We start from the raw sequence: 243793 nt of genomic DNA, 5'->3' as shown, positions 1-243793 counted from the left end.
AGAGACAAAAAACAACACTGACGTCATTCAAGGTTATATTTTCTTGTGACAAGTTAATGGTCATAGTGCAATCTCCAGTGTATTAGATATAAGCTTCTTGTTTCTATTTAGAGACGATTATTTTGACGTTGTGCACATCACTAAAAGACTCGAGTGAGGTCAAAGTACCTACGCAAAATGTTACACGCTCGGTTCTCATATAAATCGACCTATTTCCTTTTAACTCGATATAGTTCTGTGTAGTGTGTACTATCCTCCATGTGAGAGGACAGCTGATTATCAATGTCATTTGCGTAATTGACAGATGACAGCAGATAGTAGTGTTAAAAATGCGTCAAAGTCACATTTGTTTCCCAATTTGCGTTTATTTACAAATATTATTAAAAAATATTTAAATAGAATTAACGATCTTACCTGTGATATTTTTCTATATTATGTTGATAGTATCATAGTGCAACAAAAATGTCTGTTCATTGGAGTTCAGAGATCATGAAATGGGAATACAGAGAATTACAGGCTACGGCTATGTCCGTTGATTATTCAGGCAATAATGTGCTTTTAGCTGGGCGAAGATGGCTAGCGATTAAACAGCTAAGCATTGATGATGATACCGGGGACATAATCAAAAAATATCCTCGGCATAGTAAATACGACGCAGCAGGTGCTGAATGGTGTCAGACATACCCTGGACAAAAATTGTGTGCCATAGCGGTATGTAACCTAAATACAGAATAACTTCTTTCATAAAATTATTTACAATTTATGAATTTGTATTTTGTGTTCCAGAGTAATCAGCGAGTAGACATATATGAATGGCGAGCAGGCAATGACTTGACTTGCATATGTTCATTGAAAGGTCACACTCGTGTAGTTAGTGACACGCATTTCCATCGGCAGGATCATAATTTAATAGCCACATGCTCAATAGATACATTTACTCATTTATGGGATCTAAGAGATTCAAGGAAACCAGTTGTTTCACTTTGTGCTGTTGGTGAGTTACAAAGTATTATTTGTTTATCTTGTGCTATGTACTAAAATCTACATTGTATTGAGTATATCAATATTATTTTTAAAACTATAATAAAGGTTTTTATTGTTTGTTACAGCTGGTGCTTCTCAAGTCCAATGGAATAAAGTAGCTTCACATATAGTTGCCACTGCCCATGATGGTGATATTAAAGTTTGGGACTATCGTAAAAATTCAGCACCCTTGCATTATATATCAGCACACCTTTGTAAGATTCATGGCGTTGATTGGAGTCCTCACCATGAATATCAACTAGTCACTTCAAGTCACGATGGGAGCATCAAATATTTTGATATCAATAATGCTAGGAGGCCAGAAAATGTGATAATGACTAATTTTCCAGTATGGAGAGCTATATATACTCCGTTTGGTAGTGGGTTATTGACAATTGGTGTGGGGTGGGGAGGTTTACCCAGGGTGGAACAAGCTGGTGTGATTGGAATATGGATAGAAGGCACATTAACTCATAGGCTGGCTGGGCACACTGATACTGTTCAGACAATGGTATGGAGGCCCAATACCCTGCCTTCAAACTATCAATTAATAACTTGGGGCAGAGATCAAACACTAAGAATATGGACTATGCATCCGTCTCTTCTGAAAATGTGTTCCCATTTTCTTCCTGATGATGTAGAACATGAAGAAGATAATATTAGTGATGGTAAAGAAATCAGTTGATATTTTAAGTATTTTTTAATTTAATTCTATCCCATTTGTGCAGTGTGTAGCTTTTTTAAAGGGGATAAATTCTGATTGTTATTGAAATATGTAATTGTTAAAACCTCTTTATTTTATTACACAGCTTTTCATCTTCAATAGGATGGACTGTACATCTTATTATTAATTGCCAATGGCTAAAAAACTAAATTCTGTATAATAATGATGCATAATTTTCTTTGCTTTTAAATGCAGTCATATAATTCTAAACTAATTGTTTCAGCAGCAAGCTATGCATCTACCATAAGTTCAATGAATGACATGTCAATGAATGATAACAAAGGTCAGGAAATTCAAATGGTAAGTTAGTTTTGATAAGTGATATTCATTGACATAGTTTTAATTAATGAGAGATATAACTAAACAAACACTATTAATAATAAATCTTTATTATTAAAATAATAAGCAATCCATTAGAAAATGCTAGTAGTACCATCCTATTTCTATTTTTATTATTGTAATGGCAAGAAAACTATCTTACAATATCCCTAACACATCACTTTATAAGTGGAACTTTTTTTATTACTGTGTGTGTATACATAGCTCACTTGCACCTACAATGCCTTTACAATTTCGTATTTTATGTTTTAATTTGATTATGGTATTTAAAGTTAGTAAAAGTGTCATTATATGGCAATTCAGTCATTGTCGCGGACAATGGGCTAAGACGCGAAATGGACGCGTGCATCTTTCTAGGATATCAGGCACGCTTTCATCAAATGACAATAGCAAGATGAAAGTTCGCATCTTGCGTAAACAATTAAGGCTTTGTCAGACAGGACGCGTACTTAGCGCGCGTCAGAGCGTTAAGTTGACGCCGCGATATGACGCTAAGATGTGTTCTACTACCATCGTAGAATACCGTCAAACAGAGCGCCGGCGCTAGCAGTACGCAACGCTCTGTCGCGGCGTTAGGACGCTTTAACGTCGGGTGTTGTATTTTTTTACAAATTTTATTTTAGCGTCGGAGTTAATAGGCGTAAAATAATAATAAAATACTGCATAATGACCGAAAATTTGATAGAATTGGTTAGAAAATATCCATGCTTATATAATACGAAGGATAGTTCATATAAACTATAAAGATATAACAATGAAGGCAAAATTGTGGGCACAAATCGGAGAAGAAATTAATGAAACTGGTAAGTAAAAAATTCTTCCGACTCCGGAGTTAATATCGCTGTACCTTGTTTTGTTCGTAAGTAATAATTATGTAAACAACATGCAGCTTTAATAATATCAATTGCTGTGTCCTAACGCGCGCTAAAGCGTTCTGTTTGACGAAGCCTCGCGCGACGTTAAAACAGGACGCTGTAGCGCTACTACGCAGCGCTAAAATACGCGTCCTATCTGACAAAGCCTTTATAACCGTGCCCACGGAGCGGCAACGTCGCGTTATGCGTTTGACGTGCGGCCGTGAACAATAGGCCTAAGATTTACAAACTTTAACTATTAAACTTATAACTGGAAAAATAAAATTTATCTTGACAGAACAAAATTGTACATAAAACACCTACCTCCATAGATGAAGAATTTGAATCAATAAGGGAAATGGCCAATATTGAAGTAACAGATATGAATATTGAAACTCGCACCTGTCAGATACATTCAGAGCGCAACGGATACATTGCTAACTTGCAAGTTACGTTCCCGAGAAATGTGACAGAACAAACAATACCAAAGTTCTCATGGTTATCTGGAACAAATGTAGACAGCGTTACCACAATAAAAATATTGCAAGCTATTAACAGAACTGCGTATCGTAAGAAGAAAGAAGGCCAAAGATGTTTGCTGTATTGTTTGAAAACTTTGGCAACTTCAATAGATGAGGTATGGCTCAAAATTGTTCAAAAAAATCAAAAACATCAAGGAAATGATAATTTAAAGTCATTGAAAATTATCATACAATAAAAATATTTATCAATATATATTCTAGATTCCAGTGAAGTCATCCGACGATTCAGATTCAATGAAATCAAGCCAAAGAAGTCAGTCTGAGAGTGAAAATGCAGGTGACTCTTGCATCCCATTCCCTCGTACATGCAGCGCTAAATGGTGCGGTGTTAGCACACTAGTCGTATTCAATAGACCAGCCAATGCCCGGCGGTTATCTCTAAAACACGAGAGTGGGACGCCAAGGTCGATGTCGTCCTTATCTCTGACTCCAGGGCTGTTTGGAACTGGGTACAGTTCTGTGTCTCCACATGCTACAACTACTCCTTCGCCAACAAACGCCTCCGGTTTCCCACAGCTGCACCATAGGCACGCGTCGAATTCTATCACTACATTCTATTTTCAAGATCGTTGGGTAAGTGAATAATTTTCGAGTTAGCTTATTCATTTGTTAGGACCCTATCTAATTAAATAAATAGAGAAAAACCAAGGTAAAATTTATGTAAATGTCTTTTTAAACTCCTTGTAATATTACCTAGCAAAATATTTAGCGAAGTTTAATTCGACCGATTTTTGTCAAAGAGTTCAAACATTCACAATGAATAGTTCTGTAACATTGATTATCAAATAAGAGCTCTATTACATACACAGAAAGCTCAAAGTCGCCGAGCTGGCAGTATGCGCAGCCGCGGCAGTATATCTGGCTGCTCATCGCCTCGAGTCGTCCTGTACTCAGCTGACAGTTTATTCCTACTAAACAGAACACTTGCCGAGAAGTATATTATCAACCCTGATAATCCAGTTGGTAAGTCGCTTTGGATATCTCAACTTTGCATACCTTGTTGTAGGAATTAAATATGTTTTGTTTCGAAAACTTTGGGGAAAAACTACTCTTTGATATTCATTTATGCCTGAACTACCGAAATTGCGTGGATTTCGATTTCAAATTTAGCTATCTCTTCAACAATACTAGAGAGGGAATGAAATGGCAAGTTAATCGCATATATTTTTATTTTGTAAACTCGCAATTGAGTAAAATTTATGCATATCATAGGAGGTATTTGTATGGTAACCTATTTCACGATAACTTCAACAAGTATTTTAATTTTTAAAATTTTTTGCGAACATGTCCAATTATCCTGCCTTTCTACACAGGCAAGTTCTTTGAACTTAGCCTAAAACGGGTGCCACTTATACTTTTTTGTTTGGCAATAAACCTTTAATATACGTATGTATAATGTATATACTATATAAGCCTATGAAAAAAAGATAAGACAAACGTTATTATAATTATATATTTTCGCAGAAATGTGTGAACACAACGCAAAGGTATCAGCGGACGAAGGTGAAGAGGAGCTATCGCACACGTGGACGCTCGCGGCGCTGGTGGCGAAGGCGCTCAGCGTGCAGCCGGTGGACCACCTGATGTCCAGCGAGGAGACCATGGGCTGGGCGGGGCATCCGCTCTGCTGTAACCTGCTGCAGACTCTGTGAGTAAGAGAATTAAAAAAAAAAGACGGGTTGCACTCCGGGAGTGCCGGCAGAAGTGAAAACTTGATTATTAACGTTGAGCATGTTTCATATCCATCCGTCTTACGCTTTTTCGATCAGGTCACGTGTCCTGACGCGAGTTTAAGATTTTATACCCAACGCCGCTAAAGAAGTTTTCACTTCAAAAAATAAAAAATTAAGCGGCGGGATAGGAACCCGCGTCTTTCGCGTTACCGCAGCGAAAAATAAAGCATTTTAATGGTATATCCTCTCAAACTAAATATTAATTTCTGTGAGTATCATTTTGTGAAGCTGTGAAATTAAGACATTGGGCATCTTGATTTTGGACAAAAATTAAAAGCACAATGCAAATATATCCATGATTGATTTGCAATTAAAATAGAGTTGAAAACGATGCGATTTATTTGCAGTGTGTCATACCAATCATATATTCATCATCATTTAATTTTGTTTTTCAGAATATCGCATTATGCCAAATCACTCGATCTACAAATGGCGGCCATGCTTACTTGTGCCTTTGCGGTATTCAACGACTCAAGCAGTTCCAGTTCTCAATCCTCTATTAGTACGTCTAGTTATGTAAGTTAGGAAACATAAATTGAGAATTGAATGTTTTTTCAAGAATATTTAAACTTTACCTTTTATTTTATTCAATTTTAAAATGTTACATGTTACAATATGAACTCAAACTTTTATTTTAGGGTAATAATACATCACCGTACAACACAATAAACCAATACAGCGAGATAAGCGCTGACGGTTGGACACTGCCAAGTATATTGCGTAGTAACTCGTGTTCTGAAGCAGAAAATTTAAACACGGACTATTCTCTTATGAAGTCGGATAGAAACTCTGCCTGTGTGCTTGACGAGGCGACTGTACATCTTTACCATTGTTTCAAGAGAACGTATGCGGATGTTTTACATCGATGGCAGTTGTTATATAAACGCACTGAGGTGAGTAACATGTAAACCTATACTTCATACTATCTATACTAATATTATAAAGAGAAAAGCTTTGTATATATGGTTTTCAGGCATAAACTACTGGACCGATTTTGATGAAATTTAATGTATAAAATACGTTTTTAAGAATTATTATACATATTATGTTACCGGCAATGTATTTAATCCGGCATTGTATATAATTCGTAGTAAACGTAGTTATTCCGAAAAACGGTTGGAATGAAATAAATTATATTCGTCACATTATCTAGAAAATCTATACATTAAAATTAGGTAGCGTATCATCAATATAATATGTTGTACTGGACATTTACCCGCTTGCATTTCAAGAAATTTGTTTCTTATTTTGTTGGTCACCTAGTTAGAAAGAGACAAGTTGAAACGAAAAACGCTATCACTCGGACCGGTTTTTACGCCATGGTGCACAGTCTAGTTAATAGTTTAACGTCTTTGCTTAAATCGCTTGTTGCTTCGCTCCTCGCCAACTTATGTTTAAGATGACGGTCACGATGCGAATTGCGCGTTGAGGATCTTCTAGTGTGATCATGACGCGTTGTACATAACTTGTGTCCTAATTTTTCAGTCAATGACAAATGTTGGTATTCCTTATACAGGTGTAATCGTTAAGTGTGCACAGGCGATTATTCCGTAACTATTAACCTATTGTCGAGCCAATTTAATAGGCAACATTTGACGTCTATCAATTTTATCTTCATAGGGTGGTAACCTACTTAAAAACATCGATTAAAGTGAATTAATCGATACGGACTTGAAACATTTGTCAATCGAACTTGAAACACATGTCAATAATTTATGTTCATTTTTTCGATTTTTATTCCCAAGTAATCAATGCATTCGATTCTAGATATCAGATTTCGATTTTTAGAGTAACGTCTCTGGTATTTAAAAAGAAAAAAAAAGGTTTATTGACACAAAATTGTAGCGACGTCAGTTCTTTAAATCATAAATTGTTTATTATGTTTAGAATGGTTTATCAGTAAAATCAAATCCTAAAATTACTTGTATCGGTCATTATTATTATTAGACATCGGATTATATGCACTAACAAAATGCCAAAATATGCATGCAAATATGCACTAAAAAAGGCCGAAATATGCACTAAAAACGACTGATATGCCTAAAATATGCACAATACAAAATCAAAAAACCTTTATTAATTTTAAATTTAAATCAAAGATTGTACAAAAACAGTGAAATTTTCTTGAAATTAAGTATAGTTTTTGTGCCAATATACAATTTAGCATTTTAACCAAATTTTCGAGCGCAAATTTGTGACTTTTGTCACCTGCGAGCCCTGTGTTGCCACCTTAGACCTTTCCGGGCTAAATCTAGCCCTTTTTTGGAATTCAACCCGTGTTTTAAGTTTTTAGCCCCAAAAGGGTAATCTAACCTTATTTTTAATGGCTCAAAAATTACTTAAAATGGAGCCCATTTTGTAATTTTTTGCCATTTTACCATGCCAAAATAGGGTTGGTTTACTCGCTGAGCGTTCTGATTGGCTAATAAAGGTTAGTCAACCAATCAAAACTCCCGCTACTTAACGAAATATGCACGATTGGGGAAATAGGCTATAATATGCACTAACGCCGTTATTAGAGAGTTTTATGCATTTGCATATGCAAATATGCAAATGCATATAATCCGATGTCTAATTATTATAAATATGTAATCGTAATTGAAAAAAGTTAAGCAAATGTGCAGTTCTAACAAAACGAAATATCATGTTATTCAATGACGTCGTTACTAGGTTACGTTGTTGAATTTTGTTGAACTGTCAAATGTTGCCTATTAAAATGGCTCTACTTTAATAATGAGTATATATAGTGGATAACTTTTTTGGATATTTCCCGTTTTATTTTTTAAAAGTTATTATTGTCATTTTACTCATTAGGTAAAGGGCTTTCGATATCAGTTTAAAGTTTTATGATATCTGCAATAGTTACGGAATAATCGCCTGTGCACACTTAACGATTACACCCTGTATAATAAGAATTATGTATTGAACCAGGTAATGAAGTTGGTCCATTGCAAGTACGACATCCAGTACGAAGGGGAAGCGTGGGAGTGCGGGCGGTGCGGGGCGTGCACGCGCGGCGCGGGCTGCCCGGCGTGCCGCGTGGCGCTGCCCTGCGCCGTGTGCGCGCGCCCCGTGCGCGGGCTCGCCGCCGCCTGCGCGCTGTGCACGCACGCGGGACACGCAAGGCATATGCTCGCCTGGTGAGTGGGAGATTAAAGCAAATTCTATTTACATACCCTTAGGGCATTGAGTTACATGTACTACGTACTAGAGGACATCGCGTCTACACTTTTTTTAACACGAGTTAGAGTCAATCGTCTCAAACTCAGTTTTTATTTGTTACATTGATTAGTTTTAATTGATAAGTTTATTCATATTTTTTTAATAAGTTATACAATATTTATTTGTTACATTGATTGGTTTTAATTTTTAAGTAATAAGAGGCAGAATATCAACAAAGTGTAGGACTCACTAGCCGCCCCGCGCCGCCGCGCTTGTCGCACAGATTTTGTCCGTGATGCCCTCTCTAGTAATAATACCTCAATGCCTTAGGGCCGATTTTTTAATGCTTGGTTAAAAGTTTAAAACTCATCCGTCCAATAAAATATTACACAATAATATTAAAATATCACGTAAACTGTCAAATACGGGCAATTAGAATACGTTTTTAAAATGGTAGTTTTATACATTATTCGACGAATAAGTTTTAATCAAGGATTGAAAAATAGCCCTTAGAAGAGTACAGATTTGAATCGACGTGCGGATGTTTTTACGCACCCGCGCACGTAGTTGCGTCTTGTGGATTTAGGTGATTGGATAGAGCCCCGCATCGCGCAGCATACCTACCGCGAATACTTCTTATATATCGTATGCGTCTTATTCATATCGATATGCGTAGAAAACACGCACAATCACATAGAATATACATCCTCTCGCGACACATAGATTTGAATAAATCGAATCGGAACGGCTGTCTACGAAAAGCTACTACGCGCATTGCGCGTGTTGCCCGTACGACGATGCAGTCATGCGGTGCATACCGTAAGTACTCGCATGATATTAGGATGATCGCCTGGCGCCCCTTGCCATCAGGAATTATTTTTATTGCATAAATGATTATTATGCATGTCCTTATAGATTCAGATTATACATGCAAAAGTAACTCTGTTTATTCTTTGCGCTTCACATAAATAATAGGTGCTTTGGAACGGCACCAAATATGAAAAAACTTGTGTATTTGTCTTGTGGAAATGCTAAGTGTTTAATTTTTTGTTTGCTCGGAGCAGCTATAAAACGAAATGACTACGACTGTTGCATTATATCTATAGTTCAATTTATCAAGTATGTATATCCTATTTTTCAAGTTGGATGAAACTGCTCAATGTGTTTTATTTAAAACAGTTCAGAGTATCCACAGCGGACAAACGTACGTGCCATGAAAATTATATGCAAAACTAGCTTTCCGCCTGCGGCTTCGCTCGCTTTGTCTAAAACCTAATAAATGATATACTACCTTCCTTTTGAATCACTCTATCTATTACAAAAAACCGCATCAAAATCCGTTGCGTAGTTTTAACGATTTAAGCATACATAAGGACAGAAAAAGCGAGCTTTGTTTTATACTATGTAGTGATAATCAAATTGAATAGATCAAATCAGAGATTTCTCCTGTCCTTTTGGGCTACTTATCCTTTCTCAATGTAGCTTACTAATTAATGTCTTCGACTCCTAAATTTACAAAACGCACGTTGTTACCTCGTGTATCTTAGAATTATTCTTTTCTATCTACGTTCTTAATTTCTATCCAACATAATATTTTGGAAATTAAAATCATTGTTTATTGTTAATTAACGTTCAAATATTTATTCTAGGTTCGCGCAACACGATACTTGTCCAACGGGGTGCGGCTGCAAGTGCGTAATGGAAGGAAATTCGGGATGGAAGGGCGTTAAATACGGATGAAAATAATTTTGCCTGCCTGCCTATTTGTATATTTCGTTTTAATTTATAGCAAAGCTAGAGGGAATTATATAAATATTATTTATAACAAAGACTGTAACATACAATTTTACACTGAATAAAAACATCTCAACTTTCAATCAGAACTTTATTTAACAAACTTCGTAAATTACATTTTTTAAATAAATTAACTGTGCAATGAGTATCTTAGAGTAAGTGAGTTTAAAAGTAGGTTTTATCTTAAAATTTTAACACTATCATTAATGAGTTCTTCAGTCTCATTGAAGCATTATAATAATAAAATAAGAACACAGAGTACTTATTTATGAAGGTCCATATATTTTCTGCAAAATTCAATTGATATATATGTAAAAACATTATAAAGGTAAAGAAATTACAACAATAAGCAAAATATAAACAACAAATATAGCTCGTTAATTTTTGTTGTTTCTAAATAAAAAAAAATAGGATTTACAAAACAAAAAGCCTTCAAAGATCCAATCAAAGACAATGAATTATAAAAGCAAAGAAAGGTGCCAATTGCATACAAGTTAATAATAACTTCTAATATAAATGACTGAGTCTTATTGCCTTTGATATTCATATTAATTCTAATCGTTTGTGCTTTAAAACGCTTACAATTCTTAAATGGCGTTTTAATTATCAGGTACAAGATGTAATCGCAGACATAAGACAATAACCAAATCTGATAAATGTAATAACAAAGGATACCGTGAACAAAAAGTTAATTTTAATCAACTATCTAAATATTACATTTGTCAATTAACTGATTAGGTTTACAAATGCTTTAAACGATAACACGATACAAAAACAAAGCCAAACCCATTTGTTTTAAAAACAATCTATTTAAACAAACGGCTATTTAGTACCTATAAAAAGTGAACGCTACATTTTCCTATGTTTATACAAAATAGGCACCATTTTTATTCAATAAGCGAACTACTTCTAAATAAAATTTTACAAACTCTAAACTTAAAAATTACACGAAATTTACATTAAGTTTTGATTTTAGACTATGTAGGTAAATAGAAATTCTATTGTGCGAGCGATTTGTGTATTGGACTTAATCATTTTCTGTACCTTATCACTTGATTTCTATTTTATTAATATTTTTAGGCTAAATAGATAGATAGAAGTATGTATTTTACGAGAAACTAAACGAACGCGTTAAAAACAAGAAAAGACAGTCCTATCTATGATAATGCAATAGATACTTGCGGAATACAATATTATACATATCATCATTTATAACAGGCATTTCTTCTACATTTTAAAAGTCACAAGAGATAAGAAGTTATAACGATATTCTACATAAATATGTCACGTTATACAAAATAAAGTCAAATGAAGGCACAGAAGACGATTACATTAGGTAGGTACATTTGGCTAAATCAGACTGTCTTTGTTCTAATGACTACATACCAATATGTCTATTTAAATATTAACTAAAAACCATGCACGACGAAATGAGATGAGCGGTCGTTTCTCAAAGACGAGTCGTTCTATTGTAGCAGCTAAAACAATAACAATTGTTAGTTTATTATTCATTCCCCATCTACATAATATGCGTCTATGTAAAAAAAACACAACTACCTACAATCTTAATTTCAAAACATTGTACATTCAACCATACGGTAATTAATAAAAAGAGACACAATATAGAAATAACACACACTAAAAAGACAATAATTAGTTTACGACTGGCAGTAAAATGCAAATATTTTTTACGAATAACTAGAAGATACTAAAGTAGGTATGTACTAGGTAATTATATGCTGAATGCAACACATTACCTATACATACTCTTATTTTATTAATACTTTTTTGCAACCTGTCTTATCAAATAATCTCAATAGTTAGTTTCTAATCGTAACATTGCATATTTTAAAATAACCTTCAATCTACTCTCGTCTGTCTTATATACGGAGAGAGTATAATCAGGGTGATGTTTTTAGCGTACCTTTCTAGAAGCCTCCGTTTCAATTCTGGCGGGTATGTGACATAAATGTAATGGTCGTCGTGTTCGTCATCCAACATGGCGTCTTCGCCCCCGAGTCGTTCGGCGCGAGCCGGCGAAGAATGGGTCGTCATGGAAACGGACGCGCTACCCGCTATGCTACCCTCTTCTGAGCTACAGATAATATTCAATTATTTATGATTAAATTTCCAAATGGATAGAATGGACCAAGAATGGACCGATACGTATATATGCCACGTTTTGATGGGTTTTGTACCCAAGAAAAATTAAATAACTCATTGTAGTTAGCTGATGCATTTATTGGAATCACATCACGATAACATTATCGCAGAATTGCGAAAAGATAAATTTGAGAAAAAAGCTACCCTCTATACTATTTACTTACTCAAACACAATCCATATGATATAGTAGCACATGCACAGAGCTAGCGCAAGTCCCGTGGCCAGTGCCAACAACAGTGGCCAAGGAAAAGCGCGGGCAGCGGGCGTCGTGTCCTCCCAGTAACGGTCGCAACTCAGGTACCAGCAAACAGCGCGCTGCATCTCCTCTGAAACAGTAGTTTTACATTTCAAAACAATATTCATTAAAATAATAATACTTTCAAAGCTAATTAAAATTGCATATATCATTAAATTCGATAAAAAGATTACAATGGCTACTTTTGTTAATAAATAATTAATCAGTTCTTTGGACATTACCTTCAAGTTCAGTAAATTGTGGTTGTGTTAAATGTAAAAGAAGAGTCGCGATACATGAATGCACAACCTTTTCACAGCGGACCTAGAAAAATCATTATTTTAGGAAATTAACTTATAAAATAGCTTATTTGTGTTTATAACGGTAAATAGTAATTATTTACTTTGGAATATAACCTACGTCAATTATTTTAAATGAATATTCTGAATACCATTGTTTGCTATCCAAATTTGCACAAGTGAAGCTCCTAGTTAATAAATAACATGATGAAGTATGTTTTCTCAATAAAAAGGTATCGTTACTGTTATCTCAGGTGGTTTAAACACCACACAATACAATATGACGTAAATCTTACGTTATAGTAAAATACCTTTAAGCCCTGAAGTTTATTAGGGTCGCAGGCAGCACGCTCTGCCTGTAAATCGGCAAGCCTCTTTTGCCGACTGTCCGGCGGCAGAGACGATTCAACAGTGTCAGCATCACAGAGTTCTGCCGTTTGATTTGTATCACCGTCGCTCTCCTCTCTTTTTTTCTCTTCTGGAGTTTCTACTTAGAAATAGAAATATGTACCTACGTTAATGTTCAAATAAAAACTTATATGATAGTTACTCTATCTGATATTTATAGGTACTTCAATTAAATTTTATCATAATTCGCGTACAATTAATAACAACTGACCTGGTTCTTGAGTATCCCCCTCCGTTCGTGGACAGTCAGGTACTGGTATGGGTGGAGGAGGTCGGGCTCTCTGCCGACGGCGGCTTGGTACTTTAGCGATACTCCTTGTAGCAGCTGGTGCGAGAGCTTTCCGCGCTGACTCCAGATCTTGCCACACTTCCACATCTGTGCTTGGTACGACGCCGTCGCTTAGCAACCCGTGTGCGATCAGTACCTGACACCGCATTATATCACAGTAATCTGCTAAACACACTGCATCTTCGGCCTGTAAACAAATTACTCATTAGATACTTATACTTACGATGGAATGACTTCAATGAAAGTGCAAAGGGCAAACGTTCTCACTTACATTATTAACTTTTTTTGTATTTGCTAAACTTGGATAAGCAAATGGAATGGTAGGGTTATAGGTAATATAATAGGATTGGCAATCGATTAAGAATGATAAAATGGTACATACGTGCTGGCAAAAAGCATTTAAATGTCTTGCCTTATTAATGTGAGTCTTATGTCGCTGGTCAAAGTGTGTGTCAAGGTGTCGTTCTTCGTAGAAGGATTTGCCGCAGAAAGCACATGTCCACTGGGATGAGCGGTGTTGAAGTTTGGCCGCATGTTGAGGTGCAAATATGTCCCGCGCAGGGTGGAACGGACATTCCAGGGGTAATTTTACCTAAAATGTATATTTCAAATGAACGATTTAAAACTAAATGAATCCACTGTAAATTAATAATATGTATAAAATTAAAAGCACACCACTTTAAACAAGATAATATATTCGACATACCATACCAAAATATACATTGCATATACTGACCTGGAACCTTTCTAAAACCGGGAGCCATTTGTTTTGTATTACTTTTCTTACGATTTTCGAGTTGTCACGAGAACATGTAATTTTGAATACAGAGGGTCCCGGCCATGGAATAAGTGTCAGGAAGAGTAGGGCCAGGACCTGAAAAAAGATTTCCAAAATCACACATCACATCAAACATAAATACAAGACACAATCACCAAAATTTCTACTTTCGAGAAGTTATCTAGTACTATTTAATGAAATTATATTAATTGCGTGCGTCATTACCTTGCATGATTAATAAATAACTTAGGCTTATGTTATTAAATTATCGATTTTCCACGGCCTCCTAACCTCACAAAAGCAAAGATTCTTACCTCGAGGGTAAACGACGTGGTCCTCATTCATATCTTGTAATCGACAAATTGTTTGTAAAAATTTTCAATAATAATCTCAATAAATTTTATACACTAACAGCCAGGAGAATGTTAAAGAAATACACTTCGTAAGCCTGACACATTTTAGGTATTTTGGCGCATGCGTAAAGTCCCTAATTTCCCCTTCAATTCCGGTGAGTATAATAAATTTAAATCATTCGACCCTTACGAGAAGGGACTCCTTGCTTATATGATATCACCGGGTAACCTACAATGCCAATTGCAACAATCGTAACTATTATTTTTGTTTCTAAATTTCATTCACGAAGATTTTACTGCTGATTATTAAAATATTTAACCTATAAAAGAAGTCTAATAAAAATATATTTTCATATGACATGAACGAGGTAGATCAGAAATTAATGGATTCTATTTCATTACAACTTTGATTGCCACCACGGTGCGGCAGAAATCGAATATTAGTTACTAATCGAAGCGAATGGGTATCGATCGGAGGCATAAAATTATAATCCTCGTTGAAACAAAAATATGTTGCTTTATATTTTGATTAAACTCTATACAATCAAATATTTGTTTATCTCTCAATTTTGAAGAGTAAGAGTAATAAAGTCATTAATCTTACTCTTGTTCAACTGTAACTGATATGAAGTCCCGCATTTCCTAACTCCTTTAATACCTATTATAGGTAGAGCAAATTTATAACAGCCATCTCTAGCAATGCTAGAGCGGGTTCTTCTTTTTCATTTAAATTTTAATCATCTCCACCGGATTTTATTCCCAGTACCTATAAATTGAAGCGCATCCCTATGCTTACCACTGTACCAAGGAAGCTATCAAGTGAAAATTAAGATTATTCATTAATGCTTAAAACGTAAACATATTATGTATTGGATTCATGATTCATGGAAACGCGAATAAAAATGTCACGAATATACAGGGTGTCCCACTGTTGGTATACTAAGCTCAAAGGAGGTTATACTTTTGCATGCTGAGTACGTAAAAAATACTTATAAAATTCCAGACGCATTTTTTTTTTCAAATGGATGAAGTCGTAAAACTCTATGTGTACACCTATAACAAGCAACCCGCCCAGCTTTGCCACCAGCACGTGAGCTATCGTTTAAGATTATGTTTTCATCTGTGGTTTTCATAGATAAATTGCTCACATTAGCGAAGCTATAGGTAGTATATGCCGGCTGCGCGAAGCCAGAGAAGAAAACATGGATTTTCAGGAAAAATTTAGCCGAGCAAAAATTTTTTGACGCAATTTTGTTTAAGTATTTTTTTCGTGTTCAGTGTATGCAAAACTACAAGATAACAAGTCCCTTCGCGCTTAGTATACCAATAGTGGGACAGCCTATATAATTATTTTTTTATTTTATCAATAATTCGTATTAGGTACCCAACATACAACGGTTACCCAAATATCATCATAGATTACGCCTGTTTTAAAATTATATTATAGCGAAAGCTGATATATGTTATCACGATAAAAGTCAAAATATTGATAATAGTTTTTTTAAACTTGCGTGTGACGGTTGCTACAGTTTAATTCACTAACAAACCGATAAAGTGGCAATTAAGCGGGCAAAACAATGAGTGTTATGTTGAAGGAGCGCTAGAAATTCTAGCCATAAGTCGTTAACTGCACACGACCCACGCATCTAACACTATAATAACGTTTAAAAGGATTAATAGAGGTCAGTACCGATTATTATAAAATATTTGGAATACAAATGTATTTAGATGTTTGTAGTACCTATAATGACCTCAAAATATAAGCCTAGTGTTTTATATTCATGATCCATTATAGGTACACAGATTAATACGTATAATGAATTTTATTGAAGTGAAACTTCTTTATCGGGGTTGGACAAAAATTTAGTGTAACATTTTTACGTTACGCCGTACGCGTGACATTTTTGCGTTACGCCGTACGCGTGACATTTTTGCGTAGTTTCACTTCTTATGTGTACTCTAGTACACGCATACATTTTTTATTTATTTATTTAAATCCTTTGTTTAACACACACATAGTTACATTGGAGAAAAAAAGAATAAACACAAAGAACAAAATATGAATATTCACTCGTGTGAGATTCTGTCAATAATTATTGTTAGTATTTTTCTAAAAATGATTTGAACGGAAAGCTTTCACATGCCCGTGATATTTGTAATAATTTGCTTTTCTTTCTAAGACAAATTCAACAGCTGTTCCTATAGAAAGGTATTTATGTTATAAATTTTTATTAAATGTTTAATTTTGAAAAAAAAATCAAAGTTACATTTCAAATCGGAATATTTGTAGTTAACTAGTAAATTACAATAACTTATTAAAAATGAACACTCGAACCATTTGTAGTAGGTAAATCAATTTAAATTAGCATACAGTTTTATAGCGTGCGGGCATTGTTTTGTAAAAAATATTTTATATTTTCTTTCGTATCTCATATTGCATGCTGCACATTACATGTAAAGCCCTCAGTTGAAGATTTCGTGTGATAGAGGTGACGTCTGGTGAATAGCAAAGTATTTTTTTTATCGGCATTACTAGTTTTATAGGTAGGTAAACACGAGAGAAGAATAAAACAACAAATTGAGTTTTTTAAAGAACCATCGTTTAATTAGCCCATTAAAAATTTACCCTGTAGTAAAGTATGTAAAAATCATATTCTAAGGTATTATTATCTGTTCTTTCGGGTGATCAAACAATTTGAATCAAAGTTACAACACAATACTTAGTGATACTTAGTGATAGATATATCTATTTCTCATTTTTTTACAAAGAATTCACGCTTTCTTTAAATATATTTTGAGAAACTGTGGACAGTCCAGCCTGAATTTAAGTTCTCCACTGCGCATGCTCTTCCCAGCTTCTGGTCCACCTCTCTTCATAAATCGCGGAGTCTTCGCGTCGACATGTATGCAGTTTTCAAAGATAAATATCACAATTGAATTATTGTCAATAACTTTAGACACGAACTTCCAATATGGTGCTCTCTTATACAAACAAAAAAGCTTCGATTATCCCTGTGATATTTGTTTTAAAATGTATTGGAAACTACTGATGTTTACGTGACGTTAATCTTGTTATGTTTATGTCTCTTAATCCTACTGTGTTGTCTGTGATGCCAAAATGCAAGTGATTTCATGTAAGTGTTATTATTAAGTTGTTTATTTTAATTTATACATAAGTATATAGCATACGTATTCTTTTTCGAAAATAAAAGTAAAAATTAGCAATGTAGATTTTAGAATATTTAAATATTGAAATGTATAACAATAAGATATATATTATCATTTTTAATTTGAATAGTTAGTCAAAAATAGCTTTATAAATAAATTCAAAAAGCAATGTCGCGTTAAGCTTAATATGATTCATTTTCAGAATGGTGATAACAAAGCTAAATTTGGAGCGAAACAGAAAGACAACAATACGTTTACGATACGTGATTCTACTTGCAATATTGTTCGGAAGCAGTTTTTGCCTACTTTACCTTAGCAATAGTCCCCTTATTTTATTTGTCACGGAAGATCCACTAAAAACAGCGCGAAGATCATTCCCTTACAACATTGTACATTCTGATGAAAGCTATACAATTAAAACTGAAGGATGTACGATACCTGGGCTGCAACCTTTTGATGACAGTATTAAAAAATTTATAGAAAGGCCTAAAAATGTAAAACAATGCGAAAATCCAAATACTTCACTACTAGATAAAAATCGAACACATATATGGATCAATTCAAAGAACCTTCGATATTTTAATTTAACTGAAAATGCAAACATTACTTGCTGCTACAAGTCTTTCTATCGACCTCTGGCTGTCGATGATGTCTCTTCGGCCGAAATCGATGATAGAGTAAAGTACAACGAATGCATTGAGTTTTCGGCTAGTATAGAAGTTATTAATGAATACGTCAAAGTATCCTGTGTTCATGAATACATCACTATTTTTGAACAATTTTTTGCATTTACTCCGAAGAAACCTCTTTTTAACAGAAATGACGATTTTATAGAAAATCCAACTGCATACAATGTAATAGTCATTGGTATTGACGCTATATCAAGGTTAAACTTTCATAGAACTATGCCGAAAACGTTGGGTTTTTTAAGAAAAAGAGGCGCCATAGAACTGTTGGGATACAACAAAGTTGGAGATAACACTTTTCCAAACCTAATTCCTATGCTTTTAGGCATACAAGAGCAAGATTTAAAAAAGACCTGCTGGCCAAATACAAAATCTACTTTTGATAACTGCCCATTTATATGGAATTCCTTTAAAAGTGCAGGCTTTTACACAGCGTTTGGAGAAGACAGTGCCAGTCTTGGTACGTTTAACTTCGAAAAATTTGGATTTATTCAAAGTCCTACTGATTATTATTTGCATACGTTTATGCATGAAGCTGAAAAATATTCAGGCAATAATCGCGATTTCAATTCATACATATGTATGGGCAATAGCTATTTTTATAATGTTCTTCTTGATTATATTGAAAATTTAACAAATGCTTTAAAGACATCAAAGTTATTTGGATTTTTTTGGGAAGTAACAATGAGCCACGATTATTTGAACTATCCAATGTTAATGGACGATAGCTATGAAAGGTTTCTAATGTCGCTTGACGAATCAGGTTATTTAGAAAGCACAGTTTTAATATTATTAAGCGATCATGGAATTAGATGGGGTGACATCCGCTTTACAAAACAGGGTCGCTTGGAGGAGAGATTACCTTTGATCCACATTTTATTGCCATCGTCCTTTTATGAAAATTATCCAGTTGCGTATGAAAACATTAATTTAAACAGCGGCCGTCTGACAACACCGTTCGATATACATGCAACTCTTTCGGATCTCGTGAATTTGGAAGCCATTAGTAATTATAACATTAAACTCAGAAGTTCCACAACTTATTATAAAGAAAGGAGTATAAGCTTGTTTTTACCAATAATGAATAACCGTACATGCCAAATGGCGGGAATAGAGGATCACTGGTGTACTTGTAATAGAGGAATAAAATTATCGACTAAAAGTTCTGAGGGGCAGGATGCTGCCAATCATTTAACTTTGCATTTAAATATGCTCGTACGTAAAAATCCGAAATGCGCCAAACTCTCCCTTATGGAAATAATGGAAGTAACGGAAATGATTGTTGGTACTCCCTATGACAAAGAAGTTGGATGGCGCGAATTTTTAGTAGTTGTACGAGTTGGTCCAAGCAATGGCGTATTTGAAGCTACTATGCGAAGATATAATAAACACTGGCTTCTAACAGGAACTATTAGTCGCCTAAACCTTTATGGAGAACAAAGTCGTTGCGAGCATAATTATCAACTCAAATTGTATTGTTTCTGTCAGTAAGTAGATATTTTAATTTATAATTAAATCTGTGATACATTAATCTTAGCGTAAAATATGAAATCTTGAGATTGTATTGCATGTGTAGGCCTATGTTAATTTTAACAAGTACATGTTTTTATTTCATGTTTGTACTACCTAGTCAAAAAAAGTTTGCCCATAGATACGAATAAGTGCACTTGTGCCAAACATAGTAGATAAGTGTGAGATTATGTTAAGTTTCTAAAAATGTATGTACCTATAGAAATCTTAAAAACATATCGTTCACACTAAGCAGTACTAAGTAGAGTTAGCCATTACCGTTGTCCTAGTCTAGTCTAGATTGTTTCTATTTTTTTTTCTTCTCTTCAATAATTAAAATTGCTATCTACTATTCTTATTCTAGCCTGGTTATTGTAGAGACATATCAATCATATCAATAATACTTTAACTATATCATATCATAATTATTATGAGTTAAAAGTTGTGTCCTAAAAGGAATTGTTGCATATTATGATGGAAAATTAATATCTTCTCTTTAATCAGTAGATATACACAATTACACATACTATTTTAATAAAATGTTTAAAAGAGAAATTGTAGTTTACACAATTATTTTATTTTACGATTATGTGTGTGTTTTATTAAAAAAAATCTTGTGACGAACAAAATAATCATAAGGTAACGGCACCAGTCGTGGACAAGCATCCAGTAATGGACAAAATAAATATTAAATTTAAATATTAAGACCAAAATTAACGTTATATAATTTGGCAATACTTAAAATAAAAGTTTGGTTCATAAGCTATCAAAATACGACACTTCATTTTATTCGGCCAAAATGTTTGAAGATGGCAGAACGTTATGTTTAGTTGCTGCGACTCGTTTCGAAGAAATCCGTTTTTACTAAGGAAATCCTTAAGGAAGTGAGGACACAATTTTGGTTATAAGAATTTTTGTATAAATGTCAGCAAAATTTGATATTACTTTTATTTATAGTAGATAAGTGTACGAAGTATTACACGATTTAGTATCATGATAGGTTATGTTGTTTAAATAAAATTCTTCAGTGTCCATAACTGGATTTAATTCTATGGATATATCCATTTATGGACATATGTCGAAAATAAACTTTTTTTAAAGGTATTAATTACATGCGCTTTTCTGTATTGTCTTTTCTTTCTGATTAATAATATACCTATCACGACCATTTCAAACAAAGAGTTCCAATATTGTACAACAATTGTCCATGACTGGATTTGCTTTGGTTCCTATAATGGACATTGAAAAAAAATCAAAATTGTTTATTTGGAACAATAAAAACACACATTACAAAAACTTTATGAACGATGGCACCCATAAAAGCTTAAATAAGCTGTGGCACAGGTGCCAACGCCTGCCTCCATGCATTATAAGTTCCACTACATTGATATTTTTTGTTAAAATTACACTAATGGGTCCAACAACATAATATCTATCTAAACATGAAGAATATATTTTAGAACAATGGGTCATTATTTGCTGTGCGACTCGTTCTCGGCTTCATTCTCTATCACTGCGTAGAGAAGTCGCATACTTATGCGTATTGTAACGCATCTATCATAGAGAGTTCTCTGATGAACTGTTTGGATCGCTGTCTGCTGCTAAATTCCACCACTATATAGCACACACGCTTAAATTTCATCCACACCATCTTGACAACAGTTTAAAAAAAGCTTTTTGCCTCGTGCTACAATTTGGAATCCATATCGATGGACCGATCAGATTAAGGCTGCTGGCGGATTCAAATTGGCGATTCACTTCACGAGTGTAGCGGAATGCCAGGAAACAGAGAGATATGGCGGAACATCGTAAAGCGGGTAACATCTACCCCCCCGAACCTCATGTTGACCACGTTCGCTCTGACTAGAATGATGTGACGAAGAAGAAGAAGTCCCAAAATGGATGGAATGGCAGTACTTTTTTTAGTTATATTTTTCATCCCTGACTTATTGAGAAAAAAACCCATATTAGTGTTTCTTAACGGACATAACTCGTATATAAAACGATGCATTTGTTCAATTTTTGCCTAGAAAATGGAAATTGAGACTGTTTTAAATCTTATAAGTATGCAATATAATTAATAAGTACTATTTTTTATAAATACATCCCCGATTTATTGTATTCCAATCATCATTTTCAAGATTCTATTGATAACTATAAGTCTTCTCCAAGTGTAAATAACTGGAGAAACAACATTAGGTACAGTCCATAAATGGGTGTTCATAACTGGATGTTGTCCAAAACTGGGTGTCCATCATTAGATTTTTCACTGTCCAACACTGGTGCAAAAAAATGGTTTTTTAATTTCTAAATAACTTCATTATTTATGCATTGTAATCTATTTTCTAAAATTGGTTACGTTAAACTAACATTGAACTAAAGGTATAACTAAACAATATCCAATAAAGTTAGAAAACCTACGAGAAATTCGCAAAAAACTTAAATTTTTTCCTTAATCTGTACAAGACTGGTGCCGTTACGTTAACTGCCTTGTTTTTACATTTTACGCAGAAACTATTTAGTATTCTGTGGTAATATTATTAACGTATGATATTTTAATTCTATCTAACAATGAGAATTTTCAGAAAGTTTTAGCTTTGAAATAATCTGTGCTGTATGTATTTCTCAGCTCAAGTAGGTAACAAGAACACAGATAAATTAACAAACATTTTTTCGCGATCATTTTCGCGATTCATGTTATGTATTTCGTTTCATATATTACCGGCGCTTTATGTTATTGGGGCATTAGAATCAAATATACAGACAAAGATAAATAAAATAATTAAAAGAATATGTTACACAGGCTAAACAGATAATTAATAATTAATTATTATTTAGGCGTTTGTTAATTGTGTAAAAAATGCAGTTGGATTGAAGTGGAGAAACTCAATAGCGTTTTTAAATTATATAAATAACTAGGCCTACTTCACAGTCCGTCTACTACAAGGTACCTACTACGGAAGGTATTGATCAGCCGGGTTGATTCACTGGAAACTCAACCGCCAACAAATCGTTTTGTTAAATTTCTCTATCTAGAAAATATAACTTATAAAATAATTTAAATGCCTATTATTATCAGGCACCTATTTTAAAGTTTTCCCAATCAAATTCATAAGTATTTAAAGTATTAGACGTTTAGGCTTATTTAGATCTTCCATTATAAGTAGATTGTTAAAATATTTTTTGTATTTTTATAGCTCTCTAAAAATATAATAAGTTGTTTTTTAATATTATGTATTGTGTAATGTAGATAATAAATAAATAAATTGTTGTTTACTTGCAGTAAGTATTCATTACAGTTGTTGATTTCAGTGTATTACCATGTATTACCTAAGTACGTAACTATTAAATGTTAGTTTTCCAATTTTTAAATATAATACAACAGTAGGAACATATCTTATAAGGAGGCAGAAGTAATAGGTCAAATACGTTACAAGGGCTCGCCAAGGCCCCTTGCAAGACTCGTGAAGCGAGATAAAATGGGTGAGAGCTGCAACATCTTCGCGATCACACAAGACTTTGTGAATTTATATAATATTTAATTTCTGTTTAAAAAAAATGATGTTACCAATTTTATGGATGCACATTGACGTACTGTATTATATGTAATATAAGTATATACAACTTGTACGTATGTTTTTGTTTCTTGTACGTCAATAATGTACGTCGAAATGAAGTTACCACAGACATAGATAGACTACGCAAGTACCGCGATCTGTATGAAAACCAAGCGTGTCATATTTTTTGTACTGACCTTGACGCGTTATGACGTCACGAGCGCTTTTTAGTGATGGTAATTTCATTTTACGCTAAATCGATTAGGACGCCACTCGCGCGGCGATTCTAGTATCGTCCTATCCCATCGAAGTAAATCGAAAGAAATCAGATCAAACTAGATCTATGTCTAAGAGGTAATTAAATAAATGAATCGTAATCGATTACTAAATCGATTCAAGACAGAAAAATGATAATTACCATAGACAGAGGAATGATAAAATAAATTTATAAACCTTTTAATATTCTAACAAGTAAACTAATGTGTTTTAGCTTTTTCTTACATATGCCCATTGAGTTACCGTGTACTACGTACTAGAGAGGCCATCGAAAGAAAGTAATGAAAGTAATCAATCAATCTTTATGTCCCGTTGCATCAATCCGTTTTTCTTTTATGTTCGGGTTACTTGGAAAACTGAAAAAACAAACATAGTCTAAGCAATAAGGAGTTTTCTAAAAAAACTCCCAAGATGACACTTTAACTAATGGCGTCCATGTCATAATATTTATTTTTAGTACCTTTGTATTAAAATACTTAAAAGTTCTAGGTCAAGTCGTATTAAATGACAAAAAAAATCTATGCCTTTTTTTCTGAAAAATTGCTCCTGCAAATTATCATTTTTCTGTTCGATTATAAAATCGATTAGAATCGAGAACTGTTGCATCAAATGAACATCACTAACCACAAAATTGGACAGAAAAATGAGAACAGAAAAATGAGAAGACGCTATTCATTGCTTGTTATCATACGACTCGATCTTTACCGTGCCAAGTAAAAGACGCAATGTATTCCGAATCATTTCGTATGATTTGGTATCCGTGTTTGTCACGATCGTTTTCCACAGATATTCTTTATTTGATTTTAAAATAAATAGTGCATATTCTGATTAGAAAATTACTTACCGGTGGAAGGAAACATCTCTGCTAACTCGGCCACTCACAGCTGTGGAGTTTCTACAATTTATAACGGCGTAATTCGGCATTTTACTTTATTCAGCTTCACGTCTTTCCTTGGCGAACTGCAAGCGCGGACTGAGTGTAGGCCAGCGTCAAGTAAGTTTCATAATCTTAGTTTGGACACGGGAAGTACATACACTCGCTTAGTCTATCTTGATACATGTCTGTGGAAGTTACATATTATGTTGTTAAATTAACTCGGCCTAAACGTGGTACCTAAGTAATTGTTATTTCCGATTACTTTTCCTCAATATTTCAAATGAATTTACCTCATTATTTGATTCAAAGACGTAGACGGTACATTTCCCGAAAATAAATGTTAGACGTTGACGTTGTGATTTTAATTTCATAATACACATGAACCTATACAAATGTGTTTTATTTACTCCTACGGTTAAACTTAGGTACCTATTAATTCAATAATATATTCTGTCTTCTATATTATAGACAATCACAAAGATTATGAGTTATGACATGGAATCTCTCTATATAATAGAATAATAAAATATGCATACCTATGGTAGGTATGCATAATAAATAACGTTTAAATATAAATATATAGTTGAATCGTTTCTATCGCCATAAATACGTATTTTATCATAATTTATCTATAATATTATTTTTCAAGCATGTGGAATGTGGATGGCTGTTTGTGTTGGGTGATTGTGGTTGGTGTTTGGGACTTCGTTTGCTGTTAGCGGTGCTTGTGACAAACAGCCAGTGAGTGGATGTAGCATTATGAACGTTCGCCAAGCATGTGGATGGCTGTTTGTGTTGGGTGATTGTGGTTGGTGTTTGGGACTTCGTTTGCTGTTTGCGGTGTTTGTGACAAACAGCCAGCGTGTGGATGTAGCAATATGAACGTTCGCCAAGCATGTGGATGGCTGTTTGTGTTGGGTGATGAACATTGGGTGGTGAAATGAAATGAAATGAAAAAAGTTTATCATGGTACTTAATATGAAAAAAAAGATACAATTTAGTGTTAGTAAAAATGGAGCATTAAAATATACTTATGCCATAATTCAGCCAACCACTCAGTGTGTCATCACTGATTTTCAGTGGCCGCCTTAGGATGTCTTAGGATGTTCTTTTCTCGCCCATTACAGAAAGATTTAAGTGTTAGGTAAAATACGTACAGTACGTTGGTTAAAATCTATATTGACTGAATGTCTGCTCTTTAAATCAGGCAATAAGGGTATTGACTAATGGTGTCGGGCAATAATATAGGATAAATCGGTCAATAATAAAGGATATTGACCGACGCCCTTAGTCAATAACCTTAATAACCGTCAATAAGGATATTGACTGGTTCAGGATTTTGGACTTGCTATAACAGATGAGTGAGAAAATATAATCATTCTGAAAGCAAAAGACAAGTGCCACCTGAAACAGGGAACTTCTGAAAATCAGCGCTGTGTCTACTTTACACAATATCCATATAATGATGAGAGGTCTCCCTTTCTGTAGGTACCAACTTTTTTAGTAACCTTACCTAACATTTTAATTTTAATTATTAATATTTTTTTTACCTTATTTTTGTTTAGTTAGCTTATTTAGTACATGAATAAATGATTTCTTTCTTTCTTACAAAAAAAAATTGACCTCAAATGTGTTTCTTGAAATGGATCTTTTTTCAACGCCATCAAACTATGAATGCCACTGACGCAAACTCATGGTTTATAATTAATTAATTATGCATAATAACTGAAATACAATGGATATGTTTTACAGCTGGCAGAGTTTTGTATATTATTGTGTACATATATTGTGAAATTAATTTCGAAATAGTACAAGCGTGGATAATGTTATTGACCTTCTCATATTATCCGTAAAATTGTATTTTCATGCTTTGTTTTTGTAACATATAGACGATACTAATTGTCAGTGTAGTTTATCGCTGACTCGGTACCTATGTGTGGTGACTATTTCATAATAGTTAGATATTTTATGTAAAAATGGCTCACAAACTAAACACTATTTATCGGTAAAAACTAAAAATTACCTGTTTAAATAGAATAATTATTCTACCTTTATTATAGTTATCATATAATTATGACTAGTTATTATACAATTGATATCGTACCATAAATTGATATGAAAGTTCATGTTTTGATGTAACGCCGGTACCTAGAGATTAATGTTAATTTGTTCTTGCTCTATCTATGTCGTTATCCAATCAGCATGAGTGACACGTTTTATCCATTACTAATTTAATTTTCCACTTAATTTTATCTGATATTTTTAACTTAGTAAGTAAAAACTTTGTGTTTTTCTTTTCAGTCTGAGTCGTATGGCTTACTACGGTGGCATGCCTGGCTCGATGCCGGTGCGTTTGCGCTTCTTGTTTCTTGTTGCGACGCTCTTTACTAGCGCTTTTTTTCTTTTATCAATTAATGGTATCACAAACATAATACTTCTTAGCAATTACGCTATAGTTCCATCACTGGACTCTTTCAATTATGATATTATGGATGAAGATAGATTTACAATACAGACCCAAGGATGCACCATACCAGGTTTACAACCACTTGATGAGAGTGTAAAACAATTTGTTAAATATCCAGATCAAATGAAACCGTGTTCAAATACATCAATAGCATTACTTGGAAGTAATAGAACTCATATCTGGATTAGAGAAGAAAGTGTCAGACATTATATCGTCGGTGAAAAGAAGCACTTAAAATGTTGCTACAGATCCTTTTTGCGGCCTGTATCTATTAAAGATATAACTTCGTCAGACGTTGACGACCGGGTGGAATATCGCAAGTGCAAATATTTTTCCGATGTTATAGAAGCAAAAGATGAATTCGTTTATGTAGTATGCTTTGGAGGAATGGAAAAAATTTACCAACAATACTATCTATTTCCCATAAACAAACATCACGCAAATGAAATAACTAAAAACAAAACAGCGTACAATGTTATGATTTTGGGAATTGATGCAGTATCAAGACTCAACTTTCACCGAACAATGCCTAAAACATTAAAATTTTTAAAGGCTAAGAATGCCGTTGAGCTCTTCGGCTATAACAAAGTTGACGATAACACATTTCCAAATCTTATACCCATGTTAATGGGCATCAAAGAGTCTGAATTAAAAAGAACGTGCGTTCCAAATCAGAGGTCTTCATTCGATAATTGCCCATTTGTTTGGGAGTGGTATAAACAGGCCGGTTATCATACAGCTCTGGGCGAAGACAGTGCCACACTTGGAACGTTTAACTACTTGAAAGTAGGATTCACGAAAACTCCAACGGATTACTACATTCATACGTTTATTAATGAAGCGGAACGCAACGCTGGAAAAAACAAAGATTTTAATTCATATCTATGTATGAATGACAAATATTTTTATAAAGTCTTATTGGATTACGTACAAGATCTATTAATAACTTTAAGATCATCCAAATTATTTGGCTTCTTTTGGGAAGTAACAATGAGTCATGACTATCTGAACTATCCCATGGTAATGGATTTACCTTACGTAAACTTTTTTAAAAGTTTAGACGTACTAAGTATTTTAGATGACACTATAATATTTCTGGTTAGTGACCATGGAATAAGGTGGGGTGAAATGAGAACTACAAAACAGGGCCGTTTAGAAGAACGATTGCCCTTTGTATATATTTTACTGCCATCTTCTTTTCAAAGAAAATATAGTGAAGCCTTTAGAAATTTGCAAACAAACAGCCGGCGCCTGACTACACCATTTGATATTCACGCAACTTTGAATGATCTTGTAGAACTGAGTCAAATAGAAAATTCACAAATAGAATCACGTATCAAACAGCCATACTCGGGAGATCGTAGTATTAGTTTATTTCTACCCATACCGACAAACCGAACGTGCTCTATAGCTGGAATAGATGATCATTGGTGTACCTGTCATCGTGGTCGAAAAATACCAACAAATAGTGTTCAGGCTACAAATGCAGCAGCTCACATGATGAAAGAACTAAATAAACTTGTGCGCGATTATAAAGTATGTGCCGGTCTGAATCTAGCAGAAATCATAGATGCAACAGAGATGGAAGTTGGTACAGAAGAAAAAAATGAACTAGGGTGGCGCGAATTTATGGTTGTAATACGTACAGAGCCTGGCAGTGCTGTTTTTGAGGGCACACTGCGGTACGACAACCACAGTTGGCTTTTAACTGGTACAATTAGTCGACTTAATCTTTACGGCGATCAAAGCCATTGTGTCAATAACTACCATCTTAAACTTTATTGCTACTGTATATAACTGTATTAAAATTTCTCATTAAATTAGGGTACCTAAACGTTTAAACCATCTGTGATATTAGATACTTAAGATTGAAATATCCACTCATTATATAGGTTTTGTGTAGAATGTAAAAAACACGATATTTTTTCAATAAAAATGCTTTACAAACAACGCCTTTTTTATAATAATTAATATATGTTTGTTTGTTTGAACGCGCTAATCTCGGAAACTACTGGTCCGATTTGAAAAATTATTTCGGTGTTAGATAGTTCATTTATCGAGGAAGGCTAAAGGCTATAATATCATCACGCTAAGACCAACAGGAACTGAGTTAGTTAATTAATATATTTAAAGTGATGTATCTATCCATTTCATTTTCCCTGGCTGCATAAGTAGAGTACCAATAAAAGAGAGGTTCCCCGGAGCGAGCGAAAGTTGACTAACTAGTTACTTAGGTAGTTTTTATTATAATCATTGTGATAATTACGTGACGTGGTATGTATAGTCTAAATAATCAAAGTTTGAAAACATTTAAACAAACTTCAAAATATTACGCTGATTGGGCTGATTCTGATTGCTCTCAGTTTTATAGGGTTCCAAACCTCAACCAAAAAAGACAAACGGAACCCTTTTAGGATCACTTTCTTGTCCGTCGACCGTCTGTCCGTTTATCTGTCAAGATCCTTTTTCTCCGGAACTCGTGAAGGACTGAAGGTATCAAGCTGAAATTATATATTCAAGTCTACTTACGCATAGACTTGAGAGTTCAATATAAATTTAATTACCGTAGCATCTACGGTCCCTTGAAGCTGTGAAAAAATTCAAACTTATCAGTAACTAGCATTCCACCCGCGGCTTCGCCCGTGCAGTCAAAGAAAAACCCGCATAGTTCCCGTTCCCGTGGGATTTAAGTGGGGAATTCGATCTCGATTTTTGGGATTTGGATGAATTAGCTTTGGCAACCCTGTCTACCACAGCTGTCTACATTGACTATGGTCCTAAGCTGTCAATACATCGAATGTCAATGTCATCATTATTCAGAAGTTTTACAAAAATATTTTCTTTCATATTTGTTATTACACCATTACACCATAATTTGCAAAACACAAAATGCATAGACGGTTACCTTATTAAATCGTGTCAACTTAATCATAATGGCTCTGACATTAAGACATTTATGTAGAAATCATCACTATCTACAAAACATAACCAAACCGGTAAAATGGAACATTAGAAAACATTTACCATCGAGAACATTAGCTAGCAGTGTTTTAGGTCCACATAGTGTTGTACAGAAGCCTTTTTTAGTTGAAAATAACTTAAGATTGTCATGGACCCCCGTAAGGACTTGTTCTACACAGAGTAACAAAGATGACGCAAAACCATTACCACCCGAGGCAGAAAAGAAACCTGGACTTATACAGCGATTCAAGCAAATGTATAGAGATTATTGGTACGTCTTAGTACCAGTGCACATGGCCACGTCTGCAATGTGGCTTGGTGGATTTTACTATACTGTAAGAAGGTAATGACGCATATCTTGCAGTATTGAAGAAATATAATATTTAATAGATAACATTTCATACTGTTACACACTACAAGCTTTAAGAAAACTATTAAAATAATTTGGAAAATCAAAAAGTGCACGCCTCATAATTTTTTTTTAATAAATATTTATTAATTATTATTTTTGTTTATTTAATAACAATTAAACCACATCGAATCAGACCCTGAAAAATGAAAGGGTTCTATTCCTGAGCATACTCAAGCGTAAGAGAAAAAAAAAGACTCGATTAGTAAAGTATTTCGGTCGCTATCGTGTTAACAAGAAAAAGGATCCGCACATACAGACACACGGACGTCCAAGACAGAACTTTTTTAAACTGTTTTTTAACTAGTTTAAATAACAAAAATGACATCAAAAATATCATGAACGTTAAAAATAGTGTTTTTTCTTAATATGTGTGTGTATGTATTATCTTACAAGTGCAATGTATGATACTTAAAGACATTTTAAGTTTGAAAAATCAGATGTTTTGCGCGAAGTGACAGTAGTACCCACCTCAACGCTTCGCTTATGAGGCGTGCAATATAATTAAAAGCTAGTTCATTGAAATATTTTAAAATAAGTATTTATATTATATGTATGTTTCAGTGGTGTTGATGTAATAAGCTTGCTAGAATCACTTGGAATCAGTGAAAAGCTTATGGAACCATTAAAGAAATCGGAGGCTGGTTATTTTGCTTTAACCTTTGCACTCTATAAGGCTGCTACACCCCTCAGATATGCTGTAACTCTAGGTGTGTATGGATGTTTAAGAGTTGGAGCTAAAATTAAATAACAATGTATTTATTTATTTTTTTTATTCTGCAGGTGGCACAACCTATGCCATAAATAAATTAACACTTATAGGATGGATTAGACCAGTTCCGTCCCGTGAGCGCCTCAAGGAAATGTTACAGGAAAGGAAAGATAATATACAAGACAGATTCAATGAGAGCAAGCAACATTATCAAACACAAATCAAAGAGAAACAAACACAGGTTTTTGATGAAATGAAAAGATATAAATCTGAAATGCGGAATATGAAGAATAAAATTAAGAAAATGTAACAGGTTTTTCAATAAAAATTATTGTTGTTAGAAACTATCTTTTATCATGGCGTGGCCAAAACTGTATAAATGATTAGTGTATTTATTTATATTGAAATAAATTTATAACAACTACAGTTTGAAATATTTATTGCTTCCAAAATATAAATATAAAAGCTGAGCCTTACACAATTATCAATTACCTTCAATTGTACATGTATTTTAAAATTAAAATAATCACAACATCGGTACCATAATGTACAGACAAAGGAATTCTACATTTAATTAAGTACACTATAAAATAAGACAGCACATAGCTGGAATGTTTATTATGGCAATATTTAATTTTCTTAAATCATTAAACAAAATAAATACGGAAGTGACAAGAGTGCAACCAGAGGTGCTATTTGAACGTAAAAATAATAAATGCATCAACTTTGCAAATAAATTAAATGATAATAATATTAGACATTGTGTTAATACTTGTGACTTTGTATTAATATAATATATAATTTGTACCATTTCAATTGTGTTGAAAAAAGCCCTGATTTTAATAAACATATTATACAAAAAAATGTGTAAAATCAATCCCAATTTACCACACATATAAAAAAGTTCGTTGTTCTATTTGATGTTAGTAAGCATTTTTCTATTGTTATATCACAAGGCAACATAGGCATCAACCATAACTGGTTTAACAAAATCACAATCAAATCCTAGTATCTACATTAATTATTAATTATAATAACAAAGTACATTATAATAACTTGTATAATTTCATAAAAGGCAAATTGCCCACAAATAGCTTTAAAAACATTGTATATGTAGTTATTATATGTCAATTATTTGAAGGTTTTATCTTCCAATTGCTTACTTTAATTTCAATATGGTTATTTGTCAGCTATATTTAGGAGTTTAATTTTAAATGTATCCTTTGTTGCTGCCTGTCTAAAGCTTTTATTATTTGCAATATTGCTGAAATATTTTGGCGGACCTCAACCTAGTATTATTTCTTCATACTCCATTGACATATTCTTAAAGAAACATATATTAATTATTGCTCTATATGAAATATTCATAAAATATTTATAATGCAGTCAAAATTATTTCAATACTTATACTACTTACTAATTACTGATATAGAGCTAGACTCTAGTGTTATTCATTTCACCATGTAAAATAAACTATGCACACTTATTTTAAGGGGCCCTTGTTCAAAATGTATGTTTCTAAATCATGGTTTTTGGATATAAATCATCATATTTAAAATCCTAAAAAAATATATAGCACAGATAAACGTTTGATCTAGTGACTTTTTTGGATAAAAACACAATATTAAACATTTAACTCGATCAAAAAAAAATCAGAAGTAACATCGATTTTGAAAGCATAATCAGTTTTATGAGAATTAGGGGAACGCTATGTTTATGAAAATTTTACATTTCATTTACTAATCAGGTTTTACAGGGAAATTTTTGGATAGATTTATAATTTAGCCCTTATTTTTTTCTATATAAAATATAATACGTAAAATGCGACTCGCGCGCACCACGTCAGTGCCGCCAGAGTCCAGCCGGACGTCATCGAAGGAGGACCTGTGCTAGTTTTGCTCCCGACCACGTTGTAGTCGCCGCTCGCGTATTAGAACCGAGCGGCGAGTAAAACGGCGAGCACGTCACGGTATAAATAAATCAGTAGTTTGATTTTGTTTGTTATCCTAGGATTATTGTTGTAAATATAAATTAACTTCTTATTCTATTAAACGAGCAATATTTGCATATTAATATATTTGTTTGTAAATACAGTGTGGAAATTTTCGATGGGCCCTGGGTGAAAGTACTAGAAATACTGGAGATAGCAAATTTCCTTTATTTTTAAAAAGAAATAGAACTGCATTCAAAGATTTTCAAAAATTCATTTTCTTCGACCGGGAATCGAAAGAACTATAAAATCCGTTGCGTAGTTTCAAAGATTTAAGCGTACAAAGGGACATAGAGACATAGGGACAGTGAAACCGACTTTGTTTTATACTATGTAGTGATTTAAAAAAATTACCTTGTAAAATGTTTTAAAAATTACCTTGTTGTAAAATAGTCACACTTTTTTAAGTTGGTTGAATACACTAACATACTTATTACATACTTATATTCAATTACATATTATTTTGCCTTTTTTATTTGTTTTACTTTTAATTATTATTACCAATATTTTCAGAAGAAAATAAATTAATGTATCCAGAACGAGAGTTTAATTTTAAACTTTAAATGTATGTATAAAATAGACCAATAAACCAGAAGCGTTCTTTATGTTGAGATGATGTTGATTCTACAATAAAAATGTTAGATTCCATGATATTTTTATTTCTAAGAGCAAATATTTTTACGAGAAATTAACAATAAATTATCTTTTATATTGTTTCTATCGATTTGAATAATAAAGTAAAATTTGAAAAAGGAATGTTACCTTTCAGAAAAATTTGCTATCCCTGTATTTCAAGTACTTTCCATTCAGGGCACATCGAAAACTTCCACACTGTATATATACAAACAAATATATAAAAATGCAAATATTGCTCGTTTAATGGTATAGGATAAGTAGTAAATTTATTTATCAAATACATTCCTACGATAGCAAATAAAATCGAACTACTGATTTATTTATACTGTGGCGTATTCGCCCGCCTTCATAGGTCACCGGAGTTCATGCCGCGCCGGCTCCTGCGCAACGCGGGCGCGAGCCGTCTCGCAGTGCCTAAAATGCCTAAACTTTCAGTATAATGGGCTCTTAAAGCTTATAGGTACACAAAATTGTTCTGATAAAATTTATTTGAAGACATAGATTACATAATGAAGATAAACTAGCATAACATCAAATCCATTGCTAATTAAAAAAAACTTGAGAGGTGTCAAGGAACACCCGGATGGAACGAAGTTCCTTTCGATAGTGGCTCGTGCAGCGATCGGGGTAGGAACGTCGCTGGGCGGCTCACGCTAGATTGGCTGGTCGCGCGCTAATTTAAAGTATTTCTTGTTTATTTCAAAACCATCACATATTTCAAAATTCTAACTCGGTACACGTATAGGTTGTATATTTCATAGTTTATATCCAAAAAGTCGTAACTTTACGTTTGTTATTTGGAAGATGCCAGAGATTTAAAAAAAATAACAATGAAAAGTTTATATTTTTTCTATCCAGTAAATATCATTGAATCATGTTTCTAAAACGGTACACGTATTGTGTTACTATTGATCTTTCTTCTCAAGAATTTTCATCACGACAACTTTATTAATATAAAAATTACGAAGGTTTAAAAAAAGGTCGTAAATGTTAGAAAAAGTGTCGTGACAACTTTTCGTAAGAATTTTTTCCGTCTAGCCCCCTTTCGCAACGCGCGATAAGGAACTTCGTTCCAAAAATACATAACTTAATACATAAGTAAATCCGGAATAAGTCATGGTATGTTATATTGCATATTGCAATTCCATTTATATTGCTGCCCACTGTTTACTTACAATTACATACATTGAAGCATCCAACTATTTAATGATGATAAATAATACTTAGTATAAGATTTAACTTAACCATTTGTTCCATTACATCTATAAATGGGCTTTGTTGTAAAATTATAAAACCCTATTTAATAATTTTAGGCATAATATTATAGCCTTATGTTAAGGAATCTTATATTCATTTTAACAATTTCATAATCTCTAGTCACGTACACGAAGCATACACTTTGAATACTTTATTTAGCCCATGTATTGATAGGAAGCTGGTGAGAGGTGCGGGGCGGGCGGCATGCCGGGACCTGTGGCTGCACCAATCGTGGCCAAGTGGCACGCGCGACACATTAATTTTCCTGGAATATTAAAATATAACTGTTAAACAACAAATACTAATAGAAAATAGAAGATATTATACTATACTATATTATAATATATTATACTATAGATAGAGATATTTTATTCCAATAGAGAATTTAAATTTCAGTGCATCTTGTCTTTATATCATAATATATAGGTTAGTATTGTAAAGAACGGGGAAGTATTTTTTAATACTTACTCAAAAAAATTTTGTCTTACCACACAATTAAATGTAAATATTTTCTTATGAATAAACTCAAACTCAAACTCAAAACTCAAACATTCATTTATTCAATTAGACTACTATTTAGTAGCACTTTCGAATCGTCATTACATAGTATTTTAACATTTACCACCGATTCGGAAAGCAGTATCTATGGAGAAGAATCGGCAAGAAACTCCATAGTTGCTCTTTTAAATAATGTCAATAAATTTACATAATATGTAACTTATATCTACCTAACTACATAATATGCCAAAGAACTGTCCTGTGGTTTTTACGCGACAACCCTCCATGGGTCTTTATCGTCCATATATTCCTGAATACTGTAGTACGCTCTCTGAACTAGTACATTTTTTATGTAAGTTTTAAATTTAGTACTACTAAACTCTTTAATATTATGAGGAATTCTATTGTATAAGCGTATACCTTGACCCATAAATGAATTTTTAACTTTAGCTAATCGGAAAAATGGCATTTCAATTCTATTCTTGTTCCTTGTGCCATAATCGTGTCTATCTCCTACTCTTGTGTGTAAGTCAGAGCTTTTGTGTACATGCAAAATATTATTAAATATATACTGTGATGGTACAGTAAGGATACCAGTATTCTTAAAATGATCTCTTAGTGAGTCCCGAGCACGTAAATTATATATAGAGCGAATGGCTCTTTTCTGTAAGATAAATATAGTTTCTATATCTGCAGCCCTGCCCCACAGTAGAATTCCATAGGACATAATGCTATGAAAGTAGCTGAAATAAACCAATCTGGCCGTATCTTCGTCGGTGAGATGCCTTATTTTTCGGACTGCATATGCAGCAGAACTGAGCTTACCTGCAGCGGTGTTGACATGGGCTCCCCACTGTAGTTTCTCGTCCAATGTTAACCCTAGAAATACAGTAGACTCAGTAGGATGCAATACCTCCCCGTTCAAGGTAATATCTCTGTTCAACTTTTTTACATTAGGAAGTAAAAATTCAACACAAGTGGTTTTTTTGGCATTTAATAATAAATTATTGGCAGTAAACCATTCAGATATGTGTAAAAGAGCACTGTTCACTTCGTCAACATTTGGGTCATGCCTATCCACATTAAAAATTAATCAGGTATCATCTGCAAACAGAACTATTTCACACCTATCCTGCAAATAATAGGGAAGATCATTGATATATACCAAGAACAAGAAGGGACCTAAAATTGACCCCTGTGGAACACCAATGTTAATTGACGCACCGCTAGAACGTTCTCCATTAACAACTACAGTCTGTATCCTATCATGCAGGTATGACGCTATGAGGTTCTGGGCTTTTCCTTTAATTCCATAGTGATTAAGTTTACGTAACAAAGTACAATGTTCAACGCAGTCAAATGCCTTGGAGAGGTCACAAAATATCCCTAGAGCATTTTTTGAGTTTTCCCATGCCTTATATATATGTGTTAGAAGTGCAACTCCAGCATCTGTGGTTGAGCGCCCCTTTGTGAAACCAAACTGTTTGGTGTGCAGTAAATTATTATTTGCAAAATGACTACTCAATTGGTTTAATATTAACTTCTCGAATACCTTACTTAATGTTGGTAAAATAGAGATAGGTCTATAATTGTTACAGTCTTCTTGATCGCCCTTCTTAAATAAAGGTATAACTTTACTAAGCTTTAGTAAATTAGGAAATGTACCATAGTCACAACACTTATTAAATATGGAAGCTAAATTTTTCGCAATATTTTCTATTATATTATTAACTAAATTTACGGACATTCCCCAAAGATCACAAGTATTTTTAAGATTAAGCGTCTTAAAGGCAGTAACAATATCATTAGCAGTTACGTGTCGTAATTCAAATAATGTACTGCACTCCGCAACATGGTCCCTCAAAAAGGTCTCTGCGAGTGCTGAAGACGAATTTAAACTATTAGTAATAGTAGCAGGGACACTACTGAAGAATTCTTCAAAAGCAAGCGCAACATCAGCACTTTTGTCAATAACCCTGTCATTATTTACTAGTTTTATGGTATTACTTGATTTGCTTTTACCAATTTCACCATTAATAATTGACCAAACTGTTTTAACTTTATTATCAGAGTCGCGTATTTTTTCTTTGATATACAAACGCTTTGCAGTGAAACAAACTTTTTTAAAAATTTTTGAGTATTTTCTAACATAACTAAGAAAAGATGGGTCTTTATTATATTGCTTCATACCATATAATTCATAAAGAATGTTCCTGCACCTATGTATACTAGCTGTCGCCCATTTACTAAATGGCAAATCCTTGGTAATATTTAAAGATTTAACTTTAAATATTTTTTCAAATTCTTTATGTACTAAATTAAAAAGATTTTTAAACATTTCACAAGGACTATTAGGATAGGATTGATCATTTAGTACGGGCAGGTTTTTATTAATATTATTCCTAAATTTATTAATGCCTTTTTTAGTTATAGGCCTAACATTAATCCCTTTAAATGTAGGTATGCAATCCCATTCAAAAACTACTTTCTGGCCACAGTGATCCGAAGTCAATGTATTGAGAATATTTTTCTCTAAACAGATGCAGTCACAGTATATATTATCAATACAAGTTGCAGAAGTAGGTGTAATTCGTGTGGGTTCGTTAAAAAGTTTATATAGATTAAATGACTGAAACAAATTAACAATTCGTGTAGCCGTTTGTGTTTGTAAAAGTAAATCAATATTAAAATCACCACATACTATAACTTTTTTTTTACTCCTGCTTAGACGCTTTAATATTTCTTCCATGACTGTCTCAAACATATTATAGTCACTGGAAGGGGGTCTATAAACGCAAACAATAATATAACGCTCCAGCTCCACACAGGACAGTTCAATGGTCCGTTCTACAGAAAGACTAACAATGTCAGTTCGTTCTTTACATTTTACACTATCATGTACAAAAATAACAGAACCTCCGTGAATAGCCTGTGTCCTAAAGTATATACTTTTTAATTTGTAATTTTCAATATTTACTAACGACTGACATTGTTTAAGCCAATGTTCTGTTACACAAAATATTTTAATATTGTTATCATTCAGAAACAATTCTATTTCTAACAATTTGCTAGCCAAGCCTTGAATATTTTGATGCACAATGGAAAAAGACTGCTTAGCTGTTGTCTTATATACTAGTTTAAATCTAGCTTAGGGCTAGATTGTCTGTCTACACTTAATCTAGGTTGATGTATAAAATTACTACTACATAAAATTATAGTAGATCGATGGTCTGATACCGAACATGTACCAGACTGGTTAATATTATATGCTATTAACATAGCAAGTTCACGCTTATATCTATATGGCAGATACACTGTATTCTTTGTCAAAGTAAAAGATTTAATACATGAGTTAATGTCAAAGTAAATAAATGCATCACGATGATGATTTGTTAGGTTATACAATTTTAAATTCATATTATGAATTAATCTATTTTGTTCTTGTGTCAAACCAGGTAGGTATGGCAAGGTACACAACATAAATTTACATTTAGTCTTACTACTAATATCTAACATTTTTTTTAATCCTACATCAATATCCTTATTATTTATATTTAAACTGTCCCCATATAATATAATTACAATATTATTCTTATTAAAGCTGAAATGATCCAGTGATTTGATTATATATTTAAATGAACTGTTAGGCGTACAAACATTAGTAACTTTAAGCCCTAAGTTGTTGAATAAATAAATAACGCAGCACTTAACATTTAAAAATATTTCCTAACCTCAAGTCAGATTGACTTAAATTCAGCCTTCCATAGGTGGTTATAAATATTAATAATAGAGTACATACAAAAAAAACTAATAACTCACCAGCTAAGGGATAGCATCGTTTATCAGGTTCATCAGTGAGTTGCATGCCGCAGACACAGCACATGTAACAATCCACATGGAAGTCGCGATCCATAGACACCACGCGCACTGTTTCATCTGTGCCCTCCACTGGTGTGATACCTTTAATTTAATTTAAGAGTTTTGTAGAACATTAATTTCCTTAATTTTCTTATTATGACTAACTAGCGGTCCGCCCCGGCTTCGCCCGTGGTATATATTTCGCAATAAAAGGTAGCCTATGTTCTTTCTCAGGGTCTAAAGATTATCTGTGCCAAATTTCATCAAAATCGGTCCAGTAGTTTATGCGTGAAAACCATACATACATACATACACACAAACCTTTCCTCTTTATAATATTAGTATAGATGTATTCAGTCAGATAGTACATATTACAAAATGAAGAAGAGTTTAATAACTTATAACATAATCTATTTTTGTTAATTATTACTTGACTCACATTTATTTAATTATTACTTAAATCACATCCCAATCCTACATAATATTCTAGCTTTTTAGATAAATTACATATTAATGTTATAAATAATTAACCTGCTGCTATTATTCTGTTTTTCTTATGATAGAATAAAAATTCCCACAGTTTAATTTCAATATAATGGCCCAAGAGCTCACAATGGCCAGTTATAAAATAAAAGTTGAAAGTTTCTATATATATATATATATATACATCCAACAACTATCAAGTTTGGGTTGTGGTTACATATACAGAGAAACTTTCAACTTTTAGAAAATAATGAGTCTGGCCGGTGTGGGCTCTTGATCTATAAATCTAATTTTATTAACATACAGATAGCATATTATATTTAAAATACCTTTTCCGCAGCTGGCACACTTAGGCGCAAACATCCTATGATAGTCATTGACACAATAAATCTTATTGTCAACATCCACTGTGAACGGAACCCCATCAAGACATTCATTGCAGATACAGCATCGGAAACATCCAGGGTGGTATGATTTGCCCATGGCTTGTAGAATCTGTAAGATGAAAATAATTATAAGCCTCATAAAAATACATATCATATAGTTATCCCACTAATAGTTAAAAATAAATGAAGCATACCATTTCCATTATAAGATGGCCACATATTGCACATTTTTCTGCAGTTTGTTGAAAACCAGAATACTAAAAAAGAAAATAAATATATTAAGTTTAAAAATAACTAACTAGTTACATGTGAAAATATTTGTCGTTTTAAAATATAATTTACATTCCATAATAAATATTAACAATTTCTTTTTCTTTTTACAACAAAGCATAAAAATTAAAAACCTATTTGGTATAAAAAATATCATATAAATCTCCAATAGGCAGAATTCAAGTTTTGTTAGAACTCTATTCATTAAATAAGTGATTTTAAAAATGTAAAGGCACTAAATTTGTCTGTAAGAAATACACAGGAATATAAAAAAAATCATAGCTTCAAAGTCAATAGAATAAAATAAGAAAAGTAAAGAGCAAAATAGTAATAATTATAGAATTTGAAAGCTACATTTTTTAATGTTTTCTAGGTGCAGTGAACATACCAAGTAGTCTTCTTCACAGTACACTTTTCCATGCACATTGTAGAAAGCTTTTCCCCTGAGAGCTCGGCCACAGGAGCAGCAAATAAAGCAATTGGTGTGGTATAGATTGCCCATAGCTTGGCAGGCTTGCCCCGCACCTGTTACACCTGCACCACATGTATGGCATATACCTGGAATACAAAATAAACATTTAATTAAAGCAATAGCAAGTTGAGTTTTATGTCATACTAGAGGTCCGCCCGTGGTACATATTTCGCAATAAAAGGTAGCCTATGTCCTTTCTCGGGTATCAAAATATCTCCATACCAAATTTCATGCAAATTGGTTCAGTAGTTTAGGCGTGATTGAGTAACAGACAGACAGACAGAGTTACTTTCGCATTTATAATATTAGTATGGATTATTATATTTCATTCACATTTACACAATTTAAAAGGATTTATTTTCATTATATCATTAAAATAATATGAATGTTTTTAATATTCAGATTAGAATATTCAGATAGAGAGAAATATGCTAATTTTATATACTTGCATCCTTAGTCACTCATGTGCGAAGGATGCAAGTATATAAAATTAGCATATTTTCTTCAAATTCTCTGTAAAACAGATTTAATTTACTTTAATATAATATAGCTTTATTTGAATGAATTGAATACATTTAAATAAGTTTTTTATGTAGTTGCTAGTTTTAAATAAGTTTACTCACCAAAATACTCTCCTTCTTCATCCTGTCTTTCCATTTCCTCTTCTAATTGTCTAGTCATCTCTTCTATTTTTCTTTGAGCCTCACTAGGACCAGGTGGGCGGGGGGGTGTGATACTGTAAGGCAGCAAACTCTTCCCTCGTCCTCCTGAACCCCTTGAACCACCAGACACTTGTGATACCGAGCTTGGTGTAGGACTAGGCGCAGGGGATTGAGCAGGAGAGCACAGAGATGTTCTAGTAGAAGTTAAATTTCTAGACCCTACTGATTCTGAACCTAGGGATACATTATCCCTATTAGCCGCTGCCACTGCAGCAGCTGGAGTTCCACCAGTCATACACACATAGTCCGACCCATTTGTATCATCAACTATCTGCATTCTTCCTGATTGCATTTTTAAATTAGTACTATACCCACCATTTATCACTGGCTGTTTTATTTTACCAAGTCCATTACCTAATTGTGGTTTAGGATGAAAGAATTTAGGTGCAGGAACAGCTATTTGAACCTCAGTAGCAATATTTGCTTTCGGTCGTTGGGCACTAGGTGCTATCGAAGCATATATTGCAGTTGAGGGAACACTGACAACTTTGTCATCAAAACTCACTGTATTATCATTTTTTAAGAGAGCACTCACATCTGTGTACTTTGGAGGAGCAGACTTCATAATAGTATAATCACTACTGCAAGTGTCCTGGGCTGTATTGTATGGTGGCGGTGGTGGAATCTTATCTAGTTTAGTTTTATCACTTGACAAATGGGTTATATTTTTATTTAGACTAGTATTTGGAACTTGGGGCCCAGGGGTAGAAGAGCTCTGTTGTATGAAGTGCTGTTGGTTAGGTTGTACTTTATAATCAACTTTTTTTTCATTATCAGAACAAAGCATGTTCTCATAAACAAGTGGTTTTGGCTTTGTGTTTACAGGAACCTGTGGTTGAGCCTTGCTATAACGTGTGTCGTAATATCCTTCAGGCGCAAGTGGAGGGCCTTGTTGATACAATTGGTGATAGAATGGAGGTTGAGGTAATTGTTGTTCACCGTAATAATCTATATTTTCGTAAACAGGTGGTGGATACGACGTGTTTGTGTTACCCGGTATTTCATATAAGTCTTCAGTCTGATAACTTATAGACCTTTGCGATATTGAATCTATTGAACGCGTAGGGCTCGGCGGTAGCGCAGTCGCATTGATATCGCGTTTGTTAATCGAAGCTATAGTTTCCACCCTTTTCGGAGTAGCGTATTTCGAGGCTGCTATAACATTTGAGCGTTCATAAAAACTATAATCCTGTCTATTATTTGGATTATTACCCAATGTGAAACTCTCGATTGCGCCCACAGGTCTCGATTTGGTCTGGATTGATATGTTAGATGTCGTTGCACTGTGCGCTTGCTCAGTATCATTTTCGTCTTTGTTTGTAATTTTTAAATCTTGCAGCCCAAGAATACATCTTTGTTCTTCTGCATTATTTCTTCTTGAGAAGTCCATGGTACAATTTAAAACAAAACTGAATGAACTATAAAAACATACAGTAACAAAATGAATGATTCATATTTGTAATTTGATGGATACCTCAACAAAACATTAAAGTAGGTATGAACGATTTATCAAACAAAAAATGCAATTAGTGGGTAGAGATTACACTTGGTCACTCCCACAAATTTATGTTATATTTTTAATAATTTTATTATCTACTTTGAAAATGGAAGTTTGTTGCAGCATTTGTTGATCTACAAGTCGCGATTCGCGATTAGAAGAGTGCAGACTGCAGTGGCGAGATTTGTTTTTTTCTTTTGTCATCTGTGATGAATGCCGATTGCCGACCAACCATAGACGACAGAGCAAGTAATACCATAGACTAAACCTGATTCTGTCTTTCTAAATTATTCTAGCTGTGCTAACTAGCGCGCGCTAGCCCGAACCTGCGCAGTCTGTAAAAAAAGTATGGTACTATGGTATTTGAGATATATACTACTGGCGCTAGAGCACCTATGCGCAATCCCCCGCACATTTCGCTTAGCGCTACAGTTACGTACCGCTTATTAATTTATTTCTATGGCTTCTTTTTACATGAAATTCTGCACGGAACTCAGGACACGAGAGTCCGTGTCAACAGAAGACGAGTTTTTCTAATTAGAATCCAAAAATAACGTACGGAATTAGAACGTACGTTACTATACATAAAACTCTAACACATAATTTTAGGTACAAGAAGGGTACAAGGTAGAAATTTTTGTATTGTATTCGGTGTATTGTATTGTATCGGTGTACTTCAATTCAACGCAAGCGAAGTCAAATTCCTTTGAATTTTATGCCTTTGTAATAGTATGAAATTATATTGCACGTATGTAAACATAATTTTTATGATCCCTGGCTTTTTGATCGTACATTTTTATTATTATTTTCGGATTCTGAATATGTGTAATCAGTAATGCGATAGGGCGTATTCAGAAAGGAAGCTTGAAACTTATATGCGCTTATAAGAGCTTATCGGCGCTTGTCAGCGCTGGTAACCCGCGCAGGAAAATATATGAACACGCAAGGAACACGCGCCGATAAGCGCTGATAGGCGCCGATAAGCTGGTCAGCGCTGGGCGCTGCCATATAAAATTTGTTTTGGTCTGCTTCAACCTGCTTCCTTTGTGTAGAACGAACCAGTGTTGACAAGCGCCGATAAGTGCTTATAAGTTTCAAGCTTTCTTTCTGAATACGCCCAAAGGAGCCAGTTGATCAAATAAAAACTGATATCAAAACTGTTCGATATGAAATAATATCAATAATTTATGTATCCAATCCTACTTTTGTATCTATGAATTAATAATATACCATAAAACTCGGAGCAATTAACAAGCCTGGAGAAGTAACAATTAATTGAACGTTTCTTATATAGTGGCTCTCTTTTATTCAATACCCTAATTAATGCGATAGAAAGAGACAACACACTGTTATCGGCTTGGCATTCAAATCCACATGTAGCCACTTTTTGTTCTAAAAAGGTAGTGCTTGCCACTTTATCGAATACTAAAATATCGATTAATAAAAAAATTAAGTTATAAAATTGCTTGAAGATAATTTTAGATTCGTTTAATTTTGAATTATGGATAGGTAATTCCAAATTTTAAGATTCGTTTAATTTGGAATTATTCATTTACGATGCGTATTGACTGCCTTGCATTGTATGGTAGTGGTATTTATAAAAAAAATATTAATATTATTAGGTATTTCGGTTTAGGTTGATTTTTATGGTTTCGTAAAAAAGTATGTATTTTTTCCTGTTTTCATAGAATTATACGGAACCCTTCGTGCGCGAATCTGACTTCCACCTGGTTGATCTTTTTACAAATCAATAATCGTATCCTACTAATACATATTATAAAAGCAAAAATATATAAGATTGGACATTTGATACTCTTTCACGTAAAAACTACTGAATGAGTTTTTATGGAACTTTACAATTATATAGTTTAAACATCAGAATAACATATAGGCTACAATTTACCGCGGGAAAATAACTCATTCCCACAGGAAAATATTGGTAAAAGTTTAAAATAAATTGCTTCAAATAAAACAAATAAAATTTAAAATAAATTTTTACAACATTTTATTTCGATACTTAATTACCAAATTACGATATTTATTATTTAAAATAGATGCCACCTTAAACTTGTGGCACAGCATCTCTGCAAAGCACTTTACTTTTCTTCCCGTCTGATTCGAAATGATTTGAACAAGGCCGAGAATGTTTTGAAGGCTTCCAATTTTCCCTGTGCTATAGCTTTAACCCAAACATCTTTTAATTTTTCTCAAGCCAGAAACCTGCAAATAACAATAAAATCCATACTTAAATACCTTTTTTTTTCTCCTAACCTAAAGCAGTCATTATCAATGAAGTACTTCGTACCTACTCAAGTATCGATAACTGCACAACACTATGGAAGTAATATTTTGCATTTTCTCTCAAAAATAAGCTAATTATGATTTCATTTCAATGATCAAGGGTAGATAAAACATAGATGATTTAGAAAATAACGTAAATTCACTGATTTATAATACAATTAGCCAAAAATTGATCAAAATCACTAACCTGTGAAATGACAAATTTCTATCTTCGTCCGATTTCACATTACTACGGCTTTTACAGCCGTAAGCAACACAAGCCATGTTATCTTTAGTCAATTGTCTTTTCATAAAATAACAAATTAAACTAAAACACTCGTTTTTCACTTCAAAACAAATAATTAAAATAACCAAGCGATGATCATCAGACTGGTGATCAAAACAAATTGAAATGGCTACATGTCATTTCAAACTGTCGAACTGACATATATCTGTCCTCTTTTTTCGCATGACATTTTGCCATAAGCTAAAAAGGCCAAACTAGTGCGTTATTGTTCAATTAATTGTTACTTCTCCAGGCTAGTTAATTGCTCCGAGCCATAAAACGTCATTTTGACATTTTGATTAGCGTCAAACTCAGGCGGCATTTGCTACGTCTGAGTTCTGACTGTCAATTCACAATTGTCATTTGTCATTTGTCATGCTCTTATTGCTCTCGCCTCTCGAGTCTCGGACATCGCCATTCGCCATTTTATTTTGTACCTCGTCACAGCATCAGTTGTGTTGTATCTTGTAGATATTGTGATTTTATTATTAAAATCATATAATCTTCTGAAACCAGCATGTATGACACTGAAGATGATCAATATGAGGAAGAAGATGTGGAAGAAATATCATCGGAGCTATGGCAAGAAGCTTGTTGGATTGTCATCAATGCATATTTTGACGAGAAAGGTTTAGTAAGACAACAGTTAGATAGTTTTGATGAATTTATTCAGATGTCCGTGCAACGCATAGTTGAAGATTCTCCACCTATTGAACTTCAAGCAGAAGCCCAACATTCATCTGGTGAAATCGAAGTACCTCCCAAATATCATTTAAAGTTCGATCAGATTTACCTTTCAAAACCAACCCATTGGGAAAAAGACGGCGCTCCATCGCCTATGATGCCTAATGAAGCACGTTTGCGTAATTTGACTTATTCTGCTCCTTTGTATGTTGATATCACAAAAACAATTGTCAAAGAAAATGAAGATCCAATAGAAACCCAGCATCAAAAAACGTTTATTGGTAAAATCCCCATCATGTTAAGGTCTACATACTGTCTGCTGAGTAATCTTACTGACAGAGATTTAACTGAACTGAATGAGTGCCCACTTGACCCTGGTGGTTATTTTATTATAAACGGATCTGAGAAAGTGTTGATTGCTCAAGAAAAAATGGCAACAAATACTGTATATGTATTCAGCATGAAAGATGGGAAATATGCTTATAAAACTGAAATTCGTTCCTGTCTGGAACACAGCTCAAGACCTACATCAACTCTTTGGGTTAACATGATGGCTCGTGGTGGGCAAAGCATTAAAAAATCTGCTATTGGACAAAGAATTGTGGCCATTGTACCCTATATTAAACAAGAGATACCCATAATGATTGTATTCCGTGCTCTTGGATTCGTAGCTGATAGAGATATATTGGAACACATCATTTATGATTTTGATGATCCTGAAATGATGGAAATGGTAAAGCCCTCTTTGGATGAAGCTTTTGTTATACAGGAACAAAATGTGGCTCTTAATTTTATTGGAGCCAGAGGTGCAAGACCTGGTGTAACTAAGGAAAGGCGTATAAAATATGCAAGGGAGATTTTACAAAAAGAAATGTTGCCACATGTTGGTGTGTCTGATTTTTGTGAAACAAAGAAGGCGTATTTCTTAGGATATATGGTGCATAGATTGCTTCTGGCTGCATTGGGTCGTCGTGAATTAGATGACAGAGATCACTATGGAAATAAAAGACTCGACCTAGCAGGCCCCCTGTTAGCTTTCCTGTTTCGGGGGTTATTTAAAAATCTCCTTAAAGAAGTAAGAATGTATGCGCAGAAATTTATTGACAAAGGAAAAGATTTCAATCTTGAATTAGCTATCAAAACTAAAATTATCACTGATGGTTTGAGATACTCATTGGCTACCGGAAATTGGGGTGATCAGAAAAAGGCTCATCAAGCGAGAGCTGGAGTGTCACAAGTATTGAACCGTTTAACATTTGCGTCCACACTTTCTCATTTGCGGCGTGTGAATTCGCCTATTGGTCGTGATGGTAAATTAGCTAAGCCTCGCCAGCTCCATAACACCTTATGGGGAATGATTTGTCCAGCTGAAACACCTGAAGGTGCTGCTGTCGGACTTGTAAAGAATTTGGCTTTAATGGCTTATATTTCTGTTGGAAGTCAACCTTCTCCAATTTTGGAGTTCTTGGAGGAATGGTCTATGGAAAATTTGGAAGAAATAGCACCATCAGCAATTGCAGATGCTACAAAAATATTTGTAAATGGTTGTTGGGTCGGAATTCATAGAGATCCTGAACAGTTGATGGCAACTTTAAGAAAACTGAGACGTCAAATGGATATTATTGTGTCTGAAGTCAGTATGATTCGTGATATAAGAGATAGAGAAATAAGAATATATACTGATGCAGGTAGAATTTGTCGTCCTTTGTTGATTGTAGAGAATGGAGCACTACTGCTTAAGAAGAAACACATAGATCAACTAAAAGAAAGGGATTACAATAACTATGGTTGGCAAAACTTAGTAGCTAGTGGTGTTGTTGAATACATTGATACTTTGGAAGAAGAGACTGTTATGATAGCAATGAGTCCTGATGATCTTGCTCAAGTAAAAGAATATGCCTACTGTACTACATATACTCATTGTGAAATTCATCCAGCCATGATTTTAGGTGTTTGTGCATCAATTATTCCATTCCCAGATCATAACCAAAGCCCAAGAAATACTTATCAAAGTGCTATGGGTAAACAAGCTATGGGTGTTTATATCACCAACTTCCATGTAAGAATGGACACCTTAGCTCATGTACTGTACTACCCTCATAAACCATTAGTAACAACAAGATCTATGGAATATTTGCGTTTTAGAGAATTACCTGCTGGAATTAATTCTATTGTTGCTATCTTATGTTACACAGGATACAACCAAGAAGATAGTGTCATTTTAAATGCTTCTGCTGTAGAAAGAGGATTCTTTAGATCTGTTTTCTATCGATCTTACAAAGATTCAGAATCAAAAAGAATAGGGGATCAGGAAGAGCAATTTGAAAAACCAACCAGACAAACTTGTCAGGGAATGAGAAATGCTTTGTATGATAAGTTGGATGATGATGGAATTATAGCTCCTGGTATAAGAGTGTCAGGGGATGATGTAGTCATCGGTAAAACAATTACTTTACCCGAAAATGATGATGAGTTAGAAGGAACAACTAAACGCTATTCGAAGCGTGATGCTTCTACATTCTTGCGTAATAGTGAAACTGGTATTGTTGATCAAGTAATGCTAACATTAAATAGCGAAGGCTATAAATTCTGTAAAATAAGAGTGCGATCCGTACGTATTCCTCAAATTGGCGACAAGTTTGCTTCTCGTCACGGTCAAAAAGGTACTTGCGGTATACAGTACAGACAAGAAGATATGCCCTTTACTTGCGAAGGTTTAACTCCCGATATTATTATTAATCCTCACGCCATTCCCTCTCGTATGACAATTGGTCACTTGATCGAGTGTATTCAAGGCAAAGTATCATCAAATAAAGGCGAGATTGGAGATGCCACACCATTTAACGATGCTGTAAATGTGCAAAAAATTTCTTCATTGTTGCAAGAATATGGCTATCATCTACGTGGTAACGAAGTTATGTACAACGGTCACACTGGCAGAAAGATTAATGCTCAGGTTTTTCTGGGCCCTACATATTATCAGCGTCTTAAGCACATGGTGGACGATAAAATTCACTCAAGAGCCAGGGGACCTGTGCAGATTTTAGTCCGTCAACCTATGGAAGGTAGGGCGAGAGATGGAGGTCTTCGTTTTGGTGAAATGGAACGTGATTGTCAAATCGCTCATGGCGCTGCACAATTTCTAAGAGAGCGTCTATTCGAAGTATCCGATCCATACAGAATTCATGTTTGCAATTTCTGTGGTTTGATTGCAATAGCTAATCTTCGAAATAATACATTTGAATGCAAAGGATGCAAAAACAAAACTCAGATTTCGCAAGTTAGACTTCCATATGCGGCTAAACTTTTATTCCAGGAGTTAATGTCAATGAATATTGCACCGCGGCTGATGGTTATTGCTTAATGTTATAGTAGAATAAGGAATAATGTTTTTAATTGAGAAAATAAATAAAACTTCATTAACATTTTAAAGAACTTTTATTATCACAAACCACAACATTAAATGCAGCTTAAATAAAACAGTTACAATAAAAAAATGTACATTCATGCCACTTGTACTGGTAAATTTATGACTTAAACTAAAATCAACAAAGTATTATTTCCTTAACAATTCATATTATATACCTACGAAATATGTGAGGTAAAGTTTGGTATGGTAGATTTGAATTACTGTTTCATAAGAAAACACGATAACGTTAAATAAATATTTCAACATAATAAATTATAATTGATTCAAAATACAACAAGTATAGAATTTGTATAACAATATTTAGTGACATCACATATTGAGTTATTTTTAAAAAGGCAGCTTATAACAAAAAAAAAAAAATTTACAATGTCACGAAAAATCTACGCAGATACAATCTAAAAAGAAATCAGTGCATAATAATTCTTAAAATATAATATTAGGTATGTATAAAGAGAGCGTGTACTTCTAAGAAGTTAAATTAAGTACTACATGAAAGTGCGATAACAAGAAGGAAAGTATAAGAAATAAACAATCATTTTTTTATGTCTTGTAAGTAGCATTATATATTTTGTAAAGAAACAAGCACCAATAAATATTTCATTGCTGTACAACGCTTTTTATTTTTATATTTGATTGATACGAATAAATAATATAGGTACAGGACATAATTAGGTAATATAAAGGCAGTGCGAATCGGAAGCTAACTGCTAACCGCACCGTGTTAGGTGTGAAGAAGTAAAAAATTATCCTAAAATCTATAAAAATATCAAATGTGATCGTTCACACTCTCTCTGTATGACGTCGAGAGGACGAGTGTAATCATATAGTCAGAATGTAGTTACTTTTTAATGTGTTCAAATTCTTAGGAAAATTATACATCATTTTGTTCTTGTCCTAATTTCAAACTTTACGGCCGTATTTGACTTAATATGCACATAGTTGGACGTTTGATGAGTATGAAAAATATCAAATTTATTTTATTCAATAGCAAGATACCTAGCTTCAAAGATTAGAGTTATTTAAATCACTGCGGAGCGGGCAGAGCTCTTTGTTCCTGACTATCTTCTTCCTTCGGCCGACTCCATTTTATCATAGTTTCAGGTGACCGATACAAGAACACTAATTTGGCGAAGAGATCCTCTTCCAGCGTCAACTCGAGTGCTTCGCGAACCTTTAAATAAAATTATAATTAATATGACATATAGAGCGTTTTCATTCCACTTGAAATAACGCACTATTTCAATTAACATATTTTCTTTAATTTGGCATTTAATCTAGAAGTAATAGTAATTATAAATAGGTGTTCCTATTTTGTAATAAAATAACATTAAAATAATTGATAGGCCAAAAACTTAAAGGTAGCATAAAAATACAATGATAAACGAATAAAATATATATAAAACTATATGATTTACCAAGTAAATGTCGAGGCACAGCTGCAGCACGCGGTCCACATTGGGCAGATCGTCGAACATGATCTTGGTGTAGATGCCGGAGAAGAAGCCGCGCAACACTCGAGACGCGAGGAACACGAATGTCGTGTAGAGACCGATGATACTGGAAATTATTTAACATTTAATTTTTTGTTCAGTATGAATACAAAATTTAATTTTTATACTATAAATATTTAATTGGATGTCGTTTTTAGGAATAAGAGTTAAATTTCAGATTTCTGAGAATTTTATTAATGTTTTTATAAATGATTTTTATATTGTACATCTATATATATGTATAAGCAAAATGTATAACATTACATTGCATAAACTAAATAAGTAAAAACTTACCCGCCACCCGATATGAAGTTAAGCGTCTCTGGGAACAGTTTATCATTGAACGTGTACATGACCAGCATGTCGCAGTTGTTCATTGGTATCGGTGCGAGCGGATCCTGAAAATTACATTGATTTACTCAATTACTTAAAAATTAGCCTAAATTATGGGTACGTTTAACAGTGAAGCAGATTTACAGAAACAACAGATTACATTTGTAAACAGGCTAGACTTGTATTTTTGTATTTTAAAAATAACATCTATTCTTAAAGCATGTCTAATGGTATTGGTATATAAATTAGTTAAGGAAATTGTATTAAAAATTTACCCTTTCTTCGCAAGATTCATGGACTCTCCAGTAGCTGGAATTTCTATCTCTCTCTAAACGTAATTTAACGTCTCTATAAGACCTCGATTCATCATCTGTAAAAAATAATTAAATCAGAGATTTAAAATAAACATTATTTCTATGCAAACTATTTAAAAATATATTTTTTAGTGCATTTAAAATTTTAATAAAAAATTTTCACTATCATGTATTTTATATCTTACTTCCATCGGGATCAAGAGGCATCAATTGGAAAGCGGCTTTTGTAGTTCCTTTATTAAACACTTTCACGAACTTTGGGAATACATGTTTAACGTTCAACCTAAAACAAAAAAAACAACATACAATTATTCACACAAAATTCCTAAATAAGAGAAAAATGATTTGTTCTTATTTATTCTTCTTTCCTATTCATAGCATATAATACAATTCAGTATTTCCTGATATTAGACTATTAATAAGATTGATCAAAATTAAAAACTCTACTTCTTTCAGATTGAATCAATTTAAATTAGACTCTAAATAGTAATTGCAAAAGGTATATAATATATTTATCTCACCAATCATCTGGACGCGCCGTGCCAGCTAGTAAATTGAGTAAGGTATCTCTTTCAGGATTCCTTTTTCCATTAATAAATGCATCCAGCGGCACTTCTCGATTATTCTCTATCGTTGGCGGATTTTGCGGATTGTTACTCAAATGCGTTATGACGTATGTGAATTTAACGGAAAGCGATGCATCTGAAAGAAAAATAAGTATAAATTTAGATATGTACTTTAGTTACTTCCTTGTAAGTGGTTGTTGTGTATGACTTAAAGTTAACCTAAATAACTCCTAATAGGCAAAGTTTTCTACTGAAGGATACAAGATTTTGAATATTAGTGCCAATAAAGAGGGTTTTCACTACAAGTAATGTGTCATACAACGCCGCTCGGACATTTTACTCGATTTTGAGTCTTATTTTCAAGGCTTTAGAGAGTCAATTCCCACTAACTAGATAACGCTTCTCGCTCAAGGCGGTCGAGCTCCGGCGGGGAGATGTTCCATACTGCGGTGGAGTTGGGGTTACAAGTAATGTGTCATACAACGCCGCTCGGACATTTTACTCGATTTTGAGTCTTATTTCAGAGTCTATAGAGTCGTGTTTTTACAATCAAAGCACTAACTAGATAACGCTTCTCTCTCGAGGCGGTCGAGCTCCGGCGGGGAGATGTTCCACACTGCGGTGGAGTTGGGGTTGATGGTGACGACGGCCACGTCGTTGTACATGTAGTTGGAGAGGAACGTCTGCGCGGTGCGGTCGCGCGCGTACATGTTGCTCAGCTGCGTGTAGTCTTGCTCTGTGAAACTGGAAATGGGAAGTTGGTTATAGTTGTTTGGTTGAACGTAATTTTACTTTGATTATGCTTGTAGAATATTTGTTAGTCATACTTACTAATACAAAATTTTCTATAAATTTAAAAAAGTATATTCTCGTAACAACACAGCTCGTGAAAATTCAATAAAAGTCATTAACCGAGTATTTTTATTTTTTACATTGAAGGTCTTTGTTTACTTATTATATTTAATGCATTTATGATCACAAAAAAATACTTGTATAACCTTTAATACTTACACATCAATATTATGAGATTGTGCCGACATTTGATATACTGGTAGGAACGGTCCAATGCGTATTTTAACAGTTACATCTGTGGGCGGATTGGGTTCACCGACCTACACAAAAACAATAATATGCCATCACTGAATTATTTTTGTTAATTTATATAAAGGTATTTCTTTTTCAAATTGTAATAACAATCACATCTGAAAATTTTTCTGCAAAAAATATATCTCTATTAATGTTCTATATAAAGATTTTGAGTTACTTACGGAATTTCCGAAAGCAAAGAAAACGAGCGGGAACCAGATAATAGCAATGACAAATGCTAAAACGCCTCCTCCTAATAAATACTTCGATGTAGTGGACTTCTTGACGCCGCGAGGTTGCGGGAATTCGTCTTCTACATATCGAGAACACTACAAATATAAATTAAAATTGATTACTAGGTGAGCCAAATAGATATACTCATTCAAGACAATAAAATCAAATGGTTGGTTAATTATCTTTATTTTTAAGTACCTACTGATAATACTTAAAAAGTGAAGAATTAATCTACAACAAATAAATGTATATAAGTTCAAAAAAGCTTTTATTACTACGTAAATGTTTGTTCCAAATCGTATACAATACCTTGAGCAAGAAAACACTGGCGAATATATCCTCCATTTTGAGCCAGTCCATAAGAGTCATGGATGTATCTGTCCATATCCAATCCATGAGTGTACGTAATTCGAATAAGAATGGAACCGCCATAAATCTTAATAACAAAAAATATAGATTAAATTACTTACCAATTGTTAAACTAAACTCCTTAGTTTAAAGCAAAGTCGCATCCCGTATGTATGCTTAGATCTTGAAGACTACAGAACTGATTTAGATGCAGTTTTTTTAATAGATAGAGCAATTCAATAGGAATGTTTTAGTATATAAGTTATTAAGCTTTAGATAAAGGGGCGAAGCCGCGGGCGGAAAGCTGGTAATTTAATATTTTCCTCTAGTAATGTAAAATATCATAGTTTGTGTAGGTACAATTGTCAGACTTTATAACTGTTTATCAATAGAGCGACATTTATTATTATTTATCTTCATTTTAAAAGGACACATACCCTCTAAAGCAGATCATATTCAGGAAGTTATACGACTTGCAGAGGAAGTTTCCAATAATTCGTCTTGGGTATCCGCATCGGATCTGATAAGCCGATAACAGCAAATAGACACTCTTCACCATATACCACATAGGAGGAGGAAGTAGCGTGTTGAATGTTCTGAAAATTGTAGTATATTTTTTATGTAAATTAGTTTGGTACTTTAAATATAAAAATATAAAATAGATTTAGATAGACTATCGTGTAAAATAATGTTATAACACCACATTAAATCTTGATGAGTAATTGAAAGAAAAGGTACCTTATAATGGTTTCACTGTTTCAAGATTTTCAAAAGAGGCAAAAACTATTTCATGATTTATTTACCTTTCAGTGATAAAAGGCAGTACAAAGAACATCCATATATGCACACCAATTATTAGCGCATATTGGAACAATATTTTGCCCAACATGAACTTGCGTAAATATAGTGCTCGGTCGATGATGATCAAAGCGAATTGTAATATCAACATCACTAAGAATGGTATGGGTACTTTGTTTTCTTCGAAATAGGCTTGTACGCCGCCGTCCCCTTGGTGTGTCTGAAATAATATTTCTTAGTTTACGTATGTTCATATACTTGCATTTTTTAAAATGAAATTTAGAAACAATAAAACAGATGCCGTTAGTTTATGGCAAACCAATCATATTCCCCAAATACAAAACTTCATATTGTATACGTACTTGATTACTCTATTAAGTGGTTTATGTGCATTTATTTTCAGTTATAAAAAAATTGATGGCTTGCATAAAATTATAGACACCACTATTAGTAAAATTCACGGTAAACTCACCCCAAAAGCAGCAAATCCAAAGATAACGACGAGGAAGTTGAAGAAATCGCACAGGAACATGTACGCGTACACGTCCGCAGTGACGCGCGCGCCCGGTGCCAACATGCGCTCGAAGAAGCGCTGCGTCGGGCTTAGGTAGCGCTTTATGCTGGAAAGTTTAGTTGCTCAAGTATATGAATGAAATTATTAAAGAACGGTGCAAAAAATAGTGTTAATATTTTGAGCGCTTTAATGTTTTGGGTAACATTAGAGCGCTGGAAGGAGCGCTACGTCGCGTCGGGCTGAGATAGCGCTTTATGCTGGAAAATATGGGGGAAAAGAAGGGTTAATTCTTTTCTGTAAAATTAAAGCGCTGGAAGGAGCGCTACGTCGGGATGAGGTAGCGCTTTATGCTGGAAAGTAAAGCAATAGAAATGTGCTTTTAATTCATTTTAGTAATGTTAAAGCACTTGATGCACACATACCAAAGTAAAATGTGCTATAATTAATTATTTTCGTAAACATTGAAACACTGGAAGGTTTCCTAAGTCGGGCTTAAAGTTGCGTTTGATGTTTATGTTACGGCTAAAGGTAGGTGAGAACATAAACTTAAGATTAGCCGGCTAAACTTAGGTTTATTTTCGACGAGGTGTTAATGTTAGTTTGTTCTATCTTTAGCCGGCTAAACTTAAGTGTAACCGCAGGCCCGTGGCTAAAAATGTCGGGGTGGGTAGATTTGGTTACTATAATACATGTAAGGAACAGGGCGAGTGTTTTCTGGCACTTCGCCGGCTGCTGCCGCAGCACGCTCGCTGCGCTCGCTCGGCTCGTGCGGGTCTTAAGAGTTCTAACCTAACCTAACCTAGCCACCAGCTTTCTGCCCTGAGTCGGGGTGGGTAGATTTGGTTACTATAATACATGTAAGGAACAGGGCGAGTGTTTTCTGGCACTGTGCGGGCCCCTCAAGCCCTCCACCGGCCCGGCGCTAACCAAATCTACCCACCCCGACATTTTTAGCCACGGGCCTGCGGTTACACTTAAGTTTAGCCGGCTAAAGATAGAACAAACTAACATTAACACCTCGTCCAAAATAAACCTAAGTTTAGCCGGCTAATCTTAAGTTTATGTTCTCACCTACCTTTAGCCGTGACATTTATATGCAATAGTGTACTAAAAAAGTTATATCAATATAATGAAATTAACTTACGATAATAGTATCACATTGGGATAATGCTGATATGTGTCTTCTAATGTTGTATTGACGGTAATTATTGGTTCTTCATCATCGTTTACGCTGCAAAAAATATATTTTGTAGTAAGATATGTATATACTCTTATTTATAAAAAAATAATTTAATATCTCTTTTAAAATTAACATTACCCATATTCATCTGGTTCTTTAGAGGGTCCGGGCTCGTCATGACGTTCTTCTAATTGCGGCAAATTACCTTCGCATGTCGGTAATACACCGTTTGAACTGGATCCGTTTGCTCTATAAAAATATTATTTTATTATATTTCCTTTTCATAAACCCTTTTATCGTCACAATTACTACTTAATATTTTACATTACTAATGATTACTCTTCTAGATCCTCTTTTATTCAACATTGCTTAATACAGATCTACACAAGTTTCAAGTTAGGACATAAGCAATATTTATTATCAATGCTTATTTATACATTATTTAATTACCTATTGTGTTATACTCATACTAATATTATTAATATATTTAATTATAAGATCAAACTACAACACTATCTATAGAAACAAAATAAAAGAAATTTTACGTGTATATGGACGATCTATCCCTATTCTTCAACATCACAGTACGCCTCCGCCCCACACCTCTGTCTGTCCGTATACACATCGTTTATTCTCACTCTTTACTTTTTTAAATATAATTGAAGAATTACTTTTGTTGGGAATTAAATAGGGTAATTGTAGTTTAGTTGGCTATTATAGGTATACAACATTCTTGCAAAACTTTTAATATATCATTTTAAAATTAAAATGTAGTTAATAATGTTATAGAAATAACCTTAATACAACCATTTAATTTTATTTATAAGCTGCTAAACATTCTGTTATAGAAATCTCTTAAATTTTCCTTTTCCATTAAATCCATTTTCCTCAACTACTTTTTAAAGGCATGTAATAAATTTAAATTCCAATCTAGACAATATCAAATAGAGATACAAATATAACTCACGGGCCGATCCTCTCGTGCATTTGCACGTACTTTTGCCCCACTTCTGCGCCACGCCCCTCCACTAGCATCTGCGTGTCTTCCGCGGTTAGCGGATAGTCTCTATCCTCTTGGAGTTCCACTTCTGGGCTGGATTCCTTCCACAGCCCTAGGGATTTTAACATGAACCTGCCGAGATATATATTTGATTGATTTGATGAGATTAATAATATAGGTAAGTATGTTTTATAACGATACAAGTTGCAGAGGCTTATATGAAAATTATAAACATAGTTTGAATTGACGTTTTACGAGCGGCACATTATTGAAGGAAAAATTGAACTTTATTGAGAACTAGCGGTCCGCCCCGGCTTCGCCCGTGGTACATATTTACGTTTTCTCTACATAAAAACCATCCTCGTACTTCAAGGAATATAATTAAAAAAAATTTATCTAAATCGGTTCAGCCGTTCTCGAGTTATGCGCTTACCAACACATTTTGCGATTCATTTTTATATATAAGATATTGGCCACCCAAATGGATTATTGATATCTTCTATCCTTAGTCCACATCGGATAGCTATCCTGTAATACCTAATGTTTCAAGAAATATATTTAAAATATAACACACCTGTGTAAAAAGATAATAAGCAGCAACAACAGATCGTACAACGCATAATTGTACTTCCTTTCGATGCCTATAATTCGTGGCGCTGTGAAAGGCATGTTAGCCGGTATTGCCTTTTGGTTCCAAGGCAATATCTCAAATTGGAACATGCTTTTTATCAATACTATGACCTAAATTGAAAAAATCAAACATAAGTATTTGTATCATATACAGGGTGTCCCAAAAAGTAGTGATATACTGAAGCTGGGAGGTAGAGGACCTAGAGGGCTATCCGAATCACCCCCATATATGTTATGCGATTTTTCATATTTTCGGAGTTATGACGTTTTTTTCAATTTTTCACTTATCGCCGAGTACGATGAGATTTTCACTCATGGTGACGTCAATTATTGCGCTAGATGCTTGATTTTTTTTGTGTGCTAAGCTGAAAGATTGGCCAATTTGGTATGGTAACATTTACTATCGTTAGATCTTTGAATGGAATAAAAAAAAAGAATTAAATGCCAAGAAAGATAAAATTACCCAGTATGTTCACCACTTCAAGGGCCCGTAAAAAAATAAAATCACATAAAAAAAATTTTCCTTTTGGCTTTTAAAAACTTGCTCTATCTATCAGGTAGCTACCCTGAAAATTTCATTTTATTATTCAGAAGGCTTCAATCAAAAAATTGAAATCTAAATTTGGTAAGTGCAAAAATTGAATTAACATGATGATTAATAAAAACAAATTAAAACCAATAACAAGGTGTTTAATTACTAGAAATTTTTAAAATGACCCCGCTGTTGCTCAGTGCAAGTGCGACATCACCGTAAAAAGTTGTCTTTTAAATGTCTGAATGCCCTTTTATCATTTTTAATGGTTTCTTCTGCTACTATGAATTTCCGGGTTATTTCGTCTAAATTGTGGCAGTCTCTCGTCTTTGTAGTATCCCCACGGAAAAAAATCAATAGGGTTAATGTCCGGGGACCGTGGAGGCCAGGCTAAAGGGCAAAGATACCCTGAAAGATGGATTGGTCGTTGCAGCCTGCGCATGCGCCGGTGACGCCTGCCTTAAAGCCTGGCCTCCACGGTCCCTCGACCTAACCGGTAACCCCCATTGATTTGTTTCAATGGGGATACTAAAAAGACCTCGGCTACTTGAGAGAATGCAACAATTTGGACGAAATAACCCGGAAATTCATAGTAGCAGAAGAAACCATTAAAAATGATAAAAGGGCATTCAGACATTTAAAAGACAACTTTTTACGGTGATGTCGCACTTGCACTGAGCAACAGCGGGGTCATTTTAAAAATTTCTAGTAATTAAACACCTTGTTATTGGTTTTAATTTGTTTTTATTAATCATCATGTTAATTCAATTTTTGCACTTACCAAATTTAGATTTCAATTTTTTGATTGAAGCCTTCTGAATAATAAAATGAAATTTTCAGGGTAGCTACCTGATAGACAGAGCAAGTTTTTAAAAGCTAAACGGAAAACTTTTTTTATGTGATTTTATTTTTTTACGGGCCCTTGAAGTGGTGAACTTACTGGGTAATTTTATCTTTCTTGGCATTTAATTCTTTTTTTTATTCCATTCAAAGATCTAACGATAGTAAATGTTACCATACCAAATTGGCCAATCTTTCAGCTTAGCACACAAAAAAAATCAAGCATCTAGCGCAATAATTGACGTCACCATGAGTGAAAATCTCATCGTACTCGGCGATAGGTGAAAAATTGAAAAAAAACGTCATAACTCCGAAAATACGAAAAATCGCATTACATACATGGGGGTGATTCGGATAGCCCTCTAGGTCTTCTACCTCCCAGCTTCAGTATATCACTACTTTTTGGGACACCCTGTATATTTGTATATTTACACTATATAAAAGACAAAACCTTACCTCAGTATAAGCGATCAGAGTGACCCAAAATGTTTTAGTCGGTCTTGGTATTGTTAAAGTTCCCCACAAGAAGACCATCAGGGGCAGTGGAATAGACAATATTGTAGCTGATTGTATCTGTAAGAAACAATTATTCACACGATTAATGTACAATTATTTAAAAGAGAAAGAGGAGGAGAAGGTTTACATCTCTTCTTTATTTCTATGGGACATGTTAAAAATTAGGTTACATATTTATTATTCGTATTTCAATCAATTGTGACGTTTTACCTGATTAATAAACACCATGATATAGCACACGATGTCTGTATGCGCCAATACCGCATACCACAGAGCATATCCGAGGTGCACTAGCGGACACTTGTCTTGTTTGAACATTGAGTCGTCTTGTTCCTCCAAAGTCGTGATGTCTTTACTGTAATCAATTAGTTCACGTGAATACTTGAACATAACTAGTATAGCAAATATGTATGTACAGAGAATTTTAGGTAGATTAAAAGGTGACACAGAAAATACGATATAGACACACTTACAGCACTCCTTAGTCGTATATATTGCTGTAAGGTATAGTACAGAAAAAGGGTATAGTGCAGAAAAGCGGATAGTTTAGTATATTGAGTAAAGTTCTTTTAACAAAAAAAAAAACCGCTATAGGTGTTTAATCAAAGAAATGTAATAGATATAAAAAGAAGAAATAGGAATATATATTTTTCGTGAAAAATCCTTGTTATGCTTCACAGTATATTGTAATTACGCTGAAAAGACAACTTGCATGACAAAATACATTCAGAAACTTACCTTTTGTATTGATATAAAATGCTTAAGCTACAACGACATTATAAAAGACAAGAATAGAAGAAAATGGAATTATAAAACATCCAGCAAGCGACGACGAAAAACACCAAATGGGAAGTGTACTGTATAATTATATTACTTCAACGAAATTCTATATAACATAACAAAAGATATATTTCTATAGACACTTGAGATCATCGATTTGTCTTACTCTATTTTTATGAGTATATTTTGTAATTTAAGTAAAGAAAATCATCTGTCAGAATACACTTGGGTTATCAATACGTGATCAAAACATTAAAATGCGTGTCCAAGTATTTTTTTAACGCATTTTTCAAATTGAAATTAGAACAATCCCGCCAACAGTACACTCCCCAAGCCAGCCAGCACCTTTCCGTGGTCTGCAAGCTAAACGCGCTCTCGTGTTCTGACGTGTCGTCGTCAGACGGTGTAGAGGGAGACGGCGTAGAGGGAGACGGTGTGTGCGGGGGGGTCCGGTCCAGACCGCGTTCCATACTCGGCGCCAGAATGCGGATCTCCGGCACGCTTATCTCACTTAACTTACGGCTGGAAACACGCCCATGTGTTATACTTACCGGTGTTGGGAGAGTTTGGTATATTTGGATGAAATTTAATTCATATGAATTTTAGAAATTTATATGAATCTTAGGATGTGTATGGTGAATAAAAAGGCAAAGTAATGAATGAATTTTATTGATTTTAAGTATCATATACTAATACGTTTGGTACTTTAACACTAAGTTTTATGCTTAGCTTAGCTAAGGCATAAGAGATCATGTCGTTTAACGTCTTGAATTACATTCAACACCATACAAATGAAAAATTAAATATATTGTAAATAAGGCTTTTTTATATTTGTTCTTGTAACTTTTAGCAAACTATTACTATATATACTATATATACTAATGACCAATTAATATACTTAATAATTATTTATATGACAAAATGAAATTCTAAATATGGTTAATACGCACCCCATATCCTCCATCGGCACTAGCAAATTATTTCTAGAATTATCCGATTCTCTACAATGCAGCATGCAAAATAAATCACTACTTACTACTTGAACTAAATCTATTTCTATCTATATTGCTACTTAGCATCTACATGCATGTAGCATGATCTACAAACTAAATATACTACTTGTATTTGACCAATAACAAAATGCAATCAAAGTAATACAGATAAAAGCACATAAGCGCTTTAAAAGAAGTGCCAAATTATAGACTTTTGTCTTTGGCCAAGTACCTATATAAATTGAAGGTATAATACTCACTGGTGTACGAGTGAATCAGGTAATGGTTCCCAGATCATCTGTGATCCTTCTCTTATTCCAATACCGAAGCCTTCTTTTTCCTGCAATTTTTAAATGAAAATACATGTTAACATGTCAGACTTTTAAATTGACTTAGAAAAACAATAATATTGGGTCTAAAGTTATGTAAAAGGTGTTTTTAAAGTTATGTAAGTTTCAGGTAGTTCAAAATGAAGTCATTATTTCTTAAGGGAACTTTAATAGCTTTCAATTTAACATATACTTACATAAATACAATCAATGATTGTGAAAGCATACCTTCAATATTTTCTTTTCAATAGAAAGAGTACGAGAGACATATCGGTAATCGCGCGAATACTTCATTAGATGTCGTGTGAGCGAAACGAGGATACTCGATATGAAGGCGTTCACTGTATCCAATAGGCCCTTCACTTTGTCCATCCATGTTTCGTTTTCTAGTGAATTGAAATCATTTATTCGATAAACAGAAGGGAAAAAGTCAAAAAAAATATTCAGAGAAAATAAATTTTAAGGAATTTCAAGATACATAATATCTCTCGGTTTTATCATTAATAATTTTATCGTATGGACCCAATATTTAAAAGAAACTGTGATATTTTTTAAAGGAAATGTGTTACCCCAATAAAAAATATTATATTTATTATTTTCATAATAATTATCTCACCGAAAAAAAAATTATGTAGAACTTTTTCTCACCAGGTAATGGAGCATAATCATCTAATTCCGAAGAAGGTCCAGGTCGTTCTCGCATTGTAATATCCCTTTCGTCCTGCGTTGCGTCCCCGCGAGACGAATGCGAACGCATCTATGTCATCAATTTTCACCAGTTAAATAACAATTATCGAACAATTTTTCTTAATAATGATGTTACAAGGTTACATGAGAAAGATGTCATAAAGGATCCTGTAACTCATGATTTTATTATTAACATAATATTTAAATATAAGAAACATTTAGTTAAAAATATACTAAATAATGGAAATATGTATTTAAATAAACATAAAAATATTGATACATGATAATAAAGACAAGTTTGTTATTTTTTCATATAAAAATTTAAACGACATAAGTGTGTTATTGTATAAAATACTTATAAATCAAAACATACATATATCATAACTTACAAAAATAAAAGGAAACTTAAAAACACAGTATATTATGCATACAATATATAATTTACCCCAACATAAAATATCGAAAAGCTTCTAGCATGCAAAACAAAAGCAACATTTACCTTATAAATATTAAACTTACCTTACGCACGGTATTATTATGCCGTTATTCATTTCAATGATTAATAAATAATCATAAATTTGAAGCCAAACATATGTTTCTTAAATGCCAATATATGTATTCCGAAAACGAATTTCAAAAGATCCAATAAATTTCAATCAAAAGTTTTGCAAAGTCGCCAAAATATTGACAAAATTTAGAATTTATTTCCACAAAAAGTTTCGAAAAATGTTTCCAAAATTTAGAATTTATTAACTAAAAGTTGCCAAAAAATATGTGGTCAAAATTTTGAATTTATAAACAAAAAGTCACCAAAAAATATTGCCAAAAATGTGTAAAATTTGGAATTTAGCGTTACCTGATACGACACAGGGTGCGCGGGCGCGGAGGCGCGGCGGCTCGTGCGCAGCGCGGGCAGCGACGCGCGCCGCAGCGACACCGCGCGACGCACGTCCGTCTTTATCGCCGTCGACAGCAACTATACCCACAACCCGGTGCAATCCCACCGTTCACTAGCTTTTCGTGAATTCTATCCATTTTTTTGTCACCAATTTAAAGAGAACTTCACATATGACTCTGAAGTCACATATTTTAAACAACGTTAAGATTATAAGATAGGTGTAGACCAGAATATTGTATTGCAAAATTATTGAGGAAATCGAAATATTTAATATGTAAAGTACCGAAACGCATTAATAGATAAATTGATCTGTTGAAAAATTTCGCAACAAAGGAAGAAGATGAGTACAATAAGTGTTAACTAATCTACGATTTGAATCATATTAGTGAGAACTGGAAACCCACATAACTAAATTTCTTTTCTACTGTATGTTTAGTAAGTTCATAGATTTGATTGTTTTAGTTATGGTATTTGTGAGACAAAAATAGGATATTATTAAAAGAAAATAGACAATATTCCGGTCTAAAGCCAACCAAGTTTATTTCACGAAAAACTAGACAAATAGTTTTGTACGTACACGTTATTGCAAGGCGCACATGTTAGTCACCGCATGCCCATTTTGTAACAAAAGCATACTTGTACCCCCACCACCCGATTTTGATCTAAATCAAAATTGACATGCTAAGATTCCTTAAAACTCCACATCCCACTACATAACTATAATGTCATGCTAAATTTGCAACCTCATCTGCTATCACAAAGAAAACCCAAGTAACTTCACAATTCTAAAATATAACATGTATCTGATGTAGGTATTCGATGATGATGTATCGAAGTTGTTACCTTGCCGATACCCATTTCCTTAGGTTCGTCTTCGTCTGTGCTCGATTCTTCGTCCTTGAGATGAACATCGAAGTCGTCAAATTCATCGAACATGTAGTAGTCACCAGAGCGTACAGCTGTATATGAGAAAAGGCTTTTACCATCTCGAAATTTTCCTCAATTAACCGTTAAGCGAATAAGGCGAAGCTATTTACATATTTTTTGCTATATAGTTAAATAGCATGACATTTTTTGTGATTATTGTAATAAAAAATTAAAGTGATTCATTGCAATATTACTGCATTTTTGCACCCTCAGACAAAAATATATTTGAACCAAATTTATTAAAACAGTGATAACATATAAATTAAATTCTTCAGTGAAATTATAGTTTTAGTGAAAACAAACTGACTAATATTTAGGAAACAATTTATTTTACATTATTAATATACATAAATATTTACATAAGTAAAATACATTATACTAGATCTATACATCAAGAGTAAGAAAGAGCGTGCAAAACCAGTTAATACCGTGCAAATAAGCAAACATGCATCATAATCTAGCAAGCGAATTTGATGAATTCCAATCTTTCCAAAATTCCAAAACAAAATGAAATGCACAATTCAATTTTAATCTCTTCACGATGCAACTTGCCTAAATACCATCACCGCTAAGCTGCGAACACAAGTGGTTAGTAACGCAAAGACAATGTTATGCGATGGAAACTTCGAGACAACGTTACCCTTCTGATGGCTGGCGGGCGGCTTATACTGCGGCCTTCCTCGCGCTACGAACAAAGACAAAACTCAACACCACTCTCACACCTTTGGAAGCTAAGCGGATTAGCTCGGGGCTCTCAACACATTCTCGGACACAGTTAAGTAGAATCTCACCCAGACGAGGACAACAGTTATTGACTTAAGCTTAACTTTGGATTAAAACAAGTATCGATCGTGATATTGATAATTAAATGGATCGTAGAACATAGACCGAGGTTAAAATGGAATATTTTTTGTTAAAATCTCCACAGAGCCCAGATAGAAAAGTTTAGTATGTCGCCGTACGTTCTATTCAACCGGATTATCTATCCGTAACCACGTTTGGACTGTACCTTCGTGTCTCTTTGTGTATAAACGGCGCGAAGACCCGCCGTGGCTTCCTAATAATTACACATAAAACATTTTAGGTAAAATAATAGTCAGTTTAACATTGCTTTACAAATATATACAGGAGTGATCGTGTATTTTCAGTCGCAGTGAATAACCGACTAAAAATAAATCGCTCATAGTTACACGTATGGTGAGAATTCGGTTCGGCGCGGCTCGAGTACGATATAATGGAGGTTCGCTGCAGAACACTCGGGCTCGCAACGGTGTGACGTCGGCGGATGGGAGGGGGGGAGAATACTGGATAGGACTCTTCCGGGCTTTGGGCGCGAGGGAGGAGTTCAGAGGAAGGCGGGGATTCGAAAGAAATGCGACGCGGTTCTAGATAGGCATCGAGCGATACTGTCATTAAAGCGGATGAAGGAGATGGTGGGCCGGGTTGGATAGCTGGAGCGGGCAAAGCGGGGAGGGGGTGTGGAGGTGGAGACGGGGTGGAGGGTGGTGTATGTCTAGGGGATGGTGTTAGGGGGGTGTGGAAACCACGAGGGGACGCCGGACTATCGGGAGTATGGAAGCCGCGCACCGTTGTGGCATCCGATTCACCGCGCTCCAGCGGCACTCGGTCAGTTTCCTCTTGTTGCGTTTCTTCTTCGTCTTCTTCTATTTTTGATACCGAAGTAATAAAATATTCTCAATTTACAACTTTAATAAACTCCTATTTTTTTCATAAAAATATAATTTTGTGTATAATATTAGTGTTCTACGTAAAGTTACAAAAATATTACCTGCATCGTGATGCACAGGTTCCTTAGACATAGCACCCTGTATTTTTTTCTGGTTAGCTTTAATTCTTTCCATTTTCACTTTTATCTTTTCAAGTATTTTAATTTCTTGTTCCTCTTGAATCATCATTTGCTTCTGTCGAAGTTCTTCTATTAATTCCGCACCTCTACAAAAATTATGAAGGTATTCAATAAATTTTAAATACATATGTATTTTTCAAATTATTTCTCGATGAATACAATAAAAAAAATTAATGAACAAAAAACTTGAAATGAGTGTAAGTTTTATACTTTTATGATTATCATAACTAACGTACCTGGAAGCTAATACCGTAGTCGCTTTACTTTCATCAATAACCCTGTAGAAGTAATAGCTGTGGAATAATCTTCGCTGCAGTATGAGAAAGGCGAAACACACTCCATCCCAAGCGAGTCCAATATCTTCTTGAGGCACAGAACAAGCTGTATCCTATCAAAGAAGGAATATTTATAATAATTTTTGAACCAGAAAAATAATATTCACACTTCTCATAGACAAAGTATGTTTGATTACGCAACTTGTAAAACCGAAAATCGGTGCTGATTTCTTTGAGTTAATCGAGATCAAACAGTCAGTCGCTGCGGAGAACTTTGTTTTATAATATGTAGTCATAAGCACGGAGGCTACCTTGTAACCGTACGACTGAAGTTGCGGTATTAAGCTTACATAACATAAAGACCCCTAAATATAATTTCATGCACAAAAAATCATCCACATACTGTGAAAATTGTCCTGAAATATTTATTGCCATACCTTATCATAGTGCATCTTGAGGAACTGCGCGATATTGCCGCCCGCGAACTTGTCCACGCAGCCGATCCCGAGCAGCTGCACCAGCCAGCACGCGTGCTCCTGCATCACGCGGCTGAACATGCAGCCCGGGATCTGCAGCACCGCCTTTATCACCACCACGCACACGTTGTACCGCACTAGCCATGACCACCTGGAATTGGTTAGTGGAATTGGATGAAAGATATTTACTTAAAATAAGTGACAAACGGTGATAAGTGATAAATTTAGAACTATCATCGGCCTCATTTCCGTATTTTTTCTTAAACTGCTGAAAATTACACTATTATTAAAAATAAGACGATCTTGCATCTCATTATAAACTTTCCATTCTGTTGACACTAATCTACAAATTGCGTTTAAGGAAAAAAAGTAAATAGACTGAAATAATTAAAAGCATATTCTTAGTGGAAAAAAATAAGTACGAACATTTGAACTATTCTTGTAATTAAAGGTGAATTTGAAACACAAATAAATCATACCATTGCAGTATAGCATCTTTAGGTCGCAGATAAAAGTCAGTCCCCTGCCACAAGAATATAAACGAGCCAATCAGATAGCCCATAGAGAATAAGTTCACGCGATTGGTTCCTGTCATGAACATGATCGCTAGTGTGACCCACAGCATGCCGAGGAATACCATCCGCTTGATCACGTCTAACCAGGATCTATAAAGAAAATTAATAATTTAGTTGAATAAATAATATAAATAATTTTTATAATAAAAAATACTCATAAAGTCTTTAGTTTATAAGCAGTACGTATATTTAACATAGCTAAACAAAATTCCTTTGGTTTTACAATTTTTTACATTCTTACCCTACGTAGCATAGAAAATCGGGCACAGGATTGACAAAGTTCGGCGTCTCCCAATCCTTGCCTATATCTTCGCTATTGGAGCCGCCCGGGTAATTATCTCCTTGGGCCTTTTCTATTCTAAACACTTTTAGTTGCCGCGAAGCAAACATCAATAGGAAGAAATCGAATATCAGTTTTGCAGCGTGAGGCGGTTCTGCCGTGTATGGTAGGAAGAGCCATGTGCGTATGTGTTTCATTTGCTGAAACAAATTAACTCAGTTTTTATTTGACGTATAAAATTTTTGTAGATTTTTTGAAGGGGTTTTTTGCCATCTAGTTTAAATAAACTAGATGGCAAAAATGGTACCAAATGGTAAGAAGCATATCTATTTTCACAAATAAAACTTCTTTCGGAAATATCTCTAAACAGCGATAACACCAACATTGCCAGATTACATAAACTGATTAATATAATGTTATATTAATTATTGTTGAATGATTTTTAAACATATGCCATTAGCCATAGAAGCTACATTACTTTGCCATTTACCTGATCATCACCTCTCCAAGGATAGTCTATACAGAACTGTGGCATAAATCCAACAGCGATCATATACTGTAAAGGAACAAGGAGTGTTATAAGCCCAGTAAAAGCTGGCCACAGATTAGCTAGCGGTTTCCTTCGTAGTGATACAAGAGCTAACAACCATCCGGAGTATATGACGGCATATAGGTCCATACGAGAACCGATTACACCCATTAAACATATTAATGTTATCTGTAACAAAAAAAAGTTATTATTTACATTTAATAGTATTCAATTGGAATTTTAACGATATTGTCTTCTTAGAATTCTTTACAACCATGTTATTTTATTTAATGAATTACATTTTATAGCCCAGAAAGAGAAATCAGCACCTCTAGTGGCAGAACACGAAAACATAATTCAGCAAAAAGTTTGTTTTAAAGTTTAGCAAAAAATAGTTTACAAGGACACTTTTTAATAACAAACTTACTTCGACGCCAAATTTATAGAAGCCGTAGTTGAATAAATATTTAATATAGTGTATCAAGTCCTTGTCAGCGTCCTTACGAGTTACTTCCGGGAACATCAGCTTCTCTTTAGTATGCGGTAGAACTCCCAAATCCCTGTATTTAAAATGTACATAAATTACATGCATTCAAGTACAAAAATAAGACGCAGTTTAAGTACATGTTAAAATTCAGATGAAAAACTATTCGATAGTTTATGAATTAAGAGAAAATACCTTTTTACATACATTGAATTGATTTAAACCTTGTCTAAGAAATGTTATGGTTATTCGAAAACTATTAAGTATCACAAACGGTAATTAAAAAGTATTAACAAAAAAATAAAAATGAGAAAATATAAATACCTGTGTGTTTGCTGTCGATACGTAACCAAAGAATAGAAAGTGAACATTGCAATCAAAGCGATGTATCCCTTCAACAGAACCACTAGAGGCTTTTCACGCGTCGCCTTGTAGAAGCCAATCCATTCAGCATTATTGTATGTTGTTGTGTTTATTGTGCTGTTATCACCCTCCTATTAAATTATTTTTTTTTTAAATGACTTGATATTGTTCCAAACAAATTTTAAATTTAGCATCAAAAATTTAAACTATTCTTACCATGGTACAATTGACATCAAAGAAGGAATGCTTTATGTACTCAATTTGGTAAACCATCTTGGCCATGAGATACACACTTATCAGCGTCGAAATTATAAGAATGCAAAATCGTTGTTTTCTTGAATTTAATAATAACGCTGGTGATATTAAAATCATTATTGGAACGTGCATTGCGCAAACCTGAAAATAAATATTTGTAAATTTAGTTGCATAACATAGCTTTTGATATTTTTGGGCTTAAAATGATGAATTGCCTTTAAGTTTTCACACATATTTTGAATCATCTGGAATGTCTGGAAATAAGAGGTCATAATACCGGCCCCTGTTGGCAAAAATGATCCGGGTTCTAATCCCGCCTCGTGACCGAATTGTTTATATTAAAAAAAATCTCATTGCGCTTCTTTCTATTGGGTAAATGACCTGATATTTTCTGATATTTGAATAAATTTTCGTTACTAATAAAAAGGTTTATTTTATGAGTTTTATTTATTTATAAAAACGAATATCCACCATACATTACATATTTTTCCTAAAATATCACTCACATTAAACACACACAGCAGCATGAGAGAAATAAAGAGAATCTTAATAAGGTGTATATCGAGGAATATAAACGCCTTGTCCGTCCACTGTAAAAGCAATGCTCTCATCTTATTGAAGTTATCCGCGAGCCAGGGTCGGAACTTGATTGAACCTCGTTCAGTTATTGTTGGCGCGTATGAACGGCTTCGGGAGGGTTTCCTGTGAATATATTATGTATTAATAATTAAATTTTTATAATGACTTGGAAAACAATCAGACATACTATCGTATCAGTATGATCTTTATGATTCGTATTCGGTAAACGGCAATTTACGCCATGGTTATTCGTTTTATATGTGAGCATTTTGCCATCTTGCCACTTTATTTATTTATCTCTCCTTAACTAAGTTAGGGAACACCGATTTTACAGCGTATCTTTGTACTCGATAAAATCGGTGGTTCCTGTACTCTGGCAGTTCCCTTTTTTACACTTAATGATACCACTTAATGATATAATCTACACTTTACCTGTGCATTGATCGTCTAGCCGCAGTATGTATGGAAGACGTGGCCATAGATTGTTCGACTTCAGTGTCACTTGGCGAGTTAGTTCCTTGAATCTCGCGCTCTTCTTCATCCGGAAGAGCTGGTAGCTGAATTAAAAGAAAAATATTGTTACAGAGGTAAATTTATACTGGATTTTGGTGAAATATTAAAGGTACCTAGGTATCCTTTCCCGATGCGATTGTAAATAAGTTATTGTTTTTCACAAAGATAATTAATATGCATGACATGCGTTATAAGTTAACGAATCAAAATGTAAAGCAATACAATCATTTGCGATATGTTTCAACACTCCTACGGCCTTCAAGAAGCCTCCTTATCCTCCTGTTGCAATTACTTTGCAGTCGAAATAATGTTATTTAAGTTTTATATTAGAAGTGTTTTTAGTGTCAAAATTTTCCTCTTTATATATTGTATTATTTTAAAATTAATTTAATTAGAACGGAAAAGAAATGTTACTTACATCATCTTTCATTGTAGATTGAACTTGGCTAGGCCGATTGGATCCAGCTTCTCGAACTATGCTATCTGATCTGTCATAAAAAAAGCAATAGATCCATAAGTTTTACTTAGTTTACGTTATTTTACTGAGACACAAAGGCATATTTTTGATATGAATATTTTTTTAAATGAAAATTCAAATCAAAACTATTATATTATGATAAATAAAGCTTTATTATATTTACATTGTTTTTGGGTCCGATAACTCCATGAAGTCTTTGTGGAAATAATGCACTTGCATTATCGTGATTATCAAGAAAAGCGTTGGAGTTAGAAGCTTCACAAATAAATCAGCTGGATGATATGTGTCAAGACCTAGATCGTGTTGCCTGAAAACAGAGAATAATTTAAAGTTAGGCATAATAAATAGTATAGTGTTCGTAGAATTTTTATTGGTATATAAGTACTACTTCATCGTAGCATAACTCAAGTAAATTGGTTAGTTTTTAAGTGTACGGAAAATGCGTCTATTTAAAACACTAATTTAAAAAATAAAATAAGAATTTCTATGATCTACTTACAGTCTCTCATTAATCATAAGATATGTTTCAATCATTTTGGAGAAATTATCAAACTGGTATACATAGATCAATATAAGATTTATCATAGAGTATATAATCACTGTTATCCAAAATATATACATCAGTCTTCGCCACCAGTACCAACTTATCTGAAATAAAACACAATAAATAATTAATGTGCAATTTCATGTTGATTTTAATGACTTTAATGGTCAATCCCCTCATCAAGAATAACAAAAACAAATTAAATAAACAATAGCGGCTACATTTCATATTTTCAAATTTATATCCCACTTTTGATCATCAAAAACAAAAGTTCCAATATCTTTATGATAAGTTATCTTAGCCATTTTTGCTTATAAAATAGCTTAGTTATAAGCGATTTATTGTAAATTTATTAAGTGATATTTTAGATATAGGTATTATATTGCATATTTTATATTATAATGTTTCACATACTTGGAACATAAGTATAAACCCAAGGAACAGGAACATATAAATGATGCGGAATATCGTCATCCGATCCCCGGTGACTCCAATAACGAATAGCATTATCACCACTACGTAGATCCAATATCGAGCGCACATTGCCCGTAACCACTCGCCTAGTGCACGTAAGAGTCGAGATCGGTTCTCGTCTTCACGTTCTGCTTCTAATACTGAAACATTAATAAAATATAATGTAAAGGCTGTAATGGAAAAAAAAAATTATAACGTATAATCGACGTTAGTCAATATTTTTCATATATTTTGGCTCCAACGTCGATTTTACATAAGAAAATACATTATGATATAAAAAGTTATTTTTGAGTTTCAGAATATAAGAACGTAGGTCAGTTATTAAAAAAGTGAAAATAAGAAAGTTTTTCGATTAGAAAGTGATGTTTTAGAAAATATATGAGGTAAATTTAGAGAAAGGGGTGCATAGGATTCTTTAAAAAAAATCGATTAAAATTATCGTGCATAATATAAACATGAATAGTAAATCTTCTGTGCTCACATTTCAAAAACATAATTATAAATAGAAAATAAATTTGGCAATATTATGTAGTTTATAAAATATTAATACAAAATTAGTAATTTTATGTCAATAAAACATAATTACCGTGCGCCAGACCTGTTTTGTAGCATTTAAAATATATTTTTAGATAGTTTTAACTCTGACTTCTAAAACAATCCATCTTATGAAGTAATAACATATAGACCTAATTATTGTTTGCGTGGAACTTCTCGAGGTCAGAACTCTATTAATATGAATAGAGAAGTTTGTTTATCTTATTGGCATACCAATTATATTATACGGGTTGAATTATATAAATTCGCAAATAAATGCATCCGAGCACATCGGTGACGGCGGCGGACTGGCGACGTTGCCGGATCTCCTGCACGCGTTGCCGCTCCGTCGCCGGCACGTGCACGTGACTGTACCCACCACTGGCCGCGGTGGAGACGGTGAGCTGCAGCGGCGCCGCCATGTCGGTGACGGCGGCGGACTGGCGACGTTGCCGGATCTCCTGCACGCGTTGCCGCTCCGTCGCCGGCACGTGCACGTGACTGTACCCACCACTGGCCGCGGTGGAGACGGTGAGCTGCAGCGGCGCCGCCATGTCGGTGACGGCGGCGGACTGGCGACGTTGCCGGATCTCCTGCACGCGTTGCCGCTCCGTCGCCGGCACGTGCACGTGACTGTACCCACCACTGGCCGCGGTGGAGACGGTGAGCTGCAGCGGCGCCGCCATGTCGGTGACGGCGGCGGACTGGCGACGTTGCCGGATCTCCTGCACGCGTTGCCGCTCCGTCGCCGGCACGTGCACGTGACTGTACCCACCACTGGCCGCGGTGGAGACGGTGAGCTGCAGCGGCGCCGCCATGTCGGTGACGGCGGCGGACTGGCGACGTTGCCGGATCTCCTGCACGCGTTGCCGCTCCGTCGCCGGCACGTGCACGTGACTGTACCCACCACTGGCCGCGGTGGAGACGGTGAGCTGCAGCGGCGCCGCCATGTCGGTGACGGCGGCGGACTGGCGACGTTGCCGGATCTCCTGCACGCGTTGCCGCTCCGTCGCCGGCACGTGCACGTGACTGTACCCACCACTGGCCGCGGTGGAGACGGTGAGCTGCAGCGGCGCCGCCATGTCGGTGACGGCGGCGGACTGGCGACGTTGCCGGATCTCCTGCACGCGTTGCCGCAACGTCACCCAGAACATGCACGTGAACAGCGACTTGATGAGCAGCGGCACGCACGGCTCACCGTCCACGCGGCCCAGACCTATTTGCCGAAGATTCACCTCCTGTGGGGGTACCTCGATTGTAGTATAAGTACTTGATAAAAAAATATGTAGCTTGGCTCAGGCAGTAACTGCTGCTAACAAAACTTGTTATAAGCCAGGTAAATCAATTTATAAGCTTAATCAGTAACTAATTAACCAGATAAAGGTTTTCATATTATTATCTCGACTAAACAAGTTACAAAGTGAAAATAAAAATCACCCACCGTTATATTAGAAGGCAGTTCATATTCGTAAAGATTCATTCCATAAATATACTGAGCTAATAGCAGTAACATGGCGTATAGGACCAATATTGGACTCGTTTTAAGCATGAATGACCGTTGGTCCTGACAGAGCCACACAATATTTGCCCACATTAGGAATACGAAGGTCAACCAAGAGTGGAACATTATGCTCCAAGCCATCATTGTTATCGTTGTTGCTATGTAGGATGACCTGGAAAATGTAAAAAATGTAATTTTCCATTCCATTCCACTATTTTTCCATAACCCAGTATCATTTATTTTTATTTTTTTATTACCTAACAAGCACTTGGAAAAAGTCAATGATAGCAGATATTATATCATCCAACAAAGTTGGTTCTTCAACATCCATAACAGATTCTGAAACAATAGATGCATTTATTAAGATAAAAATGTGAGTTTCACATGCAGCGAACAATAACCTGTTTATCATATCAAATGTACGTGATTTTTTAATGCAAAAGTCGTTGGCAAAAGTGAATCACTATTCGAATGGTTAATAATTACGTCATTCGATGTTTCAAATTACCAATTGTATTTTGTGAGATGACCCCATATAACCTTCTTGATCTTCTAATTAAATCCTAATATGACTCGTTGTTCTCATAATTTTGTATGCAGCCTTTTTGACATTAATCATAAACAATATTTTGTTTAACATGGTCTGAAGTCAGCTAAGAATCTCAAAATGAACTCTATATCAATAGCGATAAATATTGAATTTGTTTACCCCTTAAATTCAATCAACATACCTTCATCTGGTACTACTACAGATCCAGTAGAATCTTGATGCAATGGTCGAGACACAGAACCCGATCTCACGCTGGACCATCGCTTGCTTGGACTTATCGTGCTGATTAACTATACATATAATATAGATTAATATATGCTAAGACAATTTTATTAATGTTGATGTGTTTTTCCATGTAATACTTATGTGCTCGAATTTTATTTTATATCGTTTTTTACGAAGGAAGTTCATCATGAGTAATTAAATATTATTTTCTATCTTTTGATAATACATTTAATAATAGAACAGCTTTCTGTGCTTTGTGACTTTAAAACCGTTTTGGTCTTCGCTAGGAATCGAAATGCGAAATAAAATAATTAATTTACAACCCATTCGAATGAGTTTTGATAAGCATTTTGAGCAGTGCAAATACTAATAGCATAAGTCTATTCTTAACCACATAAAAAAGATGTTTTGTAGATTTTATATATGTATCAGGATTTAATTATTTTAACAGTACCTTACTACGTCCAAACATAAAACACACACAAACACAACAAATACATTCAAAATTTTGAAAAGTACAAATTAATAATAATGATTAAAAGCAACACTAATTAACTACAAGTGCTCTAGCATACTGGTGGACACAAAGCAATGCAAGCAGAAACACATGGTCATGATCCAGATATGGTTCCCAGACACACAGAATGATCTCATGATTGATTAAAAGAAAAAAAATTAATACCCACGGGAGTAGTCTCACCGGTGTCACCGCGCAGTGCTTGGGAATTTATGTACGAATATGCAACCTACAAAAGAATGAAAAATAGGCTGCAAAAATAAAAATTAAAAAAAAACAAGATACGTAAAAGAAACAAAATGTTATTTTACAATGTTAGTAGAAGCGGACATGCCTTGCTTTAGTGCCAACTTCATGTTATCTAATTACCCAATCAGTGTGCTACTACGAGTGCCTTATTTACATTATTACTACATATGTATTCCTACAAAGCCCTAAAACAACTACATAAGTAACAATACATAATTTCAAAAGAGAAAATATCTTATAAACCGAGGAATCCGTACAAAATTGATTTGAACATCAATATTAATATTGGTTATTATTATTTCACTCCTGATAGCTATTATAAAGTTATTTCTTGATCAAATTTACACCCTTGCAAACTTAAAAATTTCCAGTAAGACACCTAAATATGGGCATCGATAATTGTTGGGAGAATATAATAATTAAAGGACAAAAGGTTCTTTATCATCGTTTTAGTACGGAATCCGTTAATTTTATTAAAATCCAATTATTATGCCATATAGTATTTATACAACCATGTGCTAACCAAAATACTATAAAAAGTGCATAGATGAAAATTTGACATTTGTGCGTACATCCAGGGGCGTGCTTACTCGAACTTTTTTCGTTGCGTTTCTCCATTTGTCTCTCGGCGCGTACCGGCTGGCGCGGTGGAACGAAACACCGCGCAAAAGCGATCCATTCACTTTTCCCGCTTCTACACCAGTTAAAGCACTCTTTTTCTTCGCCTATACCGCCCCATCAGCATTAATAAATTTCATTACGTGTACAACCCTAGCGTGGCTTTAATGCCCATCATAAATTGCTAGTGTTATGAACTGTAGCTTATAAATGCACCGCAATAGTAGCACCTAAGCACGTACTTATAAAGGTATGAGTGAGTACAAACTACATAACAAAACTTGCCAAATCTACGCAACAGTGTTAATTGCGACGTCCGTTCCAAATTCTATTAGGCTACGCGCAGACATACAGCGTTCTGCGTTCCGCGTTCTGCGTTCGTCAGTTCTGTGTTCTGCGTTCTAGCGCACACAGGAGCCGTTCAAGACATTTGCGTTCTATTTCGTGACTCTCCGCACGTGAAACATGTCTCTCGAAAGTTCATCTTCCGAAGATGAAGCCTTGCTTTTGTGGAGTCTAGAGGAGTAAAAAAAAAGTAGAAAATGTTGGGTACACCCTATCAACACGAAACGAGATGATATGGGAGAATTTAGTATTCTTATCCCTGAGCTGCTTCAAGATGAAGAGAGATTTTATATTTATTTTCGAATATCAATAAATAGCTTCAATGAGTTACATGACTATGTAAAATCTGAAATAGAAAAACAAGATACCAATTGGAGAAGATGGACCAGCCATAGCGAGAACGCGAGTTCTTTGTAATTCTGTACAGAGAACGCGAGAACGCAAGCGTTCCGAATGACCGCCGCGGTCTAACTGCGTTCTGTGTGCGCCGGCGCTATAGATCCTTCACAATACAAAGAACGCGGAACGCAGAACGCAGAACGCGGAACGCAGAACGCTCTCTGTCTGCGCGTACCCTTAAAGCGCAGAACTATTAGTCAGTTAACGTTAATTGAAAAGTTTATCATTCGTATCAAAATGCAATAGAAAGTTTAATATGTAGTTTGGCGTTTACATACCTTGGGCTTGAAGAGTTCTCTCGATTCTATAGCCAGAAAGAAATATGCGAACAGAATGACTAGAGGGCTCGCCAGCGTCGCCCACATGTGATCTTCCGTGACTTCGTATGTAAAACTTGTCGATGAATTTGTACTATTTATTATAACTAGTTTGGTTAAACCGAAGTACCTGAAAATAAGGTATAACTAATAATAGAAAAACAATAGTTGGCAGCTTTTTTTGTGTAAAAAATATTATCACAAGACAAATAAAGATTTATTGACGCTCTGCTCTACAACTCACCTAGCCATGTCCATATCAGGTGGATATATCTCAATGAGCCAAGAGCACTGGTACACCAGCAGAACAGCTATATGGACCCCCATGATGGCCATCACACACCGACTTATAACCGCAAAGCCGCGCTCTAATGGCCGACCTAGAGCCCAAGCTGTAGCTGCCCCCATGAACACGAGGAAATATATCCCCGAAGTGATACTAGGCCGCATTATACCGGAGAACATTATGAGGAATAACGCTGCGTATTTGCCTGTGAAAGGAGAAATATTTACCTACGTTGTTCAGTGGAGATAGTTTTTATCCCAAAACTTATCCAATATACTTGGCATTCAAAGAGGTTATATAACCTGTTTGATGAGGCAATAAAATCAGAGAAAACACTTAAACATTAAATGAATATTTTCAATTTTTATAAAATTGTAAAACTGTGCCAAAATCATGAAAATTATGGTGTACCCACCAGCACTAGTTAGTAAAGGGAAATTCTGATGTTTAGAGTCTTTCCTCTCAACTTCCTCAGTAGGTGAGCCGACGAGGAGTTTCCGGACCATTATATACACAGCAAGGGACACGCCTGTCATTACTAACTGGAAAGAAATATTACGTGTAACAATTACGCTAACATTTAATTACTGTTAACGTTTACTACTGAGTTTATAGTAAAAAAATATAATAATCATAAATTTCTGAAAGAATAATCTACACAATAGACTGGTTGGTTTATGAAATTCTGTGAGTAATTCTAATTTATAGTCGATACGAAACATTTGATTCATGGTTATATTGCTTCCATAAACAAACACATGTGGTGACTGACCTTCATCTATATCATTATCAGAAAATATAATGTTTGTATCAAATTACCTCTGGGGCCAAATAGTGAATTGCCATGAGTGGATCTATACCATCGTAGGAGACTAGGCCAAGATTAAGTCCAATCTCTTTGATGATTGGATATTTTTCGAGGATTGAACCATAGCTCCCGAAGGCTGCAAGCACGCTGTGCCATGCTGCATGCGTTAATAATAGAAGAATAGACACGATGATATTCAAGAGAAGATATTTTCCTCGCCATCCTGAAAATTTTATTTAAATTCATATTATTTATTGTTTAGATTATACGGCTATCATTATAAAGTAGAACACATGTTTATATGCATATATCCACTAAGGAATGCTACGCTTACGTAATCTCTTAAAGCAAATTGTGTCGACGACCCGACAAATTTTATGTTTGATAACAATTAGCTGTAAATATTGCCCTTTCCACCTACGAATAATTGCTTATTTGTAGCTATCCAGGCATCAAATATAGACCTACATAGTTTATTCACAGTTTCATTAGAGACTATGATACTTTAAATAATATAATTTAGTAATTTACTATTTTGTCGATAATTTTAAGACCTACTCTTCATGAGTAAACCATAAAAGTTTGTCGTGAATCATACAAATGTATAAATATGATTCACGCCAATTTAAATAGATTACATTTTTGTAATGTTCTGAATATGTTGCCGTAAATACTTGCCTTTAAACGTTTTGGAGTCAGGAACTTGAGGGAACGGTGCTATTAAGTAGAGAAGGAGGTATATAAGGGAGAGGCCAAATGGTCGTAGTGCTATACCTGCAAAAAAACAGATGCTTGTTCAAGTAATCTTATCAATGCAATCAATATGTGTTATCGGTATGTGCGTTGCATTCAATTTGCACGGTAATTCATTTACCTATAGGTATATTTGTTTTTAGGGATTACGTCACTTTCCAGACCCTAAACTTAATACCACAGTATTACAATATTTATTATTTCCTACAGTAAGGAATCGCCTTTGATGTCGCGCGATGCCGCCGCCAGCGTAGGTACTTACGCTGCCACACGAAAATACGCTAGGGTTGCAACAAATGGGAAATAAAACAATTGTGATTATTAATATTATGATGAAATCATTTATTCATATGTAACTACATTCAAAATAATTGCGATTATTAAATCTGATGTAATTATTTGTTCATAAATATATAATTATAGATATTGCACTGCTAAATATTATTTACGTGGACACTTTATTTTTGGATGTTCTTAATTGTATATTATAATTTATAACATTTAACTAAGTAATGCATTCGCATTGGGATGTACAATCTGATTAGAAAATAATGAGGACAACATATACATAGCTTTGATTTTAATTCAACAGATACAATTAGGTAAGACAATCTTTCTGAAATATTGTTTCCTTCTGGGATTTCAATGTAGATTTACATCCGTAAACGGAACAGTTTGTGCGCGCCATAATAGAATATGTAAGTACCTATGTATAATAAAATTATTACACAAAAAATTCGACTGCGTCGTCCTTTCGCGATAGGTAAAGCAATCTCAGCGTGATTGCTTTACGCGGCCCGCGTCGCCCGACCCCCGCCAGTTCCCCTCCGTTTCTCTGCACAAGTACATTCGTCGCACTACTGTAGGAAATATGGTAATACTGTGTTAATACTCTAGGAGTGACGTAATATTATAGTTAATATCCTTGAGACTATATTTAACAATTGAAATATTCAAAACTCATCGGTATTCTTTAGGCATCAAAATTTAGCCTTTGATTTCAATCAAATGTATCAGCGTATAGTTAGGTAATATGAATATTGAATTGTTATTAGAAGTTTATTTAGGTGTAGACAGTATTGTTAGAACCACAACACAAGGTGGAATCAGAACTCGGGTAACATTGCGTAAGAGCGATTAGATGTATTGTAAACTGCAAAAAGCTTAAACCTATACATTGAACTTTTCTAATATAAATAATATAAGTTGTAGAAGTTTTTAATTCAAACACAAATATTTATTAAAATTAGATAGTAGGATATACTATCGGATATCTCAGTCTATTTATGGTAAACAAAAAATATTTTTAGTGTTATCGTTCGTTTCGCGAGCCTACTTACGTATCTGATAATGCGAAGCGCATTTTCCTGACGATGAAATGCCATGCTAACATTTCACCGTAGCAAGCGTATATCGCGTTTTATACTTCGACCCATTTTTCCACTATCTGGAACCGACCTGCCTTTTATTGCTATTCCCTTTCAGTACTAAATTAACTGACCTGGTATTTCCGATGCTCTTTGATGTTATTATGCACTTAACTTTTATTCCAAACGAAAAGAAAAAACATGAAACGGTAAGAAATTTTTCATGTCAAATTTTATGAATCAATTGATAAACAAAGAACTTTATTTGCATAAATATATACCTACTTATTTTACGTTTATGCTAATCGCTCTAACTGAATGAGTAAACAGAGTAGGTAATAAGAAAGACAATACTGCTACTTATCATTGTGTAATTGATATTGTGGCATCTATAAATATTTGCGGCTTTACTATTCAATGCACACCCACAACAGAATAACGTGTTCCGTTGGTTTCTTAGATGATCTTATTCAACCTTTATTCAACACTAGCTTCCGCCCACGACTTTGTACGTGCATCCCCGTTTTTCCCCGTTCCCGCAAGAATTTCGGGAAATCCTTTCTTAGCGGATGCCTACGTCCTAACTCCTAACATCTGCATGCCAAATTTCAGCCCGATACGTCCAGTGGTTTGGGTTGTGCGTTGATAGATCACTATATCAGTCACCTTTGAGTTTTATATACCTATATAGATTTATATTATGAAAAAAAAAGTTTCATTACTTTTTACTGTTTTAGAATTTTATTTACTCAAAAGCTTTTCAATCATCGGCTAATTGTTAGGCCAGTAGCAATTAAAATCCTGGCAGACCAGTTAGATAGATAGGGAGACATTTTAGATTCTTTATAGATTAATATCAATATTTTACGTTAAAATTAACGTTTACTTATCCTCATAACTGCTATGGATATGGCCTTGAATTGTGCGGTTAAATTATTCCCCTGTGCGTTGTGACGTCTATTACCCAGCCCTTTATTTTTCATAATAACTAACATTATAGCATTATTATAACTTGTAACTATATGCATAATAACACAACATAAGACATCATTCAAATACATTATGTTGATGATTACTATCTACACTTAGGTATATCTTTTTATAATTCATATCTAATGAAAATTTTAATTATTTGTGAGAAGTTCCATTGACTGAACACAAATGGTAGTTAACGATTACTCACTGAAGTTTATTCGGCAGTTAGTTATAGCACAGTTATAGGTATAAAGTCAAATCGTGAATCAAGTCAACGTAATTCTGTGAAGACTGTATACCTAACTCTATAAGGTACAGTAAGTTATGGTTCACAAACATCCTCAAGGCTCAATAAGACTTAAAATACATTCAGCATTTTAAAACACCACGTAGGAAGTATATTTCGGAGCAGTAATAGGCTTACAGACACGAATTAGAGTTCACTGAGTCAGAATCAAAACGAATATAGGCCAAGTTTACATTTGTACTTGTTTAAATAGAAAAATTTACTCTGCTCTGCTCCAACCAGAGTAAATGATGCACAAATTTATGGCTTACGCACTTCGCTTTTTGTAAACTCTTGGTTATTTGATAATTTCCCAAAAATCCAAGAGAAAAAGGTGTAGGTGAACGACTTTATTACGGTGTGAAGTACCTAAACAAAATTCGGTTCAACAATCGGCTCTAGAAACCGAAAAAGAGACTATTGTAAGCGCGGTCAAGTTATCCATTTTATCAAAAAAATCAAATCAACAGAAAGCAGAGTTGTGCAACATACCTAGTAGCATTCGTAAATAGATCAATGACCTGGCGCTATTAATAAGAGCTACATATTTGGATATTCACAAAAGATTATCTCATCAATCATCATGTTTCCTGTCTCAAGTGGCTAGCCAGTTTTAGCTAGTTTTGGGAAATATTTCTAGTGTACTGTTTTTAGTTAGTAACGACTGACGTGTCAAGGTTAGACCTTCCATAAATAAGGAGCCTTTACAAACAATGGTAACTGCTAAAAATCATTACACATGGAAGCAAAAAAGACAATGTAGGTACCTATTTGCTTGGAATTTTATATAGTGAGAAATAATTAACTGAGTGCCTATTTAGTGCCTTCTAAGTGCTATGAAATGAAATGTGGATTATTTCAGTCTAGCACTATGTATTGATAACTTATAGGTCTTTACTCTTTAGTAGCGACACAAGAAGTGATACAAAACTTATTGAACTCTATGATGTACGAATTTTGAGCAGTTAATCCAAGTTCATGGACAAATTTTGAAACCAAGGGTGATCCACAATTTGTAATAAGTAGATAAATACAATATTGTTGTTAATGTAAAACTGCACTCTATTATCAATTGTTTATCCCACTCAATTTCCGCTGGTGATTGTATAGATTCATGCCTAAATAATATTATATTAACTGTTAATCATTCCAATACAATAAGACAATTTAGATTACCACGTGTGGCTTGTAGCTGTAACTTAAATTAAATATACAGTATGTACTTCAACAAATCTAATTAGAGCGTAAAAAAACTAGAGTGTTTACTTTTAAACCTATCGACGTTACGAAAATAAACAGTACAAGAATTACGATCTGCAACTTGAATTTAAAAACTGAGAAAATACTTAATACGAAAACGTGTACGTTACTCAATCAATAATAATCGTACCTACTCATTTCGTCACCTTACTGAGCGCAAACCTAAAAAAAAAGAGATGTTTATAGCAATTACAGATTGCTATAAACATCGATTGTTTTGGAAACTGATACATTCCAATTCCTTAGATAGCATTTATAAGGAGTATTAAGGATATAAACCTTACGGTATTTTTAATCATTCCTTTAAAAAGCAACAGAAATACATATAAACGTTTGTATTAATTAATATATTTAATATTCATAAATATATTTAATTGAAAAAGGTTTAGCATACATGCCTAGTGGCCTGTGGTCAAAATGATGCTATTAAGGCTAAAAGCAGACCTTAGAATACATACGTAATATGGCAGTGCTAATTATAATAATTATACTCAGAACAAGTTCGATAGTGTGATGAGATCATAACGTCAGTTAACCAGTTGAACTGCTGTGTGACCTTGTGAATCAGAAACGATAAGGCAAGCCGGCCCAATACGTAGATGTCCAAAATCGGTGCGTTTCTATACAGTTACTTAGGTAATGTAGTATATTTGCTTTTACATGGAATCCCAAACGTTTTGTCCGTTTCATAAATATTGAGTTTTGATTTGCTTACAATAGCACGTTATTTAAACTGCTGTTCAAAAAGTAATAACAGTAATGTTTCTTGGAAATAAACTTCATAATGTAGCTATAGCAATTCAGCATTGGCTATTTCTTTTACTGTAATAATTAAAAATCATACCCTATAAAAAATTAATAATTAATAATAAAAAAAAAATTAAAAGAAAACTGATATTAAATAATAAATATCAAGTACCTAATTAATACCTAGGTAAGTAGGTAATATTTTACGGTTTTGAGCAAAGCTACTGCTTTGCTCAAAACCGTAAAATGTATACCTACAGATAACCTACTGTAACTTCAGTACGATCATTATTCGTCCATGGTATGATACCAAAATGTGTACAGTTCATTCCAGTAAAGCACGTAAACATAGGAAGATTGAATATGTCACCTGTTTCCCAACATAGATCTATAAACCTATTTATCGTGAACCCGATATTGCACTCGTAAAATGTTTGGACACGATTCTCTTTAATTCCGAACCATTCTATTCTTAACGAACTTTCTAATTGAGGTTGCCCGATAAAGAATTCTTATTTAAATATAGGACAATTACAATCGGACACAATAAGAGTAGAGGTAGAGCTAGTAGCAAATTTTTTAAGAGTATATATTATTGGGATGATTTTAAAGGAAGATCAACTACGGAGTTTCTTGCTGGTTCTTCTCCATAGAAACTGCTTTTAGAATCGGTTGTAAATGGTAAAATATGTTAAGAAGTTTCAAAAGTGCTTTTAGAAGAAGTCTTATTGAATAGAATATAAATGTTTGTGTTTTAGTTGGACATAAAGGATTTCCATCAATTAGGTATGACTTGTTAAATATTTTTAAGCAAATAAGTTCATTGAAATAAGTTGAATTGTAAGCACTAAGCATGGTATCCACCTAAGAAATCGAAATGTTAATCGACGCAGTCGTTTCTAATTACAACCTTGTAACAGTTGTAACACATGCATTGAAGACTTTTCGATTATTTCCATTATTCCATTGATAACTTTTAAAAGTTACTTAATTCAAATTGATTAACATTTATGATGCATACCTACTATCATATGGTCAGTAATATAGATATTACAGGGAGGGGACCTAGAGATTTTTTAGAACTTATGGTAATAGTCGGCTGTCGGCATTGAAGCAAATGAAGATTGCGTGACAGTTGATACCATTGCCGTCATTACATAGAAAGGTCCAGGAGTTTAATTAATTTTATTTAGCTCCCGGTGCGGTGTCGTGTTTGCAACTTGTTTTATATTATGAAAGTAATGTAAAGGTGTGTTTACAATATCTTGTCACTTGGTATGACACTGCAGCTGGACAAAGTAAGAGAATGAAATATTCAATAAAATAACTTACGATAATTCACCTTATTTTGGAAATTACATAGGCCAACTAAGGCCAACTAAGGCCAACTAACGAAAGCCCAGTTATTTAATGTGACAATCTTTATTTTTTATTCAGAAATCGGCTTATCTTTTCCAATTTGGCACGAAGAGCTAAAATGTCTTGAAAAAATGTGGAACTACATATAATATTGTAGAGGCGAAATGAGGATTCAAATGTGTAAACGTTGCGGTCAATAGCCGCGTCCAGACCGACCGAGCGCGGCTCGCGAGTCCCGCTCGCGAGCCAATAGCTCGGCCGGTGTGGACGGCGCTCGGGCTTCCTCGGGCGCACGTTGGCTCGGCCGAGCGCCGCTCGACCCCGAGCCATGCGTTGTCGGTTTTTGGCGATGCTCAAAGGCGGCTCAGTCCGAGCGGCTCGCCCGGTGTGGACGGACATAACGACGCTCGCGAGCCAGAATCAAAAATGGATAAAGAAGACAGTATTCGCTTAATACAACTTTACGGAAGCTTCAAAATGTTATGGGATTCGAAAGATCCAGATCATTTAAATAAAAACAAGCGAATTCCTGTTCCTTTAACAAACTGTTACCGTATTGGTTTCGGTTTTGGTACAATTTTTTAATCCAGATTTTTTGTTTCTTTTTTCTTTTTTTTATGATATATCCAGACAACACAAGCGCCGCAGAAGCTAATAAAACGTGGTTTTCCATCGTTATACCGTAGTATATTATTATTAGTCTGTGGTTATACGGAGATAAACTGAATGCTCAAACCGGCTCACCTTGGCTCGCGAGCGCGGCTCGGAACTTTTCACAAATAGCTCTGGTGCCACGGCTCGCGAGCAGGAAGTCTGAGCGCGGCTCGCGAGCCGCGCTCAGCCGGTCTGGACGCGGCTAATAACTCATACATTAAAATAACATCTGTGTCAGTTTGTTTCTCCTGGTTTGATCAGATTATAAACACATCCATTTTAAAACTTCAATTTTATTTTATAATGCCAGTAGATTCCATATTAACACCAAACGTAACGAGGGTTAATTAAATGGACAATTCAGACAATGTAATTGTACATCACAAGTGACCTTACCTAGCATCAGATAAAAAAGATAATTCAATTTAAGGAATCAATCTGTGTACAAACATGGCAAAATAAATGTCATAAACACTAACGTTATTCAGTATTTATCGTATAATATTAACACAATATACAGATATTAATCTATGTACTTTCAGGACTATCTGCTTGAAAATGTTTTGTATCCAATAGATTTATGTGTAGTGTAGTGAAGTTTATTGTTTAAACTTGTAGTCTTCGAAATGGATGGCCAGACATTTAATTAAGGACAAGGTGCAGACAGGCGTGGTCCATTAGTTAAGTAAACGAGTCCCAAATCATACTTTGTACAGCTCTAGCCGTTGCAGTACCTAACTAGGTACCTATATATGATGCGAAGAAGTACGATCAAAGTCATTCTTTATAATTCGCTATAAAAAATCTGGACTCTTCAATCAGGAGAAATGCTACAATATTTCATAATAATCAATTATGCCTGTCAAGCTTTATGAAACAGTTTTGCTACTATTAAGTGCGTACAAACTTTACACGTTACAACCATCGAGTCAACAAGCGCCGCCACGGTTTGCGATCACGCAATCATAAGGGGGCGTGCAATTTGGCGGAGTAATCAAAGGTCTCGTGTAGGCCACGACAACTCGGTCAGGTCGAAATACATATCGCTAGGACGCACCCAAAATGACGCGCCCTGAGGATACATTATTCCTTCCCCGCAATGCGACATTATTATTATCAAACAGATTTGAATTACAATATTAATAAAAATGTAAAGTTTACGCTATTTTTTTCTGTAACCTTTCTTTTGATATAGCAGCTATCGGCGTTATTGCAAAACACGATCCTTGTTTCAGGGATAAAGTAGTGTTTAAATCTTCTTTTTTCTAATGAGATATAGATACGATTTCATGATTATAAAGATTTAGAAGATCATAATGATTTAACAGTAATAATCACTTAAAAATTGTATAAATACCACAGCATTACATTTATCTAACTCGTGACAAAATAAGCTTAGATATTGCCTTTAATAAATCTTTTCAAAGTGATTTATTTACTAAGATATTACGTTAACACGTATTACAGACATCGAGATAGTATGTACTATTACAGATGTATTTATGTATAAATAAGTTAAACATTTGAGATTTTTATCGCCTCATATTTTAAAACAGATTGATCGTAATGTTTATTTCGGGAATTCAAACTGAAGAGGCTGAAATACCGTCCAATACATGTCGCTTTGTGAAAGATCCGGGAAAAATCGATTGTAATTTTATATCTACTATTAATAATAGATGACCTTAATTTGATTCGGGTTCTAGGATTGCCGTAATTAATAGCTGCATTATGAATGTTTCTGGTTATCCAGTGTCTATCATAGTATACCTACTAGATCTTACGAAATAATTTACACTTTAAGAATTGTAAGAGATTTTTTATAGAAGTAGAATGGAACAAGCTGAGCCGTGCGTTCTGGAATCAAGTTTTTCTTTAGCTCATGTATTATTTGTATAATCCATATTATTGTAAAGTTTCATCTAAATCCGTCCAGTAATATTTTCGTGAAAGAGGAAAAAGTTTTGTTAAAACATCTATCCATAATCACAAACTTTCGCAATTGGGGGCGTCCATAAACTATGTGAGGTGTTTTTGCACGCCTCATAAGCGAAGCGTTGAGGTGGGTACTACTGTCACTTCGCGCAAAACATCTGATTTTTCAAACTTAAAATGTCTTTATGTATCATACATTGCACTTGTAAGATAATACATACACACACATATTAAGAAAAAACACTATTTTTAACGTTCATGATATTTTTGATGTCATTTTTGTTATTTAAACTAGTTAAAAAACAGTTAAAAAAGTTCTGTCTTGGACGTCCGTGTGTCTGTATGTGTGGATCCTTTTTCTTGTTAACACGATAGCGACCGAAATACTTTACTAATCGAGTCTTTTTTTTTCTCTTACGCTTGAGTATGCTCAGGAATAGAACCCTTTCATTTTTCAGGGTCTGATTCGATGTGGTTTAATTGTTATTAAATAAACAAAAATAATAATTAATAAATATTTATTAAAAAAAAATTATGAGGCGTGCACTTTTGGATTTTCCAAATTATTTTTTTCTATTTTTTTCCCTCTTCCCTGGTGAGACGTCGTGGGATTTTATTTAACCCCCACCAAATTTATAAACCGAGGTGAAATTAAATTTACTTAAATAAAAATCGTATTTAAATTTAATATGTCTTAGAAGTTATTATTTAAACATTTAAAGTAAATGGAAAATCTTATTTAACTTAAACGCCCAGGAAATATTTATTGTTTCTCAAACAGTTCAAACAAATCATAAAAGTTCAAGAAAGTATGTCACATTTTCAACTACCCAGAGATAACAATGTGATTGATAACATTTATCTCCTCATACACAATTAAAAGCTTATGAAATCCATAAATGTTTACAAACATATACATGGATAGCAGGGGGAAGGATTTTGGGGGTAAAAACCTCCCACAAATAAGAAAAGAAATTAAAATGCACAAAGCGAAAACCAGCCTAATTCTCATTAACAATTTTTTTTTTCATATTATGCTGTTACACTGCTTGATAAAGAACTTCCCCTTAATCTTTTGGAAGCTTATTTCATTAATGTATTTCTTATAATAAGTAACTATTATTTTATGAACTTGTAGTCATTTTACTTTTTTTAACTCCTTCGAAATTATAATCTGATCTGGGTCATACACACTACACAGTAATGTAAAACTTATATATAAATATGTAGTGGAGTTCTATGACAAGAATGGTTATGCATTGATAAGAACATAATATTGAATCACAATATATTTCTAACTAACACACAAAAAGCATAAACTCAAATATTTAGCACTGATTTATAAGTAGGTACATAATTTTGAAATGATGTTGTTGTTGTATCTTGTTCCTTTTTTTTAAATTAAATAATATTAAAGATGAATGTAAAGAAATATGGGAAATTGTATGCAAATTTATATGTTTTAAATTTCACTTACTCAAAAGGAATGCTGCTGGCAGCACTAATCGCACCAGCAACAAGGACAGGTAGTATTTATGCATGGTGGTGCTGAAACAAAACAAAAAAAATTAAAAGGATATCTAACAATTGCAATCATGTAATTTTTACTACTATTGGGAAATATCAATCAAGCTTTTAATTGGATTGAATTTTAATTACATACAGTGGTACAAAGGTAATTTTATAACAATTAAAATGTCTTAAAAAAATAAAATAATAAGTATATAAAAATAAGCTTTGTACTACATATAAAGATAATGATGATTATTTTAATCTATAAATGTTCCATCTCTGTTTCACTCTTTAAAAAAAACATTTTTTTTGAAATTTAATTGTAATACATATAGGAAATAAGATTGTTGAATGCAATAACAAAATAAATTGAATAGTGTCTTGAATTCTAACGAAATATGGACAATATAAGAAGGCAGAGGTAAGTAAAAAGTTGCTTTGAAAGTTGCGAATAAATATAAATCTAATTTTTTTAATAAAAAAATAACTCAAATGCTATTAAAAAATGAAAAGCTTACTCTTTCAAAGGTATGGTTATCAGAAGTTTTGCACACATGAAATAATTGTAATATTTTACATTATAAAAATAATATAAATGAAGATAAAAATATGCCGTTAAAAATAAGAATAAATAAGTACCTTTACATGAACTACGTATCTAAACTAAACAAAATCCACTTTGAAAAACACACTTCACTTTAAACTTATAGTCATTATATAGAAGTTTTTTATTTTTTAATTTAAAACACTGTTTTATCATTTTATTTACATCATTAATAAATCATAATCAGTGGGTCGACACTTAGAACATCGTTTTGGTTAGGCTTACATTATCAAGCAATTTTAAACTTCATTCAATTGACATAGAGTTCAAATTATTTTGTACTTTTCCAAGACCTAAGGTCAAGTCTGGCCTGCCAACATTTAGAAAAAATAAAAATATTTCTAATGTTGGCCTCTCCGATGTAATCATATAATAAAAGATTTAATATTTTAGTTTTACTTATTTATTATTATTTCTTCTTTTTTTTTAAACCTTATTTTTGTACATTTTAATTTTTAGCTAGTACAATAATAAATTATTTCTTTCTTTCTTCGATTTCTTGTCAATGGTTAAGACTTAAGCATAGACAACGTCTTGATGTTGATTTGTTGTTTGAAATTTGAATTCAAAATGGCGTTTTATTTTATTGTTTTGATGGTTGTTAAACAAAATTTGTTCTTCGTATATCGTAGATTTTGTTATTTACTCAGTTATAATTGAACTATTTAATTTGTAATATTTCTGCCAAAAGTGTAAAAAGAAGAAAAAGTGTTATATTGTCTAAACAACGTAATCTTTGTGTGTAGATAATTGTGATTTGTGACTAAATATTTGCAATATGTACCCAATGACTGTTCTATATGGAAGATAAAACATAATAATTACAAAACAATTTATGAGAAAACGTCTCTAATACGTCATGTTCTGGCTGTAGAATCAATTGGAGAGGAGATATTATTATGTCCAAAGAAAACAACGGCTTCTTCATATACAATTTCAATATGGCGATCCGAACGGCAACGATATATTGGTATCGAAATTTAGAACGAGATTTAATAGAAATCCCGCAAAATATTTCAAGGAAAAGTATAAAATGTGAATCTAGTTGTATTCACATAATATTTAAGCCGAATTAAGTCCTACATGCCTAAATAAAGATATTCAGTAAAATTCAAATGGAATTATCAATTTTTGCAAGATTTTTGCTGATAATAGTGTGTTTTAATATTATATAAAAATGTTATTAAATAATTAATATTATAATAAACTTATTGATCTACATTGTTGGTGTTTTATTTTTAATTTCCCTTAATTTGAATATGGATGAGAATAATTAGTAGTGCTGTTACCCAGCATCGATAATTTTATCGATATCGATATGAAGTTTTATCGATACTAGCACTCATAAAGAGACATCACTAGCAACGACAACTTTTAAATGTTGGCAGCAATGTGGGTCATGTTTGACGTAAACTTTTCATAGGTTGGTATTTAAGATTTGACCTAAGTAATACATGCATATGTGTGCGTGAGCTCGAAATCGTAGTACTGAGTGCCGTCTCTTACTATATTACTTGCTCTGTGATCATAATATGAACCAAAACACGACCCTCATCCTCCAATTCTCCAGTGACACTTGCACCATTTTTTGTTTGACTGACAGCTGACTGGCGACTGCTGACGTTTACTTGACAGTAAGCAGCTGTGATGCACGGTGCTAAAACCGTAAATTTACCGATTTCGATATAAAAAATATATAAATATTTTATTAAAATATTATATTTTCTGATTATGAATTCTATGATCATGGTATTATAGATTGCCTATCAAAAATAGCTATATAACACTGAGTAAATCATGCAATAAAGCTTATCGATACGGTACTAAAGCGATACTGAAATATCGATTTTTATAATTATTTTCAAATAGTATTTATTTTTAATTTTTACAAAAAAAGGTTTTATTGTAATTGATATTACTATTAAATAATGTTATAAATAAATAATTAAATTTTGGTAATTTTTTACATGTAAAAGTGTGGAGTGAACGATTGAACGTCACTGCACTAAATTTATTTTTATTGCGAATTAATGGCGTAGCCAGGTGAGTTTTCTTGTTTATTTCTTATTTCATAGTGTTCTATAGTTTTCAATTGTTTTGTCTAAATGTATATCATCGAGTAAAATATCACATCTTTCAAAAAGTCTAAATTTTTTCACATATACTTTTATATTTCAAGAAAAACTAATTTTACGAGTAATGAACACGTATTGGATTTGTTCCGAATTTATTCGCTAGGATTATTGTCATCACTTTCACTTTTCACGCTTTTTGCCGATAATAGTGGTTTCAGTTTGTGTACATTACAAAAAACTCCAGTCGCCATGGATGAGTGAGTTGCCCATTTTTATGATAGCCTGGTTCCTGTTCATTGTTTCATTAGCTATGAATAAATTATGACAAGGTTACATACGAATGTTTCGCTAAAATTGTTCAATTATTAATCGTCACGTCACATTTTAGAAACAAATGATTTTTTTTCTGCTACAAAATAAAAATGTTTTCGGTTTATTTACCAACAGCACCATGTCGTCTCTAACGAAAATGACCCGCACAGTCAAAAAACTTGAAGTTCCCAGACCCCTTAAATCGACGACTAGTTCTGCACATAACCGCAACTCGGTATTAGATGTTAAAATAAATTCTGGTAAGAATCTTATTGGATTATAATTTATCATACTTTAAATTTAAAAATAAATATTTGTTCTAATTCTAACTTATAATTATTTTGTAGTTGATGACCTAATAGTACTGACGGAGGCAGTTGCTTATCAAATGATGCAGGGGAATTTTGATCGGGCTCTTCAAAGTAATGTTTCCACTATGTATTCCAATTTGAAACTCTATGGAGCTCAACTAGAGGCATTGTATAAAGACTTCTTAGACAGGTATGGTAAAATTTTATTTAAGTAAATAAATAATTCGATTAGGAGCAAGAAAAAACTAAAAAAGTATTATTTTGCAGGTATTTTGTTGTGTTCCGCAATGGATCCCAGGATGAGCGACTTGATAAAAAAACTCGACTTCATTTGCTTGAGTTAATTGAGTTGCGCGCTAAACACTGGCAGGGTTCGGATTATATGAGTCAATACTACCGACACCGTGGCACCCACGCAGAGGTAAATAATTGCTCTGACACTTCTTATCTATATAAAGAGATGGAGATAGTATGTTCTACCACTTAGCTATTTACAATTGTAACTAACATGAAATGTATAAATAAGTCCATAAACCTACAGATTTCACATTTATTTAAGCAATGATACATGCTTACTAAAAATTAGGTTACAACCACAATTAAATATATTATGTATGTCTAGATCACACATTGGATACTGGCAATTGGCATGCCTAAATAATAAAAACTTTGGTTTATTATCTATTTATTAATTTTAACACTGTATTAGAATTATAATGATTTATGTACAAAAATCGATGAATTTCAATTGGAAGCAACAATTTATTCTCACCAAAACATGTTATAAATGTTTTATTTATAGGTTAATATAAGTGGAACTAGTCTATTGTGTGCTTCATTTCAAAATCTAAACAATTAAATGCAGTTTTGTCAAGAGGCAACAAAACAAAGGATAAAATAATATCATCCAATATCATTAATCTTTCTAGCCCCAGAACCAGACACAATGGAAAATCTATTGTGTCTGGGACCGATCGGGCGCCTTGGGGCTCAATGGGTTAAAATTAAATAATTTTCTGGTTTCACCTAGCACTACAAAATGTCATAATGTTATAGCCACTCTTGGTGCCAACAATGGAGGGTGCGGGGTCCGGTGGCTCGGTGTCCCCGACGCTGGCTGCGCCCGCCGAGCCGCCGACCCTGCTGGGACCCGGTGAAGTGATCAAGCCCTCCGGAAAGTTCCCCAAGCCCACTAAGATACCCGGAAAGAATTACTCCAAGGATGAGGTTGTTATTCGAAATGCTGATTCTGGAAAAGGTATGTGAATATTTTCAATAATTATGTAGAAAAACGATTTGATGAAATTTTTTTTTATTTAAATAAATGTGCATCTTTTCAGTTTATGGTTAGGGAGCCAGGTGCAAATTTGGTTAACTATTTCCTCTCAAGAGATAATTCGTCAGACGCATGAGAGTATAGTATTATAAAGCCTCGTGAACGTCAGCTGGCGCTCGGTTGGGGGGGTGAGCGATTGTAGCCTCCCACGCACATAGGAAAAAAATACATTCATTCATTCATTTCCTCTCAGCTAAAAATTTGTCAAATTGTAGCTAACCCAATATCTCAACGAAAAAAAATAGTCAGCTGGTTACAACATGGTGTATTATACGTCAGCTGGTGTCTTGAACATGAAAGTTAAATTTAAAGAAAAATTTATTTTCCGTTATTTCCTCTCAAACAAAAATTTACCTGATGATAGCTTATATGTAACTGTGGATAAATATATATGTCAGCTGGCTGTATCTTGGTGGAAAAACCGTCAGCTGATACGGGAGGCTACAACCGCTCTTCCCCCCAACCGAGCTCCAGCTGACGTTCACGAGGCTTCATAATACTATACTTTGATGCATTTTACTAATTACCACTTGAGAGGAACTTGGTCATAAAATCTGCTGCTGGCTCCCGGACCATTATCAATTACAAAAAAGTATTTGATAAGGTTTGAACTTCATAAACATTTGATTGTGTTATTTAAATCATTTTTATATTTTAAATATTATATCAGGCTGTTAGAACAATGGTTTATGTAGTTGTAAGGTATAGTAAAATTCTTTGAATTGAAATAAAATAAATATACTTATGCCATTAGGTCAACAAAGTTGAAATAATTTTTCTTGTTGGTATTGCATCCAGATTGCATTCTTATTAGAAAACAAAATGCATGTAACTTTTGTTATTTATAGTGCATGATTAAAATCAATTATATTTTAATTAATTATTCTGTAGTTTAAATTGTGCATGTTGATAATTAGTAATTTTAAATTCTTTTACATTTTAATTTCTTATTAATTTTTAATCTTATAAGAAAAGATATGAAGAAATATATTATAATATATATAATTAATTAATAACATTTATATGATGATACATCTTATGAATATGTCTACTTCTTTTTAATGTCCATATAAATTACATGCTAAGAAAATTTTTAAACCCTTAAAAATAAAACAAATCGCATATTTAACAAGAGTATAGGCTCAATTCCACACCACTATTATTTTGGGAGAACTCTACCCCAATTGAGGTTATTCGGTAAGTTTGCGAATGTGTCTGAAGTTTGATTTTGGGTTTCCAGTGATGGGTATCAAGGGCAGGCGGGTGCACATGATCGAGGAGCTAAGTGATACAATAATATCCTTTCAGAGAGGTATGAATGCACGGTGACGGTGTGGGGCTGTGCGACGCTTAGCATGGTGTTCTGGAACCTTCCTGTCTCTATGCTTTCCCCCTAACTATCTAAAATGATCGAGAATATTTTTATGATAGGGTTGCCACTGGAAAAAAATTATGATATTACGAAATATTTATCCTCGGCGAAATTTAAGTCGCCAGAATTTAAATGTTTCGTTAACGTAATAATAAAGAGATCTTAAAAATAATGAAAGAAGTAAAATGTAAGTCCATGCTCCATCTTAAAAAAAAATAATGAATTGCTGTAAATAATTATTATTAAAACAAATCCGCTCTTGTCTTGCCCATGCTCGCTCATTTATGATAGATAGGCAATTCGAAACTACCATTTATTATGTATGAAAACAAATAAAAATAAGATCGAGGGTTCTGATAGAGGAGTTCATTCAGTTCCAGGTTATCAATAATAATAAATTAACTTTCATTAAATAATCTCACGCCATATAATCACATTTAGCTTTAAGCTTTTCCAAATGGTAACAAAACTAACACGCACAATGGAATAATAACCCTTACATTAAATAAATAATGAAATGATTTCAGTGAGCCCTGGAGCTAAAGAGCGATTGGTGCAAATTACTGGACCCAATGAGGAGAATGTAAAGTAAGTCGTTATATTTTTTCCTTTTATTTATTAGAACTCAGGTACTTTTATCGTTGTTAGTAAAATTGACAATCAATTTAATTTAATCAGTCTTAATTGATAGATTAATCAGACATAATTCACTCATGTTATTAATCACTCGATTCTATAATAAAGAATTTCTAATTTTGTGCTCAAACAGAACCCTGAAACTGACCTTATCTTTAGATTTGCGTTATAATAGATAAGATTTTTCTAAAAGGTATTTAGAATATTATGTCTGACATACATTCTTTCGCCCACGTATTGTCGTGTAACTAACAGGTTTATGATAAAATAAAAACGAGATAAAATAACGTGACTTAATATTGCACGCTAAGACAGATATGGCCTTAGATGCAATGTAATATTACTCGGTTTTGAAATTGACGCTTCAGTGGCTAATGAACTGGAATGCGTAAATGACTCATGAGTTATGAAGCTCTATAAGGATACGACGATTTCGTGATTTTAGCTGTTGCGTTTATAAACACAGGTTATTTGAGAATAATTTTAGTATAGCATAGACTGAATAATGAATCATTGTAGAATTTTACGTGCGAACGGCAAAATGACGATTCTGTTGACGTAATTGTTTATTGCATATTATAAGCCTTTTAGCCTGCGTATCACATATTATAATATCATCATAATATATTTTCTCGTGTAGTGATTACATAACTTGAATCTCATTAATTTATTAAAACATGAAAAAAAAATATAACGAGAAACGCGATGATACGAATACATTTTACATACAATTTAAAGAACTTATAGTAAAGCGATATGATTGGTTCTTTACAAACACATCCCTTGCTACGCATCCTCGCATATCTCTGGTGCAAAAGCACCCTTATGCTGTCGGTAACTACTAACTACTGCACATAGCAGCTGGAGTAGTTAGCTACAGTTAGTAGTCTTAATTACTTGGTCGTATTATATTTCTTTAATCGCTCTAAAAGATATTGTGCAAATAACCTAAAGACACATTGATATAGCCACGCAAAACACCTGATCGGCGACACGATCCGCCGCAACGCGTCGCCCGTCCGGCTGGAGGGCGCGCTCGAGGGCGGGCTCGGCGCTTCACGCGCTTCGCTAGACTCCAACGGTTCCGATGAACCGGTGCGCCCTAGAGAGGTACGTTCTATTTGCTTGTATAGCTTTTATTGATTAGATTTTGTAGAGTTTGGGTAAAAAATTAAACGTTTTACATATATGTAATATAATATCATATCAGCTCTCAGCATGTAACTAATCAGTTATTATTATCAAAAGTTATAGAAGATATTTTTATGTATGAATATTATTGAATTTGAATAGATATCTTGTTTGTATTTAATGTATTTTTCATATAAGTACGATTAATATTTTTGTAAAAAAGTGGGTAATCGAGTAGTGTGGAAACGGACGTGCACGCAAGCGGGAAAGCAATTTGTCGTATTGGAATTAATGTTTTTATAGTATGTAATTGCATTGTTGTATAATAAGTCCGCCCACACAACTAAACATCACATGATTTTGCTTTACTCATTTTTTATGTTTAATTAATTTGAATGTATCATACAATAAAATATTACTAAGATGGGAAAATAATATCAATTTTAATCTGTTATATTTCAGAAATCGCCGCATAACAATAGGGCTCTGCTGCATAGCTTTTCTACCAACGATGCTGCCCTGGGAGAGTATAAGTACACTGTGACTTTTGGCCAACATTCCATTAAGATCACTGGTAACAATTTGGATCTCGTTAAGGTGAGTTTTATTTGCCTTCCCTTACATAATTTCAAGTAGATAAGTGTTTGGTGACACCAATATGAAATGGTTTATTCAAAGCTGCAATGGAACTAATGTTATTAGGAAAGAATATAATTTTTTTAACACACACACACACACATACAAGGCCTAAACACCAAAACACACACATGCATGCCGAGAAAAACAATAATTTCTACTTTTATTTTTTTGTTTGTTATACATTTTTATTTTTATTTTTCTTATTGGCATTTCTTGAATACTCTTTGGAAGAGGGTGCTGACTCCTGACATACAGATACCTAGTTTGGGAGTCAGAGACTTCAATATTTCAAAATGTAAACATTTTTTTGTCAATTATTTTTCGACGACGCGGTTGGCGCAGTGGTAAAGAAACTGCCTACTGAGCCGACGGTCCCGGGTTCGACACTTCGACCCTGGTTAAGCAAATATTTGTGTGATGAACTCAATTATTTGTTCTTGGGTCTGGGTGTTATTATCTATATAATATGTATTTATTAAATACTAGCGGTCCGCCCCGGCTTCGCCCGTGGTACATATTTACGTTTTCTCTACATAAAAACCATCCTCGTACTTCAAGGAATATATTAAAAAAAGAATTATCGAAATCGGTTCAGCCGTTCTCGAGTTATGCGCTTACCAACACATTTTGCGATTCATTTTTATATAAAGATTATATTTATCGTCGCCTAGTACCCACAACACAAGCCTTAATTGAGCTTACTGTGGGACTAGGTCGATTTGTGTAATAATGTCCTATAATATTGCACGCCTCATAAGCGAAGCGTTGAGGTGGGTACTACTGTCACTTCGCGCAAAACATCTGATTTTTCAAACTTAAAATGTCTTTATGTATCATACATTGCACTTGTAAGATAATACATACACACACATATTAAGAAAAAACACTATTTTTAACGTTCATGATATTTTTGATGTCATTTTTGTTATTTAAACTAGTTAAAAAACAGTTTAAAAAAGTTCTGTCTTGGACGTCCGTGTGTCTGTATGTGCGGATCCTTTTTCTTGTTAACACGATAGCGACCGAAATACTTTACTAATCGAGTCTTTTTTTTTCTCTTACGCTTGAGTATGCTCAGGAATAGAACCCTTTCATTTTTCAGGGTCTGATTCGATGTGGTTTAATTGTTATTAAATAAACAAAAATAATAATTAATAAATATTTATTAAAAAAGATTATGAGGCGTGCACTTTTGGATTTTCCAAATTATTTATTTATTTATTTAATGAAGAATGTTTATTTATTTGATCGCAGACAGCGAAGCTGGTGTTGGACGAGTACTTCGAGAGCGCGGGTGCGCTGGAGGCGATGGGCGCGGGCTCGGGCGACTTCTTCACGCTGTCGCAGCGGCCCGCCGCCGCGCTGCTGCTGCGCGACGACGCCGCGCTCAACGGCGCTGATGACGACGACGTGTTCGCGCCGCCGCAACAGGACGACAACGCAGGTACGTGTGCAGTGGTGACGTCACGCGACTAGTGTAGCTCGGTGTTTATTGTTAGTTGTGTCGATGTGTAGGAAGGGGGGGGGGGCGGATTGGCGTAACTCAGTGTTAGCTGTTTAGGTGTAGTGATGTGTATGAGGGGGTCAGTGATGACGTCATCGTGTTAGCGTAGCTCGGTGTTAGCTGTGCTGATGTGTATGAAGGTGATGACGTCATCGGACTGGCGTGGCGTAGCTCGGTGTGAGCTGTTTAGGTGTTGTGATGTGTATGAGGGGGATGGGGGTGCGTAATGAGTCATGCGGCTAGCGTAGTTCGATGTTAGCTGTGCTGATGTGTATGAAGGTAGTGTTTATTGTTTCGCTGTAGCGGGGGGGAGGGTGATATCGTCGTAGGACTGATGCTACTCGCTGGTTACTGTTATCTGTGTCGCTGTGTATCAAGGGGGGTGGAACGCTGTTAGCTGTTTAGGCGTAGTAACAGATCACTATTGTCATTATGTATGAGTGGGTGCGTAATGAGTCATGCGGCTAGCGTAGTTCGATGTTAGCTGTGCTGATGTGTATGAAGGTAGTGTTTATTGTTTCGCTGTAGGGGGGGGGGGGGGGGAGGGTCATATCGTCGTAGGACTGATGCTACTCGCTGGTTACTGTTATCTGTGTCGCTGTGTATCAAGGGGGGTGGAACGCTGTTAGCTGTTTAGGCGTAGTAACAGATCACTATTGTCATTATGTATGAGTGGGTGCGTAATGAGTCATGCGGCTAGCGTAGTTCGATGTTAGCTGTGCTGATGTGTATGAAGGGGGGTGAGTGATGACGTCATCGGACTGACGTAGCTCGGTGTTTACTGTTAGCTGTAGCGATGTGTATGAGGGGGTGAGTGATGACGTCATAATACTAGTTGTCAACTATGTGTGGTTAGGTGTATAGCTGTACTGTTGTGTATTAGGTTAGTTAGTGTTTAGATGAATCTGTATTTGCATAGGGATTATTTTATTATGTCTTATCACAATAAGATAATCTCTAGGCATATACGGGTTGATTTATACAAATAATATTAAATGGATATTTCTACTTCTCTTCTTTTTTAGTTGAAGACGTCATCGGAAGTAAGCAATTTTTGAAAATAGGAATCTAAGTATTTTAAATGATTTTTTTACTGTTGAAGTCTTAAGTGATACTAGTGATCTATTTTACATTTATTATAAGGATTTAAATTTAAACATTTAATAATAATACTTGCATGAAAATAAAGTTTGAAACAAAATTTTCTTGCGCCTTCGAGTTTATACTAACCTAGGAAGCATGACGAGATTCTGCTGTTTAGATGCAAAGAGTGCTATAATACAGCTACAATAATAATAAAGGTATTTATTTGAATATCTCTTAGCGACTGGCTGAAGCATGTAGGGTTTGGAAACAGTAATTCATAGATTGTGGTTGAATTTCAATTCTCATCAATTGTTTTATAGTATGTATTATTGTATATTGTGTATTTATTATTATACCATTTCACATAGACTATATGAAACACGGGTTATGGCAGCGTGTTTTTCCAAATTAAACATTATATCATCGGCCATTATTAATGTTTCACCTGCCCATAACATTAACTAGTGACGGTTTCATTATTCATGAACAATTATGGTATTACATGTTTCGTAAATTAACAGGTACCTTTCACACTTGGTTTTCAAAATTCAAAACGTCATCAAAACAACTCTATCATCTAAAAAGAAATAACAAGTTGTAAAACTATCACTATAAATAAAATCTTTTAATTCCAAGTACACTACATCTCGACATTTATTTCATTTCAACTATATTACACACACACTTGTACATGTTTCAATTAATAAATAACACAACACCCGAGTCGATGTTTTATTTACACACAACAAACAAACTGCAAAAGTACAATTTAGCATGTTTTGACGGACAAAACAACATAATTGTTGATGAATGTGTGCCGTCCACGGCGGTGTCGCGCCGCGTGTGTACAGTGTGCGTTGTGCGTGTGCAGGCGACGGCGAGGCGGCGCCGCGCCGGCCGCGCTTCTCGCGCGCCACCTCCACCGACAAGAACCAAGGTAAGCTTCTGGAACATTCGATCGCGAGCGGCACCCTTTTAGAACATTTGATCGCGAGCGAACCCTTCTAGAACATTCGATCGCGAGCGGCCACCTTCTAGAATGTTCCATGGTGTTCTAGAATGTTCGATGTTGACTGGCACTCGTCTGGAATGTTCGATGGTTGATGTTGTGCGTAGGAGTATGCTTTGCTTCTGTATGGATGTTTGCGGTTGCAATGTTTGGACACACTGAAATAATGTAAGGATGTACAACGCAACGTGTCAACGATTAGTTTTAATGAAAATTTTGAAATATCTGGTTGGGTTAAGTTAAACCATATAAAATTATTTAGATTGATTTGGTTCTGAATGTATGTATTCAAACTTAAAAAAGTGTGTTTAAATATTGTAACCTTTCACATTAATTTCGTCGCAATAATATTTACGATGCGCGAAGAAAAATTGCGCTTTTAATGTCGCTCGCTATCGATGTTCAAGTTATTTGCCGGAAATTATACATATGACAGGCACACGTACACACATGTAATCGTATCATATTCATTAAAATCATTTATTCAGTTTTATTTCACCTATTTTATTATTTTTATTTCATTACTGCATACTTACATATTTAGAAATGTTACATGATTAAGTAAGAAGGTTTATACATAGTTTGAGAATTTAGAAGGTTTAATAGCCTCTTCATGTTTTTATAATATACAACAACAAGAACACAAACATCATAAAGTTTTTAACATTAATCCAGAAATTACGTGAATATTTATCAAGGTCTGTTTAATACCACTTTGTTTATTGTGCATTGTGAAAACTAATATAGCTTTCCGTTTCAACATTTTGATTAATATAAATTAGAACCATTAACTGCATGCAGTTTTATCACTTGACTTCTAAATTTAAAATGTGATAAGACTGTTTTTAATATCATTATTTAGCAAAATGATTAATATTAGAATGGTTTGTCGTTCGTGTAGAATGCAGAAGTCAGTCTAACAAGATTATTTTGCAACATTTGTGACTAATTAACTAATTAACAATAGATATTTATTTTCTTTTTATGATTATATATCTTGCTTCAAAATGAATGTTTCATATTGTATTAATAGCAAGAATTGGCACAAAGCAACCATTCCTTACGGAAAAATAAAAAAATGATAGAACCTTAACTAGTAGACATTCCTTGCAGCAATACGATAAATGACAATATATCATTTGCTACAAAAAAGCGAATCAGTATTTCATAATCAACATACGGACCGGAAACACCTAATGTTTCGGGTCGGTAATGATGAGTATTGAGAACATTGAGATAATATTACTACGTATGGGGGAGACACCACGAACAAAATCTGTGCGCCATTTTTTGCTCTAAGTTTTAAAAATTATTATCTAGTTAGGTACTTACCGATGAAAGTTATTCCTTTGCACTTTTCCGTATTATTTGTATTATTTGTGGAATATCGTAACACACACGAAGGCATATTTGATGCGTTTTACTTTAAAACAAATAAAAAATGAGCGTGCAGTTACGCCATATGGCGTATGTTGAGCGGAACATAAGTGATGTAGGCGGTGTCGTCTCCATATGTATATCTCAATGATTGCGCACCGAATTGTTCGCATTCGCACGTACACGTGTGGCCCGGCGCAGGTGCAGGCGCAGGCTCGCGGCAGGTGTACACGTACGAGACGCTGGTGCAGTACGCGGACTCGCCGCTGAGCAAGCTGCCGCCGGCCGGGCTGGCGTCGTTCCCGCCGGAGCTCGCGCGCAAGGTAACGCTGTCGGCGCCGCGCCCCCGCGCCCCGCCCCCGCCCGCGCGCCCCGCGCCCGCTCGCCTGCTGCCCTTCCGCGTGTGGCCGCCGCTGCACCACCCCAACTACCTGGCGGCGCTGCTCTGCCGCAACTTCTACTAGCGAGGGGCAGCCGGCGCGCGACCCCCCCCTACCACTAGGGAACGCGATCGCGAGGCGTTTTGAATATCCCTATTACCTTTTCTGACGCTCAGGAATATAATTTCTTTGCTAGATGCACCAGTGAAAGATTCTGGATAGCAGATGGGACAGGATTTCGGGACGTGGAAACAAGTAGATCTGGCTCGGCTTTTATAGGCTCGATTACAAATCGCCTCGCGATCGCCCCCTAGTTTAGACGCCTTTCCTTCCCCGACCGGAGATTGAGTTCGTCCCGCTCGACCCCCTCTCCCACGCACCAAAAAATGACAACCAAGAAACTAACGCTAGCTTTCATTTGTGTAAAATATTTAACATAACAAACGTGCTCGATTGTGGGTTGAAGTATTATACCGGGGTTTCGTGAGTAAATGTCCGGATAATCTTTGAGGAGGATTTATAATTTTGATGAATGGGTAACGTTTTCCGGCTCCTCTTTAGGCAGCCGAGATTAACTTATCGGTATCGGATCGAGCACGTTCTGGAATGTTCGCTTAAATTGAATGCACGATTTCTATAACATCTAATTGCACTCGCAACTGAATGCGTTTTGAGCATGAGGGGCCGCAGGTTTCACCACTTTCGGAGGAAAGAAATCTCAGTGTACTTATTGATAGGAATTAATTAAGAATAAACTCGAATGTTATCGATCCTGTGTGGTGTAGGCTAGTCCGATTGCTAAGGATAAATTAACGATATAAGCTTGACTTCATTCAATAGTCCTAAGCGACTTTAAATAAGACTGATCCTATTAGTTTGTAATTATTTGAGTCTGATTAAGCGTAAGAGCGTTAAAAAAATTATAGTCTGACGATGTATTTGTTCATTACTTAATGTTCCTAATTTGTTTTAAAGTAGGTAATAATATATTGTGACCGTTTGTAAGACTGAATTGAAAATTCACAATATGTTTAATGGTGATTATAAAGATTTTTTGATGATAGTATTAATAGATATTGTATTCTGTGATGATTATTGATAAATTTTTATGCAAAATGTTTTGAATATGTTTATAACTATACAGGGTGTCACACTATTGGTATACTAAGCGCGAAGGGACTTATAGGTTTGCATACACTGATCATGAAAAAAATACTTAAACAACAAAATTACGTCAAAAATTTTTAGCTAAATTTTTCCTGAAAATCCATGTTTTCTTCTCTGGCTTCGCGCAGCCGGCATATAACGCTTCTCTAATGTGAGCATTTTGTCTATGAAAACATAATCTTAAACGATAGCCCACGTGCTGGTGGCAAAGCTGGGCGGGTTGCTTGTTATGGGTATACACATAGAGGTTTAAGATTTCATCTATTTGAAAAAAAAATGCGTCTGGAATTTTTTAAGTATTTTTTACGTACTCAGCGTATGCAAAACTATAACCTATTTTGAGCTTAGTATACCAACAGTGGGACACCCTGTATATATGTACTGGGACGGCGATACTAATTCCGATTTAAATATTCATGCTGCTTGGACAGAATGGATATTCGAGAGGGGTACAATACAGGTAGAGGTTTACCAGGATACTCTGCAACGTGTTTGTTATTGAATATAATGCTTATATTTTGTTTACGTTTTGTTAAAAGTTTCGGTTTTGTTATCAAAATTTCCAGTGTTATTTCTATTTTCTTGTCATTGTCTGTTGCTTGAAATATAAAACTTAAAAAACGCATTCGTCTTTGCTTACTCTTTTGCTTCCCTTCTAACATTAGCGCGCACTAATCTCTGAACGACATCATCTAAAAGAAATATAAATCAAAACAAAATGTTACCTATTTCCTTAGCACGCTTGAAGCTATCTAACAATTCATACTGTCGCACGATTTACCGCTTTGAATATTAATATAGTGTATTCAATGATATCTGAGTGTATGTATTATAATAGCACTGATAAATATGTAAGAAAGTAGGCACATTCAATCTCAAATAGAAAAACAAAAAGTGCATGATTGCACGGGGAAAGTTGAAAATTTTTACATTAACGACGTACACACGTGATCAGAAAAATTATTTGGGTCAATTGATATCTGCAGAGTTGCCTGGAGTTTGACAGCGCCAGTTATTTGAAGAAGGTTCGTGCTGCGGTCACCGTCGCCGCCGTAGACGCGCCCGACTCGCCCGAACCAGAGTAATCTCCCACACACACGCGCACGCACTCACCTCACACACACACACACACGTGCGCGAGTGACACACACAGTTGCCTGAGCATACATTTCCAGCAGCTTCACTCCTTATTTAGTCATTCGCGAGACCCGTGTCTTTGCTTTCGAGCTAGGTTACCCGTAGAGTCCTGTCGCTATAGCCTAGCTAAGACCTGTCCGTCTCTCGAAGATTTCTCACGCGCTTGATATACTAATATAGCGGACTTATATTTTACTCACTAAAAGTATTAGCTCACCAAAATATTTATTTTATTTAATGTGGATATCGTAGTATGTAGTTTTTAATCCATTATTTACGAAATAATGAGTGTGGATCTAATGATAAATTGTAATCACGCAGAGATATGTTGCGTTGTTAAAATTCTTCGTCCGCAATATGTGATCTCTTTTCGTAATACTTTCAACACTAATGCATTGCTCTTAAATATTTACTCTGTGTTTAGTATCTTCGATAGAACAAATAACGTGGCGTTTAAAGCAGACATGATTGAAATGGAATTTAAAACGTAGACGTCCGATGTGCATGTTCTTAATATATTTTTGTTGTGTATACTCTGAAGGAACATTTAAGTTTCTTATATCATAGAGTGATTCCATTTATTTTAAGAAGAATGCATGCATTTCTTTGTGTGTTTGTATACTCATTCAAACTTGTATCTAGTGTCTAGTCTTGTCAAGTAGATATCTCAATATGTCGTAAGATTTTATTTTCAAAGGAAAAGCCTGGATGGTATAACTTTCGTTGATCTTTATATTATATATTTACATGCAAATTTCATATTGAGATACAGTTTTTTTTATTATTATCTCGTTGATCTTTAAAATATTTTACCTATGAGTTATGGCAGCTAATTATTAGTTTATTGTGAAATTATCACAAAACTAGTCCAGTTCCAGTCGTTCCAGGCTATCCTATATTCTTTAGAAATATTTCACGAATAACTGATGGAAAATATTAAAAATATTTTAAGACTGTTAATACATATTTATATATGTTTATGATGCTGTTAAAAGAGCCTTATAATATTTTATATTTGTAGCAATGCTACTATTTTATTCATTAACTATTAAATTAAAAAGTTTATTTGTAGATGGATTTCGTTTGAAATTAATATAGTTAAAAAGCCTGTTTTTATGATTGATAATATATTTTATTTGTATTTGGTGCACATTGATATAAATGTCACATTTCATTACACTGGGGAAATGGAATAAAAATCTGCACTTAGGTATGTATACACTCTGGAATATATCTCTATAAAAAAGTACTATTGAAAATGAATTTGTTTTAAAACGGTGCTCATTGGAAAGTATTATAACTTTAAATTTTATATTTGTCCATTTTTTTGTTGTATAGTAATTACAAAGGCTATATTGTGAAAATTTATGATATACTAAATTTTATAATAAATTGGAGTTTTATTTATTACCTAATTTAAAAGAGAATCCTCTTCACATCATTATCTTTTTTGCAGAATGCAACTTTTTTTTCTACACATATCTACATTAAAATACGTACAAAATGAGATGATTTAAAACCTCGACTACCAAATTTTATCAAATTATTAGAAAGTTGCTGTGAATAAATAAGCCAATGCAGACTAATAAATTATCTTATTTTTTTTTGTTTCGCTCCAAGTAATCATTAGCTATTGTTTAAGTGGCATTAAAAATACATACATACTACTACTAAACACACTTTCACCATAATCCTACTTATAATATTATAAATTATAGTATTTATAAATGCGAAAGTTTGTGAGGATGGATGTATGTGTATGTGTGTGTATGTTTGTTAATCTTTCACGAAAAAACTACTGGACGGATTAAGATGAAATTACAGTAATATAGGCTATTCATCAGAATAACACATAGGCTAAATTTATAATGATTTTATTAATTTTGGTCATTATAACGATACGTGTCGGTTAATTCGGAAAAAAATCTTCCATCTTAGAGCTATCTTGGCGTGCGCAGCCTAAACCAATGGAGTTACATAAAGATGATGGACCGCAGAATTGTTTGTATTACCTAAGTAGATCTAAATAAAAGTCCGCGAAAGCATATAATATATACCTTTCATGTGCGAGCCAGTACGACCAAAATTGTGAAAAACCATAAATTTTATTAAATTTCGTACTATTTTACAATGCACATAATATTAGTGTATATTAACAAACTCTTATCAATTCTCGCTATAGGTATGTAAGTATTTAATGTAGATAAACTTTTTCTTTCACACTAAGTAATTTGGCCGAATAGCACGATATGATTGACTTGAAGGGAGCGCCCAACGGCGTCGGCGTCGATCTGGGATGTACGATGTGGACTGAACTACATAAGAAAAATGTACCTATTTATAAAAGACACGTAACTTAATATGGCAGACCAAATTCTACGCGAGCGAAGCCGCGGGCAAAAGCTGGTATAATCAGTAGGTAAATAAAACCAGTTTTCTCATGTTTGAATAGTTTATTTGACTGAGTAATAGTGGTATTCTTGATATCTACAATTTATTTGATAATCTAGGCTTACCAACATAAATAAAACAAATTTGTCATAAATTAAATATATTTACAAAATAAAACACAAGATTGGCTGTACAACAAAGTTAAGCGACTACTGTTTCACGTTACACGTATTAATATTTTTTGAATGATAAAGCGTATTACATAACCAGAACCGCATACAAAAGTATTGTTTTAAATGGCGAACAATAACGCACATTCACTAGCTAGGCTAGTTAGTGCTGATCGACACTTGAAGCAAATGTCTCTTAACATTCATATAGGTACACGAGATTTATATATATTAAGATGATTATTCATAATTCTTACATGGAGATTAAAATATAATGGCAAAGCGATTACGATTTGATATACATATATTGCTATTATTATTGGTACATATATGAAAATACACCTTTGAATGTACATATGATTAATGTACGTAGAACTGACAACCTTTAAATTAGACAAAGAAAATGCATCAATTTATGTGAATTTAAATTTATGTAATCAATGATTGATGAAGTAAATAATGTTATTGTCAAGTTTGATCGAAGTTAGACTTGGAAGTAAGAGGTACATTTGTGTTAGATAGTTTAATATTTCTGTGGACGTCAACACAGGAATGTTGAATATTACTCCTTATTTTATTTATGAGTAAATACGAATGTAATGAAATGATCCTGTAGAATTGAGCTGCCCATAACTTAATTCCTTACGTTACGCTGTAGAAAGAGGCTGTTTATTACATTTAATTAAAAACTTTGAATAGAAATGCAACAAATATATTTTCATACAATAATAAAAGTAACTTATGATACAAAACGTTAAAATAAATGCATTTAAATACTTAAGTTGTACATGAGAGACGTTTTTAACTAATGTAATATAATTCCTCTTACTCAAGCTCACAAAATATGAAGTTATAATGGTCTTTCTACACTAGATGGCGCTGATATACATTTATAATATAATCCAAGCGATATCTCCCGATTAAATCTAGAAAAGCCTACACCTGAGTCTATATAAATATATTTTGATATATCCTTACTGGTTTCGCACTTTCCAATAAACATATTTATGCAGCAGAAAACCAATCTGCTTAAAATAGTTGATTCTTAATAAATCTGAACGATAGGCCTGTGGGAAAATGCGAAACAAGTGTCTTATACAATATGGCCATAAACCGTGACATGATTTGAACATTAAGCTTATCTAATAATTTCGCTCGGACAACTTCTCTGTGATGTTAGCGGCCCGAGTTCTGGCGTGTTGCATGATGTCCACGGCCAGGTCTTCCACAGTAGTGTATCTAGACTTCTGAAAACTGAATAAGTCTGTGATAAAACCTACTATTTCCGATTGGAAGGATACACAGACGTCTTTTAGCCGTTCCCTTGGTCCTAGGAAGCCCCAAACTAGAACAGGTAGAAGGTGCTCGGATATGGAGTAGAAGTGGGCCATGAAACCGTCTTGGTATTGTAGGTAGCGCCGCTTCGCTTTGATCACTGACCACACTGCTGTTGTTAAGGCCTGTAATTTAAAAAGCCGTCTTTAAATGTCTATAATATAATAATGATAATTTTGACAAAGAGTTCAGTAAAGGCAAAAAGCAGTAATAAAAGTTCTCAGGAATTTTAATAGATAATAATTACACATCGTATTGGTATGGTAGGAGTAGAAAATATATGAGTCAAGATTTTCTATTGTAATTAATTTTCTTTTCTTTATATTATGTGGTACTTAATTAAAAACTGCTTTAACGTTTTTTGCATGCTGTGTTTGTTACATTTATCATGTTTATTTTTGTGTTTTAAAATATTTTGTAACAGTAAAATGTAAACAAACGTTGGTAAACCAATAAATAAATAAAGATTCGAGAAGCAATGCAGTCCTAGTTTTAATTTCAAACTTATTCTAAGGAACCTATACTTTGAGACGAGAATTTTATACATAATTTAGAGAAAACAGTATAAACATACCGTCTCCTTGAACCCGTCGGAGAGCCAGCGGTTGCGAACAACGGCAAGCACTGAAGCCGGCGGAGATGCCAGGTCTTCGAAGGCGTCCAGCAGAATGTAGTCCAGTACCACGTCGTAGAATGTCAGGACCTGGGGAAATAAGTATATATCTATACTAATATTATAAAGCTGAAGAGTTTGTTTGTTTGTTTGTTTGAACGCACTAATCTCGGGAACTACTGGTCCGATTTGAAAAAATATTTCGGTGTTAGATAGCCCATTTATGGAGGAAGGTAAATATTTCATCACGCTACGGGCAACAGGAGTGGAGCCACGGGGGTGAAACCGCGCGGAGCTGCTAGTAGTTAAAAATTATGGAGCTTATAATAAACATGAAACACTTTGATAGTCCAGGGTTTCAATGGATGATTTAACATGAGGTTCTTTGGTATTTTTCCGACTACAAAAATAAAGCATAATCAGTATTTTTAATGAATAGATGATTTTTTTTATTTATTTATATCGACAACCCACCTTAACACCTTTGCTTGTCAGTTCGCTTTCTAACACAGTCCAGTTGGCAGCATCCGTCGTCCATGACACCATTTCTTCATATGCGACTAGAAATTCTTTAGGTTCCTGAAAATTAAAAACATACTTACATTCCTCAAGTTAATTGTTCTGGTTTATTTATTATAGAAGATGATAATTTAGAACCTAAGCTACTAATACTCATTTTTAGGGTAGGTGGGTATAATGATAGTTATACCGTCTACTTCAATCAGTTATTTTGGCTGTTATATTTGTAGTGTGTATACTTGGTGTATACAAATAACGATCATCAAGATCATTGGAATACGTCTTGAACATCACAGACAATAAGCGAAACCAAATACGAGTACCTAGTAAAAAAAGAAAGAAAAATTTTTTCATATTTTTTTAGTATACATATTTATACAAAATAATTGATGCGCGCATGCATATGTTAAAGTGCGTTTGCGTACATAAAAGCTACATATTATGCATGGTGTCTCACCCAAGAAGCTTATATCTAATACACTGGAGATTTCAGTATGAACATTAACTTGTAACAAGAAAATATGACATGGAATGACGCCTGTATGTTTTTTTATCCCTTTCACACCTAACTTGCCAAGTTTTTTTTATTCCCTGGATGTCATATTTTCTTGTTACAAGTTAATGTTCATACTGAAATCTCCAGTGTATTAGATATAAGCTTCTTGGTCTCACCTTATCAGCAAACAGCAGCAGGTCAGTGAGCACCTGCCGCCCGGCATCAATGAACCACGCCCAGGCGGCCTGGTCGCGGAACACGGCGCGGAAGGCCAGCCGCAGGCCGTGCAGCTTGCACAGGAACTCCGCGTCCGAGCCGCACGACAACACCTCCGTGCGGAGCGTTCTGACCATTTTATGACATTTTGTGTAAAATATTGGGAAATTTTATGAGTATAAAGAAGCTTGTTTGGAAGTTGCTTCTTAATAAAGGATAGGCGATGTGGTCAATTTTGAATGTATGAGGAAAAGTGAACGATAATAGTAGGTAAGTATGGTAAATGTTAAAACTGTTATAATCATTCAAAAGTGCTTCTAAGTTCTAGAAGAAATCTAATTGAATAAATAAATGTTTGAGTTTAAAATCAAGAAATAATGATTTTTATTTGAATGGAATTAAAATCAATTGTAATAGAGATCAATATGAGTATGCAACTTATTTCGTATTTGATTTGATTTTAATTTCTATACTTAAGATAATTATAGTCCTTTTCACCTAGGATGATTCCTGTGACACTTCATCGTGTTCCGAATTACGTATTTTATGTTTAAAACGCCAAAATAATTTTAGTGCATAATATTTTTATTTTATGGCGGCATTATTACCAAAAATATAAAAATGAAACATCTTAAGCTTATAAATACAAAACAGTATTGTTTAGTTTAATATAATGAAAAATAAAATAAAATAACACAAAATACGCAATTCGTGTACATGAAATGGATCGTTGAAAAATCATAGAGTTGGAAAATATATAATCGGCGCCCATCTTGTGATCGTTTGTCAATCGAGTAAATCGTCACAGTACGAGTGCGAGCCTTGTATACAAGTTGTATTTTTATATTGATACTTTACGTGGTATTCTGTTATTGTTACTAATTGTTATTGTTGACTTTTTGTTGCTGTTGTTTGCTAAGTTTCCTTAGTTAATTGTTGGCGAAATGCCGAAAAAACTAATTTTGGTACTTTATTCAAATCGATTTCATTTCCATATAAAATATTATCGATTATCGGAAACAATTGATATGATTTCAGTAAAGACATCTCTACACGTGTCAAAAATCGATGTGTCACAGAAATCATCTTAGGTGGAAAGGACTATAGTTAAATGTTTTATAATATCACAAAAGAAAATACCTATAAGGTATCCCAGTTTCTAGCTGCTTAAGACCCATTTGATATAATTCTAGGTTTTCTATTTCTGGCACTGTTTCAGCTAAATCATCGAAGTCTCTAAGGTCTGCAACCTGCAACCACACAAATTTTAACATTACACTTAATTATCAAACTGCTAATGCAATACTAGACAATAATAACCACAATGGGTACACAGTAAAAACACAGCAAAAATAATCCTGTAAGGCTTTCATATCGTGTACTAGTTAAGTGAAATTAAAATTAGTCACTTTTATTGCCTTCTCTATTCTATAGTTATTATGATAATTTGTTTTTAATAAAGCCTCTTTAAACGAATGTTAAAAAAGACGAAATGTTGAAAAATTTTGTTCGCACGTAACTAACAACAGGTAGATGTACCATATTACGTAAGTGTACGAAATTCCGTAAGTTTTCGGTTTAGGCCTAAAAATAAGAAAAACTTCTAATTGTATCAAAAAGTTATAAAATGATCTATTATGTGTGTACAGTAGAGCGTCTTTTACACGCGTTTGAAAGAACTGTAACCATCATCGGCTCAGTTATCACGTCTCCCTAGGTCTGTCTGCGCCAAACCGCCATAAAGGTAGTGGGTGTATTGCGTACGCGTAAGCTACCGCGCGGATTTTCATAAGGATATTGCGAGTGATATGTTAGTATTTTCATAACTCAGTAATGTAATTATTTTTAAGGGTTTTAAAACAAACTGATTGATTACCGTTTCAAGTTACTTCATTTAGTTTTTAGCGAGTAAATTGAAATTTTCTGATTGCCGCAATTACCTACCCCAAAAACCAACAGTGTCCCTTATTACGTAATAATTACGGAATAGAGGAAAGGAAGGTGATTTTGTTTTTTGTAATTTGTCAGGCACGAGATGAGATAAGTAAACGAAAAAAGCTGTTACAGGTCTAATATATAACATAGTTTCTTGGAATCAAATTACGTACTTATTACGATTTTATTTCTCTATGTTATGAAATACGTGTGTAAAGAGAAAACATTTTTTTACTTTCAACAGATTCGTCACAACTCACAAATAACATCGGTACAAAATCATTAATTTGTTTAATTTACTTGTATCTTCCAATATATTTTTTGGTAACTATTACTAGTATGATTGCATTCCTATACAATTCAAGTCATTTTATGTTGTTAAGAAGAGTTACTCGTTAGAAATTTATGTTAATGTGACTACCGCAATTACCTACACTGTTTTTGGCTGTGTCTCTTATTACGGTAGATATAAAAGTACCTGAGTGAGCTATTGAATTTTATTTTTTTTTCAGGTCGAAATGTCAAACAAAAAGTACTCCAACGAGGACCGCGCCAAAGCTTTAGAGGATATAACAAGTGATAACTGTAATCGGTGTACATACATAAAAAAAAAAACATACCGGCCGAATTGATAACCTCCTCCTTTTTTTTGAAGTCGGTTAAAAAATGGAACCATGACCATATATCGTGCATCTAAGGTATATATAACATACCCAATCAGACCACCTTGCATGACAAAATTAATAAAAAAAACAAAAAAACAAGAGTCAGCAGGAGCTCCAACAGTCCTGTCATCGATTGAAGAAGGTTTGTTAGTAAAATGGGTACCTACCTAAAAATTGTAATAAACTGTTTTCCTACAGTAAAAAAAAAGTTGTTTTATTTAGAACTCGTCACATTAAATTTATGTTTAATATTTCATGTAATCCTGCAGATAAACGGCATTTTTCTGCTTATGCCGGAATTACCAGCACCCATTTACGGAATTACCTGGAAAGTCAAATTTTATACCGTAATAACGGACATTTACGAGGTCCAGAAAAAATACATTTACTTTTATAAAATAGTTTAAATACAGTAGTGTTACATATCAATCTCTTATCTGAAAACCTCTTTTTACGACTAATCTAACTTCAATTCGCAATTTTTTCCTGCTTTATTGGAAATTGCTAGGAAAGTTAAGAATGCCTTAGTACTCCGGAATTACGTACATTTACCTTATTGCGGTATAGTCGAAAATTTCACACATGACTTTACAGTAAGTTAGTTAGATTACCTGATCCTCAGCCGAGGCGAAGGACTCAGCACTAGAGTGGAGCTCCTTCGTGCGGTCGGAACCTGCGTGCGTGTGTGTAGAGAGCAGCCGCACGCGTGCGAGTGACCCCTCCCCGCCCCCAGCCCCGCCCCCACCACCGCTCTCAGAGCGGAACAGCACCGACCGCTGGTCGAGGAACAGGAGCTCGCAACGCTCCTGGAAAATTAGAGAAAGAAAATAATAAAACACCAGACACACATTTTAAACTAGAAATGGGCATTGGTTGTTGTTTAATGTAAGATAAGTAGTAAGGCGACTTAGATCGCAGACATCGGGTTTAAGAATTTGGAATATATAGGTTTCTTTACCCTCCCTTAATAAATGTAAAATGTTAGGATGATAAATCGGTGAATCCATCTAAGTAGTCATTTTTTAAATGAAAATGCAACATTGTTTTAATGTGCGTCTTAGTGGAGGATATGCCGTTGTTCTACTTGAGTTTTAAAGTACCTAATTAATCTGTTTGAGAATCCGTCATTGATCCACCTCTTTCAGTATGAAATTTTAAATAATATTATGTACGTCTTCCTGTAATGTTGAATAGTTGCAAATGTTACCTGTAGCAAGTAGGCATTTTGTAGCAGTTCCTGTATCTCCCTACAGAACTCCGCCTCCTCAGGCGAAGTGAGTGCGAGCGTGCCGGCGCCGCCGCCTCGTGCGTTCACCGAAAATGCGGCCAGCGCATCTTCCCAGTAGTTTATACTCGTCTCTAGAGCTTCCATACCTTTTTGAACAAATAATAAAAATTCATAAAAATAACTGGAAATCAAATGAGCAGCCACGTACAGCAAAATCTGGTAGCTACAGTAAAGAATCAACATGGCAAATCTAACATAATCTCGCATCCACAACACACATTTTATTAAAATCGGTTTAGCCGTTTAGGATGAGTTCAGTGACAAACACATAGACATACATCCTATCCTAATATTACTGCTACCTTTGAATAATTATGGATAGCCTGTTTGTTTCACATCATAACATACAAATAAAACAAATAAATTTTATTTAAATGTGTTTATTTGGTAAATGAAAATAATTTAATGTATATTAGTTAGTATAAGTATAGGTTTGTACAAATAAAAATATATGGCAAGATGGCTCAAATAAAACATTGATTGTCTTCAAGGAACTTGAGCTTTGTGCTGAAAATGCATATAAGTCTATATATCACAACTATCTTCTATTATATTATAGCAATACAACTTCCTTATAGGATCTTTCCGTCTGACTAGTGCTCTGAATGTGTTGTATCATATCATGTACCCCACTATTGAGATCTTGTATGGTTCCCGCTAGAGCTGTCAATGTATCTGCTATTCTATCGTCTAGCATTGATCTGCGTTCTTCTTGTGAGCGCAATGTACTGGCTATTGATTGTAAGGCATCCGCCATTCTCTCTTGTGACGCTATTCTACGTTCTTCTAAATCTAACGCCCATCGGGGAGGCGGTGTAACTCTGGCTTCATCTGAAAAAAAAATTGAATGTAATTAAAATGGACACTCAGTTCAAAGCAGTTTTATTTTAAATATTCAAGAAATACTTATAATATTGGAAAATTTTTATAAACATTTAAAACAATAAAAATTTTGTGAGTCCAGCGGTTAAAAATGTTTTTTTCACAAATTAATGTGATCAACAAAATTAAAAAACCAAGCCATTATTTTATAAATAATATTGTTTTAAATAAAAATACATAATAAGAATCACCTGTGTGCATTTTAGAGTTATTGCTACTAATAGACTGTCTAACTTTGACTTTCACTGGGACGGATTCATCTATGCTTTCATCGTTAGAAACTTCCTCATTGTCTGAATTTTCTGTTAAGAAATTTTCTAACTGCTTGGATGATGAGACTGCAGCACTGACTGAACCCTCTCCATTTAGTTCCAATACTCTTATTTCTAGATCATTAAGTGGTACAAATCTGCTGCTACTAGCGTTTGGATCAGATTGAAATTTCTTAGCATTTGCAGCTTTTTTTCTACATTTATGCCGCCATTCAAACCAGTACTGTAAAAAAGAACAAAAAATTATTAATAAAATTCATTAAAAAGCAAAGAATTATTTATTTTAAAAATTGTTTGGGGATATTATACTTTCTTCCATCCATCGGGTGCTTTTAAAGCTCCTGATTCAACAGCATTCAGCTTTTTGGCCAGCACTGCCCATTTGTGCCGCATTGCCTGATGGCTCATGGGTGCACTTGGCAGCAAACCTTTGGACATGTCTCTGTTTGATTCTAAAAAATCTATTAGGATTTCTAGCTGTTCTCTAACTATTCTTCGAGGTGGTGCCATCTGAAACATGTAAAAAATATGAAATGGCAAATAATTAAAATTAAAATGAATTCAAACAACTTAATATTAAATTCTTGTCAAAGGGCAATTTATTAAAATCAGGTAAGTAAGTACATTGAAAACCCTTTAAATTCATGATAACAACTAAATTATTTTAAATAATTAATAAACTTTAAATATATTTTAAGCTTATTAAAATCTATTTAATGAATTAAAAAACAACAAACTTACCATAACAGTTCATTGGCCTAACAAAATAATAAATTTACGAATCAATACTCTCAAACTCAACAAACAGGCTCAAACTAAAAATCAAATAAATCGCGCGCTATTTGTAGATTTGACATACTCAATTTCTTTCAAAACACAAACTACAAGATGATATGTAATGGCGACCATTGAGTCTATCGAGTTTATTTCAATCACAGAACAGATTTCAATCATGTTTGTGTACCATGAAGCTAGCAACTACATACATTTTAGGTTACTTATTCCGTTCATAGATGGCGTCAACCGACAATTGAATTTCTTTTTATTAATTTAAATTTTGTTAAATATGGGCATTTAATTAATTATCACTGACATCTAAACATTAATTCACATTGATTAATCAATTAAGAAGTATTTTAAATATTCGCATTCAGACTATAAATAAAGAGCGACCTCTAGCAGCGAATAGCAATACTAACAGAAACCCAGCCCTTTTATATCTATAAAGTCATATAGATGTCGTGATAATACATTTACCACATCAATTTTTTTCTGCGTTACAGAAATAATAGAGCTACAAAATAATTATTTTTAACAAAAAACTAAACCATCTTCAAATTGTAAGAACTGGACAAAATTTAAATAGCACAAACCGGAAGGCGACAGCTTTCAAATAAAAAAGAATCATCAAAATTGATTCACCCGGTCGAAAGTTCTAAGGAAACAAACCAAATAAAAATATAGCGATAGCCAACCATCCGGATTTATCTATACAACAGAAAAGCAAGTATTAATTGGGTTTAAAATATGTATATTGTATATTATGCCTTTGAACATGTTGAGTTTTTATATAAAATACAATACGATTCTCATTTAGCACTTCAGAATTCGAAAACATGTGATTTATATTTATTTATGGACGTGTTAAATAAATCTGTCTGCAGCAACAAAGCGAGCATGTCGTTTACTATTTTGACCGTCATATTATAATTCGTAACATGATTTTATAATAAAAAAAATGATTGAAAATATCAAGCGATTACAATTTGCATGATAGCTATTAGGTATACGTACGTTATTAATAAATCTTTTTAACATCTATGTCAATTCAGAATTTTAGCTTTTTTTTTTTATTCAAACCTAACTGTAGGTAGAGATTTCATTTCTGCTTGAAAACCAATTACAAGTATTGAAAAAATCTGAACGAAATCTCATTTCCCTGGCTTATTCATACTTCATAATATTAAAAGGATATGGTAAGTGTTGCGATTCAACATGGTAATAAATTCATTGTGGAAGGTAAGGTGCGCCAGTCAGCCCGGTGTCAGCTTACAGCTACCTTAATTACCTAACCCCGAATTTTCACACCGACCGACTTTGCTCCGGGGATCATGAGTCGCGAATAAAATTCACGGAATATTAATTCATACTACACGAATAGTAAATTAAATGAAATTTCTGTTTTTTGTTTAATGAAACCAGGCCAAGTTAATATTTAAAAACACTGAGGAGAAAAAGAGCGTAGGTAGTTAGTAGAGTCAGTAGAGTAGTTTCGATATCAATGTGGTAGAGTTTACTAAATAACACATAAAAATTACAAACGTGCAAAAAAAATGACGGGTGGAATTAATTCTAAATATGTATTATTATAATATTCGTGTTTTTTTTTAATTTGCCGGATATTTTTAGTTTTCAAACATAATGCTTAGGTACGAGTATTAGATAGTATAAAAATCTGGAAACAAGATATAAAGGAGCTTCAATTTACATAATTATTTAAAACTTAAATTGAAGCTCCTTTAAAAGAAGAAAGACATTCATGCGCAGGCACCGCTATAGAAAATTCTAGTGATAAATTATTTTGTAACTTTCCAAGATGCCTTTATTGTTGATAGTAATTTACGCGTATAGACTGTTTATTTACCAACATAGGTGAATGCATATTAACAGACAAGTGATAACTGATAACGTGAAGTTTAAATTTAACGGCATTGGAATAATTCAGCGTGGCGATCGCGACGGTCACAAGGCGGGCGCCGCGCCGCGGGCGCTGTTAGGGTTAAGGTGATTGCAACGATCTGTTCCCAGCCAATATCCCGCTAGATGGCGCTGAATTCTACATTTCTAGTTTATTTGAGTTTTTGCGTAATTGGAATAGTCATCAAACCTAGGAATAGTCATGGCGGTTACTGAATATTATATTTTATTGAAATATGTTATATCATTGCCTTAAAATCCACCCAATTCGGTAAAATTATGCGTTTTAACATCTGTCATTGCATACAGGGTCGTTTACACACACAGACGTATACAAAAATGATAAAGATTTAACTCTAGATGGCGTGAATGTAAAGCGCGTCACACACGGTGAAGATACTACCTATAATATTTTATCTAATCTAGTAATATTTTATATTACAGTATCTTAAGGTATCCGGTATCAGCGTTCTGACCATCATTTTTCTTTTTTCGCTGTAGAACCGCCATCCTGTTACAAATGACCCACAAAGGAGAATGACCACGGGTGGTATCGGTAAAATTTTAGTTGTGCCACGTATTCGTTATATTGTTAATTCCTATTTGTATTTATAATGATCATATGTATCAATATTAAGTCTTAATTAAACCGGATAAATTGAAATAATAGTAAAAGTAAAAGTTTTTCTTTTGAAACATGTATGACTACGTATGGAATCGGTAAAATACTAGTTGTGTCACGTGTTCGTGATATTGTTAATTCCTATTTGTATTTATAATGATCATATTTATCACTATTAAGTTGTAATTATACCGAATAAATAGAAATAAAAGTAAAAGTTTTGTTTTGACACATACCTATATCTATCTCTCTTGCAAACGTCATATGTCATAGTTTCTATTTGAAATGTCAAATGAATGTGTTCGACGCATTGTTCGATGTTATTTTGAAATAATGTTTAAATTACGATTTACTTTTCACATTTGTCTTGTAAATTAAAATATTACCTATGTAATAAATGTAAAACTTAACGTTCATCGTTAGTTTAAACTCGATTAAGTAGTTTTTTGAAGTGTTGAATAAAACTATTGTTTTATTTTTATTGTCGCGAACTGCGGCTTATTTACATAAAAACTTTAATCATATCTAAAAGTACTAACATCAAGCTTTAAATTGAGCTATATTTCATCTTGACACAATAAGTTTGATTGCGATACCAAGTGCCATAGTCACTTGGGCAATCTCCTGTGGTTTTCATTTTTCTGTATGGGTAGACAAAACTTCAAAACGCCACCTGCTACGGTTTATATTATTATGAACGATTAGCTTTCCGCCCGCATTTTCAAAAAAAAACCCGTATAGTTCCCGTTCCCGTGGGGTTTCCGGGATAAAACCTATTCAATGTGTCCAAGTTACGTTCTATATGTGTGCTAAATTTCATTGTAATCGGTTCAGTAGTATTTGCGTGAAACACACACATACACATCCTCACAAACTTTCGCATTAGTAGGAAGTAGGATTGTTATAAAAATAAAAGTTATATTTGTTGGCGTAAACTATTTTATTGTAATTTTGGGAAATAAATAATGTCAAAATTGATTACCTACAATAAAACGCAGTTTTATTTTATTACCTACATTACACTATTGTTTTTTTTTTATCAAAACATGTATTTGAAGTAGCAAATATGATATTATGCTGATCCAAGCATTTTCACTCAAAACTAATATCACTAATGATTTGTAAAAGTAAATTATTTCAATATACATTTCATAACCAACAAGTAAGAATAATTATTCATACAACAACAAATCAAAAACACTATTTACTATGGAAAAAAAACCAGGAAGGTGAAAAACATATTTACGATTTCGATGCACTCGACTTTTAGTAAAATAATAGGTAAAAATATTATTATGGTTTTGATCACAGACATATCTGTGGTTTTGATTTTAGCTACTAGTATCAGAAAGCTGCGTGTTCAATGCACGTCGGGGTCCCACAACTGTGGAGGAAGGAAGGTAGAATACCTCCATCGAATAAGTGAAGTTTCTCGACATACTCGATTTGCCGGCCGGCCTCAATGAAGATTGTCCGAAAGTTGTATATGTGCTCTGTAACGAAAAAATTTCGCTAGCGCGATTCAGAGTGAGGTGTCGTACAATATACCTAATGAAGTTTTTCATCTTTTTATTTTACTGCAAATACAAAATAAAAATTAAACAATGGTAATGTAAATTCTAAACAAACTAGTTACTACCAAAATACAATTAGAACAAAAATCATTTGACTGGTTGATTTCACCCAGAGGCCAGAGGCGGCTCGTGACAAAAATTGTATGGGTGTTCACTTGAAATAAAACAACGAAAATACAATAGCGTAGCAGGATAATTTATTACAAAAAAAAATGAGCACCACATTTTATAAATGTCTATAACACTAAAAATTACAAAGTACAGGCTATTTCAAAACGAATTCAATGACTAGGTACCTATCAATAATTAGTAAATCACCGAATTTGCATTCGCGAGCGTAGGTATCCATAGTGTTTGTCACTGACGGTCACTGACCTCTATAACTTATAGTTATAGAGGTCAGTGGTGTTTGTTGTGTAAACATGTATGTATTTGAGTAGTTAGTAGCATATTATATTCTGAATTTCTGATCCATGCCTATTCACTCAAAACTAATAACACTAATGATTTGTAACAGTAAATTATTTCAATAGGTAGGTATTTGAACATTTCCCAACAAGACGTAAGAATAATTATTCGTAGGTATACAAGATACAATAACAAATCTAATACACTATTTATTATTTTATTATTTACTAGCGGTCCGCCCCGGCTTCGCCCGTGGTACATGTTTACGTGCTAGAGAGCTAGCGCAAAGCTACCTGTATGTATTTGACCAGACCTGGATTTTTGTGTGTTGATTCCCCTATACCTACTATACATGAGATGAGGAGTCACTAAGCCCAGAGTGGTGGACGGGGCGCGCGCTTAGGTAAGACAGGTGGAAATTTTTGGCGAACTTTGAAACCATTTGACCACGTCTGCCATTTTGATATTTGAAAATAGATTATTATTACTATCGGAAAATAACAATGGCAGACCATTATCACGCGGATAACATTCTGGCAGACACTTATGAAAGTGCTGAAAAAAATACAATTTTGAAAGTATTTGACCAGATCTGCCATTCATATATTTTATTTATTAGGGTCTTAAAAACTTATTTTCGAAACGGCAGACATTTTCATTGCGTACAGACTTCAGCAGACAACAAAACTTTACAGACTTCAGCAGTCAACAAGACTTAGCTTCTACATGGTCAGATGTATATATGTATTACGTTCCCTGACCTTACATCAATGATTTACTTTATTAATGTTTTTATGGTCATTTACATTTAATTTTGAAAACTATGGAATAAAATTTATAAATTTGATGATACAAAACTAAATATACATTTGTAAAGAATCTCAAATATAAAGTTGTGTTGCAAATAACAAATCATCATTTAAATATTTAGTTTATTTCTTTATTTAAGAAACAATTAACAATTACAAAACAACATAAAAAAACACGCATGCATTTATTGAAATGTTCATTCATCATCACTATCGTATGGCGTTGTGTGACTCGTCTTCATAATCCATTGAATCGGATTCTGTAAAAGTAAAACGTAAATTATATAATAAAAGAAATGAGTCATTATAAACTTACCTAGTAAGGCAATGCCTTTGATGTCGCACGATGCCGCCGCGCCGCCAGTGTAGGTACTTCTGCTGCTACATGAAAATATGCTAGGGTTGCAACAAATGGGAAATAAAACAATTGTGATTATTACTATTATGATGTAATCATTTATTCATATTATGTACATTCAAAACAATTGCTATTATTAAATCTGATGTAATTATTTTTTCATAAATATATAATTATTATTAATTACATAATATATTGCACTGTGAAATATTTACGTATCACTTTATTTTTGATGTTCTTAATTGTCTTTTATAAAATTTAAGTGACGCATTCGCATTGGGATCAACAATCCGATAAGAAAAGAATGGAGACAACATATACATAGCTTTGATTTCAATTCTACAGATACAAAATATACAATCTATCTAAAATGATACAACGGATGTTTCCTGCGTTTTCTCGTCAAAATACCGAAACAACGTAATTATTGTATAGTAGTTGGGCGTGAAAGTAAAAAAACAAATGAAAAGTGTTTTCCATATGATTATTTATTAAATTTACGCGATTAAGAATAATTTCAACGATACAATTTAGTAACCGAGAATTCAGAGGATTAAAGAAAATACCTGCCTGATCATTTTATCAAACTCTAAAAGAATTATGGTTATTTCGCATCACTCGGTTTATTAGTTTGGTAATAATTATTAAAGGTAGTTACAACCCTAGCCATTGAGTCGAACGGTAGGCAACACAATATCGACTTTGTGCGGGTACATATGGTACATTTCTTCTTGCTGTGAAGCGTAATTATTATTATTAAGATTTTTTAGGCTATTTTGAATCAGCTGTTCTAATTTAATTCTAGAAATTTATTAAAACGTGATTTTTTTAAAAGTATATTATGAGTTTATAAATACCTCAACCAATAGTTATTGTGTCCTATCCTCATTTCTTTATATCTTGGTAGTTAACTAAAGTGTTAAATTTACATAACCTCAACAACAACATTTACACTGCCACTGCACTAAAACTAAACTAACTAGCTCTCTAGCTATAAGAACCATCCTCGTACTTCAAGGGATATAATAAAAAAAGAATTATCGAAATCGGTTCAGCCGTTCTCGAGTTATGCGCTTACCAACACATTTTGCGATTCATTTTTATATATAAGACTAGCGGTCCGCCCCGGCTTCGCCCGTGGTACATGTTTACGTTTTCTCTACATAAGAACCATCCTCGTACTTCAAGGAATATAATAAAAAAAGAATTATCGAAATCGGTTCAGCCGTTCTCGAGTTATGCGCTTACCAACACATTTTGCGATTCATTTATATATATATACTAGCGGTCCGCCCCGGCTTCGCCCGTGGTACATAATATTTACGTTTTCTCTACATAAAAACCATCCTCGTACTTCAAGGAATATAATAAAAAAAGAATGATCGAAATCGGTTCAGCCGTTCTCGAGTTATGCGCTTACCAACACATTTTGCGATTCATTTTTATATATTAGATAAGATTATGTGAAAATAACCAGGAAGGTGAAAAACATATTTACGAAAACATAGTAACATAATACCTATGGCTGTCGCTACAATAATTATATTTCAATTTTATCTTTTTATACCTAGTAGAACTGGCCGACGAATAAAAAAAATCGTATTAGAATAAATACAATAAATTACGGAACAAAAAAAGGATTGTAACTGAATTAGGTATGTTTGTTTCTGGGCGCACGGCGCACCGTTTTCGACGACGCGACGCGCGACGTAAGCGTATAGGTATAGGTACCTACTTTGCTAAAACAAACTAATAAAATTGTGTGTCTGTCTGAAAATTCGGAAAAGCATATTTTGCAAGTTTGTAATTACTTTGATAGTTTACCGATTTATAATAATTGTAATTGTAATTGTATAATATATAATTTGCAATGTGGTGAAATTTCATAAAAATCACGGGCCAATTTTTTGTTTTGAATCCCACCGAAAATATAATTGCGTTATTAGAATAATTAATTACTATACCTACCCACGATCAATTATTACAATATAGTCTCAAATGCATACTAGAGAAATATTGCAATTCAATATTCAATTAAAAATTTAAAATGCATAGCATACAAAAATAAATTCACAACACAAGAAATTCCGCGCGCAAATCATAGCGCGTGTCAATGAAATCAAGAATGTTTTATATCAAGCCGACGCGGACGACGACGCGACGCCGAACAAAAGTACCTACGACGGACGACCACGCTTCGAGTTGCCAAACAACATGAGTAATAAATTGTTTACAAAAAAAACAAGTTTTCCATTTTTCTGTATGAGTAGACAGAACTTCAAAACGCCACCTGCTACGGTTTATATTATGAACGATTGTTATAAAAATAAAAGTTATATTTGTTGGTGTAAACTATTTTATTGATCAATAATTTTGGAATTTAAAATTGTCAACATTGATTACAATAAAACGCAGTTTTATTTTATTACACTATTGTTTTTTTTATCAAAACATGTATTTGAAGTACCATATAATATTATGCTGATCCAAGCATTTTCACTCAAAACTAATATCACTAATGATTTGTAAAAGTAAATTATTTCAATATACATTTCATAACCAACATGTAAGAATAATTATTATTATTCCTACCTACAACAACAAACCTAAAACACTAATTACTATGGGAAAATAACCAGGAAGGTGAAAAACATTATATTACCTATTATTTACGATTTCGACGCACTCGACTTTTAGTAAAATATAGTAGGTAGGTAAACATAATATTATGGTTTTGATTTTTGCTACTAGTATAAGAAAACTGCGTGTTCAAACTACTTGTTTGTCTGTCTGAAAATTCGGAAGTACTTTGGTAGTTTACCGATTTATAATAATATTGTATATATCGTTGTTTAAAAAATATTCAAACACAATAAAATATGATATACTGATTTATCACTGGTTTCAGTGATGAACTGATGAGTCAATGTTAGCCACTATACTTTCGTCATACGTGTGTATGATTGATGTGATTTGCAACGTGGTGATATTTCAGAAAAATCACGGGTCAAATTGTCCCACCGAAAATATAACTGCGTTATAAGAATAACTATACCTACGATAAATTATACATAATACAATATAGTCTCAAATGCATACTAGTGAAATATTTTATTTGAATCAATAAAATAAAAAAAAATAATAATACAAAAATAAATTCACAACACAAGAAAATCCGCGCGCAAATCATAGCGCGTGACAATGAAATCAAGAACTTTCGAGCCGACGCGACGCGGACGACGAAGGAGCCTAACAAAAGTACCTACAATCATAGGCGGCTCGTGACAAAATTGTATGGCCGTGTTCACTTGAAATAAAACAACGAAAATAGGTACCTACAATAGCGTTAGCAGTACAAAAAAAATGAGCACCACATTATAAATGTCTATTTATACACTAAAAATTATAGAGTATTTCAAAACGAATTCAATTATTATTTAGCAATAATTAGAAAATCCCCGAATTTGCATTCGTGATCGTATTCATAGTGTTTGTCTACACTAATATTATAAAGAGGAAAACTTTGTTTGTTTGTTTGATTGTAATGAATAGGCTCATAAACTACTGGACATTTTACCAATGTTTGCAAGTTTGTGATTACTTTGATAGTTTACCGATTTATAATAATTGTATACTTATATCATTGTTTAAAAATATTCAAACACAATATGATATAGGTACTGATTTATCACTGGTTTCAGTGATGAACTGATGAGTCAATGTTAGCCACAATACTAATCACTTTCGTCATACATGTGTATGAACTATGATTGATGTGATTTGCAATGTGGTGAAATTTCATAAAAATCACGGGCCAATTTTTTGTTTTGAATCCCACCGAAAATACATATATTACTAATTGCGTTATTAGAATAATTAATTACTATACCCACGATCAATTATTACAATTTACAATATTATAGTCTCAAATGCATACTAGAGAAACATTGCAATTTGAATCAATTAAAATGCATAGCATACAAAAATAAATTCACAACACAAGAAATTCCGCGCGCAAATCATAGCGCGTGTCAATGAAATCAAGAATGTAATTTTATATCAAGCCGACGAGCGACGACGCCGAACTAAAGTACCTACAGTACCATTTACCTTCAGTGTACAATACAGTTTACAGACCTAAAAAAAAACATAGTTTCTAAGGTCATTAGTTTTATTTTATTTTATTGTTATTTTCTTTGAACGATTGGAAATGAAATTACTCAATTTTTACACAGAACTTTGATTTATTAGAATTATGCTCATTATGCATAAGATAACGAACGCGAATGCACGACATCTAGCGCGTCAATGTCTAAACATCGCCTTTCGTTTAGACATTGACGCGCTAGATCTGTAATAAGTATATAGTCTATGCGCTAGATGTCATGCTTTATGTCGTGTTTCGCTTGGCAAAAGTCACGCACACTACTGTAGAAGTGTCAAATTTTTCCGGTATTTTACTGTTGTTTTTCTAAGTAAATATTGTAAATTATTGATTAAAAAGGTCGAACGCGCACACATTTCATTATAGAGAAGTGATAAAATGATTAGTTTTAAAGAAATAGTGTCTGTGTTAAGTGTTTAGAGGTAATCAAAAATGTATGGAGGGACGGTCGGAACATCAACCTTAACACTAAATCGCTCAAAAATCGGGTATTCAATTTAATATAATGAAGGAGTCTAAAATGTTTAATCAAAATAGATAAGATTTCCGTTTGCTCATACATATTTTATTTTTTGTTTCAAGGGATGAAAAGTTAATGCGACGTTTGAACATTATAATTCAACTTTATTATTTTAAAGATTTTTATCATTTACTCTATCCCAATGTGAACTTCGCAATGCTAAAAGAAAAAAGCATCAAGCTAAACCATTTTATATGCACTCGTAATATTCAAACATCGGTCGTGTGACAGCCCTAGGCCTCGCCTCTCGGGCGCGGGGCCCGTTCCGCGCTCCGTCAGTCTATCAGAGGCTCTGCACTGCGGCGGTACCCTCCTCTTCATTGAATCCATCTTTCAAATACATAAATATTACGATTCCATAATATTGATAGATCTTTGTGAATATAAGCCAACTAGTTCTCCAGTGTTCAAACAATTTAGTGATGTGCGTATAAGGAATTTAAGCGTAGTGATTTACCTTTATATCATCTTGCCTCATCCCGCGCTAATAACGCCGGTCTTTTCCGAGTTCAGGTAAGATCACACAAAAGGAACCGTAATCACATTATGGTTGATACGATCTCTACAATATCATCTCTACAATATAAATTTTCACTTTATTTGGGAAAATAATAATTAAATATTTTCTGGTACTCACATTGAAAGATCTTATCTGATCTATTTAATTTTTTTACAAGCCATTGAAGGTAAACGAAACCTTTTATATTTACATTTTGTTTATTACCACAATTGCATACTAGGTTTATTCAATGGAGTAACAAGAGTAACATTTGGATACACGGACCTCCTAACACGTTTCCTTTAAACCGGTTCACTCCGTACACGCTGTTTAGACGCCAGACTTATGTAATGGACAAATCCTATAAGACATATCGCCTGTGTTCATCCAAGGAGCGAAGATAGAAATTTCTCTTGCCTTGAAATGTTGCAATCATCCGTATTAATCCACGATTAACCACTCGGCAGCATTTCATACAAGTATAAATAATTTAACGGTGAACTAAATTCTTTGCGACTCTACAACTTGGATTCCAATGTAAATGATTTAATAATTTATCTTATTACTTGTATATAATTTACTACAAAATAATATTCTAATATCGAACGATTAATTCATTCATGTATGAATTAATATAAACTCGATGAAATACCTACTACGGATATGTAACTCGCAAAACATCTGTCAAAAGAGATTTGTGAATCCGCATTGTCAGCGACAGCTGCACGTCGCTCCACGTGCTTATACTCGTATAGTCCAATAATAATAATAAAAAAACTAACGCTATGACGTATATTTTGAATCGATACCGCGAACAACAATAAATTATGTAGAAGCTGTAATTTAATGAATCACTTATGTAGAATTCGATTAAGAAGTCCGGATAAAATAGCCGTGACTGGTGGCTTTTAAATTGGTCTTTTTTATTGAACTAAGTGATTGTCGTATCAACCTTAGAATAACCTCTCTACAAGGTGTACCAAATGTTTAATAATACTGTAGAGTAGGTAGAGTAGGAGTACAGCACAAGACGCAGGCAGTAAGAGTTAGAAGATAGGGATTGAACAAAGGAAAAGTTAAACAGTTATATGATATCAGTAATTAGGGTAAAGTCGGCCACATTGAAGCTTTAATTGTCACAGTAACATCAAGCCAGTCGCGCCAGAGGCCACTTGGCGTCGTTGTATCGATCTGCAAATCCATACTGCTCACGTCATACGCAACAGGAATTCGTGTGTGTTTCCGACTAAATAAACAAACCGAATAAACAAAGTTGTGAATGACATACGTATTATTTTACGCGCGTAGGTGTAACGTTGTTGGTAGATAATTAGCGGCACCTTGTTCCGTAAACTGAGCTCGGTCTTCTAATATTTTGCCAGTAGATTCTTGAAGGATGGCCGATGGTCAATTGCTTCTAAAGGTTAATTCGATGGCGACATCGCCGGTCGGTTGCTACTCTATTAATTTCCGTTTCTCTGATCACCCAGTAACGTTGATTAGTAATTGCCAATGTATTGACTGTCTAATAATACATTTCCGAAGTTCACTCACCTTAAATTGTTACCAAGCTTCTTGGCAATTACCGACTTAAATAATACAATGAAAACTATCACAACAACATGTAACATTTTTAACGTTACGTAACTTTTTTGAGATACTCAAAAAATAACAACAAAGTCAACAACGATCGCTAAGATAGCACTATGAAATTTAATACATATTCATAATTAAGCACTCAATTTATGTGCTCTACATAAACGATGGCATCTTTGAGATAAATTCGCGACGTAATAAGAAGGGGTGGGCACGATGCCGACTGGAAAATTGTGTCAATTTCAAGCAAGGAGGCGGTCATAATTGCCTTGAACGGAAAAATTGTGGGCGCTATGGAAACCCTACAATTTTCCCCTCAAATATAATGAGCTATTATTTAATCCTAGTCATGGGAGCACTGTTTAAAATCGTTCTATATTTAGGTAATCTGCCATCAAAAATTATAAAACCAGCGACCGTGTCTTGTTCAAATAACCAGTAGCGTTCTGTTTAAATAGGCTATTTTGACATACTACTGACAAACGAGGCCGTGTCCCTCGCGTAAACGCAAATTAGGAAAAGCTTTTTGCAATTTGCTTTGTCCCATGTCCGCTGGACGGCCATAACTTTCGTGATTTTTATGAAAGGGCTATTGACATAAAAAAAATGCGAGCCGTAATGGTCGTGTTGACGTAACAATCATAAACTGTGCTAACGAAGGGTTCAGTCTGGAAGTGGTTTTGATAAGGGACTGAATGTGGGGCCGATTCTCGTATTCGTATGCAAGCAACGGCGTACAGCGGGAATGCGATCGATACGCGCCCGCGCGACGAAACCCTCGCGAAGCAACGGCCAAGAATTGCCAAACACACCCGCGGGAATTAAATAAATCTTGACATTTGCCCTAAATAAAGCTGAAATATATCCAAAATTGTACGCTGTTTGAAATCCACTTATAGATATATTACATTAAAACTTAAATTTAGCATGATATATTATAATTGTGATTGATGCGACTCGATAATCTTATTTTTTTATTAACAACTGTCTTATTATTATGCCGGATATGATATATCATTATAAATTGCGTATTTTGACTTAAAGATGACATCACCGGCGACATTGAGAGGAATAAAACTTTTATCACAAGCAAAGCTAACATTGGATGCTTTTCATCTCGGGCGGTGACCGCTTGGCCCTGATCTTGGCAAATACGCTACTAAATGTTTTTTTTTGTTATTTCTGGCAATAGTCACGTACATTAACTCGTATTTAAATGTAACAAAACTGGTAGACGTTTGACCGTTATTCCAGTTTCAATTTATACTCGACATTTTTGAGAAATAAGATTATATTTTTGGGACAGTTTATTTCCATAGAGATTATGGAGCTTATGGTGATTGTGTACTTTATAATAATGGCTTAAGTTCAATGTCTTTCAAAATTCAAATTCCACCAAAGCGTGGGCAGACGCCTTCAACCTCGATGGGAACTCGTTTCAGTATGAAGGTTAGGTCAAAATCAGTTATTATCAATACCGATACAAAAGTTTTGTTCGTGGCAACCTACACTAACTGTTTACTAATAGCTTAATGCACTTCCTATAGCTGTCTGACGGACAACTAAGGGGAAATTCTATAGTAGGGTGCCACTACTAATGGCAGCCTTTCACTCCACTTCATACCCTCAACTTGCACAGAGATAAATATATACTTAAATTAATATAGAACGTACGCTCCGTGTATTTCCAAGATACATTTTTATTGAAGGTATCGAAAGGACCTTTAATACAATTATGTGAACCTGGCATTTGAAAAAAATATCACTGGAATTTGAACATTATTTTATTGTTTATTCTATTCTAACACGATTTCAAAATCAATGTAAATCAACAGCGCCACAGAATATAACTCGGCTTACAACAATGCATGATATAAAGTCCATTTAACAAAGCCTAAAAGGTTTGCATTGAATTAGTTCACCGCAATTGTTAATTTATATTTCAATGAATGTTTGTTACAGTTTGCAATATCTCTTGAACAAATTTTATACAAATGGAAGACATTTTAACTGAGCGCTGTTCTTATGTGATCAGTGATGCAATAAGATCCGCTTTACTTAGACCTATTATTATACTTTACTACGAAACTATATTATACTCATGTTTAGTGTGTGCAACGTCGGTACCTGAGATTAGTCTATTATATTTTTTGCGGCACGTCCATTGCTCCCTACTACCCTTGGCCGAACAATGATTGAGTAGAGGGGGACGAAATGCAGCTGCTCATTTCTTTGGGATATTCTTGTTACTATCACACTATAATAACCATAAAATGTAGGTTTTAACGAAACTTTGTAAATCCCAAAGACCTTTCCAGAGAAAATAAAGAGATAAATTTAAACCGCATTTTTTTCTATTTTCATTTGGAAAGTTGAAGTATTAAATCAAAGTGAAATCCAGCGTAGTTAGTTGGACGTACAAACCACTTTTTTCTCGGACTCAGGCATAACGTTCGGCTTTTTATTCAACTTTATGAAGTTGCCTGCGATGAGCAAAATGGTTCACCGCACAAAGTAAATAGGCAAAATTAATAAAGAGAGTTTTTGTAACGTACCAAAAATGAGCTGAGACGAATTTAGTCAATTTAAATTAATAAAAAACAGAATGTATTTTTCCTAAACCTTTTTTGAGGAACGTGATGTTTAAGATTACTGGTGATTTCCGTGAAATACTGGTACAATTGTTGAGAGAGTTGACGAGAGTTCATGGCCAGTGGAACAATCGATTTACGCGAATTCACGAATCGTGTATGGCTGCCTGTAATTCGATACTCGGTGTTCCCTTTTCAGCATAATCGTATTTGCTCCATTTCTCGTAAAAGCAATATGTTCTTATATTTCAGATTTGTTATACCTAACGCTATGAGTTTAATCAATAATGAGAACGTAGCCGAATACAATATTCGAACACTTAAATAGTTTTTGCATTCTACAATTGATTTTACTGTAGATTTAAAAATATTAGAAATTAATGGTAAGTAGGTAACTGTATATACGCACTTTAAATACATAGTAATAATTTTTGCAAAACTGGATATCCAACAAGAAATACTTATATGTTTCAAAATGATTCCGTACCACTATGACGAAATTAATCAAACCCACTCTAATATAAAGACAATTAATTGAAACAAAGCACTCAACAGGTGTATGAATAACACTTCAGAATAAAAAATTACGTCCGGTGTATGACACTGTGGCCAAAATCAATAAGTCTTCCCCTCCTTCTACTGGCGCGTGCGCACCCACGTGTCAAATTGCCTAGCAGTCACTCAAGGAAATACTTAATAAAGTCCTCATTGTTCTTACATGACACCATCTGCATCGTGAGCCGAATTTCGAATTAACTTTTCTAGAATTTTACGACATCTTTAGACTTTAACATGCTGTTAAAACGATTGATACTTTTGTAGCATTTCAATGCATTGTTACTTTATAGTCGAATGTGTCAAAGATAAGCGATGAGCTCATAAAAATCTAACCACAAAAGAACCCGCAGCACATGGTCCAGCTCTCACCGGCTATAATTTAATATCCGCCCAAAAATAATCCCATTTCCTCAATACCATTACCTACACCGACACGCTTTACTTGGGCACTTGGATATAGGGCTGGATAATTAAGTGAAAGCCACTTAGATACTCAATGCAATATTTGGTGATGCAATGCAGGCGAGGGAAGATTATAGTGCCATATACGTATTACTTGGCCTGCATCGAGGAAAAGCTATCTAGTGCATCGACATGTTTACAGTTTTTCACAGACATCCGTTTGAACATTAACGTTAAACAAAACTATTGGCTGTTGTTAATAGGACGTTTGGAATATATATAAATGGATATTATTGATTTGATATTTAATTACTTTTTCATGTGTGCTGAAATAGAGAATTGTAGGTATTCCAAGGTTGTCTGCTCATTCCCACGAGCAAGGTTGATGCCAAGGACCATCGACAATAGAGAACGACCTTATAGAGGACGAGAATGTCCTTCGCCGCATTTCTCTCTCTTTCACTCTGTTAACCTGGCCGCTATTTTTATACTCTACCATTTCTCGGCCGCAATTCTATTTCTATGTCTAACTAGCTTATTTATAAACAATTTTTTTATTAATAATCAACAACGCTATTTCTTGAGACATAGATGGCAAAAGAAAACTTTCCGGAAGCCCTTGCAATACTGTTACACTTCCGCTAGGTTCTCGTCCCTTTTTTAGGTCGTACCGTTTGTTAACGGTGGCCCAAGCTATTCAATTAACACTAATTTTGTCGCGAATAATGATTCTATTCTAACTCGATGTACATAAAAAACAGATTCATGGTTTTAATCGGAACGAAAACATAATAGGCATAAAATAAGCATTAGGAATGTATTAAAATACATCTCTTCTAACAAAAACATAATATGTATCACCAGTGATCGTGATATTGTACGAATCAGTGTAAAGAATGGAATTAATTTTTCAATCGAACAGCAATAAAGTGCTGATCGATGAACAAACATTCCATGGGGAAATCACAAAGGAACGCAACTGGCAGGCGGCGGAGGAACGACGCAGACAATGTGCCGGTAACGGGACAGGGCACTAATTGTGGCGTGTAGCAAGTTCTTCCGTTACCCGCTGCTAAGTTCCCGAGAGAAGAAACGTGTAACCTCATAAATATAGTTAATCATCATGATAGAAGCTTTAATAGCTTTGTGCTCAGTTTTGATAATTTTGAATAGAACAAGAAATATTTCCGGCAAAACCATTGATATTGATAATACATATAACCTAAATTGTATTACATTTATTTCAAAGTTTATAACAGACAAGTAACAGACGCTCACAAGAAAAGCCGACCCGTTATAAAAATTTAAATGCCTTGAATTTATTCATGGCAAAGCCTCGAGTGTATTGCGGCACTAAAAATATTCTGAAAAACTACACTGAAAAGGTTCACTTAAAACGGGTGAGAGCCCATTTAAAACGATGTTCTTTTGGATTCGCTTTGGAATACCAAAGATAACGGTGCACGATCTCAAATGAACCCAGTCACGAAAATGATCGATTGTACGCTGAGATATATTTTTTCTACTTTAAATAGTTCTACAGAACTGTATATCCAATTGATTTTATATTATTCACTTCCGTTGTAACTCAATCTCACATAGGTATTAAACAAGTTTATGTCTCGATAAAAACACGACATTAGTCGAGAAATAAAATAATAAATGGCTTTTATATAGGTGTATGCATTAGCATACACCTATATTTATTTTATTTCTCACATTAAATCGTAATGATAATGAAATGTGTTATAAATTGCATTTCAGTGCGTAAAAATGAAGGAAATACATGGACGATTGTTACTCACAAATTAGTACAAAACGTGCATGGTTTGCAAACGTGCCTGAACTGTGGAATAAGGCAGTACTTTTTCTAGTCACGAATCGGGAACATAACACGTACTTTTTATATTAGTGGGTTATTATACCTAATTCGATAAAAGATTATCATTCACTTTGAAGAGCTTGTCAAGTATGTTGGTCTCCAAAAACATACAGTTGGTACTTGGTAGAGATTTTATTTGTTTGGTACGATGATGGTTCGACGAGAACAAAATGTAAATAAACCATTCAAGTGATGTGTACACAATACACATGTTTGTAACAAAGAAAAATATTAAATATTTGGTTATCGATGAGGTAAAAAGGTTCTTTTTAATCGTTGTCATTTAATTTTCGTTAGGAATAAATTTTATTAGATAATTCTAAATTTATCTAATGTCCAATATACAAGTAGATCACGAAACACTGTGTTCTAACTATGACGCAAGGCAATTATAAACATTTTATATCTGTGCGTGGTGGTAAATAAGGCTCTAGAGCGATGTTTACGAAGACAAAACGCGGGTACTCGCGAGTTGCGACATCTTCACGGGAGACGTGTTGAGTGCAACAAGCACTTGACTTACGCAAGAGCCGCTCTACCGACTTGGCCAAAGTGTACTTTACTTCAGTCAGCACCCGGGTTTAGGTACAAACATTTTGAACTTTAGAACGGTCACGGAACTTCAAAGGAAATGCTAATGCTGCAGGACCGCATGACATGCATATCATAAAATATATTCGTGTACCATAATTAATTCTTAAATTATATGCAATTACATAATCATTAATGTATATAGGTAGTTCAAAGAAATAAAAAGTTGCTCGCTTCCAAATTAAGAGTTCAATTGGAGTAATAAAATGCATAGCGAACATTGCGCGTAAAAGTAAAGAGAGTTATTTGTGTGCGCAATCGTAAACTGATCTACTTGAACCTCAAGAGTCCGCACACAGGCCACCGTCAATAGCAATAAACTCTGCTTCTTTATTGTTATTACCGACTTTAATATTCCTTATTATTATTACGTCAAAACATGACCTAGCACTATTACACGCAACAGTTTTTATGTTAGAGTTCAACGCCTCGGCTGCTCTTATATTTGCTTAGTGAGCTACTGGAGCCTGAGAGTTGTCCTGAAGAGATTATTGTAACTTTATACGACTATCATATTACTAGGAAATCTGTTGGAGAAGAATCGATTACCTTCTAACTTTTCGTGTATCATATGTCTAATGCAGTTGGAGTGTGACTGCCGTTAATGCATGCTTCACCAATTTAGTTTTATAATGTTCAGTCCGCCTTACATGCCTTCATGCATTTATGGACAAACATTTCAATATGGACAGGCGATTAGTAATTCTAGACCAAATCTTATTCATTGACATGGAATTAATACCTTTAAAGGAGATTAATTCGTAAAAGAATCTCATATCAATCAAACGAAATAATTGCAAGTGCTTAATATTAGATATCCTATCGTAGCCGTACCCGTTAGCCTCATACTAATAATTAATTACAACCGGTGTTACGCAAGTTGTAGGTTCAATTAAATTGTTAGCAATCATTATTCCTCATACGGCCTTGCCTCGTAATCATGCCACATTACTCTCCGAATCAATCTTGGAAAAATGCAATAAAAACTGCTTTAATCAAATAAATCGTATTTGCGATAAAACTTTTATGTACATATAAAACACATGTATATTTATTATTTGTGTTAGAGTCAGCGATAATATATGAATTATGAGCTAAATGTAAACGTTTTTGTGAAAACATTATTTATTAGATGTTTCAATTAATACGTAAAAATTAAAATACAATTTTAATCACACATAAAACCATCTAAATTCCATTACAATCTAATAAGAAGTCTAGCGCATGACCGCACGTTAAGATGAGTTATGCAATTTCTTATTCATATAATTTTCAATTTTGCGCCTGAGAATAAATAAGTATGAAAACTTGGAGATGTGCTGGTGACCGGTGAGTCATCACAATGAGCCGCGTACATCGACCCGCCCCCACGGCACGGAGCCGTTATCGTTTAAACTGCACCTCGCATTTTTTGTATACCACGCCAATACAAGACAAAAAAATCGCGACTCCTTATTCCAACCGAGCAGTATGAATAAAAGGCAGACGCTCGCACCGATTTCAAATCTTATATTCAATTTAAACGCGACGCGAAGGAATTGAAGTTCAGCAATACGAAATACGATTTATCTCGTCTATAAACGGAGGTAATTATTCATTACCGTAATATGAGTCAAATTCCATCGTATTACTTTTGTAAAATTTTCATTGATTCATTTTCAAGTTGACTCACAGAGCCAGTGACGTCATAATAATATAAGCTATGAGTATGTTGAAGTAACTTTCAACCAGTTGACTGTAACCAAGGGTTACGTAGATGAATCATGCTACTAAATATAACATACGGGAATTGTACTTTATAATTGGTAAATTAATGTTTATGTCGTCGTCTTCTATTTGCTGTCTAGTCAGTTAGTCGAGTCTTGCTTGGTCTAATCATTTTTCACAATAATAATGACCAGCGGAATCGTGTTCTGTAGATTTTTTCATACAAAATAACCCTTTCCTCTAAATAAAGCAAATACCCACTCGACTTTCTTACGATATGAATGCATAGCTGAAATATTAGGAGCTATATTAGAAGGGGGTTCTCAATTATATTATACTTAATGCGTTTCCTTAGAAATTCCAACATTAATAGTCAAATATAGTAGGATATTGGAGTTAATTAATGCGATATTGTGCGGCGTTTGTCACCCCAAGCCCTTACTGTTTGTTCAGAACTTCATCCGACTCGCCCATTCCATTTTGAACATAAGTTCTGTTCATATTTACAAGAACTTTCCTTATTTTGTTTCTGTTACAAACATGTGTTCACAGTTATTCAAATATGTATAACTAACAGTTTTATGTAGCTTAATTTAAATTGATACAAAAAATTTAAAATTATGAATGGATTTTTGGAAAGTTTATTTAGCTTTTTTTTATTCTTCTACAAGACCACGATCTTCATTAAAGGATTTCTTAAGATTGATCACAAAAAGAAAGTGAATATTTATGAGACATCCATATATGTAGAGCGGAATGCACTATTCATAACATGTGCTCTATGAATACCAGAATTGTGAATTAATTGTGCGCTATAAAAACGAACAAAGATTACTGCGTTATCATCATAAATAATGGAATATGCATACGTGATTTATCAATCCTACACCATTCAATAGACCTGCCATATGAAGTTATCGATAATATAAATAATAGTAAAGCAGCATGAAGTGGTTTTCTAAGTAGAGCACCGACGACTTTAATGTCGTCAAATACGAAACGATAGCGTTGCGTGTGATAAAACTATTCAATAAAACTGTTATAACCCAAACATAATTTAATTTAGAAATACCTTAGAGGAAATTTATTTATAAAACAAGCAATATAAGTCGTTATCAACGTCACGGTGACATATATATCAAGGGTGCAGATAACATCAACGTAAGCCCTGCACGGAACAGGAATTACGGAACTGAGGCACATTTACATTTTCCTCTGGCCTTCACGAGGACCCTGTTAGCAATAAATACGTAATGTACTCTGCAATCGATTGAGGAGGGTTCCTTTATTACGCAGCAGGTATGACATCAGCAGAAGTTTAAGTAACTTTTGGCTTCAACTTTGCCCTCGAAAACAAGATTCGAACGCATTTTTTTAAGTTAATATTGTTATGATATTTGTAATGTTCGACTTGTTAAAAGTAGATAGAGTATTTTGGTATGTCAGTATATAATTTATAATACCTATGTGTTACAAATTTTCTTCACACCGTCATAAATCAATGCTTCAGATATACTTCTCCCTGTGGCATTATTTGTATTCCGTTTGTGGAGGCACAATGTATTGAATAAATAAAATGCAATTAAGCCTAGAGGGTGTGCAAACACTCAGATAGGTGGAAACCCATACTATAAAATCGCAATGAAATCCGTTTTAATAGAAAAAGGGGAACCAGATTATCAATTTAAATTAATTTAACGTAAATTAACGTAATTGTGTAAAACAAATTGTACGCACGTGCGAAGGGGTTACAGTGGTGTTGTAACTAAATGATGACATTTATAGACAAATTTAATCACCAAGAGGGGAATAGTGTGCGACGTGTGCGACATTGAACGTTTCAATGATGCACTAATTCGGAAGTACTGAACAAAGAGAGCAGTCTGCAGGGCGTCGCCATGGAAACCGAGAAAACTACCTCGCTTACCTCCCTCTCTCTCTTTGTGCGGTGATCTGCGTTTGAAAAAATAAAAAGCATATTGCATGTAACTTTGATATCACGACTTTGATCTTTATGCCAGCGTTTTTTATCAATGCAGCTTCGAATGAAAATCTAAATCGAATTCCGGATATCGCTTTGAAAACAACGTAGGTAAGTGCGCAATAATACAACGAATCATAATATTTGCAAATGCGGTCCTCCGAATCAGTGGTCTGCGATAATAACTCCATTGAACAAAGGGCTGTGCAATTTTGCCGGGCAATTTGGGATTTGAAACACTGCGGGGGCGGTCATAGTATAACTTTATCGCGATTCAAATGACATATGCGTCGGTTGTTATTCTCTACTTCCGTAATTCATTAGGCTTTAAATTATTTCTCGTTAAAAGGGTGAATACATTTTACATGTTAACTCGTAATTGTGGTTTTGTGGTGGTTAAATTAAATTCATAGGTAATATTTTGAAATAAAATTATTTCAAAATATTACCGCTATTATAATTAAGTGTTTTATTTGCAATAATGTTTAATTATTTAGATGTTAGGCAATATCTTAAGTCAAGTCAATTAGCCGAAAAATTAAAGCTGAGTTAAAAGGTAGGTTGTCCAATAAGTACTGTATATTTATTAAAAAAAAAAAATATCTTTATTGAGTACAAAAATTAATACAGTACAATTACAGTGTGGCTCTGTCTTCCTAGCTAGGAAAATCCTGTGTTAAGGAAGACAGTTCCTTCCCAGAGAACATGAGAACATTTATTATTAAAATAAATTATAACTTAAATCTTAGAAACCTTGTTATTTCTCTAACTCTAAGAAAAATAGGTGCACTTTACTTATTTGACCCCTGTCAGTTGTCTGCCTATCCGATTCCCCTAACGTTATTGGAAGTCCCTACTTAAACGCCTTTACTTGTGGTTAACTGAACAATTCAGTTGGACAGCTCCAAGCCACAAATAAGAAACGGTTAATAGAGAATCTGAAAATATATAATAATCGGCATTAAAAGTATGAAGTACAAGTGGCAAAGACGTATTTATAATCAACACTTCAATTTGACTTCACTGCAATTAGCTACTCACGGAGTGGTACACTTAAACTCGAGTAGTTGTGTACAAAGACGCTGATATCCAGTTTCTAAGTGCTCATTGTAACAGCTCACAATGGGTCTGTTGCCGTGGCGAAGGCCGATCCACCGCTGCATAACGACTGCATTATCACCTACACTTGTAATGCGACGCATTCGCATTCCGTATTGCACCAACATTTGAGAATTTTTAAGTAGAGCTAACGGCACCCGAGTTGATAGTATTTGTCCAGCAAGTAAAACGAGCCAAAGCTTGCTTTGAAATTATATAAAACTAGCGACCCGCCCCGGCTTCGCACGGGTGCAATGCTGATACTAAATACACTACAGAAAAACTGTGAACACGCTCTTGCCGCACCGGGCGGCCGGCCGATGGCGATAACGCAAACACTACGTCCCGCAATTTTTAAATCTGTAATATCTTTGAAAATATTCACTTAAATCATACGGTGTAAAGGGCCATATAGATCTATAATAAATGAACAATGTATTCAAGGTATTTAATTGGTTAAGGATTAATGCTGTATTGGTTAAAATCGCTTCGAAAATTAGCCATTATTTGTCGTAAAAAGTAAATGACAAAAAAAAAGTTATTGTGGGTTATCCATAAGAGATTGACATATACCATCGCGGACTTTTCTATAGACCTTTTCAATGTGTATAATACTTAGTACATTATTTTGATAAAATTCGTAGGGTTCAGCCTGCGTTTGCAATGTAAGCGGAAAAAATGTAAAAATTTACGACATCACATTAGAAACCTCAAAAATAACAGTATTTCTCCATTATTTAATGGACGTTATTATACATATAAACCTTCCTCTTGAATCACTCTATCTATTAAAAAAAACCGCATCAAAATCCGTTCCGTAGTTTCAAAGATTTAAGCGTACAAAGGGACATAGGGACATAGGGACAGGGAAAGCGACTTTGTTTTATACTATGTAGTGATGCGGTTCTGTTCGGTTTGTTAATTTTTTTTTCCTCAGTATGCAATTTATTAAATGCATAACTATTTATAGATTATTAACGTACCAAAACAATTTTCCAATTTAAAGTATTCCTAATTTCAATTTGCTAGGTAACTCTAAAGCTGTACTTAACGGAAAGCTGCATTGCAAGATACCAAGATTAGCTTAATGTCATGGCCCATTAATATGATTAAAACCAGCTATAACTGTTACGTCTTATGAAAATTACGTCGGTTTACGTTTCATTAGCTCATTCAACCGCGCGATTAAGCTGCATTTAAATTTCTTGTGGGTGGTTTCCTGACCGCAGCTCAGCAGACTCGAAAGTGCTTAATTAATAGAGAACACTTTCAAAGGGCTAAAAATAAGAAAAATTAAATCTTCACTAGCAATTGTAGGAGCAGATGTGTACAATAATAAGAATTTCGCAAATGAAACGGATTAAGTTAGTCGGCAGCTGTTGCATTCGTTTGTTTATTTTATGGTCCATAAAGAGGAATTTGTTTGTGCAGATTCGTTACTAATATAATAATGCGATGTTCTTATTTAGGTAGCTTTTTCAAAGTTATAAATTTGACATTGATTTTTATTTTTTCAGATCTAACTTCAAACTTGAGTACACATTATTAAAGCTGGATTTCTCATAGCAACATCACTAAGGTAAAGTCAAGCTCAATTTATATTATTACTAAAACGAATAAGTTTATCACTTAAGAGATTAGGTATTTTGGGAATATCTCTAAAAGGAATGTTCCTCAACATTCTCTGAAGTAAATCGAACGAGAAATCGATTAACTCATGCGAGACTAACACAAAAAAAAAGTATGAACGAATTGTCAATTCAACATCGACAATTGAATGAAATTCTTTCGAAGTGATGTCAACGGTCTAAAAATAGACGATTTGGTAACTGGCTCAAGAGCAGGGGCCCACCTTGATCCTGTAGGAAGTTTTCAAGAAATATGCGTTGGAAATTGTACCTTACAAAGACTTGAACATTTTGTCAAAATGTAATAATGGATGTAGTTAATTAATTTGTTACTCTGTTGTGATACGGAGCAACAGTGCTTTCGTCATACATTATCATAACAAGCGGACGCGCTATCTCAACTCGAGTCTCCCGTCTAAGAAAAAATGATAGGGACAATTAAATGATAAATATCGTTACATCAAACTGGGGCACTATGTCGTCACTATCATAAATGCTGCTATTATTGACAATCAGACACCGACCTTGCAGCTCGTTGTCGCAAACCGTGGGGAGCCAGATTGTCATCCTTCATACCGGCATCCGCCTTACGTGCATTTTGATTATATAATTTGAGGATTTAAACCGTATGATGACGTACTTTTAAAAAAAATGATCATGTTATTTATAAACATGTTGACTCGAAGGTGCACTTATAAAATGTAATGATAATACAGTCTACATTCATAATTATCATTAGTATCATTGCGGGAGGTCTAAAATTGCTTATGATTGTTGTTACGTAAAGTGACTACAAATAGACCACATTATCAATTACTCATTTAACACATATGTGTGATCATTAAGAACATAAACATGAAAATGTAATAAAGTTTTAATATCGTGAATATTACTTATTTTCTACTTATAGTAAATATGAAATATAATGTTTGACTAAATAAACGGCATAACGAATTCCGTATTCATAGAGCGTGACCAGCAGGTGATGATATTAGCTCCAACCATACCGCGTTAATTAGTCTCTCGCTGTTTGATTTACGGTGTAACTTTGTCTACCGACCGACGCGACGGCGCTAATTCATTTCTATCGAATAGCGGTCGCTGACATATTGCAGTGATACGAATTGATGTAGTCATTTGACCACAGTGGAGAATATTCTGTACATAATGGCGGCGGAAACGCAGGCGTAAATGCGTGTGCTATTTTATCGCGCAAATCTCCCGACACCCCGTCACGGCTGTGGATCGTAGTCATTGATGGCGCGACTGCAACAGTTTATTCACAATACACACTATGCAACCGGACGGATTCATGCTCTATTCGTAAATTAAAAATGGTAACGGTAAATTGTTTTGTGTTTTGTAGTTCCACGAGTAAAAGTTGCAGGGTTTGTGGCACAGGTTTGTGGTCTATCATTATATTAATGGATTGAACTAATGCGGTATCTAGGGCACGGGCCAGTCATTGCGTGATGGCTGCAAGAAAATACCTATACAAATTGGTTCACATATTTTATGTGCACTTTTACAACTTCTATGAATTTTTAATTTCATAATGGAAACATTTAATGAATTTAAATAGCTTCAATGTTATTAAAACCACGATCCATAATTGATTCTTATGTCAGACAACCTTGACATTTGAATTAAAATTGCACGAACCGTCTATTATTCCATTGAAAAGTTACATTTGGGGTTGCATTTTTTAGAGGACGCAATTTTATTTTTTTGATGTGTAGTTTAGTGATAGTTAGGAGTACTGAAAAATAGTACTCACTTCAGAGCGCTGTAAAACCTTAGCTATTGAAGTAATGAAAAAATGTTGTACATATATAAAAGTTGTTCCTCGAAAAACAATCTACAAAAATGGTCTGATATCATTTCTTCGTAAAATGATAAAAAAAAGTTTTATTGAAAAATATAAAAAGCTCTCATTTCTGAACGTTTTCGCTTATAACTTTTTTATTTATAGTTCTACGACAAAAAGTTACTGGACAAAAGTTGTAGAAAATTTAATTTGCAACAAATAATGCTAACAATTTTTTTTATCAGATAAATAGTTTAAGAGATATATCGTAAAAACCATTTCAACCGCTATTTTCAAGATGGCGGCCGTGGGACAAGGGTGGCAACCCCACAAACTTGGTTTTAGCTACTCACTGACCCCCCCTACACATCAAAAACATAAAATTGCGTCCTCTAAAAAATGCAAGGTTAGGCCTAAAAAATGTAACATTTCAATGGAGTATATGTTATAAAATAATATTTAGAAAGTGAAACACATGAGTAGGTACTCAAAATTCTTGTATTCCAATTAACAAGTTTTATACTCAAATATTAGACCGGGAGATACTGACACAAAATTTCGAGTCATTTGTAACAGGATGGCGGTTCTACAGGGTTCTTAGTACGCAATGACAAAAAGAAAAACGATGTTGTGAACGCTGGTACCGGCGTCTTAGTCGCGTGGGCGGTAGTCGAACTCGTCGGAGAAATAGCGAAAGTCAAACGATTTGTAACACAAAAATTTTAGAATTTACCGATAGCCCATAAAAAACAAGTAGGCGGTAGTGTCATGCCATACTTTTCCGGTGTGACTTACAGCCCGCCATACCGACGCGAATGTGTTGATTTAAATAAAACAATTATTCAACCATTTGTATCAGGCTAACTTTTGCACAGGTAACCATCGTCGTGCAGCCATTTACGAAAATCGCCATGCCATACTTTTCGCACGATTCCAAATGGTCGCCATACCGCCGAAAATCTGCAAAAATTTTTTATTTCGCCAAACTTTTTGTACCAGTATTGCATTTGGATTTTTGGAGAGTATTTGATAAAATCTGACCATTATTATATTTGCCATACTTCTAGTAGGGGGAAAAAGTGCTGTCATACTTGAAAAATTAATTTAGTATTCATTTATATAAGTGAAGATTTCCAACACCTAGATCTTTGAAATTTTGTATTTATATTCGTTGATCCTCAAACTTACAGGAAAAATAAGTGCCATACTGTTACAAATCGTTTGACTTTCGCTATTTTCCGACGAGTTCGACTAACGCCCACGCGACTAAGACGCCGGTACCAGCGTTCACACCATCGTTTTTCTTTTTGTCATTGCGTACTAAGAACCCTGTAGAACCGCCATCCTGTTACAAATGACTCGAAATTTTGTGTCAGTATCTCCCGGTCTATATAGTGTATGCTTATTGCCTAAACGTTAAGACTTGTCGGGAACATTAAGTCGATGCTGATTGCTGAGGTCGGTAAGCAAACCCGCATCCCATTGTTTCAGAGCTTTCAAGTGGTATGAATACGTCTATTACGCTACGTATGAGTCAGCCGCGGTTACCCTCGCTATTGTCTTCCCGTTTATCACATACAAATACTTATTTATCTATACATATAATAAATCTGTAGAAGGGTCAATTCTGTACATTGAAAATATTGAAAAAATAAATAGCAGGGGGTGTTACTGGATCGATACCAAGCCCAAATATGTGATTAAAAAAATTTTTGTCTGTCTGTCTGTCTATCTGTCTGTCTGTCTGTATGTGAAGACATCACGTGAAAACTAACGGTTCGATTTCGATGAAACTTGGTATAATTATACCTTATTATCCTGGGCGTAAAATAGGATACTTTTTATCCTGAAAAAATACGAAGAAAAAAAATAATCTTAATTTTTCAGTTTTATCCATAGACGTTGTTCTGTAGAACAGCGAACACACGTTGGGTATTATTATAGGCCTAGCCGTATTTGAGTCCAATAGATATTTATAAGATGTTATTGTCAGAGTTACTCAAAATGGAGAAATAAACCATCCACGCGAAGACCGACATCCGCGCGGACGGAGTCGCGGGCGGAAGCTAGTACCTTCATGCAGCTATCATTACAAAAGAACGCTCGACGTTCTCGCGTTTTTGTATATTCTATTATTCTATTGTATGGAAATTAATACCTACTCGTCAAAATCCTCCTTATTAGATTTAAATTCAATATACACTATACAAGTATACCAGAGAAAAATAATTATTATATTCTGAATTACTTATATTGCTCCAAAATATAATTCACAAACAATCAAACATAGCGGCTTCCTAAATAAGGAAATTATTCAGAGCACCAGTATCACAACTATGCTGGCTTTGAGATATTAGGGTACATTTCCCACGGTATCAGCTACTCATGCACCGTTGCACACGCAGCGGTCCGCAACTAAATCTCCAGATCAAATACTATCTACTGCATAACTAGCATTTCAGCTTCCATTGATAAATTTACGATATGAAGTATTCAATACGACAAACAACACATAGTTACTGCGAATAAGAATGATTAGAGAGAATAATCAGAGTAAGAATTAGCTAAATATAACACGTAGCCAACACTATACAATTATTATAATGTGGGTTAGCGAGAAACTGTACTTAAACACTTCCTTTGATTGCGCTTTGTACCCAATGCATCGTAGAAACGAACAATGATAAAGAGAATGATTTATCGACAGTTATCCACCGGTACACGGCCACGGGTACAAACGACGGCGCCCAGAGAGCAATTTACGCTACCGCAAAAAAGACTATTCCTACCAGTAGCAGAACATTACAGTGCACGACTGTTCCCAATCATTATGTTTATTGCTCTATTCTTATACAACGGTTATTTAACGCCCGTGTGAATACTATTAATAAAGTGAAATTCACATTATCATTTTGCTCCAGCACGGTGTGAAAGATCATTGTTTTAAAGTTAAACTCCCGTAGAAGCATATTAGCTAAAGGTTCAATCAACGATTCAAGCGTAAAAGAAAGGGTCAGTTAAGACGTTGTAACAAAAGAAGCGACCTTGCCCTAGCTTTCGCCGTATGAACAAAGCGTTGTATTAAATCGGCCGGTGAAAGCAGAACTCGTTAACTATCCCGATGATAATGCAGCACTTGATAACGATGCTATTACCAACGTAATTGCCTTTCAGAACATAACCCATCTCACGCGAAGCATCATTGAGAGTGCTATTCTAGATCCAGGTCAACAATGCGCTTAGCGCGTATATGTACAAGTGTCGTATTAAATATTCCTGCATGCGTGAATAGTTTAACTGGAAAAGGAATACATAAAGCATAAATTGTCGGAGCATAAAAGTCCAAGTATCGTAATTCGTAAAAGTAAAACTCGTCGTGTTTACTTACGCTATAGCAGTGTGTTTTAAATACGTGTCACAAATTCTTTGATTCGACTAAGAAAAAATCTAGTGAAAGAAAATAAGAGGGTTCAAGAGTCATTTAATTAACTTAATTGTCTATTGACCAGAGAGCTAAGTCGTCTATATAAATGCAAGTCAAGCAAAACATATCTGGGTTAAAAGCTTAGCGATGTTCGTCTCTGAGAACAATGACAGATAAAATCAACTCTCCGCATTCAGCCCTTGATATATGGACGAGCTTGGAATGGTCAATTAAGATAAAATTTATTAAATTATACGTATACTATAAATAAATATGAATATACTAGGCAGTTTATTTATAGTCTATTACTTATTGCGGTAGTCTATAATCTATTGTTTACTATGTAAAAGCTTATACCTACATATTTAGTATTTACTAACTCAGGGTTAGTTTGAAATCGTCTCCAGACAATATAATTATAAGTAGGTACATACAATGATTGCAGATTGAAATATAAGTATCTGTTTTTTAGAATTTTTCGCATACCGTATGTCGATATTTGCGACACACATATTTCAAGTTTCAACACTAAACATGTTATGGATAATCCAAATAAAACAATATGACAAAGCTTTCTAAGCCTTCGCTTTGAAGCAGGCGACACTAATCCCCTATATTATTGATTGCTTTTACATAGTTAATGCGATTACAGTGCGAGCGGTGCACGTTGGTTCGCCTCTGATATCGGATTAAGTATGAAATTATTTTTTAGAAAAATATCTCTATCTGCGGTTAATATCAAAATAATGCACTAGGTATCTGATGATGCGTTTATCTTTAAACGATAAAGAATAAACAGTATAGAGTTCAAGACTCAAGTTCATTTCCTCACACCTAATCATAGACAAAAAAGTCATTCAAATAAATCACACTACAATTTTACGTGTACCAAAGCCTCAAACAACCGTAGGGAATCATAAAAGATACACGAGAATATAATATTGAAGCGTGAAGTTAATTGGCGTTACTGATGAGTCTTTGTAACAGTGAATGGTGTGTTGATGAACAGTATCCGATGCAACAATAGCGAGCTCGTAACCGAATATACTCCGTCTCACTGTCACTTCAAGTGCCATGTGAAGTGATTACAATACATAAATCATTTCTTGGAACAATGAGAGGCTTGAACCGTTGAGTCTAAGTGAGTTTTCTATATAGGTGTTTGGATACAGTGACTTTAGTTACAATACAATAACAGTCAAGGATTTTTAACACCAATAAGTTGCACCGATCACAACATCTCTTTTAAGGTATTTTTTTTATCTTTAAAAAAAAAATTGTACTTACATATAATTTGTCGAATACAGTGAGATAAAAATTTTAACACAAGCTGGCAAAGAGCATTGAAAGTTGTTTTCAAAAATATTAATATTTTTTATTTGCAGACCTTGACATCCACATTCGCCGTTAAAATGTCCTTCTCCATAATTAGAAATTACGTAATGGAAGGTAGATCAGTTGCCAAACGACCTTTAGTTATCCACGGGGTCGTGCCATAAAATTTTACAACCACTACTAGACTAGAGTAGATAATTTTTGAAACAAAAAAAAATCGCAGTCGGATGAAACCCATTAGAAAAGGAAGGAAATATGATAAAAATGTAAGGAAAAATAAATTACGGTCAATCCGAGTTTGGGAAGCGGGAGGGGGGAGCTTTTAAGAGAAAAAAATGGTTTCTCTCGATTTCCGACAAAACTACAAGTCCTATAGAAAAAAGTTCAATGGCAAAGTTGTAGGTAATTAAAAGTTCTACAACTTTTGTATTCACAATTTTTTCACATAACCTCAAAATTTAGGTGAAAAATTCAAAAAACCAAGTTTTTGGTCTTTTATTTTTATCTACTTCAAAATTTATTTTTTTTCTACGAAATTTGGTGGAAACTTACTTTATTATGTCCCAAATATACTGTAATTTATTTGATCGAAAATATTTATTTTTTCGCCTTATTTTGAATTAATACCAAAAAAACAACCTAATTTTCAATCGAAAAGTCACCCGTCAAAATATCAGCTTTTTTCAAAAACTTGGGGTGCCTTTTATTCATTGAAATCTCTACTTTCATATGGTGTAAAAAAAATAAACACCACCATAGTAAATATTCTCAGGAAATGCATACAAACAGTCTGAAAATTAGCTTTAACTAAATCAGGCACACTTCTCGAACTACCTGAAATGTTATTATCGACATCATTTTGCTTTTGAATATGCTTTAAAATATTAAACTTAGAACAGATAATTATTTTTCTTTTGAAATATTACCGAAAAGCCGATACAAGAGAAGATATAGAGTTCAAGAAGTGTGCCTGATTTAGTAAAAGCTCATTATCACACCGTTTGTATGCATTTCCTGAGAACATTTACTATGGTGGTGTTTATTTTTTTTACACCATATGAAAGTAGAGATTTCAATGAATAAAAGGCACCCCAAGTTTTTGAAAAAAGCTGATATTTTGACGGGTGAGTTTTCGATTGAAAATTAGGTTGTTTTTTTGGTATTAATTCAAAATAAGGCGAAAAAATAAATATTTTCAATCAAATAAATTACAGTGTATTTGGGACATAATAAAGTAAGTTTCCACCAAATTTCGTAGAAAAAAAATAAATTTTGAAGTAGATAAAAATAAAAGACCAAAAACTTGGTTTTTTGAATTTTTCACCTAAATTTTGAGGTTATGTGAAAGAATGGTGAATACAAAAGTTGTAGAACTTTTAATTACCTACAACTTTTCCATTGAACTTTTTTCTATAGGACTTGTAGTTTTGTCGGAAATCGAGAGAAACCATTTTTTTCTCTTAAAAGCTCCCCCCTCCCGCTTCCTGAACTCGGATTGACCGTAATTTATTTTTCCTTTTATTTTCATCATATTCCCCTCCTTTTCTAATGGGTTTCATCCGACTGCGATTTTTTTTATCTTTTCATTATTTTTAAAGGCTTCTACCCCAGTCTATACAATGACATTACTGTTCAGAATTAGTTTGCACTTGCATAAATACTTTTGTACCAATGATGTCACCGCTCACTACAATACTACGAAACTGCCAAAATGCCTTCCTGGAAGTTTTTCGAAAACCTCAGCCTCTGTTAGTCATCGTATTTCCCCTAACGGCAATTGGCCAATGTCGAGTTTTGTCTACTCGGTTAAATGTAGTCGCGAACGATGGGGAGGTAGAAAACAAAAGTTTTCCTTGTTTTATTGAAAGTGGTGTTTCCCCTCCGCTATCTAGGGCTAGACAAGTATCTGTCGGAGAAAGGCATTGTGTTGAAGTCACAAAATCAATGTCACACTCAACTACGAGTCTATAGATATACCTATGTATACGCTAAAGCATACTGTGTTCCTATATGTGCAAATAACATTACAAAATTTTACTGGAAAAACAGATTAGGGACCGTTTGCTTCGCACCTGCAAAACCAAATTTCCTTCCGTTGCCACGTGTGTCTCAAGACTCAAGAGTTTTGAATTGCAATGGAAGCGTTTTTTTTGCAGTCCAAAAGTAAAAGAGAAAAAATTAAACATGAGTAGTAAGGAATTGATACTCACGAACATTAAAGATAACCTTTGCCTTATAATATTACAAACTCTTCATTGATACTATTCAAATAGAGCGATTGCAAAATAAATTATATAATAATACAATGAACATTTTATTTTGTGTTTATCATATGAGATACATCTGCTGTATTTAGGTACGAAATATGTACCAGCGTCTGGAAGACAGAATAAACTTTAGATACGGGTTATATTACAGGAAAATCGATAAGTAGATACGTGTTCCATAGATGCTGTAGGGTTTAGGAATTTAGCAGCACCTTGTAGTCGAGATAATAACACTGACTTAGTCACGGCTAGCTTATCGTATAAGGTGGTTAATATCAGAAGCAATATATCACAATTTAATCAAACAAACGAATGGGGCGTCGGGATTTGTGTCAGACGCAATAGACCGTGTCAAGTGGAGTTATTAAATTGAATTAAAACCATTAGTTTCGGTATTAACAATGACATATTCGGCCATAAAATAAGCCCTATATCTTATTTGAAGCTATTTTATGATCTAACAATGTTAATAAAGTACATATATAATATGTTTCAAAAGTCTTTATTGAATTGACTAGACACGTGAAGGCCAAAATATAAATAAGAGCAGATAAATTTATCGTACTGAAAACTACGGTAAAGGTTTCTCTTTAAATATTGAAACATCGATTTGTTTAAAAGCCTCCACAGGGGTCGCAGTGCGGTCGTCAATAACCTATATGAAACTTGGCACATGAACACTGCAGGCATTTACTAATTATTTCGTCCAAATCAATAGCTAAATATGTTTGTCACTTGCTCAATTTAACAACATAATCATGTTTCCTAATTACGTCTGTAAAGATTACTGTAAGCCTACAAATAAGGTTAAATACTATTATTATCAATTGATATTAACCTTGAATTATGGAATTGCTTAGCATAATCTTGGAACCGGTTCTCAACAAGGTATGATGTAAATATATCGTAACAAGTCCCTATAGTAGGTAAATGTAAAGTTTATTTTTCCATAGTAGGAAAAACTCAATTCAATATTGAGTAAACAAAATAGCCAGACGAAGACGCCTTTTCTATTTACTTTGAAAGTGTATCGGAATCTGAATCTCACCCTCCTGATTTACGCTCGATATAATATATTAGGGTAGATAAGGCGCAGTTTTATTACCTAACTTACTTTTTAGATTTATATTTACAATAAAAAACAACAAAGCAATGTTGGAAATAATAAACTTAATTACGTTCTAAGGAATGAAGAAATATGTTTGTACTGACTTGGTGATAATAAATGTTAATTTCTTTACATTATAATATAATAAACTTGATTGTACAAAGGTATAAAAATGGTGTCTTACAACTACAAGCATTTTTTTACCTTCTAAAGGTTAGAGGATCGATTTGCTTGGCGCCTCCTTGCCAACATTCACCCTCTGTACCTACAACCCACGTTGAAATGCAATGTATTCGAAGAAAAATTTATGTTTCCTACCTACCCTTAAATTTTAATAAACGCGAATACGCTATAAATCTACTACGATAACTACGACAAATAGATTAATAGTTTAAAGTATTCCTGTAGAATGTAGATAATTCATAAGCTCGTAAAGATTTTTAAATGTGTTCAGGTTTAAAAAATTTATCATCCCTTCAGCCCTATCCATCTCACGGTAAAAGGTATAACCTATAAAGGTTTAAATATGTACCGTAAACGCAATAATATCACAATTCACAGGGGTATAACATTGTAAACTTTCCTTCGCTAAACTCGTCACCGCGCTTGAGCGTAAAATGGTTTCAGTAATTCTGTCAGGAAAATTGAGTTTGCAAGTGATCGTGGAACCACATTGGCACGGCTTGTTTATGCAAACTTTCTACCTTGTGCATATACGCTCGCTTATACAATTATGTAAAGCAAATCTTTTGTCCACAGATAGCAATCATGAAGAGAACTAGAAATTATACGAGTGGGTGGTGGGTCCTGTTGGCGACAATTACATTAGCGGTCCCGGTGCTCAGTGAAGCTGGGGTTGGTCTATTCAATGCGAGACTAAAACAAATTGTCACATCCAGTACACTCAAGTGGGCAAACCTCAAAAAAGAAGCGATGGAAAACTACGTGATTGGTGCGGAGTCGGAAAAAGGTATATATAGCTCGGATTACTTTTCCGGATTACTTTACATATAATACATACTTTTGGAAAGATTTAAACATTTTAGTATGTACCTATAACATTCTGCATATTTATCAGTACGTGTATCTTTTTAAATTATTTTTTTTTTTTTTATAAATTTTATAGATTGTTTCCATTTAGTTTTTATTTCAGTTTTAAAGCTATTCAGTTGTACATTGACACTGATTTGATAATTTACTTAAACTCGTTTATAAACCTCTTTATAATGTTTCAGGGCCGATTTATCTATGTAGAACCAGACATGAAGGCGATATGCTACTGGGACAATTGAGACCTGATTATACATCCTGTGCTGTATCAGGCACTAAGAGTTACAATATCTTTGAAGTCATGGAAAACATTGAAAACGCATCTTTGATTATTTGGAAGCCTTGGTATAAATTTAATTCTAAACCAAGCGGCGCAGTAGCTGTGGATTCGTCGTTAGATACCACTTTTGTCGGCAGAGTAAAAAGTGATGGCGGTTTCTCGCACAACATTGGACGAATAAATTACGAGAGTACGGTGGGTGAATTGATTTCATTCGATGAGAAAAACAATGAATTAATTGAACATAGCGGAGAGATTTTGATAGAAGAAGAACCGATCAGTTATAAATTGGAAAATGTAGAGTTAGATTTAGATACACAACACGTACGACAAACCGATCCACAAGTTTTTGAAGAACGAATTTTACGAAACGATGATGATGTGGCTGCTACCGTTACTACTGAGATAGAATATAAGTTCAACTATACGTTGTCTTGGGGCCACGGACATGGCATTGCAATCGGCTTAAATACAACTATAGAAATGAGCGATGGAACAGTTTTCCCTCAAATTGAATGGGCCAACCCCTACACGGAAGAGAAAAAAGAACTTTTTAAATTAGAAATATTTCTAGAACCGGGAACTGCTTGCAATGTCACATTCAGAGGCAATAATACTGATCGCGACGTACAATACACAGCTAAATTAATGACATTTTATAAAGAAAACAATGCGCGTTCGAGACCAATGCGAGGTGAACGGATTGAAAACACTGTAGAGGTGGAAGCTATTTATGGAGAAATTTACTATACGGGCAACAATACTTTGGTACCGACGACCACTACCACCACTACTACTACGACTACTACCACAACAACGACGACCGTACTTCCGCCACTTCCACCTTCAGTAGAAAAGAACGACATTGGTATGATTATGGATAGCAACAGCATATTAGGAGACAGTAGCGAAGATATGGTTAAAGCGCCACAAGAAAAGGAAGATAATATCAATAGGTCGGTTGTCGGAGGTTTGGGAAGTAATCCCAACAACGGTGCCAATATCAAAGTAGTTTCCATTGTTTTGTTTATTCCTCTGTTCGCGATGTTACTCTAAATTATATTAAAATATATACATATTAGCTTCTTGGTGTAAATAAACAGAATTGATATATCTATGGAATAAACCATTACTATTGCTTCGAGTTGATAGACGTATTGTGAAACTTCGTTTATTGGCTGCGATAACGGCAGTGTAGTAATATTGTACATAGGAATATAAGTTGGTTTTTGCAAACATTCCCGTTGAAGATATTCATTCCAAGCAAATGGAGGAGCCAAACACATGCGTGTAAATAGAGTTTGTATATAGTTAAGAATATTAAGAGTCGCAGAGCGACCTTAATTTTGCATAAAGGAGTGTGGATAACATCTCGAAAAAGAGTTATCACAATGATAAATCGTTACCAACATCCTGCTTTTAAAAATAAATAAAATATTGATTTATTTATTTTAATATAGAGCAATAAGTGACTGAGCGAAAAAGCTATAAAAGTTAACTAAAAGAAGGAAATATTTCTATTAATTGACTTTTATGCATAGTGAAGACAGTACAAGTTTATTTGTAATTTTAAATTATGTTAATCGAAAACATCGGATGATATCATCAAAAATTAAGCACACGTATAACATATTATGCTATTAGACCTTTTCCGCTAATGTAATTGTGACATATCTTTGTAATACCTCCTCTATGTTTTTTTAATCCTTTTGTTATTATTAGTTCTAAATTACAAAGAGTTTTATTTAGAAATAATTATATTGTGTAGCTGATAGTGTTAGTAGATTAATTTATTTTGTTCAATTATAGATTATATTTATTTTACAATATAATTTTGCTACAAATCATTGCTACTTCTAAGGATCACAAAACATGTATTTATTATATGTATATTGTATAGGTTAAATACCAAAGTAAATCCTTCCAATAATACCATTCTGTACTTTCCCATTACCCAATTATTAAATGTATCAATATTATATTAATCAATGGAATAAGGTCTGTATGATACCTACATATTATTATATAAAATAATGCTTAGCAATTTTTTGTATGTGTAAAGAAATGAATGATATTTTTGTATGAGCTAATAGCGTAAGTGAACTCATTTCATGTATTATATTTTTTTCATATTGTATTTTTGTTACATTCAGTATTTCGTCATCATTTATCGTAGCTCTCATGTAATTCTAGAATCTGCTTCTTATCACCTTATTATTAGGAGTATAATCATTGTCCCACCTAGAATATCATTATTCCATAAGTGTTTAGAGTTAATACATTTGTATTTAAAGAGTATTTGACGCAAAGGTGTGTTTCGAGTTAAATTTTGCTTACATTTTGTCTCGTTGTGTAATGTAATTCAAAGTAATATATTGAATATCCTTATTAGAATGCCATTTCGATGTGGACTTTTGCTTAACGCTCCCTTAGATAGTAAAACTGTTTCGTAACTTTAAGATATTTGTTAATACTGTATAATTAGATATTATATGAATATGAATCTCATGACATCAATATTGTTTTGCAAAGCATAATTGTGATGTTCCATGTAAGTTTTGTTTTAAATCATTAAAGTGTAACAGAAACTTGTTTTTTATTATGTACCTACCTACCTTAGTTAATATTGTAGTACCAGAAAACAATTAGGTGATAGCGATAACAAATTGAAAATTCTCAAAATCGGTGCTGCTGTTTCAGGGTTATAGGTCTAATAAAACTAAAAGTAATATAATAAATCAATTGATAGAAATTTCTTTGCAATCACTATTATAACTATGAGATTCAGCTAAAATGGTTATTACATTACTATCTACTACAAAGCCTAGTAAATAATAACTTTGATGGATTACGTTCCATAAAATGTGGATGAAAATACAATTTCACCTTTCATATTTTGATTGATTGTCTGAGTTAGACTTATTTTGTGAATCTTTATTGTTTAGTAACCTTCTTTAAATGTAAATCTAGGCCACGACTCCCAACAATCCATCTACATACCTAAAGACAGAATTAATTTTCAGGTAATCAAATGATAATAGATAAAAACAAAGATATAAATGTTATCTTTTCTCCCTTCTAAAAACTTAACACTGTTTACGATAATATGTATAATCCTATTCTTCCCAACAACCACAACGAAGTGCGAGGAAAGGAACATAAAAAGTCCCAAAATGATAATTTCATGGTTATAAAGTAAAAGAGTCGCATAAAAAGACGTCGAAAAGTCACGTTCCTAGCAACTTTGTATAGAAAGATGTGCTATATTAATAATATCTAGATAGGAGAATGAAAAGTTAAATGAAATTATATTTCGACAAAGGTAGGTTTTGGTTCAAAGAGAAACATTCAAATTGCTATAGAATTTATTTCGTATAAAAGTTTTGTATCAAAATTATATGTAATGCTATGAATAGTGTTGTACCTATTAAAAAAACTGAAAATTTCGTAAAGAAAATTGGCCTGCTCAATTTCCATTCCTAAGCGGTGAAATATTTTATCAAGAAGTAGGTATCCTGAAATTTTGTCAGTTACAAAACTACAGTACCCAGTAGAAACTTGGCGAAAATAATATTTAAGCAAAAACATATTATATCACTGGTATTATCACCCACTCATGAGCAGGGTAGCTTTATGATGGAATTTGTGACAGGATGAGGACGCTTTGCCTTATCCCAAATTTTTTGGGCAAGATTCATCATTCAATTCAATTTTTCAGTATAATAAAATTGATTGCCCTCTAAATAAATTAAATATATTTGTCGGCGCAACGACGATAAACGACTACCCTCAAACTACTAAATAATTATAACAAGCTAAAGTTTACTTTGATCTTTTTAAATAAGTGGTTGATTCATTAATCAACCACTAATGAAACAATTAAATTAACGAAATAATTAATGTTTGTTAAAACTGATGAAAATTCATTGTAAAAATTCGAGTGGCAACACTCAAACTAATTCTTGTGAGTCATGGTTCGCTTTAAATATGAGCGCCCGACAGCACAGAGCACATTCACTCGCCGGCCGTCGGAGCGTTCGGAGCTCTCTCTATAATTTCCACGTAGATTAAAAAGGCAGTAAAATACCTACGGGCGTTCTACTTTGAGTATGAGCGTCTGCTCTGATGATGGTGACGACAGGATTGCTGACGTCACTCTTTTAAAAAATAGCCTTTGGGCCCCTTCTTCCGTCATCAGAAGTGGGATAGAATTCAAGCTCTCTCTTTTTAAATGTTAAACGTTTACGTAGTTTTGTAACGGCATACTGGCGTTTGTGTTTTTTCGTGCGTTGTGTAAAGTAAAAGTTTGTTACGTGGATTATTGTAACGGGAGTGTAGTTCATCGAAGGAATTGTGTGTGTTATCTGAGCTGCGCCTCTCTTTGTGATAAGCATAAATCTACGAGAACCTCCGAGAAATCTACGAGAACCTCCGAGAAATCTACGAGAACCTTCGAGAATCTGCCTATATCACAAATGAGTAGGTGTTGATCACATGATACGCGAACGGACTGTCTCTGTCATGTGGAGTGTTCAGTATTCTGAAAGGTCAGTGTGGCCGAGGCAGTGTGTTTTTGAAATCCTGAGATGAACTACCGTAGTGTTGTAATACGAGAAAAGGCGTACGAGGACGTACGATTGTCAATATGGCCGTGTTAGACTTAAAATCTACGAGAACCTTCGAGACTCTCCGAGAACCTGTTACTAGACTGTCTGGTGCAGTCTGATACACAAATTCCTATAGCAGATTTCACTTGGTCGGTCCAGCGCATTGGTGACCTGCTTGGCATTGTTACAGACATTTACTACGAGGCTGGTGCAGAGCGCGCACCGCCTGTCAGTATGGCCGTGTCGGCGCAACGACGATAAACGACTACCCTCAAACTACTAAATAATTATAACTAGCTAAAGTTTACTTTGATCTTTTTAAATAAGTGGTTGATTCATTAATCAACCACTAATGAAACAATTAAATTAACGAAATAATTAATGTTTGTTAAAACTGATGAAAATTCATTGTAAAAATTCGAGTGGCAACACTCAAACTAATTCTTGTGAGTCATGGTTCGCTTTAAATATGAGCGCCCGACAGCACAGAGCACATTCACTCGCCGGCCGTCGGAGCGTTCGGAGCTCTCTCTATAATTTCCACGTAGATTAAAAAGGCAGTAAAATACCTACGGGCGTTCTACTTTGAGTATGAGCGTCTGCTCTGATGATGGTGACGACAGGATTGCTGACGTCACTCTTTTAAAAAATAGCCTTTGGGCCCCTTCTTCCGTCATATTCATACAATATACCTATACTAACAAAAACGCGGCCTTGAGTTGATCTTAATCGCATAAGTAAATATCTTGCTAGCTAGCTTGCAGGCTTGTAAAGATCACGACAATGGCATTTGTCTAAATCTAAAGGTTCCATCATAAAAATAACCTACTTTTCTTTGTAAAGGTAGGAAAATATTTTTGTATGAATCGCCTATAAAGAAGCTATTTAAGGGAAACCTTTGAAACGAGGTTATGACTGAATTGTACTAAAATGCTAACCACGAAATAAGAAGAATTAGGTACGAATACATTTTGAAGCCAAAAGTAACGAATTGTAAAGTATTAAATTACGTTATTTGGAATTCAGGACGCGATTCGTCTTCATCACATTGAACCCGGATTCAAAATAACTGAATAACTCTCGTAACGAAATATTGTTTGTTATGAATTTTGTTTATAAGTTTAATAACTAATAAAAAGTTAATCTAAATTCAATCATCCTCAACTCATAATAAATGTACACAAAAGGTTTGAGCAGGTACTTATCCTTAAGCTAAATATGAATTTATAACAGCGTAATCAAAGTTTTTCAGTAACAAAATATTTTTTTAATAATTCATTCTCCAGCTGTTATATAAATAAAATAATTTTAATTTTAATTCAAGATTTTGCTTAGGTATTAATTCATTTATACACTTTATACGATTGAAGTATCTATCATCCTTATTTCATTACTAATTTATTTTCATAGTTCTGTGATATACATGGAGCTCCTGAAACGATTTAAAAAAAATTCATGGCATCAATATCATCACATCAAATCATCATCACATATTGGTTACCTAAATATAAATGTCGGTCATATTTTGCAGTAAAATAATGTAAGCTGGGCATGTACTTGTTATGTTTGTAATAAAAATTGTGCTAAAAGTTCCACGCGGACGACGTAAGTATGTCGGTACAACGGGTGCTAAATAAATAAAAATAAATAAGTTGTATTATTTTCTCAGCTATGCGAAGGTTTATTGCCTTTAGTTATTTTGCAAGAGAATTACAAAATATAATCGAACCAATTATAATTTTTCTACAACTAGAAATAAGACGACCATTTATCACACAGAGTTAATTTACACAAAATAAAGATTAAACGAGCCTTACAAGATTAATGACTATTGCATTGATTTTGCAAAATTTTAAGTCGGTACAGGTTTTGTAATACATATATAGATAGGTATTACCTGGTATTACATACAATAATTATCAAGGTTTGATAGATGGCCAAATGTCTAATCGATGAAAATTGTAAATTAAAAACTTCTAGTCAGTTATTATTGCTACAAACAAGGATGTCTGCGATAAAACAGGATCAAGAGAACTGAAAACGTCGACAAATAAACAGACCCCTTCATAAGTAACACACTGACTGCGGGGACGACGCTTCAGGGATTTGAGCATACAAAAATATTCTATGCCCTAGGCCATGTAGGGTATCTTTTCACGAGGCGCATTCAGTTTCCCGAGGACATATTTTAGCAAAGACCAGCTCAAAAGAGGCTCTTTAATTATTCCCGGCGCACGAAGGGACGACTGTGGAAAGGGCCAGGAAGTTCTGAAGTTCCCTCGTCTGTTTACAAACGGTGCAATCAAACAAATCGACAACCCTTCGCGTTTTCAACTTGTAAGTGAAGCTTTGAGTGAATAATTGTTTTCACCTTAATTAAGCAACGGAACGTAGGAATTATTAGAATAATATCAGGAGAAAATTTAATCAAAACCTGAGAGCGATGAAGATACGAAAATTAAAAACGAGAGCCAGCATAGAGAGAGCGAACTCACAATGTAACCTGGTAGAATTTACTTTATGTATAAGCTTCTTAATGTTAATTATAAAGTCATTAAAAAGACGGTAAAATAAGAAAAAGAATTCGCCAACGCTTAAAATTAGCTATTACAGAGATCCATTTATTTTAATTTATTTTGTTGTTAAAATGATAAAAGTATTTTTTTATAATTATTAGTGAAGAATAAAGATTATCCTTTCGCATTATTATCAGAAAATATCGCTATTTGCAAAGAACATTCCATTGGTATAGAAAAACAAAAAAAAAAAGATTTCCGGGCTCGTCCGGGATTTGAACCCGGGACCTCTCGCACCCTAAGCGAAAATCATACCCCTAGACCAACGAGCCGGTTGAGACAAGTGACGAAATTACTGATACTTTCCTTTTTTATGATAATTTTTTATCGACTCTACATAAATTAATATCACAATATGTTATCGACAGTTTGAATAAAAAACTAATCGCAGCAAGGAAGGCATGTTCTTTTCCGATGTGCACCTAAAACTCGCTGTGCTAAATTTAATAATCAATGTTTTAAATTGCAACGTAGGTACCTAATATTTATTTATTTTTAATAGAAAAAAAAACAAGAAATAATTAATAAAAGGGGAAGTAGCAACAATAAACTACCGTGTAATTGAATATTATGATTCTATTTTTAGAAATTTGAAGTGACTATAAAAGGACCTATCGATGAAACATCGTATTTTAAATGTTACATACATGATACATGTTAACAGTTATTATGCTAATGCTCTAACAGACCTTGAAGTTATTTTATGCTATGGAGTACACATCTGCTATTACCTAGTACATAATCTCTAAATAATATTCCGTGCGTACAATTCAGAAAATAAAATAAAATTATCAGCGATAAAAGGAAAGCATACAAATATATAATATATTTTATGATAAAAAGCGGATACTAGATAATAATGTTTAAAATAAAAAATGAACCGGGCTCGTCCGGGATTTGAACCCGGGACCTCTCGCACCCAAAGCGAGAATCATACCCCTAGACCAACGAGCCACGCTACTAAATATCAAATTTAAGAACCTTATTGATTTAATCGTATTAGGTATATATAATATTTTTAGTGGTAATTATGGCGTTTTAATCTGACACTGATAAATGTGCTGATAATGATAATGTTACATTATTAATTATTACCTTCTTTATTAATTAGAAAAAACTCATAATCACAACTCACAGTGCTCACAAAACGGCTCGTTCGATTTTAAAGAGTTTTTTGGGATGGGAGAAAATAGGACGTACCTAGTGTACAACATCGCTGGGCAAATATGGGCAATCGGTAGAACAGTAGTACAAAATCGAGTTGATTTAATATATAATACACCGAATATAATATATGTTAGACTTATAATATGTTAGGCATAAACGGTGATGAATCTACAAAATGACGCGCAAGGTGCAATGTGACCTCCGAATTAAAATCGCGTAACTCATCATTCACACTTGACTCAATAATAGACCCAATATAAAGAGTAGTTGTACAAATAACAAAATGATGTAATGAAGGTGTTCGATGTTATTTAAAGAAGTCAAAGGTGTTATATTAGATAAAAGATAAATTACCTATTATGAAATTGACTTCAGAAATTAAAGATCCTTACGCCGAATGTTACTAAAACTTTTTACTAATTTAAACTAATATTATAAAGCTGGTTTGTTTCTTTGTTTGTTTGAACGCGCTAGACTCAGGAACTACTGGCCCGATTTGAAAAATTCTTTCGGTGTTAGATAGCCCATTTATCGAGGAAGGTTAGAGGCTATATTATATCATCACCCTAAGACCAACAGGACCGAAGCAATACGGGTGAAACCGAGGGGCACAGCTAGTGAATTATAAAATTATATTTAAAATGTAAATATATTGAATAAACTGTAAACGGATTATGGTCGCTCATTATAAATTATAATTTAAAACCCGTTGACTACGAGATAAAATATAATAAACACAGAGACATATAAGGAACGTGAGAAGTATTTAAATGATTTATTGTGGGTTAATCTGTACATTTAAATTTATATGACATTTTCTCAGCGCAGTTTCTCGTACGGTCGTCTTGGCGAAACCAATAATAACTAGATATGAATAATTGTTATTAAAGTAATTACTATAAATAGTTCGTTTGTATGATTATTAATTATTCTTAATAAATTCCGTATTGAGTTGTATTTTTATGAGTCTTGATAAGTTTAATAGTTAGTAAGACTGATTTAGAAAATTTTATCCAAACGACGACATTGTCAAATATGTACTTTTCTAGTTCCTAATTACTAAATTGCATATATTTTCTTCATTTAATCGATTGAAATTATATTTTTTTCTGATCTTGACTTAGATCATTTACTTAATGATCCAAAAATCTTGATGATGATCGGAAATATTTATGTAAGTAGGTAGTAGGTACCCAATTATTTATAAATATGTTGCGTTAATTTCGTAAAGATTCAGATTCGTAAAAATGTATATGTGTTTTCCATATGTTTTCTTTTAAATTCCTTTTCCCATTAATTTGCCCACATACTTTATTCCGCATTCAAAATTTCAATTCAAATAGAGAGTCAGCTCAACACCTATATTCAACGGATAATCTCGAATGTTCCTTGACAAGACAAGCGAGACAACTCTGAGCTAGAGTAATTGCTACATTATTCAATAGGAAGCAGTGCACAAGGAAGGAGACACTACAAATCCTGTTCCTCTTCAAAGTGAATGATACACATTGAATACGAACAAAACGTTTCTACACCATGATTCTTTTGTTTTTATTTTCATGAAGCGAATCACGAATGTTTGAACTTTGTATCTTTTTATATAACTACACATTTATTTAAAGCGATTCGTTTTTATCAATTTCATTATTTTTCATTTTTCGTATGTTGTAAAAATTTATATCCACTTGACAAAAATTTCATTATTCTGGTGGAAATAGATTTTTTTGAAAGTTATAATTAACGACATCTATTATCTCAATGAACAACTATTTAGTTTCTTTAAGTTATCGCAGTGGTATGACTACTCAACAATAGATGGCGCTGCAAAAAATCTGATACAACCCCACCTTGATTTTTGTATTCTTGTTAAAAAAATAACCTCTATAGAATTTAAATTAGATATATTAGAAATAAGTGTATTAAAGATTATAAAGTTTTAAATAGCAAGAATGCATAAAAATTACAAATGTATTCAATTTTTGCAAGTGCACACTTAGTTAACAGGTTTGCTATTGAATAAGAGATGTCACTATAATTAGTTTTTATAATGTGTAATTTTCATTGTTCAATATACAGATTCCTTTAATATACATTGATAAAACTAAGACTTACCCATAACACCAAGTTGCTGTGGTGATAGAGGAGCAGCATCTCCCGCACCTGATCCAATTGATCCAGAAGCCATTGAGAGTCGCTCACTAAAGCCCAAGGGACTGCTCCTTCCCCCGCTACTCGCTACTGATCCCATCCCTACAAGAAAATAAGATATTTATAAAAGAAAAATTACAATCAATACCTCCTATTCCCTATATTGTTACCTCCATTAGGACTTCTCATTCTTGACAATCTCTTATTAATAGCCCTTTGAATCCTGGGATTTAGAAGAGGTTTTGCCCTCCTTCTTGCTAAATACCTTGAGAGTACACCCACAACCACTGCACTAGTACCCACTACACCAATACTCCAAAGTATGACCTGAAAATATAAAGAAAAAATATTTCAATTCTTCGAAATAGAAAATTTTTAGTTTATTAAATATTTCAGGTATATGGCTATTGTAAAATATATAATAATACAAAAGATTAACTCCTGTAAACTTATATTTGGTTCCTTTATTTCTATATAATATATAAGAATGTTGTTAAACTTTCCTATTTATAATATTTAAATAAAAGTATTATGCAACAAATATTTAATAAAATAAAAACAATAAAACTAAATAACAACAATCACATATTTTATTATAAAATATGATGTACTTTTCACATAACATTCATTAGGTACATTATCCTAAGAAAAACATATATATTGACCTTCTGTGAAGTGGTAAGTTGAAACCTGAATGTTACAGCATGCTGAAATTGCTTTATTTTATCCATTATTGGGCTGGCTTGTATAATATGCTGCATTCTGGACAACGATCAATCCACTTATGTCTTTCTTATTAAATTTCTTAAATTGTTCCGCCTTACATATAATTAAGGTTAGATGTTAGATCGTCTAACAATCAAGCATGATATGCACTAATATATATTGTTACAAATAGTCCTAAACTATATTAAATAAATATATCAGACGGTTTCCAATTTAATTAACATTATTGGAAAGATAATCTTCACACTGTCCGTGTTTACACTACGGCCAACGTAACTTGGCGGGCCTGAACTTCGCGCAGAAGGCTGCGCACGAACATTTTTTAGGAACGAAATGGTGGCATGAGGCGGCGTGCGCGGGGCGGAGATCTAGGCTAGGGATTGACTCTATGTAAACACAATCATACCTTTATTCGAACGAATATCGCAATCGATTTTTATCGATTTGAAATTTATTGATTTTTGTTTATATGAGATACTGAACGAAATAGCTTTACAAACTTATTGAATTTTGTCGTTAGTAAAAGAGATTTCGAGTTTAATAGCAAAAAAAAACTAATAACATTTTATTTTCATGGTTGTAAGACATGATTTAGTTAAATATCATTTATTTATAAACGACCACTACAATAAGGACTGATTGAGAATATTTGAAACCTATTATAAAATTAAATATAAATATATTTCACAATTCAATTTCAATCGATTTGAAAAAAAAATCGATTAATCAATATCCTCAGACACGCATAGTGGACATCCCTTTTTGTTTACGTCGTATAACTTCGTGCATATTCGGCAATTCTCGGTACGCAATTATGTATCTCAGTCATACGTTAACATTGGTGTCGTGTTCGTGTCGCTATCTCTGTCTTGAGTACAGGCGGTTACAAAAGTTTTCGTTGAGTTGATCGTTATTATTTGTTATTATTATATTGTTGAGTGTTAAGTTTAAATTTGTTCGTGTTTAAGTTTGTTTTAGTGATAATTTGGAATATTCTACTTGGAATTTTGTATTATTCGCGAACAAAGATGCCACCAAAGCATAATATGGTTTTAAATCGCCAGGCGAGAAAAATAATATTCGATTTAACGCAGTATTTTAAAAAAGAAAAAGAAGAAGGCGTAAAAAATGTTGACAAAGTTTTTTTAAGAGTTGCTGAGTGAATCCTGAATTCATTAGGTTATTTTTATTGCTTTATGGCTCATAGCGTTTTGATATTTATTTTATTTGTACTTGGTCCTGTATAAGGAAATTTTTATTCGAATTTCAGTTTAAAAGAAATAAATGCCTATAACACTTTTTTTTACGAGTGTACATGCGCAAAAGTTCGTAGAGGCTATGTTCAGGCCCGCCAAGTTACGTTGGTCGTATTCGTAGAGTGAGAATGAACCATAGAGGAGGCACTAAAATGACAAGGAATGCGTGAGAGAAATACACTTATGACTATAAAGCTAAGAGCAAGAGAGACAGAAACATTGTTTTTTGTTTCTCTCATGTTATGCGATTTCTTTTGTTGGGGACAAAGGCAGTTTGTCCCAAACAAGCGGCTACAGTCCATTGTTTTGCTAGTTTTCTGTTTTTTCTCGCTGTTAAGTGACTTCAAAGTTTAATAAACGTTGACAGTGATCTGTTTTAATCCGACTTTAAGTGAAAATATGGTGCGTTGTAGTGTGATTGGTTGTAAAAATCGGCCGGAACGAAGATTACCAAATATTACCTTTCACACGTAAGTAAACTTATTTGAAGTATATTGTTTTATAGAACTGGATATAGTTGATACATTTTCATTAACTCTAATGTGAAATTATCTACAAATATATAATATTTTCATCGAAATAGACGTAAACATTTTTTTGTGTTATCCGACTAAATTACGAAGTGTTCTTGTTGTTCAGGACGCCATTTGTTTTTACGTAGTTTCAAATTTATGGTATAATCATGTGATTAACATTAGGGATACCAGTACAGGGTAAAATTTTCCCCAAAATCGTGAAATGTTTTTTTAATATTAAATGTTAATGTTTGTGTAAAGTTTGTTACACGGTTCGGTTTTCCGGTTCAGCTTTCCTCATTTGCATTGGTTTAAGTATTTTTTTTTTCAATGTCGGTTTTTTTTGTATATTCCAGGTTACGATGCACATCATAACGCTGAAGACTGCGAAGCTGGCCCTTCCACACGAGCTGCAGCTGCCACTGAAGGCAGCGAGGACCCTGCCCCGTCAGGAGAGGCGGTGTTGGAGTAAAATCCGGAAGGCCACCCCCCGCGCCTTCCTCACCGAGGTGCGGCGCGCCTTTATAAGAACGAACGAGCGGCGGAGTCGTCCATTTTCGTCTGCTACTCGCGCGCACATTATCGCGGACCCTCTGCCCATTTATTTCTACCGTCATTTTGCTGTTCATTTTCAAATAAATGTATTTCGTTTAATTTACTTTTAATTTGAACTATTTCCAGTACGTTTTTATTAGACTACATTTACGGCTGTATCTTCTAATTGCGTTGACATAGAAATTTGATTTTATTACTGCTTAAAGGTATAATAGACCTAAGTTTTTGATGTGAATATCAATTATTGAATACCTACATTACATTTGCGTTCATGAGTAAAGGGGTTATAAGATTAATTTTTTTTTTTATATAATGTAATAAAAAATTCATGTTTTTCGTAATTATTCCCGTATCTGTTTTATAAGATATTATTCTGTCTTCTGATTCAAATTCAATTTGAATCTGAATCAGAAGAAATAGCAATTAAAACCGCATATTCTGAAACTAGCAACTACTTGCAAGGGAATCACAACCTACAAGGTACTCCCCACGTCCTATAGCACAGACAAAGAAAAAATTGCTACAAGCAACATTTAAAGATACAACATAATAAAACAATTAGGTTTGTTCGAAGCCCTCGGTGCGCGAGTCCGACTCGCACTTGACCTTTTTTGTCCTAATTTTACTGTATTTTCTATTATTATTTACCATTGATTGAAATGATATCTAAACTTTAGCCTTGTTTTTTTATAAAAAATATATGAACTGGGATATTTCGATATTTGTGGTTAATTGCGAGAAGTGTAAAAGCAAAAGTTGTAATAAATATTTTAAATACCTACAACTTTACCATTAAACTTTATTCCGCAGTTATAGTTTTTTTAATCCCGATCTCAGATCGATCGTAAATAACTTTTCCTCTAATTTTTGTTACCTATATTCTCTTCCGTTTGAAATTGATTTCATTGTTCTATAATATTACTTTTATGTTTCAAAAGTTAATAAAAAATCATGTTGAACAATATTACTTTGTTAATTTCAAAAGTTAATATTAAATTAGTGGTCCACTTAGGTCGTGCACATGGCCCAGGGGGGGGCATGGCCCATGACCCCCATGACCCCCCCCCCTGGATCCGCGCTTGTACCGGCCGGCCGCCCGGCTATATATTTTATACCCGTGCGAAGCCGGAGCGGGCCGCTATGTTTTTATATACAACGTTCACAGTTTTTCTGTAGTGTATTTACTATTTAGTATCAGCATTGCACCCGTGCGAAGCCGGGGCGGGTCGCTAGTTAAGTTAATAAATAACAAAATCTTTTCAAATCTGTCTTTTTCTTCATAAACCTATCTTACAAAAAAATACCCAAACATTTATAGATATTTTGCCAGTTTTTCGGATAAAAAGTTTTTGTAATAGTTGGCAACATTGACGTAAGGATTCGCCATCTCGTTCGGGTATACGCCGATGTCGTCTCTAGTACATTCTCCCTCTACGGTCGTATTGTACTTAAATTTCCCGGAGTCGTCAAACGGTCAAACTGACATTAGTTGACATTTGACAATGTCTACTAATCCAAATCCAAGAAGCTTATCTTGTCCAAATCTTACCAAATGCCAGTAAGGTGAGATCACTGTGAGATAATTTATTTAATAGGGGCTAGCACTGTGGGCTAGCAGAGTACATCAGTATAGTACACTGTACACAGAACTGTAAAAACAGTTTGTTTTTACTGTTCTGTGGTACAAAGAAATCTATGAAAACTAGGTAGTAAAAGGCATTAAAAATATTGATTGAAACCAAGAAGCTTATATCTTATACACTGGAGATTTCGGTATGAACATTTGACGTGTAACAAGAAAATTGTTGTGTTCTATCACTTTCACACCTAACTTGGTATTGCCACTGTTAATACGAAGTTTTCCCAAGGCTACTATGTATGCTGTAATATTCTGTGCAAAAGGTTAGTTTTTGTACATTAGTTTGTTGATAAATTGCCAACAACGTCATTCAGAAGCATTGTTGGATGAGACAATTATTATTTATGCTAAATAAAATAAGTATCTGAACCAATTATTAAAAAGCGATACTCCCTGATTATGGGTAGTTACCACAATAAAATTGTAGCAACTCTCACTTTGACAATATGGCATAAGTGTCAAAAAAATTGCGTCGCTTCGAATATTTAAGTTAATATTGTTGCGTATTTAATAAATATTTTCCGAATATAAATAATGTATTGCATTGTGAAAAATTGCAGAAGTTTTTGGACACCAAATTCTGGCATAAAATTTCACAGGCAAGTGTATATTTACGCTATTTACAATATTCCTCAATACTCATGCATTTACCTGTTTAGAATCATTTTCATGGCAAAAATCGTCAATTTTATCATCATTTTAGTAATCAATCATGCTAAATATCTTCTATCTATCTTCTTTACCTAATAATTTCATCATTTTTCAATAAACCAATTTAACAAGTAAGGTAACCATGATGACGAGTTTTTACGGATAGCGAAGAGAAAATATTGTAATAGTTAACAAAATTATGATGAACATTTAGAACACCATTTCAAAGATTTTTATACTAGTAATGAAACAACGCACGACATCGATATTGCACTCACATGTGGTTTTATGTTTGTTCTTCTTTAACATAGAAATTAATAGTTCTTTTAACTTACCAATTTTTTTGTGTTTTACTGATTTCAGCTTTCCAAAAATGAAATAAAAAGAAATAAATGGCTGTCCATAGTGCCTATCAAGGGTAAAATTTATCAACATGCCAGAATATGCAGTTTGCATTTTAAGCCTGAGGATTACGGTCCAGAAAAAAAATACCTTTTGAAAAGTGCCTTTTTATTTACCACATTCTTGTTACTGCGTCTCAACTGTGGATAAAGTAATTTTAATTATATTATAATTAACCACCATGAAACCATTAGTAACCGTAAGTACAGCTACTGAAAGACATACGAATTTCTACGAACTGTAATATCGTTACCACACATCAACACTAGCGATGCAACTCTCCCTTTGTAATATTGAAAAGTTTTAGACTGAAGCTTGAGTAACCAAAACGATGTTTTAATGTATATAGCACTCATTTTAATTAAAAAATCGTAGTATGAGATCAAAAGTTATCAAGCGTTATTTAAAACTATCATTCTCTACCAATTAAAATGGTATGTACCTATAAAGATGATAATTATTCATGTAAGTTGACCAGTTATATTATAATATAAATACTGTTAAAAATATATGTCGTTATTATTTATAGACCATGATTTTTAGTTTTTTTTATTTCGAAAAATCCTGAATATACAAACCAGTGTGGTCACCCACAGAAAGAGACAAAAAACAACACTGACGTCATTCAAGGTTATATTTTCTTGTGACAAGTTAATGGTCATAGTGCAATCTCCAGTGTATTAGATATAAGCTTCTTGATTGAAACTTTACGTAGGTTACAATGGAAATTAATTTAACAAAAATAAAAATTCCCATATGCCATGGCATTGCACGTCGTTTTTAAAAAAGTACGTGACAGTTGACATATTTATCAAATGTCAAATTGACATAAATTACAGTCGTTTTATTTTAGCTCTGCTATAGCGTAAAAATAACAAATATAAAAGATAATTATTTAATTTAAATTATAATTAGAGCCCTTATCTAGAGCATGGCTGTACATTAAATCCTAAAAACCTACCTTGGCCACTATCCATCTATTGAAATTATCATGTATTTTTGACAAAGAACATACCATAACATTTTTACCACATTTTATTAATTTATAAATGCTTGTCGAAATGGAAATAATACATGAATCTCTTAAGTTCCATACTCTTCAAATTGGAATTGAAGATTTACCTGATGAAGTTCTTGAATTTATCCTTGGTTTTTTACCTCCATACAAAGATTTGCAAAACTGCATGACTGTATGTAAACGATGGTGTCATTGTGCTCAAAGTTAGTATATTTTATAATTTATTTGTTACATCTTTCCATGATGAGTAATTATTTGTTTAATTTAAGTATATAGAAACTAATTATTTTTATATTAACATTTTTAGGTGTTTTACGTAAAACGTCAATTAAGTTAATCAAAGCTGTTGGCGAATTCAACATTGTATGGAAAAATATTGCATCTACAGAGTATATTGTTCCTACAATCACCAAAAGATTCTCCCATGCAGCATGTGTATTAGAAAATAATATGTACATATTTGGTGGATGTACAACAAACGCCACATCATTTAATGATTTATGGAGGTTTGACTTATCCCAAAGGCAATGGGTACGACCCTTAGCAACAGGAACATACCCCGTACCAAAAGCATACACTACTATGGTACATTACAAAGAATGGTTGATTGTATTTGGTGGTTGGACATATCCCTCATTTTCCCAATATTACCAAAATGTTACAATGTTCAATGACATTCATTTTTACTGTGTGAATACAAATAAATGGATACTCATTAATACAAGCAATCCCCCACCACCAATGGCTGGACATTCAGCATGTATCAAAGGAGATGAAATGGTTGTATTTGGAGGATTAGTTATGTCAGCAGCTCAAAATTTCCAAATTCAATGTTCAAATGATGTGTGGGTACTTGATATTGTAACATTTAATTGGAGGAAACAAGCTACAACTAAACCAAGACCCCCACCCAGATATGCTCAATCGCTTATTAGACTTGATTGTGAACGGCTTATGCTGTTAGGTGGAGTACAGACTCTCTATAATAGATTTGTTTATAGTGACTGTTGGATTTTAACCATGAAAGGGCCTACTTGGACTTGGAAAGAGATTGCTGTAAAAAATAAAGAATGGGCTTCAGCTAACATTTGGTGTAATCCTGCTTGCAAAGTGGGAGACAAAGTTGTTAGCTTAAGTAGAAGTAGAAATGGTTGGAATACAGCAAAGCCACTTGTTACATCTGCTGTAAGATTATCAAATTTAGGTAGACCTGAGGGAGCACCAGTTTCTGTCAGAGTGGAGCAAAGCCTACAGAGGCCCTTAGATAGAGATCAGAACATAAATGGGAGACGAGGTGTGTTACCAAGGCAACCAATGCGGATGCAGGGGCAAATAAATCAATCTGCAGAACCGGTGGCTGGGCCAAGCAATAATCAAAATAATAATGATCAAGTACCGAATGGCAATGCAGAGCCTATGGTTGCTAGTTCTAGTCAAGAGTCCAAATTATCAGGTGGTGGTTTAGATTTTAATATGAAAGATTCAACACTGAGAAGAAATAAAAACAAGGTTTGTGAGACTTCTTATATTTTAAATAGGTTATTTTAATATTATTATTTTATATTATATTTAAAAATTTGAGTAAATTTGTAAGTTAACATGTTAATACATATCCTTGGAATATATGTATGTATTTTGTTCCAATGATTTTGCAAAATGTGATATTATCAGAACAAAAAAATTATTTGAATTTTTACAGTCAGTTATTTAATATAATCTTGAATCTTTACAGTCGGTTATTTAATATAATCTTGAATCTTTACAGTCAGTTATTTAATATTATATTTAATTTTAACTACTCAATTCCTACATTAATAATCATAAACTTTGCCTCTATTTTTTCAGAATAAAGGAATGAAAATTGTGCGTCAGCTACAGGAGGCGAATAAATATAGAATGGCTGCATTTGCATGTGACCCTGCTTACAATAATGCTCCACCTGAAAATGATCTTATCAATCAAAGACAAATTGCACATTTAGAGAACAGATTGGATGCAGGCAATGTTCAGGAAGAACAGCCAGCAAATGAACCCCAAAAGCCTGCAGTGAAGAAAATAAAACGAAATACTTTAACTATGCATGTACTGGACATCTCAACAGTAGTTAGTGGTAATTCTATGAATTATGTGTCTTGGTTATGTCCACGTTTAGGTGAAATGAATGGGGCACCTGAGGAGTTAGTCATGTATTCATTAGTTAAGGGAAATGGTGAATTAATCATGTTTGGCGGTGTTCATAACGATATTAGTATATTAAATTATACAGAACAACAAAATATGTATTCTAATTCATTACATTTTATTACACCTCCAAGAGACATAATTTGAAGTGAATTATGTCCCGTAATGAATTGTACTATTTTCATTCATGTGGTGAACTAATTTACAAAATATGTAACAGTCATAATAAAAAAGTCAATGCAATGAATGTAATACATAATAAATATAGTATGCCACACAAGAGGTTTTTAACTTTGCTGATAAAATATTATGTATTTTAAATGAAAATCTATGTCAAAATGTTACATTATAATGTCTCAGTGGATTCAAAAATAAAATTGTATATAATTTAAAGATATAGACCTGAATTAATTTGAATTAAAACAAAAAACAAAAAGAGTTAAAATTTGAGGTGATGTTTTAATATGGCTTGCTTTGCTTAAGCTTTTTATACAAAGTTGAATGATACTCTTGTAATAAAAAAAAACTCTACCATTACCAATTTAATTTGTTTTTATTTTATACTAGCGGTCCGCCCCGGCTTCGCCCGTGGTACATGTTTACGTTTTCTCTACATAAGAACCATCCTCGTACTTCAAGGAATATAATAAAAAAAGAATTATCGAAATCGGTTCAGCTGTTCTCGAGTTATGCGCTTACCAACACATTTTGCGATTCATTTTTATATATAAGAAGATTGACAAGAAAGAAATTAATTGTTTTGTAATCTTATTGTAAATAAACTCATTGTACATAGATAAACAAAATGAAACAACTCATTTTTGTGTTTAATTTATTTGATGATAAAAAATCCAATTACTCTTTATCAGGCATAAGGCCCCCGAATACAGCAGCTGGGATTTCTTTTTTTTCAACAGGTGCAATTTCAGTGTCATCATCTTCACCACTATTTTCAGACTCTTCATCATCAATGTCAATTTCATCAGGATTGACAACTTTGTCTGTTTCCTTAAGTCCTTGAGTTTCCCCTCTAACAAACAGTATGTTACCCTTACTTTGAACTGCCATTTCAGCAGCTTTAGCTTCTAACATTCTCATTCCATCCTTCATACCCGGTGCCAAATCAGATACTGTTCCAGCCGCTTGTGCTGCCGAACTTAACATTTGTGCTGACATCATATTCACTTGTGTGTTATATGTTGCTTGGACACTTCTCTTTATTCTAAGCATCTCCCTCATTGTATCCTCATTTCCATGTCTCACTTCAAATTCTTTCCAAGTATTCCAAAACTCTGCTGTGATTCTAGGATCGCACATTTGACTGCAATGAGCGTATATAGCTCTAGCTCTGTCAATTTCACCAAGGCGAGTTTCCATTTCTGCAAAACGAATGCACATTTCTCTTGCATTTTCTTCCGATAAGGATTCAATTGCCTTTTCATATATTTGCCTCGTTTTTGGAACACCATAAATTTCTGCAGCTTTCTTTATATAGATGTTAAACATCTCAAACATCTGTTCTGGTAGGACTGCCGTAGTGGCCCGTTCATAAACTGACATTGCATGTCTAGCAAGACCATGTTCTTCTTCTAACTTGGCGTATAATAGAAATATAGACTTGGCAAACTCTGGGGGACAGTGTTCCAAACACTGCTCAAAGAGATCTCTTGCTCTTTCGAGTTTGCTACCACCATATCTTTTTAAAAACTTGGTCAAGTATGTATTCCATATATCATATACATTTGGCCACTTAAAAAGTGCTATCCCCTTTTCATATGCTCTAAATGCTTCCTCAAAGTAATTATGTTCTTCAAGAAACAGGCCATAATTGATAATTATCTGTGGGGTGGCTATTTTTAGGTCAATAATGTGATCATAAACAGCCTTGCAAGACTTATAAGTACCAAAGCTTTCTTCTAAGTCTGCATACATTGACCATACTTTTAAAGATTTATAAAGACGCATTTGTACTGTTTCATTTTCATCATGATATGCTACTTTTCTACTGGGCAATACAGTAGCTTTTTGCATTAATTTCAATGCCTCTTCATAGTTCTCATGTCGTATTTCCATTTCAGCCCATTCACACCAAACAGATGCTAAATCATCTACTTTAACATAGCTGACTTGTGTAGCCTTTTCAAAAATTAATCTTGCATCTTCAATTTGATCATTATTTTCATAAAATTTTGCAAAACCTACCCACAAGGTATGCAATTTTCCAACTGCTAGTTTGGGATCAACAGTCTGCACTGCTTCTGTGTAAGTATCAATAATTTCATGAGGTTTGCCTTCATATAACTTAACTCTTTTATGCCATTCTGCTACATTGTGTGGATTTTGTCTTAACAGTACAGAGTTCAGTAGTAATAATCTTCTTTCCATCAAATACTCAAATCTAGCTAGCCTTAGTTCTAAATCAATATCTTCATCTTCACTAGGATTAGGCTTTTTGGCAACCTCCTCCATTTTTTTGCTTAAACTTAGTTCTTCAAATTGTGCATATGCATCAAAAACTTGAGTAAAATCACGAACTGTTGTTACGGTTTGAATAGCTTCTTCGTATATATCTCTAGCTCTTTCAAATAAACCACTTCTTACATAATAATCTGCCAAAGAATTCCATAAGTGACCTAACTGATCCGTGTAGCGTCGAAGGCCTCCTCTGATAATGGCATCAACATTCAAAGTATGAATTTTATCTGGATTTTTAGAAATAAGTTCACACAACTCATTCCACAGTTGATGGTTTGATTTACCATGCTTTGACTGGAAATTCTCATTGTTAACAATTTGAGCCAGTTTGACAGCAGCTTCATCTAATTTATCAATTGAAATGAGATAATCAATGTATTCTTCAGTGTCTTCAGGGCATAACTTAAGATACCTACGAAAAACACGAACTGCTGTTTCTGGAATGTCATGTTTCTTTAAAAAACTTAGATATAGGGGCCAAATTCTATGATGTTGAGTAATAGGTAATGCTCTTAATGCACTATCTAAAGCCTTTCTTGTTGTGGTAATCTTACATTGATCAGTCAAGAAACTACAGTAGTCCATCCATATTCTTGGCATTTTATGCATGAACACTAGAGATCTTTCAAAACAATTATTAACATCTTCATATGCTGGGTCTGTTATACATTTTCCTCTAATTTGACTTCTTCTCAATTTTAAGTAATTGTACCATAATTTAAATGAACCAGGTAGTTCCTTTAATGCTCTTTCATAAATGAGATTTATTTCTTGTTTTGGGGCAGCTTTCTTATGTTCAATATACCGAAGCCAATGCTTTACAGAAAAAGGATTTCTTAAAATTTCCTCTTCGTAAGGAAGATCTTCTTCACTCTGTAAAATTGAAAATATTTATCATTATTTATTTTATGCTTTAAATAAGTGACAATAACAGACAATCTTATGTTAATAATTGTAGATGCTACTTAGCCAAATTGTTATGAATAGGGGTAAATTTCGAACTAGATAGATACATTCAATAGGTAGTAGGTACTGCCTATGCCTATTAGACTTTTTCGATTGGCAAGTTAGAGAAAATTGCGTACTAGTCGAAATCGTATTACTGCATGTAACTATTATCAAAACCGTAAGTTTCGTTTCAGATTTAAGTATATATTTCGAATACTTACAAAAAATATTTCAATTTCTTTCCCATCTAGCATCGGCATTTTGGTTATCTCTTGTTAGTTTATTACTATTTTATAAATTGGACATTAATTTAATGTTGATTTAATTTTAAATTACAGAAATTACTGAAATGAATGAACCACCACATAGACAGAGAAACACAGAGAAACCAAAGAGAATACAAACATACTATGAGAGAAACAACCACATTTGAATTTTGACGTTGACATTTGACAATAATTGTCAGTGTTAAGCTGTTGACTTGAGTATCCATGACTACCGCTACCACCTGAGGCTACCACCATAGACTGTACAGCGAGCTGTACAGTGTTATTAGCCTTGTATTGCCTTGTACAATAATTATTAGCCACAATCACCAATAGTAGGGGAGCCCAGGATGCTAAATGTGGATTTACTCGAGCGTCACGGGAACCTATTAGAATTGGTAGATTAGACCATAGCGAGAAAAAAAGGTCCTATAATGTTTTCACTTTTAGCGGTGGGGAAGGGTTTTTTGATTTTTTTTAATTTAAAAAAGAAAAAAATTGGCTTGGAAATACTCAAGCGCGTTAGATATTGATATTTTGCATGCTCCAGGACGTCACTGAAAAAAAGTATACGTTAATCTGACGATTTAAGTGGCGATTTAATCGCTATGTAGAAAGGGTAAAAAATTAAAGTAATATTATTCGAGCGCATCAGATTAATATATGGGGGGGTTAATTACAATATAAGAAGTCCCCATTTCGCTAATCTGACGATTCGAGCTCAACCTTAGGGAATTATGGATTATTCAAATTTTCCAGCGGGGCCCCTGAGCGCACCCACCAACCATAACTGCTCATATTGACTAGAGGTACTAATGAATAGCTAAGGTACCGTCCCTTATAGAAATCTGACGCGCTCGAGTAAATCCCAAAATCCCCTCTTGGCCTCCCCTACTACAAAGACGATTTACTAATAACTAGACTGTGCACCGCCAAAAAGAGGTTAGAGTGAGTGATTTAGTGTGGTTTTAGTTTATTTTTGTATAAATTAAACCAATGTAATTTAATATGTACCGGACATTATCTCACTCGGTTTTGTCCCATAATTTTTAAGCCATGGTCACCTAGTTAGAATGAGACAAGTTGGATATACAAGAACGCTATCACAATCACACGGATCGTTTTTTCCGCCATGATGTATAGTGTAAATTGTTGGTCAGGCCCTTAGGTCAGGCCATACTTTTTCGCAGTCGAATGTCTTTTATAAGAATGTCTTAGAACTTTTGATTATTGAAGATGCCGGTTTCCTGATATGTAATGTTTTCTTTTACCGTTTGGAGCATTCGTGTTGTAGATAATGTACGGATAAATTGATAAATCACTTTAATTTTTGCACGTTCGATATTCTAAGCATTGTCCATTGAGACCACTGAGACCCATTGCACCATTGGGGATAGTGGTGCTTTTCTTAAAATATGATAATTTATGTTATAGATATATGTATACATTTTAGATGCTCAAGAATGGCAATACGATTACTAGGTCATTGCCCGACACGATTTAGCGTGATTAAGCAATCGAACGAGATAATAACCTGTTAATTATACGTATCAGAGTGTTAGAGACAAATAAGAGCGACTTAAAACCCGCTCGTTAAAAATACGATATTGTTGGTATAACCTGATAATCCTGTTGATACATGGTGCGGGTTGCAATTCGACCTACCCAACCTACGCGGAGCTTCTATTTTTGAATAGTTTTTAAATAAAACCGATACCTAATCCCATATCAACTATCTTACCGCAAAAACTATAGACGGTTTATCTTTAAGCGCGGGTTCTCTTTAATCTGGGTTTAATTTGTTTGATGTGTGACAGATCCCTGGTTTAAAGTTAGACTGTGTTTAAATCACAGTTTAAATCATGGTTTAAATTGTTTTGTGGTAATACCACATATGCCCGTTTGAGCTAGCGCGCACGAGCAACTTTGTCTCCGCAACTTTTTTGTCTCTCCCATCAATTTGTATGGGGAGTTGCGTCGCTACGTGCGCGCACTTTCATACTAGCCCATAGGTGGGAGAGACAAAATAGTTGCGGAGACAAAGTTGCTCGTGCGCGCACTGTCTTTCACAACTTAACAGTTTCACATCAAAATACTTCATCTTTCAGTCAAAAGATTCGAAGATCTAAGGAAAAATGATGCGTTGCTTGTTAGCAGTATGTGGATATATCGATTAGAATTTTTCGTCAGATTTTTTGAAGTGAAACTTCTTTATCGGGGTTGGACAAAAATTTTGTGTAACAATTTTTGCGTTACGCCGTACACGCGTGACATTTTTGCGTTACGCCGTAACCGTGACATTTTTGCGTTACGCCATACTAGTGACATTTTCAAGGTCATAAAGAAGTTTCACTTCTTACGTGTGTACTCTAGTACACGCATACATTTTTTTTCTATAGGTGCCTATTGCCGTGATTGGCCGTGATATTGCCCGTTAAAAAAAGGAATGACCGTCAAGTGCTCTCCCTGATTGTGATAGTATATATGTTCTGTGGTCAAGTGTCACTTGTCATTTTCGTTTTGGAAAACCAAAATGCAGGCGTTCTTGTCTCTTGACTCTTGAATTTTGACTTAGGATTTTATTTTCCGGTGTATTATTTACAAGTGTACGAATTTTATTAAGTACCGAGTTTAATATTTTATTTGAGTTTAGGTTATACGAATTCAGAAAGATATATTCAGTACTGCCACTTTTAACTGATTTGTGAAAGCATCTTCGTGGTTACATTTAAGAAAATTGTGTTTGTGATGAATGTTTATTTTCATAATCGCTGTATTGTAGTTGATTAAAAGACAAATGTTTTTCAATTATAATGTCAAAACAAGGAAAAAGGAAAATTACTGTTGAATTACCAAAAACAAAGGACTTGTCGAATAGACCCAGTGTCTTCGAGCGTCTCGGTACTAAGAAGGCATCTAGTTCAAGTGCTAAAAAACCTGCTGAATATTGCAGGCAGTGGGCCCAACACGGCAGCTGTGCGTATGGTAAAAGTTGCAAGTTTGCTTCAACTCACACACTGATCAGCCCTTCGAAACAAAGAGCTGCTATCAAAGATGGTGACCAGAAGCGATTGCTAAAAGACGATGCGAAAAGTAGACTACATTCAACTGTTGTTGTGAGAACGGGTCGAAGTCCAGATGGTGAGATTGATAATTGGGACCAAAATGATTTGGAATATGCAGATACAGATGTTCTTGAAAAAAGGCGGCTACAGCTGCAACGTGAATTAGAATTACAACTGAAAATGGACTCTAATAAAGATATGAGTAAAGAAAAGAAAAAAGTGGTATCCAGTTCATCATCATCTAGAAGTTCTAGCACGTCAAGTGTGACATCATCCTCATCTGATGGCAGTTCCTCATCTTCATCCTCTGGCAGGTATAATATTATCATAGATTGTAAACATAATGTATATATGTCACATGATCCTAGGACTAGATGCATCACTTATGCATTTTGTTACAACTAGTTCAAACTCAAACATTTATTTATTTAATTAGACTTCTTCTAGAAGCACTTTTGAATCGTTATCATACCATAGTTTTACCAATTACCACTGATGCGGAAAGCAGTTTCTACAGAGAAGAAGTAAGAACCACCAAGAAACTACTAAGATGCTCTTTTAGAGAGTGGTAGGGTCAATATCCTATCCTACTTCCTACTAATATTATAAATGCGAAAGTTTGTGAGGATGTGTTTATGTGTGTTACTCTTTCACGCAATTTCTACTGAACCGATTACAATGAAATTTAGCACACATATAGAGGGTAACTTGGATTAACATGTAGGATAGGTTTTATCCCCGGATATTCCACGGGAACGGGAACTATGGATTTTTTCCTTCTTTCAAAACATATTTAAATATTTTTTAGACTGCATTATCTAAAAGAAGATTTTATGTTTTAGTTTATACAGGTTGTGGTGTAATAAATTGATAATTTGGTAACTGGAAATAGAGAATGTATGGTGGTTGTTAAATGATTGTTGTTCCAACATTGTTCTGAAATTCTATAAAAAATAACCTTTGCCACTCTGTCTGGTGCTGTGACTCCAAATGAAGGAATATTTTCGATCTTTTTCTTTGACACAGTATAGGTGGATAAATGCACTATCGAATATTAAACCATAATTTTAATTTGTAAATATTTTATACATAGTTAGTGGTTTTAAAGAAGATGTAACTCAAATTTCATGTTTTGCATATTTTTTTCTAAGTTTAATCTAATATGGTGTTAAAAAAAGATATTATGGTCACCAGTGTGCCAATTTAAGAAAAAAAAACATGCCTGTTAAATTCCTAATACATACAATGAGTTAAGAGTGTTAATTTTTAACAACTAAAATCCATAAATTTATTGCATTACTTGAAATTAACTAAAAAATGTTGATTTAAATTTTAAACTATCGTTTTATTAAATAAAATTTTATAAAAGTTGCTATGATGCTACCACCCTGTATATATATATATTTAAGTACTTAATAAATAAAAGATCTCTTATAATTGTATTTTAAATTTTTTAAGGGATGCTAAAAAAAGAGCAAAGAAAGGAAAATTAAAGAGAAATTCAAGTTCTTCATCAGATGGTGACACACCAGCTAAAAAGAAAATACTTAAAACTGATCCTGCAAAAAGAGATAAATCTGAAACTAAGAAAGGAAGTGTTAAAAAGGATGATAGATTGCAGAAAAAAAATGAGGAGAATAAAAAGAAAACTGTGACAAAAAAAGCAATTGGTAAGAAATCTCTTTCACCAGGTAAAAAGTCTGGTGGAACACCACCAATAACAACAAAAAGTTTACTATCAAAAACAACTTCGAAACATAGCAAATCTCCACAAAGGAGAAATCGAAGCGGATCACCACAATCCACAAGAGAGCGAGATAAAGAGAGGGACCGTGGCAAAGAAAAAGAAAAAGACAAGGAGCGCGATAAGGAGCGAGAGCGAGTACGAGCGCGTAGTAGGTCTCCTAAAAAGGGTAGATCTCGCTCTCCACGTCGTCATGGGTCTAACCCAAAAGAACCAAGGCGGAAAGAAAGCGTAGAACGAAGCAGACCTGTGTCACCAAAAAAACCAACACGAAGAGAAGGCAGTGTAGAACGACACAAAAAACGATCAGCTAGTAGAGAACGCGACCGTCGTAGGTCCGCGGAAAGAAAAAAAGAAAAACATGAAGAAAAAGACAGACATGACAGAAAAGATAGAGGCAGAGATCGTAATAATAAGGACACTAAACGAGATGATAAGCGTCGCGGCAGAGAGCGAGGCTTAGGAAGTGGAAGGTCGGACAAAGGATTGGAAAAACCAAACAAACCAATGCAAAGGCTACTCCCTCGGCCAGAAGAGCGTTTAGCTGCTTTAGCAGCCATATCTAATAGAGCCCTCGAAACTGATAAAAATCCATCTTCTTCGAAAGATAGGCAAGATTCCCATTCTGAAAGAGGGGGAAGAAAGCAAGACCGACTTGAAAGAGATCGATCTATCAAAAGAGACAGAATGGATAGTATGGATAGGGAACAAGGTGATTATGATATGGAACGACAATATGATCATGGGCATAATATGGAGCATTATGATAGAATGGATGATCGTTATGGTAGTATGCCACGAGATAGCGATAGGTCTCCAGGCTACATTCAAGGAAGAGATAGGCATTATGATCCAGGGTATGATATGCCTGGCCCATCCAGAGGCTATCCCGAAGATGAAGACAGAATGTATGGTGAACCTATGGGAGATTCCCGTGTAGATATGGGTTGAGTTTTTATTTTCATTTAAAATTATCTTTTTTGAGTTAACAAATATTGATCAAAGTTTTTTAATAACATTAAATTTATTATTACAGGTTACGACGATCGTCGCCATCGGGACCATTCTTGGGAAAGACGATCTGGTTCATTGGACCGTGAGCGTGGCTATATGCATCATAAAGAATGGGACAATGAAGATTATCGTGGATCAGGTGATTGGGGCCGGGAACGGCACTGGCCTATGCATGAGTCTCAGGTAATTTACTATGAAGTATGTGTGATGGCATCAATTATTTTAATAAGCAAATCTTTCCTCTTTGGCTCTAGGTTGCTTTATATTACAAGACTGTTTATTGGAATGAGTTGATAGATTATAGGAAAAGAAAAGAACCTGCCTGCCTTATCCTGTCCCATATATTCCTTGGCTGTCCCAGTCCTCATGCTGGTACGAAATTATGCTTATTCATTATCTATTATGGTGTTAATTCATAATTAATATGTTTTATGATTGGCAGATGAGCGAATGGGGTGATAAAGAACAAGACGAAGGCTGGCGCCATCGAGGTCATCCAGGCGCTCATCGCAATCGTATGCATGGTATATAATTATAATTTAATTGTGGGCTGTCTCTTGAAGTTAAAAATTATTAACACATATACTTTTATATATATGAGACTAGCTTTCCGCCCGCGGCTTCGCCCGCGTTTTCAGAGAAAACCCCGCATAGTTCCCTTTCCCGTGGGATTTCCGGGATAAAACCTATCCTATCTCTCAAGTTGGATCGAACTGCACATGGTGTGCGAATTTTATTATAATCGGTTAAGTGGTTTAGGAGTCCATTGAGGACAAACATTGTGACACGAGATTTATATATATTAAGATTATAACCGATTATACCTTTCAGATGATTATAACCGTGGAATGAGAATGGATCATGGACGTAATGACAACAATAAACGAAGACCACGAAACGAAACAGAAGTATCGAAAGATATCGCAGCCCAAGCCCCCATAGCTTCAGCGCATGAAGAAACAGAAGTGGATGACAAACCAATACCAGATGATTTGAGTGAAATTAGTGATGATCCTGATGATATTTTAGAACGTGATGATGTAAGTGCTTGTTCTAGTATAAAAAAATTGATTTATTTGTATATAAAATGAAAGTATTACACAAATATTTATAACTTTATACAGATGCTTGATCAGACTGTTGATGAAGATAGCCAAACAGAAAAGTTAGGGGACGAAAGTAAATCAAAACTTGAGGGTGGAGAAAAAGAAAATACCCAGGTGAAGACAAGATAATATTATAGCCAGTAATGTATTATGTAATGCATATGTTACGGCTAAAGGTAGGTGAGAACATAAACTTAAGATTAGCCGGCTAAACTTAGGTTTATTTTCGACGAGGTGTTAATGTTAGTTTGTTCTATCTTTAGCCGGCTAAACTTAAGTGTAACCGCAGGCCCGTGGCTAAAAATGTCGGGGTGGGTAGATTTGGTTACTATAATACATGTAAGGAACAGGGCGAGTGTTTTCTGGCACTTCGCCGGCTGCTGCCGCAGCACGCTCGCTGCGCTCGCTCGGCTCGTGCGGGTCTTAAGAGTTCTAACCTAACCTAACCAGCTTTCTGCCCTGAGTCGGGGTGGGTAGATTTGGTTACTATAATACATGTAAGGAACAGGGCGAGTGTTTTCTGGCACTGTGCGGGCCCCTCAAGCCCTCCACCGGCCCGGCGCTAACCAAATCTACCCACCCCGACATTTTTAGCCACGGGCCTGCGGTTACACTTAAGTTTAGCCGGCTAAAGATAGAACAAACTAACATTAACACCTCGTCGAAAATAAACCTAAGTTTAGCCGGCTAATCTTAAGTTTATGTTCTCACCTACCTTTAGCCGTGACACATATATCAAGTGGGTATAATAAAAAAAAATTGTCATTTTAAGGAAACAAACGGCGCCTGTGAGGAGAAAGATTCACAAGATGGTAAGGATGAGGATGATGTTGCCAATCTGGATTTCGAGGAAATATCCGATGGCGAGCTTGAGGAAGAGAAAACGCGAAGTAAGTGTACAAATTTATCATCACTAGGTTATTATAATTCCGATAACAACAAAGATCGTCAAAGAACGTAAAAGTAACTCAATTTTATTTTATTAAATTTAATTATTATTACTTGTATTTCATTAAAATTATAAATAATTTGGAAAATCCAAAAGTGCACGCCTCATAATTTTTTTTTAATAAATATTTATTAATTATTATTTTTGTTTATTTAATAACAATTAAACCACATCGAATCAGACCCTGAAAAATGAAAGGGTTCTATTCCTGAGCATACTCAAGCGTAAAAGAAAAAAAAAGACTCGATTAGTAAAGTATTTCGGTCGCTATCGTGTTAACAAGAAAAAGGATCCGCACATACAGACACACGGACGTCCAAGACAGAACTTTTTTAAACTGTTTTTTAACTAGTTTAAATAACAAAAATGACATCAAAAATATCATGAACGTTAAAAATAGTGTTTTTTCTTAATATGTGTGTGTATGTATTATCTTACAAGTGCAATGTATGATACATAAAGACATTTTAAGTTTGAAAAATCAGATGTTTTGCGCGAAGTGACAGTAGTACCCACCTCAACGCTTCGCTTATGAGGCGTGCAAAAGACTTGTAACTAACAAGTCTTTACTTTACTAAAACTATCTATCACAGTGTTTACAACTAAATATTGACGTATTTTAGCAGGTCTTGGGGATGCTTTGGGCGTCGATTGGGCTAGTCTCGTGGCTGATGTTAACCGCCGTGAACAAAAACCTCCAACGGGCGGTGCGCGAGATAGATGGCGACCTGAAAGGGTTCTTGCAAGGCTCGGTCTATCAGTAAATATGGCAGGAAAGGATAAGGTACAGAAAATATTGGAAAAGAATGGAGAATCAGCGAAGTTGGAAAATGAATCGCATACAACCAGCGATGGGACAACGTTAACAAATGGTAAACATGAAGAACAAGATAGTGCTTCAAATGTACCAGACGTTAATGATCTTCATCCAGTTGCGTCAATACAGGTATTTTATGCAATGTGTTTCATGTTACATAGTGAGTTACTAGTTAATATGCACAAGTAGAGTATGTAATTATGTATCATTTAATTGTGTAAAATGGGATTGTGCACCTTAGAAATATGATAACTTTAATTTAGAAGTATTTTTAAAATGTGTAAGAATATATTGTATGTTAATATTTATGCGTATAAAATATCAGTGAATTTGATTTGTCAAATATGTTATTTAGTAAATTATACTGTAATTTTTTATTAAAGGTGGCAATGGAGAAGAGAAAACGGCAGCGTGAAGTGCTCTTCGGTTTGGGTTGCGAGATCACGCGCGGGCTAAGTGCAAGAAGAGATTTAGCTCTGCGGAGGTACTTGTGTCACTTGCCCGCCGCAGAGCGCATGGGACAGGCGAGAGTCGCCCCACAAAACTCTCTGTTCCAAGCGGCACGGGCCTTGCTCATGGAAGCCCCAGTCAGCGGCTGACATCGACGCAGTCACCCTTACAGTGGTAGACTTTAAAAGTGAACTGTGCTGGATTGTCAAATGAAAAACTATAGTGTAGATCATGAATGTAACAATGAATCTGCTACTTTGCAGAATCTTGAAAAATTATGGTGAACACTCTGCCTTGCACAAGATTTAGTTAAAAATAAATAGTATGCAGTGAAGTAATATTTTATTAAACATTTGTTAGAATTGACACTTATTTCATTAAACAGCATATTCAATGCAATAATTTACTTTTATAAATAAAAAAATATATTCTTAGGAATTACGATAGGTTGCGGCTGGCATTCTGCATAGATATATGACACTATGCACATTAGAATTATATTTTAATTTTTTTCTAATAAAAACGACACATCTGTGCCAACATCATACTCGATTTTCTTTTCATTCCTGAAAAACAAATAATGGATTTTTTAATTAATATTTTATGTTCTATGTATGTAGTTTCTGTTTATATAAACATTATACTTACTTTTTGAACACAACAGCACCAGCCACTCCTTTTAAGATAAGAGAGTTCCCATTGACAAATAGAATTGAACCCTCTCTCAATCCTAGTACTGAATTAGCATGGTCCATTTCCATATATTCACTTATTCTTTGGTCTCTGGTCTCTCCTTTGTGGGTTTCACTCTCAACTTTATCAATATAATGAGGATTTATATTGAATGGAACAAGACCAATACCATCAAAGCTGGGAGGATAAATAATTGGCATGTCATTTGTTGTATGAATACTTTTTGTTGCTACATTTGTTCCTGCACTACTTCCCATATACACCAAGCTTCCATTGTCCACCCTTTCTTTTATTAACTGTACTATTTTTTTTTCATATAATCTGCTTAGTAAAAGAAAAGTATTCCCTCCGCCTATAAAGATACCTTTTGCAGTTTTTATTGCATCTATTGGGTCTCCATATGTATGCAATCCTTTCACAGAAAATCCCCATGGGTTGATGACTTCTTTGATTTTATTTGTATAGCCGTCAAAATCGTTTTGTGCATATGGTACAAATATTAATTCCTCAACATTGTTCCTAGAAGAAGTATGCTCATTGCTATTACAATTTTAATCAAATTACTGAATTTTATATCACAATGTAGGATAGTATAATTATAGTATTAGTATGTTCAATCAAAAGGTCTGCAAAAACAGCAAAGAAGCATTTAACATAATTAACATTTGCTTACTACTAAATAATAATATGAAATACATAGAATAACAGTCAATAAGCAGTATAACAATACTATTGGGTCTTGCTATTATTATCTTATATCAAATAGAGCATATGAAAAATGGAATAAATGAGAATTCAATTCGACCTCAAAATTTCAATAAATAGGTAGTAGTTAGGGAGCCAGCAGCAGATTTTATGACCAAGTTCCTCTCAAGCGGTAATTTGTAAAATGCATCAAAGTATAGTATTATGAAGCCTCGTGAACGTCAGCTGGAGCTCGGTTGGGGGGATGAGCGGCTGTAGCCTCCCACGCACGTAGGAAAAAAAAATATATTCAGTCATTTCCTCTCAGCTAAAAATTTGTCAAATTGTAGCTAACCCAATATCTCAACGAAAAAAAATAATCAGCTGGTTACAACGTGGTGTATTGTACGTCAGCTGGTGTCTCGAACATGAAAAAAGAACAATTATTTTCCGTGATTTCCTCTCAAACAAAAATTTACCTGATGATAGCTTATATGTAACTGTGGATAAATATATAAGTCAGCTGGCTGTATCTTGGTGGAAAAACCGTCAGCTGATACTTTGAAAGTTATTACATAGGAGTTAGACAGAAGCATCTATTGCCAATTTATATGCATCAGCTGACTAGGTTTTCCTCAACTTATTGCTAGCTGATTTTTTTTATTTATCGCATCAGTATATTAACAATCAGCTCACAAATTTTCATCTGAGAGGAAATGACGTATCTTTAATTATTCGACATTGCGCTTCAATATAAGAGTTAAGTTGAAATAAACATTCAGTATCAATATTTTTGAAACGAATAAGTATGAAATCAAATAATTTTATATATTTAAATAATTAAATAATCAATTAACAATAAATGAACTAGTTACTCGATAAATAATATTTATTATATAAACTTGATAAAACATGATAATGAGAACAATATGATTTATTCGTTTTCGCTCTGGCTTGAGTCACTTTCCTCTCTTTCCGATTCATTATCAGAGTCGTTATATACCAACGATGTAAGTTTTGCAGGACGTCAACATAAAGTCAGATTGAAATAATTTCTCGTAAATGTTAATAAATGTTAAATGAAGAGTTTGTTTGCCATATGTACGGATTTAATCGTCTAAAAAAGATCAATGATTAACGTAGTTATTTTTATTTAATACTTTTTAGTGTATTTTTCAACACGAATCCAACGAGCCCAAACTCGATACCTAAAGTTGAGTCAATATATTACCGAGTTCCTATGGCCACCTTCCGATTCCATCATCAAATCAGCTCTATATCACAATATACAGATACATACAGTAAGGAAACTTCATACAAAATGTTCGAAATGGCGCCCCCCCCATCAAGCGTGTTTACAAGGGTATTGAGGGGGATCGATAGTAGCGGGTGACACATCCACAGATTTTGAATATAGTATGGAAAAAAGTTTAAAGTGATGTCAATTCACATTAAATAAATATCGATTGTTTCAGTTTGTAGCCCTTTCAATAAATATATTTGTAAATACCGTATCTGACTACAAGTTAAAAAGAGACTATTTTTTAATTTCTATAGATATGGCAGTATGAGTTTTATATTATGTTGACATATTTTCTATCAAAATGATAGCTACAAATAGTACCTATTAGGAGTCCAGTCTGTTTAAAGATCGCATCTATTTTTTACGCAATCTAGAAGAGCACGAAAATATAAAAAAAGGAAACCTTAAAAAATCTTGTTTAAATTTATGCGCATAATTACGTAAATATTAGGGAAGAAAAAGATAGATATTATAATTATTGTATTTTTATCGATACGTGGCGTCTCCACTTTGTCAAGCACTAAGCCTGTCAAACTATTTTCTTTTTCTTCCTAAAACAAAAAGGTAAAGGTTCTATGCTCGTATAATAATAATTTTAATTTATTTTTGCATATTTTGTGTTTTTTAATTTAATTTAATTTATCGTTTTAAAAATAATTTAGTAGGTATACCTACATACAAGTAATTTATAAATTCTGGTTTAAAATAATTATTGAATATATGTATAATACAAATATCAAGCATTATAAATAATTTAGGTACATTAAATAGCCTTCGGCGTCCATAACAAAACTAGATTTCGAAATATAGCACTGATAAAAACGTATTTACTTTTACAAGCTGTATTAATTCGGATTGTTTCTTCTTGTAAATTCATATTTAGGCTACACCATTTTTGTATTTTAACGGGTTTTAATCTCCAAATTACCACAAAATCAACTGTGAAAAAAAGCAAACAGAAATACAGGCCGAATTGATAACCTTCTCCTTTATTTTTCAAGTCGGTTAAATATCAAAAAGTAACAGCCCTATAGCTATACGTCATAATTTCATGGGGGGGGCTTAGTTTCCTAACTGTATGTACGTAGTATATATCTGTCAACTGTGTCTATATCATGATAATGTTTCATCGCTATCCAATTTACATACGTATACAAAATTTCAGCTCAATCGGTTACCAGGAAGTGAATCAACTTTACTTGCTTCATTTCAATTAAGTCATCGAGATTAGACAAAAATGTTCATAAAATAAAAACTACTGGGCCTATCTGAATAAATCCGAATCCGAATTTTTATGGGACCAATTCGACACCATTCCGCATCAAACAAAAAAAAAAGAATCACGTCAATCGTTTCAGAAACCTCGGAGTAATCGGTGAACGGTTTGGACGAGAAACTACAGTGGGGAGCCCATGTCAACACCGCTGCAGGTAAGCTCAGTTCTGCTGCATATGCAGTCCGAAAAATAAGGCATCTCACCGATGAAGATACGGCTAGATTGGTTTATTTCAGCTACTTTCATAGCATTATGTCCTATGGAATTCTACTGTGGGGCAGGGCTGCAGATATAGAAACTATTTTTATCTTACAGAAAAGAGCCATTCGCTCTATATATAATTTACGTGCTCGGGACTCACTAAGAGATCATTTTAAGAATACTGGTATCCTTACTGTACCATCACAGTATATATTTAATAATATCTTGCATGTACACAAAAGCTCTGACTTAGACACGATTATGGCACAAGGAACAAGAATAGAATTGAAATGCCATTTTTCCGATTAGCTAAAGTTAAAAATTCATTTATGGGTCAAGGTATACGCTTATACAATAGAATTCCTCACAATATTAAAGTTCTAAATTTAAAACTTACATAAAAAATGTACTAGTTCAGAGAGCGTACTACAGTATTCAGGAATATATGGACGATAAAGACCCATGGAGGGTTGTCGCGTAAAAACCACAGGACAGTTCTTTGGCATATTATGTAGTTAGGTAGATATAAGTTACATATTATGTAAATTTATTGACATTATTTAAAAGAGCAACTATGGAGTTTCTTGCCGATTCTTCTCCATAGATACTGCTTTCCGAATCGGTGGTAAATGTTAAAAATACTATGTAATGACGATTCGAAAGTGCTACTAAATAGTAGTCTAATTGAATAAATGAATGTTTGAGTTTGAGTTTGTTTGTTTGAACATACATAAAAAAAACATACCGGCCGAATTGATAACCTCCTCCTTTTTTTTGAAGTCGGTTAAAAAATCAGCTAGCAATAAGTTGAGGAAAACCTAGTCAGCTGATGCATATAAATTGGCAATAGATGCTTCTGTCTAACTCCTATGTAATAACTTTCAAAGTATCAGCTGACGGTTTTTCCACCAAGATACAGCCAGCTGACTTATATATTTATCCACAGTTACATATAAGCTATCATCAGGTAAATTTTTGTTTGAGAGGAAATCACGGAAAATAATTGTTCTTTTTTCATGTTCGAGACACCAGCTGACGTACAATACACCACGTTGTAACCAGCTGATTATTTTTTTTCGTTGAGATATTGGGTTAGCTACAATTTGACAAATTTTTAGCTGAGAGGAAATGAATGAATGTATTTTTTTTTCCTACGTGCGTGGGAGGCTACAACCGCTCACCCCCCCAACCGAGCGCCAGCTGACGTTCACGAGGCTTTATAATACTATACTCTGATGCTTCTGACGAATTATCTCTTGAGAGGAAATAATGAACCCAATTTGCACCTGGCTCCCTAACCATAGGCAAATTCAATGCAAAACTTTTACTAAAAATGTGGATGGTATTTAGCTGTTTCTTTTAAAATCTAGTTATTCTTTAGCTTCTTTTCTGAGTAAATAATATCCCTCAGAATTTATAATTAACATTAAAGGCATTCTTACGTTTTTAAGAAATTGCATATCTCGTCTCTCGCAAACTCCAATAAAGAATATCCATGGCAATTTGATGAAGAGAGTAACAGAGCTTGTCTTTTTGTTTGCATTATATTTTGCGATATTCCACGTACACACACTACAAGATACTGAGATAATTGTGAATATCGCATTAATTATCTACACTTATTACAAGTAATCTATGTATTTTTTATCAGTAAGCGTTTTAATCTTCGATTTTATTATAATCTATTCAAACTTCATGTAGGTAATAAGAATATGTTTTGAAAATAACGTAGATTTATTACTATTGCACTATTCTTTTATTGAAAAAATACATTTAAGCACTGAATCATCACTGAATAAAATAATGGATTTCGCAATTCTGAACAATAGGTCGACCAGCAAATTAGCGTCAACATTGACAGACAGCTGATATTTCATATTTGACATTTACTTATTTGATAACAACAGCTGATCGTGAAGTATTTTTACGACTCGCAACCACAGTATAAATAGGTCTGTAGGTACATGTCGTAAAAATACGTTTCTCAACGGCCCTATTCAAAAATGGTTTTCTGAGTGGGAAGCTTTTGGAAAACATTTCTCTCATTTATCAAGTTTTTATGGTGGATTCAATATTTGCCTACGCCTATTTGTGGCTTTAAGAATTTTAGTTTTAAAATCTAGATAACTATGATATCATTTTTGAATATAAAGTAGGTACATGAAAAACATAAATCGTTTTTATTTTATGACAAAAAAAAAAACATCAGCAAATTATTTGGGTGAATCTCGTGACCGTGATTCTTAAACTGGCGTTGATGTGATTAAATTAATGTTTCTGTGTGTCCCTTTATATGGCTCGCTTCGCATGTCATTTTAATAAAACATATAGTACCTACCTATTATGGTAACTGCGATAGAACAATTTTATGGATTGAGAATACCTACTGTTAATATTAAACAAATTAAAATTTACTTATATAACTATATTTTTAATAAACAAAGAATAATTTTAGTAATTTTTTAAATAAAACAAATAGTTAATGCAATCTAATAGCATTTTATTAATATAAAAATTCAGTTCGTGTACATTTACTATTTTCGACTAAAAATCTACGATATATATTTACAAAATCTATATATAATATTAATTCGGTCTTGATGAATCTAGAATTAAAAATCGTTCTTCGTGAGGTTTTTCACACCCTGGCCCCAGATATTGGTGCCGAAGTTCTAAGTCTGGGGGTGAGGATATATCGTCTTGAAGAATATGATAAGCTTGTTCGATTGTGCTCTCAATTTCAATCTTGAGGTCCTGAAATGAATTATCAAAATAAATAAAGTAAATATGTATTGGAAGTGGTATCTTCCTAGTGGAAGGAGGAAGCAGTTTTTGAAGAAGTGCCAATTTATCCTTAAAACGTTAGGAATATTTCTTGCACGAAATCTGGTAATATCCTTTTTAAGAAAATATAATACTGCTTTTAACACAAAACTGAGAATAACAACTAAAATTCGCGATCCAATTTGGAAAATGACGAACTAAAGATAGAAACGTACTTCGTATAACTCAGGGCAGCGTCGGGCGCGTTCCGCCAGCGAAGCATGCAGGTGGTACAACAGCAGGCCCCGCAAGTGGGCGTCTCCGAGCCCCAGCGCCGCCAACGTGCGCAGCGTGCTGCGGCAGAGGCTCTCTTTCAGCGACAACCGCGCTTCCGATAGCTCTGAAATATATATATAATATCCTATATAAAACTGGACAAAAATTGTATAGAATTTTAACAATCGTTAGTGGCATGTAATTGAATATATAATTGCTGAACAATTTTTTTTGTTTGAACGCGGTGTTCTTAAGAACTATTCTGTCTGATATGAAAAGTTATTTCATTGATAGATATTCATAGCCCTTTAATCGAGGAAGGTATACATTATACAAGAAATATCATCACACTAAGACCAATAGGAGTGGAGCAATGCGGCTAAAACACGGGACACACACAACAAGTAAATTATAGAAACTATAAGAAGTAATATTTAAATCTTATAAGCCACACAGCAGGTTGTACAAAATACGTTGCTTAGCGAGTTTAAACATTGCACACATAAGAAATAATATTATTATAGCTCTTGTATGTTAAATAAGTAGGTAGTCGCAACTTACGAGAGTAAGTTAAAGGGTGAAGAGAGCAATAATTATTAATTAGGTAATACTTAATACTCATTCCTGAATAATTAAAAAAAAATCAAGCTATGAAAGTTGTTATTAATTCTTAGGTACAACTCGATGTAGGTACATAGTATGTAGGTACCTACCAGGATAATAAAAATATTACTATCTTAGAAGCAGTCTCTTACTTTTAGTTTTTTTGTATAGTGACGCGTTATAACTGTAATATATCATGCTCTCAAAGATTTGCATCCTAAATAGATAACACGAATAGTTGGCAAAGTTTGTACGAACCTTTTATTGCAAACTAAATGCATACACAAGTATTCAAAATGCTATCTCTTTCATGTTTAACGCATGTACATTGTACGTGTAGAGAATAAAATATGTGACATCCATCAACACATCGTGATACACTAATAAAACTGTTACTCAATGATTACCACAACAATAGCGATTAGGTACTACGCGAATCGATCTGGTGCCAATTTTCCTTTGATGTATTAATTTGTACGTAAGGTGGGGTTTAGTCACGTAATACTAACGGCACAGGTAAACCAATCCACCTGGTGACCACGTGAGGACGGGCGTTTTTTGCAGCGGCGCCCATGTCAACGGCGATCGATCGAACAACTGCCTCCCGCGCAATTATCGTACACGATTTTATTCACTTGTTGCGCAGTAACTGCTCGACGCAATGCACTGAACTCACAATGCCATTATGTGCATATTTTAAAATAATACACAGTTATGCGTTATATTTTATGCATTTCATATCCGATACTAAGCATTATAGAATTGCGCAGTGCTATGAGCGAATGATTAATTTTAAATTTAAATGCATGGATGTTTGTTTTAAGTGAATATCCTTATTTAACATGTGATAAGAATATAAATGAGATAAGTAATAAAAGTATTTGTATATGTATCTTTAAAATTAAAATTAAATTTTTTAATCAAATTAAATCTATAGTCTCTACGAAACGCTTTGAATAATGTATAAAAAGATAATAAAAAGTGAAAATAAAATGCCTATGTAAAAACTTGTTGCATGTAATTGCTAGCAGAATGCGAAGTGTTTTGTGACCTAAAAAATCATCAGCTGAATCGAAACAAATTCTGCGTTCATCTAATTACAAAATACAAAGGCAAATTTGTTAGTAAATTATAACTTAGTTTGATATTATAAAATAAAATGGTTCCACCACAGATAAGACCAGATATCTCGGGCAAAACTCAACAGGCTTTGGTTTTATTCTGGTAAATTATCTGATAATGCTGTAATTACCAAGTTTCATCCAAATATGTTCAAACTATGTGCATCCATACTTCCAAATTATCGATTAAACAAAATTTTAAGTTGTTAGTAATTTTCATTTTACTGAATCTAAGTAGGTAGGTATACAAAAATCATTTGGTTCTGTAAGGTATTTTCCATTCCTTAATTCTAGAATATTATGAGATAAAAATAAAAATTTAGTCGCAATTCACGAGTTATTTCCCCACGTATTCGAGCTGACAAAAATACGCAGCAAAATAAAGCGGTTTATAAACAAATTTATTAACCGTCAAGTCTTTATACCTAGGTCAATGATCTAGATCATTACGCATATTCGGCCAAGTTTGCCATGAAATAAATTACAATAATAATTTTTCTATAAATATAATTGCATTATTTGGGCTTTTAGAAGCTCTTTTATAAAAATTAAAAGTGGTGGTTAATCCATCAATAAATCAGTAGGTATGCCGAGAGGGCAGTTTCACGTGCATATTTATATCAAACTAGCGGTCCGCCCCGGCTTCGCCCGTGGTACATATTTACGTTTTCTCTACATAAAAACCATCCTCGTACTTCAAGGAATATAATAAAAAAAGAATTATCGAAATCGGTTCAGCCGTTCTCGAGTTATGCGCTTACCAACACATTTTGCGATTCATTTTTATATATAAGAAGATGAGCGAATGCTCTTTCTTACCCCACTATGTCAAATTATTTTAGTATAAACAGGCGTAGAGCATTATTTAATTTTTTATTGTTTATAGTGCGTTTGAAAAGATTCTATGCAATGTTCTAATACTGAATACGAGTTTTCGTTTACTCTAAAAGATCACGAAATAATGCTCTTGCTCTAGCTCTAGCTCTATGTTATGTGGTTAAATGTTGTAAATTATACATTTTGATTATTAGATAAGAGAATGTCAAACCCTTATTAGAGTGGTAACAGTGGTTTTGTGTCATTTAATAAATCATTAGTACCTAACCGCATGTAAACAGAACCTTGATTAAACCACATTATAGGTAGATTACTCATAGAAATCTTATGCGATACGACAGCAGTAGGTACTTATGCTGCATATTGCATAGGTATACGAGTTTAACATGTAGGTGTAGAATATAGATGTACCTACATATTTAACTTCAAGCCCTCAGTTTTTCATTCATTTCACTGAAAAAGGAGATAAAATTGACGTGACAGATAGAAAACTGATTAACAATTAAAAGCAATAATATTTCATAGCAAAAGCAAATTTTGGTTATGTACCTACCACCTACCTAATTGTAATTTGTTATATAGAAGTATAATATTAATCTTATGTAAGGTTCTCCATTCAATATTATAACAACATAGAGCAGCTTACAACAAAAGACATCGAATTACGCTGAATTAGTTTTGGCAACACCAAACAACACCAAATTTTATACCATTCATGGTTGATCCAGGGGCATATCCATAACTTAAAGCCTGTCTCATTCTTATATCCACTAATATATGATTAGAAGAAGGGATAAAATTGGTTAACCTGTCTAAAATTCTTTCGTCAACCTCTAATAATTTTTTATCCAAATCTAAAGTACCTAGGAGACTACCAAGTATTCCATGAATATCGCGTACTCTTTCAATAGGTATTTTCATATTACAAGTAGTACATAGCCAATCAGTGTTGACCTTAAGAGGTTCGTGAGGTAGGGTGGTTCCAGTACATTCTTTGTTGATGCATTTTAATCCCGATAAAAGAGTACCCATTTCAGAAGCATCTTGACACCGATGACATTTGCACCAAAATTGTTTTGCTTTAAATAATTGATATCTCCGCGTACGAGTGCACCATAAAAGCCCTGTATAACAGCTTAATAATTCCTCTCCAACTTCTATATCCCGCGTTGCTAAAACAGCCATAGTGTAATCTGTTCTAAAAATATTTCTTGTATTTGGTACACAACTGTGGTTTAAAAACGCAGATAATGGATATAAGCCTCTTAATGGGACGGTTTTGGTATTAGATTGAGCTGGAATTCTAAACGAATTTATCTTTAATATAGAATTTGCAAATTTTATTAAATTCATATCATCGTTTTGCAATATATCTTGAGCACATAATAATTCAAATTCTTCAAAAAAATGGTTACTTGTACTTGCTTGAAATAATCGCAGAAATTGTTTATCCTTATCAGACAAAAATAAAAATCGTATGTAAATGAGGGCTTTACAAAGTATTCTTGAACGTTCAAAATCCACTGAAGTCTTAGGTTGCCATTTAGCGTTGACGTAAGCACATTCTTTGGTATGCTCAGGCGATGTTTTGCATTTCATAGAGCATGTTATCAAAGCGCACTTTTCACAAGGACTGCAAGAGTCATTTATATTGTAACATACAGTACAGAACAGTTCGCCGGCACGATCGCGTCGTGGTCCTAAGACTAATGGCTTGTTGACAAAAATTATGGAGCCACGCTTGATACATTTATTTGCAAACAGCCCTCTTCCGCCCAGATCTGATGGACTCAATCGAAATACATTAGAATATAATATATTGGCGGTGTTTTCGCACAGGTATTGCTGAACGGTGTCCAAGCAATCGTTTATCATTTTCGCGTTGGCGATATTGTAAGTGAACGCGCGTCAAGTTTACTCCGATTGAATGGAATTGACTGACGGTATTCTGTTACGATGTCGATGTAAATAGACTGTTTTGAAAATAGCTACTGGAATTACTTGTGTAAGTAAAATAGAACACGTTCATTGAAGCGGGTTAAATGATTGCATTATTTTTTATTTCATTGATCACTTAGAAGATTAGGTACCTAAATGTCACGTAGAGTAAAGCGCGTCACACACGGTGAAGATACTATAATATTTTATGATATAAAAATTTGAAATAACCTACGTAAGGATGGGAAAACTTCTAATAGTAAAAGCGGGTAAAAGAATTTCAAAATCAATTCTGTAGAGTATATACACAAAGGTTACCTACTCTCTAGTCCCTACATTCTAATAATCTCACATAAATTACCTCTTTCTTGCCTCAGTTACTTTACGTTTTAGCATATATATAAGAAAATATTATATCAAATATATTTTATATCTTATACAGTACATGCTGTGGCAACGAGTGAGTAATTTGATACTGTTTCATAAATTTAATAGCATTATGGTTATAAGTATAATGTTTATTATTATTCTCTAAGTGTAAGCTGTTTCGATTTGAAAAATAAAATAAAATCATAATATGTAAAGGTAATTTAATAAAATATTTCTAGGATTATAAATGTTAACGTTTGTTTCGCAAATTGTACATTATTGTTTCTGTAAATATTATTTTTGTGTGCATTGTACAATAAAGTGTTTCCTATCTTCTATCTATCTATTTAATTTGTGAACTATCAGTTAGGGCCATCAATTGTTTATTGGTAAGGGCTATAGCATATTTTATCAAAATTTACTTAACTTAAAAGATAAGAAGTCTATGCTAAGACTAATTACTAGAATATACGTAATGTCTAATGTTGTTTATAAAATAAAAAAAAAATTTGAAATGTTATCTTCGACATTTAGATAGAAGCGAAGCATTAAGTACATAGAAGCGAGAACACTTATACAAAATTATTATTTTGTATAAGTGTTATATTTATAGTGAATAAAATAGAGAGCAAGGTAAAATGACGATATTTTTTATCCTTCGATATCATCGAAACATGTCAGAAACGTTGTGATCTATCTTATAAAATATGTTGTTATCATCGTAAACTGTAAACGTAGATAAAAATAATTCATGCATTTTCTTTCACGTTTTTTTTTAAATATGAAAAGGAAATAAACTCACCATGCCACCTAAATCCATCCTTTTCTCCAAATTCCCATATGATACGACATTGCAAATCTACTGTAATTTGGTTTGTTTTTGGAACATATTTAAATAACCTGTTCAAAACGAACTTTTCTAAATCTCCAACGTTGTCGAAGTCTAAAGATCCAAGTAAACTGCCAAGAGCACTTTGTATGGCACAAATATTACTATTAGGAACTCTCAATTCGCAACTCAAACAGTGCCAGGCTGATGTTGCTTTGAGCGGGTCTATCGGAAGAAGAGAGCCAGTGCAACTTGATTCAAAACATTTAAGAGCCCCTAAGAATGTGCCTCTCTCGGTCGGATCAGCGCAACGCTCACATTTACACCAAAAGTTTTTTGTTTTAAATAAATGCAGTCGTCTAGCCGGAGTTCCCCACAACAAGCCGGAGTAGCATGTAGTAAGTTCAGTTCCAGCAGGAATGGCTTTTACGGATTTGATAACCATGTAGTAATCACGATTAAAACTGTGTTTCGTATTCGGTACACAGTTATGATTCATTAGCGACGATACAGGGTACAAGCCTCGCATACTCATTTCGCTACTGCCATAAGGAGTCGCTATTTGAAATGCATTTGCGTCAAGAATGCAAACAGCCAGTGACATTAATTGTTCATCTTCGGGGGAAATGTCAAAATACTTCACCAAATCTCGTATTTCACTTCCGTGTTGTGGTAAAGTGTGTGACTGTAGAGATTGTAATAGTTGCTTTTTATCTTCATTTAATGACAAAGTTCTTATAGCTGCCAAACATCTCGACAAGAGGGTTTCATCCACATCTTCGATCGGTACTTTATTGCTCCAAGCAGAAATCTGTATACAGTCATCGTAATGGCCATCACTGCTTAAACACTGTTGCGAACATAATACTAAACCACATTTTGTACATCGAAAAAGTGTATCACTATCGATTTTACCGCAAATAGTACAACCTCTTTGAGTGATAGTTCCGGATCGTGGACCGTAAACAAGTGGATGATCCACAAATAGCACTTCACCTGCCCTTATATCTTCCGTGGCGAAAAGGCCGCGTCCGCTAACATCGGACTGGTGAATGGTCCATTTATTGGAATGGTTTATAAATTTGCTGATCTGTATCTGATCGAGATGCTCCTTCACTATTAGCGACAATTGCTCCATCGACAACATCCTGTCGCAACTCGTCCGGTGCCGGCACTGCACTGCGTACTCGCCGTGAATATCAACATTAGTTGGTTTGATAACACGGAATAAGCGCTGATCGGATATACATTGCCAAAAACATATACAGACTTCTCTGTAATTAACCAAGACGATCGATGTGTGCCAGACTAACAAGGTGTGTGAGTAACGTATGCGGTTAGTTTTAAACTCAAACATCGCTGCGTCAATTTTCAACAGGTGATTACGTCAAAAATGTGGAAGATGGGTTCGTTTATTTATTGTTATAGTTATTGTAGTGGAATATATGAGAATAAAAGCGTGACGTCACTAGGCAAAAATTTTACTATTATATAAGTACGTGTTTATGTTATTTATAAACGGTTGTGACTGTCAGGTTGATAAGTAAAATGACTGTTCAAAGCCACCGGTCAATATAAAAATAAATACAACGAGCGCGTTTAGCATGACAACTAAACAGTTTCCCGGTCCAGTTAATATTTTAAACATATTGGCGAGATACACGAAATTATTTGGTCGGCATATACGAAATCAGATTATATTTTGTGAGACTATTATGCTCATCCTACGTTTTTTAAACTTAGTCCTTAAAGCTCAATAAAGGCGACAATGTTAAAGTCGTTGTTTAATTATGATTCTTTTGGTAAAAAAGTCTCCCCGAAAATTTGGATTTAAATCATAATAATTTGTGGATAGAGTCTGTACTCTACATAGTAATTTTGTTCGGCTTACTAACTTTTTTTTGTTTAAATAATTGCATTCGCTACTATATTTAAAAAAAATATTAAATTTATGCAAAATTGGTTTTGTTTCATATTTTTTTATGATAAACTAACTATTTATTTGGTGAAAGATAAAAAATCCTAAATTGTAATTTGTTCGTGACAATTTAACTATAGGTAATGCACCATTCATTTGGATATTATCTATCCTGTTTACTTGTGCCTTCTATTACGAAACTATTAATAACGAGTATAAGATCGTGTTCATATCTAACGGTGATTTCTTTTTAATCGGCCCAGTACTTCCTATGATGAGCGCGTTCAAACAAACGAACTCTTCAGCTTTTTTATATTACATATTAGTAGGTAGAGATGTAGATTGCGGATAGTTAGAAATTAGTAGAGCATCAGATATTAAAATATTATTTTTGTATAAACACCTAAAGCCAGGCGAATTTTATTTTCACTTCAAACGTAGAGCTTATTCACATTGACAGCAAGTGAAGCCAGACGAAAATATTCAGATAGATCGTTAAATGTATGGGTATTGCAACTGTCCACTTGTGAAACCACGGTGGAGCTAAATGCTTACGTCTGCATAGTTGAATCTAAAATGTAGTTCTGGTAAGTAACATGATCTGCGTCTTTTGTTTATCATGAACCAGTTGGTTCGACAACCTGTCCAGTCTCCGTGACCACACAGCCTACATGGACGTAAAAACGGGAAAAATTTACTGTGAAAATTGTGTTCGGATTTATTCTTTACCATTAATGCGAAACTTAACTAATTTCAATAGTACGAATAATATGCAAACATTGTTTGAGTATAACGAAGACGAGTGCCCATGGTATTACTTCGATAGTTCTTACAAAACATTACTTGGAGGATGTCTAATTATATTTGGTAAGTGTTGATATGTAAATTGTTAGACTGTTTTAATCGCCATAATTAATTATGTCTCACTAGAGCATCCTATTTTAAAGGGTACATTCCAGTCATTTATAAAGCTTATTAATACTTGTGTCGAATGTAATTTGAATTTGATAAGAAGAGTGCCAACAGGTGTATTCGGGATGCTGCTCAATGGTTGGCTATTTGCCACTTTCATCCACAGTCACCTTCTCGTTTCCAAAAGCCACGTGTTGATACTTAATGTCTGCTCAGCGTCACTCGGCAGAAATTTACTTAGTTTTCCATTTGCAGCATCATCTGCAATAGGCCAAAGGTTAGTTTTATTGAACCATGATAATTCAAGCAATGGCAACGTATTTCTTTTTCTCAAGACAGGAATATACAAAATATTCTTGCTTTTCAGATGGCTATTCGGCACACATGCCTGCCAGCTTTTTGCATTTTTGAATCAATTTTATGGAATTTTTCAAATGACAACTTTATTCACCATTGTTCTTGAAAGATATTGGCTCGCAAGATATACTAGGCGAGGTAGGTTTAGTAATTTATATTGATAAGTAACCTATTCTCTATTATTTTTTTCTTTAATATGTTTATTTTCCAGAGAGATATCTCTATTATCGATACTATTGGACGCTCACCGCATGCAGTTGGGTAAATGCCGTGGTATTTTCTATACCACCCTTATTCGGATATGGAGTGTACTCGTGTGACGCAACTGGTACTATATGCACCTTATTGTGGCCCTCTGCTCAAGCTGGTGCAAAACATTTGGGTTATGTTGTTCCATATGTGTTCGTTTGTGGGGTCGTTCCAGTTATTGGCATGTTAGTATTTCTTATTTCTTCATTGTTATGGTGTTGAAATATAATTTATTTAACAAACTCATACAATTTACAGATTTTATTACATGGGAAAAGCAAGTCGATTAGAAAGTATTTATTACAGAAACGAGATACTTAGAGAAGAGAAGCATTTAACAAAGGTAATTGAAAATTATCTTATGAATATTCTTGAGTTATTTTTTATGATGCCTCCTTTGTACAATGGTTAATGTCTGAACCTATGACGGGTTCGAATCCTGGTAGAGACTAAGAAAAAAACTGTTTATATATATGGGATTATAGATATGGGACTTCCTCGTGTTTTTTTGTTTGTAGTGTGTGCATGTGCTGAGCGTGATAACATTGGCATTATGGATCCCAGCTGCGTTGGTGGCGGGTAGCCAGTGGTTCCCGCTGCTTCTCTATGGGTACCGTCCCCATGTGCCCCCGGTGCTCGCCTTGATTGCACCTATTACCTCTGAGGTTTGTGTTGTATAACATTCAAAATCTATGTATTAAAATCAATCATGTACAGTAAAAAGAGGAAGAAGAAAATTTATCTCTGTACGTTTTTACTTCCATTATTCCGTTTATTTAAATTATATTCACAATGATCATGGAATCAAATACATAAGTAGGTCTTAAAATCAGACCCCATCTGCCTACTTCCTATATAAAGCCTTTAAAGGGGTCATGATATTGACGTGTTACTCGCTCATAAATTATGTATTTACTTTTCATTGAGGAAGTCGAGATTGAAGGACGAGTCTTTATTACGAAGGATGAAGCGACAATAATATGTTATGGAGCGTATATGTATACTATAGTTAGTCTGTTAGTGAATTATTGTAACATTTATTACAAGTGTTCAAGGTTGTAAATTATCTCTACAATATTGTGATATACCTACGAATCAAATAAGTCCTGATATAAGTATTTTATTACATAAAATCTTTGTATTTATAGGCAGCAACATGCGTTCCTGTATTATGTTACCTGTCAGGTGATACCAGACTAAGAGCAGCATTATTAGGGAGAATGCGAAAGAATTACGCACTATTGCCACCTCAATACGCGATGAGATACCTAAGGGACTAACATTATATTCTAAAAGCAACTAAGTGCGTCTCTTATGAATCTATTGAAAGCCTTGTTCAGGCTTGGTGAGAAGTCATGAAGAAGTTCTTTGCAATGCCGTACCGAGAGCTGGGGTTAAACGAAGATTTTCAATGGGATATAACTATTTTGTTTCATATTCGTAATAAAATTGTAAATAGCATCTAGTGTTTAATTTATATAAAGTCGATTCCTCTACCCAAAATTCAAATAATATCTACTTATTTAGGAAGACTCTCCAGTTTATGAATATTCAATCGCCTAAAATGTTCGACTCAAAAATCTTCTAGAATATACTAGAATTCAATTTCTGAATGCAATATTGATGGTTAAAATTATAAATGAGTAGGTATTTAAACATCTATCACGCTCACCATTGCACCATAGAGCCAGTAATAAGACAGGTAAGTCGAGTAATACAAAGAAGAGGCCAAAATATGTATTCAGAATTCCTTGAACTGCGAAAGTTTGTGTAAAATATCATGTGGTTTTAAACATTGTAACAATGTGTCGGATTAAGAAACAGAGCGTAAACAAACCAGCTCAAGGTATTTAGTTATACTATACAGAAGGTATATAATATACCAAAGTAATTTGATATTGAATAATAAATATAACTAAGACTATAATATTATCCTTGAATTGCAGGTATCGACTTCAGTCAATTTCAACCTTTGGTACAATTATTACATGTTTGCAGTTAATATGTCTGTACAGACTTGCGAGTGGGATAATTTATTTAACGATGGAGATAGATCCATTTTGAAAGATGGATTGGTTATAACAGGTATATATATGTAGAATCTTATATATTATGTGTAAAAAATTTACGTAGGTATTAAAATAAGCTCTATTTAAAAAAATGAATATCTGTTTAGATTTTTTGACTAGTTTCATTAAAGATCAATTGAATAAGAATTAGATTAGGTATGTTTTGGGCGTACCTTTATTATTTAATTAAAATAATAAAAGGGTCATTTCTGTTCCTTTTTCTTCTTGTTCATTTTTTATTTCTGTTGTTTTAAATTTTCTATAATAATTGCATTATTGGTCATGTATAAAATAAATTGAAATAAGTTTTCTCTTGTATTTTCATATAAAATGTATAGATTCTGCGTTACATAAATTATAACAAAGTGAAATTGATTCAAATAGTAACAGAAAGCTTTGAGCCATTAGCTTTATCGATGTCGTAACTTACACAAAGAAAAGGAATGATACTGAAATAGCATAATGTTTGTCTATTTCCAGATTTGGTATCTGTTTTATTAGGTCTGTGGTTGAATCTGGCGCTCTTGTTAACTAATCTAAAATATGATCTCAGCTATCGCAATCTGGCTTTCTTCACGTTAATAAGCTGTTTACGGCGCGGTTTATCTCTCTGCCATTATTTACTTTTATCTGAAAGGTAAGTGGTGTGCGACAAACTTTTCTTGATTTTCAAGTGATTATTTTTTCATACAGATTGAAGAATTAGTTTACAGTCTCGTAATCTAATTTTGTTAGAGAATGTAATGTTTAACATTACACATTGTTGTTTATAATTTGAAATTGTTAAAATTTATAAAATATCACGTTTTAATTATTTTATTTTTACCTTACTATATGCATGAATTAATTCGTTAAATTAATATCGATTTTTAATTTAAATACTAATTTATTTAATACATTAGTACACTCCGACTCAATAATTCACAATTATTTTTCAGTTGGTTTGATTTTAAGGAATCGTGTACATTCAATGGCTTTTGGGATACATTTTTATCAGTATACGAAGTGGAGTGCCTCACTCATGTTTGTATCGAGCGATACGTAGTGCATAAATATATAAATAATGGTAATATTTTTGTATTCGAATGTTGGATAGTTTCAATAAAATTATATATATGAATGTATGTTTATCAGCCATCTGGTTTCAATAATACAAGCGAAAAGCTTAGTATGGAATCAGATCGTGCGTGTGAAAAATGTGAAAAATTTATTTAAAGGTTTTTTTTAATACTTACAAGAATAATAATTATTGTAATATTCATTATCATTTTCTATATTTCAGGGTGGGAGCCAATCAAATGGCATTATTGCATGTATCAAGGACTGTGCCTCCTTTTCGCCGCTCTATATTCCATACCGCCCCTGTTTGGTATCGGTAGTTATGGACTAGATTTTACCTGTAACTTCTGTACTTTCGACATGGTGTTGCCAGATTCTTGGCAAAGAGAATTCATTGTCCTCATATTTTTACTGCGCAGCGTTAAATCGGGCTCTTTTATGTAAGGAAAAATAATTATTTATAAGTTGAAGTCTTTTGAAATTCAATTTTAAAGGGCTTATCTCATTGTTTATTTTACTTTTAAGGATCGTGATGTTATACTGGGCCCAAAAATTAGAGGCTGTAAACAAAAGCTCGGAAAAAATTATGGAACAAGCACCGTTTACAAAGGTCAATATTTTGTTATTATGAACTTGCTCTACATTTTTTAATTAATTACTAATTAGGTAAACTGAACTTTTAAATATTGTTTCTTTCTTAAATTACTTCTAATTGAGGTTATTGGTTGAAATATAACACTGTATACACTTTATTTGTATAGGTATAGTATATAACACTGAATACCTTTATTTGTATTTTTAATTTGTATATTGATATTATGATGTCGTTATTAAACCTAACAAGTATTAGCGCTAAAATTACAATGCTGGATATCTGAGGATATATAATCAATATTATACATAATAATATTACAGAGCGTAGTTGCAATGACTGCAGTGATTATCATGTGTTGGCTACCGATAACTATGGTAAGGGGATCGGTCGTGTTATCACAGCTTTTGAATGAATACATTTCTTTCGTGCCATCAGTACTTCTCGTTCAGTGGTCGATGTGGCTGAGTTCGGTGAGTAAACGGGTTTCCAACTTTTTTTTTATTATTGGAATGTCTGTAGCCATAGTTTAACACTTTATAGTGGCAACTTGATAGTCCTGTCCAGGATTTTCTCAGTCAACCCATTTATAATACATTTTTTAATACACTAAATCTTATATATAAAAATTAATCGCAAAATGTGTTGGTAAGCGCATAACTCGAGAACGGATGAACCGATTTCGATAATTCTTTTTTTATTATATTCCTTGAAGTACGAGGATGGTTCTTATGTAGAGAAAACGTAAACATGTACCACGGGCGAAGCCGGGGCGGACCGCTAGTTTATTATAAAATTAGTCTCATTCTATTATCACGCCGTTGCATTTCGACTTATATTCGGATCTTAGACCATAGTAAAAGCACAGAGGAAAAGTGATCGAGATTATTAGAGCCTACGTATTTATTTTAGCAAAATTTTCTCACAATGTTTCTAGTCTAAGAAATACTTGCACAGGATTGTGCTGTATAAAAATATGAATAGCATATTGTAATTTTTGAGCATCCACTTTCACAAGGCATCACATACCTTATTATTAATCAGCTTGTAAAGCGAATCGATGTTTTTAAATATTTGTGTTATTTTCAGATTTCACCTGCGTTCATGTCAATAACGTTATTTTTGGTGGATGATCAGATTCGCGGAAAGGCATTGAACTTTTACAAGATCACTGGAGTTAAAGAGACAAAGAAGGAATTATAAAGGAGAAATTTACTCTCTTTTTTTGAAAATAATACACACCAAGTATTCTTTTAGTTAAATATAATTGTTTATGTTTTTATTCACACTGTAAGAAGTTAAATATGAACATGTAAAATGTAAAATATACTTACCTACCTTCCAAATCATCAGTAAGAGCATTTGGAAACAATTGGGTAGGTGTATCATTTGCTTTTAATTTCGTAAGATTATAGTTCCTATTTTCACATTTAATCGGATTGTTTATAACCACCGAAAAATATATTTTGTATAGAAAATACTGTATTTTTATTTGATTGTATTTTTCAATGTATGAAATGTAAAATAAGAAAATCTTAAGCGCGTCACACACGGTGAAGATACTATAATATTTTATCTTAAGATACTGTAATTCTTTTTGTCATTGCGTTCTAAGACCCCTGTAGAACTGCCATCCTGTTACAAATGACCCGAAATTTTGTGGGTCATTTGTAACAGGATGGCAGTTCTACAGGGGTCTTAGAACGCAATGACAAAAAGAAAAATGATGGTCAGAACTCTGATACCGGATACCTTAAGATACTGTAATATAAAATATTACAGTATCTTAAGATAAAATATTATAGTATCTTCACCGTGTGTGACGCACTTTAATTTTATGTCTATTTATATGTACATATTCAAAATTCGATTTTGGTACATAACAAATGACACCCTTTGGCTTAATAAGGTTTAAAAATAAACACCAGTATTCTTATAATAATGGTAACTTTACTTAAAACTCAGGTAACCGTAATCAAAATCAACAATCAGTCGAAATTACACAAGATGAATTTTGTACGATATTATTTAAGTCAGTCTAATCAAATATTATACAAAATGTTTATGGCAAACACCAGTAGAAACTTGGAAGATTTATAAACTTACATTTTATAGTAAAATAAGGAAGATTGTACTTATTGGATACTATTTGTAAAATTTGCTCAGCTGTCTATTTATCTTACTGATAGGTATTTAGTATTTACATTCCTTCTTGTAAAATTCTACGTACATGTTTGGTCCACAATAAGGCCATCTATGATTTACACCGTCCCTTGTTTGTAGTAATTTCACAGATTTTGAAATTCTTAACCATAATACATTATCAACTATTCATATTTTTTATAATATTTAAGATGAATATACTGTAATTTTTTATACACTTATCGCAAACAATCATACAGTGCAGTTACTATTCGAGATAAATTAGGTTGACAGATATGTTTTGTTTAACATTCTATGATAAGATTTGTGTGAAATATGTTGGAGGAACCGCACACTTTATCGCACATGTAAATCATAACTTTATATAATTTTTCTTTATAACACTTAGGTACTATAATCAATTTGTTGCAGTCACTTAATCTTACTTGTATTACACTATATTTTACACAATATATTTTTCGATCAATATAATTAATTTATTATTTTACACTTTGATATCTTAATTACGCGCACTATATTCACTTTTTTTGGAATGGGTTTGATTATCGTCCAAAATGTCATCACATTCACTAGAGTTATGAATCACACTTATTGGTTCAGTTTCTATCATAAAATCGATATTATCATCTAAAGTTGTTGTATATACCCTGTTGCTATATGTGTCCTCAGAGGAGGTGATGGAGGACGGCGTCGAGGGACTGTTGAGTACAATAACGGGGTACTCAAAGTTGGTCCCTCGGAACTTATCCTGCTAAATGCTCTCCATGTCAGTATTCTGGTTCCATTTACTCCTATTGTTTCTCCTTTCGAGTACAGGTATTAAGAATAGAATGATGCCACTAAGAGAAATGGTGCCACCGGCGACGTAGAAGCCGGGCGCATATGATTGATATGTATCGTAAAGCCATCCTGTAATTAGATAGTGTTTTTAGAAATTTAATCAGTACCTACGAAAGTGTTTATCACTATATAAATACAGACATCGTTATCTTTCATAATTTTTACTTTTATGTTACAAATAGATAAACTTGTTTCTTATAATGTTGAGATATACAGGGTGTCCCACTATTGGTATACTAAGCGCGAAGGGACTTGTAGTTTTGCATACACTGATCACGTAAAAAATATATAAACAACAAAATTACGTCAAAATTTTTTTGATAATTTTTTCCTGAAAATCCATGTTTTCTTCTCTAGCTTCGCGCAGCCGTCATAAACCGCTTCTCTAATGTGAGCATTTTGTCTATGAAAACATAATCTTAAATGATAGCTCACGTGCTAGTGGCAAAAATGGGCGGGTTGCTTGTTATGGGTGTACACATAGAGTTTTAAGAATTCATCTATTTGAAAAAAAAAATGAGTCTGGAATTTTTTAAGTATTTTTTACGTACTCAGCGTAGCCAAAACTATAACCTCCTTTGAGCTTAGTATACCAACAGTGGGACACCCTGTATATTATATAATTACCTGCAAAAGGTGGACCAATAAGTGAAGCGATTCCTTGAAACAGTAGGAGTAACCCAAATGCGTTTGTTAATTTCTCTAATCCCAAAAGATCAACTAGCACCACTGAAGTGAGACCAACATAAGCACCAATAGTGAAGCCAAATACAGTTGCATAAAGAGCCAAACCCCAAAATTCCCAACAGGCCATAGCCAACGCCGTACCTGAAATAATATTATTACATTTTAATCATATTTAAATACAATAAATAAACATTTTATAACAAAATAATAATTTATCTACTCACTTATTCCAGCTATGGTAAGGCATACATTGTAAGCTAAGAGTCGATTAACCCACGGTTTATCACTTATATATCCAAGAATGACTCTTCCTACTAAGTTTGCTGCACCTATGATAGAGATTAAATATGGTGGATTCTCTATGCCCAAGTTTTCACTCATAGGCACTGTGTAGACATAAGGAATATAAAATCCTATACTAGTTAAAAAGTTAGACAGTGCAAATAATATAAAAATAGGATCTACAAGAAGTGAAACGTCAAGCATTTCTGATAAGGCGACTTTGAACTCGTCAGAACATGGAAGCCAGCCACATCGCGTTTCTCGTTCTTCTCTTTTCATTGATACTTGAGATCTTTCCATGGATGGTCCCCTGAGTCGCGCTAAACTTGTCATACTTCCTTGGTACAACACATCTGGGCGCTGCATGATACCACTTCCGTGACGTGAACTTATAGGTTTTTGTTCTTGTGGTTTATTCAATACAGGCTGAGAAAGAGTAAGCCTAGCTACATCATCTTCTATTTTACCATTTGCTCGTACAACATGCTCCGTACTTTGAGATCTTTTGAGTGGTGATTTAATTTCTTGTGGCAACATCGGTTCCGTCACGGGTGTTCTTGGTCGTTCAGGTACTGGTCGGAACATTAGTCCTAATGGAATACAATTTAATATAAATGCCCCTATGATAACCATTGCACCTCGCCATCCATAGTTTGTTATTAGAGCGGATGTAATCGGTGCAAAGAGGAACGTTCCAAGGCCAGACCCGCATACAGCTATGCCTGAAAATTAAAAATTACAAATTAGCCAAATTCCATTGATTGAAATAGTTAGTTTATTAAACTAATATAATTTTATGCGTCAGTTGAAAATTTTTGTCAAATTGTTTTGTAAATCAATAGGTATATGTATGTATCAATGTATGTAATGTTAAACTAATAAAGTTATAAAGGCGAAGGAAAACTCAAGGACAAATTAAGACTCTATACGCAGAAAAGCTTACCCGTAGCAAGACTCCTGTAACGCTCGAACCAGACCGTAACACTGACGATCGCAGGCAAGTATATGAACCCGAAGCCAACGCCAGTGCCCACACCTATAGTGAAGATGAGCGTGGTGACGTTGTTCGCGAAGGCCGATATCACGACACAGACTGCAGACAGCATGGCCCCCGCTACTGTCACTGATCGACAGCCCCATCGGTTCACAAACGAACTTGATATGGGACCTGAAATTGTTCATGGTTGCAGAAATTAATAACATTTAAATATTCATAAATAATATAATATTTTGTATTCTTTTAGTTCATATAAATTAGGTTTAATGTAGAAAACACAATTTTCAGTTTATTTTATTACCAAATTTTTATTATGTTTGTATTATTCTTAATGATACTAAGAAATAGCTTCTTGTATAAATACAAGATTTGTAGAACGATAAATTATAAGTACCGACGTCTTTAATACTGAGAGATAATTAATAAGGCTTGTAAATATTTGAGAGATAGGTATTGAAGGATGGGGTCATTGAACCCCCGAGGTTCTCATTTAAATGAATATGAGCAAACTTTGAAATTGCGGGTAATGATTCGCCTTTATTACATACTAGGATTCCACCCGCGGCTTCGCCCGCCCAGTTAAAGAAAAACCCGCATAGTTCCCGTTCCCGTGGGATTTCCGGGATTGTGTCATTTTCCCGGGATAAAAAGTAGCCTATGTCCTTTCTCGGGTATCAAAATATCTCCATACTAAATTTTATGAAAATTGGTTCCGTAGTTTAGGCATTATTGAGTAACAGACAGACAGACAGAGTTACTTTCGCATTTATAATATTAGTATGGATTTATGTTTAATTTGTATTCAAGATATTTCAACTTTGATGAAAAAGAAAAATTTTAGTGATAAAAAACTAATTAATAAATAAAATTGATGAAAGAATTTCATTGTATTTTTTTCACTGTTTAAGCGGTACAATGGCAAAACTTCTCTTGATTGCATCTTCACCAGGGGTCGAACCCCTCTCTCATCATCTCAGATAACACATATTAGAGGGCATAAAAGACGGCTAAACGAAATAATTCCGCTCTAATATACTCGTATTTGGACTTGAGTAAAAAGTTGGCTCATTCATTATTCAAAGTGAGCCAAATGCTGTGACATCGCCAAAATCCTTTAAATTAATGATGATAAAAACCTGAGCTAAGGGTGACCCCGACGAGGATAGACACGATCCACGCAGTCTTGCCTTTTCCCTCATTAAAGTAGGTCAGGAACTCTGCATAGAACACGCCAAACGAATAGGTCATGCCATCGGCTGAAAGGGAACAATATTAACATTAATTTGCTATACAGTATACACATGATCCATAAAGGGCTGATGATGATGATAATACACAATATGATATAAAGACGTGCCTTTATAATGTTTTATGTCTGAATGAAGTTTTATATTGAACAGAAAGTTGACTATATTGTGCGGAAAGTTGGCGAAAGAAAGATATTGACTTCGTAGATGTATTAAGGTGGGGATGCTTTAAGAATTCATTTATTAGATACTTTAGACATTATTTCGATTATCTTCAGCGAGGGAGTGAAACAAAGTTCGTTTCGTGGAATAATCTATTTATTGTTTGTGAAGTTGTCAGTATTATTATTTCCTAAATAAAAGCGAGGCTAAATTAAATATTTCACATTCATAAAATTATCATGATTTCTGACTGTACCAAAGGCAGAGGTATAATAAAGATAAGATAATTCTGTAAACAGAATAGTCTTCCGTGAATATAAACAGCTTTATGTTATCTTAGCTCTCTTTGGGAATACTCTAATTTTAGTTAAATTATATTAACTTTAATTAAACACAGAATAGATAAATGAGTGGAATTCGTACAAAGAGTTTTATCAAAAGGCAAAAAAAAACACTAGCTTTACATTTAAAAGAAGTTTAGCGGAATTAATTGAATTAGAGTTTATCGACTGAAACTTTGCACTCAACGTCCGACGGATCACGGTCCACGTGGAGCGTGTTATATCACCAGAATGTGATTCTTTCACACAGTTCTGTTATCGCGATAGATTCTCAGCGAACTGGGTTAACATGATAGGCACTTTATAGCCCACAATACCGCATCACGTCAATAAAGCCACTGACAACTCTGCCCACCAGAGACTAAAGAGCAGTAACAGCCCTTTTGTGATTTTTCGTTTTATTAGTGATTCTGAAAGCGGGTTTCTTAAGCTTTCTATTGAATTAACTTACTTATTTCTAAGACTATAAGAATGGTTTTTATTTAACAGTTTTCACTTACTGCAAACGAAAAAAATTAACAATTTGGCGTGATTTCCCAACTAAAATACAGTATAAATTATACTGCAGATTAAATTTTAAGGTTTCATAACTAAAATGCAGTAAGCAATATAATTTTACAGTTCTTTAGATAGTTTTATATTTCTGGAAAAAAATTAAAAAAAAAATTAATACGCAGTAAAATTTACCGCCATACAAGCTATTTTTACTGCAAATTAAGAAAATACAATTTATTGTCACGAACTCCCAACTAAAATGCAGTAAAATCAAAGCTTGTCGCATTTTAGTTGTGAATACTTAACATTCTTTTATCATTATAAACTGACTAACACGCAGTAAAATACAGCATTACTGCAGATTAGTTTGGATAGCATAATGACACAGATATGATTATTCCTAGCTAAAGTGCAGTTAGTTTAGTCCTTTATTAATTAGATGTTTTTTTTTATTTTTGATATGTAAATTTTACATAAGTGAGTTGAATTATTGTGATTAAATAATAAGAAATAAACGGTCTTTAAAATGTGAACTAGCTATTTTTCTTACTGCACTAGTAAATTGAACACTTTTTTCTTAAAAAACTAACTAAAATGCAGTATTTTTTTGACCTTACTGCATGTTAGTTGGGTTTCTTGACAAAATAACTGATCCAAACGCAGTAATAGGGCTTTTTGCTGCATTTTACTAAGTTTAAAATGGTATTTTTTACAAAAAAGGCTATGCAGTAATAGGCACCAAAAAGAATAAATGGCCATAATAAATTCAGTTATTAAGATATATTTTTTTTTATTGCTTTAACGTGTGAACCTATGCCTTTACAACCTTTCTGCATTCAAATTTTTTTGCTTATCATTCTGTTGATTTTTTAAAATCAATTCTTAACTTTAAATGCGTTTTACTCGAAATCGTGATTTTGCTGTTACTGCACTTTAGTGTATGGTGGGCAGAACTCTGGTGCCAACAAAGACTATCACAACTGTACTGGAACAAAGAAACGTCTGAACGTTTCCTTTTGCGGGAGCATATTATTTACTCTTGAATACGCATAATTTTCATTAAATGACTTTCTCGAATCTTACCAATACTACCTACGTGTAAATTTTGTTTCTATAACAATGAAGAAAGAATAATATTGTTTAAATAAAGACACAGAGCATTCAAATATAAGTAACAGATTCGATATACAGTAGAACCTCTATAAGTCGAATATCAAGGGAGACGCCAAAAAATTCGAGTTATAGAGTTTTCAACTTATGGAGGATTTTGAACACCTGACACCAATCAAGCAAACACGTGAATACGTGAGTCATAGATTTATTATCAAATACTCCTAAAATGTTTTCTAAGAAACAATAGTGCACTTACATTGTCGGCACGTTCTTAAAGTCGGTAATTTATTTTTGTACAAACAATAAAGGTGATAAATTCCTAATGATCAAGTTGTAAAGGTAGTAAAATAAAAAAAAAACGTTGCTATGTTCGACATACAGAGGTCAAATTTAATTTTTCGAGTTATAGAGTGAAAATATGTACCAAAATGGCTTAGAGGGACTCGGTGATTATTTCGACTAACAGAGGGTAGAGATTTCAAGTAATGGAGGTTTTGGTGTTTGAAGGGAAGGGAACAAAACATTTTTTCGAGATTTGGAGGTTTTTGACTTATCGAGGTTCGACTTAACGGGGTTCTACTGTATTTTACAATTAAAACGCAATAAAATCTATACGGAAGCTCCATATTGTTAATACAACATAAAAACAAATTTCTGTTAAATCAACAATACGTTGTATAATAAAAGAGAACCTTCTGTGATCATATCATATTTATAAGCCATACAAAAAGTTTTCTTAGAAAAATATTTTCTTAATTTTCATGATATTGAATATAGGCATACTTTTATCCTCATTTCCTTTGTACCTACTCACAGTTATTATGAATGTTTTTGTATTGTTCGGAACAATACATCTAAGACATTAAAAGCAATTCCCGTCGAATTTCGTTACCAAAAGCAGTTGTGTATTGTATTTTAACAGAGATGATTCGATCCGAATAAACGAATAAATAGTCGTGATTTTATTAAGCATCCGTTCCGTTAATTTGATATACGTACTCAGAGAGTACTTATCCGCCTACTCATTTCATACGTCATTTTGCCAAGACAAGACAATTTTATAGAGTTTCGTAAGCGTTTTATCCAGGCAAAGATTTTTCTATGAAGTTAAGGTCATGTTTTCAGCTGTATTGGTCGCTTAGTGGTTAAAACCTGTAGTTTATATTTAAAAAAAAACTTTGTCTCGAGTAAAGCTGCTTTCTTAATCTTTACAAGGAAGATGAGAGAACCAAAGTATAAGATGTTATTTGACATCTACCATCTACACGAATTCTTTGCGGTGGAATTGAGAAGACAGACGTCGATAATGATAAGATTTCTGTTTACCTTATTGAAGTTAGTTCATACCTTGTGTTTTCATTTCAATCACTGCCATTTTAAGCCAAGAATTGGTCTTATCATTGATTGATCGTATCATATCGATCTCATAAGGATAAAAATATTAATGGTATGATTCATCAGTACAATTATGTTAACAATACATGTATTACTCAATCAGATAACAGTTGATAGTAAATTAATATAGCTTATCGCCAAACAATACAAACAATGAATGAATAGATATTATGTTTATGTGTCTTCGATGGTATAAGTGTCGTATGGATAGTATCTAATAATGATAGGTAAATGTGGCTCTTTTGATTTACGCCAAATTGATGCGTCTGTGATAAATTAAGTAACAAGTAAGTGCATTTATAGGTTTAATAGGCAGTGGAAGGCTCGAGACTAGATCAGAAGCTAATCTTCAATACATATAGTATATAACAAGGTAGCTTTTTCTGTCCCTATGTCCCTATATATGCTTAAAACGGATTTTGATGCGTTTTTTTTTAATAGATAAAGAGATTCAAGAGGAAGGTTTTAGTATATAATTTACTAGCTGTGCTCCGCGGTTTTACCCGCAGTGCTCCGCTCCTGTTAGTCTTAGCGTGATGATATATAGCCTATAGCCTTCCTCGATAAATGGGCTATCTAACACCGAAAGAATTTTTCAAATCGGACCAGTAGTTCCCGAGAGTAGCGCGTTCAAACAAACAAACTCTTCAGCTTTATAATATTAGTATAGATTTATAGGTTTTAGATAACGCAGGCGAAGCCGCGGGCGGAAAGCTAGTAGATATAAATGTATATAAATAATTCTAAGTTGCCAATAGACTTTTCTTATGTATTTACAGACTTTATTTTAGACTTTGCTTTGAAGTTAGACTACATTATTTATTAGTAACCCAGTTTTTGATATAAGCACAATAAACACACTATTTCAATTGAAAATATTTGTTTATCTTAATCTTAATACTATTATAAAGGCGAAAGTTTGTAAGTATGGATGTATGGATGTATGGTTACTCTTTCACGTAAAAACTACTGAACCGATTATAATGAAATTTAGCACACATATATAGGGTAACTTGGATTAACACATAGGATAGGTTTTATCGCGGAAATCCCACGGGAACGGGAACTATGCGGGTTTTCCTTTGAAAACGCGGGTGAAGCCGCGGGCGGAAATCTAGTATTGCTATATATTGTAATAAATACTTATATACTTTCTTGCAAATATTTATTCCTGATACTGTTATCTATTTGACACAATCGGCACCATCAATATTGATATTATAACGAAGGCTATTTTTATCCGATCAGACAAAAGATGATGAAACAACATCACATTTTATTTTTAATTTGCAATACACGTTAAGTAGGTACTTTTATTAATTATTGATTAATTCGTTTCAAACTTGTATTGTATACAACGTTAAAATGTCCATTGATCGTTACCTACCTACACATCATGAAAACCTTCTAATTAATTTATGACTCTACATAATATTTATTACACCATAAATGCACAAATATACAAAAATAATGTGATGATGTGTGTGATTCTCATTTAATCGATACAAATATAAGTGTTATGTACAAGTATTTACTGTTTGCCAATAATTTCTTACGTAGTGTTGACAAGATATGATAGTAACAACAGATCATGAGGTCAATGCAATGCTGATTAACAGTAAATAATGTAATGATGAATCATAACACATATTATGTGCGTAATATCACAGATAGTACGAAACATTTGTACAATTTGTCAATCATTTAATTTGATTCAACCGTTTTGGTACAATGGAAATATCTAGACTTTGGAGTCTAGGAGATAGGAACAAGGCACCAAAAATTGATTAATTTAGGCATTATAAATTTATTCGTCGGGTCCACATAGAGCGAGCAGTCTCGCGATGGATGGATTTTCCGTATCTCAGACTAGAAAAGCGGCACACGCGCTTTCTTGAGCTTCGTCTACACTCTACATAGACCGACGCGACGCTTCGCGCGGAAAATGCATCGCGTCGGCAATGTATTTTTATATAGGTAATTGAATAAAGTGTATAAGAATATTAATATTATGCCGTGATTCAGTATCGATTATGTTGAAACTATTTAAGTACTACATACATAAGTACAAATGTATGACCAATGCTATTAAATGGCTGATTTGATGGCTAAATAATTATAATGGTGCCAAAATAGATAAATGAGGAGTGTTTTATTGATGACTACATCTGTTACTAGATATGATAATGTTTCTATTGGCTTAACTCGTGATCGTTTATATTGATATAGGTATTAATTTAATAGTATATGTGTGTAGTAAAGAAAAGTAATGAAAATTTATTTTTCACATTAATTATATAATATTATGTATGAAAATACAAATTTACTCATACATACAATATACATACTTACAGAGAAAAGTCATATTGTATATTGGGTTGCAGCCGTTGCAGCCTATAATTTGAATTATTTGTAGATTGTATAATTTACATTTTAATGATATTTAAATATGTACCGAAGTAGGTCGATACATATGTTGTATTTTATTTATATCTACTGTGAAATACATATGTTTCAAATGCCTAAAATGACTTAGAATTGGAATCAGCTAAATATTAAACAAAATACCGCAAACATCGACTATTAAAATACAAATAACTGTAGCATTCCATACAGTTTGATATTTAAAATATCACGTTATTTTCAGGTGCATGCTGTATTTTTTCATTCTGTGCTATTATTTACTTAAAGTTAATTTTGAAACATTTTGTAGTATTTTATTATTATCATGTCAAGTAGTAAAATATATTATAATAATAACTATCTATAATCACACTGTATTATGAATTATAATTATTTTGTAACGCAATACAAAACAGATTAATGTAGTGTGATAATTTTATGCATCTAGTGTGTAACACGTGTTTTCGCTAACATACGTCAATACAAAACCGTTTCATATGGTTGGCACATGAGTATTTGTATGTGTAATTTACATGCATTTAAAAATCTAAGTATCTATGAAGCCTGCTAACCAAATTAAATTATCTGCTTCATTTGTACTGCAATATTTATTTTATATACATTATTTACACAAGATAACGTAAATATGCACATCAACGAGCTTATAGTGTCAGCTCTTATCATAGCTGTTAGTATAGGTACTGTTACTTTGTACATGTGTGTATTTAACTAACACTTTGCATACTCAAAATATTATATACCATTCTTTAGTTAGCGTAAATTTACTTCTGATGATGTAAATTAAAGATGAATTAAAAGTAGGTATTGAGCTACCTAATAATACGTGCTACATACTTCGAGTATTTTATTTAAAAGTCATTAAAATTAGCACTTTTGTTTCCGAAGCACGTGTCATATGCGCTAAGTTTATTTCTGTCATACATCGTTGCTACGTCACAGTGATGGTGCTCTTTAGTTGCATACAGTGCTTTTGTCTCATATTCATTATAATCCAGCGTAAGAAGGATGAAGGACGAGGCGAAACGGGAAGTAATGCGAGACAATAGAGTTTTTGAAATACACAAACAAACCAGTGAGACGTGTAGTACCCATGTAGTACCTATCTAACTGTTAGTGTTGAATGAGTAGGTACTGCACCTAGCAGTAAAATTTTAGTTAGAGGATAGTTATAACTTACCTATAAAGTAATCATTGCTGATATATTCTTTTCATCTAAAATAATGAAGTGACAAAAAAGTTGATGTATATTTCATAGTTAAACCAATTGATATCTTCCTCTAATAGAATATGTACATATATATAGATGTATTTGTTTAATGATCAATTTAATATCGGAAAATATGTACTATATATTATTAACGCATATAAATAGTCCTCAATGTCTATAAAGAGCAATGCATAATGACCTCGTGCCAACCCCGCTCTATCGCGCGCTGCAGTCCAGTCATTGCCGTTGTAAATATAACCGTATTATAATATACCTTTATTGCATTATTTATAAATCCCAGTTACACGCTGTGTATGTACATTACATATGTTGTGTAAATAACTATTAATTTTAATAGATGCGACAATAAATTAATAACATTCCTTGTTTATATTTTAACTATCAGCATCATAGGTTAAGACATTATTTACGTCCTTAAGAACTGGTATGACATTATTGATAGTGGAAAGATTTATATAATGTACCTACCTATATGGTATAAGGTATATATATATATATAAATTTTATATCTCTATAATATAATCCAAATAGGTAAACACATGACTAGAAGATAATTTGTCATGATAAAGTTGTCTACGATGAATCTGACAATCAGAACATAATCTTAGTCAGAAACATATTTTTAGATATGTATCGCACAAAAGATTATTCTTGATTAAATATTATAATAAGTACTTCGAATTTTTAGTTGTTAAGTGAATACTTATAGCTTTCCACCCGCGTTTTCAAAGAAAAACCCGCATAGGAATACACATACATCCATCCTCACAAACTATCGCATGAATAATATTAAGTAAGAAATATTAATCAATTTTAAGTTATATTTTAAGACTAGCTGTTGCCCGCAGCTTCGCCTGCGTGGAAAAGATAAATTTTCATGGTACAAACTTTCATCCCCCATTTGATCCCCTTGGGGGATGAATTTTCTAAAATCCTTTCTTAGGGGACGCCTACGTTATGACATCTACCTGCATGCCAAATTTCAGCCCGATACGTCCCGTGGTTTGGGCTGTGCGTTGATAGATCAATATCAGTCACCTTTGAGTTTTATATACTTACATAGGTATACAAATATTATATAGATATAGGTTTATGTATATTATTTAAGACTACCCTTCAATGTCATTTGTGTATTTTCATAGGTCTGTGTATTTTCATAGGTTTCAGCTCTGGGGAACAGCCTGCCATAGCAATATCGAAATTCTCGAAAGGTTCCAGAATAAAACTATGAGAGCTATGTTCAACATCCCACCATACATTAGCAATAAATATATGAACTTAGATCTCAACCTGCACACAGTGAAGCAAGAAATAGAACTAAACAGCAAGAAATATCAAGGCAGATTGGGACACCATATAAATAAATTAGCTGCTGAACTGAAGGGAGGGGGCACTGTGAGATTTTCTCGCCTGAAGAGAAATAGCATACCCGATCTTGCGATAAGATTCGCAGACAAATGATGAGCTTTGCGTCACTGGATGCAAATCTCATTCTATAAACATATTTACAGATGAAAATCAGAGACCATATTAGATTATTGTTTACATAAACGGATGGCTAAGTTGCAGTATAGAAAAAAAAAAAAATTTCATAGGTTTCTGTATTGTATTTCAGCATATAATAATTAAAACTTGTCTTTTCTCGTAGATACAATGTAACAAAAAACAATAATAAGAATATTTGCGTTGTAATTGTGCGTTGGTATCATAATGCAAACATTTGCGTAAAACATTATAATAAAGCAAATGATCTATTTATTTATTTAACAATTTTCTGGCAAATGTTGATGAAATTGAATGATGAAATTTTCTTTGTGAAAATAACTCATCATAATTGGTCAAATTACATCGAGTATTCTTCAAAAGGTCTCTTAATTGATTTATTTTTAAACTTTCTTTGTCGAGTACCTAATAATATCTAATAATAACACAGGTGTGAAAAGAGCTGAGTATGAAAATATGTTTCATTGTTATGAACGGAAATTTACAGCAAGTATGAAATTAAAAAATTCCTTCGACATACACAACGTCTATCAATGCATTATGCATTTAGTTATACATTGGATTATTACTGGTTTTCATTGAGCTAAATTAAATATATAAGAAATATTATATTGTCAAATAAACCGAGTCCTAGAATAATATCTTTATTGTATTACAATAAAGTGTAATAAATAAATAAATAAATAAATATCTAACAAAATACACTCTTCAAAAAAAACTAGGGATATTTTGTGTTGTACGAATATCTCAAAATCTATTAAAAATTTAGTATACAATTTTAAATGGAAGAATTACATTTCTTGATTTTTTTTATTTTCAATAAAATTCTTCTCACCAAGCTGGAATCTTGGATGATAAGGACATTCATATTTTCTTGTTAGAAAACTAACTAGATACATTTTGAATAAAATTGGCATTTTTTTTTTCAAAAATCAAATACCTAATAAATAATTAGACTTGTAAGCATTTACTAACGATATTGATTGTTCTCACTTAAAATTTTATACCTACATGTCTTATTGCGGTATGAGGCTGTGTTCTTTGGAAGTGTTCGTAAAGTTGTTGATCCGTAGTTAAATTTGGCGGATAAGGACTTAGTAGATGTAGTAGATGTAGCTATTGATGTGTGTATACTGTATATATCAAATAAAGCAAGTCAAAGAATAATTACAAAATATTGGCTTTATATTGTCAATAACATTTTATGGTTTTAGGACCGTGATTAAGAGTTACAGAAAATTACCTAATTAATTATTATTGGTTTGCTGATAATATACAGGTCTAAGGTATAAAAAAATCATACAAAGCAGTGAAGGTTCTACATATAACATATGTAAGTACATATATGTAGGTATGATAATTTAAGAATATAAAAGATAAAACTCATCAGTGATTAATAATTAATAGTTCAATAAGATAAAAGTTAAAATAAAGTTACTCACTGACGATATGTATCATAAAGGAAGCGAACACGACCATCCACCCCCAGCCGCCGTCGGGAGGCGGTGCCAGGCTCTCAGACCCCTCTCTCGACGACTCCACTTGCGCTCCATTCCCATTCTTCGTTGTCTTCACTCCTCCGTGTGACATTTTCAACTATTTAATCTTTGGCACTATTACAATTTCTCTCCCTTGATATGCCTTGAAGCGTAATTCGAGTTGAAGTGAAATACTGTTAACTTATTTGGAGAATATTGTTGATAAGATACGGCTATTGGAATATTTGCTACTCTAAATCTTGTGCAAATAGAGGCACTCGTCACTTGATCAGTTTATAATCTATTTGGAAGGAAGGAGGAAGCGCCGAAGCGTCTAAAGAGCCTGATAATAATTATCATTATCTCGTTTTCATGACGCTGATGTAGTGCATTGCTTGTATTTCATTCCTGTTTTTTGTAGGTAAGCCTGAAACAAATAATTATTTTATCTATAAGTATGTGTAGATATCGTTTTTATTATGATTCAATAGAGATGCCCTATAAATACATAAAATTATGGAAACATAAAATATATGAAATGTGTAAGGTCACCAGGTACTTGAATATTATCACAAGGTATTGTCACTAACAGAGATTATAGGTAGCATTTTAACATAAAATCGATATGGATATCAGGAATTTTATCACACTTCTTTGTGCAAGTTTCGAGATGGGTCAATCATGATAATGTGACGAAATGATTATATTTATTTTAAGATGGGCGTGATTATAAAACACCTTTGTACCTACACAAGATAAATGCTTGTAATACCACAGATAACTTAATTGTTACGATTAATTTGATTTATCGGTTTACAAATGTTTTACATATCTATATTAGTATTATAAAAATCACACGCTGCAATAAATATGTGATAAGATATTAAGACTTAACAAGTATTTTAAGTATTAAGCATTTTTACCTTCAATATAAATAATGTAAAGTACATATGTACATTGTACATAGCTTATGTCTTACATGCTATTTAAATTAGCATTCATAATATTATTAAAAAAAAGTTTCAGAACGTAGTAATATCAATTATTATAAAAGAAAATTTCGCATTTACCTCATGAAAGAGAACGTTTTAGTAGCATGTAAGCTGTTAGAGTAATAAATGGAAAACAGCAGTATTTTGGTAGAGCGATTTATGAACTAGCTTTGAATTGAAATACATATAACCAGTACGATGTATTATGATTTTTTTAAAGTAAACGTTTCGAGTTCTTTTAAAAAGTCTTTTTTGTAGATATACATACGTGACAAATAACCTTAATTACTTTGAATGCGTTATTTTATTATTTGGAATATTCATTACTTGTATGAATATTGAATATATATTTATTTCCTTGTAAGTAAAAACAAGATAATTAAATATAAATATCTACTCTTAGGAATTACGATTATAAAACATGGTAAATTACAAAATTGTAAATTACTTAACTACTTATGTATAAAGTAATGCTGTACTGTGGCTGTACTGTATTACATATATACTAGGAACATATACTATTTCAAAATTAATGACTTTAAAGATTTACAACCGATTGTTATTCTTATTAATTGAAATAAATATAGGTACCTAATTATGTTCTTAGAAATATGGCGAAAGATGGCGCTAAATGTAGGTAGGTATATAAATGTAATTGATAACAATATTATTTCCGAAACAGAACCTGTATCTAAACACAAGTCAATATTTACTGTGCCCAGTTAGAGCAGAACAAATACTGCGGCAAAATGCATTTGATATACCAATATCAGAAAATCTAGTTTATTTTTTAATGTTGTCCCAAAAACATCTATTAAGAATAATTACATTCATTGAAGCGATATCTATATGCAGTTTTTTCTTAACTCTATGTAAAGATTCAGCGATAACTCTCGAAAACTAAATTTATTTCTAGAATTGCACTAACATCTAGACTCTTGAGTTTAGAGCATAAGAAAATAAGATGCTCACTAAATAATTTCACTGTATAGTTAATTTATTTTATTTCATAGCTTTATTTTTAAAGCTTTCAAGCTTTTTATATTTATCGTTTTAATGAATGTGTTATTTAATTTTAAATACAATTTACATTATTATTGTTATACATATCTTCTTATATATAAAAATGAATCGCAAAATGTGTTGGTAAGCGCATAACTCGAGAACGGCTGAACCGATTTCGATAATTCTTGTTTTATTATATTCCTTGAAGTACGAGGATGGTTCTTATGTAGAGAAAACGTAAACATGTACCACGGGCGAAGCCGGGGCGGACCGCTAGTCTTATATATAAAAACTAGCGACCCGCCCCGGCTTCGCACGGGTGCAATGCTGATACTAAATACACTACAGAAAAACTGTGAACGTTGTCTAAAAAACATAGCGGCCCGGCGCGGCCGGCCGGTACCGCCGCAAATGCTACGTCCCGCAATTTTTAAATCTGTAATATCTTCGAAAATATTCACTTAAATCATACGGTGTAAAGGGCCATATAGATCTATATTAAATGAACAATGTATTCAAGGTAGTTAATTGGTTAAGAATTAATGCTGTATTGGTGAAAATCGCTTCGAAAATTAGCTATTATTTGTCGTAAAAAGTAAATGACAAAAAAATGTTATTGTGGATTATCCATAAGAGATAGACATATACCATCGCGGACTTTTCTGTAGACCTTTTCAATGTAAATAATACTTAGTACATTATTTTGATAAAACTCGTAGGGTTTAGCCTGCGTTTGCAATATAAGCGGAAAAAATGTAATTTTTTACGACATCACATTAGAAACCTCAAAAATAACAGTACCTCTCCACTATTTAATGGATGTTATTATACATAAAAACCTTCCTCTTGAATCACTCTATCTATTAAAAAAAACCGCATCAAAATCCGTTGCGTAGTTTCAAAGATTTAAGCGTACAAAGGGACATAGGGACATAGGGACAGGGAAAGCGACTTTTTTTATACTATGTAGTGATGATGAATCGCAAAATGTGTTGGTAAGCGCATAACTCGAGAACGGCTGAACCGATTTCGATAATTCTTTTTTATTATATTCCTTGAAGTACGAGGATGGTTCTTATGTAGAGAAAACGTAATTATGTACCACGGGCGAAGCCGGGGCGGACCGCTAGTTTATTATAAAATTTCATCATCATAAAGTTTCTGTTTATTCACTAAAGCTTTGGTATTAGGGTTAATGTACGAACTTGTCAATGATTTTAAGAATCGGCTGAGTAAAATTTTCGTAAAACCAAGTGACCTTATTGTTGCAGCATCAATTCTGCGTTTATAATGCCACCTAGCCCTAGGTATACTGATAACAGCGTATATATAAGATTATGTCTACTGCTCGTCAGTTTTCCAGAGTTCTAACTAGTTAGGTCTTGTTAATTTGCTCTAATTTCATAACCTTCTTTACCGGTAATATTGACAGGATTCACTTCGTCAAACACCTACACACGCACTGTAAATACTAGGAATTTTGTTATCATGACCTAATTTATATAGTGGACAGGACTGTACTTCGTTGTGTGAGGGCTTAGGTTCGATTTATAGGTATTTAAGATGTATTTTACGATTTTCTTTGTGTGTTGTAACTATTTATAACTATAGAATTAAATAATATGTATTGGGGCAATTACGGATGGCGTTCATCCAAAAAGACGTTAGTGGATATATTTTAATGTGTAGCTGCTGAATCTTTCGATTCTGCACATGCTCTAAGCATAAACCATGAATATGTCAAAAAAATCTGAAATTGATAATTACACGATGCAATATACCTTTGTTCATAAATATATAAAATTGTAAACTAAACAACATTCCAAAATTGTTATTGTATTTTAAGTTTCCAAGAATGCACATTAAGCTTGTTTCAAACGTTCAAACGTTAAAAGCAAGATTAACGCGTTGTTTCACTAATAATGATGTGTTCAATTTAGTTGTAACAAAACAAAGTGATTACAGTGTGTCGGATCGAAATAGATTACTCGAGATTTCGGATCTTTGTAATCAGCTGTGATCCGGGAAGTGTAGCAAGTCTTAAAATAAGATGTCCACGTGCTTTATAAATGATAGTATCAATACCGGGACGCCCTCAAATAATAAAGCGGCCAGTGACTCAGCGAGAGTAAAAATCATGAACGAATAACACTGAAACAATGCTATTATCACTTGCACTTTGTCAATAATAATATACGCTAATAAAATAAAAGACCGAATTAAATTATTTAACTCACAATCCGTTTAAAATATATGTCGTATTATGTGAATATTAATATCATAATATTCAAAACATGCATTTTATACCTATAATTCAAGATAAATGCATAAAATTAACCACGTAAACAATATAAACTTATTATACGATATTTACATATAGTATAGGTAGATAAATAATTAAAACTACATTTTAAGCTACGCTAAAATTCTGAATTCGCAATACAATAAACAATATCTTTTTAAATAGATTATTTGCAATTTAAATATCGAGAATGGGTTTGTTTTTGTAACCTACATGATCCGTATATAATATTACTTTATTCTTACCTTTGTATCAGTTTTATCAGAACAATATAGCACACAGCGTATTTATATCGCGTACCTACGTATTGATGCCGCGAATGGCGTACTCACTCGCGCGCGGTCACTCTATCACTACGAGTCAGCTAAATAAAAGATAACCGAGGAAACAAACTGATGCGAGAAAAATGAATGAAGAATTGTGAAAATCAGCTTTGTTCTACATGAGAGGTGAAGTTCAAGAGCCCAACCAATTACTGTTTAATTAACGTTGACGATAAGTAACACTATGCTAATGTTTTTGGGTTTTGTTGATATGTAAATTGTGCCTGACATACTACCTTATGTGTTTTTGTTATCTATAGGTAGGTACAATTATTTTTAAGTTCAAAAATGTTTTCTTAATAAAAAAATCTAATTATCGCGAGTTATCGCGTATAACTCATAATCACTGCGAATAATTGAAGTCAGTATCGATAAATAATTTTACCTTCAGTTTTTCATTTGTTTATCTATAATTGCTTTGCGTATAAAATGTAAATATTAGGATGAATTCTATTTATGAAATATATATTGTGTTGAAGAACAACAAGAACAGAAATTCGTATATTTTTTAAGTGTTGTATTATTAATCATATTATGTATTTTAAATTTTGATGAGATAATATAGTTTACATAATTAATAATTGTTATATATCACATTTCATGTTAAATGAGTGACTAGCAGAATAATAATTGTTATAATAATCTATAAGCATGATAATTAATAATCATGAAAAGGTAAATATAAAAAAATAATAAAAATCAAGTTTAAAAATAAAATAAAATTGAAACAATTGTATCTATGTATAGTTATAGGCATTAGGTAAAACGTTCAATTTATTAGAATTTTGTTCGACCGTTTTTTTACCACTTTTGAAATCTTACTTCTAAATTTACCCCCTCAAATATATTACACAAAATGTTTGAGGGGGAAAATTTAGAACTGGTTTGTTTATTTTTCATTGTAATTTATGCATTTAGTATATACATATATATATAAATATTGAGACAAATTGTTTTAGGACCGATTTACTTTTTTTTATTTATTCGCATTCAAACCAATATTACGAAGTTCACCAGGTTATCCACTTACTTAAAATATTTTTCTCAAATTCTCAGGGACTGCTTAAATATGATCAACAAAAATGATTATAATTAAAAAATAAACTACCTATTTGTGAAGGAATCATAAAAGAAATATATTTTTATGTAGGATTGAAATAAATGTTAAGTTATGTATGTAATTTTTATTTAGTATTTAAGTTAGATAAGTTCCTTTTGTAAAATAAAATTGTATCTGTGTCGCATTGGGCATTGTCCTGTAATGGCATGTGATGTTTATTAAATAAAAATAAAAAATAAAAAATAAATTAATAGGTAACTTACTTTCCATCTACTTAATAGCAATTTTCTATTGATTTGGACTTCCTCTTTAAATATTTGCATTTACAAAGTAGTGTATATGAAATGAAATGAAAATCCTTTATTGCTATAGAAATTAATGGTAAAAGCAATAGACAATACTTTGAAAATAAAGAAAATTGTGGCCTTATCGCTAGGTAGCGGTCTCTACCAGGCAACCTTTCCAGTATAGGAAAGAAATAAAACAAAATGTGGGTTGGGTACTGTATATATCATACTTGTTTATGTGTTTGGATTAACTGTTTATATACCTACAAACCGAAAAATAAATGCAAGTATTGAAACTTATTTAATCGCTTCTTAAAATCTTACATGAAAAGTCTTGTTAAGAAATATTGTAATCTATATAAAAACATGTTATGCTATACATAGTTATATTGTGGTTAAAGTTTATACTATGTATATATAATCTAATAATTATGCGCCTGTTATCCCCTTTTTGTAAAGTTATATATCAACATATAAACGGACCAAACATTTGTTGTGTATTTAAGTTTATTATTTCCTGCCTAGCTCTTTGTATTTATTTAAGAAAAAATATCGCGGACAAACGAACGGACGTTTGCCCGTGATAACAATTAAAAAGTCAAAGGGCGATGTGGTAATCGCTCTTGAGTGTCATTACGTATTATTGTAATCTTTATATATAAAAATGAATCGCAAAATGTGTTGGTAAGCGCATAACTCGAGAACGGCTGAACCGATTTCGATAATTCTTTTTTTATTATATTCCTTGAAGTACGAGGATGGTTCTTATGTAGAGAAAACGTAAACATATACCACGGGCGAAGCCGGGGCGGACCGCTAGTATGTAATAAAATACACTTGTTAACGCACATTTTGTTTATTTATTCTTTTTATATCCTCCAGGGCTCAAATTATCCTTAATCCCAAGCTTATTAAAACTAATTATGTAATAGCTCGTACATGCTCAATGTAAACTAAAGAATTGATTTTAAAACTGCGCATTCCTTCTTATCTGGATTGTTCACGCCTCCAGAGCAAGGTTTATCAATGTATCTCTTCGTCTTTTGATAATATGACCGTTTCGTCCGTGTGTCGTAATCAATTTTCATATTATCGATGTTAATGTGAAATGTGAAGGTTGCTCCAAATTCAGTTTATTTATTTTATACTAGGTACTTTTATTGAAAGTTTTCTTACAAATAAAAATAAAAAAACAATGGTTAAATAATTATTTATGGTTTAAGCGAAAATATTGTAAAAGCTTGACAAGGTAATGAAATTATCGTCCGAAAAGATTTTAATAAAGCTTTTTAGATGTTCGCTCTATACCTAGATACAAACTATAGGTTTATACACGACTAACTATATATTAATACATATTTCAATGTTAATATAGCCTGAAACTCGTTACGCAAATAAGATATAATTTTGTATTCCTTAATAAATGTGCCAAGTTATTAAAGTTGTTGTACTTAACCTTTTGACCGCCAGAGCAAAAACGCATCGCCGTGCCCTCCACGCCAAGCCACAAATTCAATGAGATAACCTTGAAAATAGTAGGGAGTCCAAAATGTTATCGATAAACATAATAATTCACGTCTGAATATTTGAATAAACAGCTTATAACACAAAAATAATATTTATTTAACCTCATCTCCTACTGTAAAAACTTAAGACCACATTTATAGCAACTATCAACAAAAAAAATCAACCTTTTGAGATACAAAAATACATATAAAATTGCAGCAAGTTACAGCACTATTCTCTATCAGTTACGCCCCATTGGCATGTATACATGCCAATGGCGCGGGCAACCATCCTTTTTTTTATAATCTCTCGCTTCTGATTAGGGATGTGTAGCTGTATATTATTATAACTTATCGAGTTTATTTATTAAGTTTATATGAACTATAGGTATTATTGTGGAGTGTTTATTTGTAAATATCAAAACAACTATATTACCTTTAAATAAAGGGAATTGCATTAAAACTACATATTTATTTTCCAATCATTTAGTTTAATACTTGAGTTATTACAAATACTAATTATATGTAGGTACCTATTTAGGTCAATTACCATATTTTGATATGACATAGCGACAATTTGTATCATAAGAATATTCTAATAAAGGCACTGATTAGACTTATTAGGTAATAAATTTTGAAAACTGCTCGCACACTCGCCCGCTACTCGATAAAATATTTTTACAACTTTCCGCACTTAACAACACGGCACGCGCTTACGACGTCACCAGTCCGACATCTATTCATGTCAATGGCGCAGAAGGGATTGCATATCGATACTGTGCTAGGGATGCGCATGATTGGCGAAAAGGAAAATATTCAAATCAACAATATCCACAATATAGACAATATGGTATTATACCAAAGAATGTAGTATTTACCTTTTTTCTCAGTGACTAAGCTTATATATTTTTTTTGTAGTTATTACAAAAATTAAGCGAATTAGAGTAATTTCGCTGAAATTTTAATGAAGTTACTTGAATATTACACTACATCACTAGTAGGCACGTATACATGTCATTGGCGCGAGAGAACATGCTTTTTTAGCCATTAATTAAGTTATTTTTTGTCATCAAATATTTGAATAACTACTTGGCAATTTTGTTTACTGTGTACAATTATGTAATAACTGGGGATTCAGTTCATAAACTGTATAAATAAAACACGTAAAAGTAAAGGTTTAATATGTTTATTTTGTATTTATCTATGATCTGTTTCTTGGCATGTATAGGTGTCGTTGGCGCACAGGGCACGATTGCGCATGACATCTATAGATGTCATTGGCGTTCAAAAGGTTAATATTCCTGTTTTATGTTAAATATACAAAATGAACTGTTACTTATAAATTATAATTATGAATTTACCAAAATAACTTTACTCCAAATCGATTTTTTTTCTTAATAATAACAAATAATTATATTTTTTACGCCATGGACCGAGAAAATAATACATTGAGTTGTCCACATACAAACGATTTATTTATATTAAAATACTAGTGGTCCGCCCCGGCTTCACCCGTGGTATTTCGTATCATATCGCTCATTTGCGACAAGAACGTGTTAACGAGCATATGTATCGTTATGGAATAATGATACAGTAGAATCCGTCGCATCGCGCTCTACCTGCTGCTAAAACGCGATATTTCTAGCTCCAAAAATGACCGAGTTATGAGGGTAAAGGTCGGCGACTATCGGTTTAGCGAAATCTCTTTTTGCTCTTGAATTTAATGCAAGAACGGTTTAAGTCAGTTGTCGCTGCTCCCTTGAGAAGGAAACTGCTGCCCGATTGCGGTAAAAACGTAACAGCTTATTGTATCACGGTTTTGCTGAAAGGTAAGTACAGCTTTTTGTTTTTTTACTGATTTATATTTGCAGCTATAACGGGACATTTGTATGTGGGTCATTATTGTAGTAAAAATAGTATTCGCATGCTACGGTTTACATAGGATTGTTCCGTTGTTGCTGAAATAAACAATGTTTTTTGTTGGTTAATTTAAGATGTTCCGTTACAGTTGATAATAAAAGTACAAAATGTTTGGTATTTATGTTGGTTATCTCAAGTTAACACATTCTTGATAAAAAATAATACATTTTTACAACGAATACGCTACAATGTTGCATTATAAATGATAAAAATGTTGTCTGATTACTTAATTTATTTTTCAGATGGAATCACGGTCTAGGAAGCTTGTAAATCTTGTACGAGAAAATATTCATTATTTTATTTTACATTCACTTAAGTTAGAAAAACGAAAAGATCATACCGATTCTCGAAATACAAATGAATTAAACAATCAATTTATTTTATAGCATAAACGAGCAAAAAAATACCACTGAATAAAGAAATATGAAAAAAAAAAATATTACAAATCAGTTAAAAAATGCAAGACAGTCCTACGAATCGAAAGCATCACAAAAAAAACTGTGCCGCCCCGTCAACTAAAAGAGAATCCTACAAGGAAACCTGCATTTTCAAGTGTCAATTTTTTTTTCCGAAGAACAACACCGTGAAATACTGAAAGAATACTGGAATTTAGGAGAGATCAAGAAGCTGTCTCGAGACAAGAACCTGTGATTTGTTTTGCTAATATGTTTATTTGATTTATGTATGACCGGGACCCGCAATAATAAGATTAGTTTCCTAATATTACTGAGATAAGCAAAATATAAAACAAAGTCGTTTACCCCGGCCGAATGCGTTTTGCAATTTTGATGCAGTTTTTGTTAACAGATAAAGTGATTCAAGAGGAAGGTTTATATGTATATTGTATAATAGCATCCATAAATAGGTGAATGAACTGTTATTTTTGACGCCTCTAATGTGATGTTGTAAATAATTACATTATTTTCCGCCTGCATTGCAAACGCATTCTGAACCCTACGAGATTTATCAAAATAATTTACCTACTAAGTATTTTCACACATGAAAAAGTCTTCAGAAAAATCGATGGTATCAGGATTGCGCCCGTGCGAATTCGGGGCGGGTCGTAATATTATAATTGCCAACGTTTGTGAGTAAAAGTAAAACAAAAAATATTAATGTCTGGTTATAATAATTGTATATTTTTTTTAAATGTGTATATTACTTGTATTTCAGAGAAAGCTACGCAATAATTTCGCAAAAATATCTTTCATTTTGTAAAATAAAGAACAAAAATAAAAAGATTTCTACTACAGTAACACGTTTTAATTAAAATTTCCAATACATTTAGATTACTGATTATCAATAAAACGTAACAATACGACATAACTTGTAAAGTTTTAGATTTTTATTCAATTTTTTTTTCAAGAAAAATGATACATATCTGTTTGTAACGCAATACTGCACACTTTTTACAAGAAAAACGCAACAAGAAGGGCCCTTTCTGAAATAAATAATCATAATAAATTTAATAACCGACTTATTGTTCTGAATACAATTTGATTCAAAAAAACGAGAACGTTTTAATATGTTGTATTGAGCTGAATAGTCTAAGCATAATAATTAAAAAGTTACAGGAATTTTAAACTTTCAAATGCGTTTTCCCAACAATTGAGATTTTGACTTTGTCACGTTATAGAAGCAAATGAGCGATATGTCCTTCTCCTGCTTTAAACTACCTCCCTCCCAATTTTCAGCTAAATCGGTTCAGCAGTTCTTGAGTTATAATTAGTGAAGTAACTAACACGACTTTCTTTTATATCATAGATGATATAACAATCTTATTCTTTATTTTCCACCTCATGTAGTATTTTGCTCTATCGTGTTTAAATAGTTTGCTTGTCGCTTTTAAATTCTATTTAAACATTCTTAACATCTATTAATGAGCTGCAACGCAAATAGACTATTAACAAAACGGGGTTACTAGATAAACAGCTACTTAATTACTGAAAGTAGCCAATCATAATTAAAACTTTGTTTGTGTTCAAAGATTGTTTTACGGGACGTTTGTTAATAACAATTGATTATGAAAAAATTAGGTATTCCTCATAACATTATTACAACAACATTCTTTTTGAGATATTATTCGACCCCAATTCGTTGACCTTTAGATACCATACATGTAATATCGAGAAAATAAATAGGTATTAAATTGTGCTGTAAATTCTCAAGTAAATGGAGGTCATATTGTCAGTCATCGCTGGTATCTTGACCGAGTTCTAAAATTTGTTCCTTGCCCTTGGCCCTATGGCTCATATACGACTATGAAGGTGAATTAATTATCCTGACAATTTTTTTTTTTATAATTAGGAAAATAATTAAAGGCGACAAGCATGCATATTAATTAATTACAATTATAAAATAAACATTGAAGTTTTAACAGAGATGAGTCACGCAGGGTTATGATTGTACCGCTTTGTATTAAGGACATGGCATACTTTTAGATAAGTCCAGCGATAGCGATTAGTTTTTCATTTAAATAAAATTGAATGATCCTATCATTTTCAAACTTTAATAGCTATGCAGTTTTCTATTAACAATTTTAAAATAATTATATTGTATATGTTTAAAATAAAAGACGATAATGTCACATTCATAAATAGGTATCTTTAATCAGCAACCTTAACCAATTAGGTAAATAAATCATTAATAACATTTTACGTTAATGTTTTTGTTACAAAACTATATCGATATAGGGTATCCTGTAAGTAGTGGACCAACGGGTTATGGGGAGTAGAGAGAGTTATTATTATTTTGACAAAAATACTAAAATTTATTGTCCTGTTTGTGTGACATCCTGTATATCGGATCCAAATTCGTAATATATATTTACTTTTGATGCTGATATATATAAGAGCATAGGAAAACGTCTGTTCAATGTTCATCTATAAGCTAGGTAGCCTAGTGCTTGATCAAGAATATTCCAAGTAGCTAGATAGTTGGTATTCATCGTGTGTGCAAGGTTGTAGGGTATTTAGACCATAAAAGGTCAATAATAATTGAATACAGTGCTCATAAATAATTCTCGTCAATCCAAGTGACAATATCGATAACTTGTTTATATCACAAGTATAATATAAAGAAAATCAACAGGAAACTGATTGAAAACTTCTGATATATTCTATTTTTTATTATTTTTGGTATGCTTTTCTTATTTTTTACCCCGATTCGACCTGGATTCGGACGTATAGATATTACAATGATGTAGTTACATATTAAATGGTTTTTCAAAATATTTAATACTTTCGATTTTGGATCGATTAAAGAAGAATAAAAATTACAAAGGTAAGCTCTGACCTCTGATGGTAAGCCGCTTTGTATTATTATTATATACGACAGTACCTATAGGCTGAATATAAAATGGTTGTTATTAATGTGGTGCTTATCTCTTTTTATCAAATAAACATATGGTGGTTCCCACGTGGCGCTCACTTTGGGATTAGTTACAAAATACCTAATAGGAAAAAACGCACAATCGATTTTGATGTTGACATATCTTATCGTCAATCTAAACATTGTTCACATGTCGACAATTTTTTATTATTACCTACTTTACCTTATATAGATCACGTTGCTGATTGAATTTTCCGAGTACCTATAGATCACGGATAATAGATCTTATGATAATCTGTATCATTGAACAAAATAATAAAATAGTAAAATTTTTTATTATTTTAGGTAATTTAGGTATATACTATATACGGTATTCCCCCTTATCAAATAACCGGCAAACTATTCCTTATTATAGTTATTTGCTAACTGATTATTATGGATAGGTACTTTCAAAGAAATGTCACACAAGCAAGGCTTGGATGTTATATAACATAAATGATAATATTATAGTCATGAATGACAAGTATTAATATAAAGTAGTATTTAAATCATAAGCACAGAATACATAATAGTAGCTACAGAACGGACACTCTCCGCCTCCCCGCCCGCCAAAATTAAACTTACCTCACCCCGCGCGATCGTGATTAAAATGGGCCATATATTTTTTCTGCAAGGACGATACGCAACGAAGATTGACAACTGGTTAGATAGATTAAGAAAATGGTTAGATCTTTAGATATTGTGCTGTTTATGGATGTATTTCATTTTAAAACGCGAATTTTTTTTACGCTAGTCACAAATGTGCCAACCATAAAGCGTCAACACACACATTTGCAGTCTCTACAGTGTGACTGTCAAAATGATAATTTTGTATGGAGTGTCCGGGGTGTGTCATAATAAGATTCAAGTAAGTAAGTTAAATGCAAAGTTGAAAAACATACCTCGCAATCGCAATCGTTTCATACGACAACAATAATTCCACAAAAAATATGGAAGTGATTTTTTATTTTCTCCAATAACATTACATAAATTGAACTGTATTTTCCAACATAATTAAAATTGTAATTAATTCAAAAATTGGTTTGTAGAACTAAAAATAGTGATAGGTACGTTTTTGTACTATATTAATTTAATTTAAATACGACAGCACATGTTTTTAGACAGATAATACAGCAAAAACATACTTATTTCCTGTACCTTTTGAATTACTTTATTATCAATTATTTGCTATACAAGGACGTAGTATATTATTTCATTCTTACGAATCATGGGAATGAATGAATGATGTCATATACTATAATACGCAGCCCATCGAAATCCACCTATGAATTATTTGTAATTTTCTTCAATACTTTCAATTTAAATCGTTTATCTTAAATCGAATGCCTTTCTTATAAGCAAATATTACATCTATTAAAATAGTAGTAATTTCGTTTAGTTATATGTATAGGTACGTTAAAACTACGCTTTGTATAAAAGGTATTTCTATCGACAAGCAAAATAGCTTTTAACACGAGAAGACTTAATCCGCACTCAATGTTCAGTGAGTACAGTTCGCGCGGAATTTATATGACGGGTAAGCGAATAAAACAACTCTATTTCATAGGGTTGTTTTTCTGAGAAAACTCGTTGCATGTTGCGTTGAACTTTTTTTAGATGTGGTGTGTTTTCAGTTTTGTTGCTGCTATTTTCTGTTTTCATATGAAATGGATTTATTTTAAAAGTAACCAACTGCCAATTTACAATTTTTTTACGTGTCTGTGTTTTAGTTATGTAGGAATATTATATATGCTTTGCTTTTGCCTATATGCTTTGCTTTTGAATGCTTTCAAGTTTCAACGTAATAATCTAAGTACCTTCTAAGTACACATACAATTCAGCCATTACGTTATTTATTGGTACTTGAACGGAATGTTTAACGAAAATTGTCAACATGATCAATTTGTTTGATTTATGATTGCGTATTGAAATACGATATAAAGTAATCACTTTCATGATTGGCGTACATTGAACTACGACATAAGTAATTACATTATTATTTACTAACTTTCATCCGCGTTTCAAAGAAAAACCCGCTTGGTTCCCGTTCCTGTTGGATTTCCGGGATAACCTATCATATGTGTTAATCCAAGTTACCCTCTATATGTACGCCAAATTTCATTGAAATCGGTTCAGTAGTATTTGCGTGAAAGAGTAAAAAACATCCACACATACATACTCACAAATTTTCGCATTTATAATATTAGTATGATGGCTATACATTAATGGTTTAGGTGTGTTTAATAGGTGAGAAATGATTGTCAAGCACAGTCAAGATTGTGATAATCCCGCAGCGCTACAACCCTCAGTAAACTGGATTATGAGCGGGTGATTGCCCATCTCGCCACATTGCCTAGGTCGCTCTGATTATTTACAATCGATTTGTAACAATACAATTGGTGTACTGAGTACTTTATACCGTTTACCACAAATTTACCTGCAGATGGTGAGTACTTAGATTTATTTATATTAGTAATTTATGTATAAACTATAGGTAAACATTTGCATACAAAGAATAGTAAGTCTTTATAAATATTATAATTAATTATGTACACGACTCGAGACAAACAATTTTCAAAATAATGGGACTCTAAGGATATTTTATACAAAATGATTGAATGATTTTTATACATTATATGATTGAAAAGCAGACGTTCATCAATGTAGAACATAAATATTAAAATCTAGCTGTATTCATTCATTGAAATTCCCAGTTGTAGTTTTTTTTTATCAACACGCAGGCTCGATTTTGACCCACATAAAACTTGTACACTTTATTACATTACTAAATTTAAATTTGTACACTTATCAAGTATCGGTGACAATACTAAGCGTGTTTTTTAGTTTATAAAAACTACATATATTAATTTTCTTTTTTAAATAAAACCTTCTATGAGGAAGAACCACCCGCACGTGTAGGTTCCATTATATGACACTATCACGTTGCTGTGTAAGCTGCGAACGTGATCCTAAAATATGAAGCACATTATTTTCTCGGAGATATTTTATTATGGAGACATATTCATTTTTTACTTTTTTCTATAAGGCTTACATTTACAGTTCATAGTCATACAGATGTTTGGATCATAATTTAATTAAATAAAGTGTGACGCAAAATACGGTACCTACATAAATTGTTATGAATATATATTTAATTATAGTTCTTATTCATTTCAATTTCATTCAAAACTTTTAGAATATAATTAATACAAAAAAGTTGCAGTTTGCTTTCATTCTTATAATCCTTAATAATTCATATATATACCTATATTCATATATTTTTTATCATAAAAACCCCTGTGTTACGGACCATAATATTTATTTCTTGAATGCACGACTGACATGTTATTCAAACCAATTCAAACATTGCGTTTTATTGAATTAAAAATATCATAGACTGAAATAATCGTAAACATGACGACTCAAACAGGTGTTACTTTTGACATGCATTTTAATAATTTTAACAATTTTCCTTTAGCTTACCTTTTAACAGTTGTTTGAGTAATGATAACAGTAATCATAAAATAAATAATTCGAATCGTAAATCAATATCATTGTTTTGACAATGTTTATTGATGTACGTATTGTTGAAAATCGTTATAAAATATAAGCACACTTGAATAGGAATCTTCTATTGCTATGTATGTATTAGGAAACTTTAATTTTATATGTTCACGAATATTATTTATTTATTATTGGAACATAACCTAGTTATTAAGGTTATGAGTGGTGTGCGAGTTTGCCGCGCGCAGCGCTGTCGGCGACCACCGATGGGCGACTGAGCACAGACTGCGCCAAGGCGGGCGGCCAGAGTTACACAAATCCCGTAAACGCTATCCTACTTCGCATCTTGCTATCGCCAGATCGCTGTGGCTCATTCTGTACGCATGAGCGAGACAAAACATTATGTACGGTGAAATGAATTCTAATGTTCGTACATTGCATTCATTAAGTCCTGAGGTCCTGAAATCGAATCGTGTAGGTAGCATGTCATTTGAATTATTTTATGTAAAAGGAAAACACCGAAATATAGCTTTCTTAAATAAAAGTTTTATTTAAGCCACCGAATACTTAAAATATTAATAAGTACAAGTTTCATTATTAAGAACAAAACTGTTATTTTAAACAAAACAGACGTTCCATAAAAAGATATTAAATAAACCGGACTCTTGTTTCTGTTACCATTTACTATTTTACGGCGGTTTATACAATTACCAGTAACTATTTTACGACGGATACTACTATAAAAAACATTAATTCTGTATTGGTACGCCGCCGTTCGTATGTGTTTTGGCTATAAATTACGATTTGGGCAATAAATCTGCAATTTAAAATTTATGGCTATTTTGTGAACGTGATATCATTCATTAATTTTTAATTATGCTGAAGCCTGTTTTCATTTCTAATAATGGTTTTTCATATTGTTTTTCTGTTCGCGATACATGCTAAAATTGGAGTTTCTGAGAATCTAGAAGGCAGAATAGTAGGAGGTGAACCAGTTAAAATTGAAAGCTTTCCTTTTACTATAAAGTTGTTTAATCAAGGAGCTCTTTGTTCCGGCACGATTTTAAATAGCTGGACTGTACTTACAGCTGCACATTGCTTTGATCATAACAGAGATACCAGTGATATGTTGGTAGCCGTTGGTGAGTTTTAAAATTAATTATTTATTGAAAATTTTATAATTTGGTCATATTTGCTCAATTTACATAAATAAAGTTGCGTAAGCAAAAATTGCAACGAATTATTCCCGTGTCTAAACAAACATGTACCTACCTACGTTGCGTGACGCGTGATAAGCTTTTTACTCTGAAAACATTATCTAGAAACTCAACAAAGAAAAAAAAGTTAGGAACAATATTGAAAAATAGAGGTTAAAGTTAGTATATTGAGAGAGCAATGAATGCAGAAACACTTGAAAGATTTTATGACTATTTATCTAAAACTAAAACCTATTTCTATCTTTTTAATTGAATTTTTTAGACTAAGACATGAAAAAGAAAAAGTAATTATGTTAAAATTTTAACAAGGCTTTAATACTCCTTACTAATTACTATTTACTCTTACTCTTTTTCTTAATATACGAAATATTTTCGAGGTTCCAGGTACATGTATGACCACCAAGCTGAATCCTACGATGTGTCACGTATCCTTATTCATGAGGACTACAACGTCCCTATTCCCTTCGCTTGTGACATTGCTTTGATATTTGTCCAGAAACCAATCAGATTTGGCAAAAGATCGGAAAAAGCAATATTAGTAAATACAAAAAAGTGGATGAATGCTAGCGAAACGCATTTTGTCGCTACCGGATGGGGCATGATTAAGGTATATATTACTAGTGCAATTTCTAATATTATCTATGCATGATTAAGAAAGTGATATGATTTTTAAACAATTAATATCTCTACTCATAATTTGGTATGCATTTCTATTTATCAATTGTTTGGAAGACAGCTAAACCTTTTATTCACTACTGAATTGATTTAGATTGAATTTACTATATCACTGAAAACATTCTGTACATTATATGTAGTACGGCGGACCGCTGTCTCAGTTAGGGCTAATGCAGACAGAGCTCCGCTACGTGCCTAAGGAGGAGTGTGAAAAGATGCATAGAATGAAGTTCAGTGCAGACATGTTTTGTTTATACGGAGATGGGGATCGAGACACCTGCAAGGGGGACTCGGGCGGCGGCGTGATGTGGCATAGGTACATTCAACTTTCCATAATGGATAATAATTTTCACCTGTGTTAATAAACCTTAAATGTAATGTAAAGGTTGTGAGCTTTTTGTAAGGCGGTGACTTTTATTTGGTTCTGATTTATGTTAATTTGTTTAAAGTGGTGATTGAAGATCTTAATAAGAAATATTATGTGTTCCAGCATAATGTTTCAATAATAAATAACATATAAAGACAATATTTTATACATTTTTATCGAAATTTAGCTTAACCAATTCTAATGTATTTTGGTTCTTTAAAACTACACAGCGGATTTTGTGATTAGATTTTTGGCAAAGTGGACGAAGCCTCGGGTGGAAAGCTAGTATTATTATATACAGAATAGATTACCTAACCTACTTAATTAGATACTAATTATACATTAGAAATTCAAATAGCGATGAGTTACAGCTTCGTCTACTTTACAAATTAATTTCAGAGTAATTTATCCACTTGAAAAGTTGGTTTTAAGGCAGTTTGATTTTAAGAAGAAAGTTTTATCTATTTATATTAGGTATTATTAAAATACAGAGATGTCTGAAATATCTCATTATAATCCAATTGGAGTTTTTGTCATAATATATTTAAAAGGAATTGAAGAGGTATTCAAATGAAATTGAAAAATACGTAGATTAAAGTGTTTTCTTCCTTTATTTTAGCATGGTAATTGGTATTGTGTCACACGGAGATGGGTGCGCGAAAAAAGGAAAACCAAGTTTATACGCAAATGTCTGGTATTTTCGCAATTGGATACGAATGAATGTGGAAAAATTTGTATATAATTATTGTAAAACGAAAACAACAAGCAAGTTACACGATGATTCATAAAAATGCAAAACAAAGATAACACAATTTTCAATATTACATACGTATGTTTTTATTTATTGTCTTTTAATACATGGACAACTAATAAAAATTGTAAAAAGTATGTGAATTAAATACCTATACTTTTAATTGCCCCTGTGGTCTAAGAGCCCGATTGAAGAAGAGCCGGACTGGTAGTTTTTGATACACAGAATATTATGCCTAGGTATGCTTGCCTACTCACTTCAGTGTATAACTACCTGGCAAGCAGATGTAAACAGGTAAGTCAAAATAGGTGGAAATAAAGCATACCTACTACCTAGGCATATTCTGTGTATCAAAAACTATCAGTCAAATAAATCTCATTTGGTTAACAAGTATGAAGGTGATGAAAAAAAATCGATAAAAGTTAATTTAATTAAAAATAGCCATGACCACTTTTCGATAGGCAAGCAATTATAGGCATATTTATTTATAAAAAATATTTAAGAGAGAGACGACACTGACAAAGCACAACTTATTCAGTAATCGTCCCAGACTTCAATATCCAAGTTTCCTAGTCTAGGAGCTAATTCAAATCAAATAAAAAGGCAATATGATATTTCGATCCATTAAGGTGTTGAATACTATTTATAATTCGTAACAAATAGATATATCCACATTCTACATTCTTCAGCACGCAGTTTCACACTTTGTAGAAACATGTATCTACGGATCAAGCGTCTGGGAATTCTACCGAGTCTATATGATAATAGTCACCGGAATTATGCATGGAGCAGTACTTGTTCAAAAAATACTTCGTGTTTAGTTTAATCCACCTGAAACAATACAAAATGTAGTTTTATTATAATTTCTGTTTTATTAGAATTACAAAATTATTTGAAATTTAGTTTCAGAGAGTCTCCGTGTTTGTATTTATTGATACGATTTAATGTAGAATCAGTAATTAGAAAGATGGATGAATAGAACTGTTAGTATTTGTTATATTAAATCAGGCGATTTCTGACGTATGGGTACTAAAAAGTAAAAACCAACACCCCGCATTGCGCCAACATGCAGTAGGTACCTACGTACGGTCTACGCCAAACATAAACAATGGCAAAAATTATCAAAGTTTACTTTAACAAAATCACATGACTTGAAAGATGTGACCTGTCTCATCTAATAGAATTATTATTACATAAATAGAAAGCAAGATGAGTTAATATTTACATTTTGGCTTCTCGAACTCAATATTTTAGATAAGGTACGTAGTACGTCATAGTTGATAATTTTACGTCCTGCTTTATCTGTATAAACATAGACCATTTGTGACAAAGTTTTAGTTCATGTATTACATTTACCTGTTAAAGATGAGACAAGTTTTAATAAGGAACATATAGCTGGATATCTATACATAGAATATTGTAAAGTTTTGATGTTCAAATAATTAAAAGTTTTATTTATTTGGAAAAAAATGCTATGAAAACATTTAATCAATGCCAGCAGGACTCCTTTACATTAACATACTTATTAAAGTAAGAAATATTTGTAAGGATAGCGGAATAAGGTCCCTTGCCACTTGTTCCACCGGCAGAGAGGATACCGACGAGGGATTTGTTGAAAATCGCACCTCCACCGTTGTCACTCAGGTTCCGTTGCTGAAAAATAGTACCTATTAGAAATATATTTTCATAAACGGTTACCTATCTTAATCTCGAATTTTAATATTCCGAATATCATAATCCAGAAAACGTTTGGACATTTTTTCATAACCCCGAATTTTAAAATTTCGAAGTTTTGTTTGCCATATAATCGCAACTCCGAATTTCATTTGCCCATTTCTTTATTTGTACGACGTTTTACAATCCAGACGAATGAGTTCCAGAAATACGAAATCTAAATGCACAAAATCCAGATGACCGTAATCCATATGCACGAAAGCCAGATTTTTAAAACACAAATTTTTGAAATACAGTTAATTGATATCCAGACAAACAATGTCCAGATTTTTGAAATTCAAATAAACGATATCCAGCAAAACGTAATCCTTCCAGGGGGACGCAGCACGAACCTAA

At 33.5% G+C, this 243793-nt stretch overlaps 24 protein-coding genes, 1 long non-coding RNA gene and 2 other non-coding genes across 39 annotated transcripts in view; 13 read left to right on the top strand and 14 right to left on the bottom strand.

The window, feature by feature from the left end:
• The first annotated feature begins 330 nt into the window (after positions 1–330).
• Wdr59 (WD repeat domain 59) lies at positions 331–10254 on the top strand. 2 transcript variants are annotated; one of them, XM_090111702.1, is made up of 12 exons: positions 331–711; positions 787–994; positions 1110–1691; positions 1974–2047; positions 3239–3577; positions 3684–4055; positions 4292–4445; positions 4947–5130; positions 5611–5731; positions 5854–6108; positions 8147–8355; positions 10027–10254. In XM_090111702.1, the coding sequence occupies exons 1-12, from the start codon at positions 463–465 to the stop codon at positions 10115–10117; spliced, it is 2838 nt and encodes a 945-aa protein (XP_089967828.1). In that variant the 5' UTR covers positions 331–462; the 3' UTR covers positions 10118–10254. The 2 variants fall into 2 exon arrangements, with proteins under 2 accessions (XP_089967828.1, XP_089967821.1); XM_090111695.1 differs by having other exon boundaries at positions 1971–2047.
• Positions 10255–10283: 29 nt separating this feature from the next.
• Positions 10284–15141, bottom strand: LOC149910245 (uncharacterized). 4 transcript variants are annotated; one of them, XM_090107575.1, is made up of 9 exons: positions 14659–15141; positions 14303–14440; positions 13949–14158; positions 13489–13753; positions 13181–13359; positions 12813–12894; positions 12499–12661; positions 12096–12266; positions 10284–11649 (listed from the first exon to the last, which is right to left on the bottom strand). In XM_090107575.1, exons 1-9 carry the CDS (start codon positions 14683–14685, stop codon positions 11622–11624), a joined length of 1263 nt encoding a protein of 420 aa, XP_089963701.1. In that variant the 5' UTR covers positions 14686–15141; the 3' UTR covers positions 10284–11621. The 4 variants fall into 4 exon arrangements, with proteins under 4 accessions (XP_089963701.1, XP_089963708.1, XP_089963716.1 ...); XM_090107582.1 differs by having other exon boundaries at positions 13979–14158; XM_090107590.1 differs by having other exon boundaries at positions 13181–13356; positions 13979–14158.
• A 2927-nt stretch (positions 15142–18068) lies between these two features.
• LOC149910244 (uncharacterized) lies at positions 18069–23148 on the top strand. The gene is made up of 2 exons (XM_090109224.1): positions 18069–20038; positions 22993–23148. The coding sequence occupies exons 1-2, from the start codon at positions 18069–18071 to the stop codon at positions 23120–23122; spliced, it is 2100 nt and encodes a 699-aa protein (XP_089965350.1). The 3' UTR covers positions 23123–23148.
• Positions 23149–26686: 3538 nt separating this feature from the next.
• LOC149910243 (uncharacterized) lies at positions 26687–29378 on the top strand. Of its 2 annotated transcripts, none has more exons than XM_090107549.1 (2): positions 26687–26775; positions 27072–29378. In XM_090107549.1, the coding sequence occupies exons 1-2, from the start codon at positions 26747–26749 to the stop codon at positions 29032–29034; spliced, it is 1992 nt and encodes a 663-aa protein (XP_089963675.1). In that variant the 5' UTR covers positions 26687–26746; the 3' UTR covers positions 29035–29378. The 2 variants fall into 2 exon arrangements, with proteins under 2 accessions (XP_089963675.1, XP_089963682.1); XM_090107556.1 differs by lacking the exon at positions 26687–26775 and adding an exon at positions 26814–26914.
• Positions 29379–30011: 633 nt separating this feature from the next.
• LOC149910242 (uncharacterized protein C18orf19 homolog A) lies at positions 30012–31745 on the top strand. The gene is made up of 3 exons (XM_090111684.1): positions 30012–30541; positions 31172–31317; positions 31391–31745. Exons 1-3 carry the CDS (start codon positions 30171–30173, stop codon positions 31627–31629), a joined length of 756 nt encoding a protein of 251 aa, XP_089967810.1. The 5' UTR covers positions 30012–30170; the 3' UTR covers positions 31630–31745.
• A 2653-nt stretch (positions 31746–34398) lies between these two features.
• jub (LIM domain-containing protein jub) lies at positions 34399–43587 on the bottom strand. The gene is made up of 6 exons (XM_090111672.1): positions 41793–43587; positions 41086–41255; positions 40622–40684; positions 40371–40536; positions 39520–39660; positions 34399–35467 (listed from the first exon to the last, which is right to left on the bottom strand). The coding sequence occupies exons 1-6, from the start codon at positions 43279–43281 to the stop codon at positions 35358–35360; spliced, it is 2139 nt and encodes a 712-aa protein (XP_089967798.1). The 5' UTR covers positions 43282–43587; the 3' UTR covers positions 34399–35357.
• Positions 43588–46369: 2782 nt separating this feature from the next.
• Polr2B (RNA polymerase II subunit RpII140) lies at positions 46370–50064 on the top strand. The gene has a single exon (XM_090111648.1). It carries the CDS (start codon positions 46473–46475, stop codon positions 50001–50003), a length of 3531 nt encoding a protein of 1176 aa, XP_089967774.1. The 5' UTR covers positions 46370–46472; the 3' UTR covers positions 50004–50064.
• On the bottom strand, positions 50059–90734 carry Piezo (piezo type mechanosensitive ion channel component). The gene is made up of 53 exons (XM_090111660.1): positions 90592–90734; positions 89918–89988; positions 79783–79878; positions 79116–79327; positions 78712–78838; positions 78255–78501; positions 77972–78140; positions 76922–77056; positions 75522–75630; positions 75048–75129; positions 74731–74962; positions 74329–74527; positions 72696–72895; positions 72237–72385; positions 71901–72044; positions 71678–71747; positions 71179–71303; positions 70674–70869; positions 70129–70308; positions 69874–70043; positions 69493–69625; positions 69027–69254; positions 68498–68736; positions 68161–68346; positions 67643–67832; positions 67167–67318; positions 66853–67016; positions 66254–66727; positions 64980–65095; positions 64095–64214; positions 63200–63308; positions 62780–62937; positions 62483–62562; positions 61576–61752; positions 60661–60805; positions 60391–60507; positions 58507–58673; positions 57900–58064; positions 57071–57181; positions 56897–56983; positions 55711–55858; positions 55244–55458; positions 54878–55036; positions 54402–54528; positions 54041–54187; positions 53784–53884; positions 53335–53516; positions 52728–52908; positions 52392–52489; positions 52168–52262; positions 51854–51957; positions 51485–51626; positions 50059–51240 (listed from the first exon to the last, which is right to left on the bottom strand). The coding sequence occupies exons 2-53, from the start codon at positions 89979–89981 to the stop codon at positions 51094–51096; spliced, it is 8070 nt and encodes a 2689-aa protein (XP_089967786.1). The 5' UTR covers positions 89982–89988; positions 90592–90734; the 3' UTR covers positions 50059–51093.
• Positions 90735–92644: 1910 nt separating this feature from the next.
• On the top strand, positions 92645–107420 carry mxt (Eukaryotic translation initiation factor mextil). Of its 3 annotated transcripts, XM_090111628.1 has the most exons (13): positions 92651–92888; positions 93079–93203; positions 93291–93444; positions 93522–93675; positions 94311–94512; positions 95831–95902; positions 96490–96550; positions 97567–97708; positions 98192–98326; positions 99623–99812; positions 101830–101895; positions 103546–103667; positions 105878–107420. In XM_090111628.1, exons 1-13 carry the CDS (start codon positions 92881–92883, stop codon positions 105974–105976), a joined length of 1530 nt encoding a protein of 509 aa, XP_089967754.1. In that variant the 5' UTR covers positions 92651–92880; the 3' UTR covers positions 105977–107420. The 3 variants fall into 3 exon arrangements, with proteins under 3 accessions (XP_089967748.1, XP_089967762.1, XP_089967754.1); XM_090111622.1 differs by lacking the exon at positions 105878–107420 and having other exon boundaries at positions 92645–92888; positions 103546–103823; XM_090111636.1 differs by lacking the exon at positions 95831–95902 and having other exon boundaries at positions 92650–92888.
• A 1056-nt stretch (positions 107421–108476) lies between these two features.
• On the bottom strand, positions 108477–165245 carry Miga (mitoguardin). Its single transcript, XM_090111609.1, has 10 exons — positions 164931–165245; positions 164436–164592; positions 164230–164367; positions 115576–115742; positions 114980–115174; positions 112909–113018; positions 111729–111897; positions 111012–111116; positions 110499–110627; positions 108477–110049 (listed from the first exon to the last, which is right to left on the bottom strand). The coding sequence occupies exons 1-10, from the start codon at positions 165024–165026 to the stop codon at positions 109732–109734; spliced, it is 1584 nt and encodes a 527-aa protein (XP_089967735.1). The 5' UTR covers positions 165027–165245; the 3' UTR covers positions 108477–109731.
• LOC149910237 (uncharacterized) lies at positions 116089–117326 on the bottom strand. Its single transcript, XM_090107538.1, has 3 exons — positions 117120–117326; positions 116730–117033; positions 116089–116487 (listed from the first exon to the last, which is right to left on the bottom strand). Exons 1-3 carry the CDS (start codon positions 117318–117320, stop codon positions 116210–116212), a joined length of 783 nt encoding a protein of 260 aa, XP_089963664.1. The 5' UTR covers positions 117321–117326; the 3' UTR covers positions 116089–116209.
• Positions 128233–156355, top strand: uzip (beta-pore-forming protein unzipped). Of its 2 annotated transcripts, XM_090111595.1 has the most exons (4): positions 128233–128476; positions 142386–142447; positions 153197–153407; positions 153673–156355. In XM_090111595.1, the coding sequence occupies exons 3-4, from the start codon at positions 153206–153208 to the stop codon at positions 154821–154823; spliced, it is 1353 nt and encodes a 450-aa protein (XP_089967721.1). In that variant the 5' UTR covers positions 128233–128476; positions 142386–142447; positions 153197–153205; the 3' UTR covers positions 154824–156355. The 2 variants fall into 2 exon arrangements, with proteins under 2 accessions (XP_089967721.1, XP_089967728.1); XM_090111602.1 differs by lacking the exon at positions 142386–142447.
• Positions 161151–161222, bottom strand: TRNAP-AGG (transfer RNA proline (anticodon AGG)). Its single transcript has one exon. It is a non-coding gene; the product is annotated as a tRNA-Pro (tRNA).
• On the bottom strand, positions 161833–161904 carry TRNAP-UGG (transfer RNA proline (anticodon UGG)). Its single transcript has one exon. It is a non-coding gene; the product is annotated as a tRNA-Pro (tRNA).
• Positions 165246–166363: 1118 nt separating the features above from the next.
• Positions 166364–167416, top strand: LOC149910232 (uncharacterized). The gene is made up of 2 exons (XR_016457670.1): positions 166364–166717; positions 167119–167416. It is a non-coding gene; the product is annotated as an uncharacterized LOC149910232 (long non-coding RNA).
• A 3420-nt stretch (positions 167417–170836) lies between these two features.
• Positions 170837–173765, top strand: Fbxo42 (F-box protein 42). Its single transcript, XM_090111577.1, has 3 exons — positions 170837–171230; positions 171335–172536; positions 172873–173765. The coding sequence occupies exons 1-3, from the start codon at positions 171059–171061 to the stop codon at positions 173353–173355; spliced, it is 1857 nt and encodes a 618-aa protein (XP_089967703.1). The 5' UTR covers positions 170837–171058; the 3' UTR covers positions 173356–173765.
• A 178-nt stretch (positions 173766–173943) lies between these two features.
• On the bottom strand, positions 173944–176989 carry fand (Pre-mRNA-splicing factor SYF1 fand). Its single transcript, XM_090111565.1, has 2 exons — positions 176853–176989; positions 173944–176556 (listed from the first exon to the last, which is right to left on the bottom strand). The coding sequence occupies exons 1-2, from the start codon at positions 176889–176891 to the stop codon at positions 174064–174066; spliced, it is 2532 nt and encodes an 843-aa protein (XP_089967691.1). The 5' UTR covers positions 176892–176989; the 3' UTR covers positions 173944–174063.
• A 2430-nt stretch (positions 176990–179419) lies between these two features.
• Positions 179420–186587, top strand: LOC149910229 (uncharacterized). Of its 2 annotated transcripts, none has more exons than XM_090111530.1 (9): positions 179420–180276; positions 181421–182652; positions 182743–182903; positions 183163–183244; positions 183552–183760; positions 183845–183940; positions 184599–184716; positions 185402–185721; positions 185976–186587. In XM_090111530.1, the coding sequence occupies exons 1-9, from the start codon at positions 179711–179713 to the stop codon at positions 186189–186191; spliced, it is 3000 nt and encodes a 999-aa protein (XP_089967656.1). In that variant the 5' UTR covers positions 179420–179710; the 3' UTR covers positions 186192–186587. The 2 variants fall into 2 exon arrangements, with proteins under 2 accessions (XP_089967656.1, XP_089967648.1); XM_090111522.1 differs by having other exon boundaries at positions 185399–185721.
• LOC149910228 (putative alpha-aspartyl dipeptidase) lies at positions 186368–192065 on the bottom strand. The gene is made up of 3 exons (XM_090111553.1): positions 191642–192065; positions 186691–187254; positions 186368–186608 (listed from the first exon to the last, which is right to left on the bottom strand). The coding sequence occupies exons 1-3, from the start codon at positions 191803–191805 to the stop codon at positions 186545–186547; spliced, it is 792 nt and encodes a 263-aa protein (XP_089967679.1). The 5' UTR covers positions 191806–192065; the 3' UTR covers positions 186368–186544.
• Positions 192066–192678: 613 nt separating this feature from the next.
• On the bottom strand, positions 192679–194415 carry LOC149910227 (uncharacterized). The gene is made up of 3 exons (XM_090109211.1): positions 194340–194415; positions 193199–193362; positions 192679–192953 (listed from the first exon to the last, which is right to left on the bottom strand). Exons 1-3 carry the CDS (start codon positions 194413–194415, stop codon positions 192786–192788), a joined length of 408 nt encoding a protein of 135 aa, XP_089965337.1. The 3' UTR covers positions 192679–192785.
• Positions 194416–196354: 1939 nt separating this feature from the next.
• Positions 196355–197841, bottom strand: LOC149910226 (SET domain-containing protein SmydA-8-like). The gene has a single exon (XM_090111541.1). It carries the CDS (start codon positions 197672–197674, stop codon positions 196472–196474), a length of 1203 nt encoding a protein of 400 aa, XP_089967667.1. The 5' UTR covers positions 197675–197841; the 3' UTR covers positions 196355–196471.
• A 1014-nt stretch (positions 197842–198855) lies between these two features.
• LOC149910225 (SET domain-containing protein SmydA-8-like) lies at positions 198856–200236 on the bottom strand. The gene has a single exon (XM_090109199.1). The coding sequence runs from the start codon at positions 200080–200082 to the stop codon at positions 198856–198858; it is 1227 nt and encodes a 408-aa protein (XP_089965325.1). The 5' UTR covers positions 200083–200236.
• On the top strand, positions 200163–207540 carry LOC149910223 (uncharacterized). 4 transcript variants are annotated; one of them, XM_090111489.1, is made up of 8 exons: positions 200163–200251; positions 204318–204456; positions 204921–205077; positions 205379–205506; positions 205723–205939; positions 206025–206109; positions 206415–206564; positions 207181–207540. In XM_090111489.1, the coding sequence occupies exons 2-8, from the start codon at positions 204360–204362 to the stop codon at positions 207292–207294; spliced, it is 948 nt and encodes a 315-aa protein (XP_089967615.1). In that variant the 5' UTR covers positions 200163–200251; positions 204318–204359; the 3' UTR covers positions 207295–207540. The 4 variants fall into 4 exon arrangements, with proteins under 4 accessions (XP_089967615.1, XP_089967630.1, XP_089967623.1 ...); XM_090111504.1 differs by having other exon boundaries at positions 200163–200313; XM_090111497.1 differs by lacking the exon at positions 200163–200251 and adding an exon at positions 200254–200341.
• On the top strand, positions 201440–203832 carry LOC149910224 (visual pigment-like receptor peropsin). Its single transcript, XM_090111478.1, has 7 exons — positions 201440–201720; positions 201880–202042; positions 202133–202260; positions 202334–202556; positions 202630–202714; positions 202890–203036; positions 203520–203832. Exons 1-7 carry the CDS (start codon positions 201525–201527, stop codon positions 203649–203651), a joined length of 1074 nt encoding a protein of 357 aa, XP_089967604.1. The 5' UTR covers positions 201440–201524; the 3' UTR covers positions 203652–203832.
• Positions 207541–208834: 1294 nt separating the features above from the next.
• On the bottom strand, positions 208835–227116 carry Mct1 (Monocarboxylate transporter 1). The gene is made up of 7 exons (XM_090111467.1): positions 226991–227116; positions 222411–222873; positions 212197–212316; positions 211007–211231; positions 210006–210785; positions 209722–209922; positions 208835–209163 (listed from the first exon to the last, which is right to left on the bottom strand). The coding sequence occupies exons 2-7, from the start codon at positions 222556–222558 to the stop codon at positions 209006–209008; spliced, it is 1632 nt and encodes a 543-aa protein (XP_089967593.1). The 5' UTR covers positions 222559–222873; positions 226991–227116; the 3' UTR covers positions 208835–209005.
• A 12501-nt stretch (positions 227117–239617) lies between these two features.
• On the top strand, positions 239618–241064 carry LOC149910221 (CUB and peptidase domain-containing protein 1-like). Its single transcript, XM_090109188.1, has 4 exons — positions 239618–239855; positions 240308–240537; positions 240746–240921; positions 241055–241064. Exons 1-4 carry the CDS (start codon positions 239618–239620, stop codon positions 241062–241064), a joined length of 654 nt encoding a protein of 217 aa, XP_089965314.1.
• Positions 241065–242451: 1387 nt separating this feature from the next.
• Positions 242452–243793, bottom strand: part of LOC149910220 (trypsin-7-like) — a 7726-nt gene continuing 6384 nt past the window's right edge. The window contains exons 6-7 of the mRNA XM_090109177.1: positions 243246–243376; positions 242452–242554 (exon numbers count right to left, since the gene is read on the bottom strand). Of these exons, the coding sequence (XP_089965303.1) occupies positions 242452–242554; positions 243246–243376 (234 nt within the window). The remainder of the gene's footprint in view (positions 242555–243245; positions 243377–243793) is intronic.

Source organism: Colias eurytheme, chromosome 2 (assembly GCF_061535395.1).
Source record: "Colias eurytheme isolate Ceu_HAF_F1 chromosome 2, ilColEury1 Martin Lab GWU primary, whole genome shotgun sequence".
Taxonomy (NCBI): domain Eukaryota; kingdom Metazoa; phylum Arthropoda; class Insecta; order Lepidoptera; family Pieridae; genus Colias; species Colias eurytheme.
This window is presented reverse-complemented; position numbering and strand designations above follow the sequence as displayed.

Excerpts from the sequence above, each read along its gene's own strand:
- Wdr59 (XM_090111695.1), top strand. The coding sequence starts at position 463 with ATGTCTGTTCATTGGAGTTCAGAGATCATGAAATGGGAATACAGAGAA. Across the intron at positions 5,131-5,610 it reads TGTAACCTGCTGCAGACTCT|AATATCGCATTATGCCAAAT; the intron begins GTGAGTAAGAGA and ends TTTGTTTTTCAG. Across the intron at positions 5,732-5,853 it reads CTATTAGTACGTCTAGTTAT|GGTAATAATACATCACCGTA; the intron begins GTAAGTTAGGAA and ends CTTTTATTTTAG.
- LOC149910245 (XM_090107566.1), bottom strand. The coding sequence starts at position 14,685 with ATGAGGACCACGTCGTTTACCCTCGAG. Across the intron at positions 13,357-13,488 it reads GGGGGATACTCAAGAACCAG|AAACTCCAGAAGAGAAAAAA; the intron begins GTCAGTTGTTAT and ends ATTTCTAAGTAG. Across the intron at positions 12,267-12,498 it reads ATCATATGGATTGTGTTTGA|CTCAGAAGAGGGTAGCATAG; the intron begins GTAAGTAAATAG and ends TATTATCTGTAG.
- LOC149910244 (XM_090109224.1), top strand. The coding sequence starts at position 18,069 with ATGGTGATAACAAAGCTAAATTTGGAGCGAAACAGAAAGACAACAATA. Across the intron at positions 20,039-22,992 it reads AAATTGTATTGTTTCTGTCA|TCCGTCTACTACAAGGTACC; the intron begins GTAAGTAGATAT and ends CCTACTTCACAG.
- LOC149910243 (XM_090107549.1), top strand. The coding sequence starts at position 26,747 with ATGGCTCACAAACTAAACACTATTTATCG. Across the intron at positions 26,776-27,071 it reads AAACTAAACACTATTTATCG|TCTGAGTCGTATGGCTTACT; the intron begins GTAAAAACTAAA and ends TTTTCTTTTCAG.
- LOC149910242 (XM_090111684.1), top strand. The coding sequence starts at position 30,171 with ATGGCTCTGACATTAAGACATTTATGTAGAAATCATCACTATCTACAA. Across the intron at positions 30,542-31,171 it reads TTTTACTATACTGTAAGAAG|TGGTGTTGATGTAATAAGCT; the intron begins GTAATGACGCAT and ends TGTATGTTTCAG. Across the intron at positions 31,318-31,390 it reads CAGATATGCTGTAACTCTAG|GTGGCACAACCTATGCCATA; the intron begins GTGTGTATGGAT and ends TTTATTCTGCAG.
- jub (XM_090111672.1), bottom strand. The coding sequence starts at position 43,281 with ATGGACTTCTCAAGAAGAAATAATGCAGAAGAACAAAGATGTATTCTT. Across the intron at positions 41,256-41,792 it reads TGAAGAAGGAGAGTATTTTG|GTATATGCCATACATGTGGT; the intron begins GTGAGTAAACTT and ends TTTGTATTCCAG. Across the intron at positions 39,661-40,370 it reads GTGTGCCAGCTGCGGAAAAG|GTATCACACCAGTGGAGGGC; the intron begins GTATTTTAAATA and ends ATTAAATTAAAG.
- Polr2B (XM_090111648.1), top strand. The coding sequence starts at position 46,473 with ATGTATGACACTGAAGATGATCAATATGAGGAAGAAGATGTGGAAGAA.
- Piezo (XM_090111660.1), bottom strand. The coding sequence starts at position 89,981 with ATGCATAAATACTACCTGTCCTTGTTGCTGGTGCGATTAGTGCTGCCA. Across the intron at positions 77,057-77,971 it reads GAGAACTCTTCAAGCCCAAG|GCGAAGAAAAAGAGTGCTTT; the intron begins GTATGTAAACGC and ends GGGGCGGTATAG. Across the intron at positions 71,748-71,900 it reads TTATCGGACCCAAAAACAAT|ATCAGATAGCATAGTTCGAG; the intron begins GTAAATATAATA and ends TTTTTATGACAG.
- mxt (XM_090111622.1), top strand. Across the intron at positions 95,903-96,489 it reads AATAATATCCTTTCAGAGAG|TGAGCCCTGGAGCTAAAGAG; the intron begins GTATGAATGCAC and ends AAATGATTTCAG. Across the intron at positions 99,813-101,829 it reads GCAACAGGACGACAACGCAG|GCGACGGCGAGGCGGCGCCG; the intron begins GTACGTGTGCAG and ends GTGCGTGTGCAG.
- LOC149910237 (XM_090107538.1), bottom strand. The coding sequence starts at position 117,320 with ATGGCACCACCTCGAAGAATAGTTAGAGAACAGCTAGAAATCCTAATA. Across the intron at positions 117,034-117,119 it reads CACCCGATGGATGGAAGAAA|TACTGGTTTGAATGGCGGCA; the intron begins GTATAATATCCC and ends TCTTTTTTACAG. Across the intron at positions 116,488-116,729 it reads TAACTCTAAAATGCACACAG|ATGAAGCCAGAGTTACACCG; the intron begins GTGATTCTTATT and ends TTTTTTTTTCAG.
- uzip (XM_090111602.1), top strand. The coding sequence starts at position 153,206 with ATGAAGAGAACTAGAAATTATACGAGTGGGTGGTGGGTCCTGTTGGCG. Across the intron at positions 153,408-153,672 it reads TGGTGCGGAGTCGGAAAAAG|GGCCGATTTATCTATGTAGA; the intron begins GTATATATAGCT and ends ATAATGTTTCAG.
- Miga (XM_090111609.1), bottom strand. The coding sequence starts at position 165,026 with ATGCAGCATATTATACAAGCCAGCCCAATAATGGATAAAATAAAGCAA. Across the intron at positions 111,117-111,728 it reads TGCTGCTGTTTGCTGATAAG|GAACCTAAAGAATTTCTAGT; the intron begins GTGAGACCAAGA and ends TTTAATTTTCAG. Across the intron at positions 110,628-111,011 it reads TGACAAGCAAAGGTGTTAAG|GTCCTGACATTCTACGACGT; the intron begins GTGGGTTGTCGA and ends TTATTTCCCCAG.
- Fbxo42 (XM_090111577.1), top strand. The coding sequence starts at position 171,059 with ATGCTTGTCGAAATGGAAATAATACATGAATCTCTTAAGTTCCATACT. Across the intron at positions 171,231-171,334 it reads ATGGTGTCATTGTGCTCAAA|GTGTTTTACGTAAAACGTCA; the intron begins GTTAGTATATTT and ends TAACATTTTTAG. Across the intron at positions 172,537-172,872 it reads TGAGAAGAAATAAAAACAAG|AATAAAGGAATGAAAATTGT; the intron begins GTTTGTGAGACT and ends CTATTTTTTCAG.
- fand (XM_090111565.1), bottom strand. The coding sequence starts at position 176,891 with ATGCCGATGCTAGATGGGAAAGAAATTGAAATATTTTTT. Across the intron at positions 176,557-176,852 it reads AAGAAATTGAAATATTTTTT|AGTGAAGAAGATCTTCCTTA; the intron begins GTAAGTATTCGA and ends TCAATTTTACAG.
- LOC149910229 (XM_090111522.1), top strand. The coding sequence starts at position 179,711 with ATGTCAAAACAAGGAAAAAGGAAAATTACTGTTGAATTACCAAAAACA. Across the intron at positions 180,277-181,420 it reads TCATCTTCATCCTCTGGCAG|GGATGCTAAAAAAAGAGCAA; the intron begins GTATAATATTAT and ends AAATTTTTTAAG. Across the intron at positions 182,653-182,742 it reads AGATTCCCGTGTAGATATGG|GTTACGACGATCGTCGCCAT; the intron begins GTTGAGTTTTTA and ends TTATTATTACAG.
- LOC149910228 (XM_090111553.1), bottom strand. The coding sequence starts at position 191,805 with ATGCGATATTCACAATTATCTCAGTATCTTGTAGTGTGTGTACGTGGA. Across the intron at positions 187,255-191,641 it reads ATATGCAATTTCTTAAAAAC|GAACAATGTTGAGGAATTAA; the intron begins GTAAGAATGCCT and ends TACTTCTTCTAG. Across the intron at positions 186,609-186,690 it reads GGTGCTGTTGTGTTCAAAAA|GAATGAAAAGAAAATCGAGT; the intron begins GTAAGTATAATG and ends TTTGTTTTTCAG.
- LOC149910227 (XM_090109211.1), bottom strand. The coding sequence starts at position 194,415 with ATGGGCGCCGCTGCAAAAAACGCCCGTCCTCACGTGGTCACCAGGTGG. Across the intron at positions 193,363-194,339 it reads ACCTGTGCCGTTAGTATTAC|AGCTATCGGAAGCGCGGTTG; the intron begins GTGACTAAACCC and ends TATATATTTCAG. Across the intron at positions 192,954-193,198 it reads GCTGCCCTGAGTTATACGAA|GACCTCAAGATTGAAATTGA; the intron begins GTACGTTTCTAT and ends AATTCATTTCAG.
- LOC149910226 (XM_090111541.1), bottom strand. The coding sequence starts at position 197,674 with ATGATAAACGATTGCTTGGACACCGTTCAGCAATACCTGTGCGAAAAC.
- LOC149910225 (XM_090109199.1), bottom strand. The coding sequence starts at position 200,082 with ATGTTGTCGATGGAGCAATTGTCGCTAATAGTGAAGGAGCATCTCGAT.
- LOC149910224 (XM_090111478.1), top strand. The coding sequence starts at position 201,525 with ATGGACGTAAAAACGGGAAAAATTTACTGTGAAAATTGTGTTCGGATT. Across the intron at positions 201,721-201,879 it reads AGGATGTCTAATTATATTTG|GTGTATTCGGGATGCTGCTC; the intron begins GTAAGTGTTGAT and ends GAGTGCCAACAG. Across the intron at positions 202,043-202,132 it reads TCATCTGCAATAGGCCAAAG|ATGGCTATTCGGCACACATG; the intron begins GTTAGTTTTATT and ends CTTGCTTTTCAG.
- LOC149910223 (XM_090111489.1), top strand. The coding sequence starts at position 204,360 with ATGTTTGCAGTTAATATGTCTGTACAGACTTGCGAGTGGGATAATTTA. Across the intron at positions 205,078-205,378 it reads TATTTACTTTTATCTGAAAG|TTGGTTTGATTTTAAGGAAT; the intron begins GTAAGTGGTGTG and ends ATTATTTTTCAG. Across the intron at positions 205,940-206,024 it reads GTTAAATCGGGCTCTTTTAT|GATCGTGATGTTATACTGGG; the intron begins GTAAGGAAAAAT and ends TTTACTTTTAAG.
- Mct1 (XM_090111467.1), bottom strand. The coding sequence starts at position 222,558 with ATGTCACACGGAGGAGTGAAGACAACGAAGAATGGGAATGGAGCGCAA. Across the intron at positions 210,786-211,006 it reads TTACAGGAGTCTTGCTACGG|GCATAGCTGTATGCGGGTCT; the intron begins GTAAGCTTTTCT and ends TTTAATTTTCAG. Across the intron at positions 209,164-209,721 it reads TATTGGTCCACCTTTTGCAG|GATGGCTTTACGATACATAT; the intron begins GTAATTATATAA and ends ATCTAATTACAG.
- LOC149910221 (XM_090109188.1), top strand. The coding sequence starts at position 239,618 with ATGGTTTTTCATATTGTTTTTCTGTTCGCGATACATGCTAAAATTGGA. Across the intron at positions 239,856-240,307 it reads TGATATGTTGGTAGCCGTTG|GTTCCAGGTACATGTATGAC; the intron begins GTGAGTTTTAAA and ends AATATTTTCGAG. Across the intron at positions 240,538-240,745 it reads CCGGATGGGGCATGATTAAG|TACGGCGGACCGCTGTCTCA; the intron begins GTATATATTACT and ends CATTATATGTAG.